The sequence below is a fragment of the Hetaerina americana genome, unplaced genomic scaffold, assembly GCF_022747635.1.
Source record: "Hetaerina americana unplaced genomic scaffold, ioHetAmer1.1.p SCAF_3, whole genome shotgun sequence".
In the NCBI taxonomy this organism is placed as follows: Eukaryota; Metazoa; Arthropoda; class Insecta; order Odonata; family Calopterygidae; genus Hetaerina; species Hetaerina americana.
In genome coordinates, this window is record NW_027286874.1 from 95125674 (window position 1) to 95414031 (window position 288358).

Below are 288358 nucleotides of genomic sequence, written 5' to 3' on the forward strand. Positions count from 1 at the left end.
CATTGGAATGTATCCGAAGTGGAGAGAACCGCCGTCTCATTACGGTCGGAAGTATTCTGGAAGCTTCCTTGCCAATGCAATACTTTAATTAACTCCACTTAAACTGTGGGCATTTCCTGAATCTAAATATTTTTAGATTGGAATCTTTACTGTGTTCACAACAATTCATTATAACCGAAAACGAAAAATTAGATTCCTTAAATCATACCCGAGCAAAGATACTTCAGGTAGCAACATATGGGTAGAGAACCACACTTTTAAATGATGTCATTAGAAAACAATACTGCATTGTACTCGTATTGAACTTACGATTGATACAATAATCTGTTGAAAAGAAAAGCGATATTTGACGTGATATTTTTATGATACTTCAAGGTAAACTTTTAATTACGTTTTGGGATAATGATAAATATTTTCGGCACTTATGAATGTGTTCCTATTTTTAGCCGAACCCTTGACATGAGACAATATATTCTATTATTTACTTTCCGTAATCGCCAAAAATACTCCTGCAGTGTCGTAAACGGGAAGATTTGTAATGTTAGGGGAGAGACTGCCTAATCCCAAGCGTGCTTGCCACGACATCATAGCTTTCACGTGAAGTTCTACGAGGAGAAATGAGGGAGAGGTTGGAAGTGGATTGGTCGCTGATTGCGTTTCATTTACTGCCGAGAAAATCGGACCACCGCCCTCTCCTTTACTGTTTGTGTCTGGCGGGGGTCAGGAGATTGACTGTCTGAGCTTTGTGCCTTTGTTTTAAGTTGTATTATGTTAAGATACAAAAAAATCCCTTTTTTCGTCTAGATTTAATTATATACTTTTGTCTGCTGGACTCCACCGTTAGTCTCTACACACGTATCGTATCACTGGAGATCAGAATAATCCTGTTCTCATCGGGTTCCCCAGTGGCCGTACAACAAGAGTTAGCTCAGCATAAGAGACGTAACTCGAGCCCGCGACCTTAAGGTTAGGAGGCTACCGTGCACCAAATTCTCAACCGGGCTGATCGCTATAGTATATTTTAAATTGAAAATTAATTCTTGTTTTAATTTCATCCGGGTGGGACTGCAGAATATCCTCATCACCTAGAGAGTGATTTCTAATTGTTGTTTCTGTCTTGAGTGGACCTTGTTGGGATTTAGTGAGTCCGTCGCAAATCATTCTGGAGCGAACGGAATGAAAATAGGGAGGAGGGAGGTATGCATAGAATGTGAATACGATGGTGGCTTGAGCGTAAACAGCCCTTAAGCACTTGAACAGGCATATGACGTCACAGTAAACACATTGAGAAGAAGCGTCAATATGTAGCATAATGATATAACGCGAAAAATAGGGGCATGCACTTAAAATTTGCTCTCCCTAGGGCTCTCTGCTTCTCTTATGGGGTAATCCCCCGCATGGAGCTATGCATATGATGAAGTATTCTTGATGTGTATTTTTTTCTAATGCATGTGTTATATTTTAAGGAATTCGGACTAAAATCGATTATGCTTTTAGTTTGGAAAATTATTCTTCTAATTATCGAGAAGATTCTAATGGCATCCGCCGTCTTACGTTGAAAGGGGTGAATGAACGGGCGGACGGGTGATTAACGACTCGAGGAAACTTTAGCATAAATATAGGGTTGTTGTAATATATTTAGCTAAATTTTATGGCGGAATGAAGTGTATTCTCGGAATATACCTTTTTCAGTTCTGTTAGATGCACAGGCTCGTTTTCTCCTCGTCCCTTAGTTGGAAGTAAAAAGGTTAACATGGGGTTCATTTTCTTCCGGCAGCTTTCTAATTTTTATCACCGCTGAACAAAGTAAAGAACGCCTAAATGTGGTCCGAGTTAATCAAAATTCTCCAAGGGAAAAACATTCTCGAAAAATTTCTCTCGTTTATGCCTCTCCATCGTGGAGCGCCGGTTAGGGAAAGGAGGCAAAGGAAGACCGGTGATTGATAGTGATTTTTGTCACGCCGAGAGGAAAGGTAAAGGGTGGAAAGCAGCGGAGGGAGTGGAGGAATTGGCAGCCAGGGAAATAGCGAAGGGGGAAGGGAGTGTCTGGGGGGGTGGGTGGCGGAAAAGGGTTCAGGAGGAGGATCAGAGAAAGAGGGAGAGAGCGGGAGGAATTCTAGTTTGGAAGCGAGGATAGACGGGTAGGAGGCGTCAGGGGGAGTGGAAGTAAAGAGGGAAAAAGGAATCCGGTGCGGAGGAAGAAAGTGGTGGGGGAGAGGAGGAGAGAGAGAGAGAGAGAGAGTCGAGACCGAGAAAAATGAGGAGAGGAAAAATTGGAAAGAGTGCAGGGGGGATATTGGGGGGGGGGGTATTTGACGCCTGCTTTCGCCGCATGCTCGGGTCACACATTTCCAACAGGGGATGTATGATAATGCGATAAATCGATTGCTGTGTGCGACATTCGTGCGCTATCGAACTGCGCTATCGCCGCTAAGAAATGCAATGCATTTACCTCTTGTGGTATTTTTCATTTTGAAAATCTACCCTGGTTATAAATAAATATCGAGTTGATGAATAACAATATTAATAAATCCACTATGCGAACATGGCATCGTGCTCATTGTAGGAAATGGAATCGTCCAAGTCATCTTAATTTATTTGCATGGAAGCGTAGGAAGAGGGATGATAATCGACTTTGTCAGTGCTTCCATATTGCACAGCCACAAGTTAAAATGAATGCGTAATGTTATGTTTGGTTGCATTCTATTTATCTATTTCATATCAGTATGTTGACTCTTTTGCGATACTCAATTCGTGTATCAATGCGACGTTCCTAGTGCAACATCAACTCTTGGCTCCGATGCTGAGGAATGGGTAAGCTCATTATGCGACGAACATCTTTTCTCCTCTCGATGCTCACATGACGACGGCGGGATTAGAGCAAGTGAAATGGTTGCAGATGGGGAGGTGTGGGGTTGGACGTAAGAAGTACGTGGCCGTGTTGTTTGCTTGTGAAGGAAGATGGAGGGACTGACATTTGTGGGCAGGGAAGTGCATGAGGAAAAAAGGCGTAATTAAGGAGACTTGGTGGAGATGGAAGGGGTTAAGAGCGAGGGAGGTGGAGGGTGGGGGGTGGAAGAGTACTCTCTCGGTCGAGAGTGGGATGAGCGCGTAATTGTGCGACGAATGCCATTATTTCTGGATGCTGTCGAGAGACGGGTTTTGCAATAGCATGAGTAAGGGAATACGGCAAGGGGGAGGGGGGTCAGGGAAGGACGTGCGAGGGGTGGGGGAGGTGTCGAGGGGAACGGGGAGAGGAATGAGGTGGAGTAGATGTGGGTAACTTGGCGTTGAGTGGAGGGCCATGACGTCAGGGTAACATGACATGGACTTATTGTTATTGATGGGAGCGTAAAGAACTCTCGCAAGCAATCATCGTTCTCAGGTAGCGATATTTCCCTCATCCCCGAGGAAGAATCACCGAAGGACGTGAGCACTAAAGAGCATCTTTAAGCACCAACGCCTACGAGAGGGTTGACCGGAGAATGAATTATTCCTTGATGTTTTCAGGCCTCGTCAATCGAAAATGTTCACATCAAGCAAAAATATAACCTCCGGGAATCAATTTGGTAACTGTTGGCCGTCAAATTAATTGCTGAAGTACAGGGTGCGGACCTCAATCATTCCGAAAAATGTGCGTGCATTGCGAGTTTCGAAATATAACTAGGGTGGTGCGTTATTTTTCTTGGTTGCAACTACGTAAATAGGTAGTTAATGTGGAGGTCATGAAAGGACGGAGGTAAAAAAGTGGAAAAACAGCATAACAATGAGATGTGAGAAGGCTGACTGTGCGGATATTTAGAGTAATATTTTACCGCGCAGCTCTTTATTTGTGGGCATGCTTATGGATATATGCTTGGCGAGTCGCCAAATATACGTGTACATTTGGTGAGAGAGGCTCTTTGGAATCATTTCCAAACCTTGGCGAGGGAGAACTAGTCCTTCAACCTATCGAGGAATCCATTGAGAAAATCAGCTAAGGCTCAAACCACAAAAAATATGTTATTCTTGTTTTTCTGTTGAATGAACTGATACAACTATTCAAAAATTAGAAGTATCATCATTTTTCTTATACTTGATATATCGGTTTGAATTGGTCTCGACTTCTTGTTTCATGCTTTTTTATAAATTGTTCTTTCATCTTCATTCTTTAAAGTTTGTCTTTCAAAATTTGTGATCCAATGCCGAAAAGACTAAATCACAGTTATGTACATTTTTTGATATATATTTTTCCTGAATAATGTGTTACGTTCGCATATGTTGTAAGTAATTGTATTTCAACAGGTTCTAAATGTAAGGTTCATTTTTCAAACTCCAGTATTTGTTTCGATATATGAGTGGGCGAGATAAAATTTCAATATAAGGTATGCCGTCTTATTTAAGGAGAGTTTAACTTCAGTCCATTTGGCGCGAATGCGCATACATTATTTACCAGATATATCCCCTCTGCATTGCAGTGCCACCAACAAAAATGAATGACTGCCCTGTTCATTCCAAATAGATATTTAATAGAACACTTTTAATGCATTTATGAAAAAATTGCTAGAAACCCAGTTTCCATCGGCCATAATTCTCAGTACATTAAGGACGACGCATGCTGCTACAAAGCCAAATCGCTAACCTAGGTCTAATGCTTTAATCACAAGAAAATATTTCTATTGAAAAAGCTGCGGCTATTGACGGACATATCTTGAATATACATTGTCCATCTCGACTCCACCGCGGCGGTTCGCCTTGAAATTTGATATATAGCGGTGGGGAATGTCAATTGAGCAAGACGAGTAGGTGACGTACGGCGATTCCGAAAGAATTCATTAGCGGAGAGAATGCACGAGCGAGACGGGAATCCAATCCTTGCTTTCATGCTTGAGGAATAGCGGAATTATGCATTCCGGGGTCAGTATGCAGCCAGCGTCACTCGATTGGAACCGCTGAAGTATATTTCCCTGAGGGTTTTGTCATTTCTAGCTCAGCGGCTTAGAAATTGGCAGACTCACGACGTTTGTTCATTTAAATGAAGACGAAACTTTTGTCTTCAGTTTTGGTCTTTTTGAAATTTCCCTCATCTCATGTTCTCACTTTTATACTGTAGAATCTCTTGTTGATGGCCGCGGAGTATTGAATAATATTTAAAGTTCTAGTTAGAATCCGATTCTCGGTTTGATTTATTTTAGTTTCCTTCCAAGTTAAAATAATTTTTTCTTGCTGTGCGAATCTCCCCGCATTTCGGGAGATTCGCACATCAAAACCTCATTGGAGTCCTGTAGTGAAGAAGAATATTTGGAGACTTGAGAAGACCTTTCAAGTCAACTTTAGTAGTCAATTACCGAATTAATGACTTGTTTAAATGAACTCATTAAAAATTCTCCCTCGTTAAGGAAACCCCCGGTGGAAATTATAGTGTCGTTTTTGTGATAAATTTAGCAGCTGTAGTCTTATCATTGGCATTTTTAAGTGTCAAAGGACAAAAGTGAGGATGTGGCAAAGGTGGCAGCAGTGACACTACGAGGTATGTAATAGAGAGCTCCAAAAGACATTTCCGGCCCTTTTTCTCTGTCCTGATTAAGCGCGCCGACGGGTTGACGCTTTAATTCGAAGCGTGATTCTTTGCCGTGCCGCCAATGGCAAATTACCAACTCTCTCCACGGAAGACGCCTCACTTCGAAGGAAATGAAATTCCTCTACGGATGACATTATATACTACAGCTTCGCCTATTCCTTAAAATGAAAATATCGGTCATTTAGTTACCCTTTAGACCTAACCCAGACCATCGACAAAACGATTGCGTACAACCTTTCCAGCAATTGAATTCCAATATTAGTTCATTCTTGTAAGCCAGTCGGTAAAAACAGCGGCTTAAACCTTTTCGTTTGAAAATCGAAGCTAATAAATAGGCATTGCCTTTTTCGAGTAAAGTTTTGACAAATAAATTACTTGCACATTTTCAGAAGTTACATTTTTCAACTTTTTTAGGAATCTTTACTTCGCATGCGGAATCATTTTGAGGTTGTCATTCTTCGAAATATTGTCCCATTTAAGCTAGTTTCCATAAGCTTGAGCCAGGCCTTTTCGGAAACGTATACATTTCTCGAGCTAAGGCAAGTTTATTGGTTTAACCACCTCTCATTTCTTTTGGGATTGTAATCTTTTAGAGCTGGTCACGTTACCAATTTGGATGATTCCTTATGGAGTCGCGAGTTCCTTCTCAGGGAGGATTGAAGTCGGGATTTACTAAACTGCTCGCGCGAGATTCACGCTGGAGATAAGCGATAGGTATAATGGCCTTAAGCTCACATGGCGACACGCGGGGTTGGTCGCCATTAGTCAGCGAAACGGATTGTCACGCGACGGAGGTGTGTGTACCATTTGAAATCCGGATCGCGTGCCCCGAGATTATATGAGCAGTGACTTACCAATTATGCGCAGCCTTAGAATTAAGTCCGAAATAGTTTCAGGGGACATTTCCAAAATGAATATTTACCCTTCCGTGGGTATTTCTTTTACGGTCGTATTTTCTCCTCCTTTTCAGTCCGTCTCTCAAAATGGCCTTTCCCTCATCGGGACATCTTTGTGTTACCCTTTATGATATTTTTCATGGTGGAATAAGTTATCATGGGGAGGGGGATATGAAACTCAACTTGATTTTATATGCGCCAAGGGTAACCTCATTGAGAGTAATGGTTTTCAGCAACCTTCGGTGTTACTTCACATGCCAAGTATGTTAATTAAAGTGACTAAGCTTCCGCATGGGTTGTGTGTTTTGTGAAAACATACCTAAGTTAGCCTCTTTGAAAGAGTTTTAAAGTTTTACTAACATCGGGGTCTTGATGAAATCCTTCGCGTGTTCGATTTTATTGTACAGCTCACCTAGGAAATATAAAAGAAACTTTTTTCATATTTTTTTATAATCTCACAAGTCATCAAGTGTCGTTTTTTTATTTAAGGAAAAAGAAGTATCGAATCAGGTATTTTATCTAGCCAATAAAATTATACAGTTACTATTACGTCAATGTTGACTTGACAATAAGGAATGTACAAGTTGTCAAATTTATAAAAGGTATTTCATGCCATTTGTGAAGAAATATTGAATATCCTTTGTATGAGTTGGTATAATTATGTACGTATATGATTAGATAGATAGATAGATAGAGGTCTTTATTTGGGCGAAATTGAGACCAAATGGTCCCTGAGGTAGAAGTAGAATTCGAACCTGAAGCATCGGCCACTGCTTAATTATTCAAATAGAATTTTTTAATTAAAAGAGTGTTTTATCCCGATCTGAAAGAAGAATTGGTGTGCGGATCATTTGAAAATTAACTGAATTTTGGAAACTTCGGCACGCACAAATTCTGAAAAAAAAAGTTTTGAGTCCTGAAGCATTAAACTATTTTGTGGACCGAAAACATTAATATGTATATTATGTAAACTGAGCTCCTAGAGGCAACATTGCAACGAAGTTAAGTTCTGTGTCAGTGTGAATTATAATTTTCTAAAAGAGAATGTCGTAAGATATCCGAAAGAGAGTTAGGCATTATCTTAGGAAAAAATTTTGCAAAAAGTTCACTCGTCCATCTAGGAAAATACATACTAGGTCGGTATACCCGTGGGAATGATTTGCGGCCTCTTGAACTAATGCGCACCAAACGGCTGCGCCCACCGCAAAAGCTTTCATAGTCACCGGAGTTGTCACTGCGCCGCTTCCTTTTAAATGACGCGGGAAACATGTTGCGCGACAGATCCAGGTTGTTTCCGCCTCTCAAAGGCGAGAGATCCGATGGTTGTCACCGTCTCGTCTCCAAGTGTCTCGTTAACTGTTTACGCGCTCCTCTGCACGGACCTCAATCTCCTCTAAGGTGAGGTAAGTGAGGTTTTATAGCGCGGATGGAGGCGTTCCTCAATCCTCCCACCCCAATCCGACATTTCTCTTCCAGTGCATCGTTTTTTGCGCGCGATCTACGCTCGGCCTACTGAGAAATGGTTGGCCGGGCGACGAACGAAGGGGAGGGGGCGGCCTAGGAGGAGGAGTGAAGGGAAGGGGGCGTGGAAGGAGGGTGGGGGTGGAGGGAGATGGTCGGGAGGCGAATTAACCCACTGGCCCCGACTCGGCGAAGCCGAGCGGCGTGCTAAGAACGGTGCCAGGATAGAGCGAGGAGCGCTCCGCGGGGGAGGGACGAAGAGTTACGGGGGTGTGGGAATTAGCCGCGGGATGAAGGATGGAAGGTGTGGGTTGAAGATGGAGTGGAGAGGGTGAAAGGTAAAGCGGGGAACATCCCAAGGGCCGAGGTGGTGACGTCGGCGATGTGGGAGCAAAGGCTTTTGTGTGTGGTTTTGTGTCTGTGAACGAGCTCACTACGACTAGAGGAGAGATGGAGCTCATTATACTCTCCTCCGCTGGGAGAGACAGAAAAGGGCCCGCATTAGCGTATCTACCCATGAAAGAGCGCGCTGAGTTCTCATTTTTTTCTTGTTGCAAAATTTTGTAACACAAACAGGCACGCGGAAGGGAGCGTTCGTGACCCCCGCTTTAGCTCTTGCTATCCCTCACCAACCAACGCATCCTTCCCTACCCCCTTCCTTCCCCCAACCCGCAACCGTCCTTTCTCCCTCCTCTTCTTGCCTTTTAACTCTGTTCTTTCAAAAGGTTACCAAAAAGAGTCGCGAAGCGGAAGCAATTCGGGGGACGAGACAGCGGTGCAAAGGTTAGGGTATAAAGGGCACTTCAAGCATTGACTCTCTCTCATTGGTCTCTTTAGGTAATCTTATGGAGTGCCTGAGTGGGAAAAAATTCAATCGGGCTTCCTCGAGCTGTGTGCACATATCATATTAATGAATAGCGCAGACACAAATGGGATATTTCTCGAGAAGTTGGAGTATTTTTGTTGATGGCTTTCGAAATTTTGTTTGAGTTCTTTGCGGATGGAAAGATGTCCCTGGAATAGAAATTGCACTTCGATTATCATTTTACGCTTACTAGGTTTTGACGATAAATAATCTTTAATAGAGTTTACTTTCCATTTTTACGCATAACGTATTGAAATGGCAGGCTTCCATCTCTACCTGTATGCTTTTGAACTGTGATATTTTGATATGTGAAGTCTTAGCTTCATTCGTGTCGCGGGGTCAGGGGGTAGTTTTCATACTGGGAAGAGCACTAATATTATGTAAATGTCAATGGAACCTGTGTTATATTGGCTTGAGTGAAGGGCAAATTTCGAAGTTTATTTCGCGGCATTAAATGCAGCACTGTTGGGATAGATATTTGGTTTGGTAACATTAAGTATGATCTTCTGGAAAATTCTCCTTTTGCCTCCTGCGTTTACAAATTAAGTTCTGAGCTTTGTGGAAGTTAATTTCGCAAATAAGTCTCAAGTATATCGATACCTATTTTTTCGTCATTAACAGTCTCATACATTTTATTTTGCTGGGTTTATGTGCGTTTTGAATTAATTAACGTGCGCTTCATTTTACATTTGAAAAATCGCCGCTCAAACAAATATTTTATCGTCAGCAGTTTTTGTGTTTTAGAATTTTATTAAAATGTCTCCGTGTGAGCTTTATTCTCGTGAACGATTTTGCTGCAAGTAGAATTAAGTTCGTCAGATGCCAAAAAGTACTTTCAAAATCGAATTCTTTTAAGAAATATTCTACCGGGTTAGGATAGGCTTTTGGCACTATATAGTGCTGTTACTCTCGAATTGATCATGGAACCAACCACCATCGGCCGTACCTATTATCATTTGGGCCTTTGCCAGTCATGTTTACCAGACACAGTTTTCTTATTAATTTTTTTATTATTATTAAATTAAATTAAATTAATGACACATCCAATTTTACGTTATTGAGTCTTGCGTCACCTACCACTTTTCTTTTAGGCAACTATATTTCTGAGACTATTTTTCTCCACTAGAACCCGATTTCAAGTCGATGGAATCCCTTGTAAATGCAAAAAGTCTACATTTAATACGCCTAATATTTGTGAAATAAATAATAAATGCGGTCGTTGAAGATTTTTACCTCAATGTACAATATTTAGGTCCGTAAACCCTTCATCATATTTAATCCTTTGAACTAAATACTCTCGATGAATTATGCTCTTAATTTAATTTCGCCTTTTTTGAGGTCCCATGAACACACACACACACACACACACACACACACACATATATATATATATATATATATATATATATATATATGTATATGTATATGTATATGTATATAGCATGAGAAAATTATCATATCAGTGATGACTAGATTTGAGAATGTGATGGCTCTGTAAGAGAAAAGAAATGAGTGGAGAGATATCATCCAGATGCTCTGAATACGATCATATGAATCCGTAAATTGAAGGCGTTGGTGGAGAGCACCATTTTCTTTCTCTGTATTTCCCTCTCTCCGTAAAAGCGCTGACATGAGGGTTGTTGTTTTAGCAGGCAAACAAATCTTCTCTCCCTTGGCGGGTGCTAGCAAATACGTCGCAAGCTCGAGGAAGTAGTACAGTCGGGTCAAATGTGCTATTCTCGTAATGATCGATGAGCAACTTTTTTGCAATGAGTTAATTATGGTATAATAATGCGCTGTTTTTTAATGCTGCCTGAACCTTCTAAGTAATCACCATTTTATTGTCAGGACAAGCAAATATTTGCTCATAATTTTAATTAAATATTTGGATCAATGTGTAACCATAATTGTAATTATAGTTTGACAACCTTTTTTTTCGAAATAATTAGGCAATCATTTTGGGATACAAAGTCATGTAGCCATGATTCATCAAAGCATTTAAATCCGCTTTGAAGAATGAAGGTTGATGAGGTGAATCCCTACACTGTGGCGAAATATTTCATCACCCTCTGAAACAAAGCATCCATTATATAGAGAAGAGACGTACGTGTACTCTTGGCTGGAAGGTTGCACTCAGTGTGTTTCTAAAACAAACATGTTGGCTTACCCCATCTGTAAAACAAAATAATGGCGGATAAATTATTGCTGGGTATAGTGCCAATATTACGTGCTCGTATTCAACTATGAACAAAATATTGAGATGGGATTTTTAACGCTAAGAACTATTGATTTCATCAAGGAAAATTTAGAGCAGTAACAATGGAAGTGAATTACCTTTCTGTTTTTTTAGGTATTTTATCGGACTGTTGCATTAATTTGCAATATGTTCAAATTATTATACAAAATCATTATTTTCTATTTTTGTTTGTATTCTCTAGGAAAACGCTGATAAAAGATAAATTATCCAAATAGATTATATTATCAAGTAAATAATTGACTATTATTAAGATGCTTAGTCGTAACTACTAGTGTAATGGAGGTGACGCATGCGTCGTTCATCTAAGTTTCGAAAATATTGGCAATTTAAAATAGTTTGAGACTTTGAGAAGGGTATGTTAGGTTTATGTATCGTCTAATTCTCAGTTTTAATGCGAAGAAAACAATCTATGGCAGCACATTAAGAAATCGGGAGGTAGTATATTATTTCACTGTTTCATTAATATGGCATACAAATATGCTGAAAAATCATTGAAAAGGGTACTTTTGCTACGAGTTGAACTACAATGTGTAATTAAAAATATTCTGAAATGACTGTACTAAAGAACATTTTTAATTTATCGGTTTGTTCATAAAATATTTTCCCTGAAGTTTTGTGTAAAACCTTGAATTTTTGTGTAACTTGAGGTTGTTCAGGATTGGTAAATATTACCCACTAATGAAACTTATAATACAGCTTACGAGTCCAGCACTGCTTAATATTTAAAATTCCTACTGAAACCAAAAACCTATGGTAGGCTTTGTATTAAAATACTGGATGAAATATTTACTATTATTCAGTTCAATTAATAATGGGTACTCCAACTAGGTATAGTTGTTACATATTTGAGAAATTCTAAGCACAGAAATGTTAATAAAATCTCGGCAGGACAAAAAGAGTCGCGGTATTCCTCATTCCAGCTATTTTACTAAATCTCAGTAAAGAAAAACCGATACAGAATATCAAAAATCATTAATAACAGTTATTTCTAAAGGTGGAACATTGCATTGAGAAGATATAATTGAAAAATCCAAGCTTTATATTGATTGATTTTAGGCAATGGAAATTTTATTTTTAACTTCTCGTAAATTACATTTTAGGGATTTAGTTAAATATGAGATATTAGTTAAGATGTTATTCACCTTCTAAATCCGGACGATAAGCAATTCCTTTTTCAAGCGAAGAGGAAAGTGGTTAGGATTGATTTACGTTTGCAAACTAAATTGTGCATTAAGGTATGAGAGGTGACGTGTTCATTCGGCGATGGATATTATTAATTAATCTTAAGTTATTTCCAATCGTAGAAGTGTAGATAAAATTAAATGTTAACTACAGATTGTTCACCGTGACTACAGGTGATTACAAATACGATGGCTTGATGTACAGGTATTCTGTCTTTAAAATGTGTAACAATTTCTCTTTTGTAAGGAAGTCGAAGGATTATTAGAGAAAATGTTTAAATTATCGCAAAAACGATGCAGATGTACATTAATAAAAATGAGTAATTTGTGAATTAAATATTATCTAAATACATTCAATATTTATTGTAATTGGTCTGATTTTATTGGCGGCAGTATTGATGGAGGCATTGTAAAGAAAATCTAAAATCGAGATAAAATTATGAAGGGGTTTTGCTTGACGAGGCATTGCATTAATCGATGGAATTATCCCATTTACATCCACATAAGACTCTGCACACTACTGCGGGCGTATGGCAGGGAATTAATTTAAGGGCTCCGCCTCCATCGCCCACCAATCGGGTGAACCGCCTCTAATTTCCATCAACTTTGATGCATTTATTAGCATCCATTATTCTTCATTTGCATTTATCCGATGTTTCATTCTTGCAATGCATAGTTTGAATATTTTACGCGAATACTTTGCTGAAATAATTTATTTAACTCAGTATTACTCAGTCAACTTATTTTTTTAATTTTTAATAAAACCATATGACCATTGCGGTTTTCGAGCACTTAGTCAAACGAGAGTCTTATCGTTTTCTAAATATTTTCATGAAATGTTTTTCTTTCACATCACATTTAGATAGAATAAGAGACCCACAGACTCGTCGGAATTATTTTTTTTAACGTACATGATGGAAAAGATCGAGTTTTCCTCACTCGACTGCTTTGGCGGAAAATATGCACCATTATGAACAAAAAGGAATCATTTCCCCCGAGGGGCCCGTCGTTGCTCTATTTCTGAAAATAATCGCATGCCAAAATATAAATATCCTCACCCACGCTTCTATTTACGGCAGGCATTTTGCAACGATAACCTTCCCAAACTCATTTGCGCGCCCAAACTACCCTCAGAGAAAACGACTAAATTTTGAACGCGCATTTAGCGAGCGTCGTACGTTTCTGCAATGAACTTCCTCCGGATGGAGGGTCGGCTGGGTGGAGGCACTCCCTTTCCCTCCCCCTCTCTGTGATCCCGACCGCTCTCTGTCCCCCGCGGTCGTCACGTGGACGCAGTCCATAGGGAGACTCGAATGTGCGGAACGATCAGGCCATTACAGAAGAGGAAGAGCAATCGCTTCGGGCGGATGAAGAAAAAGGACTCGGAGAACATTGGCGCCGAAGCGTCGGCGTCATAACATTCCCGTGTGCCTGCGTGCGAAATGTGCGTGTGTTTTCGCGTCGTTACTCTGTCCTTTTCCTCCTGCTCGTGACTCTCCCCAATGTTCGGGGTTCCCGCTTTTTCTCCTCTCCGGATCCGTTGCGGCAAATGAAGGCGGAAAAAAGCGAAGAAAAAATGGTGGTCCTTTCAAACGGACAGTAAGACAGGGATGACTATCGAGGGTGGGCAGTATAGAAACACCGACGGTTTGTCTCTAGTCGCACGAAGCAGTTGACTGGGCTGGTCAATTTATGTCGACTTGGAACAAGAGCGATTATACCTGGACCTAAGGAGTCGGTGTTCGATGTCCATTATCATGATCGTTGTCATCTATCGTCGATACAAAATAATTCAATATTGGTCCACTAAAAACAGTTTCTTTTTCATATACAAGAGCAATTTTGCATAAAAAATGTAATGTAATATTTTGGGGCTACAATTATGCATTAAATAGCGTTTTCTAGCATTTCTCATTGTTCTGTTTGACAAATCAGACGGAGAATGGGAAGAGACGAATTCGTATTCGACCCAAGTCAAGTGATTTTTTCCTAAGAGAATAGCCACAAAATATAGGAAACTCTATGCAACTTATCTCTTTGATATTTGTTTGAAAACGTATGTACAATTTTATACCTTTGGTCTTGGGTACATAGTGCGCATGCGTGGTCATTTCTCTGTGGCATCTATCGAGAAGGAATTTCTAAAAGACATTTTAAAAGTATGTTTTTCTGGTCAATTAGATTTATTCACCTGGTAAGTTTTAATCAGTATTAATGTCGTATATTTCTTTCCTATATATTTCTAAAAGCGCATTTCCCCTAACCACGAACAGGCCAGGCTGTATTTAGGAGTGGGGAAGGCTGTGAACTTACTGGTAGTTGTAGCCCAGAGAGAGAGAGAGAAGCTGTAATAATGGTAAATTCATGAAGAATGAGAAGTTTGTGGCACGGAATGATTTTGGATTTTTTACCACATTAATGACTTATCTCCGTGAAGCTTGTTTATTTTTCAATGTAGTTTTTGTATTTTAAATTTCTTCCTTAATTCCAAACTAATGGACTGGGTTCAGCGATGTTCCAATGTCTTAATCCCATATTGAAAATTAGATTCCTTCAGGCCTGGGAAATACCCGTCTACTTCGGCTGTTAGTTCTTTGTTTGAAGAGAATCTCCCTCAACCGAGGAAACTTTTGAGTTTAAGGAAGAGATGGAAAATCTGATGGAGCCAAATCATACGTATAAGGAGGGTGTAGCAACAATTCGTATCGTAGCTCACGTATTTTTGTCATGGCAAAGACACTTGTGTGTTGACGTGCATTGTCCTAATGAAAAATGACTGTCTTCCTTGCCAAACCTGGCCGTTTTTCGTATATCTTTTGCTTTAGTTGAACCAGGAAGTTAGTGTATTATGTTCCAGTAATTATTTGATCAGTGGCAAGATTATCTATCACCAGAATCCCTTTCGCATCCTAGAAAACTGAAGCCATCAACTTTCCGGCCGACCATATTGCCTTTGCTTTCTTTGGCGGTGGTGAATCAGCATTTTTCCTCTGCTTTGACTGTTTTCATATCTCTGAGGTATATTAGTGAACCAAAGTTTCGTCTGTGGTCACAAACCGGGGCAGAAAATTTTGTTAGTTGCTCTAAAAACGGGTCAAACATTGTTCCGAAGATTCCATGCTGATGTGTTTGTCGAGGTTAGCGGCGCCCATTTAGCAAATAATTTTGTCATATCCAATTTCACTGTTAAAATGTGATATACCCTTTCAGATAACATCCCTACAGCTTCAGCGATTTCTGGCACTTCCAGCCGGCGATTTTCCATGACCATTCTATGCACTAATGCAATATTTTCTGGGGTAGTGGCACATTTTGGCCGGCCACTACGCCGATCATCATCTAAGCTGTCCCAACAAAAGTTAAAGTCGTTTGTCCACTTGGAAACAGTTGAACATGAAGAAACAGAGTCCTACAGATTGTTCTGAAAGTCGGCATGAATTTCCTTTACTTTCATATCTTTTTTTACGATGCATTTAATCACTGTTCATATCTCAATTTTTTCCATCTTCACAAATCACTATACGGGAGTAACTACAGAGAGGTGTCCGCTCCACAGATATGTACTTCCCAGAGCACTGACGCGTTATATGTTAGTTCTTGAAGGATTACCTATTATTACAAGGGAAATTCGTTTAGCTAGCGCTGACATCTGGTGGTGATTCCGATAACCTTACTACCTACCCTCGTATCTCCTTAACAAATTATCATTGGCCATTATATTCATTTATATTATTCAAAAACAGACTGAAAAACCGAAATCTAGGGAAATGATTGGACGAGTACTAATTTACTGTCGTACATTTTTGTACTCTATGGTGTATTAATTGAAATGTAACTGATTATATATGGAATAATTTGAAAAAATTAAACAACCGCAGAAAAAATGTCGCACGACCGGACGGGTGGGTAATCAATTCGCCAATGATGCCAAATACGAGTGGCATTTGGCATCATTAGCGTCGCTGTGGTGTAAGCCTTATTTCCGAATATATTGTTTAGTAGAAGTTGAAATGGTATTGGAAAAATACGCCACGCAAATAGGATATTGAAAAGAAGTTTGCAGCAGAATTGAATTAATCCGGTGCAATTAGCGTATTTATATGCCTCCATAAAGCGAAATCCTTTATCCCCAAAAACGGCCATTTTTTATAATTATTTGGCTAGAACTTAAATTTTTCCTAGGCGATAGCCCTGACAACATAAAATTTGAGTCTTATCGTAGGGTAACGGTTGGCAACAACATTATCAGTCGTCATAAATGCAGTTCAGTTAAATTGACTGAACCTTAACTGAATGAAAAACAGTAATGGCGAAGGCAACTCTGTCTTTTGGAGCAGAAAATCCAAATGAACGCAAAATATTTGGCAGTCGGCGGTGATCAAATATATTTTTTGATTTCCATGAAAAATATCATTGAATGGATCTTCGATGTTCCACCATCTCATCACCGTTTTCCTTCCTGAGGAGGAAAGAGTGGTGCGCAATGTGTTATTCTCTCCCACTCATGCGAGGATTAAGGACACGCGCACAAAGCCTCTCGCGCCTAGCCTTGGTGCGCCGCAGGCGAGTGGGAGTGCTAAGCACTCGGCGCGGAGTGCTCCCCGGGGATGGCGACAGTCACCGTTGCGAGGGTGGCGGCGGAGTCGAGGGGAAGGGGAGAAACATTAAAGAGGTTAAACCATAAGTTCGTGGGAAGGAAGGATACCTTTCTCAAGATCCTAGGACAAGACTAACCCTCTGGGCAGCCATGTACGGTATACAAGCAAAGTGAATGCCAAGCGATCAATCAAAGAAACTGTTAGAATGGATGCCACCCTCGGTTTATTTTTTTCTATGCGCCTTTAAGTGAACGTAACTATTTGTGTTAAAATAAATAGTTTAAATATTCCTTGCAATATTATTTAACTTACGTTCACCCGAACAAAACATATTTTATTATTATGCCCATAAATCTATATAATTATAATTGTGGATGCTTGATAGTAAGGTAGTCTCAGCTCATTTCAGCTCTTGAGTGTTATGGAGGGTAGGCATCAAAATGATAAATTTTTGCTTCAAATTTTTCAAATACCCCAAGAGATAGAAAATGTTGTTGTGATTGGCGCATTCAAAGGATAAAAATTCCAAAATTGCAGTTGCTATATATTATACGTAGACTCTGATACTTTTTAATTTATTCATTCACAGTTTTAACCAAACCGCGATTTCCGTACTTCGATACTTGTTCTATGATACCTAGCCTATCTATTACCACCACATTTAGGGTTTATCATTAAATTCTGTTGATTCCACAACCTTATTACTATGCAATTTAAAAAGTGATATGCCATTAAATAAAATGTTAATACGATTTGAGATTAAAATGGGCTGAATCACCGAAAGCGTTTCTGATTTTATGTATCGGTTTAACCCACAGCAGACGCCTTCACGACTCAAGGCAACAGTTACCAGCCTCCAGTTGTGACCCATATTGAGATCACAGGGGATCTTCGGCAGGGACGGAGAGAGACTTCGGAGGAGTGTTTTCTCGACCGCTTTATCTCCGGCCTTTGCTTCTTTGGTGAGCATCACTGATTTCTGAGCAACACGTCACTCGCTTGCTCCACTCTCCTTGGTCGGAGGGAATAAATTTCAGGTGTGTATAATTTGATTTACCTTTTTGTTCCTCAAACCGAAATTTATGTTCCAATCAGGGATGTAGCCAGGATTTTGTTTTGGAAGGAGTCCAATTCCCAAGCCCCTAATCTAATGTAACAAATGTTTAATTACAATTATTATCGGTTAAATTAATAGGTCAATACTCAGTCTGTACACTAGTGTGTTTTTAGCAAAATTAACCATGCCAAATGATGCAACCGGAGCCTATCGTTTCCACAGGATATTTCGGGGGAAGGGTTATAGACCCCCTAAAACTTCCCCTGGCCACCTTCCTGGTTTGGCTTTGAAGAAAAAAGAACCTCAATTTACTAAAAAAAAACATTTTCATTGAGATGAATGAGTTACTTTTATATTAACTTAAGATCGTCAAATACAATTTGAAGTGCTTAAACGGATTTACGCTAGAAATGTTCAGCATGTATGCGTGCTAAATGGGCTCGGAGAGTCATTAAATGCTAGGATGAACGTAAATGAAACGCTAGGGATGTCCATTTGATAGAGCTATCATGGACTACCGAGGAAATTACTGTTTTTCCTAAACCATCAGTGCCACTGGAAATTCAATGAAAAGCTATACCACTGCCAAATGATGCCAAGCTGATGTATTAAAATCCATGCTTATGGTTATTTCATACATTTGCAGAACTACTACTCGTAATTTACCTCATGAAACATAATAATGATAGAAGGAACTTTAAGTTTTTATTGTCAATCAGTGTAACCCAATATTTGAACGAAGTTGGTGGGCAGGAATGTGGCCGCTTCGATTTTATTCCTATTGTATGGATCGTAACATTGTCGTACGAAAACGAAATCTTTATTTCGTATATAACTGGCATTTTTATTGCACCGGATAATCTAAGAGATCTAGCTTTCGCCGCTTCGTTCAGTCTCTAGGTCTAGAGTACGTCATATTATGCACAATTTCTCGACGTGCGAAATACATTTGCTCCGCTTGGCTATTCCATTTGGCCAAATTATTGCCGTGTTATATAAGGTTCTACCAAAAAGAAAGCTCTACTAATATTCAGATTCCGACGGTAATTGTGACGGTGAAACTGCAATGGTGTGCATAATTATTCCCCTTTGAAAGAGTAGACGATTTGGAGTGAACATCAGGGCATTATTTTTATCCATTAAAACAGAGAAGTGTGTGAAGGATCGCTTTGGTGATTTACATTCTGTCGCTGGCGTCACGGAATGAAGATGGCGCTGCTTCTCGCGGGGGAATATGCAACCTAACCGCGCCACCGCTAATGAACAACTCGGAGGAATGTGGCTGAGTGAAGGGAGGAGGGAGGAAGGGATCCTGGGGGACTGGCGGCGTCGCAAGGGACACGTGGATTTGGTTTCTCTGGCCAAGGGGGACGAGAAGGGTGGGGCGGCGAGCCTCTCGGCAGGAGTGGGGCGGGGAGTGCCGACTGAAAGATGTGGGGGATAGGAATGGGTGGTGCTTAAAAAAGCACCGGCATTTTCGCATGAGCATTTAAAATCAATTATAGCACCCACTCGGCTCTATCCCAGAAAATACTGAAATAACTTCGTAGATATTGAGACAGTAGGTACCTAATGTAATATCATGATTTTTTAATATTTACTGGAAGGTTTAATTTGTAAGAACAATTCTCAGAAATGTCTGCTCCATAAAGTCATACAGTCCAAAGAATTCTATGTATTGGCTGAAATTAATTTATTATCAAGTTTTTATCAAATATTTTGCAATGCATGAAATAATAAAGACATTATTCTAATGGCCATTAGCAATAGGCTCTAGATTAATAGTGAGCGGAAGAAATGTATTATAAGTAATATATTATATTTTTATAGCAGGTCTTTTCCTTCTGCTAATCACGATCAAATACTATATCATCTCTTCAATAATTATAATTGAGTTTTAAAAGTCTAATTAATTAGTCAATAGTGCAGTTTTAGCAGTAACACCTTCAGTATCACAATTTTTAAAAAAATGCTGGCAGCAAGGACCGTAGTGGTAATATAAACGTAATACCGTTAGTATAGAATCCTGGTATTTTTTCCATCCCTCAGTGTGGGGAGATTTCGAGTCTGATGAGGTGGAGAGTTAATCTCGGGGATTATCAAAGCGTTCTCTCCTCGGTGAGAGGGAGTGGAGGGTATCGAATGGAGCCGGTTGTAAAATGGAGCATAGCCGCGTCCCCATTCTCTCGTGAGGAGGTAAGCGCGGGAGGTCCCTCCCCTCTCCCATGCCTCTCCGCTCAAGGGAGGGAGGTGGCAAGCGAGGAACTGAAGGGCGCGTGGGAGGCTGGCGTGGGCGCGCGCCGGGGGGGGGGGGAGGCATGCAAATTCCCTCACCCGCACCCCTCGGCGAGAGCGGGAAGGAAGTGACATTCTCAACACTACCTTGAGAAAATTCTCGATTTTTCGATTTCAGTAATTTTTCAGCACCTGCCAGCTCTCTGCCACTCGTTTTCGCAGCCAAAACTGACTGTCGGCTTAGCAAAATTCCAAAAAAATGGTTTCAGTGCAAACCAATGGACGATAAATTGAAATTCCACAATTGAATTTTCCAGTGTTTTGTAACAAATCGATAATCGATCTCAGTGCGGCCAGTGAGACGGGATATTTGGGAAAAAACTCTTGAATCATTTAATTTATTTGAAAATTTAGAAAGAATAGAGTAATCCCTAAAAAATGTTTGGAAGTTGATGTCAGAATTAGGAATTCTTGATGAGAATGATGATCCTTGTAGCTATGAGATTAGTTCGTGATGCTGCAGATCATCGCAAAGGCAAGTCCTGGCGAAAAACTTAACTGTATGGCTGTCATGAAAATAAGTCCGTTGTTTAGGGAGGGGGAGATACGGAAGGTGGTCTGGGTCACTGGACTTCCATGAGCTATTCTTCTGCTGAGGACATTTAAATAAATAATCACTGAGGCTGGATGATATTACAAATATATCTTTAATAATAATTGGGAGGGGTGCGATAATCCAATGGGTAAAGCACTGAACTACTGACCGGATTCTTGCACACTGCTCTAGACATCCTCAGCCTCACCCAAGCTGTGTGATTTTACGGGAACCAGATCTTCCTGGGAAACCACAGGCGGCATAGGGAACAAAGAACTTGCCCTCCTATTCTGATTTGTGAATTTAACGCGGTGTTAGACTTAGTTCTAGGTGAGCTCTACCCTCACCTGTCAATGAGTTTCAGGTCGTCAACTGTAGGTTGGAGAAGATAAGTGGGTTAGAAAATCTAACTTTTTAATCTTATTTACGATTATCGTCCAAATTTTGGAAGACAATTCGTCAATACATCATAATTTTTATTTTTCATATTCCCTATTATATTTGGAAAAACTGGCTCAATGAAGAAAAACTATAATTTCGAAAATCAAGGGATAATCCATGTCCTGAACTTGGTTTTTTTCCTACTGAGTCGGTCTTATTATGCACTTAAGTATGACACAGGCCATCCAATGATGCTATTAAGTGGAAACAGAGCGATAATATTTGATTAGTATTTCTTTTAAAAAACAATTTCATAGCATAACTTTTGCTTCTTAGAGTGTTGTCGAAATTTTATCCACGTACTCACGTGCTGAATAAGAGAACGTTTTGAGAACAAAAATTAGCAAGCACACAAACAGCTTATGTAGTCGCTACCTTAGTTAATTAATGATTTCTCACGCTCACTGAGCCCGAAAAGAATCATGCCAATTTATCACTGCTTTAATGGCTGAGGGAGGATCCAATCTTGAAGCCTTACTATTATAACTTTATCACGAAGTTGATTGGGCGTGCAAATATGTTTTAATGGTGCGTATAATATGTTTACCTATAACTACCTGAGACCATTTTACAGGTGGCTTTAGGAGATTTCTGGGTAATTAGTGCAGGCAGTGAGGATGACAGTTATTAGCCTAAAATATGACGATTTAAGTCGCCGAGGGTAAAAAGCATAGTCCTTAGCAGCGTAAGCCGTGCGTCTAGCAATTAAAAATGTATCCACGAAGAAGCCTCGAACGGAGGAGATGTGTGTTTGAAGGGCAGGGCCCTGGATATTCCTATGTCCAGCAGAAGTGACAGTTTGAAATAGAATTCCCATATTTCACATTTCCGAAAGGGATTGCGAATGGATTGGCTGTATTATTATGGCGTCAGTTAAGCGACGGCGTTATGTATATATATATGCCATGCCGGAGGATTGCCACAATGGAAATTTCAAAATTCAACCGCTTAAAATAAACATCAACGCCATGATACTCTTGTCGCCTTTTTAAGCCTTAAAGACTTTCAAGTGGCTATTATTGTTGGAGTTCTGCTCGACCTTTGTTTTCTTTGTTGTCTGCTGGCATGCACATTGACATTACGAGACCCTTAATGAACAACGTTAATATTTATCCTCTGCCCGATAAACAGGCGTAATCATTATGCTCGGTGAGACAAGTGACAATGAGAGATACGCGAAGGGTCATCTGTTGAAAATTTACATTTGTAGGTATAAATGCTGCATGAATAACGAAACAACTCGGAAAGAAATTTAATCGATGCCTCGACAGCCTGAGTCACTCTATATTCCAACGCCATCAATAATAGTCATTTACGATAATCTGCCGCTTAAATCACCAATTATTAATGCGCAAATCTTCTAACTGATGGTCGCAAATGATCCATCAGTAATTTAGTTTCCTGTGCACCATCGCAAATTTTTCACATGTCTCCAAGCCATAGATTGCTGAGTTCTAAGTCTCCCGGAAGAGAGACGTTCAAAGGCTGGGGAAACTAGAATAAATGAGGGCGAAGTGTAAGATTTGTGAATCCGAGCTAGCAACGTGAATTGGTGCCAAAAGAAGGAATAAAAAAGTGTCAGAGAGGAAGAAAATTTGTTGCAAGGGAGGAGAATGATACTAAAAGAAAATGTTGGCTGCCTTAAGAATTTCAGCCAAATGTTAGCTGTATGAGCTCCCAACTTTTGGAGCTCTTTGGTGAAAGAACAACGCTAATGTGCCAATTAAAGCCTGTCGTAATCATTCGCATTCACAGTATATCTAATTTATTAAGCAACTTATTATGCAATGACGTTAATTTATGGCCAGTTCGTTTACACTTTCGTGTTCTGAGAACATTTTGAAAAGAACACAGTCGAGCTTCCATAACTAATAACTAAGTCGAATTTTTTGAAAACTCGAGTCGAAATAAATTCCATCGTTCTTCTTTGCATTTTAAACGGCGTATTTTTTCTGGAACTCGATTTTTTTGAAAAATGAGTTTTCTCCCAATGACCTCAAACTACTTATGATAACTAGAAGTGAAGTTCCTGCAGAGAAAATAACAAAATCAAGAAATGTCAAGAATAAAGAGTAATGACCGATTATTTTAAAGCTAAAAATTTGTTAAGTTCATTGCAAACATTTCAATATATGGTAAATTTTTATCGAATTGTTGGTATTTCCAGTTGGTCCGCATGAATTTTTTGCTTTTACTGACCATGATTAAATATAGCGAGTGCTTTCGAAGATGAACTTAATTTTTTTCCATTAATTTTATTCAAGTACTCATTCTGTATTTTTCTATGTACCAGAGAGCTAACTTCAATCAAAATATTTCTATTCTACATGTTGCCTATGCTATTCTTGCATAAATTAACAGTAATGATCAGAAAGATGTACCCTTTTCCTAACTCAAAGTTATACCGCTCGAAACTTTTTTCTACTCGGTTGGCACTTCGATGTATTAAACTTCGATTGTTTTCCTCCATAATGTTAGAAGGATTTCAAGGCATTGAGCTCACCTAAATCAGAGCTAATATATGCTAAGTGATACATAAGAACTTTAAATGAGAAAGTCACGAGGCTAGGCCTTCGGAAACCACCATCCTAATGCCCTCAGTAAATATTTTTAAAAGGAAAACTCTATGATGGTGATATTGACCGCATTGTAGGAGAAAAAATGGCAATAAATTTTATAAAACCTTCTTTGGTCGAATGTATCTCGTTTCCACCACTTGTTTGGCATCTATTGTCTACTTTGTTCAGCACCAACGGCGAAAACACTTGCAACAATTTAGGAAGAATTGCTAATGGACTCCTCTAAGCTCTGGGACTTTGCCTCTGGGAATCCTTTAAGGTCATCTTTCAATAATGGATGCCACATATCTACCAGAATTTTTCATTGATACGTATTAATATTGAGATGGGATGCAGACATAGACATCTACATTACTTGACATCCTCTTTTCCGACGTTTCTCACCGCGGGAGAGAGTACCAGGAAGGAAGTGGTGGTAATTTTATAGAGAAGAAAATGATATGTTTACCTGAAAAATGCGTATATCGATTATTACCTATCTTTAATAGCACGTGACATAGTCGAAGGTGATTGATACTAATCGTGACGCATTATCGTGAATTGTTCAAAACCCGAATTTGGGTAGTTTTTTTGAAAATATAAGAACCGTTATTATCTCTTCCCCATTCAATGGAATTTATTCCAAACCTGAAAGTCTACGGCTGGTAGTCGTCGAATGTTCAACGTGTTCCGTTATTTATAAATTTATAATGGAATACCAACGGTATGGAATATTCCAATTGACTGGGAGAGACCTTTTTCTTTAAAAACATATTTGACAATTTAGTCATTGAAAAGAATTTATCATGCATCTTATCTAGTGATGAAGTCACACAAAGTACCTTTTTATATCAATTTTATTACGATTGTCCATTCCTCTGACATTTTTTTAACTTTGCAAAATTTTACGTTGAAACCACATCATTATGTATCGATATATATGTAATATTATCAACGCACTGTGATCGAAATGTCCTTACATTCTATTTGCAATAAGAAAAAAACGAAAGAAAATCAATCTTCGGCTCTACTTCTTTCGTGTAATTATATACGACGAGTATATGCATATCTTTATAAAATTTATTGTTACTATCTATACGGTTGACGAGATGGAAAGGGTATCTGGCGGGGAGGGGAGAAGGAGGGCATTGAAATGCATCTCCCCCTCCTTGGGGGGGGAGAGGGGGTAAGGGGAAGGGTGGGAATGATTTGTTGAGGAGCGTTGTGAGGATGTCGGTCGGCGGAGTGCCGGGAGAGAGAGAGTCGCAGACGCTCGTCTCGTCTCTTCGGACGGACCGCGAGGGAGTGGAGCGAGGGGGAGGGCGGGCGGCTCGCGTGGGGGTGGGGCGGGGGTGGAAGGGCGACGGAGGGATGACGGCAGAGTGCAGCGGCGGCTAGCTGGGCGGAGAGTGGGGGGAGGGGAGATGTGGAAGGGGGAGGTGGAGAGGGGAAGGGAAAAGGTGGGGGGGGGGCGAGGAGCGAAAGAGCCCGGCGTGTTTCTGCATGGCGTGTGTCAGGTTGACCACGCGGTTAATACGCGGATGGAATACGCCTTTACCCTACCTCCCCCCCGCCCGATAACTCCCCCCCTTGTGGTCCCTCCTTCCCCCAATCCCAATATCTTTCACCCCACAACCCCCTCAGCTCCCCACGCACGACCGCCTACGTCCAAGGCGAAACATCCCCTTTCCGCTGACCTCGCAACCCCCTCCAACCTCTCCGGCGCCGCCTGCCGCGAGGGAAAATGAAGCGGGGGAGGTTCTTTATAGTTCCACTGTTCTTGGTTCTCTCGCTTTATAAGGCCGGGAAGGGGGACCGGAAAAAAAGGAATAAACATCCGTTTGCGAATGGAATTACTCCCCCCTTGCCCCTTTGTCTTTTAAGCCTTCTCACATCCCACCATCAGCAGCCTTCCCCTACTCCCCCTTCCCTCGCCCACTGCTCTCCTGGAGAGGGGATAAGCGAAAGTGAAACGTACCCGTGTGATTTAACAGCAGGCAAAACAAGAGTTTTCTTGCGTGTTAGCTAATTCCGTGTCGAAGGCGCTTTCTATTTTATGCTTGGCAAAGTGGTTTTCTAGGGGCGAGCAACGAAATAAATGAATCGGAAGACCGCAGAATGTTAACGCTGCAACGGACCAAAAATATGCCAGTGTGCGTCAAAGAAAGCTATTTTTGGACCGAAGCTAATTTTACTGCAAGGAAAGACGTATATATATGTGTTATTTTTGTTGTTCTTCTAGCCAGAAACTGTGTCAAAACAACTACACCTAAAATAAATGTTTACCGTTTTTTCGAAGTGATGACGCGCTTTCTTTGTTCTTTTTTATACGTAGCCAGAGTGAAGTGGCGACCGGTAGAGGTAACCATTTTTATTCTGCCAAAGAGTCTGCATTTACAGGTAGTACTAGTCTACTGTAGATGCTGAATTTTACCAATGAGAGGCAGGCATTGAGGTAAAATGAAAATTAAATATTAAAGCAACGCTCTACGGATTACCTCCTGATCCACCTCAGTGCGATATGATCCTGGAGTAGATCAGAGTGATTCGTGGTTTACACCTGTATTAAGAGGACCGGGACCCAACAAGCATTTCTCGTAACTTTTTTATTTTTTCCAACGCAGCAGCTAAATCGAAAGCTCTCTTAAAACGCTCGTGAAGTTTATAATCAGATAATGAGTCGTTCCATGCCCGTTATTTCTTGCGATATTGCTGACTGGAAATGATCCACCCAGCTCAGTTCTGCTGATGAATGACACTGCTTCGATAAAAAAGACATTCAAAGTAATTCAAATCGAAAGCGATTTCCGATTTTAACGTAATTTCGATGGATTCATGGACTTATTTTTTCCAACCATCGACATTTGTGAGTAATAAACTACCACTTACTTTTGAGTATGAGGGATGCGTATGGTCACGTTATAACTCTTAGCATACGGAGAAATTAGTACAGTAGACGTTTGCCATTCACGCACTAAATGTGTCTAAAATGCAATACATCCACCATTTTACAAAATCTATCATCATAACAATTTGGTCAATATATTAAAATTCTTCTGGCGTTTTGAAGAAGAAGCATTCATATTCAGCATATAGATGTTCATTCTTCGTATTGCTTGGCAGTCAACCAAACGGTCCATGAATTTATATTGATGGGCGAAGCCTTTGGAAAGATTTATTGCAGATATTCTACTCTTTATTTATTTGATAATATTAGGTGTTGTATTAGCTTGAAAAGTGCATATGGTAATTTGGTATATTGTATAATAATTGTTCATGGACCTTTGAGGTTAACCAAATGAGTAGGTATGCAGCTACGAAAAACGAATCAGTTCCTGGATTTTTATGTTCACCAGTTATTTTTTAAGGATCTGTTTCTAAGGATTCAAAATACTACTAATAAACAGCAATCTACTAAACGCCGGTGTATCGATTGATAGCGGTATTTGCAAATTTCCTTCAGAAATAGTAAAGTTTATTCCTAACTGGAAGGTTAAAATTCGGGAATATAGTACAGTATGAGAATTTTGTTTATCAACGCCCTTAACAATGTCTTATGCATATTTTTTTATTTATATGGTGTTGTTCAGATTTAACTTTAACCGCTGAAACTGCTAACTTGCCATAGATGTATCCCCATTAAAAGGCATTTATTGTTGAATATTTTTCGCTGACTCCAAGTGAAACAAATCTCATCTCTGTAGAGAGTTATTCGTCTATTTTAAATTTCCTATAAAATCAATCAAGTCTAGCGATCCAAAATTGGAAAGAAATTCAAGAATATACTTGTATATCTATCACAGGTTCTGCGGCTTATCAAAGATTTTATTCTAGAACAAGGCCTGTCGAAAAAAATATAAAAACCAAATTAATGTGTTCATGCGTCCCATATACCAATAATTACTTATCGAAGGGATAGCATTTGATTTTGAACTGCGACCATCTTAACAGCCTCGAACATTTAATAAACATGGTTTTAAACGATTGTTATAAAAAGGCTTTAATTGTGGGTATGTCACGGATGATAATTTGTGGCTAAAAGTGATAGCCCTGATGATTTTTAGTGTTTCTCGAGACAGAATAGACAGTTATTGACAGTGATTCTTCCATAGAAACAGCTATCACAGCCAGTAACACCGAAAGCCACCCACGGTGCGATTCAATACTGTCCCTTCACCACATAATAAATTTTCATTGCGTGCCAAAAGCCTGAGTTGTTAATGTTACCTATAATTTATCCGCTCCCCTCCGCCCAAAATCTTGGCAATTCGGATGGTAGTTCGTGAGACGAGGACAGATCCGTGCGTCGTTCGTCTCATTCGTCGGGCTCGGCCCCTTGTTTAGTTGTCCCCCTCCCCCACCGCTCACCCCCCTCCCTCTCTCCTCCACACACACACACACATACATACATACACACTCGGGGCCGACCCCCTTCCAGGGCACCCTCCGCGGCATCAGTCCCCCTCCCACCCCGGAAGCAAGTGGCCCGGTCGTGCTTCGATTGGAACGCGAGGGCGGGTCACCGAGAGGGCGTGAGCCGCGTCGGCCCTGTGCCGTGGCCTCATTACCCTTCCCCCGCCAACCCACCTCGACCCCCTAACAACCCTCGCTCAACCTACTTCCAGCCTCCCCCCTCTCCCTCGGCAATATCAATTCTCCAATGGCCACAGGGTGTCGCGCAAAAACCTCACCCCCCTCCGCTCACGTTAACCACCACGCCCTTCCAGTCCCCAACCCTCTCAGTAACTTCTCTCCCGTCACACCTCCCAAATAATCTCAGCTCTCCATCCCGTCCCCCACCCCCTCGGGCGACCGACTCCTTTCTTTGACTGAAATTCCAGCCACCCACCCGAATTCCTGCTCCATTCTATCCCTTCTTTAACCCTCTCTCTCTCTCTATCTCTATTCGGCCCGTCCTCCCTCCGCCTCCTCCCCATCGCCCTCAGCTTCGTCGTTCAAGTTTATCTTCCTCCGCCCCTCTTTTATCGCTTCGCATCTCGGCCAACCTTCATTCTTTCGCTTCCCCTCGCCCGCCATCGCCTCCTCTATTCTTGTCCTGCTCCTCCTCCCTTTGTTCTTCTCTCTCTCACCTCCTCGTCCTTCTCATCTCTTCGGCGACACCGCTTCCCATTCATCCCTACCCTTTCCATATCGCCTGACGCCCATCCTCCGCCCTCTACAGCCACTTTGTTTTCATGCTGGTTCAGCACCTCCTCGGAATTCGGGGTCCCGAGAGAAGAATTCTCCGTGGCAAGAAGGGCGCTCTGGAATTTGACTTTGGTGCCTCAGGTTAATTCTGTTCCAATCCGCGGCGTGTGGAATAAATCGCACGGAGGCATAGGGGATATGATCTCGATTTATTGCGTATTAGAAATTGTTTACTTTTTGTGCTAAGTTTCGTATCGTATTTCAAATTAAAAAATGAGGAATTTTAATTTACTGAAGGTATCGCAAGCTTTTAGAGTGCTATCAATTATAATGTAATTGTTAACATTGAGTTTTAAAATTTTTGCATCAGTTGGAGAGTTGATTTCAAGACGCGTTCTATTCGCTCAGGGAAGGGAGCCGGTATTAATCACCGTGGTTTCTTGGTACACGGAAATCACACAGATTGGGTGTCCAGCGGAGTCGCTTAACTTTGAACCTGAGCCAACCAACTAATAAACGAAGGTTTCACCCGCTGCGTCTCGTCGTACATTCAATTTACAACGTGTCGTAAAATGTAATGTTTTCACACGAGATATAATTAGCACGGGACATAATAGCTAATAGGGCAGATTTAAGAATTGGAAGTTATTAATTCTCCAGCGCAAGGGTATTTGCCCGTGCCAAACCATTTGACTTAACCGGGATTTGAACCTGCTCCATCGGGCGAACTTGATAACGACCGCGGGTTACCATGATCGTTATCGACGAAAAACTATTTTCCTTTCCATTCTTCCAATTTCACGGTGTGCAAACAACATAAAGGATTTAGTTTCTGATTCACCGTTGGAGCTGGGTGGTAAGAACCGTAATCTCGAAATGTGTCGTGTTATCGGGAGTGATAGCGATAAACGGGCAATAAAAGACTCGCGGTCATGCCTCTAAACTTGCAATTGCCTATCGGCCAGGAATGATATCAGTTACAACACCAATCAATCTTTCTTCCATAGTAGACGATATTGCGCTTCCGAGGATGTCCGGCTTTTTTCCTAAGCCTCTCTCTCGTAAACCTACATTTAGTCTTTTATAGCCTACGTTTACTCGCACTCTAAGTGTGGCTTCCATTTGCTTTCTCTTCATTTCTTCGTAATCCTCGGATCTCCGTCCCTGCGGTACGAGATGTAGTCGCTTCTTCTATTTCAGTTCCTCCCCTTCTCCCCCCACCCCAATCCTCCCCCATGCAATTCCACCCGTGAAAGCTCAGCTGTGAGTTTCGTTTAGTTTTTTTTCTAATCTTTGCTCTCCGTGGCCTAGATGTGAATGTGGGTGAAACGTCCTGCACAGCTCTGCGGCGGCTATTGTTTCATGCCGTTGCGACTTTCCAGCACGGAGTGATTAAAGTTTTTTTTTGATGAGCGAAGGAGGATTGCTCAACTTCCTCGAAGATTAGTAAAACAAATCCCACTTCAAACGATCGCGGTATTTGCGAGGGCATAAATTTTCCTTTCGGCTAGCGCAGGAGGTCGTCAAACCCCAAACGCAGTTTTCGCTCACTTGGCGTGCGAGATTGTTTGGCCAGATCAACTTTTTCATCAGGTCACGCACATCGGAGGATGCCTAATTTGCTTGTCCCGCTTGTTGTCCTCCTCCTGACTCCGAAGCAAAAAATAATCCGCGGCCCAAGCGACGAAAATGCGAATTAAAACGTTTCGCCGTAACTCTCTATCGCCTCCCTCCACACCCCTTGCTTGTGTACTTACGTCCTCGCTCCCCTTCCCCATCCTGGCTACCCTCATCCGAGCCCACCCTGTGACGCCGTCTCACCGCTCGTCTCCCGCCCAAAACCGCCTCCACCCCCCTCCGCTCACCCGCGGAACCGTCTCGCTTACCCGTTCGCTTAGTCGCGTGGGATGTGGATCCTTAAGCCTCTCCGCTCCAGCAATAACTCCGGGGCTATATCCAGGGCTATATCCCATCCCAACAGCTCTTCCTCCGCTACTCCCGATGGACGATTGGACATGTTAATTGACACGACAGTGGCGCCTTCCATCCCTCCCCACCCCATCTTACCCCTCCCGGTGGCTCATTACGGGAGGAGTGGTTTCGGGTATCTCGCGTTCTTTTTTGACGTTCCTTCGAGGTGACACCGCCGCGACAGGCGGGGAGGGTGGGCGGGGCGTCAACTTCCTGGTCTATGAATAGTTGGCGCGTCGGTGGTCGGACGGATCGTTCTCCCCCCCTTTCCCCATCTCTCTCTCTCTCTCCACCTCTGTCTTCCCTCATCAGTCGGGTTTAATTGTCGCTCATCACGACAGGCAGATGATGGTTCGGCGCTTTGCTTTCCCGCGTTCTTCCCACAAAAATTCCGACCGTCGCGGGGACGGACGGGGCAGATTGCGGGCGGGAGTGTCGGTTTCGGGAGGGAACGATGTATTCTTGGCAAGGTGCGGAGATCCGAAAGTTAATAAATGCCCCGTGGGGGAGTGCCTACTGCCGCCTGAGGAGGTGGGGAAACTTTGGATGGGGTATTGGAGGGGGCGGGAGTGGAACGCCGTTCTTTGAGTAATGGCCGAGCTCTTAAGCGACGCGATGTTGCGAGAAATTAAGTTACCTATGTTTGCGTGTGCAAGGGAGGGAAATGAAGGAGGGGGATATGCGGGAGTTTGTCTCCATAATTCTTCCCACCATGCCTCCCCGAGAGCTTTTATATGTGGCAAATATTCTTTTTGGTAGAATTATATCCCAAGAGAGGTCTTTGCATCGTAAGATAAATCTAAAATCGTACGCTTTTAAAAAACCCAGAGAAGATATTTACCGTAATTTATAATTGATACCGAGTGCTTACAATGGAAAGGACTCCTTTGCTACTGTGGGCACATGGCTACCAATACTCCACTTCTTCTCTTTTGCAGAGAGTGAAATTCTGACGTGATTAAGTTAAGGCTCGCGAAAAAAATGACGTTAAAAAAAGCACTTGAATCGATGTGTGCTCCATGAAATGAGGCAGTGAGTTGAAAATTTAAGATTCCCAGTCGAGCTGCTTCAGACAAGGGGTCTTTGTGTGTGAATCTTGGAATATCCTCAACTAAATAATTTAACATGCTAATTTTTAAACAACGGGAGCATCACATACATTTTTGCTTTTTTAATTTAAGGCTCCTTTAGGAGATTCGAAACTCAGCTGAGAAAACACCACAGGTGTTTGTTCGAGGGACAAAGTGCTAAAAAAGTTGAAAACTCTCCAGAGGATTCTTGGCGTCTTCCACAAAGAGGTTAGGGAAGAGGAAGCTGTCAGTCTGTTGAGGGAAGTAAGATGATGGGAGTATATCAGAGGTATTTAGCCCCTCCCACTCGTCCTTCCTTCAACTCCTCCCCTATCGAGAAGGGCTTGAGTCGGAGGAACAGCTGAGAAACACTCGGCCCATCATTCATAAAACGATATCAAGTTCCTCGTCACGGAGACGATAAGTCGCCAGCCATTTGCGTCGTCACGGCGACTGAAATCACGGTAGCAGTTGAGAAATTGGTTCGGAAGTGAGCATTAGGCTATGGAGCTTGTTGTCCTTTCGACGCCTGCCTCAGGGATTGGCGATACCTGTTTTTTAGACCTCTGTCCTTCTGTTCATTCCGTTCCCGAGTTGAAGATATTTTGGCTTGGATTATTTATGACGAGAACTTCGAAAGCAATGCCGCAAAAACAACGACAGAATAGCTCACACTATAAATATGTGAGTTATTTTTTTGTCTCATCTTAAAATAAACAGCTCCGAAAGGGGATTGTATTATACTTCCTACCATTTGCTGTCGTTATTGAAGATGTTTTCTTACGCTAATCTAATTTCAGATGAATATGAAGCTGGAACATTATAGTCACATCAATCCTTTAAGTAATTGTACAGGATGCAATCATGAGTTGAGAGTACAGCAGAAACAAACGATTCAGTCTCTCATATTATCCCTTCGCACACATTTATACGATTGTATCATGACTTAAGAAATATGGACTACGCCTCTCTTTAATTTTTGTAGTTTGTGGGCTTATATATGCTCAAGATAAATTATGATGGTTTTTATGTACATATAATACGTACGAGGATGAGGTAAATGTATATATATATTCCGATATATTTTCTGAATTTTATGTTTAATCCCGATAAACTTTTGGGCGAATTGATAGTTGTTTTTCTGTCCAAGTGCAGTCTTTGAACAGAAATAACAGAGCGGGGAAATAAATGCCAGCTTTGAAGCTTTAGGGGTTTTATTCGGCAACCGCGGAATCCTCTAAAAGTGTTCCCAGTTGCTTCATTCACTAAGGAAAGAGCGGAACGAAAAAAAATAGATATACATTCAAACGCCATCCAAGAACTTGATTTATCTCGCGTTGGACTTATTTCCATCTGCAAAAAAAAACAATGCGCCTTTCCCCCTGTTTTAAATCCCGACACACTTAAAAAGAAGGACGAGCCGGTGAGCGGCGATTGCACTATTAAAATTGGTGGAAGTGGACGGAGCGACCCCAAATCACTTGCGTCATCGTTCCGAAGTAGGAATGAGACATTTCTGTGGTCCGAGGGTGCCACTCACCCCCTAAACCTTACCACTTACCATCCCTTCCCGGATAGGGCAATTAAGAAAAACCACCTTCCCCTCCTCCTTCCCTGAATATAACCGCTATTCCACCGAAGCCATCACGCCTTGGGATGACTAGACGACAAAAAGGAAAAGCCTCAGAAGAAAGCGTTGTTGTTGTACGCCTGGTTTTTGAGGCTCCTCTGGGGGAGGGTGTTGGAGATCGGAGTGGGCTAGCAGCAGTTTTTTTTGCCTTTGTTTCTAAGTGCGAGAGAGGAGAGATGTGGCAGTAAAGGCATTTAACGACGAGCCTTGGTGGAAATGAGAGTGTAAGGCTCGTCGTTGGAATCCTGGCAATAGGCTCGGCTCGAGCCGCCCCCCCTCTCCTCCCCTCCCCCTCGCACAAACCCCCCTCCCCCTTTCACGCTTTCCGCATAATTCCGGGAAGTCACGTGACATAACATTTTATCCAAGGGCTTAGGTGTTGTTTATTCAAGCGCCTCCCCAAAGAGCACTTTTAATGTCACGAGGTAAGCTTTCACCTTCCTTCCCTGTATGTAGTGTGTATTCTCACCGGAATCGAAACCAGAATCTTTCTGCAAGCTTTCCGAATTACGCTGCCTCCATTTGCTCAGTAATTCTGTCTCCTTAAACTTCGTGAGAGCACGAATAAACAGACTGGGGTCCTGCATGTGCATGTTTTCGAGTTAAATTTAGAGATTTAGTCAAGGTTACATTTCGTACTTTTTTTTCTCACGCTCAGAGCTAACCGGGTTCGTCGACCATGCTGACCGTAGCCTTTTTCCGCCTCCGCTGAAAATTATAAAGCCAATATTATTACCATTTCCGATACCTCTTTCCGATATCAAGCCTGTCAATTGGAGGCCGTTAGAATTAAAAGTGTGCCTCTTCTAACCTCTATAGATACACAGTAAATAATGAAGGATGACAGAGCAACTAGGAAATTGAAGGATTTTATTATTTTATTTACCCAAGTTCCTTGAAATTAATCTTAGAATACCTGATTGCTTTTGACAGAGGTGTAATATTTGATTGAAATTTGACGTAAAAGTCGTGTTTGACCATTTTGGTGTAGTAATTTTTGCCGTTGATTGACTTCCATTCTAGTACAATTGTACGCAGAATTGATGAGGGAAATGATTGCTTATGACGCTTAAAATCAATTTGGAGCCCATCATCTATGGCATTAAAAGGACTTATCTCGAGTGAAGTGACTTTTGCAAAATAAAACGGAATTTTGTATTGACATTGTTGAAATTTGCCTGCACAGCGTATGAGTACTATGAGACATGTAAATCGAATAGTCTCTAAATGTCACTTGTATGAGACACTACATGTGCGATCTTTGGTGTAATTTGGAAGTTTCGACTAACTCTATTGACAGGTTTGAAATAATTAAATTTAGTGTATTATCATTCCCGTACGTGTACTCGACCTACCAAATAATTGGAGTTATACTGAAATATGTATTCTCTTGCGTGATTTTAATTAATTAATGGCTCCGTATTTATTATAATTTTGCTGAACCCCTCAAGCGCTATCATAATCGAAAACACAAAGAATAGGAGATTCGACTTTCAATTTTCTAAACTAGTTTTCAGCTAAACGCTTGAATATTCCTGGATCCCATCCTTTTCCCAAGCAATTCACTGCCGTATAATTTGTAACTAGCAGGAATACGTACATTCACATAAAAAAGTCAAAAATAATCATTAATAATAATATTTGAGAATCGGAATGCTATGTTAGACATTTTACAACCAATTAATTACTTTCATGGGTTAAACTTGTTGTGACCCCATGGCCATACAGCATATTTGGCAATAAAATTGGGCGTTGAGCCGGATAAGAGATAGTAAAAAGAATTGACCACCGAAGGATCGAAATTTACAGCTGCCCTTGTTTTTCATTTCTGTCTTCCAAATTGTTTCACGGATTCAATAGAGATATGCTGGGCCGACCAGGCGAAGCGGGTATTGCTAACTAGCCATGTCTAGACGAAACTATAGGAGCCCGGACCGTTATCATTCCTAAAATATTAAAGCAATGCCATCATCGTTCCAACGGGGGCGTTGCGAAAGAATGGGCTTCAAGGCTCGAGAGTGGGTCGCTTCCAAACTGATGGCCATTTGTGCGAAGGCTGGGAAACTTGTACGTACGTGAGTAAATGCTGCTGAGGATCCGAACAAAAGTGGGAATACCTGTTTTCCCCTCGAAAGCTCAAGCGATATATTTCTTTCGGAATTCTCGGAGACCTATCGCTCTCGGCAGGGCCTTACTTAGAAGCCTGACCGACCATTGATGTGCGAGTTGGTCGGTTAATTCTACGCGCCGGATTACATAATAGAGCAGCTTCCCCGGGCACTGCGGCGAGGTAAATTGGGTCACGGTGTGGCGACCGGCAAAGAAGCCACGACCCCCCAAAACCGCGTCCATCGTGAGGGTCTGGGTGGGTGGAGGAGGAAGTGCGGAGATAGAAAACGAATGCCTCCGCCTCCAATCACGTCATTTTTTATCTTATGTATTTGTAGTGTTATATCTTGTACATAAATTGAGAAAAATGAGCAAATTGTGCAGAATGCAGCTAAATGACGGCGGATTATTAAACAAGGAAATTGAGATTCGATGATGAAGAATATTTTGGGCATGAGCCTAGGAAGCCTAAATAAGTAATAATCATGATTACATTATGCGGCGAAAATTGTATTGAGATGGAAGGTCAAATTTTATTTCAATAGAAAGGGGAGGAAGAGAACATTTATGTTCCTAAAGAAATTGCGCGGTAGAGAAAAACCAGAATACAAAATTAAAATCCTATGAACATTTCAGTATGTAATGTCAGCACCTCATGGAATTACGTTAGTTAGTAGTAATAATCGTTAGTAACCAAACTGCTCTAAAGTTAACAAAAAAATCCGCAAGCCAGAAACATTAGAGCGTTTGAAGTATGGTAGATCAAATTAAAAATACAGATGAAGTGGATTTTATGTAGCATAAGTACACAGGACCGCGAAGCTAAAAGAATGCTCCTATTTTCAATCAGGAATGGACGCGCAATGACAAAGTGATGGACACTCGCAAAGAAATTAAACGTTGCAACAGTAATATGTTGTTATTTTTAGATCCACATTCGACAAAGATATATCCGCCCTAGCAATACCTGCGGAGGGTTATAATTCTACAGCAGATAGATAAAAAGCGAACTCATAAGCTGCACCTGAACGAAAGTTCACGTAAGAGAAATGTATGGAGAGGGGATAATAACAAATAAAATGCCTTCTCTCCAGAGGGTAAGATGGGGAAGAATGAAAAGAAATGGGCGAAATAATTCGCGTTTCCTCCGGAGACGACGGCGAAGGGGTTAGGGGAGCGATAGACTACCGGTTCCTCCGCCACGTTTTCGTCTGTGGGCGTCCCCCCTTCACCGCCTCTCCTCCCAATCCTCCCCCCTCCCAGACGACCTCCCCTCCTCCGCTCCCCATCCCCAAGCCCCTCCAAACCTTTCCCCCCCGATCTCACTCGCAACGGTGGGGTGGGTTGAGGGAAGCCGCTACACCCTCCCCCTCCCCACCAACACCAATCCTCGCTCGCTCAACTCACTCACACGCAACCACATGCTCTTCACTACCACGGCACCCTCACGGACACAACTGCCTCCCCTACCCCCGCCGCCCCTCGCCTAACCCCTCTCCGCAGCCGTCTTCGGGGCAGCAGCATCTCGTCTCCGACCATTTCCCCACATCCGATTGGCCGGGAGGACCCGGTGGCGTGGGCCGTGACCTTTTATAAACAACCACCGCCGGTGGAGTTGGTTGCGTACGGGGCCCTCCACCCCCGCCTCCACATAATCGGATAACGGGGGAGAGGCGCAGGGGGTGGGGAATCGAGCGGCGTGGAGGCTGCGGCGGCCTTCTCTGCCTCGGAGTTGTGTAGTCGTCGAGCGTGCTCCTCCGGCCTTGCGCGGGGGGGGCGTGAGTCCCATCCCTCTGCCGGACAGAGATCGCTCGGCAGCCTCCCGGCGCCGGCTCCAGGCTGGACTGGACACCCGTCTCGCGGTCACACTTCGTGTCGCCCGAGGGAAGGGTGGACTAAGTGTAAATTTCATTCCGAATTTTCTCCGATACGCATTTGGTCGTGTATTTGATGCGCACCGCAACACTAGATATCCTTTCCACCTTCCTGGATACAAGTATGAATAAAAATTCTCAGGAAGCAGTGGGTTTGCAACAAAGAGATGGCGAGTCTTAATCTGATTGTCATTCTTATCGGTTACTTCCTACACTTTCCACAAAATCGTACGTTCAGCGAGACTGGCTTTTCATTTTGAAGAATGCCTATGGTTATTCAATCAACAAGATGAGAGGAATAAGTCTCAGTTAAGGTGCAGCTAAATATTTATCAAGCATTTCAGTTTGACCGACGTAAATGAAAATACTTTGAACTTTACTCCCAATTAGTTCAAGTGTATTTGAGATTGCTCTTTGATAGAGTATGAGCATCCAACGTTATATTTTGTATTTTTCTGGGGAAATCAAATCCCTGGACAAATTCTTTTTACTCAATGAGTCCACGGAAAAAATTCATGATACTATCATTTTTTACACATGAGTTTTTTCTTATATTGAAGAGTCGTGGTGTTACTGGTTTTTCATTTACAAATCGAAATACGTAAACAAGCCGACAGCTCTTCGTAGAATGACTCCGTCGTTACGGGAGAACAGCAATCTCCACCTACCACTGAAATGTTTTTCGGCATCTCTTGTTGCATCAGATCCATTCAACGACAGAATTATTTGCCGGTGTAAACGTGGCTATAGACATGTATATTGGCTGCAGTATTCATAGTAAAGAAAGAACAGGAGTAAAGAAGATCTAAGTAAATAGCATGAGAAGACAAGGAATAGGAACAGCTGATATATATGTACACCATATCGGATTCTCGATGGTAAAACCGTTCGTTTTAACTTTTCCAATATTTTTCTTATAGATATTTTTTATGCCATGACTTCGTCTTGACTTTATTTATTATTCTAACTCTCGAAATACCTGCATGGTTCAAGCATACGATATTTAGGTTCACTTAAATGAAAATTAATTTTTTATCAAATTTTACTATCACCAGGTGTCTTTAACCACGAACACTTTTACACTAATATCTTCAAAATGTTTAAATCATTTATTTAATTTATGATAGTTTTTTACGTTTTGTTATAATGGTTGGTTCGATTCAATCAATGTATTGGTACTTATTGTAACAGTGTTGGAAATGGCCCTTTAAACTTTGTTTCATTACATAATTTAGCTTTTTATACGCCAATGTGTCCCCATAAATACTAGCACTCAGTTCTTCAAAGGGAGAGGATGGCCCCCCTACCCCGATGAGTGTATTTCCCACGCCGTTGGGCTTTGTATTGGTTGAACTCCACCATCGCCTATCAAACCGACCTTCGGGTTGATTATTGTGTTTATGGTGTACTCTATTCGTCGGTTCATTTCCGAAAATATATCATGTCTTTACTTTGATTTGGCTCTCCAATTCACATTCATTAAACTAGCTTGAATATATTGTTGGTTCATCCTTCGTATGTAGTTATGTACAATTCTTTACTAAAGTTCTGAACCTGAATGTGAATCATAGAAATAATTTAAATGGCTGATATCTAGTGGAAACTGGAAAAGGTGAATTGTCTGCTTATACTGCCCTCCACATTAAAAAAAGAGCTACTGGGTTCGGTGAATTTATACGTTGAGGTTTCATCCAATTCGAATCCGTTGAATTCAATGCTACTTTTGTAACAGAGATTACATCCGATTAGGCTATATTTTCTTTTGAAGGAAGAACATCTTTTTCTACGCTGCCTCTCTGAGACTGTCTGTGCCGATGTATCGTAACTTTCTACAGCTTACATATCTAAGTTAAAACCATTAAATTCCTCGACCCTCCCAAAACACAAATATTTAAATTTACAGGCAAACGTGTCTCTACTCCTAACAATTGTAGTTCCCTCATAAAAATTTTGCTAACTTCGCACTAAAGCCAAGAACAGCATTTGGAAGAAAAAATCACATCATTCCACATGATGACTCTAGATGCTGAAAGTAAATCGCGTCGTTTCCTACAAATTGCAATCCATTTCATATTTTTCTCGACAGTTTTCACCACCCCAAAAATAATTCCAACGTCAATCCGGTAGCATGTCCAACATTTCCCGTAATATTTGTCTTTACAGGTCTTCGAGATTTTCGACATTGGGTGGATCGTCGGCAGCGTGAGTTAAATTGGTTGAGGTCGTCGTAACTCCAAGGTGCGCGGGATATTTTTGAACGGAAACGGTACAATTATACAGTTCCCGTAGAGCTGTCCTCTCGAATCCACTTTGGGTTTCCAATTGAGCATCGCACTGTCTCGGGAGATCCAGTCCCGTCAGTGGCTTCAAGGCCACTTCCCTTGGAAGGAGATTCGACACCCCTCTCCCATTCCCTACTCTGGATTCTGGATGCACCGTACTTATGCATGTATATCCTCGGGAGATTGATCCGATCACTTCCCGCAATATCGACGCGTTACCCTGGAGGCATTCTTCGACGCCGAGACAATCGCTTCGCGTAAGGTGTTTGTGCAGAGGGCTGGAGGAGAGAGGGTTTTAGAACGGGAATGGGGAGAGGACTGACGGGAGGACTCCGAAGAGAACGCGGAAAAATGTTCTCAAATCGGAGATCCGGGCCCCGGAGGAATAGCGCGGGAAGGTCCTCTCCCTCCGATGACGTTGGTGGCTGCTTGGTCGGCATCCGGAGAGGTGTGTGGTGGGAGTGAGGCGAGTATGCCCTCGGGTAATGTCGAGATTGCGAAATGGGACGAAGGCCTCCTCATACCACTGTGATATGCCGGGGCGATAGCCGTCTGTGCTCATTCCTTCCCTTCTCTCTCTCCCCCCATCCATTCACTCTGACCCTCTTTCTTCCTCGAAATACGGACTCGCACAGAGGGCGCATGGGCCTAACTGCGTTAGGGTCGCTTCAAATGGTCTATTTTCTTCCTCCCTCCCTTCTTTCCTGTGTTCAGAACCGAAAGTCACAGTTTCACGGTTTCTCTCTCAAACTCACTCATATTTGTGCCCAAATGATTGCTGTGTGGTCATATCGTGGCACAGATATGTTAGAGCTGTACATTAGTTTCACGATTTCATGTGATATGATCACCGCTACGAGGTTAAAATTATCTAGGAAAGTAAAGCAGGTTGTTGGCATGAGCGTGGTAATATTAAGTGATTATTACTAGCTTTAATTGGTGTCGGTGGTGTCTCCAATATAGGGCACTGGGAACGCATGTATCGTAATTTTAGCCTCTCAATGGACGGTATGGAGTCAGAAGGTATGGTGGAGAGGCAGGTGCAAATGATTACCGCAGGGAGTTGTTGCCAAACTGTATTCTTTGCATTAAAAAAACAATGGAATATGAAAAATTACTCCTTCCAAGTCTATTTTGTCTGCTATAGAATATATGCTCATTATTTAACGTCGCAGATTTGGGGAAAAATATATGGTATTGAATTTTGTTAAATCGTTTTGTTGCGCGGTTACACTCAGGTATTGATGTATTAAAACGATGCACATTTTGGTGATTCACATATCATGGTCACGATCGCATCTTCGGAGAAAACAGCTGAAAGTCGTTCACAGGAATACAAAAATGTTTATAAAGTTCTTTCGTAATGTTTTATTTCGTTTTTTCAACCCATTGCCATCGGTCACAGAGGACCTGGTGGTATATTCGCAACCTGCTGAGCACAGATAATAATTAATGATGGAATTGAATATTTTTGCCGTTATTGAAATTATAAAATTTTTAACTGTCATAAAGTTTGGCAAATTCCCTGTGAGACGTAAAAATATTCAAAAAGGTTTACTGGAGAGACTTTCAAAGAATCTATTCAGTACAAAATCCTCGTTTTAAAAAAGATTTTCTAATTCCTCTGATTTTCAGCAGTATTATGAGTAAAATTTGATGCTTAAATAGACGTGTGTTAGTTGCTTTCAGTGAAACTATATTTCGTTTTTGGAGCGAAATTATGATTTTATTTACTTTTGTGCAATGTTGTACAAAATCAGACTTTAAAAAATCAATTATATATTTTATATAATTTACCAGTATCCTTATATAATATCCGTGTAAGAGCATTTACGATAAATATTATATTCGATGTATAATATTTTATATAGGTACCAATATACCATATTTGGAGTGAGGCAATTATTAAAGTGACTCATTAAACACCAGGATTTCAACGAAGAGTATTTGGAAACCAGATGACGCTGTACTTTATTTACTTTTATGAACATCTTGTTGATTTTTGGGGAGTAATATTACAATATCCATAAAGAAATGTTTATATTTAGTTTTTAAGGACTAAGAATATCATTCAGGATATATAGCCGGCGATTTATACGTCTCATACCTGTTGCGGACATACGTAGGCTCTTACAGGTTGGGTGAAGAGCAAGAGGAAGTCATTTCGTTCGCGTGATATGCCAAGTGCCTTAAAAATACGGAGGCATCTTCAGATTATGCAATATTTACGGTTTCCCTTTCAGGAATAAACATCGCTGAGATCTGTTTTTGCTATTTGATCCATAAGTGGCAGAATATTGTGAAACGCTCCCTGAACTGCCATGTGTTCATGGTTCATCGAATTGAGTTTTGTGAATGGTTTCAGTGATTCGGCTAGAAAATAAAATATATTGGCTTTGATAACAGTGATGATGAATATTCATGGTTCAAGAGAAGAATGCTGTTTAGCTCTTTGGCCTTAAACAAGATACCTTTTTCTGTATTCCAACTCGTCGTTGCGTTACAGAACCAAAGGTCGTTGGAATCTCGAGTATTTTAAAAGAAATTTCAGGTGAGTCTAAGGTCTAGGAAAAGGCTAAATATCTTAGTTTATTTCTATTAAATGTATTGCTTCATTTAAACGTTACATCAAATCAAGACATTTTGGTTTTGGGAGATACGTTAAATTGGCACTTTACCAGTTTGAATTTATAATCTTTTCACCCTTATATTCTCAATAAATGTAAAAGGAAAAGAGAAGTGTTTGATAAGTGATATGACGCATGTCTCAGTCAATGGTTTAATTTAAACTCAATAATTGTGACATTTCCGAGTCAAATAATCGCCGAAATTCGTTTTTTAAACTATCAATCCGATTCTCGTTCTCGTTTTTTCAGACCGGAAGGAGATGGACAGTTTTTGAAATATGGCTTAAATGATGGTGACAATGGGCTTTTCAGAGGCCATGGTAATTTAATGTAATAATCATTATCAACATCATGTGAGCGAAAACCCGTATCTTGAAAATTTCTTTTTGCGCAGTGACAATTGGCGAAGTACATTCAGGAGCATCAAATAGAAATGTGCAGAAATGAAAAACTTAAAAATTAGTGTAACCTGGGAAATACTGTTTGAAGTTTCACAGAAAAGAGTTTTCCTGTGTCGATATTCATGGCTTGCGGACCAATGAAAGACACCTTTCAACATCTTTTTCATACTTGCTCGCTCATTAGTCTTGTTAGCCAAATTTCCATGGAAGAATCCTGTAGTTCGGGCGTTTTAGTTATGTCCTCCAGCGAAAGCTCATGGATATGGATAAAGTAAACAAACAAATGGAAATTTAAGCTTTGAAAATGTGCAAAAATGGTCAAAAACCTCAATTTTGAGTGTTTTTTTTAGATTCGGGTTAGTGCTTGGCTGAATGAGAAGGCCAGGAATATCGACAATGCTATCGAAATTGTGGTATCGATGACTTCCGTTTTTAATGGTAATTGAAGCTATTAATTAGCACACAGGTCTGTTTCAGACGTAAATACGCCTGCAGAAAATCTACTTCTCTCTCTCTCTTCTTCAAGGAAGGAGGGAGGAAGCAGATTCTTCCCCGGACATTTTCCCTCTTCTTCCCTTCGTCCGTCATTCCCACAGCCGAGCACCTTTCAACGAAACCTTTACACATTCCTCGCATTACTCACCGCTATACCTGCACACAACGAAGCCACAACACAAGGCGGCCTCCTTTAATTCACCTTCCCCCACCCCCACAATCCCCTACGTCCCTCTCTCACTCTTGTAAAACCTCGCGGCTGTTGTACCGATAAGAGGGGCGATGTCTTTGAATGTCGGCGGAGGAGAGAAGACAGAGAGAGAGGCGAGTGGGAGGGAATGGGAGAAAAGAAACAAGAAGGATCCAAGAAGGGTATTAAAGGATGCAGGAACCACAAGGGTGCAGATGGAGTGGGGATAGGCATTTTGAAATTTCGAGTTCGCCCTCGTGCGTTCGTGAGTTCGCTGGTGAACTTGCTGGTACGTTCCTACCCCGTTTTTCGAAATCCGGGTCGGACTGACCTCACCGACTGACTGACTGACTCTCCCGCCCCTCCTCCTCCTCCCCTTCCCCTTTTCCTCGACCCGTCCTCTCCCCATGGTGGCATTTGCCTGCCCGTTCGGGTTTATCGCCGACTCTTCTGGGTGACGCTCTGGCGGTTGCAAGCGATGGCGGGGATGAGGAGGGAGCGATACGTGGCGGTAGGCCCCGCCGGGCGAGGCCTGGGCGACGGACGAGGTGGGCGGAGGGCTACGGGGGGTCGGGCGGAAGGTCCCCCCATGATGATGGATGGGCGGGGGTTTTCATGCGGAGACGAGTCTATGGCGGGAGCTCCCGATGAAGGATGGTCGCCCGGGCTACGATCCGATTGATCTCCACGGCCGCGCAGTGGGTTGAAAAGGGGAGGTTGATATTCTCTCGGGGGAGGTGGCGCCCGAAGAATGCGTCACCAGTGTGACAATGTGTAACTCCAGGAGAGGGATGACCTATGGGAGTGTGACGTCACGCAAAGGCCCGAATTCCGAAGGATGACCATGAGAGGTATTGGCAAAATATATGTATTAACTTCGTTGACGTAAACGTACAACTGTGCAATTGGCCGTCGAATCAACTTTGAAAAACCGAATGCGGGAGGGGCAAGGCGTAATATTAGGGATGGAAGGGATGGAAGTTTGTGAGAAAGTTTGAAATCGTGGAGAGGGGGTTATGAAAACAGAAAAAAAAATGACGCTATGTAGTAGCGATACTCACTGAGAGAGAGAGGGGGAAGATTTCAAGACTGCGGAGAGCTCAGTTTGCCGGCATTATAGCAGCGACGGTTCTTTTTGATTGCCCTTATCCAGAGAAAGCGTGTTTGAATTCTTTACCGGGCAAGAAAGTTGCCCTTGGAAGAATAAGATCTCATAGAAAATCAGTCCAAACAATCAATATGAATAGAACTCACGAGTGAAATGATTTCAACCATTTTAAATCTAGAAATACTTGATGTGACAGCCGACATTTGCAAAGACATGGTCATTGCGTAACGAACCTGACTTGTAGCAACCGCTGAAGTGTTTGTAAAGCTTAATATTGATGGGGTTTTTTAAACTGTCCGTAAGTAACGTCATTCACTTATTGTTCCATTAGTTAATCCATTCCATTGGTAAAATGGCTCCGGAAGAGGTTAATCTATTTATCGGTTACTAATTAATTATTTTATTATTCATTTTTGCTAAAATTATGAATTTTTAAGTCAATTTCAGATTATTTATTAAAAATATATCTTCCTTATTCAATTAGAATTTTTCAAATTGAAAATGAAAAGAAATTACACAACGAGTGCAGGTGCTTTGATAATTTGAGTGTACTCGTATGTGCATAAGAATTGATTTATCTTAAGTGTTCTTTAATTAAGTTAAACCTAAATTCTAATTACTTACTCAACTAGAGTCTCTGAGTGTTTAATTTATTCTTTAAACAAAACCCTTTCGACTATTCTCATTCGACGATGGCCGTCAGAAGTTTGCCAGTCATGCAATAATGAATACTTTGTTTCCTACTTTCAATTTTCACTAGTTTTAAAGATTATTAGAAAGATTGAGTTTAGTTTTATCATATATAATTTAATAGCCTAGTTCAGTGTTACATGAGTACAATCCAAAGGTGTTTTCAAGGTTCCCCTGGAAGTCTTAAAAATGCGTATGCCAAAATGCTAGTGCTTAAAGTTAATAATGGATTACCTACTGACTTGCCACAAAAATTGAGTGTGGCCTTTGTCAGTAAAATTGCGAATACCATGCATTATCATAGTAGAATGTTTCCTATTAATAAAACCTTAGTATTACATGATTATTATCTTGTTCCTTGTGTGAGATGTGTACATTTTTATTTTTAAAACGTTCTCATCGTGAAGTATTTGGATAATTTCTTTTGTGTCGTTTGGGTAACATTGGATTCCTTTGAGAGTAAGAGATGATAAAAGACTGGGGAGTTCCAAATTGAAGACCCGAGATGCCATATCATTTCCATCGGCTGACTCCATAATGGAACAATTCCGAAAATGGGTGGAGGGAAGACGCCGAGACGATCTTCATTAGTGGATGGGCGGAGGGGCGGTGGCGGTGTTTCGCCACCCTTTCCCACTCCCCCACGAGGTTTCCCACGCCGCCCCACTCTCCCGCTCCTTCCTGCCTCGTAAACACCTCCACTTATCCGCGCCGCTGTACGCCCCTGGCCATCCCGGTTATATAACGAGGCTTCGTGCGCCCGTGATCCAATGATCCACAGCCAAAGGTGCTAGTTGACCTATATTCGAAAACCTGATGAGTCACCATCATCGCTCCGTCACTTCAATTTACCTACCGATCGCGTTCTGAGCGACGACCTTATTTTTCAAATTCCTTATTCAGAAGCAACCAATTTCACGTTTAGTTTCATCTTCGGGAGGGGGAGCGGGGCATTGGGGGTGGGGAGGGACGGGCTTGTTGGGATTGGTACTTATTCTTCGTGAGGTACATTCACCACGTGCCGGGAGGCGCGGAAGTGCATCGCGTCGAGGGTGTCAGCTGTCGAGGAGCGGAAGGGTTTTGGGGGGCGAGATTGGGGAAAGGCACGTTATCATTCGTGCCAGTACCTTGCGCGCCACACTCGCGGACCACTGCAGGGACACCCCTGCGTGAGGCCTAGTGTGGAGTGGCGCATTAACTTCTGTGAGGCATGTTCATTCAACACACACGTAGATACAGTTATTCCCGTCGACGCAGTACTTCCTGGTGCAGTACGTACCTCGTTGTCTCTAGGATTGGTAATAGAAACTTGAAATGTATTTCTGTTAATGAAGAAGGAGCGTAACTGTCTTTGTATGTTGTGTTAATCTTTATTAAGTGATGCAGAAAGTAGCGTGAGATCCTCGTAAACCGTGCATACCTGTCCTAGGGACAAACAAAGAAATTTGTCGTCGCTTCTAATAATACGTTTAATGAATGGTTACATTCCAATCGGGCAGCAATTAGGTCCGAGTTGCACGTCTCGGTAATTGGATAATTTTCTCATCACATTACCAGAGAACACTTGAATGCTGTTTCGAGTGTGAGCAAGGAGTAGAGGACTGCTACTTATAATGGCGAGACACGGGGATGTTCTCATCCATTCTTTATTATCGCAGCGACGACCCCGTAGTTCCGATCGTTTCCCCTCGGCCCCGCTGTCCTCCCCAACCGATCTCCGTTCTCTCCCCCACCCGCGCGCCGCTCCCAGTCGCTCGCTTCAAGCAGGGTTACGTCATGCGCATTATCACCTTTTAATATTCGAGGCGGAGGTGAATCGAACGTTTTAGAGGTGCCCACCGTTTGCTGGGTCAGGCGATTCAATTAGGAATGAAGTCGAGGGATATGTGATGGCCTGGTCGATCTTCTAGAGAAAACATTTTGGGGTTTTGGTACAACTAATTGGTGACTTGAAAATAATGTAGAAAGACTGAAACTCACGTACGTTTCGGGGCCAGGAGGCGGCGCGATATATGTATATGTACCTGTATATATATATATATGTATATATATATATATACATATATATAAATAAATAAATAAATAAATATATATATATATATATAAATCTGATTTAGATTTTTAAAACATAGAAACACAAAGTAAGGACCCCCACGTCTGTAGTTTTGACGTTTAGACTGCACGTCGGTCATCATCAGATAATTCTGACCACAAATGTGAGTGTCCCTTTTTTGTATTTCTATGTTTTAAAAATCTATATCAGTGTTTTTATGTCTGTGCGTCGCTGAGGAGCATTCTATTTCGAATATATATGTACACACACAAACACACACACACACACACACACATACATACATATATATATATATATATATATATATATATATATATATATATATATATATATATATATATATATATATATATATATATATATATATATATATATATATATAACCATAAACACAGTAATCAACCCGAAGGTCGGTTTAATAGGTGATGGTAGAGTTCACCCAGTATTAAGCCCTATGCGGAGTGTGAAATTCACACATCAGGATAGGGGGGCCAGTTCCTTTCCCTGTGCCGGTTATGGTTTCCCAGGAAGGCCTGGTGCCCGAGAAATCACATAGCTTGGGTGGAGCTGTAGGTGCCCAGAGTGCCTTGCCCGGGAATCGAACCCGCGACCTCCGGTCAGCAGCCCAACGCTCTACCCACTGGACTACCGCGACCCACATATGTATATATATATATATACATACCGTATATATATATATATATATATATATATATATATATATATACATACGGTAGTTTTCAAGGTGTGTGAGAGCTGTTGTCATTATCTTATCTTGGATGTGGATAATTTGGAAGGTAAGGGGAATAATAAAAGAAACCAATCCATAAAGAAATTGAGTCCAATTTAAACCAAAGGCGTCAATAAAAAGCCAGCGGTTGGCTATTTCTGCTGATGAACAGTGTAAAGTGCTTTTCACTCACGATATAACCCCGGAAGTCGTGTGAAAAGTGCCGGAATGGCACCCCGTTTATATTATAAGGTATCCAGTTTGTCCTATTTAAGTTTCATCGCAAGAAAAAAAAATAGACTTCAGAAGAGATAGATAATTGTTACGAAAACTGATTGATAATGCCCATAAATGACAAGTTTTTTTTGTACGTAATAGAATATGTGAGGAGTCAGCTGTGACTGCGGCTTTAATGTACGATTAGAATTTTACTATTAAATATCCCTGTCTCAGATGGAAACATTCCGATGCATCTGAGTTAATCAGCGTATACAATACTAGTAAGATTCAGTGGGACATATACTCGTATGTATATGTCGCATCAGAGATAATCCATATTGTTAGCGTAGCTTTTCTGGAATTACTCTCTTTAATCAAATGGAATTCAATCAATTGCACAAAGGTCAAGTTTACATTCAATTGATTAAAGGACAAAGTGACCTGAATTTTGATATTCATCCAAAATTAATACAAATTCTAATTTCAACTTTCAAGGGTATGTGATCGCATTCAGAATCAGTATTCAAATTTGAGGGCGTAGAAAAATGTTTCATTCGTATTGCATTATATAATACGTTACTACACATTTTTGCAGCCGTTTCAAAGAACCGTAGTAGTAATTGTAAGGTTACTTAATTTTCATGACCAGAGATATATTTCTCTCACAATGAGTTGGCCATGAACTCGAACGTGTTCTCCACAAGATAGAGAAGTACAAATCCGAATACTAGCGAAAAATTCTGTCAATCTGATAGATGTTATTCGGGTCCATGATAGGGAAAAAATATTCTCGCCTCCGGCTATTTCTTAAAAAAATAATATTAAAAATTAAAAACAAAACATTAATATAACTCTTGATATCGTTCCAACGACGTTCAACTATCGATAGACTTTGATTTAGCTCCTGTCCGTCGAGATCCGAGTGGATTTTTCGAATGAGACGGATCTTCAAAAATATACTTGACGATGGCCTCACCGAATTGCATAACGACTTAGAGGAGTGTCCAAGGACGGCATTGGAGTTCCGATTCTTCCTATTGCCTCAGGCCGCCTCCTCTACCAGATATTCCGACATAGTTGCCTGTCTTCGCAAGAAGTCATTCGCGGGGAGAATTGCAGAGAAACTTGACGACCTTTAGCCCAATACTGTACTGATCATTCGAAATGATTGTTTGAAATATCTTCCTTTATGTTTTAAGAAATAACTATGCCCGATAAATATTGGGAATAGATTTTTACGCGGTAATGTATTAACCGTCAGAATGGCCTCATGACACCAGCAGTTTCAGTGATTTCTTCTGACGATGTGGCTAGATTTTAAGGCGTCGGCGGGTGCAGGATGAAATTAAGTAGCCGACGGAATCGGAAAGATCCATATTCTGCATCTGTTCCTTTTTCTTCTCCTGCTCTTTCCTTATTCCATACCTGTCGGTCTGTAGTCTCTTTGCCGTTATAAGCCGTTCTACCTCGCCCTCCACGAAGATTTGTGGGTAATTTGCCCTTACTCTCTTTCGACTGACAAACGAGAATCAGTCACGGAATGTTCCCTTTTAAAGGCCTGCCCCCTCTGCTTTCCCCAAAGGGATTCTTCTTTCATGTGCTCTTTCAAGGGAAAAATAATGAGGCTCAAATATGAAATTTCATGCTGAGTCGAGCTTGATCGTCACGGATGATGACCTCTTAAACGTCTCAATTAACGTCGGTTTGTTCTGCCGTTTTATCGGAGCAGTGTGGATGCAGATGTATTTATGTGCCGACTCCTTAGCTGGAGGTTTTCATCGCTTGTTTAACTTATCGCAGTCATGTGGTACCATGTGAGAATCGGTACCAATTTCTTAACGTTTTCATTTAGTTCTACAGATTTTATTTTTTAACTTATTCATTATAGCGCAAACGAACTTTATATTAATTTGGTTTTTTAGTTTTTGGCTTCATGCGGCGTGTAACCTGAAGTTATTAATCGTTGGAGTCAAGATATACATAGTATCATGCGCAAAAACACTTTAGTGCTCTTTTATTAGGATTAATTGATGTTTCGTGCGGAATGGGTAGTTGCCAGACATGCAATGATGATCTAAGTAAAGATGATCTGCTGAAATATTTCGCTGTTCAAACTATCCTAGTGTCCTTATTTTTCGGAAAGATCATCTCTTTGATAAATTCCACCATGCTCAGTGACAACATGATCACTGAAGATTTGATTAATGCTCCTGTTATCTTCGCTTTGAGTTATATATTCGGCATTTGTCAGACGCTGTAATAAATATTTCTGAAGTAGGTCAATCCGTTAGTCTGGTAAAATTTTCTTCCATTTAAAACTTTTCTCTAGGTTGAGTCACGGGAGAAGATTGAATCCGAAATATGAAGCATGAGAAAGATAATTCGTCCCATGCACGTCACGGTGATGAATACATAAACCTAGGAATTCTGCAGTCGATAATAATCTTACTTTGTTTTTATTTTGCTTTTTATGATTGCAATCATGAATTCAGACGAAAATTGTTTTTGGCCAAAATATTGCCCAACTCCTCAGTCATGACTCCTACTTTCCTGTTCATTAGCGGAGATATCAATTTATTTAATGCTATTTCCAACTAAGATGTAATTTTACGGATTTATTTCGTTAGATGTGTTTAATGTCTGCTACTTTTCTATAGAGAATAATATCCTCCCACGGCAACGTTACATCTAAGAATCCAAGTTTTATTTCAACAGAGGTTTCTTTCCCAGTTTTATACCCGCTTGCCATTCCTCCTTTTGAAGCGGGTGATTCGATCAGTTTAGGCCTTCTCGATCGATATATTTTATTGCTACACCTTCTCGAAAGCCGAATAAGCCATATAATTTTATGAGACCTATAATTTTTGTGGGATTGTTAGATCATTAGATTACAAAGAAGAGCATCCTACCGAAACCGTATTCGCTTTTGTCTGTGGGTGATCATTTTCTTAAGCCTACTTCGAATAGTAATGCAAGATACAAGGAAAGGTTTCTGGGTTATTAGAAAAGGAAGGAAATTACCAGAAATATATTTTTTCAGGGGCGCATTTTATATGATCCTTCAACATGCACAACATCATCAAGCGTGGTAAATTATTTTCCGCAAGGTATTTAGGATGGTCTACTTAATCTGTGGCAGATCAAAGTAGAGCTGGATTACATGTATGTAAACATCTCCCATTTGTGAGACAGAATATTAGCCAATCGCAGTCGTGTAGTATTACTTGCAGATGCTAGGTGGACTTTGAATAACTCTCCATCATTAATCATTTTACTCTCTGTCATCAAATGGGAAACCATTTTAAATAGTTTTTTAATTAAAATTAAATGCTGAGATCGTGTAAATAATAAGGTATTCATGCCAAGTTTTTAATAACGTATGCTCATTTTATTCATTCGTTGTAATTTTTTATACGTTTGGCCGGCTGCCCTCAATAGAAATGCTTAATTAATGAACCAATTTTACTTCGGTCAGTACCAATTGATGTAGTCACTTTGAGGGAGTTATCCTTGCACAAAAACGTATTTTAATCTCAATGCTCTCCCGTCATTATTTTAATAAAGCCTAGTTTCTTGATTAATATATTATATTTATCGACTTAATTGGGCGAGATTGAGACTTATAATCCCTTCTTCCACCTAAGTCCTAGACATCAAATTGAAAACAATTACATACAACCAAGCCTTATATGAAGGTAAATCCACCTCGGCGGGAATCGAACCCGCGATCTCTGGGTTGGCAGGTGAGGACGTTACCCCGCCGCCACCGGGGCTGACCTTAATACTAGCAAAGTACCTCAGTACCTTATCCCCAAGTTGCATTTATTAAACTCAATTAATGCTAACTTAAAGTATTAACAGGCCCTCTTTAAATCTGTAGGATCATTTTATATATCATTTCCCTGCGTATTACATTGTCTTACTTAAAATTTAAATCAGGCAAACAATAATTGTTTGGCATATATCATTGGGGGAAGTCTTGACAAAGCTCGAAATCACTTCCTTCGGTTGTTGCTTCTTGTTTGACGATCTGGAAGACATAGATATAATTTTTCCTTAAGCATCAAATGATTGTCAGACGACCTAAGCTTTCGAGTACAGGTATACTTATGCTTCGTGCTTCATACACCTTAGGAAAAACACCAAGTAAACATTTATGGATATTGGTATACGAGTATAATCTAGTGAAAGGTTTCGCAGAGACTACCGTAATGTTGGTAAATATGGAGGATGTTTAAAAAACCCATAGTAATCAACCAGTTGTCTTCATTTGGTTATCAACTTCAAAAATATTTGATACATAAAACGTACAAGTATGATGCTACTTGTCTGCAGCGCTGTCCATGGAAGCTACTATTCTTTTTTTGTGAGAATAGAAATAATCTATTTCTTGTTATCAACCCCTCACGATATTTGCAAAAATCTAGACATCAGTGAAAAAAGGTTTGATGCAACTCGATGAAAATAATGAGGTTGATTCACTATTTTAATCTTGTGATACATTAAATTTATATTTCTGGAACCAGCCTATCGAACGAAAATGATAAATAACTCGTGTTGGACGAAGTGTCAAGGGGAGTCGTCTTCATTTGGAATCGAGCCGAAGAAATCAATGGAATCCATATTTCGAGGCGGATATTCAATTTTTGGTGAATATCACACAAATGGAGAAGAAAAACGTTCCCCCTTAGAACTTCGAATAGAAAGACACTGATTGAAGCACGCGAGTTCAATCAGCATGATCGTCTGCTAACGTTTTGGGATGGTCCCCGGATGTCACAAAGTATTCTTGGCATTCGAAAGAAAAGGGCGAAGCGTTTTTTATGCCCAACCTATAAAATTTCCTACTTGAAAAGCCGCACCGATGGGGAAATATCTATCGGAGATGGAAAAAAAGGAGATTTCTCTCGTATCGAAAAATTCCATTTTCTTCGCGGACGATTTCGAGGAGACTGAAAACAGCTGAGCGCGGCGAGATAAAAAGAAAGGAGGTTACGATTTAAAAAAACGGTGGTAGGGATACTCGGTGGGAGCTGGGGGAGGAAAAAGTCGTGATACGGAGATCCGTAGCGGCGGGTCCGCCGGGAGGTTTCGTGCCCCCGTTTCTCCTGCACAGCCACCCTTCCCCCCTTTCTCCCTCTCTCTCTCTCCCATCTGGGCTGATTCCTCTGGAGGCTGTTGCCTCTTTCCCCATTGAGTTCCCCGCCCCGCATAGCCGTCAGCCATCGTATGCATATGTGCGAAGGAGAGGGTGGAGGCGTCTCGTAAGGGAATGGGACACTGAACTGGCTGGTGGAGTTGTGGGGCTCCGCCTCGACCCAAACTGTCCTCAAGCCCTTTGTGCAGCGCTTTAGTTGCTTCATGATGGACGCAAGCGGCCAAGGGAGTTCCCATGGGACATTCTAATATGAATGTACCTCATGCGGTGCATGATGGGTCAGCTGGATGCTCTCGCTGTGCGAAATTCGGCTTGCATGCCATTGGCTCACGTGCACTGGTGTGTTGTGATGCTGGTTAGGAGTCCGTCTCCCGAAAACTAGCGTTATTTGATGGAAAGAGTCATAGGTTCACGGCGGAATATGAATGCTTCACGTTATCTCATGTAAGAGACTGGAAACGTGTGCTAAGATCATCGATTACCATCCTATGTATAATGGAGAAACGTTTATATTTTAATTGAGGAAACTCGATGGGTTGTTAAAAAAAAAACTACGAAAATAAGTGCAGCTTAATTCCCTAGCTCAACGGAATTCAATCCGATGGGTGCTTAGGTATCCGTTCACGTTGAAATAAATAATGTATACGTGTGTATCAAAGTTTTTGTAATGTAGTTATACCTGAAGTGAGACAATTTCCTGAATAGTGAAAGAATGCTTTTATTTGATTTTTGTTTTTATAGAAGAAGAATGTTTAGAAAAATGTTTCAACCGTGCGCTAGTTAAACTTTTAACCAAATGAATCATTTCCTCGATGATACCTGGTAATTATTACCCCAGTAAACTGGCAATTATTACCCCAGATTGTGGTTTAATTTTATGTTTTGCTGATTTTTATTGATCAATTCCTCATAATTATATACTATTACGTGGACACAATGACCATCCATCTGTCTTTTAGACTTTTCACATATTCACGGGGAGCTACATATCTTAAATATGATATGAATTAAGACCGCCAAATGAAAACATCCTCAAAAATAAAATTTCCAAAAATTTTACTCGTCGGACCCGATTTTTAAAAGCATGGACACATTTGAATTTCATATCTTCTGCTCATAGAAATCTGATGTACATGAGTGGTATGCGATAAATGTAGCTCTGGAAACCAAGTAGAATATTGATAAACATGGGAGGTAATGTAATCATTTCACAATGAGGGAATGGGTTTGCTCGCTGCAAATAGCTGGAAGAAGGGATTAAATGCTGAATTAATGCGGTTTTTTTTTGACTGGACATAATTTTATGATTTACCCGCCCTCTCCTGTTTTATAGTAGAAGTAGTTTTTATTGGAGGTGACCGACAGCTAAGGTCATTTGCACCATTAGGGATGGAGAGAAACCCGGCGTTGGAATTAGCCTACTCTTCAAGAAAGGCGCCAAGGGGTCCGCAGTTTAACGTCCCATATGACGGACGTCGTACTCCCTCAAAGTGTTCTCCACAAAGCACCTCATGTAGGGATCGGGATACCGCTGAAATATACTTGTTGTCTCCAGGATTTGAATCCGGGCTCTCTCGGTGAGAAGCCTTTACGTTAGCCACCGCACCATCGTTGTTTTATAATTGGTGCTGATAACTAAATATTGTGTGGTAATCAGGTTCATATTATATGTATCCTATATGATAGCATTTAAAACCTGCATTCTGATAGTTCAGATACATAAAGGAAATCACATATGCCCATCAGGCAGTCAAATGGGATTCTGGTTGCTTGGTTTAGGTCTTGCATGCTCGAGTTTCGCGTGAGTCTACCGCGATAGCGCTTCCCTGAAGCGTCCTTATTACTATACAATTAGCCCAAGCCAAATTAAACACTGAAATACATTGCAGGCGACTCTTCAAAAATAGGGAACATCTTCCCAATTACTTCGTCAACTTGGCGTGCTAGTTCAATGCGGAAGCATTCACTACTCTCCAGGTACTTTTGATAAGCTCATTACAAAATGGGAGAATTGAATACTATACACCATCTGATTGGACGGGTTGGACATTTACAGCGGGAGAAAGCAATGCCACATACCTATTTCTACCGAGTCCGAGCGTCTATCCATTCCAGAATCGATAGTAGTTAGTGCTACTCATTAAAGATTCCGGCGTAATAATCCTCCTCTGTAATAAGGAATACATGGGCTAAATTGACCAATTTGGGAAATTCATTTATTACCAAAGAGGTTCATGGAAATATATGTTGAGGCTCTTATAACTCACTCATTTTTTTGCCCATAATTGATACTGGGACTTGAGCGTATTTTTATCAAACGAGTTTGTTTGCTGACAGAGCGTTTGTAAGAGATCGGAATGTGTGGACTTGGGGGAGGAGGAGTGAGGCTTTTCTGCTCCCTCTACCAATTTTGGCGGCCAAAAACGAGCTTTTGTAATTTTTGTTGCAGACTTTATTTCTTCCGAATCTTTATCTTTGTCATCGTGGTGCTTGGTTACTCATTTTGCGACCGGAGTCGTTTTCCTCAATTGGATATTGAATGAGACTTCTTCGCGGGGGGGGGGGGGGGGGAACTGGGGTTCACAAAAATCCTCCTCGTCGGTTTCTCAGCAGGAGAGGAACAGCTGGGCGAATGTCATGGTAATGGCAAATGAGTAAGGAATACGAAACTGGGTGTCAGGGGAGAGTGGAGTGAGTGGGGACGTGGAGGAGGTGGCGGAGGGTGAATTGGAGGATCCGGGTCACGCGGGCCCTGCCGGTTGACACGCGCCTTCGGAGTTTGCGTGACCTCCCCTCAGCGCCCCCCCCCACCCACGCTCTCCTCTGCTATTCACTCCACGCTCCTCTCGCTCACCCTTCTCCCCTCCCATCCCCTTTCCCACCACCCCTCCCCCCCAACGTACCCCTCCACCCCCAGACCCCGCTCCGCCGTCCTCTTTCCCCAACGTGACTTCCCCTCCCCGACGTGCGTGCTCCCCTGTCACCTCTCATTTCCCTCGGAAATCATTCGACCAGGAATTAAAACCCCCATTCCTGGGTCGCGCAAATCATTCCCGACAAGCCTCCCAACGCCTCGGATACACATGGCATGGAGGTCGCGAAACACCGCTTTCTAAATTCATATTTTCGGGGCGACGGCGATGAAAAACTACGTGCAAGTATGCAATACATATTCCAATGGGTATAGGACGGTAATAAGCTTTCGACGCGCGTGAATAAACTTCCGCCTTCATAGCTCACCGTCACCATCTTTTTAATGTAATGAACCGAACAAATGCTGTGCATTCTACCCAAGACCTGGGCAGAACGAAATGTAACCCTAGCCATCAATGACCTGTTCCCAATTTGCTGTAATTTGTATCCATGCATCTCGAACTCAAATACTAAAATTGGTGATCAACATTAAACGGGTCCTTTTCACTGGGGTAAGGCCAAAATACTCGTTTACATGGATTTCTTGATCATTATTTGCGATAAGTTTCCGATTAAGGCATAGCATATTTTAATATAAGCAAAATTTACCCAAGTTAATTCCTATTAGGCAGAATTACAAGGATGATTTAAGCAACAAGACTTTCTAAATTAAGTTAAGTTATTAACTAACATAAATTAAGTTATCCTTTATTATCTGTATGATGTGGCTGGTAGAAGATAAACATAATAGAAATGCTGTTATATAAAATCCTAGTAAAAATTCAATACTATCGACTCCGATTCAATAGGTATTCGTAGAAGCTAAATTGTGAAATAAATGTGGAAAGAATGGATTACTTTTACAAAATTAGATTTTGCTATTGACTAAATCATTAACTTTAAACTATTAGAATGGTTTTAATAGAAAGCTTAAAAAGTGTAGTATTTGGTAAATAATAATAAAACCAAAGGATTAATCCTACTTTCTAAAATACATCTTGTGATGGTAAAAGTACAACTGCTGCTAAATAATACTCAATAATAATAGCTCAAAAACCAACTTACATTCAGATTAAATCCATTGATCAGTAATTATTTCCGAGTGGAATAATCAACTATGAGGCAACATTTGTGAATCATAACGGGATAAAGATTAGATTCAATAGTCAGAAAATAATGTTTTTGCATCTACTATCTCATTATTTCATTTGTAATGGCAATTCCTTACTACTTGTACTGAAATACATTAAAATGTAAAAAATAATTTGAACTATCTAAATTAACGATTAAACATGGAAACATTATTTCAACCACATTAACACCGAAGTGATAACACTTTCGATTCTCAACTTTCTCAGATTAAAACGGTTATTGGTAAACATAAACATTTCCGCGGGAAGATCCGTCGTTCCAAAGGTGTACTGATTTTATCGCTATAAACTATTCACGATGCCGTTCGATTTTGTATGTACTCTTTTCGTTCTAAAATACCCGATTGGCGTTCATTTTCGAAGAAATCCTTCCTCCCCTCCCGCTGCAGGTAGGCGTCACGTCCCTTCATTCCACTAGCAGTCGTGGGCACGTGTCCGTCCCTTCGGCTCTGCTTAAAAGAATCACGGCAGAGTAAGAAATGTGACGACGCGCCGATCCCGTGAGCAGCAGCTGGAAGGCTCAGTAAAAAAAAATGTGTACGGGAGAGCGGCGGATGTGGCGCTTAGAATATCTATTGTGCTGCAAGGAACCTGGAATGCATAAAAAAAAAGAAAGCGTTTGCCGCGAAAGGGGGGCGAGTAGAAAGGGAGGGAAAATCGCTCTGGAACAAAACAAAATATCGTGGACCTCAGCCACGGCTTTATGCTAATTCCGTCTAGGTCAAAGTGCAACTTTGTTTCCTGGAATCCACATCAAATGGATAGAAGTCCAAAATAATGCCTTTGTGGCGGGAGGGGTGGATGTGACGGCAGGTCGCATCGAGGTTTCCATGAAAATGCACCACTCATTGCTTTAAATGCAAAGCAGAGAGTTTTGAGTCTTTCAATGCCACCACCAGCGCGAGTCTCGCTTTCCTAAAAAGACTCCGCCAGACACGAGAGGCGAGAACGGAAGGAGAATCGCGAATGAATAAGACTTTCTCCAAATGTTTAATTCGCTCGCTGAAGTTTCTCCAGGGATGAAAAAAAAGAAACATGCTCGAATTCATACTCAATGCGATTGGAGTACGTATTGTCTCTTGGCATCGACACGCGCACTCCTTGGCGTCACGTCGTGGAATCCTCATTCGAATGTATAGATAAGAAATCTTATCCTGCGACCCACATCCCAACATGGACGAAGGGGGGGGGGACGAGTCCGAGGCATGCAAGAATCGTTTGTAGCCGGCTGACTTTGCTCGTATTTACGTTGATTGCATTCCTTTCTCGAGTTAAACGTGCGCTCTCCGTGTGCCGTCCAAAAAGGGGAAAACGAGTAAAGAGGCGAAGGGTTGATTGGAACCCAAGCACTCGCCGCGGAGCCGCTTCGGGTTCTCGGCCGCGGCCCATGGTCGGGTGGGTAAGGCGAGGGCAAACAATCCGCTCTGCGTCGCCTGAGCAAACAGAATTAATAGGAATAGCCCAAATGTGTTGAGGAAGACTAAGCGTTCTCTATCTCTCTTGTTTTTCGGTTGATGCATCTCCCGCCTCCAGAGCTTGGGGTAACTTAGGAAGCCTTACGGAAGGCCGTAATGTAACCTTTTTGAAAGAAAATAAATCTAACTCGCACTCGTGTATTCTTTGGGATGCTTTTTTTCTTAGCTTTTGCGTGAACACTGTTAATTTTAGAAAAAGATGTGAATCTTCATGAAATTCAAACTTGTCTAAAATTTTCTACCAGGAGTCGTGGATCTTTTAATGATAGAACGCAAGATATTTTGTACGTTCTGTCGATAACATAGAAAGCATTTTTGAGAAAGAGGAAAACGAGAAATTTTTATTCTGTTTGGAAATGATAATTAATTGAAAAATAGATGTAATGAAATTCTCAAGCGTATACTACGAGTATTAACGAAAACACTCAGTGGTCAACCCATGGCTAATAAAACCGAATAGTTACGGCATTCAAAGTGGAACTTTTTCCATAAGGTGAATTAAATCGGCATATCACCTTGTCATGAGAGATGGAAATTCACCCTTGTCTTGTGCTTAAGAAGCTCAGGGAACTGAATGGCGATTTTCAAAGTGTCATGGCCTGATTTTTCTCTCCAAATGGAGGTAAATAATGTTTCCCCATAGAGCCGTGAAGTTTTTTTCTGATATTGAAAAATATCGCGCGGCCAAAAGACTCTCTCGCTATGATAGGGGGAGGGACGATGGAGAGCAAATATAATATCTGAGGAGCGCGAGTGAGTTTGGTGTCACCGCACCTGCGTCAGGACGGGTCAAGAGGGTGGCTCACCCCAACCGCCTTCCCTCCCCCGTTGTCGTCTCCCGCTCGCCTGTCAGATGGGACTTGTGTCGTCGGAGAAGATGGACGCCCGTGCTCCACTTCCGAAGATCACGTGCAAGAAGCAGGAGCGATGGGGAGGGACGCGTGCAGATGCCTGGGTGGAAAAACGGCGGGCTGCGAGAAAATTCACTGAAAACCCTCGTTCCCTCTAGAATTTCCCACGTGATCAAATGCGTTCTTGGACCGCTTCCAGGGCTGCGGAAAACCTTTCGTGAATTAACTTTGGCCTCCATAACCATTTATCTCGTTTGGAACGGTCGCAGTTTTCTGTGATTTAACGATCGGTCGGCAAAAATTGCAACCGTGGATTCCTAGTTGGACAAGGACAGCAGGCAAATTACCATCGTTCAGCCAACCGAGGAACGAATTGATGATGAATGAAACCTACGCGTATTTCACAGATCTGATAGAGCACAACTAGCTTAATTCATATCATTGACTCGCTTCATTTATTTTAAAATGCAGGAATTAAAAATCCGTAAATTTTCTTTGCATTCCGCTCAAAGTTTGTGTTTAAAAATCATTCTCCCAGAGTTACATTTTCCTGATAGGAAAAAACGACATTTAGTGATCTTCGGCCTCAGAAAGGAAAGGGGTCACCAAAAATGAAATTCCCGTGGAATGAGGTGATCAGTTTGTATGCCTATGGGAACTTAAGAATACAGTTTTACCCCCTGATAATTAATTCAAATTTTATCCCCCGATAATTCATGATTCTGGAGCAATAAAAAAAATGTAAAAAAAATGTTTTTCTTAATCACGATGCACTCAAAAAAACATGCTTGTTCGGTATGTTCACAGGATGGCAGTTTTGGATTGTAATGTACAATCCCAAGGTACACAAGATTCCCCTGGTGCTTTCCGTAGCGAGCTAACCACGATATGCCTGTGCTTTGAGTAGATTTAAATGGAGCCAAAATTTTGGTTTGGCCGAATAGAATTTTTTTTAGCCAGTGCAAAAAAAATAGCTTCTCTTATTTTGAGTACACTCACATATTGTCAGCGTTCATCTAACTCACGATTTATTCGAAAATGCATGAATACATCAATGTTTCCCCGTAGAGCACTGGCGGTGCACGTGGCCTCTTTCGAGTTTATTCGCCCTCGACTCCAAGCGGACGATGCTCTAGTTCAAATAAGAACTCTGTCCACGGCAGCGCAAGCATTTTCTCGACGACCACGGCACATAACGTTCACGACATTTCGGTCCGAAGACAGCGGGAGCAGCTGGATTGGGCCGGTAAGAGGGGCGGAGCGGTAGGCGTCGGCGGGCTGAGGGGGACAACATCGAAAGGGTGTGTTGAGGTTCGCGGCATAGCAGGGGCGAAGAAACGTCGAGAGGCTCGCTTGCGTTCCAAACGAAGGTCGAAAATAAGTAGTGGAGCTGGCTGACCAGGGTTGGAGCGAATGGATGGCCGGTGCGGATAGGGAGGGAGATAGGAGGAGGCAGGAGGAAATTGTAGTGGTGATAGGGTTGCCGGGAGGCTTGTGGGGAGGAGGACACGAGATTGCGAGGGTGGAGGAGGAGGTTGTTTGGGAGGTGAGAAAAAGGGCGGAATGTAAAGTGGGGAATTGAGTGTAAAAGGAGTGCAGATGCGCTTTAAAAATTGATGGCTTTTTAGAGTGGATTGGACCGGGAGTGGAAGGATAATGGTAAAACCGCATTGAGAAATGATATTAGGCGGCGACTTTATGCATAAGGCGCGCTTCAAAGTTAATCGAAAACCACGATAAAAAAATCGTGACCGTGAGGCTGGATGGTGATATTTTAAGAAGGAAAATAAACCTCAACGAGTGAAATGGCATACTATGGTCGGGAATAGGAACTTTAAATGTCGAAACGATGAAAAGTCATCCTACTACTAGAAACAACCTTTTTAATTGTGCAAATCACGTGTCATGACCATGTTGCACCGGACTCATAAACATACATGTATTGTAATAGAACCATTGTAATGGCTGTATGTTGTAATAAGTGCATGTTATTGAAGAATATTTTATGTACTTTGGAATAACTAATACTTCTCTCTGTATCATTACCGAGCGTCAATATCAACAAAATTCTACCAAATTGCACTATTGTTGAAGTTGCCCATAATGCTGCGAAGTTGAAATTTTTAAGATTTCATTTTTTTGGGAAAACAGAAGCAAAGTTTTAAATCAATCAATAAAATATCGAGGCAATGCTTATCCTGTCCGTTGAAACAATCTTTTCGACATGGTTAAGATTGTATCGAAAGTTAATAGAAAATCGCATGACGTTTTTGCAATATATGTTAAATAGTCACCGTTAAATGGGTGTGTTTCTGAAAACTACGAATACTTGGCGTAGGATTATTTTCTCTCTTTACCGTATTAATTTAATGGAAGTCCATGTAACGTCATGTAAGCTCAAGTCTCTTGGAACCTTGACTAATTTACTCCAGTCTCATAAACATAAGGAAATTCACCCTTGTCGTGTGCTCAGGAAACTGAATAGCGATTTTCAAGGTGTCATGGGCTGATGTTTCTCTCCAAAGATGCGTGTTCTATTCCAGTTGAAGATGAAGCATGAGTTTTGGCACCGTTGTCGAGCAATACCGCCATGCGATACACATACATGCGCAAGTCTGGTTTTTTTTAAATATTAGGTAACCTTTAGGAATTTTCTGGTGTCCACATTTCCTTTGAAATGGAGAATAAGACACTCCGATATTGCATGGCTTATACAACTCACAAACAAAATTCAATGCCAGTTTTAAGCAATTGAAAACTTGAACACGTTAATTCCTTCTCTGTTTACAACTGCGATACGTGTAAGACTTGTGATGCTTTCTGTATTAGTGGTCTCTTCGTTTGTCCGGAGCATAGGTACCGTGCTTCTCATACATTCTCGGCAGAATACACAAGTTGGATTCTACATATTTGTTTAAAAAGATGGAAAACATATCGGGGTTTAACGATAAACTATTTAGAGATATTTTTCGTCAAAAATATGCTTAAGGAGATAAATTTTAAAGCGTGTCTTATCCAGTCAGTTAACATGAAAAAAATATGAAATAGATACTCGTATATATTTCAACAATATTTCAAAAAGCTATTGCATTACTTTTGTATGTAAACTAACCACAGTAATATAAACCGAATTGTGTAAAATTCACTATTATTTAATTAAGAACCTAATACAAAAAATTTTTCTATTAATAGAACATAGAACTTAACACTCCTCAAACCGTGGGCACGCTTTACTGAACTCGATGTGCACTCAAAACGCGGCGGAGGATACCGAGCAACCATCGCATAATATATGTTTGTTAAATGGCCATTTTAATTAAATTCCCCAGTCACGCCGCTTAATGCGTGCTCGCCGCAAAAAGGACCACACCGCCATCATCAAGACCCTCTAGCTTTAAATTAACGATTTTTCGGACGGCGATCCGGTCGTGCACAAAACTAAGCGTTTTTCGTTCCGACGGCGCGCCACATGCGATATATAAATATATTTATGGGATCACGGGGTGGCGGGGTCGGAGCAAGGGGAGTGAATGCTCATTTCCGTGCACGAGGGTCGGAAGGGAGGCACGGAGGGAGGAGGAGAAAGGAGAAGGGGGAGGCTTCCTCCACGCCCTCTGTCCCCCTTGTCTCCCCCTCTTCTTCCTCCCGTCCCTCTCCACACCTCCCTTCCGTCTACTTGTCCTTTTCTCTTTCCGTCTGGCCAGGCTACTTCCCCCGTCCCGGCCAAAGTGCCCGGGCCTCTCTCTCTAAGCGGAGAGAGGAAGATGAAGAAGAAGAGAAACAAGCGCCTCACCCACGAAGAGCGGAGAGGGCCACAATCACCTTGGATAGCATAAATATGTGCCCCGTCTCCGCCCACCGGCATAACGGGACCGCCCCAGCCGGGATAACCTCCCTCTCCGCCCCCTCCTCCGCCTCCCTCAAAAACCCCTCGTCCCGCTTCGCTCCTGTCCGTCCGCCCACGCCCCCGCCGATTCCCGCCCGTGATCCACTTTCCCACCCACCCACCTCCCACCATCGTACCGCCCCATCCCCCCCCGCGGACCCTCCAAAATAGTCCCCCCCATACCGAACACGACACTCAACCCCCCCTCCCTTTCTCCTCTCCAGCGAACACCCCCCATCTCATCTTCCCCTGGACCACCGCTCTTTCCCCCATCTCCCTCCCTCTCCCTCTCCACCGCCACACGAAGAGATGTATTGTAAGGCCAAGGTCGGACCCCAACCCCCACTTCAGTCGCAGCCTCAAGGGTCCACGCACCCCCGCTCTCCTACTTCCCCCCCCCTCCCCCCCTTCCCCCTGGGGGTTCTTCGAACTTCTTCCTCTCGATGGCTAGCCCTTTCCTACGCCACCCCCGCACTTCACCTCTGGAGGACCGCTGCAGGTCCTGAGTCAAAGGGGCGGTGAGGTGCTGGGCGTGGGTGGACGGCGGGGGAGGGGTGGCAGGCGAAGGGTGACGCGGGTGGAGCTGGAGGGGGAAAGGATGGGGGTAAAGGGTAACAGTCCCACGGAATCGGCCGGAAGATGAATAACTGTGAAGAGCTAATTAATATCCTAGATACTGGCCACTTTCAATCTTCGTGTCCGACGAATTACATGCAAGCGTCTACTCGACCGAATATTAGAACCAAGGTGAGAGACTTGGGAGGTGGTCGTGCGCCACGACTACATGAACGGAAACTATTCCGCCTACGGGGATGGCTGTGAAATGTCGATGTTTGATTTATAGATGTACTTTAACATCGATTATATGAATATTTATCAAATCTTGTTCCTTAATATATCAGCTTATTGATACAAACTTCCATCGTATGAAGGTGAACCGTTTAAAACACAATTTTGGATTTAGGATAGTAAGTACGCAGAAATCAGCCGACTTGAATGGAAGTCATTGAAACACTTGACTCACTCTTCGCACTGATCATAAAATTGAAAAACGAATTGCGAAAAATTTAAGGGAGAAGATGCGGACCTTACAAGACGTAATTCTTCGCTGAGTAAGCCCCTTATTTTTAATAACATTTCGCCACTGATTCATTTATGTTTAACTTTTTACGTTGTGCAAAATACATAAAATTCTGTCTAAAGGTAAAAAAAAGTTGTCCGTTCCATGAACTTAACGGATATAGTGTACAATTTTTTTAGAAAAGCCACATTATTAAATATCGATGCAAGCTTCGATGATGTTATCGCCTTTTTACAACTAATTGATTGAGAAAAAAATATGATGTAGTTTTATGAAGAGAGTTATTGTGTGAGGCGAGGTGGGAGAGAGGAAAGGAGGGTATGTGGAGGGTGGAGAAGGGACGCGGACGTGGGCAGCACGTTCGGACGGACAGCGAAGGTCGGGGACGAGATCAAAGGGCTCCCCGCCTACCTGCCCCTATTTACTCTGTCGATCCATTGCTAGTGATCGGCCCACCCACACTTTCCTCGTTTTCTTCCTTACTGCTCCCATAAACACCAATTCAGGCAATAATGCAATTCCATTAGTTTTTTTCTGCACAATATGTTTCATTTTTGGCTGTTTCTTATTCTTTTAAGCTTGTGCTTCATTGCTTCTTATTTTTCATGCTGTTGGTGCTACTTGATAGATTTATTTATTAAATAGTAGTTACATACATATACTTGTCACGTATTTACTTATATTTTGGACGACCAATCTGACTTTCGCTGGTTTTTATCGTCCTTACACGTAGTGGATATTTTCTTTCGTCATTTATGTTATTGTTTTCATGACCGTATTCCCCAGGTTTTACTCACGGCATTAGATACATTTTAATCTTGTACTTGTTTTAAATCATGTCTCTTATGTATGTGAACCGATTTAAAAAATGTACTTGTGCACATATTGCAAAATTTATTATGGCACGCTCATGTACTTTTTATCCAATGAATTACATTTATAATTTCTACTTCTTTTTAATTATGACAAGTTATGTTGACGAAGGCGTTGGAGGAGATGGTTTTTAATGGCATCAGATTCGTAAAAAATACATTAATCTGCTCGAGATTTGTTTCGTTTTATTTGACTGTTGGAATTATAAATTATTTTACATCGTTGTGCTTATTTTGATAATATAAAAGGAAGAGCCATCGCTGGCCTGTATGGACGATCCTGAGAAATAAATAAGAAATGATTGTGTTGAAGAAATCAGAGAAGCTACTATTGACAACATTCTGCAAAAGCCATGACTCTTCCGATTCCAAGCAATGCTCTCAAGTCACGGCAAACATTCTATTAAATATCGTTAATTTATGCGAAAAATATATTATTGTAATGGCCTCCCTATGAATTCAATGCATCGAAAATCCACCAACTAGACTTTTATTTTGGATCCATCGCAAGCTAAACAAAATGACAGCGGGGAAGTAATCGTTACAATAATCCCGAGTCAATCTAAAAGCATATTTTGAACTCGTCCATTTCGGTAGTGTCCGCGGACAGCGCGTTCGCTTTGACATCCGTCATCTCCAGGATACCTATTTCCGCTACGCTTGCTCACAACTCAAGATCTCCTCAGCATGTCCTGGAGATTGGGAGCCAGGACAGGTCGCAGTGCTCTTCATATTCCCCGAGGTAAAAATACGCAGTATCCAAGAGGTGGGGCATGACTAATCACGAGTGCCAGACCGCTGCTAAACAGCACGAGATGACGGATGCAGGGTACGGGAGGCGACCGCTCGGGGCACACTCTGACGTTGACTCTAAACCCTCCGCCCCATCCCTCTTTTCTCCCCCCTTCACATTTTTCTCTTGCTCACTCCAGATTCATTCTCCCACGGTCTTCTTCTGTCGCGACTTCTCCCGCCCCTCTCCTCTCTCCTTTATCTCTTTCCATTCCTCTTTGCCGCCCTCCGTCCCTTCCCTCCTTCCCCGTCCATTACCTCTTCCTCCCATGTCTTGGCCCATTGTTTCTCCAAATCCCCGCTTCACGCCTCCTTCTCCCTTCCTCCTCTTCGCCCGCTCCTCCGCAGGAAGCCTTCCAAATGCCGTGTCATCATTCCAGCCTCCCGAGCCTGCACACCCGTGACGTCGGCGTGAGGCCCACCCCGTCCCGTTCCTTAACACGGCAATGCTGTATTCATCCGTCAACTGAAACGCAATGTTGGAGAGATAATTTTTGTATCCATGCTACGTGGTTGTGGTTGTAAATAGAGTGCGTCTGCCTCCAAACAATGTCTCGCAAGCCGCCGCAAAGGCGGTTGACGCGGGATGACATGTCAAAGGTGGAATCGCTGTGGGCCACGTGATTTTTCCGAGACGTGCAGGTTTCCCATCTTGGACAGGCTGAAGAAATGCAACGGACGTTCTTACGAAAATTAAAAATACGAAGGATTTAACCTCTTAGTTAATTTTTTAATTAAATAATTTGCCATTAAAAGTGTAAGTCCGGAAAAAGGAGTATTTTAAAAGCGTTTTCGAACACAGTTGATATTAACGTTTACTTCTAACCCGGAAGAGGCTAGATAACTGAAAATATTCGCCTGAAATTTTGTAACCGCGCTAATTCGAGAAAGAATAATCTTCCATATTTTCCAAAAGTTTGACGATTTCTATACTTTCGGCTTTGGGAGATATCTTCTGAGACAGATTCCGTCGTAGACAGTGTCCACCGTATCCTAAATAAGCTACCCTTTATTGTACAAGCATTATATCTAGGTGGTGGTAAAGAATATTATTATTTTTGTTTTTAAGGGTTGTCAAAGAGTGATATAGTTTCCAAAAATGATGTGATTCAGTTTCCAGTTTTAGTTCAATTATGTTGCGTCGCATGGGGTTTGAATACGAGATCAGGGATTAACCGCACCGCGTTTAATCCCCAAGGAAAGAGAAAAAGTTCACCCCTGTTCTTTCCCCTCCCTTTCATGAGCTAGAAGAAGAGATTCTAAAAGTCTAAAATAATTACCTCAAGAAATAATTCATTTTTTACTTATCCCCTCAGTTTGGAATAGAAAGATTATCAAGATTTGCGAAATAAATGATTATAGATATTTCCCCGTTAAGGCTGTGCTATATAGGTTTTTACCTGAAAGTTCAAGTGGAAAGGTAGGAGGATCTCTGTAACAAAGTGTCGGAAAAACAGTGTATCTTAAATTATGTAATACTTGTTTTCTATTGCTCTATAACTAAATCCATTGCCTATGGCTGCACTAAAAATAGGATGAATAAATGACTTTCACAAATACGTTGCCCTGAGGAAAAAAAACTCCTCTACCCGAAGATTATCGAGTCTGCTATTATGTGATGAGATGTGTGATGACGATGATTAATCCTTGTAATGTTGTTTCTTAGTTTCAATTCCACGCGTCACGCACAATATACGAGATTGTCGCACATTATACGACAATGTACCTCGTAGATATGTGATTGAGTGTGTAGATATGTGTGCCATTTGATGTTGACGAATAGCAATGCTGAAAGGGATACGATCTGAAAACATTCACCTGTCAGTTAAAGTAATTTGACAGTTGTTCTATGGAAAGTAATCTTTTCATATTTTCAGTATAAACATATCAATTATTCCGAAATCGAGTCAAGACTATCCATCATATCATTAAGTAATGGTACTACGATTTTTGATTGAAAAGGAACTCGATAACGAAATCCTTACAAATGTATCTTGGGCACGCTTGGCTGGAAATTACATTCAACCCTAACGATTTCCTAATATTATTTGCCGCAGAATAGATGAATCTTTCCTGTTGTACGTTTTGATAAAATACTTTTACTATGAAATTAGCGTCTATTGTATGCGAAATCTAAGTTTCGTGATATAATAAAATACTGATCCTCTCTTTTATCATGATTGTTTTTAGCTACAGAAAAAGGAGCTTAACGAGGGAAATATAGAAATTCCTGCATAAATATTGCCTGTTGAAGAAAGAAAGACCTACACCGTTAAGAGGGGTAGTTGTTCTCACTTGACGACGGTAGTGAAGGTGAAGATGTGAAAGTCGATACGCCTTATTCTTCTCTTTTTGTTTGTATTATACCGCCCTTATCCTATGTATTTTCTTCGGTGGTGGATTCTTTCTTCGGGACTTTCCAATGCAGAGAAAAATAAGTTCCTGGGCACGAATTGCGATAAATCAATCTCGTGGTCCCGCCGTCGCGACGCACCCATCAAACTGCACTTCCGAAGCCATCCCTCCTTTCTCTCTTTCACTTCTTTATTTCATTGCTTTATTCAACTTTAGATTCACTCAATCGTGGCTTTTTTCAACATCAGTAAATGCTGATACACAGGATCTTAGTGCATATTTTTCCAAACTACTAAGGGAGAAACCGTAAGGAAGGGACGCATATTAAATTATATTTACTCAATTCTACGCATTTCTATTGGCATAACTTAAAAAGCCATTTTTTTAGTGAACTTATGAGTAATAATTTGGCTACAATTAGACTATTCCCATAGCAAGGTATTTCGATGACTTCTGACTGACACATGTATAACTATTTTCCAATAGTTATTTACCTGAAGTTTGGCATCAATTGATTAAGAAGTATGTGGAAATTAATACTTCATTTTTAAAATTAAATTGCTACGTAATGTATACTCATTCCGCTTGAATATTTATAGTTATTATTTATTTACTCAGGACGGGAAATATTTACGAATTTCTTTGTTTTTTTTTGTCTGTTAGATGAATCCCCCCTTTCATGTTCAAAAAAATATTTTTAACAATATAATTATAGGATCTTACTTGTAATATTTAATTATACTACTGTCGCTCTCATTGTAAATTATTGCGGCTGATAAATATTATAAAAAAAAGAAAAAGGAAAAGATCCGAGTTTATAATTTTAAGGCTCTATGAGAATTTTTTGCCAAATTGATATTGTATGGGTCATAGAAGAGATCATAATCCTTCATTTTGAGAATTTGATAAGGGTATTTTGAAAAACAAATCCAATGCAATACGGTGTCAGGCAACCCATCAATATTAATTATGAATTCTCGCATCGATGACACAAGACACCTGAGATTAACATTAAACTGATATTGGATGTCACTGGGTATTCAATGGTCATAAATGTTAACTTATTACCGGAGACATTGTGTCCCTTCTCGAACATGAATACGGAATAGTATCGATATTCGAGATAGTTGTGTTATGATGTATTTTGCTTATATGTCAACAGTGTCAAATTACATTTTTTTACGTTTTAATAATATATTTATGATTTTTGCTATTTTTAAGTTATTTTTGTTTTCAATTTACCATGCAAATAAATATCGTCCTAGCGTTGGCCCTTTTGTCCGCAAATATTCTGGAATAATCTGAGTAACCTGAAAATGTTTTATTTCGCTAGTTTCATATTGTGACATGCTTTGAAAATTCCTTTTGTAATCGATCTTTAAATTCAATCCATTTTGATTTCTATCATTTTTATTTTACAATAATGCCCTTTTTGGGAATTTCTGAAAGAAGTGCCATGAAGTAATAATTTAGTAAGCTTTTAAATTGTCTGAGAATTATAATATTATGTTATGTACTTTGTGAGAAGCATATTTTACTTACCTTGGGTAGAATTTACTTTCAGGAATAATGCGTTTAAACTATGCGTGCTCTAAATGAGTTTCTTGCTTTTTTTGTGCACTTGCATACACGTATTCCTCAAAAACCGTGCCCTTCACGTAAATCTCTCAGATGTCGAGTTCATTTGTGGAAATAAGTAGATTCTTGAGCGCAGAACATTCCGCCAGGAATGGGTTCTTATTTGCAGCACAATATGCGAGTGGCTTAGATCTCAAAAGGGTCAGTAAAAAAAATTACACTAGCGAAAAATACAGCGTTCAGTTGGCGTGCGTGAAGAGAGGAGGAAATATTTCGGTGACGCAGGCGAGGGCGAGAACTTAAGGCCAAATTAACGCTAGATTCGTGGAAGTGAATGTGAAAATAGCCACTTACGGTAAATAATAAGCTGTGCCAACGGACTTAGCCCAGATACTCTGGAGGTTTTTCTTTGATTCTACCCTTTGAGAAATTATTGCCATATATATAAGCTAGCATATTCTATAATACTGCACCGTAATCACTCAGAAGGGTCGACGTATACGTAGTACATACACCACTAGAAAAATTTTAAGCTAAGATTTAACTGAAATTATAATTTTAAAATCCTTAAGAATTTATATGCGAATGAAGATATGAGTATTTGATATCATTCATTTATATTTTTGTTGTTGTTAAGTAATTTCTAAATTTCACTAGTTGCAAAAATAAATATTTTCACACGGTACCATTCACAGTTGATTAAATTTTAAGACGATTTTGCTCTTTGTAGAACCGATTCGCTGAAATTAATTTCTTTTCAATTACTTAAGTTCATGGAAAGTGCTGATTTACGGTACATTTTAGTTCGCCTTAAGTTGGACGTGGCTTCCCGCATTGAAAATCTTTCGAATGATTTACAATAATCAATTCATGGCACACTTTGTGCTCACATGTGGGTAATGATTAGATATTATGTTTTTATGTCACTTTGCCCATGAATATGTAATTTAAGATAATTAAACCATATGCATTAGAAGGTACTCATCTTGTAAAATCACTCCCATCTCCGACACGCCAGTTTTAAATATTTCTACACCGTATATATTCATTATACCAGGTTAGACACGAAAACTCCTTTTAATATATTTGTCGTATAGCATTAATTACTGGAATTATTAGAATACCCGTTAAATAACTAGAAATAACGAAAGGTATACAACTTACGTTTAATGATTTTTTTAATGTCGTCAATATGGGTAAGCATTTCTGCTTGGCATAATATACCTCTCCCTCTTTTCATCTCGAGCAAAGCGAGTGGTTAGGGTACGTTGTAAGGGAAAAAATCAATCGAAAATATTATTAATAAACAAAAAGCTTCCATCAATAACGTAGCTCTCTTAGACGTTTATTTCGTACTTTCAGGCGGAAGTACGAGGCCGTAGTTGTGTTTTCTAAATCCATGTCACTCAGTAAGTGCTTAATCGTTAAGCTGAAGTCGGTTTTAATATTTCCCATTCAAACTATAATCTGGGTCGCAGACCCTCATTGCGTACTCAGTTCCCTCGAAAAAAATCCTTATGAGGGCAGACAGAGAGAGAAAAACGGCGCAGCAAAAAGAGGCGAGAACAAACCGTCCTCGTTTTGGCAGAATTTGTCTCCCATGAAGCGATTCGTATATGGGGGCGCCGGAGGGAGGGGGAGGAGCGAAGTGGAGCAGAAAGAGGAAGAGGAGTGAGAGGAACATAGGTTGAACAATACAATCACCGTGGAAATTTGGCAGGTTAGATCCCTCGGGTTTTTTTTAACTAGATAAAAGTACGATATCGTAGAAGCCGTAAATATGGCGTAATGGTGCCTGAGAAAAGTTAGGAAGCGAAGCGTTATTGCCTTCATTTCAATTTAAAAAGTAACTAATGCGCCAATATTTCTTTGTCCTGTGGGAGAGTTGTTTGAGATAGGTCTTCTAAGTATCAACAAATGCCTCATCATAGTTATTAAGTATTAGAACAATTAAAAATGACATATATAGGCATATGTATATATATTGTTTAGATAGTATGTATATATATATATATATATATATATATATATATATATATATATATATATATATATATATATATATACACATACATACCTAGAAATGTATGTGCGTGTGTGAGAGTATGTGTATTGGACGTTTTATAACGAAAGAATATCTCCTCTTTCTACTCTACATTGAGGTTCTCATCAAGCATAAATGAGCTGATACTTGGTAACGGAGATATACTTTAAATTAACAGAGAACGAAAACGAAAAGATAGAGAGAATGGAAACATAAAGAAGAGAAAATATAGAAGATGAGTATTTGGAGATAAAATGACAACGATAACATTTCAATGTGCCGGAAGAAACGGCAAACCAGGTAGGGAAGCAGAAAAAGGACAGGACGGAATGACAAGGGAAAAGTATATTTACCTTTTATACATGTATTTCCAGACCCGGGATGTCCGTTTTCCGACCCATTCCAATTTTTAGTTGGTAGTCATATTAAGAATGTATTTATCCTTCTTCGTGGAGGGAAATGGGATGGTAATAATAAATTCGGGAATCCGAGCATTGACCTTATCTCGTGATTTTCGTCAAGAGTTCGTTACGTGGACATTCAAAAAAGTTTTCATTGGTGAATTCGAACTTGCTTCGCTCACGGCATAATTTGAAGAACGGGACTGCCTGGTGATTCAAGTAAATACATTGAATTATCAGAACGATTAAGGCCCACAAATGCCCCAAATAAGAGTTAATTATGCTTTACCAAAATTAAGTTACTGAAGGAAAGCTTGCACATGAGCTTGAACTCTTCCAATTTAAATTGAGTATGAACCTAATTTAACTACATACCATCTTACAATTTGGTACTTTTTCGGCATATTTTAGCGTAACTGATAAAAAAGGAAAATAATTATGCCAAAAAATCACACTAATGCATTTTATAAATATTACTTGACTGATAGTCAGATAGCTAAAACATATGATGGAAACTCGTTTCACACTTATACCATGACTTTTTCTTGGGATATATACGCGTACTTTCCAACATAGCCATTTTAATGGAAAGGATAATAAAAGAGATCTCCTTCCGCCCAGGGAAATTTCGAGTGGAACCGATATTGGGCTCCAGTGTTTTAAACTAATTGCAGGAAAAAAGGTTTTTTCGTGAATGAGACATTTCGTGTAATACTTGTATATTTATGCTGCGGATTGTAGAATTGGCTCTTAGCCTTAATGAGATGATTTTGCTTTTGAAACATGCATGGTACATGATTGGTGTATGATATATGATCCATTGATGGAGCCCTGTACGGAAATGGACACGTTTGGTTAGTTCCTTTAAGGCATATTACAAGGATTAAGGCGGTATGTGGTTACTGTTTATCAAAGAGCACACAAAGTATCTTTTAATAAATATATATTAATCTTAAAATTATCCTTCTTTCGTGGTTTAAAGCTCATTGCTTTTAGCAGGTTTCCCTCACAGTGGCCTTGTTCATCATAGTTATTGCAAATTATGAGTTTTAGAAAGAAATGGTGCGAATGGCGTGTTTCTGGGCCTCAAACGTCGGAAAGATAAATTCTCCAATCACTCGCAATTGACTGGAATTCCGATCGTAAGCCTGAAAAATGGCGGAGTTCATTCATCCCTGCTTTCATTCTCCCGCGAATGCCGCATTCGTTTCGGAGGAACAAGATTTAGTCCCGAGTATTTTCTGCACTAGGGCAACCATGTGGAGAATCAGCCCAATATTCGAGAAGTCGTATTTGTCTAGGGGGAATTGAAAGTATTCCATGGAGTTTGTTCGAATGGGAGCGTGGAGGAGGAGATGAGATGAGGAACCACAATCGGAGATAAAAATGCCCTTCGAGAGAGAGAGGCCATGAAAAGCACTAGCAGCAGTTTGAGACCAAGGAGAAGAAGCAAGAGGAGAGAGTAGTAGAGGGGCTCGTGTAGTACGTGCCCAGAAACATGACGTCCCCATGGAAACGGGCAAACGGGGACGGAGGAGAGTGTTTAAGTGGGTGGGGGAGGAAGGAGGCGAGCACACCAAAACCCCTCACGCCCCCACGAGTGGGCATAACCACAGTGCATCATCATGGCTATTTAATGGCGCATGCAGTCGGCATATAAGTTGACATCAAATCTCTTCACATTTTTTTTCACCTCTCTCTATCTCTTGCAGGGACCACTCTCCCGCCGCGCCGGGCCCACTCTCCCGCTCGTGTCCCTCGCCAACCTCACCCTTGTCCACCCACAACCCCTTTTGCCCTCCTCGCCCGCCTTCTCTTTACATTCCACCGCATTTGTCGCCGTTCCCTCCCTCCCCCATCCCCGCTGCGCCCCACATAGGGGCCGACGGGAGTACTCCGCCGCACCCACTTCAACTCTGACCCCGCTCCTCCTTCACCCTTTCTCGAGGGGGCGACTCCTCAACCCCACCAGCGCGAACTAACCCACAACCCCCTCGCCAGCGCGCGCGCACACACACCCACGCGCACACTCACACCACGCTCGCCGCCCCTCCCCATCCCAGCCCACCGCGGGAAGGGCGTAGGGCAGGACGGGAGGAGCGAGGAGGAGATCTGGGGCGGCCCGGAATCGAAGGGGAGCGGAAGGGGAGGCGGAGGATGGAGATGCAGATGGGAGATAGAGCCACCCCGGGGACGAATCAAGGACCCCAAGTGAAGGAGCCATCCCTCAGCCCAAGAAACGGTAGTTACGACCTACGCGTCATTAATCAAGTCGCCTTTCTTCCACGCTCCTTCCGGCCCCGGCGGTCTCGTCCCCCGCCCACTCGCCCATCATCCCCCTTTTCTTCCATTTGCTCTGCCTCCATACCTCCGCTCTCCTTATCCTTCTTCCACTTTATTGATTTTCTCATGCCAATGTTTTTTCCATCGCGTTGAGGTCGCTCCTTTCCCTTCTTTTTGTATTTGTCGTTTGTTTCTCCCCATTGTGGACAGAGTTGCACGCGATGTAAGTAGGAGAGGGAGGGAAAGTAAAGGGTCGTATTCACTCAGCCCACTTTCAGTGAAACAATTCCACATGACCGTAATTTCCTACTGTGGAGTATTCACTTTTGCCGTTCACACCACTTCGGTGGCGTTCCGTGAAAAGACAAAGGGGATTTTTACTGGATTTGAGATTTTTGTCAATTTTAACATTTTTGATAACTGAAGTATTTTGTGTTCTCCAGGTTTGCTGCTGCATTCTCTAAAATTGAGGTTAAATGTTAAAAAGTATAATTTTTAATTTGTGCTCATTTTATTCTATCTCTATTTGTATGCGAGGAATTATGTAAGTAGTGCTTATGCATAGCTGTTATTACTATTTAATGGGAAATATTGAAATTTAATCTACATCGTCTTAACAGTAAAAGGGCCCCACTCATGAACAACTTGGGTCATTTTTGTCCTTGAAATAGTTTCACATCTGGTTGAATAAATAGTGGCTCATAACTACCTCGTCCATCAAATGTACATCATTCAATCAAAGTTTTAATTGTTTTGTCACTTTATGAAAAACTATTTGCGTATAGTATTAAAATTTTGAGTAATTCATTCGGCTTTTTCATAACTTCGAAAAATTCTACCGCTCTTAGTAGACTAGCCAACGGAGTTAGTTCTTTAAATTTACCGTAGGGAGCAGCACACTATGTAGGGTGTGGAAGTTGGCCGCGATTTCGATTAGTACACGAATTTAAAATTATAAGTCATGTGAACTAATGAAAAAAAACGGGGGACACGTTAATTTGTATGTCCTAGGAAAACGGATACTGGTGAAAATTAGCAGAAATGTTTTCAAGGACTTAAATTACACTGCAGCGGCTTAGTCATTTGGCCCTACTACATACTAGTTGGTGGATACGAAGTGAATATTGATCTCCAAAAAATCAGACTCTTGCGCGACATTGAACTGATCTGAGTTCATATTTAATTTATTTTGCAAAACCTACAATTATTTGCCAGATTTGTTATTTTTGTGGGTGTGTGAGATCAATATTTGAAAATTAATAGAATGTCTTCGCTGTAAATTCACATCGTTAACATAACTGAGAAGCTGATGACCGGTTGAAATAGATGCATCTAGTCATACCCCGCGAGCCGTCGTAAGGACGTGTGGCAGGGGGTGGTAGGTCACCAGCCATTCTACATTTATTCTCTATATCTCCTCATGCACCTGGCACCCGCGATCCACCAAAAACCGCGTGGAAAGGGGGCGACCGAACACCAATCATTCAACATACTTACGTACAGGTATATTACGACCTATGCCTACACAGAGAGGACAAGAAAATACGAGGAAAGCTTACAGAGTTATCCATCCCCGGTAACATATATACATATACTCTTGGTGGAAAGAGTCAGCAGGCTCCCATTTGATGGACATGTAATCCGTCAGAAGTCTATGGTTGCGATCAACCGTAGTGGTTTCGCCACCCAGAGTGGGTATGGACGGAACCATAGAGAAATGACTAATTCTAGAAGAGGTGATCGACTCTTCTGTGTACCTTTCGGTAGAAATGGTTTATATTAGATTTTTATCCAAACCTTATCGGTAGACTTGATTAATCAATTTTTCACCGCGGCTTCAACCATTTCCATATAGCCTGGATAAAACTCCGAGGGATTGTCTGCCCTCAAGGATTATGCCCAAGTACTTGGCCTCGGAATGTGATTTATTTTATAATCAATCCCAATTATTATATTATCAGACTTTTTCAATTACCATGTAATTGCTAGAATTCTCTTTAAAATATGAGTGGGCAATATTTTCCTACTCACAACCCTTACGCCAAGTACAAGCGGTTACCACATAGAAGTCTTCCATTTCTCTTCTTCCTCATGATATTCGCCCCTCCTGTAATTATTTTTTCCCGTCTAAAGAATACCTATTTATGTGAGCAAGCATTTTTTCCATTTCGTGAATTTGCAAGACCATTCAGTTGTGACGTTTTGCGTGCCAAGCCCTTCCGAAAAATGTCAATTTTCGGTATTGCGTGAAAATGAAATTTCATATTTAACAGGAAGCTATTGCCTTCAATAATAGCTACAAAAGAGGAGGAGCTTCCCAAAATAGGGATATTGTGAATCCATCCATTTTTATTGTTTAAAGATCTCATCCCATGATTTCATTGATAAATTTCAGAATTGTGAACATTTGTCTTCGCCTCGGGAAAAAGAAGAAACTTTTTGAAGTAAAATCTTTTCTTACGTATCGTTTTCTTCTGCCCAGAAGTTTTACCTCGAATAAGAACCTTTTCTTTTTCAAATATTCAGATTAAAATGATGAAATTACCGTTCACTGCGGATAAAGGACTTGAAATCGGATCCTCTCTTCGACTGAACGACATCGTAGCAATCCACCGCAAGTTATCCATTCCTCTAACCCTTAAAATAAACCCAAGGGTTGGCTGCGAAAATAGGGTGCCATATATCAAAGCGATCATGGGAAAGCACGGTTCAGTCATGCTCTGCCCTCTCTGGTTTCGGCTACTCCGGCAACCCTCCTCCACCCATCCAACCCCCTCTCAAATACCCCACCCTGCTATCTTCCCACCCACCAACGCCAATTCTTTCCTCACAAAATGCTTCCCTGCCTTCCCCTCCCTCACCCCTCCGCGGCCAGCAAGCCAACACGCCACCCAACCCCCTCTCCTGTCGATATCAGCTGAAATGGGGAAGAGGGGCGAAAGGTTTGAGGACTTCGTCACCGTTCAACAGGTTATGGGACCGAGTCCACAGCTGGAGAAGGAAGAAGTGGAGGGATCGAGCGGATTGGTGAGGTGGAATGGGGCTACAGGTGAGACAGTGAGGCCGAAGGAGGGTGGCGATAGTCGGAGATGGGATGGAGGGGGTGGGATGAACGGGAGGAGGGGCAGAGAGGACGATGGGGCGGAAGGGATGGAGGGGGGAATTAGGCGATGGAGGGGGAGGGCTCGCAAGGCCCACGCGGCCGCCTCGTTTCTGGCACCGGGATGCAAAATGATCAAAAAGTGCTGCCACCAATGCAAACTGGTCTCGAGGCGAACCGTTATCTGTTCCTCGCGCATAAAACGTCTGCGAGGAAGGCTGGAACAGCGGGCTCTCTCTGCGTGTATGTTTGCTTAGGAGTGGGGGTGGCATGCCGACGTACACATTCACGCACACATGCGCCTCGAACAGATGAGCGTTTCTTCAACTTGGAGAAGATGGAGACTACCCCTGCCCCTCTCTTCCTTCCCCCCCCTCGACTGATGGATCGACCCCCTCCCCCAACGCCAGGCCCTCTCCGTCCCCTCGAGAGTGGCAGATAGGGAGGGGGTGGAACGCACACCAACTCCCCGACCTGTGCCAACGGACGTTGCGTCTCATTTGCAACCATGCGCCCTCGAAAGACGAGAGAGACAGCCAAATGGCGCTGCCGGCGTTTCGCGCTTTGCTCACCCAATCCGTTATCCATTTGGCAGTCGCAGATCTGGGCGTATGCTGGGCTTAAACGGTCGTGCAGATAAATGTCGCGACGAGTGAGAGAGACATTGTGGTCGCCGGTCATCGAGGAACGTTCCTTTGGAACCATCTTTTCCGCGGGCGATTTCCCAATAGAAATGTGGGTGTTGCAATGAGACAGTTCGCTGCAGTGACGTTTGCCGACCTGCTAAAATGAAATCGGTCCAAAGGTTTCAACAGCCTCGGCGTGGTCAAGTCGATGATTGGAACTGGTATTCTTGCCTTACCACGGACCCCCAAAAATATAACGTCCAATTCTCAACTTCTGATTCTAGATTATTAATGTTTACCTTCACTTTTCTGTATTATTCAGAAAATAGTATTTTTAATCGTAGAAGTGTGCGGGGATTTAACGCACCGAATTATCAATACCCTCTTTATCAAATGATCGGCAAAAAAGGTTGAAACGAGCCCATACTATAGTATTTTTTGTTAGTTGAGTAGTAACTGCTTTTTGTGACCAACATATCTTAGAGCACACATCTATTTTAATACGGTGACCCGCTTGTTTCTGTTCTACAGTTCTGAAAGCCAGCGCCTATTTTTTGAGGATAGATGTTTCTTGGCATCGGTAAAATTAAAAAACAAATCGCCCGTTGGTTGGTAACCCTAAATCGATGACGCTGGTTTGAATTAAGTTATGTTCAAATGAAAAAAATTGATAAAAAGGTGAATTAAACGTAATTCATTTATGGGAAGAACCATAAAAATTCGCCAGCCAAGCTTGCTTACTGGAATAAATATTTAATGTAATGATTGTGAAAATAGATTTTATTCTATTCACTTATAATACTAGTAAGTAAAAAGCCTGTCAAAATAATTGGGGTTAAGTTAGAAGTTCTGAAGTTAGAACTACACATAGCCTCTGAAAGCAATGTGACCTACTTTTACTTCAAATTTTCTGTGATTGTGGTGTAGGATATTAGGCTGTGTTTGAAGAGGCAAGGAAATATCTAGTTGTACCGTTCTATAGACGGTGTCCATGGTTCAAACCTTAACTAAACAGAAAGGGTGCTCACGAATATGTTTAACGTTCCGACGGGCAGGCCGTCATCTACGTGTATTAAATCTATCAATAGCCTTATAATGCTAAAGAATAAGTAAATATTTTCTTAATTAATTATTACCTACTTTTAGGTGTTAAAAATGTCGGGAGGTCTTTTCCTTGGTTATTTTAAATTAATGCAATAAAATAAAATCGAATATTCAAACTTAATATTGTAAAATATCACAATAAGAGAGGATCTCAAAGAATAACTAGCAAAAGGTAATTGAGTAGTTGGTGTCATTTAATGATTATGAGAATGTCTCTTTAAGGTATTATATTTTGAGTTTTATATATGATGGCCATGAATTTCACAGTACCCAAACGCGAGAGCTAATGGATTTACGCGTACTGTTTCTAAAACGTAGTTTTTATATTCGAAGAGTTGAGGAATAAAGACGCTTCCTACTCGGGCCGCTCACGGGTGATATAGCACTGGCCTTCCTGCTGTGATTAATGTCCCCGCGACTCGCAAGTACCGTACATAGATAAGTCACTTCTTTGAAAAATGGACCAAGAATGATTAAGGGGAGGATTTTCCTAGCGCTTTGTAACATAAATATTTTTCTGCGAGATCAATGTTTTAAAAATTTGAACTGCCCTCCGGCGCGGGTCCATAAATTTCTTTCGTGATCAGATATGCCTCTGCCAAGTGATTGTTCTTCGTACTGTGTGCCACACAATTCTGTTATACCTCGCTTGGTTCTCAGTCGAATCTTGAGTCGTGAATCGTTTGTAACAGAAAATATAAAACTTGAGTGAAACATGCAGGCATGGAGGAAGAGACTTCGATGCCTGGGAAAGAGCTCTCTATCTTTTCTTAACGCCTGGTTGATTTCGGTTCAAAGAGTCAGGATTTTAATCGAGATTCCGCTCTAGGAACAGTAGAACGTCTGTCATCACTACAGCGATCACTATAAAAAACGTTTCATTTTGGTTAAACTTGAGTGTCTATTGGCTCAGAGAGCTCCATGACAAGCGGACTCGAAGAAACCATGACGCTTGCCACCTGGTACCTCTGGCACTTGACATTCGGCAACGGTGAATAAATGTGTACCCTCCTCCCCATATTTATATTCGGCTCTGTTGTAAAACTTTCAAGAAAATATTTTCCAAGGCGTGGGCAGTTTAAAATTGGAATAACTTCAGCCTCTCGAGTGAATCTTTAATCGTCATAAATAATCTAATCGAATGGAACTTTTAATTGCTCTTGTGTTGAAGTGAAGTGGTCCCAGGAAGTTAGAAATTAAATGGACTACCTGTGAATTCGCCTTTTAATTTCAATTGAAATAATTGCTTCCCAGGGAAATCCCGTAAAATGTTACCGTTTCGAAAAACTCGTGGAGCGCTTGATGAATATTTTTTATGCCTTGGCAGTTAGTGTACAAATTACCGATGAACATAAACCCGAATACTATGCGATTCGAAATGGATTTGTGCCTGGAAATGAATTTTGTACATTGTATGTTGGAATTTTGCTCGAATGAAGTGGGTTCTTTGGTGTTTAATGGACGTCAGTGCTTCCTCAGTTGAGCATATTTTTTTAGTCTTTGAAATGATGCGAATGCTTGTTCGACTCAGTTAATGCAAATTAAAATAATTGCGTTCGACTCCACTCTTTGAGGGCATCACAAATTGAAAAGTATATATTATTTTGTGATGCCATATTTTGTGGTGTTGTCATCATGATCTCTTGAAGGTACGTCCGTGAATATGGTTCGCACACTCCCCCAGTGATTATCTCCGCTCCTCAAAAAATCGCTTTAGTCAGTCTTTCCTCTGGCACTGTCCGCGAGTGAGGGCGTCTACCTAGCCGAGGCTCACGTAGGCACTTTTGATGACCGACTGAGGAAGAGCGCGCGTGCGTCCGGAGGGAAGGAGTGACTTCCCCTAAAGGGGGCACAATCCGTGGCAACCGGGCGGACAATAGAGTAGGCGCGTGACTTCAGGGGGAGGGAGTGGGCGGGGGAAGCGGCAGAACTCTCTTAAAGGGACAAGGGCGAGGGTGGACGATGATTAGGACTTGGGAATGAGGTAGGTGTCAGTCGGGATGAGGTGGGGAAAATGGAGGGAGGACGGACGTGGAGGTAGAAAACGGGGGATGGAAACGGAGACAAAAGAAACACGAAAGACGTAAAATAGTTGGAACAGAGGGCGAGGGGGACGGGGGATGAACAAGGAAGGAGGGTAGGAAAGTGGGAAGGGAGGAAGCCGCGAGGGAAATTAGAGTTCATCGGCCCCGGACCATCTTAGTCCTGCTCCTCGGCCTTCATGGCAAGAAGCAAAAAACGCGTCAGCCCCAAAAGAAAAAGGAATAAGGTGGAGGGGAGAAGAGGGCAAGGGGTGGGGAGACGACAAAAAAGAGTGAAATAATGGTCAGCCTCTCACGCATTACGTCCCCTAAAGCGGCAGACAACCCAATGGCTAGCCAGACTCCAATGAACCAGTTGGTTCAGTCTTGCGTGTAAGATGCTCAACATCGGTTTTGTGGGGAAGTGGGCTGGGGCGAGATTGAGAAGGACGGGCGATGTAGAGGCAAGCGATGGGGAGAAATATCTTAGCGGCGGCGGAAGGGTTGTGGGGAAAGAGAGAGAGGAGGGAAGGGGGAGGGGGGGGGAGTCGGAGCTAGTGGGGCAAAAGAAGTCCACTCACAGACGGCTCGCCTATGGCCGCACCACGTCCACCCAGTCGTTGGTCGCACTGCCAACATCCCCAACGACTGCTGAACGCCACACCGTTCCTCTCAAAGGGGAATCTCAATCCACGCATCACCTTAGAATCGGAGACGTGAAGATTCTTTTTTTGCTTTTCTACGAAATTCTCGTACTGAGAAGATTCAACCGCGATTTTGTTTTTTTTTCTCTTCTTCCATCTCGTGTCCTGTGAGCGTCTGGGGTTCCGATAAGCCACAATTGCTTTTTTTTATTAAATCTGAACCCTTCAGAGTCAACACAACGCCCTGGGCGAAGCTGAACTCGACCCTATAAGTTGATATGCGGGCACGTTGCCTTGCTGGCATATCAATAAATGAGCATGTTTATGCACTGGACAATTTAATATTGACGTCTTGTTGAATAAATTTATCTTTGATTTTTTGCCCGCTCATGGTCATTGTTCCCTGCCAAGTGAGATTACCTTGAAATATTAGAAAACCACTTTCATCACGAAGAAGAATGTTTTTTTTATGTTATGGTGTTATAAAGATAATAAATCGATTCAGACTTGACTTAACTGAATCTTATTACTTTCTCAGTAAAACTTTTGAAATGCTTTTAACTTTACTTTTCCAAGCCATGGCAAGGTCATATATATTCCTGAAAAACGCCTTCGGCATCCGGGTGTCCAGTTTGGACCCTTCCGTTACCCGGTTGAATGCTTTACCACTGAACCACATTTTCTACATCTTTGATTTCGTGAAATGCGAAACCCCCCCTTGCTGGAAAAAATCTTACAGAATTTCATAATATTCTCACGCTATTTCACCATACTTATGTGAGCGTTTTTACATTCCATCGACCTCCTTAAAAGAAGACGATCTAAGTATTAGCCGCAAAATTTAGTATAGTTTTAAGTATTGCCTTCCCATTCTGGTAAATAGTGCTTTCAATTCAAGTCGTCAAACTACTCGGTTGTAATCGACTACGTCGTAGGGAAGGATTGCTCGATCGAATGAAACGGCTTTGTTCGACGTCCTATCCTGCGAGCCTCCACTTGGCTGGTCGGCAGGATTTAATGTTGATCAGAAAAAATATCTTACGAATTAAAAATTAGAGTCTTCGAATTTCTCAGCCTTTTAACCAATGCCTCATTTTCCACTGGGATAACTAAAAGTGGGTGCCTCTTGTCGTAAAACTGATATTTTTTCAACCTGGTGCAATAAATGAGAACACTCGATTCCAACTTCGTCAAGTTCTTTCTTTTTTACAAGCCCACTTGGTGATAATTGTCGAGCAATACGTAGTGTGGGGGAAGCCGGGTAATAAATAGACATTCGTCGCGTGACTCCAGAGGGTACTATCAACCAGCACGCGCCAATTGGCCTACCTTCGTTGCTCATGTTTTGTTTCGCGAAATTTGGACATGCGATCATGCAACAGTACCGGAAAAGTGACTTTTCATATTATATAGTCATTCACCCTGACAGTGATAATCCGACGCTGTCAAATCTAGTGGCCAGCATCTACCCCTTCATTTTACCCAATGCACCCAGTTCCTGTACTTAACTATGAGCCACTTCGACTCAGAGTTAAGTATACGCAATTTCGTCAGAAAATATTTTATTTACTGATATTAGAAAAAATCAGATTTAAGAAAGGGCTCCTGGAAGAGAAAATTGCTTCGAGCTCCTCCCCTTATTGACGACATGCAGAACTAAAATGTAGTGGATGAGATCTATTAAATATATAGTCGACTTATGTATTCTTTTTTTAGTTGTAGTCTTTAAAGGAATGCCATTTTGAATAGAGAAAAATTAAGTGAATGTTATCGTTGATAATAGTACCAGAGTCCCAGAATCCATTTTTGTATATTCTTATGTTTTCATTTTAACACCTTAAGATGTTTACAAATGTGTTATAGTGTAGGCATGTGTATTGGTGTCAAAGCTCGTTGTGCGAACAGAAACGAAAAATTCCACACTTACCTTCAATGGCCTCGTTTAAATTACCTCAAACTTTCTCTTCCTTTGATTCTTGGTACTGGTTGTTTTAAATACAAAGGTGAATGACACCCGTCACAGTTTCACTCTGGAATAACTTCCGTGTGTGAGGGAGAACGCTTGGGATGGAAGGTGCAGCTACAAGTGCCAGGGAGCATTTAAGACAAACGAAGAAAGAAAACAGTAGCAGATTTTTCCGAAATATGTTTTCAAAGATACTGCGAGTAGGATTCGAAAATTTGATATAGTATTAGCTTCCTCTTGTAAATTATTTTGACATTTAATGAAAAAATTTGTACTCCTCGGTATATTATAATTATCGGCATATTGGAAGTATTAAAATATAGTAGCTTTCAACGGACGGATTCGAAGAAAGAAAAAATGATCCTAAGGTGAAGGAATTGAAGGTTCTCAGTGATCAAAGGATTTAAAGAAAAGAGTAAAATATTTAAACGATCTTATAAGGATATCTATCTCACTTTCATAATTATCCTGTTTCAGATGACACAACAGCATATTCACAATATTATGTCTGTCAATTTTCACTCTCTATGCTATTATCTCGAGTTCGGAAAGAGTTTAAGATGCCCTAAAACAGTTGCAGCATGGATGAAAGCGGATAAGTTAACGAAAAAATACGTATTGTTATAATTTAAATTATCCAAAGTTCATATTTTTCTGTGATTAGTAGAATAGCCTATTATAAAATGAATTGGGAAATTTTCGCCGTGTGATTTTTTCCACTTCTTATTAAGTTAGCTGCGACATGGGCACGTAGATCATTAAAATAGGTTCTTTAAAGGAATTAACCCATTATATTCATTAGTTAAATACCTAAATTTCAGAATATGAATTAGCGTCCTGCACGTCAGGCTTAAGGTTTTTAGTATGCAATCCTAAGCCCGACTACCAAATTTCAGCTTTCTGGACCTTTCGCAGTCGCGGCGTAAACGCACAAACATGTACTTTTATTAATTTTCATCTCCTGCGAAATAAATAGTAAAAATGTCATGATTTGAACTCGATCACTGTTAACTTCCGTAATGCTGCCACCGTGACCTAGGATGATTAGTCAGGAAGTACATATGAGTTAAGCGACGTGGCTATATAAAAAAAATACGGGAAGGTTTGCAGGTTGGTTGAAATCTTGATTGGCTTAGGATAATTTTCCTTGTTTCGTATACAATTCCTTCGCCAGGCATTCATTTCATTTGTGTCCGCATTGCCAAACGAGTGCAAGGGAGAATCAAGCGACATCCCATAGAGATGCGTAGCAGGCGTAGTCAAAGACGAGCCGAACGAGATATAGTACATGTTACAATTTCGTGGATAAGGAAAATTCAGTTGAAATTTAAAAAAATCTAATAATATTCCCTTGTCCTTTGGAGTAAATGAGGTGGCGAGAGAAAATGATACACGGGCGAGGAATGATGACGCACATGATGTCCAGAGGAAAACGAATCACGTTGGTAGATAATCCTCCTGTACACGTCGCCCATTCATCTACATTTTCGTCTACATTTATTATTTTCCTAAGTAGATACCGTAAACAGATTTTTGCCAGTATTCTATGTCTGGAATTTTTCTGCTTTTGGGAAAAACTTGAGCTCTTCGCAACATATTACAAATGATGTTTTGACGGTAGTTGTTTTGATCTCACTCAGATTTCATCATAATGCATTATTTTCTCGGCTGAAGATCACCATCCTTCAATATTAAATGTTGGCTAAATTTCAGAATTGTTGGCTAAATGAAAAATATGCGCCTTACCTTCTGTCATCTTTTCCCTCATGATTTCTCCGAAGATAAGATTTGATCGTTACGCATGAGAAAATTCTATAGCTTCCTGATCGACGGATATCGAATGGAATTCAAACACGATTTTACTGTGGAATAAATAACGGGAACACCGACTTCTTGAGCGAAATGCAATGCACGTGAATTTTAATGGGTCCGAATCCCGTAGGTGGGAAACTTTTTAGTGGTCTCCCGATCACTGCTTGCGGTGTGTTGTAGAGAACACTTCAAGTAGAATTCACCATTCGTAAGATGGACATTTAACTGTGGACTTCTTGGTGACTTTCGTTAAGAGTAGGCTAATGCCGACGCCGTCTATCCCTCCACCCTTCCTCCATTCCCTGAATATCCTACCCCACCAAATTACCCACCTATCCTTATGGCACAAATGACCCCAGCTGTCGGTCGGGTCCCCTCATAACTGCTACTATCAAGTTTAACGAAGAAATAGCCTTTTCACTGGAAACTAATAGCTCTCAAAGTTATGGAATTAAACCTCTGATTATTAGTATGAGCGCAAAGAGAGTTGCTATATCATTCAATCTACCAGTGAGTTTACTGGTGCGACTTGTGTGGTATGCTGGCAGTGCAAAGGTGAGAAGAACAGACGCAGCTGGAAGAGGTGCGAAACTTGAAAGGGAGGTCGGACAGAAGGAATAAAAGACAACAGTCTTATAGTGTATTTGCCACAAGTTGAATTTGCATTAGTCTGAATGTTTATCCTGTTCTGTCAAATTTCTTGAATCTCTCATATAAATACTCCCTCCTAAAAACCCCAGGGTGGTCTTCGAAATCCTAGCTAAGTTAGGCCTCGAGTTTCTTTTTAGAATCTTCCTCATAGAATGTAAACCATGCTGTTATCATAAAAATCAATTGCTGTACTTAGGGATGGAGGATAAACTTGCCTAATAATTGTGAGAGACCATGTTTATATGTCACTTTGCACAAACAAGATAATACCCCATAGCAATAAGGTATTTACTGACCAAATGTCATTTAAGCTTCCAAATTTGGTGATGTGTCTCCCAGGAGAGGAGGGAAATAAATAGAAAGTAGAACTGTGAATGAACTATCTGAAAACTTGATTTTAAAAATTTTAATTCAAAGTCTTGCCAATTATTTATGCATGATGTATGTTTTACATGACAGCAACACTGAAGAAAAAAGAAACATTGAGTGATAATAGGTGCAAAGTCATGAAAATGGGAGAAATTTAGATGAGCAAATTTCTGTTTGCTAGGGCCATTTTTTCATTCTCTGCCTCAACTAAGTGTTATCAGAATATTTCCCATGAAAAAATAAAATATGTCTTAATAAAGAATTGTGGAGAGAGAGAGAGTGGAAGTGCTCAAGATTGAGAACCTAAAAGGTAAAGGGTAACTGAAGCAACCACAAAATTAAAAAGCCATGAATTAAAAGTAGTGGAAAACAGTTTTCTTTCTCAGAGTTAGTTATTTTAGTTGAATTTGCATTTCCTAGTTTCACAGCAAATATAGCTGCTCATTGGAGGATATGAAGACTCAAAAGAAAACATTTGACAACCAGGGAGATTGACTGAAATGTATTTCTTTTTCTTAAAAAAATATTTTGATGAAATCACTCGTAAAACCAAGGTCCTCAACATGAATGTTAATTCCATTGGTTAGAGTAGAGCTGATATTGTACCAAGCCTTATGGTATGCTACACATTCACAAAATCATACGTTCAGAGTTGGGGGGACAGCTTCTTCACCTGCAGCATCCACAGTTTTCAAGGAATTTCTAATAGTAGCTATTATGGGAGGTGACCAACATTTGAGGTCATTTGTACCTCTACCATCACCTACTAAACCGACCTTCGGGTTGATTACTGTGTTTATGGTTATGGTACCATTAGGGAGAAATGGGAATGGAAGAAGGGTGGAAAGAAACCCAGTGTTGGCATTCTCACTCTTAATGAAAGCCGCCAAAGGGTCCATAGTTTAACATCCCATCTAATGAATGGTGCACTCACTTTAATTGCTCTCCAAAAAGAACCTCAAAGTAGAGATCGGGATACCACTGAGAAAATTGTGGTTTCCAGGGTGTGAACCTGGACCCTCTGAGTGGAAAGCCACTGTACCATCCAGATCCCCTGCCAGGAAGTTCTGTTAACCAGAAAATCACCCATGTTTAATTGTAGCAATAATATTTAGTTGTGATAACTGCAGTTTAATATTAACCGATATTACCATCCTGGTAAAATGAGCAATTTTAACCTTAATGCATATTCAAATTTATATATTGAATGACTAATTCCGTTTGTAAATTATAGTCATTTTTCTTGTTATTCTAAGTATGAGTATTTTACCCCTATTTATATCCCTGTTCATTACCTCTATTAATTCGTTCAACCAAAGGGGTGCACTAATTATATAAATAAAGCTTCTATTGTTTTCCTCCTAACCCATAACTGCTCAAGTAAATTTTATAATTCCTTTGCTACCTATCAAGCCTAATTCAAGATCCTATGAGATGGTTTTGGGTAACACCCCTATGGTTACCTACCACTGGCTTTAAGTTGAGGATGGATAAAGATGTGGGCCATTTGCCCTCCCTGATGAAAGGAAGGAAAAAATGCAATGTCAAAGTTGCAGAAAATCATTTCCTAATTACTGTGCTGTAAGACAATTTAATCATTTTGTCTGTATCCCTCAATTGTAAGCATAACCATTGGTTCTATTTTGGAAAAAATGCATTAAGGATGATAATCAAAGGAATTAACTCACAAAAATATTTAAATATATGATGCAAAATTTCTATTGTCCACATCTATTTGGTGCTATATTATACAGGATCACCAACCGCCCTTGATAAAGTCCTTCACCCAGCCCTGAACTAAGTCATGTCTACAGTATAATTTGGTATATTTTATTATTCCTTAAAAGTCTTATTTTGTACTAAAATTTATGTTATTGAAGAATATATCAATAGAGATTATTGCACTATAATTCAATGGTCTAATCATAAAATAAGAGGTATATGTATTTCAAACTAATGGAAATTTTTAATGCATCTGAATATGAAACTATTAATTTAAATATGCATTTGAGTAATTATTTTGAATATAACTTAATATGTTATGCCAAAGTTTAATTGTACTTTGGAAGTTGATAATGGTAATTGATATATTTTTGAATCCTTCTCTAATTCATAAACCTCTTTTACAATAGATTGTGCTGTGCAGATCCCATGTGATAAAGGAGAGAGATATTACCACAAAAAACAATGGATGGCATGGTCAAATTACTCTGAGAAGATGTACGACTATTTAGAATTGACCCACGAAATCACGCAAAAATATTCTCTACTAAGGAAGTGAAGCAGTTTTGAATATTGGTAGGTATTTTTTTTATAAGTAGCCATAAAATAATTCCTGATTTTGATACTATTTAGACAAATGATATTCATAGAAATAGCATTGATATATCTTAATTTTATAATATTTTATGATTCCACTTATGGTCATTTTTCTTTTATGTTCACATATGGATGTATTATGTGTCATATCCATTACTGAAGTAAGACTAATGGCAAGTATATTGTAGTGCCTAAAACATATTTGATGGCCCTTATCATACTTCAACAATTAATTTAACAGGTAACATGATGATTACCAATTTCTCTTATGATAATTGCTTAGTAGCCTTAAATTTTTCAAAAGTTATAGCTGCTACCATACTGAGTCTCCAAAGGCCCTTCAAGGGACACCTACAATTCTAGAGATTTTCTACTTGTTTAATTGCCATGCAGGGAATCTGATTTTTAATTGCGTCATGGATGTGGTCTCATACCCTAGTGGTGATGCTCTTATCAGTGGTATTGCTATCTCTGCTTGGGCTGGGCAGATACTTAATTTTTCCGATAGATGACACCTACTTGCAGCATAACACCTATTATATCTGATCAATTAAGTTTGCATAATATATTTTAGGTCAATATTTTCTACTGATTCCCTTCCCTATTATCCTTAATGAAATACTTCTTAATTCAAGGAATACATATTTATACTAGTAAGTGAGAGAAAGAAAAGAATACATGATAGCCTGGTAGTTAAAAAAGCATATTTTGTTGATTAATTGAAATTCATCCTGGGACAGTTGGAAAAACTTTTACATAATTTTTTTCCTTTTCATCTTCAGAGGGTAGTGTGCACCCTCTCTGCCCCCATCTGTATTCACACCTGGATCGGAATTAAAAGCACTTTAAGTGCTGTACTCTGTTCATCCGATAAACACCTATAGTACCCATGGTGGCTCTTATTTAAAGCAGGACAATGCTAATGTCTGGATTCTTTTTACCTTTCCTCTGCTCACTTATGTACTTGGAAATTTTGTACCAAATGAAAAGACAGTCATTTATATCTCTGTGGTTTTAAGGTAAAATTATTATTGTATTAATCTTGTAAATAGTCTTTTCCATATGATTTGAATTGCAATAAATTTTTTGAAAACACTGACTTGTATCACCTCTCTAAAATATTAACCGAATCTTCACTTAAGAATACTTTGTCCAATATGAGATGAAAATGGACATTCTAAGTACCCATTTACAATTGATAGGCAAATGTCAAGAAAAGATACATGCCTGATTTTGGTTTTATTTATGCATGGACCAGTGTCGTGCAGAGTATAAAGAGCAGGAACTTTGGACATGAAGACTACCTCTCTATGGGTATGTTCCTCAGTCAAGAATAATTTAATTCATTATGAAGTTTAGGTTTAATAACAAAACTACATAAGCAGTTATTTCTTCATATCTTTTTACAATTTTGTAGCTCATTATGCCTCCCTAATTTACTAACTGATAGAAGCCTGTGGATCTGCATTGATAATCAGAAAGAAGTTGTAGTAGCAAATAGGAGTATAATGGAATTTTATTCACAAATTCCTACTTAAACAGTGAAACTTGAACAGTATAGCTATGGTTCACTTAACTAAGTTCTTTAGTGTTTTTAATACACAAAATGTGTAAATTGAATGATAAAATGTGAACCAGGCAGTCTTGAACATACATTGAATTGTCTTATTGTATTTACTTATCTATTTAGAATGAGCAGTTTCATTAATTGGAATACCATTTCTGTAGTTTTAAGAAGAGAAATTGTGTATTTACACACTATAGTAACTGAAAATATGATTTGAGTGCATATGCATGTATTATATTGGTATATGTACTAATTTAATGATCGTTTTTATTGAGAATTTCCTGCTGTAAGGGAAAAATCAATATCTATGATTTTCAAATGTCCTACTTTGAAAGCCTTTTACCTATGGAGAACACTACTGTCCATTGTAACAAGGCTGAGCAATATATTTCTTAGTAATATGTAACCAACTCGCTGCAAATCAAAATTGACTACATTTATTTCACAGTAAAGCTTAGTATATCAATTAATTTCTCTATTTTGCTCTCAGTTCTGGTTACCAAAGACCCAACCCCACTCAATATTTATAATGTTACATATATATGTATATTTATTGATTTATTTATAGTGTATTTATATGTATTTATAATGTTTCACTCAAATTAAAGTTTGTGCTCAAATTATACTTTAATATTCTGATTACTTACTTAAAATAACTATCTTATGGACTTTTTTGAGGTAAAAGTGTATATTCACTCAATATATTATAACAATTATTTTGGGAAACTTCTCCTTGGGTAATATATTAAGATAAAAACATTTACTCTTGAATGGAAAGCAGCAATGGCTCAAGACTATGTTGACCTCTCCCTCTGCACGTACCTGATCTTCAAATCTTATTTAATTTGTTATGCTAGCATTAATCATTGTTATGCTTAACCAGTATATTTTCAACCTTGTGGCTTCCATGAATTAATTTCATTTAATTAATGTGATGTTGACTTTATTATTTTAGGTGACCATATCTTCCATCACCTACAAGAGATAAATATGTTTCCTTTCATTTGATGTTATGAATGAAGAAATTATATTTTAAGGAGAAACAATGAATATTCAAAATTTATGAATAGGATTTACCTATTCTTCAATTGAAGTTATCCAGCATAAAGTGGTAAGAATGTGAGAAATATAAAATCAACTTATGCTTAAAAATATGTGGCCATACCCAAGGATATTATTTGCATAAGCTGATTTAAATATTCATCAATGAAAAAGAATATTAATTTCTTAGCACCAAATATAATGTTGAGAATGCATTTTTGCACTCTCAACATCTAATGAGTGAAACTCAGCATTTATTTGACCCACCGAGCTTGCTCTATATTGATTTTGACATAGAGTGATTCAAGAAACTGAAAACTGTGTTAATGATTATGTGAAACTAGTATTTTGTGACCCAAAGTAATGGAGCACATTGAATTGCAAACATGCATTTGTGATAAATATGGCCTTGATACATATTTTGCCACATTACTTATGATCTTCAATACATTTAATACGAATTTGTAGAAGGTAGTCACTCATCTCAGGAGAAAAGGCATCCCTTTTATCGTAGTAATTTATTTTGATTGGAAGTTTTATGAAAACACTATAATGTATTTATTCAGGTGTTATAAGAAAGACAGTAAATGTGATAAAGATAGTTAACTAACAAATGTGAAGTAGAAAGTGATAGTCAATCACTTGGCAAATCATGTGCATTGAATATTTTGTTCATTAGTTTCTATGAGACACTTATGTGGTACTTTTGATTAATTTATGGAAAGAATTGACTCATGACAAAAATATTTATGAACTTTTATGACTTTGAACATGATGTTAAGAACATGAACTATGAACTATGAAGGGAACATGAACTATGAAAAATGAACTTTACTTATAAAACTTCATTGAGAGGTTTTTCACCCTGTCAAGTTTAGAGCCACATGTACATAATTAACAAAAAGCTGCTTCTAAAAGTTAATTTTTTCAGAAAAGACAAAATTCTGTGTCATGTTTGAACTCTTCTGATGCATGGAACTCATTATTTGTGAAATTAAAAATCATATGATGCTTTAACCCAATAAACATGAACAATTTCAATAAATAAAATGTAACTTCAACAGAAGCAATGTAATACTATGCTAAATAAAATTTGATAGCAAGATATTTTGGATAAATATGTTTCCTAATTAAATTATTCACACTCATAATATTCATTTATAATGCTAATGTAAAGGCACACATTATATTTGTGAGTAGAGAAAGCCTGGAAATGTTTACACAAGTGAAAACAAATATTCCCCACAATACATATTTAAATTTGTCTTTCTGTGGCATTCGCAAATTTTGTCCTTCATGAGCAGCTTTTTTAATGCACTTAAGAAAGAAAATAAAAGTAGATGAAAGAGACAAAAATGACTAATATGACTTTAATGACACTAACGCTTCAAAATATTGTACAGTAGACTTTGCATATTTTTCATGACGTTAATCTGCTTGTTTTAATGAAACACAGGACAAAACCCTGATCCTTTGACAAAGTTTCATATTTTAAAGTGACTGACTTTGAAAAAAAATATCCTAGACATGGTTTGAAAGTAACCATCTACCACAGAGGTGCAAAACCACATTAAAGTTCCTAAATGCACAGCACATTGCTTACTCAGTGCAAAGGAATGTTTAGATATGCATGCCTGTGATTGTAAATAAATGAACCATGTTTTTTTTAAACTACATCTGTAGTATAGCTATGAATATGAATAAATGGCTTTTTTGTGAAAAGTGAACCCTGTGTTTTTGGATTTATGATAATTTTTGGTCCATATTAGTGGTAGGGTGTTGAAAATTGATCTGGGTAATAAATAAAATTATGAAATTTATCCTTGCAAATATAGATTAGCCCTCATTTCCTTCCTTTGGACAATCATTTTCCTTGCGTCTGTATTTGCTAATTGCATGTAATATCCGCTCCTGTACTCCTGTAGTTTCTCTCCCCTCATCTCTCTGTTATTTTCTCCTTTTTGATCATCCTTGTGTTTCCCTTTCACCCTCTCCCTATCAGACCTCTGTCCCCTCCTTAAGAGAATGCATTATGTAATCCTACCCTCTGCGCCCAGAGGATGGGAACCATTATGTGCAAGTATAATTGATGCTCAGTCATGAATCATTCTTCTGAACTCCCCTAGTAATTGCTTTAACACTTGTATGAAATATGTATATAGGGCCATATTCACAATATATAACAGCTGCTGCTGGCCAGGCCTGCTGACTGCAAATAAATGACTATGAATAAAAACATTTCATCAACACCTGATTTCACCAACATTGGTAGCAATTAGAGACTATTGATAGTCTGTGATGTGACTGCTTCTGTCTCTTTTTTTTGTGAATGGTCTGCTGATAGATTCCAATATTCTTCTTTGTGGTTAGCTTCTTTTGTGTGATTATGTACAAGGTAATTATTATTAATAATATGTAATGACGATAAGAAAAATTGAAGACAATAAAGCTCCGCGTGTTATGTGCTTCCACCGATACTACATAAATAAGCCTAGAAAAGAGACTTCTTGGAAATTGATTGAAAATTCTATTGAACATTTCTGGGGATTGATTAAAAATATATATATTGATATAATTATATACAAATTTCAAAATTGTCTTCATCGTAGAGTATGATGTTTTCTTTTAAGGTGGTAACATTTAATATCCATATAATTTATCGCTTCAGGATAAATTAAAGATATGTTCCGGTATGCTATAGTATTCAGGTTAAAAGGACTGTATCGACTCAATTTTTTTTACTTTTGTAGAGAAGTGGCTTTGGCTCAAATGAAGGAATACCTATGAAATCCTTTGAAATGTAAAGTTAAGTGCTGTTTAAATGTTAGAATATTTAAAAGCATAAACAAGTAGCATTTAAGCATAAAAATAAATTAAAAAACAGCAAACATTTGGTTCCAAAACGTGATGTTTTCACCGGTATACATCATAGTTATACTAGGGGAGGCGACTAATGGCTAAAGTCATTTGCACATTTATGTAAGTATAAATATCAAAACACTCACTTGATATAAAAACTATTTATTCTATTTGTTGCCACTGTGAGTGTATGATACATGTTAATATTTTCTATACATATGAAGCCAGTCATCAGTTTTCACATACACAACATTGAATTTAGCAAAAAAGCTTTCACAAGAAGAAAAAAGTTGATTACAGGAATGTTGAATTAGGATGACAAGAAAAAATTTGTTAAAACTCTTTAATACGGAGGGTGGTTTTTTAAGGTTGAGAAACTTGGTCATTGAAGTATGATCATGATATGTATAGATTGGAGGAGGTTTTCAAGATGCTATAGCAGCAGCAATGAGGTCACTGATTGGATGGAAACCAGAGCTTTGGTAGGGGTCCCAGAAGGGCAGTATTTAAATTGCCTATTGAAAGACTTTATTTAAATGAAAATGCAACTAAATACAACTTAAAAGTATTCTTGCTCTGCCAAGTTGTCCCCTTTGCTCAGAAATCACTTAAAAATGAGTGTTCTAAATTTATATGTTTGCGTTTGCATGTAATGTAAATTTTATAGAAGATGGGTGGTGATAGGAAGAATGGGAGACATCTGAATATGTCCTGTAATGTTTCAGCTCACATAAATAAATGTTTGCTTTTGTCATAAGGATTTCAAATGTAACAAAATTGGAAAATAATTTTAACCTATCATGTAATATTCACATATTTTATATTTTACTTGTTCCGTTATGTAATTCTTCTTAGGGATTTGGATTCTCATCTACAATCATAAAGATATTGGTGACAACATTTTTTTTGTAACCAATGGAGAATAGTTTTACACATTTTTGGTGTTGATAGGTTGCATAAACTTCCTATTTTCATGTGACAGGATAGAAAATGAAAAAAATATGAACATGGGATGGATTACAATTTGTTTCAATAACCTTAGTGAACTTAAAAAAATTAATTCTAGTAACAATTAACAGGGAAATCATCTCTGCCGTAGAATTTCATATTTTTTTCTCCAAATCCTATGAGCAATGGTATCTTGCTGAATAAATTCTTCCCAAGGAAAAATATTTTGGTAAGACTAGCTACTGAGATTCAGCAAGTTTCCATATAAAAAGTTATAGGTGGTTTCTTTCATGCCTATTTTTCCTTCCACAGTTCGTTTCAATGCTCATATGGGGATAATAATATGCACATTCACGCACTATACATAACAATATAATGCTTTAAAACTAATTGGTATAAATATGAAGTTTTGAAAACTACAGCATGTAAAGTAAAGAAATTCATAAGATTATTCGTCAATTGCTTATAAGTTTTCTCTCCAGAAGTTTTATAATGTCATAAAACTGTTGTGACTTGTACTGGGTTTATTAAGATATTCATGAACACATGGCATCTAGAAATGATAATACAATGTCCATGGAAAGTAGTTTCTTAGGCTGTCAAGCTGTCCTAGTGCCCTTTGATCTTTGGAGTATTAAGTGCATTGAGATAATGAACTCATTTTTTATGGACACCAAAGTTATTTTTTTATAGTGGTAATCTACTGATTAAGGTAGATTTGATTTAGATACACCGAAGAACAACTGCTGCACTTCTCTGCCTCCCCTTACACAATTTAATGTGACACCTTACACTTGAATAATATCTTCCTCCCTTTCCCCATTCCTTCCAATTTGTCTCTTCTTCCTCCAAGGGCTACAATCATGTCAAGAATTAATAATGAAGAATAATAAAACAACAAATTTATTTAATTTATTAACAAGAATCATCATCAAAACACAATTATCAGTAGGTGTGTGTCACAGCCACTAGGTCATACGAAAAAAAGAAAGAATAAATAGGTTTGATGGATAGCAGGTGATTAGTCCGCTTCCCCCTCGTCTCCAGTTGATCACTCTGAGTTTATTTTTTCACTCATCTACATAGTTTTGAGGTACCTTTGCCTTAACCCCCAAAGTTGCATACTAATACATAATTAACATATACATACATACATATTATATATATACATAATAACACATTAATTGGTTATAATACAATGCATAATTCAATTCAATGTCACTTAATCTTGATTCATAATTAGTTTCTTCGACTCATAAATAGGCTCTTCTTCTTACTCTTAGGTTGTCTTCGTCACTGGCCTGGATGTTTTCTTTCAGGAATTCTTCAATTGTTTCTGAACTTGTTGGCAGTAGTTTTCCAATTTCTTTCAGGGATGTTATTGAGTCTGTATTTCGTTCCTCCAGCTGTCTCTGGTTTTTTGTGTATATTGGGCAATGAGGAATGCGGTGTTCGACTGTATCTTTGCCCGTTCACAACTGCATTCCTCACCGTTGGTTTTGCCCATACGTTCAAGATAGGTCTGTAAGTTCCCATGCCCTGTTAAGACTTTCGATAATTTTTGGCTCATTTCAAATTTTAGTTCAAGGTGTGCCCTAATGTCTGGGAAGAATTAGTAGATTAGCCTTCCTGTTGTTCCTGCATCCCATACCTTAATGCTATCCAGAGTAAACAGCATCTTTGGGACTTGTTCAATTTATGGTCTACTCTGTTCAAAGTTAGTTTCCCCCCATAATTTCACATCTGTAAGATAGGATTGGTAGTGAGTAATAGAGGATATTTAGACTTTTATTAGTAATGGAGTATGAATTTTACAATATCTTTGGAGGGTTTGAAATATTGTTTTACTTTGGCAGCAATGTAGTTCACGTCTGTTTGGAAGGTCAATTTGTTGTCGAAAACGATTCCAAGGTGGTACAATCCTTTCTTTTCCCCAGCTGTTCATGAACCTTGCCAACTCTTCCTTTGTTCATCATGGTCATTGTGGACCACCCTGCCACTCACTTCTATATATCTTCCAATGTGGTCATTCCTTGCCATCTGGATATCAACCCGATAGTATTAATATGAAATTATACATCCTTACAGTAGTCAGACCTGGGCAACTGGGACCCTTCCTGACCCTACTGCTCACATATTGCTTTCTCCCACACACCCTTATGCTTGGTAGCTGATTCTTACATATTGAAAGCCCACACTGAATCTTTCCACTATTTACTGAATGGTTTCATGAAGATCATATTTTCTTTGATTCAATCCCAGTCTTCTTTTTTAGCCTTTACACTTATCCAATTAGTCTTGAGCCCCTGTATACATGTCTTCACCTCCAGTTGTTACCAAAATCTCAACAAACACATACATCTGCTGACTCTGAATCTACATTGGGTCATTTGTTTTTGGTTGCCAACCTTGTTGACCTTACATCAAGCCATAGCTACTTGGAACTATTTTATACCTTTCCATCTCCCTCTGATTCTCTGTGGGCAGTTGTTAATCTTTGTTGCTGCCCCTGACCCATACAACATTTATGAGGTCTAATTTTCATCTCAAAGCTCTTTGATTGGTATATTTTTTAATTCATGCCAAATTTTTGGTAAAATATAGATCAATTTAATAAATTCTGACAAGTTTTGAAAAAGTACATTTACCAACATTTTTGAAATTCATATTATAAAAGAACAGAAGTAGTGGATGATAAAAGATTCATCGATACATTAATTTAACTGCATATGGTTCCACTTTTACCAGGAACACTGCACACAAAGGGAGGGCAATCCATATTGAGGTCAGTAGCAGGTCACCATGGCCACTCAATGCCCAGTGAACAGTGAACAACTGCCAGGAGCTCCCATGGGAAAACAAATAAATACATAAATAAATATTCAATTTATGTTATGGTTACAATAGATTCATTAAACACGAGGGCATTTTCCTTCCAATTAATATTCCATACTTTATTTAGCAATTGAAGAAACATGAATATTTCTGTCGGTGTGCCTTAGCATCTTCAAAGTGAAATATAATGATTGTCCATCAAAGGCTGTGGACATAATAATTAATTACACCAGAAAGTTCATTTTGTGTATTTAACTCTCACATAATTTTCTCTACAATATAAATTCCTTGTCAATATTGTACTGGTGTACTTTTTTTCTGTATATTAATCCATCTTCTATCTTTTCATTTAGATAAGAAGCACCTATTTACATGGAGATACTCATGGCAGATGAAAAAATACTCTTAATGCTCCAGAGAAATAATCAGAAAAACCCTCAAAGGCATAGTATCAAAATAATTTATTCAGAACTTGGGACGATATTGGGTCTGATAACAAGCAATACCCCCTGTAGGAATCGGTTTTATCCTATAAATTATATTTTAGAATAGCAAATGAAATAAGGAAACTCATCAAGTAATTTCATTAGCTGAGCACATTGTGCACTCTATTTCCATTTTCATAGATTGAAAATAAATTACAGAAACGCATTAGTCGACAACTGCTTTGGTGCTTCACAGGCAAAGAAAGGAGAAACGCCTTCGCCAGCAACGAAATACAAGAGAGAGGAGTCATGTTTCAAGCAGACAACTTGATTGCTTTCTTCTTATCATTATTATGGAACTGGTGACTGACTAATCTTGAATCATTGGCATCAATGTCAAAGAGTCATTGTTCCAACACTTTCAGGGTTAAAAAGAGGAACATAACAAAGTTCAACTGTAGCATACAAGGCACTCTACCATAGGTTTTCATTATTAAAGACACAGCTACAGAGTTTTCCTTCATACCAGTTTAGCATTTTATTTTAAACAATAATGATATTCTCATTGCCCATGGACCATACATATTATGAAGGTTGTCATCATGATGAGCCGTCATGAGTCGCCAAACACAAGAAAAATACAAAATACAGGTACATTTCAAAATGATGAACATGCTTAAAAAAGAATATGGACCTTAAATGATGCAATAGAAATATTTTGAGCGAAAACTGTTTTTCATCCAAAAATTCATTCATTTAGAGGAGGTCTTGAGTTTCAATTTGAAACCACATAATTTATCACTTGTTTTCAACAAGTGATAATGTGTTCTGAATTCTGACTCCCATTGCCATCGGACTTTTATAATTGCTGATTTATATTAATTTATGTGAGCGAATGTGATGATTATTTATTGTTGAATCTGAATGAATATTGCGGTTAGTGTGAAAGATATGGATATTAAATTTAATGAAGGCACACATGACAAATATACATAAATAGAATGGTAAAAACATTTGATTTTTTTAATAAGGGCGTATATGGTGTCCTATAAGAAGCATTAAGTATGCATCTAGTAACTTTTTCTGTTTCAAGAAAACTTTGTTCAGCATGCATACAGATGATCTCCAGAGCACTATTCCATATAATGCCCTGGAAAATAAATTATAATTATATTTGAGTTTTAATACCTCTAGAGACACTGTTATGCAGGAACCTAATAGTGTACATCACCACATGCAGTTTATGATACGGATTATTAACGAGAGTATTCCATACACCAATTTGCTGAACATGTAGACCTAAAAATATAATATTGGATACAAAAATAATAGTTTCATTGTTGAGCTTTAATATTCCCTTGCAATATGGCATGGTTAAATGCAAGGTGTATTTTTGCAATATAATTTAAGTGTGTTGTGATAACACCAGTTACAGACAATATCTAAAACCATTTTTGTTTTTAACAGAAGCTTTTGATTACTTTAATCAGAAATGATAAAGTTTGAATCATTATAGAATATTATGGAATCGATGGTTTGGTCATTTTTATTTATTAATGATAGGTCATTAATAAATAAGAAAAATTAATTATGTCCCAATATTAAGCCCTGCAGAACTTCCATGCTAGCATAGAATAGGAATCTAATGTGTTTATATCTCATAAATTTCTATGTTATTTGCGCTATGCGTGACCTTCAAAATAAGTAAGATCTTAGCCATTTCAAGACTATACCTCTGACAACCACTTTATAAGGTTTACTAAAGGGAGGGGATGGTGAACAAGGTCAAAGGCATGAGTAAAATTCAGGAACAAGGCAAGAACTATATTCTGGTTATTCAAGGATTGGGTTATGGAATTGATATCATTCATGAGTGTTGACTCCTTAGATCTACCTTTTTGGTGACCCCATTGTGATTCAGAAATAATATTGCATTTTTCTAGAAACTTGACTAATCTAAACATCTATACAGCCAAGGCATTCTCCTATACTTCAAATAATTTTCTTTTAATCTGATAGCTGATAACAAACTCAAATAAATGACAGAATTTAAGAAAAAATAATTAAAGCTAGATTTAAAAGAGTCTACTCAGTAGACTTCTGCCCCAGCCTTAAATGCCCAAGGAAATAATGAAAATCTCAATATGCCTTTTTGGAATAAACCTGTCTGGTTGATCCAGACTGCTCAAGGTTAATGTAGTTGCAAGAATATAATAGCCAGACAGTCCTCAATCAGACATTGAAACACATTTTGAAGGATTGTCATTTGTGGTTTCCTGGTGAATTAGTGTTTTGGATGTACTTGTCACTCTAGAAGACTCTAGAATTAGCGTTTTTGGGCCATTAGAGGCAAAAACATCGCACAGCTCCGATTTACTGATGAATACTAATAGAAAATCACAATTAAAGTCACCAGTTAAAATAATAGTCCTGTCTGGAAGATACAATAATTTCAATACTTAATCCAGTTTTTCTTTTGACGATTTGATATTGATAAAGGAAAAGCGATACACCCCAAGTAAAACAAATTCACAATTAACATATTTCCAATTACAAGCTGCACATTCAAAACGTAATTCATTTGTGGATACCTTTATCTCACATACATCATTACAAGCCACATTTTCATTAAATAAATAGCGGACCCTCATTTTTACGCCTACATCGTGAAAAACATGGATATGCATGGTATGGGTAAAATGTATCGAGAAGTTTTTGCCTGGCGTGACTGTGCGTCGCAGCGCTCAGGCTCGGAGGTGGGGATCATGACCTTCAACACGCGCCAAGCGCTAATCGCCTGCAAGCGCTCGTTCAGGCTAGATCGCGTTTTTAGTGGACCCCTCCACAGTGACTTGGTGTAAGCGCAAAATTCAGCGAACGATTGAACTGCGGTACGCCGTCAAATTTGTGTCGGACTGGGGAAATCGGGCACAGAGACGTTGGGCATGATTTTCCATGCGTTCAAGGAAGACAGTATGTCGCAAACTGCAGTTATTAAGTGACACAAGCTCTTCAAAGATGGCCGAGGGAGTGTGGAGGACGGGTCAAGAACCGACGACGTGTGCGTGAAGTGACTGAATTTAGACTGCCGTTTAAGTGTGCGCTTGATCGCAGTCGTATTGGCATTGATAAGCTGACAATGTACACCATTGTCACTGAAAATTTGGCGATGCGAACGATCTACGCTAAACTCGTCCCGAAAGTCTTGACGGACGACTAAGAGCAGAGTCGTGTCAGCTTGCTATGACCATCTGCAACGCGACGCGACGAACCCCCTTATAGTCCCGACTTGGCACCAGCGGACTATTTGCTATTCCCGCAAGTGAAATCCTCCCTCAAAGGACACCACCATGGGACCATAAGTGCCGTCAAAGATGCTTGCACGCATACCCTGAAGGACTTTCCAGAATCCGCCTTTGCGTCGGGGAAAAGCCGCTGGCCAAAGGTTGTCCACGCTCATGGGATGTACTTTGAAGAATTTTGAGGCATTTTACCTATATCTGAAATAAATTTATTTTGGGGATAAATCTGTCCGTATGCGTAGACCTCTTTCTTGTTAAAAGAAACCGTCCGTGTGAATAGAATAATTTTTTAAAACAAATAATTACATCCTTTCAAATTACACGTATCCCAGTGATTAACATCCTTTCATTTTGATTTTATAGTTGGGAATTCATAGGTGTAGTTACTACTCGCCGAAGTGCACCTCTGGAATCTGTACACACTGGGACGTAAAATACTGCGGACAAAGTCACGGGGAGTCGGCGAAGAGCCAGCCTTGATGGACTCTATTCCACTCCACCCCAGTTTTCTCTCCGAAACCGGATACGCTCTGGAGACTCGGGAATTGAAATCTCCGGTTTCGCAGGCAAAGTATAAGTTTTCGCGACTCTTGTGTGGCGCACCAGAATAGTACTTTAAGAAAATGTCTTAAGGCAGTATTCGGCGCATTGATTAGATATAAGAGAAGTTCGTAGAATTCAGGAGAACTGGACGGAACAGATAGTGCTTAGCAATTGGAATTTGGAAATTGTGATAGATGTTAGAATGCTAGCAGTGCAAACAGAGGCAGGGTAGCATAAGGTGTTCTGAAACAGAGTGTGGTTGAAAGGTTGCTGGGGAATTTGAGATTAATTTAGTGTATTGCAAGAGGTATGTGGTATGTAGTAGAGAAGTAGAAGTGCTTAGTACTTAAGGAAATAACGACATCCATGGTAACTTTCGTGAGTCGGCTAGAATAAACTTGAGTCGGAAAATGACGACCAAAAAAATTGGATTTTTCCTCAGCGCATTGTGAAGGAGTGCATTCCATCGTTAGTGAAATTAACGCGGATAACTCGGCAGTTTATAATTTATGAATCCTAATTTCGACCTTTTAAATTTTCCCTGCAAATTCCTGCAGACGTGAACTTAACATTCATATGTTTCCCAAAACTCTTATAACGTGTAGCACAGAGGATATTGAAGTGTATTTCGTGGAATATTTGTAGCCTCCTACTTATGGCTTTAATTATAACAAAATTCACATGATATTTGATGCATCAAGTTCCACAGTTTCAGGCTTGATGCAGTAGAAGGCAACCATAATGGAGAATTTTAAATATTCCACTTTTTCCGCAAGATAGAATGTATTATGGCTGAAAAGTGTTTCGCTCTTTTGAGTGCGTTTTCAAGAGACCAATCAAACATAATTCGTCAAAAGTTGTAGATAGTATAATAATCTTCATTATGAGTGTGCGCATGATTAATAAAGAGGTAAATTACTGATTGCATTGAAGTGAATTACTGAAACTGTGAATGTCTGATTGTTTAAATAAAATGTTTTTGTTGCGACCTGAGTTTCGCCTCTCTCTATTTTTTATTTCACCCCGTCTCTGTAAACTTTCAATGTCCTAGTCCTGATTTTACATTCATGATTCTTTTACCTAATTAGTTTCTCACCTCTGTTTATTGTTTAGTTATTTGTACTTTCTTCTCCCTAATTTTGGGTTCACATTTTCCACATCCAAATGTGATTCCATTTTACAGCCATCTTCCTACTCATTTATTTTTTAACCAAGGAATTCCTAACTCATTATTCTATTTACTGTTCATATTCTTTCATGTGCTGCTTACTTTATCCCTTGATTGAGATATTTCCCTATTTCCTTACCACACCATGTTCCCTTATCCTCTTTCAATATTTCCTCGGCTTTATCCTGGTATTTCCTTCTCTTAGTCTTTAGAATTCTTCTACATTCTATTCTCCTTCCTTCCTAATTTATTAAATTAAACTTAAACTTCATGGCACTACATTTAGATCCAGCACCCAGGAAACTATGTGAGTTGATCACGCTATTCTTAAACCTATGCTCAGCCATAGTATAAACTATCTTATACCCTCCTGTATGTCCCCACATTTTTCATGTGTACATCCGTCTTCTGTGATAATGATAACAAATGTTAGTTTCTATTTTATCCTGCAAATTTTTTTTCTCCGTGCGGTTATTCCTTTCTCCCAAATTGTGATATTTTTAATATGACACCATTACTGAATCGGCCGCTCCACTGGGGTCAGACACCTTAGCAGTCGCCTCGCCGAGGAACAGACGGAATACCTCTCGTCTAGCCCTTACCCTTCGACCTATGGGGCATACAATGGGACACCCTACTAGGAGTAATTATCATTTCTCTCGTCAGCACAAATTCATGAGTCATTGGAGCACGCAAGCCCTACAGCCACATCAAGATTATATTCAATGTGTAGGGACTTTTTCCAAATGAAATTCTTATTATCCATATCCAAAAAGTGAAATTTTCTCAATTGTCACAAATACGACAAATTCTAATGTTGTCCTTGTCAAAGTGGAGTAACAATATATCTCCATTATTTTTCATTGTATTCGCATACATAAGCCCAATGAGGCCATGTTTCTTTAATAATAATAATTTTTTCGCATTATTTAATGAGTGTGTTTTCATTAATGTATGATTTAATTCCAATGTCAACTTATAATATACATAAGTAATTATATACATGAATATACTTCAAGAAAACACTTTTAAAACCCAATAAAAAGGTTCCAGTATCCTTTTTATACCCTCGGAAGGGATACATGAGGATTTCCCGTTGCTCAAGGATGATATTTTGGACTTCATTTCTTTTTTAAGGGGTGATCAAAAATTCCACCATTTGAGAAATAGACACGCGGTTTGCCTATGTTCAAGGATGATGTTTGGACTTGCAATTTCTGGGGGGAAGTTAATAACCAATTCCTCAAAATATTGGGCTGAAAATGATTTTCGTAACCCCATCCTTATACAACCCCCAGCTTTATGCAACCTGAATTGAAGTGATTAGTGGAAGGGAGTAAGAGTCAGAAGGCAGAAAAGTCGTAGCTCGAGGTATCATATTCAAATAGTCCCGTTTTAAAAGAGATTCCAAGCTGTTTAAAAGAGCGATGAGATAGCGTGGGAGGATCCCGTCATTGAAATATGAACCTAGAATCTTCCTTCAACGATGGTGGGGAAAAATGATGATGGGATATCTGCCTTTCCCTCCGCCATTGAGCCAATATAAGCTGATGCTTGCATAGCGGACCTCTTTTTTGGAGTCGAGTGGAGGGTATAACGTATGTCAGAGGTTGCGTCATTTCTGCAGGGATATCGGCGCCTCTTTCGTCGACTTTCAATCGGCGACCCAATCGTGTAGGAACCCACTTAACCGCTCTGGTATTCACCACACCTCTCGAGTCCTGCAGGTGTTTAGTGGCGAGGATACTCGAGCTAAGCAGGGCTTTTTTTGATTGAAGTGTAGTTCAGTGTGTTGGTCAAATAGTGGATCTATAGTGTTCTTTTTTAAACAATTAAGCGTTAAATGAAATGTAGTTCAGTGCGAGAGATGCATAAAATAGGTCAATTTACCTGAATCAGATAGCATATGACGGAAAACTATGTAAGTTACTCGAAAGTACGAGGGCTGTCCAGATAGTAACCTCCATTATACTATTAAAAACACACTGGAATAGATACAGAAAGTTTATCATTTTCATATCTAACAACTACATATCTCTACTGTTTTTAAACATAATCGCCAGACAGATTTAAACATTCGTCATATCTCTGAACTAGTTTTCAACTTCCTTCAGCATAAAATACTGCCGCCTGAGGTCACAGCCAACCGATGACGGTATCTTGAAGTTCCTCGTCCAGTAGAGCACAAAGCATAGAGCAGCCTAACTTTTCAGTCGTGTTTCCATGCAACAGAGTGGTAGAAATCTGTGGACAACTGTCTAAAGATTTCAGATATCGTAAAAAAAACGGTATAAAGGTATATTCTGGTTAGGCAGAGGTTTAGGAACAGTGTGATCAATTCGCACAGCTTCCCGGGAGCGGATGCAGACTCTGACAACAATTTAGTTGTTATGACGCGTAGAGTCGGTTTCAAAAAGATGAGACAGGGGCGATGACAGAATGATGATGACAGAATTGGCCGTCCATCTTTGGTGAACAATGAACTTCACCCGAAATTTGACGAAAAGTTCGTGAAAACCGATTTTTTTTCTTTTAAGTAATCTACCAGTTAAGATAGCTTTTGGATAGACAACTACCAAATAAATATTTTGTAACACCTAACAAAACACAAAATCCAGTATCCTACTCTACATCAGGTCCCTCTTCATCTCTGAGTACTTTCTTCCTCCCTTCATCCCGTCCAACATCCCTACCCTGTTCCTTCCCTTTCCTCGTTTGCCCAACATTCTCCCCTCTATCACAGCCTTCAACATCCCACTGCCGGCCAATACCCCTTTCATCCACTTTTCCTGCCTCCATAGGATTTCTCCCAACAAACCCCTCTCTTCGCCCACCATACCAAGTACTTCCTCGTTTGTTTTCTTCTTCGTCCATTTCACCTTCTCCATTCTTCTCTACACCCACATTTCAAAAGCCTCCAGTCTACGTCTATCCTCCTGCTTCAATGACCACGTTTCCGCGCCGTACATAGCTACGCTCCATATCACAGTTTTTACGAGCCTTTTCTTAATATCCTTACTCAACGTCCCTTAGTCAACTCCCTCCTCCTTGTAAAAGCCTCTTTACCTAGCGTAATTCTTCTCCTTACGTCCCTACTACTTTGACCCTGTTGGTCCAAAACACTTCCGAGATACGTAAACTGTTCTACCTGCTCTAGTTTTTGCCCTCCTATTTTAATGTTTAGCTTAGCCTTTTTCTTTCTGGAAAATCGTATAATTTTTGTTTTATTAATATTGATTCTCATTCCATATCTGTCGCACTGAATTTCCAATTCACTCAGCAATGCTTGCAGCCCCTTGGCTGACTGACAAACTAAAGCTTGGTCATCAGAAAACCTAACTGATTTTACGAATTCCCCGCCCACTTTCATTCCTACCTCGAGTTCTTCCCATGCCTCTTTGATCATTTCCTCTGCATACAGGTTGAACAGCAACGGTGATAATGGGCAACCCTGCCTTACACCTCTTCCTAACACTGCCCAACCGGACTCCCCGTTCCCCACTCGCACCTGAGCAGTCAGACATGTACAGGTTGCGGATTAGCCTCCTTCCCCTCCAATCTATTCCTATTTTCTGCAATATATGCATTAGTTTTTCCCAATTCACTCTATCAAACACTTTTTCGAAATCTACGAAACAGGCAAATACCTCCTGGTTGTGATCTATATTCCTCTCGATTAATAATCTCATTACTGCAATGGCATCACGCGTACCTCTCCCCTTCCTAAACCCAAACTGATCATCCCCTAAGTAATCATATGTCCTACTCTCTATCCTTTTCTTTATGATCCTGAGAACAACTTTAGCTGCGTGGGATATCAAACTAATTGTCCTACAGTCCTCACATGACGTGGCCTTCACCTTTTTCGGAATAGGAATTAAAACTGATCTCACAAAGTCTTCCGGCCAGATTTCCTCCTCATAAATACTACGGATCAGCCCATATAGCCTCTTCCTCCCACATTTTCCTAAGCATTTTAAAAGTTCCACGGGAATGTTATCTACCCCCACGGCCTTATTTAGTTTCATCTCCCTTAATGCCCTTTCTATCTCATTGTCTAGTATGCCTGGACCTAAGCTGTCTTCCTCTACGTCATTTTTTTTTTCAATGTCTAACTTTGTTGGTCTGAGTTCTTTACTATACAGTTCTTCTATATACTCCTTCCATCTCTCTTGGATCTTTCCTGCGTCAACTATTACCTTACCCGCCTTATCTCTAACTGTTGGCATAGCACTTCCATTCTTACTTCCCGATAACGATTTAACTTTGCTGTACAGCGCACCAATTTCACCCTTCCTCTGCAGACTTTCCATATCCTCGCACTGCGTCTTCCACCGTTCTTCTTTTGCTTTATTTGTTGCCCACCTCAATTTATTGTTCAATTCTTTGTACTTCATTTTTCCTAACTCTGTATTTACATTCTTCCATTTTCTCCGCTCATCCATCTTTGTAATCTTCTCATCCATGATCCATGGTTTCCTAGTCCTTCTAGCGTTAACGGTTGAAATAGTGTCTTTTGCGGCTTTCGATAACCGTTTCTCGATCCTTTTCCATTTTCCTTCGACAGTACTTAGCTCATTACCATCCTCCATGATTTCCTCTACCACCTGTTTGAGCTCCTTCCTTTTTAATCCATTTAATGCTTCTACATTCCATTTTCTAACTCGCCGCCCCTGCCTTATCTTTTTGAAACGGACGCTACATTTCATAACAACTAAATTGTGGTCAGAGTCCGCATCCGCTCCCGGGAAGCTGTGCGAATTTTTCACACTGTTCCTAAACCTGTGTCTAACCAGGATATAATCTGGCTGATACCTTTCTGAGTCACCTGGCATTTTCCATGTATACCTGCGTCTTTTGTGGTGTCTAAACCAAGTGTTGGTGATGACTAACCCCTGTCTCCTGCAGAACTCAACTGCTTTCTCCCCGCGGTCATTCCTCATGCCTAAACCGTAGTCCCCGACCTCGTCACCATCTCTTCCTTCACCTACCGTCGCATTCTAATCCCCCATCACTATCAAATGTTTCCCTGCAGGAACACATGCGATTATGTCCTCTAACTGATCGTATATCCTATCGACCTCTTCTTCCTTATGGTTGCTCGGTGGCATGTTTACCTGAATAATAACCAAGTTCGTCGGTTCTGCTTTTATCTCTACTAGAAGTATTCTATCCGTTACCTGCTCTATGTTGACTACGCTTCTTCCCACCTCTTCATTTAATACTATGGCAACCCCTCGTTGGCTCTCGTCCCCGCCGCTGTATATTATTCTATAATTATCACTCCAGTAATCCCCGCTATCCTTCCATCTCACCTCGCGTAGACCTAGAATATCTATACTTCCCCTTTCCATCTCTCGCTTAACATTCTCCAATTTCCCTGTCCTCATCATTGTCCTAACATTCCACGTTCCTATTCTAACTAATTTGGTCTTCTTCTCCTGCGTCTTCTGTCCTGCTGCTGCTGGTTTTCCCTTGCAAGGGTTTCATGGGATGACGACCACGGAAGCCTTGCCTCCCCCGCTGCCGGGCACGACACACGGCCGATTGGGCCGAGCCCCGTAGTTGCCAGGACTCAAAATCTCTGTATAGTCCATCATGTTAATCTTGGGAATGATAATTGAGGTGGTTTCCCATTGCCTTCCTCAATAGTGTTTTTAACGTGACACCGTCACTTACTGGCCGCCCCTCTGGGGTCAGACGCCATTGCAGCCGCCTCACTGAGGAACAGATGCTGCGTGGACTACCTTTCGTCTGGCTCCTAACCTTCGACCTATCTGGCATGGGTGACCCTACCAGGAGCAATTATTATTACTCCCGCCAGCACAGCTCTGGGTGTCATCGGAACGCACAAGCCCTTCCACCACATCAAGGTTGTAGTCCGGGGAGGGTATAATGTATAATGATTCCAATAATGAAGTAAACATATTTGATAAAAAAATAATTATTTTAAATAATGAGTACACATTTTTTATGGGGCCACAATGAAATTTGATAACTTGTCACCAATGATTGACCATTTAGATGGGCTACCTGTTTTAATCTTATTCCCTCCCATATGGACAAAAACTGAGGTCCGTTTCACTGTGCACAACCATTTTCAGTAAAGTTGGGTTCATGAGCCAATTAAGGATAAGGAGTCAGAAGTAATCATTTAAATTGGTTCCTTGCATGTCAATCAATTTAGAACCTTGCCTTGTTTAATCATATATAATAATGTGTTCCCTGTTGGGAAGTAAACGAATACAGACTACGAGATTCAATGTGCTATTTACAATTGATTTACCTTTACTTTTAAAGTGTGCATTTTCGTGAGAGTTTCATCGTACATATTCACATATTTTTTAAATTTTGATATATACAGTGAAGCTTTGCATTTGTAAAACTGTTTCAAACTTTTATCTTTTTGCCCTGATCAAAATGACAACTGGAATTAGTAGACGTATTTTTCCATTGACTCCTACTGAACTTCAATCCACCCAATTGAACTCTCCTGAATTCCAAATACCCTACACTTTGGGATGATATAATGGCATCTGCTGGTTACAGTAAACTAGCTGTATGACCAGTCATATGTAACTTGGTCTAGTAAAGCAGCTGATTTGGCCTACCATAGCTATGTACTGTTGTTTTCCAAATAAAACTCTAAAATGTGGGTTAACTGCAGCAGGCTTCTATTGGCTATGATGCTCATTGGCTGTGCTATTTTAATACTGAAACTCATACACTGCTTCCAGCTTACATATTCATGATTCATTACAAATCCATTTTTTGTTTTTCTACATTTTAATAAAGAACTCCCAAGAAAAAAACAACTCATATGACAGTATATTTACTTCTAATTAATTATGCAAAAATTGATTACCTAAGAAGCTTTCATGTATGCCTAAATGACTATTAATAAGTGTATTTCTACAAAATTGCCTGTTTGTCTAGATTCCCATGATGAAGAAAATTAATGGAAATGTAGAATTTTTAAAATATAATCAATGTGGCAACCCTGAAGAGCAATCATCATCTTCCCAATGAATCCGCATCACAAATAACACATTAAATTTCAGGTGGAGGTAGTTAGGTAGACAGGTGTTTAGGCTGGTTGGTGTTTCTAGAACAATGGTCATTTCACATCACTACCAGCTTATTTAAGACTAAGAACATATATCCTTAGTGGTGAGGGTAAAATCAGAAGTAGGCCGCAAAACAGACTATTACATAGATCATTATGGGTCCGCAACTATCTCCCTCAGGGTGACCTGATTATTCTTAAAAAACTACATGTACAAGACTGTTTTGAAAACAATTCAAAATTGTGGTCACCAATAATAATAATAAATACCAGTGGCAATTATGGGATAGGAGCCTCTAAAGAAAACTTAGTGTAATCGATGAATCTAATGTATGTACAATGGATGTCACTGAGAAAGAAATAGTACTAGTATAAAAATTTTTCTCATGGCAATAGCCATTTTCTCAGAAAATCAATGTAAACATACTAAATCAATAATGCTACATGCTTGTAATACTGAACTATTTGTAATAGTAACTGAATGAGAAACAAAGAATACATTTAGGTGGCACTGATTTATGGTCTAACACTTTTAAAGAGATAAATTAAATTTCTTATGAAGAACGTCCAAAGAAATTCCATTAGAAAGGGTTCATATAGAATTACATTCTTTGCCAATGTAATTAACTCACTGTTGCAATCAATGTGCATGTTTGTCAGATTTTTAGCAAATATTTTATATTTTAGTAAATTTTCATCGCGTTAAGTGTTTTTCCCAGACATGATACATGTGTAGGTACTTAACAAAATATATATGCAACAGACTCATAGCAGACACCTGCATATGTGAAGGAGCCATTGTATTATTCATATCAAGAAGCCTGCAAGTACAATAAGGTGAACAACAGTACACTTAAATAATAACAACAGAGATGGAATTAATGCCAGACCTCTAAGGCAAAAGGATAAAAATTCAATTTAAAATGTTAAAATGCATTAATGACACGAATGGAATATTCAAGTGAGATATAATAGACTAGAATATAAAAATGACAGCTTTATTAACCACTTAAGATAAATAAAATACACAGCCCTTTTCTTTGAATTTTCCAAATTATTTTTTAGCAAAATTCATGTCACCATTCACCCAACGGCTTCATACATGAAGTACACAAATGCAAAAACTATAATAAATAGAGTAATACATTTAGCAACATGTGATGTAACTTATGTCTTCTTTCAATATCTTTTAAAGGCAGTTGAAGTTCAGTACATGCTTGGCTAAATGTGAGTTAACTGCATTAATTGAGTACATAATGGAAGGAGGAGAAGTTAAAAGTGCAAATAAAATCGTCATCAGATCAAATAAAATTTTCAGTCGGCTACCAAGTAATAAACACTTTTATTCACTTTGCAAATAAGTTGTAAACTTCTATAAAAGCAAGTCATAATAAGGCACGCATCTTAGAAATGGCCTAATTTTTATGTATAATGATTTAATGTATAATTTATTGAAAATCCAATCATTTTCTGTTCTGAGTCAAGTCCATGAACATAACTCCTACTTAGTAATTTTTTATATATCATATCAAACAAACAATCCCGGCCTTTCTTTTGAAGATTTGATGAAATTTTATACTGATTTAATATTTATTTTACACCTAACAATGTCATTTTGTCAATAAAAAATTAGCTGTAATCAATATTTAGTGATTATCAATAATGAATTTCACAGTTAAGTCATAAGTCATTGCTTTTTCACATGAATGCACATCTTTCTAAATGCTTATATACTAAATTCAATACACATGGCATCGATAGAAGATATGACAAACTACTTGAGAATATTATTATAAATGCTAATTTTCAATTACTTAGATCACAAAAATATCACACCCACCTTTCCATGAATGCTGATACTTTACAATATGTACATGACCATGTAAGAGCTATGAAAGACATTACTGGACTTGAAAATTTGTAATATTACACAGGAGTAGTTCTTATTAACAATTGTACTATTTGTTTTACAAAATTTGTCTATGATTGAAAACAGGAGAGATCCTAGCACATAGGCAAGAAAATTTATTCTGACAAATGTAAAGTAAAAATATAAATGTCACAAAAAATGCAAAGTGACATATTGGTATATGTATGCCAAGTTAATGAGTTAATGGAACAATTCATCTTCCGAGATTCATATCAAAGAGGACATCATACAAAATAACACTTCAATATCAACAAAAAAATCTTAAGAATTCTTAACAGCATCTGGTCCATGAAATATTTGGCTGTTTGTATGAAATAAAGCTTAAAATTGTATTTACAAAAACTCATTCATCATCACACAAAGAACTGTATAAAAAACAGAGATAAGATATTTCTTCAAAGAGATGAGGTTTGGCTTCAAATTAAAATTACTGATTGGTACCTTTTTGCTCATTCATATCACTGTTGAGGAAGATAAAATGGTGTTTCTTTGATGAGCACTACCTAGATGTTTAGAAAATATCACTACTCTGTTTTGCGTCAATGTTTAAAACACCAATTTAGTACTTTCTAATGTATTAGAGTCTTTGCAAATAACACTTCCACGTTGATTAATTGTGTAAACACCATAAAGTACATCTTTCTAGTAAAATAATCAACACACTTTTGTATCAGAAAAAGTCATGGCATAAAAGCAGCCAGTTTCATATATTGAATTAAAAAAAATATAGTGCAGTCAGATTCAGAAACACCTAAGTCTTCAGAGCATATGAGTGGCACAAATTGGAAGCAATGCATAGAACATATCTTGAGTTGTATTACTTAGCCCATTCTTACTGTTCTGGCAGGAGCAATTACTTGCCCACTTATGATGATCTAAAATGACCACACTGACTTTGAACTATAAGTCTTGCTACCACAGCACCTTATAAAGTCACAGGTGCCCTATCAATCATTAATGTCCACACCTTTCAATTTCACGAGGGGTATTGCATAGCACACCCGAATCATTTGTTCCTTATTTGTTTTAAGGTCTCACTAGATCTGGGCATGTGGCCTGTAGTTCCTACAAAGAATGTTGTGGTGGAAAATATTATTCCATATTGTCTGAAGGTAGTTAATAGTCTTGATTTATGGATCAGCAAGGAGTTTTTAACACACACGAGTCCCACTTTAGTCTCAAGGCTTCTTAACACGTCCCCTTTGTCTTCTCCATGATGAGACAGGTACCACCGCCATTGCCCCCATGCTGCCCACCCCCCCTGCTACTCCAACTCCACGATATAATTTTGTCTCCAGGGAATCCAATTTGTGATAAGTGAAAACCATTGGGTTGGATGGTCCCAGACCGTGGTTGCCTTGCACTCCTGATGCTCGGCTGCTGTTTTCCATACTGCCTCTAGTGCTCATTCCATGGCGCATCACTTCGTGCCTCTGTTGAGAATCATGTGGAGAGAGAAAAATGTTTTTTTAAAACCAAAAGAGATGGAGTGAATGTCATTAAATCAGACTTTAAAATTTTGTACTATGCAGCTTTTGTCATTTACAATCCTCACCAATACCTATATTTTCTCTTATTAGTTTTGTAAGCATCAAAAATTTACTCGTTAAGTTGTCTATAGAGGCAACTGAAAAAATTTTCATGCAGTAAAATTCAGCAAAATCAAATTTTACATGTTGAAAAATAATTACAAACCTAAAAAGATATGTTGACGTAACATTGAATTAATTTACTGTTTATAGAGAGTTAATTTCATGCTTTGCTTTACTATACAAATAAAGAATCAAATGTAAGTATCAATGAACAGCCAATATTAAACTGTTGAGAATGGCACTGAAATTATTCCCTAACAAAAGCTTCCTCTATTTTATACTCTAAATAATAAAGATAATTTATATTAACAATGCACGAAAACACATGCTGTACACATCATACACAACACATTAAAATGCAGATGAATAAGGCTTTAGCAGACAGTAGTACATAATTAATATTCACATAGACTAATCTAAAAATACAAGAAATGACAAGCGAAATGCTCAGATAAACTATTAAATAGAACATTGAAATTTTTCACAGAAGCCAAGTCAAAATCTCTTTTACTAAATAACAATGCATGTAGTTCAATTAAATGAAATATTGCAGATTATATTTTAATGAAGTTTATCTACAAACATGCTGCATTTCAGGAATGATTAGCTACAGGATACTGAATACAACAAAAATTATTTTACCATATCCTTAAAAAAGCTCTTATTAAGCCATGTAAAAGAAGTGGGCCTCTATTTTCCTTTAAGAAAATTGAATATCTTCCACAGTGTTTAACAAAAACCAGGAAAAATATCAAGGATCTAATCAGAACCTTTAGGAAGCAACTCAGTTCTATGAACCATCTTCACTCTAAAATCCTGCGAATTCAACTACCTCCATGGAAATTGGACAATGTTTAATCTGCATTTTCAATTGCCCATTTAAGAGTGATGAAATGATCACCATAATGGTTGCAGAAGGAAAGAGCAAGAACTGAATGGAGGCATATCATTGAGGAAGCCAAGGCCGACACCAGCCAGTAGAGCTGCAGATGATGATGATGAATGGTTGCAGATTTAACACCCAAGTTTTATAATACCATCAATTCAATTTCTTATCAAAAGAAACTGTTCTTTCATTCTTACAAAAAAGGATAGCAATGCTAGATGAATACAAAGGCACTTTGGGCTATTAGTCTAAACATTTTCTTAAGTATCTTTACGAAACATGGAATTGAATGATGTGCAATGAATACTGGGTTAACACTGTTGGGAAAGATTTTGCAACCAAATATAAACTCATTGGGACAGCAGCTCAAGCCTTAGACGAAAGATTTATAGCCAGATGGCTTTTACCAGTACATTCTATTTGGATTTCATCCATTAATTATCTTATGTATTCAGAAGGATTAGGGATGATCACCTTGATGCTTCTGGACAGGAGGGAGGAAAGGTTTTGGCTATCTATAGCACCATTATATGCTCGGCTGAACAAAATTAATCCACTCCACCATACACTTAAATGACTCTGAAATTTTATACATATTCCTTCATCCCTGACAAAAAAATTAGCTTAGTATTACAGCAAGAGGCTTCAATGTTATATTATTCCTCTTTCTTTGCACATTTTTTTTGAGAATTTATTGTCTTTTTTAACTTGTGTTAACACAATGGAAAGCCCAAACGAATTGTGTACAATAATTCTTTTCAACCTAGATTTTGATATGCTACATTATCATCAGGTGTAGGGAGCAAGAGCTGCTGTGCACAGTATTGACTTAAGGTGAATGTAAAGCTACTAGGAGGTAGTAAATGATTATTATTGGTTATCATAGAGAGAGGGTGGGAAGAAAAATAGATGTTTTTGAGGTTTATCATAAGGGCACAGACATCCAGTATTACCCAGACTGGGTGGGATTACTATAATGGTTTTAACGAACATAAAAATGCATCATTTTGGGAGACACCAATTCCATGATAGTGAAACACCCGATGGAAACAAACCATACCTGTTTTTTTAAATTCAAGGGACTAAATGTGTGAAACAAAGGTGAAAAATTAGGATGTTCATGAACTTGAAATTATTCAGCAGGAGAAAAAGAAGGTCTCTCTACTTAATGACCAAAACAGCCCATTCACTATGGTAGCTAAATGGTGCAGGCACCACTACCTGACCCTTCCAATTACAGAATTGTGCAACAGGATGTCAGTCATCTTCAATTCCATCAAGAGAAATTACAAGGGATACTCAAGAGATAACTTTTGGTCACTCAAACTCAACTAAAGTTTTTAGAAATTAATTTGCCAAACTGTTTCCTCCCTGGACACTCCCTTCCTCTATCCTTTAACTGTGACAACAATTATTATCTTTATTACACGCACCTGCCTCCACCCTTAGCTGTTTCCCAAGCCAATACCATATATATGGCAGCCCTTGGTTTTATTTCTGGTTGACTGTGATTCTATGCATCAAAACTTAGGTTGAGATAGACAATTTTATTTACTGGACAGTCACAATTTTTGGTTATTTATCACCTTCCAATTCTCCTAATCCATTCTGTTCTACTCAAAAAGCAAACCTATGGGGAGGAAATGAGTCCCGGTTGAGGAAATATTTTTACTCTTGTGATCCGTTCGATTCCGCCTTCCCCACCTCTATTGTGTTCGTCCTTTATACGTGTTCCTATCCCTTTTCCTTATATATGTTTCTGTATATATGAGTATTTATTCGCCGTTTGGCGGGATTTCGTGTTTGAATGTGTATTTGGCCAATGTGGCTCATCTCTTTCTTCTGGCTATGCGTGCCACGAAACGCACTGTTCTTTTCCTGTATGATGTTGTATGAATTCTAACCACTCTCCTTTCCTCTTGTGTATTGTCTATTTCTCCTTTGGTGGGTGAAACAGCCCCCTGACGCCATCTCTTGGCTAAAGAATCGGGGCGCTTGGCGACATATAAGACCCACGGATCTCAGGGTAAATTACATATCCTCGATAGCTCAAGTGGTTAAGAGCATCCGCCCGGCAAGTGGAAAGATCCGGTGTTCGAGTCCCGGTTGAGGAAATTTTTTTACTCTTGTGATCCGTTCGATTCCGCCTTCCCCACCTCTATTGTGTTCGTCCTTTATACGTGTTCCTATCCCTTTTCCTTATATATGTTTCTGTATATATGAGTATATATATATATATATATATATATATATATATATATATATATATATATATATATATATATATATATATATATATATATATATATATATATATATATATATATATATATATATATATATATATATGTTATAAATGAAAATGGAAATCAGATCACTCCTTAAATTGGTCTCTCAAACATGAAAACACGTGCATATATTTTTATAAATTTTTCATAACTGGTTTTCAGAGACAGTAGCAATCAAAATTGCTTCAACACAAGTTTTAGATATAGAATTTTGGAACTACTAATGCAGAGATTCTATGAACACTGGAAGAGAAAACAAATCTTATGATAACACTGAAGAGATGATATGATTGGACATTTTAAAAAAACACTGACTGGCTGAAGAAAGTTGTTCAAGGAAAGGTGAATTGCAAAAACCACAGATGAAGATCTCAGATGTAACACACGAAGCAAATAATATCAGAATGAGGTTGGGAGCACAGAGAAACCATTCCTAGGATTGGAGAAATCTGATTATGATCAATGATGATGACAATTAATATGTAAGAACTCTGTGGTGTAAATCCTCTTGTGAAATATAAAATTTCAATGAAAAGATTTACTTTATGTTAATTTCCATGAAATACAATTAATCACTACAATACTTTACATCAGTAGGTGAGGTATTTGAGAAGGCTTTTAAAAAGTACCCATGTTTAAAGAAGCATATCCTACTTGGTTTTGGAGTTGGAAACAATAATGAAAAACTGAATGACTAGTACCAAAGACAGTGGAACTTGTGTTATGTGGAAACTGTACTGGACAGAAACCTGTCATATCTGGAAAAAATGCTTTGGTCCCAGTATTTTCTACGGACATTTTTATGTACTCCTACCAGTTATTAAATGGAAACTGTGTAACACAGAAATGGAATAGATTTCCTTAATTGTAAAACTTTTCTAGCAGAATTGCACAAAAATCAGCTATCTATTTCTGCACACAAGCCATAGCCATGGCTTTTGTATTCTTATCCCAATTTCCAGCACTAGATCTCTTCCTTAATTTCCCCACCAGGTTTTTCCCCATCTCATTAATCAAGAAATTGAACTACAACCTCACACAGAATATGAATGGACACTCCCTTCTGCATTAGCAGAAGTTTCATCATGATGACATATTCATTTTCTATCATGCTCAGGTACACATGCCTTCATTAGTTTGTTGGTTGGATTTTTAGTGTAGTGAAACTCAAGAATAAGAAGCAATCAAGAAGAAGAATGATTTAAAAAAGAATTTGACAAAGGATGCATTAATATCCCAGAAAAAAATTTTCTTGAACATTAGTGCATTATGTAAAACATTACAAAATTCTAAACCATTTTTAAAAATTCCTAAATATGCAAAATTCCTGGGAAACAAGGCAACCAGGAATATTCCTGAGTACCAAAAAGCCAAGGAGTTCACAGCTTCTTTCAGAGATCCCAACTTAAATGCCTCAAATGGATGGTAAGATAGTTTTAAATCTAAACATAATATTGACTGGAGTAGCATGTCTGGAGAACAATGGCAATTTGACGATTGAGGAAGAATGGAAAGCATTTTCAAAAACAGAATAAAAATATATTTAGCAGGTGTGTACTATGGAGACAAAACAAGAAATGTTATGTGTCATGCCATCCAAAACATTATGCCTAAAAGGAGAGAATTGTAAAAGTTTTTTGCAAATTCAAATTTTTGCTTGTGGCAAATTTAAGTGCAATTATAGATACATTGATCTAAATAATGTACACATAGAATCATTTTACATGTAATGATATTAAATTTATTTTTCAGAAGGAGGTACAGTCAAATGGGCATATGACTCTTTTCTTGTGACAGCATGATAGAATTGGTCAAAGGAAAATCTGCTTGGCCTCGATGTTTCAAAAACTTAAAAAGTGAAAAGTTTCCAGTTACCAGGAGGGAAAACCAAACAGTGTGGTACACAGCATCCATCATGGAAGTGTGGATACAAATCTCGGAGTCAGACATGAAGAAATGGGAAATGAGAGAGATTCTGTTGAATCAGGCTTTGTGGAAGCCAGATTTATGCAATTGCTGGAATAAGACTGATAAGACGAATGCTAATAACACCTTTCAAATGGCTATATGGCATAACTCCCTCTCACTGACAGTTTATGCCAACTAATGTATTTATTTTACAAGGAAATTTACTTTTCTGGAAATTTTGCAGTATTTTAAAGAGGAGGTGATAGGAGGTAACACTTGGCAACTTTGGACAACAACCTTTCTGTTTACAACAAATATAAAACAGTGGTTTGAACTACAGAAGAAGATAAGGCTAATACAAATAGTGGATTTAACAAGGTGATATTGGACATTAATTAAACATCAAAAGGTGATAGATACAAGACATCATGGGGGAAATCCTAAATTGATTTAAAATATTGGGCTATTGTAGAATGTACAAAGGAAATTCTAAATTGTATAATATGGGAAAAGAAGGAGAAAAAGGCCATAAATAATACAATATGTACATGCATTATGTATGAATATTGATATTACTCGTGGTTAATATGTTTAAATTGTATATACAATGGGTAAATGGTATTACATTATTTATCAGCAAATGAACTTGTGCAATTTTTACAAAATACCACCTATAGCAAAATATCTGTTATCATGTGGCTATGTGGTGTAACTCCTTCTCTCTAATGGCTGACCCTGCAAAGTGGTTAAACTGTCTAATCGAGAAAATTGTAGTGGTTCCCAAAGACAATTTACACATTCCCTATTTTATGATAGATCAGATGGTAGATCAGCCTTTAATTTAAATAGAATATAGACTATCACAGTTGATCATATTTAAATTTTCTTTTTCTCTACATTTTTCTAGTGGATCATATAGTGAAACATGATTTAGAAGCTACAGGAGTCAAATAGCAACATATCTAATTATTTCGGGAATGGTAAATACATACACAGAGGCAAAGAGTAGGAGTCCTAATTTGGGGAATATAAACCTGTCATTCACACTAAAGAACCTTATTCAGAGAGTTAGATGGTTCAAGATTATTTGAGAATATAATATATAGTTTTGAACCTAAAATATTTCTATACACAATTTTATTCTGAAATCCATGTTCAAGCATCATACACTGAGTGATACTCCCCTTTATTAAATTTTATTTTCCAAAATGTACCGCACCATTCATACATGCAAATTTCTGTTTAAATAATGACATTAGTAAGTAATTATGAAAAATCATGCACACACTTTGTCACATCAAGCACACTACTGAAAGCTTAATCAAAAGGAAATTGATAATTTAACAGATACTAGATTTCATTCACATATACAATTTATACAACAAGTACATTAAATTTAAATGATGGGCACAATCATTGCATTACAGTACCTACTGTAACTCTTCACTATCAGTGCAAATGGACTAAAAGCAAGCATCCCTTGATGATGCCACATATGGATCAGTGCATTAAACAAATGCAGCTCTGTACTTAAAATTTGACTTGGACATACAGATAATTACAACTCCATCTCAAGGTAATATTTTTTCAGGTGGGTAACAACAAGGTGAAACATTGATAAATGATGGGTGATACTCCTTCCAACTTTAAGAAACAATGAATTAACTTAAAGGAGAGACTTTTTGTACTATATTAACAGGGTGGAAAATAGCTTTTGATGTTACTTTATGGAGGAATCAAAAACCAAACAGGTTTCACCTTAAAATTTATGTCGCCATACTTTGCATGAAGCAATAAGGGTGCCTAGAAGCTCCACATTTTGAAACTATACTTTGGGTGGATAATATCATTAATCAGAGTCACAGAACTGGCTACTAGCGTGCATGCTTATGAACTTTTCTTGGGACTTCTTACTCTGTGTGCTGGCTGTCTTCGGTTTGAAAAAGCACAACGCAGAGTTTCCATGGCAACACTGATGAGGCAGACAAGAAGGTTACAATTGTAAACGAACTCTGACGTAACTATAACTTGAAATTTTTTAGTGCATTGGAATTGTGTACACTATTCACCATAAAAATCAATATGAATGAAACTTGAGAAAAATTTTATGACAGAAGGCCATATCCCCGGAAATAGTAATAACATCTAATTAATATCAATCTATGGGGATAATTCTTTACTTTTCAGTAATGATATTAATAACTCAATGTACACAAAAAAACTAACCAATGCAATCTCATGAGGATAGTAAGATGATTAAAACTAAAATGGAATGGGGGTGAAAAAAAAAGCTAATGAACATTGGATGAGTAATATGCCAAGACAAAACAACAGTAAATAATTTTTATAAGACTGAAAATAAAAATGAACAATGCTGATTCACTTTTATTAACATTAGTTAAACTATCAAATACTGAATTAAAATAACAATGACTTATCCCATCCTTTCAATATGTCAAACTTAACCTGAATGTTGATTATCTAAATATTACAGTTCTTGTGTACTTTCTTCTGCCGCATTTCTTCATGGGGCTTTTGTGTCTTATTACTTATTTTTTAATGGAGCTTTGAGTTCAACAGATTTCTTTACCACTTCAATGGCAAGTGGCTAATTAGCTGCTAAGCCTTTTGCCCCCAGGTTCATCTGATATTGTACTGACTAGAGAGACCATATCTCAAGTTTCCTAATCTTAGGTGCTGGGTGTACATGGGAACTTGTTTATGTCATATAAATAAGTAGCATTAATATGATTCTAATTAATTTTTCTAAAATAGTTCAATCAATGTTTATCGGCCTGTAGTAATGTAGAATACTATTTTATGCCAGAGATAATTATAAAAATAATTCTGTATTTGCCCAAGGACTAGCACTGAATAAATTCATTGAATAATTTATTGTATTTTCAATGGAACTTAAATCAGATGGTTATTAAAAAATCCTTTAACTCAGCAAAAATTGTAAAGAAATTAGCAATTTTTCAACCAAATGGGTGCTTTAAATGACAACATTTATTGACAACTTTAAAAAGCTTGTGTAAATGCACTCAATAAAATCTGTCCACATTTTTATTCTAAAATTACCTTGACTAAGCATTTATGTATTTTGTATGATCCACAAATTAGGTATGCATGCATTTTTCATGGATCATACTAATAGTATCTCACACAATGCTTGATTATAAAATGCAGCCAATATATCTTCATAAAGCAGTAATGAATTGTGCTGCAAACTTTCAGATAAAGAAGGTTAGCAGCTCTAATTATATTATACTTAGCTGGCTATGTTAGTTCCACATTTTTTAACTGACTCATAAAAAGCTATACATATCAAAAAGTACCAAGTAAGTTTTCACAAAATTTCAAAAAAGTGCCAATAATGCTAAGTTAGACACAAGTTGGACTCCTGCTTACAAGGACATTTGATTATGAATATTCTTTCTCAGGGACTAATGAGAATATATGCACATTTTTTTGGGAGAATAACTCACTTCTGTGAGTTTAATGAGATTCTGTTACTGCATATATTACGAAGGAGTTTCCAAAATATATCATTTTGAGGAATGAAGAAAATTGTGATGTAAAAATTTGAATTGAATCTTCGAATGACGAAAGGTAAAAAAAAGTGGTATCCTTCATCTCAGTTTGCAACTTTAATTGTCTCATACTATAATTTCATTTCTCTTCATTAAAAAAGTAAAAACTATCTTTTTAACAGCTGATTTGAAGCAAACTATGAATAGAGTTTGACACAGATGTTTGTTTTCAATTATAATTGAAAAATTTAAGAGTATGTAAAAAATAAATATGCATAATAAAGTGATAGCATTGAGAATCTAATTTTTTTAAATATATTTATTTCATTGAAATCAATTTCACTGAGTGTTCCGATTAGGTATCAATTCCTTCAAGGTTGTCTTCTACATTAAACAATGCCTTAGAGGATGACAGTTTATTTGGCACTCAATTCATCATTTTCAGGTCAATTTCTGACCAGAAGTTGGCCTAAAGCAGCATGGCAGACAAACTGGAAGGCCTGGATCTCCAACTTTTATTCCAATTATTTTTTGGAGATTACTAATATTCAACAATGAGTATCAATGCAGTGGCAACTTGCATCTGCAGAGAGATACCATAGTACCAGAGCAGGTGTATATCAATATGATCTGACACTATATAAACTTATTATAAAAATTAATAAATTGGTGAAATAGAGGATAATAAATTTTTTTCTTATTGGAGCAACTAATTTTTCCTGAAAACCAAGTTGCTGCAACATTTAAGTATCCAATTATTCAGTGAAGCTGAATAGATTGTTTGAAAAACTATTAAGAAACCTGGACTAAGAAATAGACGTCAATGTCAGAAATGATGTCAACATCAAAGTGAACATGGGTAGATCTTCTGTCACAAAGCATTTCATAAATTAAGAAATAAACAGACAGCTCCATATGTTTCACAGACATTTCCTAAATTCTAAGAATTCCAAGATTCCCAAAGATCTAGGAATTCCATGTGCATCAATAATAATTCTCAATATCTGCCAACCTTGTTAGGTTAAAGAAAATCTTACAAAATTATGATATGCAATAGGTTGTTATGAAATAGAGCACTTCTCTCCATCCAATCCTTAACCTGTGGGAACTATTTTGGGATTAGATCTGACACGCACACTATTCAAAATTAAATTATTCTGTGATAGGTAAGACAAACAGATTGAACAGCGTTACACTGGTTGTAGGCTTAACAATGGATGTCAACTCAATATAAATATTGACCTCAACAGTTGACTCTGATGCTTACATCAACATTATCGCTTTCCGCAACATCTATGCCTTTGCTAATGTCAACATAGATATCAGTGAGAGGTTGAAATTGCACTGATATAGTGCCTCAGCATGAAAAACCTAATGTCGCATAACCCTAGGTACCATTGTTTTTGCTTGAGTGCCACCTAAGGACTAGAAGACCTATAAACTGATCGCTTAAGCTTCTCCCTTTGGGGGTTTCAAGGATATGCATAACCAAACCAGGAAATACTTAAAAGCAGTCTCATGTTAAAGCATATTTATGTACACTTACTTACTAATTTGAATTCTAAGTCATTTTCTAAGCCCCAATATGTACATATTTATGAATAGTTTACAATCATAAATTATGAGTCTTAACATACTCTGAGTATGTTTTCTTCTCCTCATGTAAATACTCTAAAACACTAAAATGAAGACAGTTTTTGAACTCATGATGTATATGAAACACTGATAAAACAAGAAAAATGTTACAAACAAAAAGAGTATTACCCTGGTCCTGGGTAGTAGTATGGTGGAGGCCTCTCATATTCTGTTGGTGGACTATGGTACCTTGGAGGACCACTTCCATTTGGGTAGTCCCAGTGCCTAAAACATTAACAAGAGAGAGCAATAGAGCAACAACAAGTTTGCAGAAATAAAAAGATATTTATTTTTAACAAGTTTGCTAAATATGAGAAATGTTAATGAAACTGATTTTTTTATTACTGTCGCTGAGTAATGCAAACTCATCAAAATCTATTCATGAAATTGTTTTCCTTGTAAAAGTTGATCATTAAATGGAGTTTACCACTTAAAAGATCATTATGGTGTTATCTGACATAATGAAATATGAAAAAATCCATAATATTCAAAGTTTAAAAATGAAATAGAATTCCTATTAGCCATGCTCACATTTGGTCCCAATAGCAAGCTAAATATGAATTACATATAACAGTTACAAGAGAGATAATGAATTATTATACTAATAATTTAAGTAAACTATGAACAAAATGTTTATCTATGTACACATCTGTCTTTAATGTTAACAATTTAATTGATTGCTGAATGAGTGCCATTAATTCTAACAGATATTGCAATTGTTATATATGCCTTATGCTGCCATCTTTGAGCCTCCAGAGATTATGACCCGAGGGATTAATAACAATCACGGTCATAGTGATGTTCCGCCATCTAATATTCCATTAATACGTAAAAAAATTAACTATCATGATGGCTAGTTAAAAATGGCAGAGAAAAAGATATCTATCTATAACTAGTTGGCAAAGGAGGAAAGAAATTAACACCTCAATATAGGGAATGGCTTTATACTTCCAATTCTTTCCTTTACCACAAATTTATTACAGTTTTGACTGAGATATTTTTCTCATTTTTACGGGGTTTCATAAAATTAGTTACACTATAGGCATAGTTATGCACTTTTGGGCTTTTGGGAACAGCAAAGCAAAATTTTCTTACATGGAGGATACTTCATTACATATACAGGTACATGTAGATTTGAAATAATAGGAGCTTTACCAATTTTTCATCGTAAATGAGTGAAAAAACTCGTAATAATGGCTATTAATAATTTTATAACCTAACCCAAAACCTTAATGAGATTGGAAAGTGAAATTATGAATGATAAATGATAAATAAATCTCAACTAATACTTATTACCAGCATGTCATCACTTTTGGACTAAAAACACATTTTATTTCAACTCTTACTTTGGTATCTAAAATGGAAGCAGCATATTATCACTTTGAGCTAAAATTACAATTTATTAAAGATTATTTTGGAATCAAAAATACATTAAAGAAAATATATAAAGCACAAGTTTATTTTACTGTAGGTAAAAAAGCTGAATTCCACCCAAAATACAAAGTACAAAATGAGGAGGAAAACAATAGATCAATAATGATCAACAGATATGCTGGAATACTTTGTAAATGCAGAAACTGTTAAGAGGAGAACAAGCTATGTACTTAAAAATGTTTGAACTAACCCACATTAATTATTAAGTGCATACACCCAACCCAGTCAACATAGCTGTTCACCCACTTGATTTCTTAAAAATGAGACAAGCAGCAAATTTGTAAGCTCAGGAGCCAATGTAAAAATAATCCAGCAAATTTATAAATTGATGACAATTATGCCACTCCTTAACCAATCACACATTTTTTCAAACAAAATAAAACCAAAATGTCAACCTTAAGGTGGTTTTTCTATAAATTATCTCAGAAATGTTAGCCTATTTCACAGAAATCCATGCTATAACCCAATTAGAAGACTAAGGAGCAACATCTTTTTTGACCTATAAAAATTGTGAATTTTATTATTTTAATGAATCATGGAGTATGAAATTTCACTCTTTGCTCAAGGAAATTTATAAATAGTAGAAATTAAGGCCCAATTAAATAACCATTTTGATAATAGACCACAAATCAATCATGATGCTCATTAAGTGTCACTCAAATACATAAAATTCAAGGACTTGAATATGACTTGATATGACTGCTTTCTGTATCCTGTGAAATAATATCATCTGTTTAGGAGTCTGTGAGGAGAGAAGTGTAATGGATATAATGGCCCATACTGAAGTTTCCAAGTAAAAAAAGGTAAGTCCTTATACTCCCTAATGCATCCATGATAACGCAAATGATATTCCTAAAAAGGGCTTAGCACACAGCTGCAATGATTGATGTCTATAGCAAGGCCAGAGAAGAGCAAGATTGCTGCTAGTATCTATGTCGAGCTCAGTTTATTTTTGTTATAATAGCTTTCATTGCTCAAATTATTGCATAGTAATAATATTCAAAGTTAATGATTCAGCTCCGAATAAATATGTGTATAATTAATATATGCACGTTGAAATGCCCGACCCCAGGAGATTATGATTGCCATGTCACAATAGCAAGGTCATTTGTCCTTTCATAGGAATCTTAAATTGCTACATCTACTGGCCATGTACAGAATCATGTGAAGCAAAAAGGAAGGAATTTTAAATACTGTAATTTATAACTGAAGAAATTAACAGACAGTATTTATGTGATTAAAATTTTACTTCAGTTGACAACACATTAAGTAGAAGTGAGCACATCATATTAGCCTGAATATTATATTTTTTCTTCAATATCTGTTTTTGAAGGTCATATTTGTATGGTTTAGCAAAAATTCCCTTGTCTCTTTTAACAACCACACACCATGATCCAATTCCACAGTAAGCCCCTCTTTAAATCTGTACACTTCCTTCCTCCCTTCATTTTGACCCACATCCCTATCCTATTCCTGCCTTGCTTGCCCCCTAACATTCTCCCCTCTATTACAGTCTTCAACATCTCATCGGTCCGGAGACATTTTTCAGTAGATAAAACTACGTCATCATGTAAATAAGTACTCTGGCTCCTAATATAGGAAAAACTGAATTTTCAACAAAAAAAATAACAGAATGCTAATTAAAATTTGCTGACTTTGGATCATGATAAAATGTGGGAAGAGTAATCTATGCAATAAGAAATAATTACACATAACTCACTTCAATAATATCATCTATAGGAAATAGTTGCTAAATTGATACAAAAAATATTTTAAATCACACCATGATCCAATTCCACAGTAAGCCCCTCTTTAAATCTGTACACTTCCTTCCTCCCTTCATTTTGACCCACATCCCTATCCTATTCCTGCCTTGCTTGCCCCCTAACATTCTCCCCTCTATTACAGTCTTCAACATCTCATCGGTCCGGAGACATTTTTCAGTAGATAAAACTACGTCATCATGTAAATAAGTACTCTGGCTCCTAATATAGGAAAAACTGAATTTTCAACAAAAAAATAACAGAATGCTAATTAAAATTTGCTGACTTTGGATCATGATAAAATGTGGGAAGAGTAATCTATGCAATAAGAAATAATTACACATAACTCACTTCAATAATATCATCTATGGGAAATAGTTGCTAAATTGATACAAAAAATATTTTAAAAATTATATCATGATTCTTTTTGTGTATATTGCTTAGTTAAAGAAGTTCAGGATTAAGTGTAGAGAAGTTGAAAAATAACAAATATAATGAACAGATATTCTGCAATTACATATTAACATATTTAAATTTAGCTAGTGTAATATATGATAACAAAATATAACTAGTGAAATATAATATTAAAATAAATAATACAGCTAATTAAATATATTATTACAATGAAATCTGTGTGCCAATGCAGTTAATATTTAATAGGTGGAATGAAATTGCAGGATTTGACAAATATACGAAGAATTGAGACATTAGGTGCTATCAGCATGCAAATTATGCATTTTTTGTTTCAACAGATTAAATGATTATAAATTCGTCTTACTGACGGAAAGCAAATAAACTTCTTTCTCTAATCAAATTCTGCACTATTGCTCAAGTTTATGGACATTTTAATTATTTTGATGGGAAATATTGAACTATATGTTAAAAATGTAGCATTGTAACTTAGCTTAATCTCACCTTGCAATCATTCTTCAATGCTTTTCAAAATGACTAAAATTTACAATTTATCATGCAAATGACAAGCAGAAGATAAAATTTTATTTTTCTTACCCATAAGATGCTAGCTTCAAATAAGCTCATGATTGAAAGTTTAAAAATTTATGTGATTGGGAATAAGGTGTGTCATAGCTCATGAATTTGAACACTCAAATCCTTCAAAGGGTGATGAAGTAAAGGAGTTATAATGCAGATGAGGATGCATAAGTTACATAAAATTATTATACATAAGAAGATATAAAATTTATTAGGGGATAAGGATTCTATAACGATATAGAAAGAATCAGTACAAACTGAAAAAAAGGATCATTTTTTATTGGAAAACTCGAATACCTAATGCAAAAAAATTTAGAAAGAAGAAACATATTTCAATTCATTAGGAATGTATTTTTGCATTACTCTAATTGCTTTTACACTGGGCAAAAATCTGAATACTTTATTATCTAAGATTATATTTAAACAAATATTTTTGTTAATCATCACAGTAAAGTTTTTCTAAGATGTCTTTGTAATATTAAAGTTGGCAAAATATATTTGTGTGTTGAATTATTACTATATAAGCCTATACATACAATTACATTTAAAATAGTTCAGTGTAACATTTATTCATCCCCGGATTTATGAACTTTTGAAATATATACATCAAATTTTCACAAAGAAATAACCTAGTTTCAGCGAGTCTTCAAATAAAAAAGTCACCACATTTAACAAATAGCAATTTGGATGACTACCTACATTAAAAATTTACTACCTCCTCAATTTATCCAATATGAGGAAGCTGATATACTAGAGCAGCAGAAAAATATCATGAATCCAAATATGCCAACATGTAATTGAGACATATGTATATCATAAATAAGATTAATAACACTTTCAGGATATTTTATATGAATTTGATATGAGTTATAAAAGCAACAGTCTTTACTCCAATCAGACGGTTATTCTTAATTTTCTGTTTTTCAGAAATAAGCATTTGATGAGGAGGCAGACCAAAAAACTATTAAGGTTTTTATGACATAGGTACAAAATATACAATTACATCAGGCACCTAGAATAAATAGGGAAAATAATGCTTTCAGGAGCAGTGAAGTGAGGCTGGGTACCATGGATTAGTGCAGACACTTACTTTGTGGCCACATCTCGGTATCTAGAATCACCACCACAACTACTGGTCAGGGGAATCTCATGGCCCTGCTCGCCTTCGCCTTGCCCTGCTCTACCGTATCGACCACTGTAATCGGGGACATACCCAGTCTGGTTTTCATATGTCTCGTGGTAGCTACGGTGGTGGTTTTTCTTCTCAGGGACACTGCAAGGACACAGAGAGAGGTAGGGTGGGTTACAGGTAGGGTCAGGGGTTAGTGAAAATAAAAGGGGGAAGAGCGTGGAAACAAAAGTTCACTACAAGGGTCAGAATGGACAAAAATAGCCAGGTCAAACTCTGTTATGTTGCAAATCATGGTCAAAATATCACAATTCACTCACACTCCCTTTTCCCCACAAAATCAGATGGTACATGCTTTATTAGTTCAATGCAAACAATTTTATAACACAAAAACAATGGCATTATGGTTTTCATTGTGAAATGAACTTTTCATAGTTTTCAAATTTTTAAATTTTGTTTAAATTTAAATCAATTAGTTTATGTCTAAGGCACACTTTTATCACACAATAAAGATATTTTTAATACCATAGAAATATTGTAGCAGTAGTTATTTTAATTTCATCATTTGCACTACAATTGAGCTGAATGTTTACATTTAAAACAGAGACCATCGATTAGTAACATACCAAAGTTTTTCAACAGGGGTAAGGAGAGAAATTAGAACATCCATCAACTAATGGTACATGCTGTAATACATACATAGAATGAAATTTCTACCTTAAGCTCTGGAACACTTGATCCTATTCCAAGAAAGGAGACACCCAATGACAAAACATGCCAATTAAAATACAAAACCCAATTTAAATATTGAGAAACATTTTCACATCTCAAAATAAATAACAATTTTACTTAAATGATTAAAATTACAAGATGTATCTAATCCAAATAAATACAGCAAATACATGCTTTAACCCATGAACTGTTTTCCTTTAAGATTTTAAGAATGAAGTTGAATTAATTTAAGAAAAAATAGATACATAAAAAGGAATTATCAAGATATGTAAAAAATATACACCCATTCATAGCTATATCTGAATAAGATCCTAAATACTAGGTACACTAAAGATATTAAAATGCCAACTACAGCATCAGTTTCAAACAAAAACAGACATGCCACCTCTACATATTTACTGTAATATCCACTGATAAGAAGAGATGTCAATATGAACTGTTCAAATGAAAGAAAAGTTGTGAAATTATTTTATCCACTGTTAAATCATTTTAAGAAGTAAAGAAACCCCTCAAGTAGGTTAATCACCAAAAGAAACGGGGCAGTAGTAACACGAGTAAGTAACAACTCAAAGATACAAACCCTCTTCATATAAAAAGTATGTACTATCTATGATTCAAAACATTTCATTAGCATAACACTAGAATCATGAATTAGTAAATCTTCAATCCTAATGCTGAATATAAAAATTAAAATGGAGCCACTAAACTTTGCAGACATTGAACGAAACATGCAAGTAAGTAAGTTAGAGCATTACGATAACAGCCATGCAAAAGTAAAAAGAAAATTCAAGGCTAAAGCCACCAATAGATACTATATTTATTTAAATAAATGAATACTCATCGAAAAAGATTGCTAAAAAGCATATTCCTCATAATGATGTATATCAGTGCATTCTATGATTTTTAAGCCTATGTGATGACTAAACAATTTCAATATCTGAACAAATACAGTAAAACTTTTCATCGAGTGAATAACACAAGTACTCAAAAGAATTTTAAACACAATATATAACGTTAAGATCACTAATTGCAATCAATGTCTAACTAGAGAAAATGCATGGTGAGTATTAGATGATCTTTTCAGCAACTATGTGGCTAAAGATGCTTTAATAGCTTGAGACATGTTTTAAATCAAATTCCAACTGTCATCATAAAATAATACAATTTTACTATTACATTTGGAATTTAAATTTTCATTTTATTTGCCAGCAAAATCACTATTCCACATCTGAAGAGCTTTGAATGACTTGCTTAGTATATTTATCCAAGAGTCACATTATATTCAAATAAATACAGTAGAAATCTGCTAAGTGTTAATAAAATTGATAAAAATAAATGTTAGGATATGATCATGCAATTGAACCAGTTGTCAGCATTAAAACATGAAAAATAATGAAGTTTACCATAAAATAAACAACAGTAAGCTTTATATTCTTCAAGATATATATTCCAGAGCTAGGATAATCTAAATGCATCATGATCTATCATGACATCAAACATTCACTAAATAATAATGAAAAAATGTAAAAAAAATTGGCCAAAATGGATGCCAAAATGTTTATTAGGCTTAACTGAACAAAAATATTTTTGAAGAAGCAAAAAATTTATATGGTATGCAATGAATTTACTTTTAAAAAGTTAGAAGTATTTCAAGTTAATATAAGCAAAAATATTTGTGAAAAATTTGCGTCGGCTTAATTCATATTTTTTAAATAATCTCATTTTGTCTTCCAAGAGCCACCACTTGACAATTACGCAACTGAATGCACATGCAAACAGCTCCATGCTAACAACTTTTGCTTAAAAAAAAGGCAAGCATTAATAGAAAAATTGAATCTAGAATAATCCCATAACTTCAAACTCTAAGTCCTCTAACCATTCAGTACATGTATGTAGGCACATACACAACCATCGTGAATTACGTCCAAATGTGCATGTTCTTATCCCAGCATTGTTTGGTCACCCAAACAGGAATAGACTCCACGGGATCTGAGAAGAAATCAGATGTCACGAGAGATAGGTGTTTTTGAGTGAATTTTGAAATGGCAATGAGAAGCAGAGGACACCATAACACCTCTTTCTTTTTTTTAAAGCAAGCATCAACAACAAGACCAGGAGAAACAAACAACAGGCACAGTTACACAGATGCTGCTTGTCAGAAGGACACTTACTTGGCCAGAGGAATGTTATCCCGATCAGCATAGGCATCATACAAGTATTCGCTGCAAACAGATAGACAATTTTATAAAAGTCCAGGTAGAGCAGGCAGAAGGTAAGTGTAGTCAGTTTCATGCTACACGTATCACTCCTTTCACACAGATAGTCATAAACCCATACACAGATCATCAGCACCAGAATGCACAACATAAGTCTCCTCTATCAATTTAATCAGTGGTTAAAATGTCCTTAATTTACTTAAAATAAATGTGAGAGAAAGAAAGAGGGCATGTATTAGGAAGTGTCTAAAGGATTTTAAAGGAATTAGACTTTGTTATTAAAATAAACAAATAACAATAACAAGAGCAGCAACATGTAGAAATTTGCCTTGAGAAAATTAAGAATCTGTCAGTGAATATTTTGATGTCCTCTACACCATTAACATCAAACAACACAGCACATACTTTCCAACAAAATACTTACAATAAAGAAGAGAAACCAAAGAGTTATCAAGTACTTTTTGGGTGGCATGCAACAACTCATTCCAAGGGATCGCCATATCAAGGTAACAACATTATTTATGGATAAATTCAGAGAAAAGAAGTGAGGAAAAAACAATAGCATATGCATCAAGTAGTCACTTACGTTTCAACCAATGGGCCTGGATATGGGTCTGACTTCCTGTACAATCCAGAGAGGAGAACTGACAACACTATCGTTGGGATGAACAGTATGATGCACCAGCCAATACTAGCCCAAAAACCATTCTAAAAATACAAAAATGATCGTGATTATTTTAGCCACCATTTTGAAAAAAGATAAATGCAAGTTAAGGTTAAGTATAAATTTAGACATTTGGGAATTAAAATATATACTCTATATGCATACTTCATTTTAAGAAAAATTTATCTATAACATCATACTAACTGTAACACTAATGTATTTACCTATAATTTTAGAAACTACACTACATGAATCCACAAAACATATTGAAAATAAAATGCACTTACAAAAGGATTCAATATTTTATCACAGACAGAAACAACGGTGGCATTGTAGACTTGACTCATTGGCCAGCACTTTCCCACCTGGGTTTTGGTTTGTGTAACAACATGAGCCAAGTAATCATCAATATGTCGAATAAACTCTCTTACAAAAGTTTCTGCAAGCTGTGGGAATACAAAGAAAGTAATCATCAAAAATCAGATAAAGGTATCTTAATGTATCAAAAGTTTGAGAACAAAATATACGAGGTCATTCAATAAAAATCGTATAAATTCAAATAAAATGCTATCGAAATCCACTTCCATAACTTGCCTTTCATCAAAGGTACATACAAATACGCTCAACATTTTACATAATATGTCATAACTTCATATTCCTCATGAAAATTTGTGATTGCCAATAAGCCTTTCAAAAAAGCTTATAAAAAGAAAGATTGGTAGATCAGTGTAATTATGAATAACAAATTTATTGCATAAAACATCCAAAAAAAATGAATCATAATTTTATAACAAAGGCTATTCAATTTGCAATAGTTCTTAGGTAATTTAATATTATTATTACCTGAGCTACTTCTTCAGGTCCTCTGGAAGCTAAAATTTCTTGAGCTTCTTCCACTTCTTGCATCAACTCTCGAACTGCTTCTCTTAAGCTAGTTCTGTTGAATCGAAGATCATCTCTTAGAGCTGTAGCATTTTCTCTCAGCTGTCTAACCATGCTAAGCATATTTCCTACTAGAGTTTGTTGAGTAGATTCTAAGAATATGGCTTCATTGCGAAGTGCATTACCAATCTGTGGGACAAAAAAATATTTATTAGAATAGCTACATATTTCAATAAAATTTGACTTGTGGTAATTGAATACAATTTGGGTAATGTTATCATGAAGAATTACAAGTTGAAGTAATAATCAAGAGATTACAAACTAAACTTGAGTATCATATTTTGATACTTAATGGCTATAAACATTCAAGACTTAAGAAAATAATAATTAAATTACAGAGTAAATTCACAAGTTTTTGCCGAAGAATTCAATTCCCCATCAACAATTACCACCACTTCATCACACCAGAATACTAGCACAAAGTTAATGCATATTTTTTTACTAAATAAGTAATTTACTACAAACAACGAGGGTTATACATATATAAAGAGGATAAAAATAAAAGCAAATAAAATTTGAAAAAATACTAGAGAGATCAATTTAATGAGGAAAATAATGGGGCAGTACTGCTGCCAAACCTAATATTTTTCAAACACGGTTAAAAAGAAAAGTACATACTGTCAGTTGGCTATCAGGTAGTTCCTGAGCAGTCCTCACTAAAATTGCTGAAAGCTTCATCAAATCTATGGAAGTGATCTTTTCCTCAAGCTGGAAAATAAAATATCATATAATTCAAAAGTCAAAATCAGATTCATCAATGGTACTGCTACTTAAAAAAACGTGTACAACTCACAATTTCTGAGTAGGTTGGAAAGTCTATATCTGAGAGCGGAGAAGCTGCTAAGTTGTCAAGTTGACGGCGTGCTTCAGGTGTAAGGATTATCACCTTACTATCCAACCTAATTTGTGACTGAAGCTCTTCAATTTTCTCCATGAGGCCAAATCTAAATTTGTAATCTACAACCTCAGAGACATTCATTACCGACTCAAGGGCTAGTACTGAGTAAATACTTTGATTTTGATGACAGGCTCTTTAAAAATAATAAAACTAGGATAAGTATTATTTCAGAAAATAGTATAAAAATTCACCATCAATTATCATTTAAGTGAAATTAATGCAATTAACTTCCATTCATTAAAATATAAGAAATAGCTCATGCCAAGAATAATTTTCCTTACCTTATCACAGTGCTCACATTTACATCAACATTAGTATGAGGAGGTGGATAGATCTGTCCCAGTGGTACAGCTTCATCTACCAGTGCCATTATTCTAGACTTGGATGGCTGATGCAGAGGCTCACAAACAGCTTTTTCAAGCACCACCCCAATCAGAAAATGTGCAACCATCACAACGGTCAGAATTGTAGAGAAAATGAAGATCACATAGACCCCACTATTGAGATACAAGAAAGATAAATTTAAAAGTTATCAAAAGACTGATTTATAATAAGGGTGTACAGGTATTCCTACCTGTATTCTAAAATTCAGCACCAGTGCCATTAGCACTGACAAACCAGAATACATGCTACAGCTACTTAGGCAGTATGACACATGAAAGATAACCTTATCAACTGACCTATATTTGTACATGCATTTGTATATGCATGCTATTATGTAAGGAGTTTAGGTAAGGAATACAAAAAAATAAAAAAAGTATGTTTCTGGGCATCAAACATTCTATTTATTTTGTGATTGCATCAATTTTATGTCAGTTGCCTTTTGGTAACCATACAAGATTCTTAACGGTAACTATGCTATAATTACCATTGCATGTATTCATTGCTTTATGCATTGTATGAAGATATCACATGAGATTAATTATTCAAATAGTGATTTTGATAATATTGAGAGGATATTTAAATACTGAGGCTGATAAAGTTCTTATTATTTCTCCAAAAAATTGACACTGCCTGCATTCTGACATATTAATGAACCCTTTTCTAGATCCATTATCTTTTCTATAGTCATTGTTTTCTGATTTTCCTGATTGCACCTCTACTGCAGTTACTGCATAAGTGCAGCCAACAGGCAACATTAATGGTGATAGAATTCATGGCAGGAAAATTCTCCTCTACAAAGTCATAATCTGTAGCTGCACAGTACCCTAAGTAGATTTTGGAATGAAGTTGCAACATTGGCAGCACTGGTGGTGAATTTTGGAATACACCTTAACATCACATTTAAATGACCATGGAAACGAGTTTAAATATGTACTACCTACATCATTGAAGATGCACAGTTTTTACATTGGAATACATATTTTAGGATGACCATTCATATAATTACTGTTTTAAATGAAAATGGCATTGTATATACATGCAGAAAAAATTTCCAGTAGCCTACCATAATTTAATGAAAATAATGGAGTCATGAATATATTACTAATACAAATATACTCACGCCATGAGGAATCTTGCTCCAACTCCTTTATTGCAGCAATCATCACCTCCATAAACACCATCAGGTCGTTTTCCACAGAAACCATAAAACAAACCCAATACTATGCAGAGAAGTATGATAAGTAACAGAACACTCATGCCCATGTCCAAGTAATACCTTAAAAAAAGTAAAGAACAAGATTGTAAAAATATTCAGGAAACTCTTTGCTCAATGAAGTATATTATTCTGTTCAATTAACAGAAGAATAACAGAAACAGCAAAATAAAATGTTAAGCAAAGTTCCATCAAAATTAGTCTCTATAAGCAGTTTATTATAATGTGAACTACACCACTAACTTTGGAATAACTTGTCTATTTAGTTATAAACATTTTTTAAAGTTTCATTTGATAGGAGAGGGCAGAGCCCTTGCTTATCCTCACCAATCAAAGTTTTGTGATGCATGAAATTGATTTATGGGTAAGATCATGAGTTTTTTAGACCATTAGCTTCCCATATTGATCTGATCTTATGAGAACTGCACACAATCTGACGAATGGATTCTCCAAATATGAAATCAGAGCCCTTTGGTGGCAGAATGCCTAACCATTCGGCCACAATGTCGGCCACATGATTTTCTATTCATGAGAAATTTAAAGCTTACCTGTACTGGGAGTATTCTTTGATGAATGCACCACCTTTATGAAGAGGCTGAGTAGTATATTCAGAAACATATGTATTGACAGTGTCAATAACTTTTGTAATGTTGACAGCCCCCTCTTTTATTTCATGACCTAAATGAGATGAGAGGCAAAAACCAAGATCACAATAAAAACATTCTAAGTTCACATCATTAAGCAGATACAAACAAAGCAATGTAGAGTGAAATAAAACTACTATACCTGCTTTTCTAATGGCATTTCCTATTAATGGTATTGACTCATTTACTGCACTCTGAATCTTTAACTGAATGCCATCAAAGGCTTCCTTTCCTTTCAGTACTTCTTGCTCTATTTCATTATCAATAAGGTCCGACACATTTTTCAAACTGTCTGTCACATTTGGCAGCTGAAATTAATAATACCATGAACATAAATAATGAGCACTAGTTAATGTCTTTTTTTCCATCACATATTAAAGTAGTATAATTAAAAGTGACTGGATTAATGGAAAAACATTCACATCACATATCTTACGACCAAACAAAATGCTTTCATACTAAGAAAACATGCTTCATAACTGAGGAAAAACATTTCATCACCAGATAAAAATATAGATAATGCCCAAAGACTACTTTGTGCACATGAGCATGAAAACATTCATGCAAATACTGAAGAATAAAATTTTGAAATACATGTTACCTTTGGGAAATACCTGTCTAGCAACTTAAGCATGAAATAAATAAGAAAATACTCAGTTAGCATGTAACCTAGTTCACAACTGTAAATACCTATGGTAACTTAAAGGTAATTTGAAATATTATAAAACACTGCATATTTTGAGGCTTTTAAATACAATAATGACAATATCAAGGAACAAAAAAATGGAGAAATAAACTGACACCCTTACTTTTTTGAAATCTGCTTCAACTGACAGGCCTTCTATGTCATACTGCTTTAGCACTTCCAAACATGAGGACGATGTGCATTTTTCTAACTTTTCAATTAACCTTTTCCTTACATCCTGAAGACCTGTTAAAGGTTCATGTCAATCATTACAATTGAAACACAGTCAAATTGCTGATAAATAACTTTACATAATAACTCTTAAGATCGATAATTACCTTGATTTAACTGTGATGAATTTCCTTGTAAATACTTTGTTACAGTTTTGATATCATGCAGATCCTCTTTTATTTTTCCCAATCCAGAAACAATAGATGTTAGGTTTTGAAGAGCAATAGCTTTGGAAACTTCAGCTAATTTATCCTTCACTATTTTTCCACTTGCTATTGCAGGAGAGAAGCGAAATAGAAAAATATGATTAAAATAAAAATCATGCTAATACCATATCTTTACTGGTCCCAATAAGTCACACTCAAGTATATTATACCTTCAAGAATCTTGTTGAGTACAATTTCTAATTCAAGGAAATTGGTGACCAGTAAGTTGTTCACCTCCTGAAATAATTACAATGATTGAGAAAAATTAATAGTTTGTAAAACCAAAGGTTGAAATCAATAATTTTTAACGGTATACATCATCATATATTCAATATATATAGCGTTAAATAATAAATATGGCTTTGAAAATATCTGATGAATTTTGGAATTACAGAAATAAATTAACATGATCTGTATCCTAAGTCGTCACTCTGACATGTACTATTCATCTCTACGTCAATGCCTGGAGTTTTAAATGTTCATGAAAATGACTTTCCAGTCTTTGATGTAATTTCACTTAGTATGGCATTATCGCTTTGTTTGAAAACAAATAGGGTATTATAAGATGAAAATGGTTGAAAAATTGACAAATGAATGGATAATTTGTTTGGTGAAGGGTAACCAAAAGCTAAAAATTTTATACTTACTATTGGTTGATTTTGCTACCTTTAATTACTGTTTTCTGACCATGGGGCCAAAATTATGAATCTATGAAGAGCTGTTGGCATAAGAGAGACACTTCCGAAATTGCTCCGCCATATTACAAAAGTTTCCCTCACACTTCACAAAAAACCACAATATTTTAATAATAGTAGGCATATGTATAAATGGCCCAAATTGCATACGCTATAATGACAAGATATTGCAGCTGATGCCATTCCAAGCAAATTAAAAATATCAGTGATGATATGAAGACATAAAATTGGCAAAATATGAACTTTAGCTCTTTACCACACTTGCCTATGCATATTCAGCCTTTCATTGAGAGTAAAATGTTACCTATATAATACACTATTGTTTATTTTTCCATTAGGACCAGCAAACTTTGACAAATCATTTAATAGCCTCCATAAAATACATAAATAATTTTAATAAACTAAAGGAATTCCACCGAAAGCACTGAAATAAACAAGGCTCATTAAAATCAAATACTTGATCATTTAAAAAGGATATCACCATTAAAGTGCATTCATTAGCACAGCTAAAAAATTAAAATTTTTAAATATTTTTACTTTATGGATACAAGATATCTATGCATAATTTTTATTTGAAAATTTTCTCATATTGAATTAGAGTTAGAATGTACCTTAATATGAAATGTTACTTGACTTGACCATTTGGCATTTCACTGTCCTCCATCTCAGTCAAGCCCTACGAGTTATTTAGTGAATATGTATAAAAACTAAATGGATAGTCAAATGCTGAATCCTTTAGTTAATCTAATAGCATCATTAAAAAGTTCAAAAAACAGAAAAAAATAAAGCAATTAATTTGTGAAGATAAAAACAATTGATTTGTTGATTATATGAATACATCTTTATAGCCACATAAGAATTTATTTCAATTGGAATGCTCACTAAGATGAGTATTTCACTTATTATTCACTTAATCAGATTATGTAAAATTATATTAACACAATTACCTCTTTTGTGTTAGAAAGATACAGTTTTGTATCACTTAGCCCAGTCTTCAAACTAGAAGTCAAATCTTGTGTCCCTTCCTCCATATATTCATTAGTGACAAAGGCACAAACAACTCCAAACCTACAAAGAAATAGAATGAATTATTGATAGATCATAGTTTTATTTTTAAGAGTCATAGGCAAATTGATGTAAGACAATTCATTTTATTAAACTAGAAATAATAGACAATATAACTGGAATTCTTTGAATAGTACTCATTTATAACACATACATTTTTTAATTTAGTAGGCAGTTGGAGGGAATAAATGAGGTCATGATGAATGTATAATCAACCTCTGCATCTGGCAAAACAATAAGCCATAGGAAGAAGCCAACTGAAAAATCAAATACTTAAAAAACTCCTACCACCCTGAGAATAATTTCTCTATCACAGCCACCATACTTGCATGTAAAATTGTGTCATAGGTAAATATTTTAACACTGAATAGAGAATAATGGAGGGCTGCAGGAAACCAGTCTTAGGAGTGAAATACTGATGAAAGAATGATAAATTTCAATTTGCAACTGAAGTGCAATGGAATGGGAAGAGAGAAAATAGATATTTAGCCCATAAACTACTCTCAATATTGCTTTAATGTTAAATCACCAATGAGAATTTTTAGGAAGAATTTACACTTACAGAATTATCGTAGCAACCAGGGAGAGGAATACTCCAAATGTCAGCCGTCTGCAAGGGTCTCTGCGCTTTTCATATGGATGGCGAGAATCGGATCCTCCACATTTGCCAGCACAGCGGCAAAAGCAAAAGATTAGTCCCACACATGGTGCCAGGATAGCCAAGGCCAGGGCCACTCCCGATACTGCAGCTACACCCACCCAATGGTTGACTAATGTCCTCCACTCAGTGGCAGCATCCCCTAATCGAAGTTTACCCGGTCCATCAACCACTACTAAACCTGTTAATAAAAAAAAATTGTATGAATATTTACTTATTCATGAACGCATTACTAGAATTTGACTAATTTTAAGTAAAACTAGTAAAGCAACAACACTACAATCGCCCTACCCATAAAATATAATTTTGTAGTCCACCACCAACAGAGTGCTGCAATTCTCTAAGAAGGCACTCTGTATATCATGGGAAGCATATAAATTAGACAAGGAAACAGAGAGGAAAAAATACCAATTCCCCACATTTTTGTCATAAAATTCCGATTTGAAAGTATAATTGGGTGATGAATTCTTTATTAACTAATTTAAATTGATAAATGCCACTGTAGTGATTTTAATTTTCACAACGAACCATATAGTTTCAGGCTTATCTTTGTGGAAACTTTCCACATTGGACAGAAATGATACATGTATTTAACACTTGTGATTTCCACTATACCATTTTTATTTACACAGCCTGGTTTTCAACACTTTGTGATGACACCTGAACAGGCGTGAAGATGACGTGAAGCGTCAAAACCTGGATCATGCGAATAAAAATAGTACAGTGGAAATCACAACCGTTAAATATTATTCCGTCCAAGTAATTTTTAACAATACTTAACGCATCTTTCTAAAATATCAATACTTTTTTATATCTTTCACTAGCCATAATGCTTTATTCCTAACAATGACTATCAATTCCTTCAAATGGTGCATGCATCTTAAGGGATGCACAAATGAAAAGTGAATAGGAAAACTGGGCAAGTACACATGAAGTTTCTTGGTTAATGTTCACATTTAATATTCGATTGATTATTTATAACTAATAATTATGTGAACATGTTCAACACAAAAATTAATGCAAATGTTGCCAGGTAAAAATGTATGAGACTAGTAACAATAATTTAGTTATAAAAAGAAACAAGAATAATTTATCTATCAAAAGAAATATTTGAAAATTGCATATTACAATTGTTAGCTAGTCTATTAAAAATGGCCAGGAATGACAAAATTATCAGCAATTTACTTAAATTGTTGGCGTTAGCCCATAAAAGATTACAACAAATTATGGTAAATGATAAACTATGCCCAGACCATCATCATCCAGACTAAACTAGATACATAAAACCATCAACAGATTCTCCGGAACATGCCCAATATACAGGTATGGTTATTATTTAAGAGATCAGAATAGCATTCAGGGGTCCTAAGGCATTTCATTTTGACAGCAACGTTATCTCGTTAAATAGTTACCACAACAAAAGAATCTGCCAAAAATGTTGTTATATTTGTGTACAAAACAATATGAAAATGCTTTGGTGGTCTTCCGCAACTTTCCGGAGTAGACTAAATTATCAAAGAGCCATGTTTAGCGGATGTTGAGTTTCATCTTTCCGATCGAATGGTGGTGGACGCAGAAAGAAGGTAAAGGGAGGCGGAACTTCCCTCTCACAGGATATCCGTGGATGGGGGAATCATTATTCACGCAAACCTCCTCTTTGGGAAATCATTTTGACACGTCCCCTTTCAATTCGCCGGAGGTCTTTTTTTTAATGATCACCGCTCCTCGTAACATCCCTTTTACCCTTAAAATCCATTGCCATGCCGCCCCCGGAATGAGGGACAGCCTTAACTTATCGACCAGCTTCCCCACAAAGGTGCGGGCGGTATAGGTGCCCCTGGTTGGAAGGAGAGACGGAAGAAGGTTGTCGTAAAAAGAAAGCGCGTTGTACAAAGCGGGAGTTCGCGGAGCCATGGAAGGGGGGGGGAGGAGGGAATGTCCAGTCTGGTTCCGTCCAAGGTTCGGAGAAAGGAAGGGGACGTAAAGGATACTAAGGAGAACGGTGTAGAGGCAGGGTGGGAAGCCCTGCGAGAAATGTACCGAAGGGAGGGAAAGGAACGACGGAAGGACTTGAAATTTAAAAGGATGGGTCTCGGGGTGGAAGGGAGGGCAGGATCGGAAAGTTGGCAGGGTGGAGGTAGAAGGGAGTCTAGCGAAATGTGGAAATTTGGAAAAAAAATGGTAAAGACATGGGAAATAGTCAAGGGCGACGGACTTAAACCCACGGCATAAGAATGCGAGCACTAATTATTCCTTTACCTCCGCGGAGGAAGGGGAAAAACACTTGCGATTCGATTTTTCTACCCGGTACGAGCGAAAACGCATGCCCGATGTTAAACAAACCAACGAGAGCGCGGCATCCAGCGCGGATGTGCACTTGCATCTTTATTGACTACCGGATCTCTTCCGTTGCAGGAAGATTCTAGGGGGAATGAAAGAGAACGGGGAGACGAGCAGCACGCGACTTGGGGGTCGTGAACGGATTTCGTGGCATTGTCCGTGCGTCTGGCGTATTGTTACGTTGCGTGACAGGATGACAGCAGTAGTATATGAACGACTGGTAATGCTGAAGAATAATCACGTAGGGGCCCAGAATTCGTGCGCATGGTTTCACTTTCAAATTTTTTTAGGGGCGGCCACGGAATGAATATATATATTTGTCTCAAACCGTGACTTGTGTATACCTGAAAATGAAGTCGCGTCATTTTTCTGACTGATGGGAGGTCTAAGTAATACATGTAGCAGATACGTGTATCATACGTTAAGAATATTTTCACTGCCAAAAAATATGCCAACTTATTACAAAAACATACGTTTATCCACCTACTGTATCCCTATACAAGTAGATAGGAGTTCTACGCAGAAAAACGGGAAAGGTGGTCATGGCATAATTTAACTACGTGTATGCGATATATTTCGAGTAGGTGTAATGTATTAAGTAATATGCTGCACCCTTCATTGCTTCGTGAAATATTTTTACGAAAATGGCAAACTGCAATGCCCACGACCAGTATCCAATAGCCCGATTTAGGCTGGCGAAACATATTTATATGTATCTATAGAAGTATCTTTTTAAGTATTCTTTAACTCGGATGTGAAATTATAGCGACAGAGAGCCTAAAGAGAAGAAACGTTGCATGGAATGAAACTAGAACGCAATTCAGAATTTTCGTTAATTTTAACATAACTCTTTCTAAAGGAAACCAAAAGTGACATTTGATGGAGTGGGTATTTTTATATAAAACTTAGAGAAACATTTTAACAGCAGCAACTCTTGGTCGGACTGAAATTGAAATTCACGAGCGAGAATAATGGAAAGAACTCGCTCAAGCTGAGATCGTGGTGGGAAAAAGTTTCCACCGACCGGTTTGTAAAAGTGTCTGGCGGCCAGGTGGGAGGAGTTTTTTTTCGACATGGCGATGGTGTTTCCTACTCTTGACATCCCAAATCAATATCCACGTTACAATTATCCCCGGATTACTGCTGTCCTACACCATGGCATATTATGCCGATCTATTTATTTCTGAATTTAAGCAACAAAATTGGGTGGTCAATTAATAATGACTGAATCACATGGGCCAAAAAACAACACAATAGCACCATAAGAAAAAAATGAAAAAAAACTTTTAACCGAGTTTCTGCAAACGCGGACGCTTTACTCCCGAAGGACGACGCGTTACAAGAATCCAGTTTTAAAGACAGGTGAAACTAAAGAAGAAAATGGATTGTCTCAAAAACATCGCAGATAAAAAAATCTAATTGCGTCGAAATGCATCTCAAAGAATGCTTCATTCCGGGATTCTCTTCGTAAGAACATAAAATTATCCTTTTCCTGTAAAACATACATTAGTTCGGAATTACATCACCAAGCTTGGATAGAGAACCAGTCAACAAGCAGTCAGCTTTTGAATGTCAAATGGAATTACAGTTGCTTCCTAGAAAGCTTGCGCACATTTATTGAGCTTGTATTAAATGGTAAGTAGAACAATCAGAAATATGTTTCACAACGTGTACGGGATATGATTAAGAAGCAGCAGTGTGAAGACATATTTCCGATAATTCGTTTAAAAAATTGATAAAATTAAAATTCTTTACAAATATTTAATTTCTGGCGGAAGCTATTTCATTTGTTCGAAAAAACACCTCAATCAACCAGGAGTTTGGCTCGACAGGTGAGGGTATAGTTTGCTTCGTACTACGCCTGCAATGTTTGAAATTCACACACCCAGAATAGCGGGGCTAGTTTCTCTCTCTGTGCTGCCTTTGGTTTCCCAGAAAGATCCATCTGGTTCACAAAAAAATCATGCAGCTTGGATAAATCTGGTGTTGCCCAAAAGGACAATCCAGATTAGAGACCGGGGCCTATGGTTATTAGGCGAACTCTCTATTATTATTGGATTCAAAATTATATAACCGTGGAGTTTGAAAGTGGTCACCCTGGTCACTTTTGTATTCAAGTGTTATACAGATTATGTGAGTTTCATCTATGCACTAAATACATGGTGCAAATTCATTACTGTAAATGTTACTTTGGTGGCTTTAAAAAAATGAAAAAAAAACATGCAGAGAGGCCGAAAAACAAGGCGATAAGCGCGTTAGGCCAACCTTTAGCAACCATACCTGTACATAAAAAACTTGTGTTTTAGGAGACAACAATTTCACCGTAAGCAAAGAAAGCTATAAGCATAGACACTGTCGGTGATAGAATTATGGATAAATATTGATTTATTCGAGAGATATTGATGCGTTCTCACAATCTGTGTCCCACACTTCAGGTTATTAACCATTTAATTAATGATTAATTGAACTTTACTTATTCGTATTAAAACTTTTTAAATATTATGGGAGTGAAAATTGCATCAAACTGTTCGGATTACTTTATTTAGAAGTTGTTTTGGACCTTGCTCGTAAAACTACAACTGGTACTCTCACGTATGTACGTACGAGGGCGAGTCAATGAATAAGTCGCAAACGTCAGCAAGACAAACGCAGGAGCTGTTACGTACATTCAACGTACAGTCCCGACTTAGCCCACAGTGTTTTTCAAATTTCAATGTTTTGAAAATCATGATGCCGTAGTTCAAGAGGTTACTCGTTGCCTGCGACAACAAACAAAATACTTCTTTGCTAACGGCTATCAAGGACTTGCAAAGAGATGGGATAATTGTCTGAGTGTACAGGGTGAATATGAAGAAAAGTGAAATAAATTTCAGGAAGTCAATTTGATTATTATTGCCTCTATCCAGTTTTGCGAGTCATTTATTGACTTACCTTTATTGACTTATTAAACATGAAGTTAGTGATAGAGAGGTTATAGCATTTAGCTGCGGCTGATGGAGCGCTGATTCTTGACAACTCCTCGAACTACTTTTAAAAAAATTTAGAACGGCACATTCTTTAAAGAAACTTAAGGAGTGTAAAAGAGAATCAGAAGAATGATTACACGCCACTTAATCCGAGGGGGTGTTGGACGTTGTTGTAGCTGAAAAGTGTTGACGACGAGATATCATGAGCGTGAAAAACAATTCTCACTCAAAATCTGTATCCGAGGGAATATAAGAAAGGAGCGGCCAGAAGACATTCGAAATATTTATTTATACCATCAAGCTTTTTTCTAATGAAAGCCATTCATTTATGATTTATAATCATTATCTGTTCACCCAAATGAATTCTTCATGAAAGTAATAGTGGGATGAAGTCGACAGGAGCCCTCGAAAATATCACTCATTCAACTTAAGGAAGAAGAGTTTTAGGGTGTGCTCCAGTAAAAACCGTTAAGGGTAGAGGAACTGCGGTTGCTACACGGGTAAATAACGCACCCGCCAATCAAGCAAGGCCGCGACGCCATCAGTTAATCAATCCCTCGGTGGTCGTAGACGCGACGTCAATCCGTCGAGGAAGGAGGCTCCTCGGAAGGGCAAACATTCCTATCTCTCGCCCTCTCCATGCATACATGTATATATCCTTCCGCCCGAACCCACCTCGAATCCCAGGCGGCGGCGGCGGCGAACCTTCGGCCGCCACTATCTGTCGCGCTTATCTCTCAACCCCCTCGGATCGAAATCCCCCTTTTAAAATTCCCTTCCTGAAAGCCCCAGACGCTCATCTTTCGAAACCCCCTCCGAATGAATTCCGTTATCTTTCCCTGCCATCAAAACACACAACACGACCAAGTAATACCCCAAGACTTCTTTCCAAACGGGCCATTCAAAAGAGCTCCCATCCCTCTCCACCCAAACACCCTACATTTCCCAGAGCCTTCTCCCCTTATCTCTCTAGAAACCCACCGCCGCCCCACAGCGCCCCTTCGCCCATTCCTCGAAACACGCTAAAGTTTGCGAGACCTAAACACCCTGGGGAACACTCCCACAAGTCACCCGTTCCCCAACCCCCACCACCCACCCTTACACCCTACTCCAACCTGCTTTTAAAAAATCGTTACTTGTTTAGTTTATTTACATTAATATTTTAGCAAATTTTATTCAAAACCATGCGAATAATCAAATCTTTTAAGCACATAAAAACACAGTAAAACACGTGTCACTTCAAAGTAAAACTAGACTACGTATGTTTCTATAACATATGCATTCACGAGAGTTTATAGATACAAGTAAATAATGCATTTGGCATAGAAAGAAGATAAAAACAGTCTGAACCTCGCCGTAAACCAAAAATGATATTTCCCACCCATCCCTTTCTGCCTCTTGTACATTTCCCGTCTGCACGTTCATATCTAATCCCTCTCCACTTCCTCCTCGTCCTTACATCCTTTCACTACTTCCCCCAACTAATTACCTCCACGGCTTTTTCAACCCTTCACTTCTCTTCCTCCTTTACCGTTTCCGCTCCCCCTGCGCCCCTTCCAAGTCACTGCAATAAACACTCCCTACCCCCCACTCTTTTCAACCTCAGTTGGCCTTTCAGCGTTTCATTTAAAATGCCAAAATGTTAAGACTAATGTCCCACCAAAGCTCCTTCAAAAACAGCGAAACATATCAGAACTTCATGCACATAAAAGCTTGAGCATATTTCTGATGCTTAGTTCTTTTAAGCACCCATTTTGTTACATAACAAGAGTACACTTGCAGGAAAACGCCGGTTTTCTTTTTCCTTCCAAAGGCCAAATGCACCCACCACCATTTCTGTCCTTCCAAATCCATCCAAAACCCTCAACCTCTACAGTTCGAACCTCGCCTCAAGCTCCACAATCAAGCCAAAAGGGCCAAGCTCTGATCCCAGGCCATTCCAATACCCAAAATGCCTCGACAATCTCCTGAACACCCCAGAGAAAGGATGCCAACTCCAACGGAATTGGTCCTCTTAGGTATTCGGTTCAAACAGGGGAGATTCAAACAAAACCACTTGTCGAAATTTGTATCAAGTAAATTTTTTGTTTGGGATTTCAAATTTACATTTCAAAATATTGTAAATGTCCTAAACCCAATACTGAATAGTCAATGAACTTATGAAGTTCCGCGAAGACTATGAGTAGACCTAAAGTTTCAAGTTTTGTATAATTTACCACTTAATAAAAAATCCTGGAGGTTGAGCTGTGATGGGCAGAATTTAAAGGAATTGGCTGATTTTCTTTTCATGTCTTGGAAGCAACGAAAAAGGTAATAAAGGGAAATAAGAAACCGCAAGATTATCTTTGAACTTGGCGTGTTTAGGGAAAATAGGTCATCAATTAAAAAGCACGAAAGCCACAACATTAGTTTAAATAAGATATATTCGATTAATGGATGCCATAAATATTTTCCACAAGAGCAACAATGTTTGACAAGATTTGTTATATCTTAAAAATTAGACTTCTCTATCAATTTATCTTTACCAAACCAAACATATCTCCAATTCGAACGTAGGTTTGATAGGCGACGCTCTTACCTCGTACCAAACACTGCAGCGTGTGTAATGTACACATTCAGTCTGACGACCAGTGTCTATACCTCTGAGAACTGCGGATTTCAATAAAGTTACAATACACTGGTAATCACACATCTTGGGGAAAGCAGGGGGTGTCCAGAGGCACCAGCCGGATATGAACTCGGGATCTTACATTAAGTATAATTAGTGTATGTAGATGTAGAGGAAGTAGCCTCCGACTTTACCCACTAGACTACCACGTCATCTTATGCCGGGTCGCACCAAAGAAAGAATATTTGTAATCTAAGAAGACCGAGATAAGATTAGCTCGACAGACTAATATCCTGTAGAGGTAGAGTAGAAGCAGGAGTAAAGAGGTTTCCATTCGAAAGAATTCCATTCCAATTCCGGGAGAACCCACACAAATCTTGGAAAGTTGGCAATCCTAGCCCCTACACCCCACATCTACTAGGCTTCCCCCTCGAGCAGTACAGCCACCCCAACGGACACCCCAGTTTCCTCGCTCTCCCTCTCGAGTGCGCGCACACACACGCCGATGCACGCACTTACACACACGCGATCGTGCAGAGACAAGCGATCTCCATTCACGGTGGCCCAGCTTTACAAGAGTGCGAGGAGCCACTGCAGACGGGCGACCAGACAGCTGTGCAGGGGGGCGAGAGGAAGGGGCAGAGGGGGAGAAATGTTGAGGAGGGAGGTCGACGGGGAAGAAGTGTTGAGATGCGAGTAGTCGTCGGCGGTAGGGCAGCAGCAAGCAGAAGAGGGCTTCGTGGGGGATGATGCCACGGGGCAGGGGAGGAGGGGGTCGTGAGGGAACGGCTGCGGGATACGAGTGCACGGGGATGGGGAATGTCGGTGGTGGTGGGGTGGGCGAATATAGAGGGAGAGAGACGTTGGTGGCTGAAAACACAAGAGGGGGGGATAAGGGTGGGCGAGGAGAAGGGAATAAAGATTCAGTCGCGGGGCTGCAGAGCGATGCAGAGGCAGATTGGAGAGAGAGAGATATATAGCGAGTGTGTGTGTGTGTGAAGGGTCGGAGGGGAGGGTTTGCAAATCAAGAAAGGCGAGAAAAGGGGGAAAAAGGACAGACACGCACCGGCAGTGGAGGCATCTGGTGGCACTAAGACCAAGCAGGGCCTTTTTTTTAAATTTAATTCAGACCATGTTAATCGATTAATTAATTTAAAAGGAGAAAATGAAATGGTTGTTCCTCGGGTATAAAAAAACCCAATTTGGGAAATTAGAGGCTGGAAGGTAAACGCACATAAAGAGTAGCAAATTACAACCTCCACATATATAATTCCATCTATTCTCGACGAAAAATAGTTCCCTCCTTTTAGGAAGAAAATGGTTCCGTTTATGAAGAGAAGTGGAGAGAGTAAAAATATAGCCTCGGTAAAATTCCAAAGTGGCCAAGGAATGAAATTAACTCCAATGAAAACTTTTCATCCGAAAGTCTTTCGTCTTTGTGATATAACTCTTCAACATAGAACCAAACAAAATGCCATCCGACTTTCAAGTACCTCCCTGTAAGATTTAAGTTAAAATTTCGTCTTTCGCTGTCGTGAAATGAATTCGTTTCACAAATTCCTGAATGATCACAACCCTTCACATCTATATAAGAAATTTCAAAATTCGCTAAACAACAGATTTGGGCGTATTGAGAATGTGGGACTAGCGCCATTGGCGAGTCATCCAACGCTTTGATCGGCTTTAATTCCATTTTCATAATGCTTGAGGAAGCCGTAGAGAAGAGTGAGCTTTGAGCAAGCAATCAAAAGCAAAAGACGGCCACTGTTATAAGGAGCCACTTTTCAAAGGAGGCGGGTGGGGTTCGCACGCTGCCTACTAGCGACGGACACAATATGGGAACCAATCATGCACAGCGACAGAATCAATGGGCGGAGGAAAGATACGGTTCGATTCACAATTGATCCATCTTGAGAAAGGGGTTCCCAGGACTGGGGATACTTATGAGATAAGTATAGGGGAAACTACCTATGAGGGTAAAAGATTCCTTGAAAGGGTGAAAAAGGGCGCTGACCATGCCCACATCGCCTCAACGCACGAGCTGGAGGAGAGGGGAAAATGTTAAATGGTTGGGGGGCGAAGAGTGCCCTCGTACATCACACCCATCTCGCCTAACAGTCGTCGTTTGGGGGTGGTGAGCCAGGGCGTCAGCCATTTATTGTGTAATATAGCTGGCTCCGGAATAAATAAGGATTTGTTTTGTGACGTGCCTTTCCGAGCAAGAAATAATGAAAACAAATCTACGTTCATGATTCACTCTCATATATATATATATATATATATATATATATATATATATATATATATATATATATATATATATATATATCTCGTACTATAGCTTTCGTCCTAAGAATTACGAGAAAAACAACCGCATGAAACTGGCATCCAATACCTGCACCTAACTGGCCAAACATCCGAAGTCGCCGACAGCCCAAAGAATTTTAATGCAAGGAATACTGTACATGGTGCACGATTAAATTTCGTCGCCTGCGCGATACTTAGATTAACTTCCCAGAGAGGAGGGGAAGAGACAACCGTTCACCCAAAGTCGTGGGTCGTATAATACTACTCACCATACTTTTTTATCACCATGATTGTGATCTATTTTTTAACGTTTAAACATTGATATAACCAAAACAAAAAGCAAATTATTACTTTCTATAATAAGAGGGCTGACAGCTCTCACGGGCATTGAACTTTTACCTAGATGTGTTACTCATCAGGTGAACTATCGTATGTCAGCAAAGGATAGAATCTCGTACAGACATCTGCATCGCGTTGTATTTAGTGTTGGCGACGAGAGAGAGTGAAATGAGTGCCATTAAAAAAAAGAACGACAACATAATAATATCGTGGCGTGCGCACCTTGGGTAAACCCCGCGAGACAACATCGGGCAGGTTGGGCGACTAAGAGGGAAAGGAATGCATGATGTAGCGGGGTGCGAGGAAGGGTGATCAAGTTAACGGGTGTCGAGGGGCGTGCGAGGAGGAGGGGGCCAGCAGAATAAAGCCCAGGTGGGCCGGAGGCGAGTCGCAAGCTAGAGCGCAATTAAGGCAGGAGTTAGGTGACGGCAATGGTCTCGCTTGCTGGGAGGGAGTTTGGTAGGTGGTCGAGGAACGGGGGGGCGGCCAGGTGTGGGAAGGGGGAGATGAGGGCGGCGGCTTCTCCCGAGAGAGCTAAGAGACCCCGCGGCCATTTGCGGAAACAGCTGATCGCAACCAAAAGCGCGTAGTGGCGAGGGAGAGGCAGCATTCCAAAGGCATCGAGAGAAGACAGCATCTGCCGGAGAGCGCCTCCCCTCACTCCCAACCCCCGACCCCACCTTAACGACATCTCCCCCCCCACCATTCCACCGCGATCCTCCCACGACATGGGAGTCAAAAGCTTTCGGATATTTGTCGCTTCTCCTTCCCTTCCCAAGAGGATATCGGCACTGTTTTCCTTCCGTCCCTCGAGGATTCCTGCCGCCAAAAGTTTAGCTCCGGTGACAAAGGTGAACTGCGCCAAAATCAGATAATTTGGAGCGTTCGATAGGAAAAGGTCTATATATATATATATATATATATATATATATATATATATATATATATATATATATATATATATATATATATATATACACACACACACACACACTTCCGACCGTTGTCGAGTGATGTGATAAACCACAACTCACGTTCAGTAGGGTTCTCCATTAAACATAGATATAACACCCTTTCATTATAACGGTTACCGAAACTTTTAAGGTTGGAATGCGATAGTTACTGTGACATGTGTGTTTTAAATAGACTATCAAAGTTAGAATTAAGACCGTAAGTAAGTAGCCTGAAAGTAAAACTTTTATACCCGAGCCTTTTTAACGATGGGTAGAAATTAAGCTAGCATTATTCTTTATTATAATTAAAACAAATACCACGAGGAAAATAGTTGAAGTTAGTTATTTGCGAAAAGAAAACATGACGTTTCTCTTTTACTTAACACTTCAGTGACGAGTGGGCGTGAGGCCAAAGCATAGACAGAAACAAAAGTATTGCACTTTCACGAACTTTCCAGGAAGTGCTGTTATGAATCGATTCCCATTTACGGAAGTAGTGAATTAGCCAAAAGCAATTTTTAACGAACATTTAATAAAACTGGTTACCATGGCATGGGAAAAAGGCGAACAATGAAAAGCTTTGTGTGCAATAGAAAACTTTGCATTGGCTACAAAATGCGACGCAGAAAAAAACTGCCAACCGAACGCTGTACTAGAAAACCGTGCATTACGTAAAGCAACCGAGTAAAAAAAAATACTACTATTCATGATATAATATGTGAACGGGAATTTATAGAACCAACGCATACGAATGGGAAGTAACATACGTCCTGCCCGGGCCTATAAAAAAAATCGTTCGGCCACGGTGGGTACCACCTCAAGAGACATTTTCTTTCAAATTTTTTACGAAAACCACAGGAAGGAGAGAGAATAAGCAGGGGAGAGTAGAAAGCCCACCTTGCGGCATGATTCGAAAACAGAAAAATGATCGGCATTTATGGACATCGAAGTCACTCGGGGGAAGCAATTTCTTAACTGGCGAAGAAGTTTGAGAGGGTCTTCCGTCCCTCCTCGCAATGCTACTTGAACACGGAATTTTTACCCACACATTTCTTTGGAGGTTATGGAAGGAAGGTTGGGGAGATGGTTCCCAGCAGGAGGAATTGGGGGGGGGGGAGAGGGAAACGGGAAGGAAGTCGCTTCGGGAAGAGAAGAGAGGAAATATACGCAAGGGGGTGGGAGGGGAGTTGGACCACCCCATTCACTCGCGCACCCGGGTAACGCCGACCCCCCTTCGATCGCCCCGCGGCGAACATTTCGTGGAAGCCGGCGACGGAAACGACGGGTGGGGGGCGGGGGGGGGGACGGAAGGAATGGTGGGGCGAGAGAGAATGACGGGGCGGGAGATAAGGGGGAAGTCGGAAGAGGAAGGGCGTGAAGGATTTACAAAAACGAAAACGGGACTTCGTTCCCCCAAAACGGACGAAAGAGATTAAACGAAACATTAATAAAATCACATCTCATTCCACTCGGGCTAGGACAGATTGGTCAGACATTGGTGGAAGCTTATTAAAATAGTTTTTTTTTAGAATAGCCCAGCACACGAAAGGGAGTCGAAAAAATGTTCCCTTCCCAGTCCTCTCCCTTGTGCCTCGCCCACTCGCCGTCTCCGACCCGAAAGAACGAGAACCCATTTCTGCCGGCATAATTCTGGACGAAGCGAAGGGCTCGAGGGGGAGTTAAGGAGTTGGGCACGTCGCCTTCCCCTGGAAAGGGATAGGAGAGGGAGAACTCAAGAGAGGACACATAAAAGAAGGGAGAGGGAGAATGAAGAGGAAAAAACTAACTATAGGGATGAGGAGAGGAGGGAAAGGAGAGAGGAGGGAAAGTGAGGAGGGGAGAGGACGCTCCCGAGAGGCGGGTTACGAGCGCGAGGCCTGAAGCCCTGCCAACCAATTAGGAAGAGAGCGCCAGGGAGACACACTTACAGCCGAAACCATTCTCTTTCCCTTTCTTCTTGAGGAGGGAGGGAGGAGACGCACGAGGAGGGGTTGGAAACGTGGCAGGGGGACAGGAGAGGGGGGGCATGGGAAAGGGGGCCCTCCTCCTCAATTCCACACGGCGAGTTTTGGTATGAGTTTCGTGGTTTTCTCGCCTCTTCACTCTCTTTCGAAGTTTTCGAGCATTGAAAGAAGAGGAAGAACAAAACACGACGGAATTGCGATTCTCGGTGCGTCTCCTCCTCCCGAGTGGAGGAAAGATCAAGGGAGAAGGCGGGTTGGGGGGTGAGAAGGGGTTTGAACTCCCTGGAATGAGTCGCCTGGAACGAAAGGACAGAGAGGGAGGGAGCCAAGGATTTGGAGGGAAGGCTGCGTGCGCGGGCGGCGAGGGGTGTGCGGTTTGGGGCAAGATGCACGAGGGCACACTTTCCCTTCCGCATCGTCCCCCTTTCATCTTCTTGCCCTCACACTCACTCTCTTTCTCCTCTCTTTCAGTTCTCGTTACGTGAATTCAATACAAGTTTCAAAGTTCAAGTTCAGCTCGACGCTTCGTTACGCTAATTAGAAATGCGAAAGTGAGTTCGTTCCTTATAATCCGCACTTCCGCATATTATCCAACTCAAAAAAAAGAAGAGAAGTTACAATTGCATGCCTTATCTGACGGCCTGAAGCATTAATGACCGTTAAGTAAAATACGTGAATTGGAACAAGCGCGTGGCCATGACTGCCGACGAGAAGAACAGTTAAAGACGCAACGTTGCGCAGCGGGCTACACCGCAGATGCGTTGATTAGACTATCAAAATGAAATTACAAAGAGTTTAACGATAAGAAGCATTACATGGAACATAACTTGCTAGCAATTACAAGGATATATTTAATATGACATTTAAAATCTTTAACTCCGTGATTTTGCCGAGAGTTCAAAGAGACAAAACGTAGGAGCTAGAATAATGTAAGATTTTTATTTAAAGATGAATTTACAACATGGAAGATAAACTAAAAGAATAGTTTTGATGCAAAAATATCATAATGATTTTCAATTGGTGACCTTCTATTACGTTTAACTTTGAATCGTGCGCCTATCAAGCGATAGCCTTGCGGCTTATTTACTCTACCGAAACCTCACGCGAGCAGTAAAATGGACATGCCTCAGTCAGCCCGGCCAAGAAAAGAATTATTAGATAATAGAATTTATTGAATACAAACACGGAATTCCTTTAAACAAAAAAATGGAGAATCACCACAAAAACTTTTTCATGAGTCGAATATAAATCACAACAAGTTTTGCGGTGATTTATATTCTACTCATACGTTCCGCTCTAAGAAAAATCAAATATAAGTACAAAATGAGACCCATTTGATCGGGCAACATCTTAAAGAGAGGAATGACCTTTGTTACTCAACGGATAAAAGCAAAATATTCAGTTGCCGCCACACGAGCCAAGCAACTTTGAAGGAAAGATCCCCAGAATTGCTGGTTAAATCTCGCCGCGGAGGCGACCATTGACTGGATTCGATCAACAGCTAATTAAAGGGCGGCCGCTTCTCGGCGAGGGTCGGAAAGGATTTTCGTCTCGGGAACAAGAGGGACTGACTGGAACAAGCAAACAGACGCCGAGGAGTACAAAAAAAAGTTTAAAAGGGGCGCCACTCCCCACTTCTCTCCGTTCCTTCAACCCCCCTCCCCCAATCCCCACCCTCACCGAGGACCACATGAACAGCTGTTGTGTGTGTGCGTGGGGGGGGCGAGGGTGTGAGAAGCAGCCTGCACGGCTGTCGCTGCTTATGCCGATGCCGATGAGTGATGGAGAGAGCATGGATGGATGCTGTGGGGAGTGAAGCCCAGAAAGATGGGGAGGGAGGAGTGAAAAAGGGAGCGAAAGAGGAGGAAATCTGAGAACGCTATGGCTAGGAGAGATGCGGGGGAGTAGCATCAGGGGGGTGGGGGCAAGTATGGAGTCACGTATGGGAGGTCTCAATGACTCATACGTGCTGTGTGGGGGACTCGTAGCAGTAGTGCTGAAGCGGATGATGGGGGGCGAACGGGAGAGCGAATGAGGACGATAAACAAACTTCAACGCCATGGTTTCCTGATTAGCGGACCTTGCGTCACACAATTTGGGACCTCGACGAGTCGGAGCGCGTGTCGCGCAGAGAGTGAACTCTGTGACCTTGTAGGGGACAACCGGGAAAATAAGGCGACTTGTCATGCGACTGGAGCTATGGGAACCGTGCAGCAAATGAGTAGTGCCATTAGTTTGGTCCAGATTTAACACAAATTTCGACAAAGAACGACGATGATTACTTCAATTACGATTAACGCTAGATGGTTTTTTTCACTTTTCAAGCACCACTCATGAAAAAGAACGAACTTATCTGTTTTCCCGAAATTAATTCACTCTTTATTCTATTAAATTTGGATTGCATTACATGCGCGAAAGTAATGAAGAAGTTAAATGTGGTGAGCTAAACAGCAACGGTGAGCCGAGGAAAAACGGAGCGGTGAGCGGCAGTTGATCAAATTTCGGAGTGAAAACTGCTGATGGTGATAACATGGAACATTAACAAGGATTGAACGGATGTGTGCATTAAAGGAGTGAAGAAGCAGCCCTTTTGAAATCAATCCGCATTTGTCTTTATTTACCTAAACAACCTTTCAAGGCCTACGTTTAAACTCCTCCACTCGCTCCTCAATAATACACACAGTAGATCGAGTCACTAGAAGTGGTAAGATCGAGTCACAAGAAGTAAGATCAAGTACGTCTGACGACACGGTCATAATGAAATTTCCGTAGGGAAAGAGTGAAGGAAATAGTGACTTTAAGTTCATACCTAACTCCAACGTGTAAAAATCTAAAAATATGCTCTGTGAAACGCTTGCAGGGCATAACGATAAATTTTTTTTTAATTCCAAGGTAGACGGCATCTAACTTTTACCTCCGAAACTAATAATGAAGTTGGATGGCAAGATTCCAAAAGACCATCTTGTGTACTACGAGGCGGGAGTAAAGTTTTTTTTAGCCCACGAAGCCACCCGTAAGTCTTCTGGTGCCCCAATCAATGGCCAGCGTTTCAAGAAAATTGAGAAAAGATTATGTCAGCAAGCACAGGCGGATGCATTCACTCCTGCCCCGGTTTTTCAACCCGCCCCAGCAGATGGCCTATCTTAGGAACGAAAGAGCAAACAAAAACACCTCCTATCCTCCGCTTAGTAGAACAAGGGTGGAGAGGAACTGACGGTGGAGAGGCCAAAGAGGAGTGGCCAGTTGGTAATTTTCCTGAGAGAGAAAACAATGAAACTTGCTTGGAAAAATAAAGCCAGTGGCATAACACACAAGTAAAAAATTCAGAATGGAATCCGTGCCCGATGAGGAGGAACGGAAGGAGAATAATTCTCACCAGTTATTTTTTTTCAACGACAAGACTATATAATACGTTTGTGCAAGTGGGCCGTAAAAAACCTCTCCGTTGAGTCCCAACTATTTTGAGTACCAACTCCAACCAGAAACTCTTTCTGCTCAATTTTTTGGAGAGTCCTAAAGGTTTGGTAACAGGTTTTATTTCCAGGAGGACGAACCGGAATCATCCAAACTTTTATTGCCTGTACGTGCACGAGGGGTGCCATTGCATGCTCTCGACTTCAACTGAATAATCCCAAATTCCGTTACATGACACTCATTCCGACTAACCACGGCAATGCTCATTTTATGCGAGATAGCGCAAAAAATTCCCACCAATCGTCTTTGACATTAGAATTTGGATTCATATGGGCTAATTGAGTAAATGAAAAACATCTATGTATTGAAAAAACATCGCCAATGTTGGTTATCGTCGTCACCGCAGAGATAGAGGAAATTTGATTTGATAAAAAGAAAGAAAGGAAGTTAAGGAGTAAATCAAACATTTTATAACCATGCGACATAACAGATTTATGAAGTATAATAAATAGTTACTTCTCTGATTCTAATTTGAGAGTCCTGTAGACTCAATTTATATATTTATCCTATTTTACGCATAGCAGTTACCATGTCAGCGCTCAAAGAAAAGCATCAAGTAACTGGCTTTGAATCATCATCAAAGATTGGTCCGTGACAACTCTTCAAGCTGTCCTGTCACCTTCAAATCGTTAATACTTCATAGCTCCTCGATCTGAAATCTTCTATCACCCTTAAATCATCCTTGGTATTCCTTTGTCATTCTTCGCCCCTTAATAATTCCTTCATTTACGGCCTTCAGTAAATTTTCGAGCACATTCAGTAAACGCACTTAAAAGTTTTTTTTAAACTATTAAAATATTCATCATTTTCGCAACTCACACCTGGCAATGAATAAGTTCACCACATTTAGAAATAGAAACCAGAAGAAAGGGGGGGGGGGACTACCGCCTTTGATCGTCACCCTTGGGGCGCTGAAACAGTTGAGACGCCGCCGACTGTAAACATCAGGTGGTGAGACGGTGACACCTACCAAACGATGACGAACAACAAGAGATGTGTATTTTAAGTATCCACGATCATGGAATAAATAAGTCGTTCGGCAGCGGAAAGCCTCCGGGTAACTAGGACGACGCGATTTCTTTCCGTGCAAGCGAAGACGGAAACGGAAGAGAACTATCCGGTTTCGTCACACGCTTTACAAATCAAGCGGTACACTGTATCTGCAAAGCATGTAGGTCAGTTGAATAATGTTTGTAGGGCAACGTAGTTGAATACAGTCATCGATGGATACACACAAGCATCTGTGGTTGGGTATCCATCGATTAAAATGATATTTATAGGAGTTTAATATTTCAGAACACCGAAAATACAAACGCCCGTGGTAAAGATTACATTTCTGAGTGCAAGAGACCCAAAACAAATACATTCTGTGAATGTTCATGAAAAACAAGGATGACTCAGAGAAATTTGTAACGAGTTCAGATTTGTGCCACAAAATCGGAACGCTGGATTCAGAAGAGGCAATGGAAAGAGGACAAAATTCAACGAATGGCGCGCATCAAGCGGTAACCATTTATTTACCGCAATGGGAGTTCCGTGAACTTGCCAGCCACTACTTCCTTCAAGTTATTTTTTTGGGAAAAAATATGACAAACAGAATGTAGGTTCGCATCCTTCATTTTATTTCAAGGGAAAATTTCACATCTTTTAAGATATTGACGAGCTAAGAAAATCAATAAGAAAGACGTTTAATTTTAAACCCTTGAGACCAGCCACATCACTGTCTACCAATTATCTATTGAAGGATGAAAGTCAACGTCACCCTTGGTGGACACAGAAAACGAAAACAAATTACGATAATTCCTATAAAACCAAAACTAACGTAGAATTTAACGGTAACAGATTGAATATTCTTGTTTATATTATTTTTGCTTCCCACTAATGTAAACTTATAAATCCAATTTCTGTGACTACGTCCAAAATTCTCGACTTAATTTCCACAAGTGTACACAGATGCCTAAAAAGAGAGTACCCAAGTTGATCACTCGCGATCGAATGTTTGGAATGGAAAGTCCCTAATTCGCTCTTTATACATACACATCAATGGTTTCCATCTGCAACACGATGTGGCATAGGGTTCCTTCAGACGAGAGTGCGTACCGAAACCTTGCATTGTTCAACATATACGGCAATTTCAAGCGTGTCTCTATTCCAATTGATTCGTTTGAAATCGTGTCGTTGAGTCTCGTAGCTGTCACACACCAATCGTGATCATAACGGCAATAAATTTCTCCATATGCATTTCGCAAACCCTCGAGAGACTCACCAAGTCCGATAAAAACCAAGTGAATCATCGGCTCAGCCGTACAGGAATGCGCAGCGGTAGTCAACGGTTCGGTGTGAAATTGCTACCGCTCTGTCATAGGAACATTCAACGTAGAATGGCGGTGGAACGGCCGATTTCAAGTCCCGATTTCGAACGTGAGACAATTACGCACAGGAGTGAACGAAAATCTACTGCAAAATTTATGACAGGAATAATGGTTGGAAACATGCGAAATTTAAGCGTGATATCGCATAGAGAGTTAAATAAAATTGTTTTCTAAATATTTCAGTTAATCTACAACTATTTCAAGTATTTTCCAAAGGTTATTGAAACGGTAGTTGTTTTGAAGTGCATTTGCATCTTAGGAGGACTAAAGAGACAATTAAGCAGGACAAATTAAGAAGGACGTATAATAGAGAGACTATCAGGGGGCGAGAGAATTAACACTGAATTGAGATGAACGGATGGCTGCAGTAAACCAATTTTAAGACTTAAATATAGACAACGACGATGATGATGATTGCGTAGAACTTAAAAAAACACCTAAAGCGCACTGAATCTATCATTCATGTGATAAATATTTAAATTTTAAAATTTGCAATACATTCCCTTGCATTTCATCAGCACTTAAAGTAAATTATCAGAAAACAAGAAGAAAATCTCCAAATGCACACCCAATACGGAGGAGTAAATAATGGATGTACATGATTAAGTGAAATTAAACAATAAGCAATGCGAAATTCACACAAAAATCAGCAAGTAGTAATGCGATATAATAAACGTCGAAAAAATGTTATTGAACTTCTTCGTAAATGACACGATTTCCCCATCGACAGTCAAGTTTGCCCTTTATCATATTGATCTAATTCCTTCACAGCTCCTTGGTTACAGCGGTGAAAGAAGACGTCTTGGCGGCAGTTCTAGTACGTCTACGAGCAGTCAACCGGAAATTCGAAGATCCGGGTTGGAAACATCTCATGGTAGGTCCGTGAATTCTAGGTATGCATTCCCAAACGGAAGGATTTTAATTACCATCCTTCTTTCGCAACAATCCGATGGGGTAATAGAACGAGGCTAAAATTTGTGTAATCATTTTTATGGACAATAATGTTCGTGCTTTTATTAATTCGACAGAAGATTCGATTTTTTTGATAAATCAGGCAATAATTACTCTAATTGCTGGCGACTCTGCATTAATAGTGGATACGCCTTTGAGGCGACACACAGGGTAAGATAAAGACGTGGACCTTATTTTTAACTTCACGTTTTATCCCTGTTTAAAGTACTTCACAAGATGTTTTCTCAATTTACTACACAAAACAAAATTAAGGACGTGGCATAATAATCCCTTACTAACGCTCTGGTGTAATTAGCGGGGAGTGTTCAAATGAGGGGTGCTCATGCGCTTAGACAATCTCCGAAGATTAATTGACTCAGCTCGTCGAAAGGATATTTCCACGGGCGTATATTTTCAAGGTGACTACTCACGGTAGACTTTCACCTACCAGTACAATAATATACCAATAATTTTCCAAATTTGCGATAGTAGAACAATCATGATTTGGATATTTCCTTGTTGCAAAGGTATCACACAACAAGAGCAAATGAATCAAGTTTTTTAAACCACGTACTAGGAAGAATTTCACTAACTATCAGGCCTTTATAATTTCAATCACGACTCCTTTTCTAAGTTCACTTTCCTCCCTCGGCCAGGTATTTGGAACTGGGGAGAATACAAGTTATATTAGACCACCCACGAAAGCTGGTCGACGGTTGCTTTGACGTCTGTCAATGGTGAACCTGGGGCTGTAATACCTCTCAGCCGCACCCTCCCAATTAGGAGGGACACGGGAATTGAATTAGAATCGAGTGGCAATCAACTGCCGCGGCGGATTACGAGCCCACGAGGGCGGTCGGCCCCTCGGATGGTTAGGGCCCGCGCTCGCCGCGGGCGAGATGTGTACGGGAGGAGGAGGGGGTATAGGGGGAGGCACCTGGAGGAGCACGCTGACAACAAAGCCCAGCCATGAATCTGCCACATCAAAAGAGATCGTCGTAACAAAAGTGACAGCGCAAATGACTTCCGGCAGGGGGGTGTCAGGTGGTCCTGGAAAAATCCGGAGAGAGGCGGGGGACGGGAGGGGAATGGAGAGTCAGGGGGTGTGGGAGGGGAATAGAGAGTCAGGGGGTGTGTAATTGGGCGCAGGAAGCTAAGGTGAATGGCTTCGGCATGCCGTGGCTCCCTCCCCTCCCACCCCCCCCCTCATGTCCCCATGTTGCCCTGGGCTTGACCTTCGGCTCGCTGGGATGTGGCGGTCAAGCACCTGACGGAAAGAAGCACGCGAGCGAGGCCCCCCTGCACGGTGACAGCGCACACGGGACGCAAGGACGATGCGCCGGAGGAAGTGCCTCTGCCGGAGGAGGAGTGCCTTCGGAAAAGAGAACCCATGGCTATGACCGAAAGAGATTATATTTATGTTCAAATCCAGAGAAAGACGATGCTCAAACGAATGAGCCCATTTCGTCCTGGAGAGCACTTAAATCCGGCTCGTGAAAGGCTTACGGACACCTTAAACGGTATTTTATTATTAGCAGATCTTATGATATTCCTAGAGGATGGGATTTATAAGCGTAAAGCCGCCAAAAAGGAAAGGTATGGATATTTTATATTCCGTGATCCACAAATTAATTAATATTTATTAGTGTAAGGCAAGATGAACTAGTGATCCGCCCCAGAAATACTTAAGTTGAGTCACAACTACAATGTGACTTAATAAGGTCGGATATTATCAATGCAATAAATGGCGCATTTTCTGCGAGCCACTTATTCAGGAACGTAGGGGAAAGGTTTCGTGAATTGGGTCAACGCAATAGAGGCATTTTAATACCTCGAGGAAATATACTCTTCTTCTCATTATATCATCAAACGTCGGTAAACGCGGCTCTTGGTAAACATAAAAATTTTTAAGAACATAGTAACGCAATATTTAATTCAGAGTGAACAGAAATCACATTTCCTAGCCAAAATCTTGAAATTCTTTGGTTGAATAAAGCGGATTGCGGTCCGAAGTATATGGGTGTTAATTATCATGGTCTATTTATGAAGTATTGGTCATGACTATCGTCTTTAGATAAGCGAATGGGAATTTCTACGCACCTAATTGGTACGAATGATGCAAGTTCCATAGCCAAAAAGTGGTCTCAAGGGGACTCCCCGTGTGGAGGTAATGGTATCGCGTCGATTAGCGGCTTATTTCATCCCACTCGCTTTCCACTGCGACCCGCATGGCGGAGGAGGGAAAACGCTAGCGCCAGAGTGAAACGCGAGCTTCCGTAGTTGTGGCGACACGTCCATTGTTGGTGCGCCCCCCTCCTTGACGGACGATTCAATTTTCCCTGAAATAGTTTCCAAAATGATGGGCCAATTCCGCTTGGTATGACTAGCCCAGGCAAGGTTTACTCCTCATAGCGAGGCGCCATCAAATTACTTCATAATATTGTATGTCGACATACATAACGACATTTAATATCCCCCATACTACAACAAACTTCCACCCGAGAGACAAAACACTATCAATTTCAGGTTTAAGAATCTGAAAAATATTGAATGGTAAAACATGAGGGTCGTACAACAAAATATTTGAGCTGGTACGGTGATTTCGTAGCTATTGTGCATGTCTGCTAATTCAAAGGTCACGGATTTAAGCCCCGACTATTGGCACTGTGTACTCTTGGTGGTCCGGAAACCAGAGGAGAGGCAAGAGAGGCTAATCGGGACCTCAGGATGGAAAACCATAAGGCTGATGTCTTAATATTTAAGAAACCTCTAACTTTCATTACTGAGTAGCCTTTACATGAAGCCCTTGGTTTATCAAAATAAACGTCCTTATGATAGAGACCATTGCCCCAATCAGATTTGGTCTATTTATAAGTGAAAGAGTTAGAAATCAGATTATCCGCGCTAATTTCGATATAAAACAGAAAATTTTCACACATATTACATATTTCCGATCACACATTTCGCTCGTTTTGTGATAAGATCCCATATTTATAAGCCCGGAGCATGTTTTCAACATGAACCCTTCCAGTGAAAATTCTCGACAATATTTATGGTTACATATAATAATAATTCTGACTCTTGTGAAAGAAATTAACATTTTTAAATTTTATAAACATTATATAATGCGCTTCCAGTGCATAACATTGCAGAAAAAAAATCGGAATCTATAGTATCTTCCATTAAAAGCAGGAATTTATTTACTACACATTAAACCAATGCAGTATCGAATGGGTTGATTTTGATGGAACAGGGAGGAATTCACTCCGTACTATCCAGAAGAAGTGTGGAATTTTCACAAACCGGGTTCGCGATGTGACCTCAGCTGTCTGTCGCCTCCCATAATAACTTACTTACTCCTACTACCAGGTAATGGGGCCAGATGATTTTTCGTGGTCATCATTTGGTTTCCTAAGAACTTCTACCAATTGTAAAATCGCACTGCTTGGATTTCAGACGGCCAATGTCAAACAACCACCCGAGGGTTGAACCTGGCAACCTACGATCAATGACCGAATGCTCCACTGGACATGACGCCGCATCTGTGCTCAACAATGCCAATTACCTAGAAGTACCGGACTAAAAGGCATATTTACTCTCCCACAAACGCTTTGAAAAATCGAATAACTCGCAAAAAATATCCCTACAATCCATCCCGAAGTAGTCCCTACGCACCTGCACCGTCCTAGTTTTCGGAAGCGGACGCATCTGTGAATTCATTGTGAATTGCCCAACGAGTTAATCTCAAAGCAATGACGAAATTGCCACGAATTAAATTAATACGATTCCACACGTAGAATAGAAACAACAAAAACATGAATGTCTCATACCGAATGAATAGGAAGGGGTCATCGGGCTACAAAAATCGTGTGACCTAAGAGTGACTTTAAGACTAAACAAGACGGCTCGAAGGTTGATGAGCTGTCATCGTTTTAGCTGGGAAGGGAGTGACAAGATCGTGGTACGTAAGCGAATGTGCGGTGAATAAGCAAATGTTTTACGTAGGCGTCCTTCGCGCATGAGGCTGGAAAAACCGTTTATGTCAGCATTTTGACTCAATAAACAAAGCGAATGAGTCAACCTCGAGTAGTTTTCGAGTTCCATTTTCGAGGACTTGACCAAGCAAAAGGTGAGAAAACTCTCCCCGACCCATTAACAGAGCCATACCCACACATCTAATGATCATTCACCAGTGCCAAGCCAACAAAGTGGTCGAAAGATGAGAAAGATAAGGCACTGACGCTGTAGAAATGCTGGGAACGTTCCCCGATTTCAAAAAATTTACACAGCTCAATGAAACAAAATATAAAAAAACTGGAGGAAAAGCTATACATAACATCAACACTATTGAATATGTCCTTATCAGAAACTAAGGATACATTCAGGAGTACACGACACTAAGCAAAAAAAAGGGTGCAAGGCGAAGAGTGAAAACAAACTTGACACATTTTAACAACATCGTTGAAATACTAATTCTGTTTCAATTAAAAAAATCCTTCAGAATTTAACGACTCGACAAATATAAAATCAGAAGGAAGTACAAAATCAAAAGGAAGATATAGAAGTACATTAATATTCATAAGGCAAAAATTATCATCATATCATTAACTGCATAAAAAGCGAATATTAAATATGACTACTGTGAATATATGTTAATAGCAACAATGAAAATCAATATTGTTTTCCATTCCTTTATTTTTTTAGGCCAAAAAATGTTCATCTACCGCTACCCACTCGTGCGTACACCACAAATAAAATATCCCCGAGGCACTGCGCAAATAGCAGAGATTTTGCATCGACAGAAGAAAACTGATAAAAATACCAGACCATTAGCATTATGAGGCGAAAGGAATCGATAGATAACTATAACTAGTCTGACAAGTATTGATTGAAGAAAAGAATATTTATTTCATCGCCAAACAACCTACCGAATAGATCTCACTTCAACACACATACACTGCACTTGCCAAAAAAATACATCTGAAAACGACGAAAAAGGAGCAGCAGACGATTAAAAAAACAAGCCCACTCTTATAACCATAGAAAAATCACGCCACTAAACAGAGATTAAAAAAAGGGATAAGTAATTAAATTAAAACTAGCCTTAATCTAATCTAAGACGCCCTCCTCGATTATTTTCATACCCTCAACCTTCCGCGCCCTCTTGCTTAATTGGCATCTTCCTTGATGCCGCCTCGGAATGTTTCCGTCACTTCATTTGGTGTCACGGCCGACACAGTGCGTGACCACGGCCTCCTCCTTCCTCCCCCGATCTCCGCCATTCTCCCAACTTGGAGCCGTGCGGAGATCAGCCGCGAGACGACGGAGGAGGATGCGGCGAGGCGCACAGAGCCGCGGAGGGAGGGCGGGGGGGGGGGGGGCTGGGGGTTAATACCGCTTGAGAGTTCGTGGCCGCCGATTGAAGGCAGAGAGGTGAGAGAGAGAGGAGCGAAGAGGTGCGGGATGGGGAGATAAACGGAGAGAATGGAAGGGGGGAGGGGAAGGCAAAGGGGCGGAATCGGAGAGGGTGTGGAAGAGGAGGGAAAATTGGGGGAGCTAGCAAGTGGAAGGGATTGGGAGCTTCCAAGGCGGGCTGCCGCCTCCACTCCCCCTACCGCCGTCTTTCGCCCGCCATCCTCCGCGCCCGCTCCGCCCCGTCCCCCCGCAAACCCCCGTCGCTCGAATTTGGATTGTGCGACGGCGAGTGGGGACGGTTTGAGGGGACCGGATGGGGTTAAGTTCTTGAGAAACTGTCGGGGCGTGAATTTTCGGCCCGATGGTTCATTACCTCTCCTTGTCCCGAGGAAATAAAAAAAATTTTGCGAGGTCAGTCGAGGGTGGTTGGAAAGGAAAAGAAAACGATCCCATACTAATGAGCCCACTCTTGAATGAAGGCTTTCCACCTTGAACGGGGGTGGCGGGGGGGGGGAGGAGACATACCCCCAGTCCCCCGGACCCATTTCTCTAATCCTACCCCGGTTCCAATCGATCATCACTCGAGAGGCAGGGAATTTTTGTGTGTGCGAAAACCGTGGGTGGGTGTGAAAGAAACGAAAAGAACGAAAAAGGAAAAAAAACGAAGTGTACGCCCCCCAAAAGCCCAATACGGACCGACCAGGGCTTCTCGCGATGGCTCTGAAATTCCGGAAAAGGAGTCGTTTTCACGTCCGGAAATTCCTAATTGGCAGGAATCCGGGTATGGCAAAGACGACAAATTATGAGGACGCATAAAAATGGCTACGCCGACAGCCGAGGACTAATTGGGTATTATTTATCACAGGCGAACTTCCGGCCCTCGCCCAATCCTGGATCCGGAAGCATTGATTTTGCAATTCAACCTGATCCTTCACGGCTTTGCAGATAAATGTGGACAGCAATCCGCAATCAATTCCGATAAATTTAGCCAATGACCGAAGTGGACTTTTCAACTACGTCATCCAAATTTCGCACGATTTCAGCGAAAATTTTACCTAAGCAAAGGCACTGATGATCCATCCCACATTTAAAGCTTTTATTTTACAGCCATCCCTTAATCTGGAGATAGCACCAGGTAATAGCGAAAAAGAAGACGCTGAACAAGATACCGTTTTCTGCGCATAAAATCAACGTGAACAACCTTACTCTTTCCGCACAAAAGAAGAAAGAAATGCACCTTTAAGGAAAAAATCTAACCGCTATCGATCTGAAATAAATACGTGCTCTAAAATACAATGAATCTCAGGGCAATTATCTTGGCATAAAGATATATTGAAACAAAAGCCACCGTAGCTGCGTACTGAAGAGATCTAAGATTAAACTTTTTGATATAAAGGGAATAATTAAAAACATAGTTATTATTCTAGACTTTGTTCCGCAGTGAATGGAATTGGTATTAAAAATGACTCAGAAAACTTTTCCGCAGAAAGGAAGGAATCGCCAGGAATATCCTTGAATCATTCTACACAAAAGCCAAGTCAAAGGTTTCATTTACTTTCACGCACCATTTGTTGAGAACATTCAGAAGGAAGAAAAACGCCGCTTCGCAAAAACTTACCAATCATCGTGATGTATAAAATATATCAATAACATAAAACTGCAACACCGTCGCAAGGCCGATCATTCTGGACGGTCGTTTTCACTTAGGGCAGGTTTAACTAGCTCATAGATATTATAGGTAAGATAATCTTCAGCACGTGACAGCGAGTGAGTGAAAAGAGAGCGGAAGACAAGCAAGTGCCGGGGGGCGGGAAGGATCGGTGCCTCGGGAAGAGGTTGATTGAACATCGCATGAGTTCTCAATGTCAACTACCCACCTTCGACGAAGGATGAGAGCGCACCTAGCGAGGAGTGGGGGGTGTTGGACGGATAACAGGAAAACCCGGAGGGATCGCGTCACTCGATCCAGGGAGAGAAAACGAGTCAGGCGAATGGACCACGCCCACTTTGCCGTAAGAGCCGCAGACTGAACCCGCGACCTCTGACGAGTCCCGCGGGCACGGAACAACCGTGGGAGTGAACGACGGCGCGACAGAATGGGCGACACCAATGAACGTGGCCTCTAAGGGCATCACCACCACACGCAGGTCACATGGACGATGACGCCGCCCTTTAAAAAAATACCCCATACGACGTTGCAAAGAGCGACTTGGCAAGCCTCTTCTCGACTGACACTCACAATCAAGTTTTCATTCCACACTCGGAATACCACCTTCACAAGGATTGCCGTTCTCCGTGACCATCGAATAAACAATAACTTTCTAGGCGGATATTTTTACGGATAACGGTGCGCGGTGGAGGCCATCCGGTTGCATGTTCCGGGAACGCAAGATACGAGTATCTTGAGCTCCTCGTTTGACTTGCAATACTGCAAGCTTTCACAAGTCTTGACAACACCGAAGTGAGATTAGAGGCTTTGACCTTAAGGTCAACTGGCACACTTATTTAGTTAGGGCTAGTCCCACCAGTCTGCCCTCTGATCATTCGATGACAGTCGTCGCTTCAAGACAAACAACTACTCCAAGCATAAATAACATCCTCATGGCCAGTACAACAAAAGACATTTCAGTCGAGTAAAGAAGAGTGGAGGCAATGGACGATACAATAGAAAATGCCCATTTCCGAGTTTTTAAATAACACGCAAGTTATTTCTCATAACATCCACGCGAAATAAAATGTTTACTAATTATAAATAGAGTAGAGAAATGAGTTTTACCACAGTTTTTATAATCGTGAAAAAGTAATGACGAAATGGGTGGAACCAATGCGAAGCAGTAAAAACAGCATCAGTACATTGAATATGACTAAGCGTGAGTGCTTTCAAGTTATTTCGGAGGATGAACAACAACGCCTCTTCAAAGGAAAGAAACCAACAAAACAAAGTTTAAAAATGGTGAGTAGCCCGACTTTGAACTAAGTGGAGAGCTTTACTTGAAAAGAAAACAGGACTACTATCTTCCCTAGGAGCATGACATTTTCTAAAAGTAGAGTTGGGTTCGGCTTAAATTGAAACTCACGTTCACGGTCATAACTCCTTAAAAGAGTTAATTCCTTTTGCTCTTCGGTGAACGAATCAAAAGCAGTTTGATCCCTGGAAATGGAATTCCCAATATCGAGAGTTCGAAACTTTATGGGATCACTGGAGACCTTTATTCCCGAATAAACTTACGTTACAAACAGTTGAAACTTTCTGAAGGGCCGTGTATTACTTGTGATGGAATTAGGACAGGGAACAAGAATTCGGGCGGGGGAAGAGAGAGATTAATCGTTAAGGAACCAGTCATTGAGCGAGGATTGTGCACTTATTTCAAAATATGTCCCGAGGATGAATTATTCTAAAAACTCTGGTGCTTATACATGCAATTACATCATCAGTTACTTTAAAAGAGCGAAAACGAAATAAAGAAACAATTTTCACAGCCCAACTGAACCTAGATACGCAGAGCCTTTAACTCAAGTTATCTACCGTCTAATCTATTTTAATTTCCGACATAAGACGAATTGAAAAGAATTGGAAAATACTGGCATCGAACAAATATTGCACTTGGAGTATTAAAATTATAATCAAGGAATACTCGAGTTCACTTATTTTCACGTGGAATCCACGGCGGTGCCCATCGTTCCAATGAAAATGAGGAAAGGGTTAATACAAATTGACAGAAAAAATTCACATTTAAAACACGGAGGAAGTCATGTAATCGTAATCACAAACCAATTTCCGAAAAGTAGGTTTGCATATATACCTGAACGAGTTCAGGAGACCTATGCAAAAATCTGAGTGCATAAAAATTGGTGTGGAATACATTGCACAATGACTACATAAGTATATATGTCTCAACAGGTGAAGAGGTCGCAAGTAGGGAAAAATCATTAGGAGAGGTATTTTGAAATTAGTTTTTGTCAGGTAGAGCATACCGTAGCAACCCTGCTGGCCGTGTTTTTCCTGATGGACGAAACATTATGCACAGAAAGTACACTAAAACGGGAATAATGTTAATAATTAATCGCATTAATTTTCAATCATATTTGCATTTAAAAAGGCCACAGCCGGAATAACGTTAACTTGATCAAATTAAAACGATGGGGTAGTGTCTGTTTTTACTGAAACGGTTTATTTAAATGTTATTTCATTTTTATCTCGAGAATTCCTACTCGATAGCTGCATTTTTGTGTAATTTTTATACTCTTGTCATTAATCTCTCTGTGAGGCAACGAGTTCACCAAAAATTAATTCCTGGTTTGGTCTTTGAATAGTTTAAGCGTGAATACCATTTAATCCCTTGTCATTCACCAATTAATGACTGGCCCAACATTTCAGAGGAAAAGACTGCAATAAAGGATTGAACTTGGGCTCAAGTAAACTCCTTCGGGGTAGCTCGACCCGAAAACAACGGACAAACCAGCCAGACATGAGCTGTATTTCACTCTAGGTGAAACGTCGAAAAAAAATCCCCTTCGCTGGGAAATCTAGCCTAAATCCCCCCCAGCAGTCGCATATGAACCGTCCAAAGTACATGGATGCCCGCCCGGGGGATATGGAAAAAATGGAAAGGGTGGAGGGGTATCACGTGTGAGAAAGGGGAGCTCACTGCATTGGCTGCAGTCCCACTTTCACTGGATGAGCGAGTGTGAGGGAGCGTCTGTGTGTGCGCGTCTGTGTGGGCGTCGACTAGGCGCCGTTCCGAAGAAATGGGAAACCGCATTGGGGATAGAGGAGAGCGCAGGCTGGCTCGCCGCTGGCGATGCCTCGTTGGAGGAGGGGTGAGAGCGGTTGAAGGGGAAGGAGACGTCTTTTTGCGGGGGGAATAAAAGCGAGAACGCGGTTGTGCGATGGGGGCGGAGGGGGAGGGCATGACGAAGGTCAAGCATTGAAGCGACCAAAGAGGGGGGAGTGGTGGGAGACGGGGTGAAGATGTGGGGGGTGGGAGGGGTCGGGATATCCGCCGCCCGTGGCCGAGGGAAAAAGAAAAGGGGTAGGTCGCGGCGAGGCGTGTGCGTGGGAGTCGAGGCGCATGTGTCTCGTGAAGGTACCCGGAAAGAGGATGATTCAGGAAAAGCTGATCAAAGGTCTCCGATTGGTAATAAATCGCGTGGGAGAGCGTTTCACTTCAAAGCCCAAAGAGTGGGAAGGGGTGGTTCGACACGCGAGCGACTGCCGGAGTGGCCCTCGCTGTCCTCAGCGTGGATATCCAGATACCCATGTGTCGACCGATGGACTCCGTGGCGGTAGAATTTGAATCCAGATAAATGGCGGCAAGCAATTGTCTCTTTACCTTGCAGCTGCGATAATTCCTAACATGTAATCCCAGAACATCCTTATCCGAGAAGGGTTGGCCCCCGCGGTCTACGGGTTAGTCGGCGTATTCATGGGCCACCTCCATGATTCCCTCAGTGAATTCGATTCCTCATATTTAGAAAAAAAGACACTAAGTACTTAAGTGTCTTTAACGCACATTAAGGTAGGAAGAATACAATTCGAACTCCATACAATAAGGGTGCCGATATAGAATGATTGGATAAACGCGGTTGGGTAACTTGACTGAAAATTAGGATCACACCTTGAAGGGAGGAAAACTTACGAAAGTCACCGTCGTGCATTAAATTTTCAATGTAGCAAACTTACATTACGATAGGCTTCATTTGAAACTAAAAAGATAAAACTTTAAATCCGACACTTAGACGAGACACCATATAAATGACTCTTTCGCTGGCTGAACTTCAAGCAATTCTTTATTGCTCCTTAAAGAACCAGTATGAAAATATTTCATCTTTATGGCCGGATCTACCTCATAAAGCACTATGGTCATAAACGAAAGAGATGGAAGACACAACATGCAAAATTGAGCGACCACTTCCTGCAACAAAAGCCTTCCTTTGAAGCTACTGCACGAGGGGCCAGGGCCGCCTCCAACGGCAGCGCGGGGCCTTCACGCAAGGGAAGGAGTATCGATCCACATACCCTGGCCGGAACACTCTTAAGTAAGGGAGGGTACATGAGACTAGTCCACCTTCTTCCTTCCTTCCAATTTCGGGTGGCCTCACCTGGCGCGGAGTGGAACGGAATAATTAGCGGACAATAGGAGAGGAAATCTCGACGCATACTATCCATGAGCAAACACTGACCTTCGGCTCGACACAGCTAGGCGAAGCCGAGGATGGAAATTTCCGAAGTACACAAAGACCTCCCCCACTCCTAAAAAATATATTCGGGGGAATATTATCACGGCTCCTTTCACTATTGCAAAACGCAAGTGATACTGAATATGCGGACAATTTACTCGCGTTTCTAATTTCCAATTCTCTTAATTTCCTGTCGCCAATCAAAATTCCAGCGACAACAAGAGAGGCGTGAAGGTCCTTGACAAGTGGTTTCATTTTTGTAGAGAAACCATCGAAAACATTTCGCCAGAGGACGCCTGTGGGGTTTCAAGAAAAAGAGTTGAAGCTAGAGAGTAACGGGTCGGAGAGAGAAAAAATAGTCGCCTGCGTTAATGTCACGACAGCTAAACGTTGGAAGTGAAAGTGTTCCACGCTACCACCATGACTCACGGCTTACGATGACAATTAGGAGACGCAAAAAAAAACCGAAGGAATAACTACTAAACGAGTGCAAAAAAGTTTCGCCAGAAACGTGTGGAAATTACAGCTGGCCACTATAAAAAGGGGCCAAAATCAAGATAAGATGCTGTAGCTTTGCTCCGCTGCGAAAGCAGAAATGTCAACCTGCACACTTTAACTTCGTTTTAAACGCCATAAGTGATATGAGGGTGTCGAGAAGCTCAAAACTGGTCTCATTCCAGCAGTCATATTTATTTTTCCACAAATACAGAAGGCTCACTCGGCAAATTTCATTCTACTAATGAATTTGGGAGAGAATGAATCATTTCACATTTTGGTCCTTCCCGTGGAAAGGTTTTCTGCCAGTCATCGGACGGTCATTGTAAATCGCCAATTTTCAATTCAGAAAAACAATGATGGTGAAATGAGATGTTAGTCACCCATTTATCTTTATTGCGAGGCAATGTATTCCGTTCAATCCACAGGTATCGAACGCCAACACATTTCCACGAGTTAGTAAGCGCTTCCAGTGAGGCAACCGACCGAATTATCTTATTCCAAAGAAACTGCGGGAGATTCCGCAACAGTAACTTTTAACTGAGTCATCCGCATTTCAATGCAAAAATTTCGTAGCGTAAAAATCATTCGCATTGACCGGTATCCCGGTCAAGGCGAATGATTTTTACTCCCAGAAATTGTCGCATTGAAACGCAAAATCTTATAATGAGCGTCGGAGGAACCGAAGCTGCGATATGACGCGGCACCTGCTGATAATGGGCCAGCCATCCCTATCCGAGCGGCAACGCCCATCGAGGCCCGAAATGCCAATCATTAGGTTTACTAATTTCCAGGAGACCCTTCTGAAAGTCCCGTGGCGTTTTTAAAAGGGTTGAGGAACCTCTTAGACACTTTTTAAATAAGGTTATGAAGAAGAAGGTCGAGGAAATAGGACGGTAGGTTCCTAATTGAACACTTTACGAAAACACGTGAATTTTTGACAGCACAAAAAAAAAGATAGAGGAAAAGCTTCGAAATTCACATGCCCTAATTTTATTTTCCACTCTATGATGGTAATACCCAGATGATTCAACAAAAATGGCCCATTACATATATACGGGTCAAAATAAGTAAGGCACATTCAGTTAATATGATTTTGCTAAGTGGGTCAACGTGAAATATGACGATAGAATCATGTCCGTAACGTGTCGTTTAAGATACACTGCTGAGGTCCACTAAGGTGTGGAAGAAATGATTCATTTTGCTTATGAAATGACAATGTTTCATTTATTAAAAAATATATTCGCAGCACCTTGATATTCACACAATAAGTAATTGAAAGTTTTATAAAATAAACCAAGGAGGCAGGTAAACAGAATGGGCAGCTGCGAGAAAACCCCCTTATCACTACGCATATACGATCACAGAATATTTATGTAGCCTTAACATACGAGTATATACGTATGTTTGCCCTTGAATCACTGTTATAATTAATCGTTCCATACATAACTTGGTACGCAGTTTTATTTTTACATTATTCATCTTGAAGCACAAGTTTGAAAAATCGACGGAACACCCGTATCAAAATGATGCTTACCCTTCAAGCTGCCACGGGGGCGTTCTTGAGGGGGGTGGGAGGGGTGAGCACTCCTTCCTTTACGTGTAGTTTCAAGTAATTTGTTCGTAAGAGGATTCCCGAATACAATCAGTCGCTTTTGCGATGTTGCTGAAGTACTTACTCTTTTGCATGAAGTAAGAAAGATTATCCAAGTAAGCCAGAGTCGGAGGAGTCTCTCCAACCTCTCCGGGCGGTCTAATATACCGATATAATGTGGGACTCTGACATTTCCCTCTCTGTCACATCCTCGACGTCATGGCCATTCGGGATATCCATTCAGAATATCTTTCTTAAGTTATCATTTCTAGCTAGCGTTGGACTCGTATAACCGATTCTAAGAGACGTGCCTATTTGTCACCTTATTTTACCACCCTACCTTAACAGGATAAGTACCTAATCATTTAACGATGCAATCAAAACATAACTCAATTTACTTAAATGAAGCAACTCTTTTCTCAAGGATCCAAACTTCAGTGCGAATTCAGCACACATCCTTAAAAATCAGTACAATACCGCAGTAGTCGCGTGTTGGGAGTTAAAAGCTGCGTTTTCTCGCCCCGTGGACGATTTTCCCCGACTAACGTTCCCAAGACTGTGTGTTAATCATGACCTCATTCCCCGAGGCAAGTGGAATTTCGACGGCGATTCACTGATTTACGGCTCGAGATAATAAATAACCCATTTTAAAACTTATATTTTATTTCAAACAACCACATCCACACAAATTGAAGAGAACAAGTGTCTTCAAAATGGTCGAAAATTATTTTTGAAAACAATGCCACGATTCATAAAATCATCGACGAGGAGAACAATGACGACTAAAACGTACTCATCGCGACTCGCAATTCAAAAGATTGTGCGGCCCTTTGTCTCTGGTTGTGACGTCACAAGCAGAGAGAGAGAGAGACTTACGTAGTTCACGTTTTAATGGCGGGACTTTTTTTTTCATTTCCTCTGTTTTTATTTTAAGTGCATCCATCAACATAATGCGATATCAAACACGATCCGTTGAATGCGCTCTGTTTAATGAGCGAATAACAAGTGAGACTGCTGCATTCGAACGTTCCATGCGCTTACAACCGCCTGAGAAGACGAAGACCTAGTTGGCCAACCGCGAAGATCTCGTGGTCGTTCATCTAGTTGGTAAAAATAAGGAACGCAGTTTCGAACGTGAATAGTCTTTTAATAGAACTTTCGGGAATATTCGCTGCGGTTTAGTTGTTGTGCAGTGCGTGGTGGTCTCAAATGACGATGGCCTAAAAAAGAAAAAAAATAGCCAAACTGATTATTTGTGGGTTCTTCGCTAATGTCAAGGCCGGACACGTAAACCCCCGGAAACAACAGCTTCGACACGGCACCAAGGAACAATTCAGAGGGACGGGATCTCGACAGTGATGTGTGAATAGGGTTAACAGAACAATAAAGGGCGAGAGAACGGACCGAGCAAATTCAAACCACATTTCCAGTTTTTATTTTATATCTTCAATTGGAGATCTTCATGCAAGAAGTTTAACCAGACTTAACCAGCCAGTTTATTATTGGATTATCATTGCGTGAGGAAACCTTTATGGAGTGTACACAGCAATACGGTTTTTTTGACGTCCTACGAAACCGTACATTAAGGCCGTGTTTTTTATGTTTTAGATAATGGCTTAAGTATGGCAATAAGGTTCATTAAAAAGTATATAAAATGTATATATCATAATAGGATCTTATACAATAAGACAACCAACGGATAGGGATTTAAAAGCCGTAACGCTAAGGCTTTAGCCACGAAACTAAACCAAAATCATTGAGGGTCGGAAGGAAGTCAGTTCTATTTTTAATAGAAGAAAGGACTTTTTATCGTTTTTCTTCTCCTTAGCTTCCATCACGCGAATTCCCAATTGTTCTTTACGAGGGCGCCACATCTCATGGAGGACGCGTGTCGGCCGATCTCAAGGGATGAATTCGACTTGTCAGATCTTGAGGACGACGATGAGAATTGAATTTGAATGATTGCAATTTTCCGACCTGATGGTAAAAATAAAAGATTACTAAAATTCACAACCGGTCCTAATTCTGTGGAATTTGATTGCTTCCTGAGTTTTTTTGGGTCAATTATCCATTCTCATACTGAAGACAACATTGGTCGAATCACCTTATATTTGTTTACACCATTTAGTGAAGAATCGTACTTTTTCCCGCTTAGGTAAAACCTATGGTGAAACATGTCATAAGCGACCGAAGTAACAAGTTGAAAATATTTTGTAAACATTAGCTATATGCTCTTTATTAGCCATAGATTGCGCAACACTTAATAGTTACCGGTATACGTATTTACGTAATCTCACATTTTCATTTCTTTTGTATAAATGACTATTCGAGGAAAGGCTTCGCTACGCCACGATGACCAGTAATGCTTACGAATTTTGCCAATTATTTGTTACATGCACAATCAGAAATCCAGGTTGTTTAATATTTAAGAAAAGTGTTGAGTGGATCTCTAAAATTTATTATTTTCAAATTGTCTTCTCCTGAAACTCTACCATCTATATTATCCCTACAACACGGTCACCTTCCCGGTTTTTTTTAGAACTTGAACATTTTAGTAAAATCAAATATCGGGGTGTAAGTTCCAAAATATTCCTACAGTAAGTTACCGTTATTACACCACCACTCAGGAGACAAAGCAGAAATTATAAAGTGGTTGACAGTGCGTGCATGGCTACATTTAATGTTTTCAAGAATTATTCAATGAAAATGTTGAAATCATCGCACTGAAATTGAATATTTCTAAGTTTTACTAATTGCACTCAAAAGTATTTGGATACTTGGACGAATTGTCCCCAAATCTTCAAGAATAGCTGGATTTTAGTCTCCCCCCCTCTTCCAAACTTGTATGACGGCACTATGATGAATGTTTCAAAATCGACCCAATCTGCGAGATGTAACTGATGACTTCACCACTCGCCCAGCTCCTCCACTCCACGCTTTCAATCGCACGCCTTTTACCTCGTTCCGTCTCTCGACCGCTTGCCACCTTCAAATCGCTTGGCGTGTGGAAAACTTCCACGCGAGAGTTTTCGAAGGCAACAACACACCTCTTTCTTCCTCGCTCCCCCATCCCGAGCCCCTCCAGCCCTCGGCTACCCTCATAAATTCAAACCGATCGCACTGGCGATCGGAGGGGAGTATCACGAACGAACGAACGCCGCATTCACTCAGAGCGATGGGGAATGAGGGGAGAATAATGCATTCGATGTTGCGACCCCTCTGCGCCGTTACACATAAGCGACGACATGAAGTGACGAAAAGAAATAAATCTGATAATCACTTATTACTATTATTATTTAAAAATCCAACTACCAGGGCCAAAAATAATTTCCTAAGTATCCACAAAGGAAGGCGGTCATTTTCGCCGAACACTTCGCGTGATCCCATGCGTTTAAGATCTCGGCAGGAATACAGTGATTCACCATCGGGTCATGCAAGGGAGAAGAGGCGCGGATTGTAAGAGAAGGAAGGTTTACAAGGAGCAATAGGCGGGTCTCGACTTTCTCCAGATCTTTTTCACAAAGCAGAATCAATGGAAGTGTTACACAACCCTTTAAATTTAGAAATGCCATGCATGCTTGTTCATCATGATCATCGGCACTCAACCAATACGTAACAAATCCGAGAGGATTTTTTTTATTATCAGGTTAGAAAGTGCACGCATAATATTCTTACAGGTTTAAGAGTTTAAATATTCCTTTATACATTAATTGTGATTGAGAAAATGAAGTAAATTGCCGAAGCTTTCTCCGTATTAAGGAATATTAAAAACCCTGCGGTAGAGGCAGATTGTGTGTGCCAAAAAAATATGCAAGAGAAAAAAAAGTGAAATTACAATTACCTGATGCTTCACAAAAGTAACGGTCTAACCCATTCCGTTCGATATCCTACTTTTAACAACAAATAAGCCCTTGTCCACGTCAGTCCTCGAATAATTGATTTTGTCATAGATAGTCAAAATTTTACTTACAAAGGCATCGAATTAATGCGCTAGCACGTAACTAATAAAACCACGGAAAATGGTTAAACTGTTGGCGACACGTGGGAGCCTAATATCTATATGCTTTGCGCAAAGAAGGGACCGGTGGCGCACAAAGCGTTGAATGATGAGAGCCGCTATCATTTGGACGGAGTCTAATGGCTGCAGCCGCTTCTAAATCCCAACACATCAGGAGGACGTCACACGGCGCTGCTGCAATAAACCCATCATCCCTCTTCGAACATCCGCTCGCATCCAAAACCCCACACCCCAACTCTCAGGCAGAGACAAAAGAAAGCCGGATATGGGTTAATGGGGATTGCTCTCGAAACAGAGGCGCTCGGAGACGGAGACACGGCGATGTATGTGGATGCGCTGGTGTATAGAGAGAGAGTGAGGAAGGAAGAAGAACGGATAGGCACGAAGGGAGAGAAAGAAGTGAGGAGAAACGAGGATAAGGCAGCGATTCGCGTTTTACGAAATGAGATCAGTTGTCGGTTCCCGCCGCTACGCCAACCGCCGCAGCATGCAAACAAACACACTTATACACACACACACACACACACACACACGGGAGACCGCTCAAAGGACACCCATTTGGGAACGATGGGGTACGGAGTGGGAGGTGGGTTGGTTGGGTAGGGAAGGAGGGAGGGAGCCGACAGCCAGTGGAACGCTGGACAAATAAGCGGACTACAGGTACACTGATTGAGGGGGAGGAATAGGGGCCTCCCTATCATTTCCAGCCGTCCCCACTGCCCCGTTATGCCCGCCTCCCGCCTTCGCACTCCTCCACCCACACCCCTCTCCACCCACCGACACCCCCCCCCGTTCCCTCTTCACTTGTCGACCCCGTTGTACCGTTTCCCTCTCCGCCTTCCTCAAGCATTTCCCTGGCTCTCTTTCTCGGCGACCCAGATCCCAGAGACAGTGGCGGCAGTCCCTCCTGTTATTTTTTTGCGCTCGCAAAGATTCCGCCCCTCTCCGACTCCCTCTCTGCATCCACTCCACCACCTTCCTCTCTATCCTTACACCGCGAATACATGACCCTTTAACCCGAGGAGAAACCCTCCTTTCACTTCCAGATCTCCCATTTCATCCCCCCTCGCGGACGCTCCCACCCCCCCGTAAGACATCAAAAGACCTTCCCCCTCTTCTTTTTACTCCCTCTTTCTTCCACCTCCCCATCCTCCCACAACCGGATTTCGATGGCGTCGTCAAAAATGCAGCTCTCCCCCCCCTCCCTCTTCATGCTTCTCCCACCGCGCCTCACCTCCGCATGTATAACCCCTTTCCCTCGGCCGAACCCTCCAACGACGACGAGGATGTGGACCCCTTCCCCATAAAAAGGGCCTTGGCCAAAAAAAAAAGATGCGGTCGTTTCTTTTTTTTAACGCCGGTAAGAGAGGAAAGAGTGGAACTTAGTGTGCGGGAGGAAGGGGAGGAGCCTTTTTGTCCTCCACGTCTCCCTCTCCCCCCCTCTGAGGAAAAAAAGGAGAGTGAGAAGCAAAATATGGCGTATGTTCGAGGAAGGGTGTTTTCTGAAGGAGGGAAATAGGGAATGGAGGTTAGGTAAAAAGTATATGCGCCTATATAAACTTTTCTTTTTTACTCCACTCTTCCTCCGCCGCTAGGAAGGATTATTTTTATTCGGTTCCGCCGGTCATCGATCGCTCCCGATGCTCCGACGGGGTTACGGCAAAAGCTGCGTCCCTTTTGGCCCATTCTACTTTTTTTTTAAATTATTTTCCTCTTTCGTCGGGAGGAGGACCCTCCCGAAAGGGGAATGGGAGCAGCGGAAAAGTTTGGAAGCCCCTGTTTATTTTGATTTTAAGAAGAGGCACCAAACCGTCGCTCCACGATATACGGCAGCGTCGCAGCTCTGTGAACTCCGAAGAGAGGGAGAAAAGGGAAGAATGGAGAAATTACTCTCCCGCACGACCCTCCCGAAAACCATATCGAAATGTGAAGAGGGATGTAAACAGAAAGCGGACCGATTATTATTTTTTTAATTCGCAGAATTTTCCGATAATAAAATACCCGAGTATCGGAATCCATCGAGGAATCGGACGAAAGCCAGGCCTCACAACCGCGCCCACGTTCCTTGCGTTCTTTTCTTTTTTTTTAAAGGTTTCATACCCCATCACAATTTTGGGAGGGAGTGGTTGGTAGTCGTTGGGTGGGGGGGGGGGGTTATTGAAAAAGGAAAAAACGAAAACCGACATTAAATATCGCATTTGACACAATGCACGTTATCCTGTCACAAAGAATAAAACTGACTCTGTCTCGCGTGCCATTACAAATTCAAAAGAGCCTCCCACACGCTCAAAGATCGATAAATCAATCGCTCCGTTGCTCCCGTACAAGCGGATGGCGAGGGAGGAAGGGAAATAAATGAATCCACACTCCCCCTTCCCACCGGAATGTTTCTTTTTTTTAAACAAAGGCACGGATGCACTTCCCGGAACGGGAGAGTAGGACTCGTGAAGTGAAAATTAAAACAGTCCGAAGCTGGAACACGAGTTTTTCAGGGAGGCGAAGTGGAGGGACCGGGATTAGATTGACGAAGGTGGTGGAGGTAGAAGGATGGGCGAGAGAGGCGGGAAGGTAGGAGAAAGAGAGAGTGAGTCGGTTAAGCGGAATACTTACTGCCCAGCCGTTTGGGTGCCATAGGTTGTACCTAAATCCAAATTATAAAAAGGGAAGGAAACGCCACCCCAAGTTCAATTTATTTACGTGTGATGGTGATGCAGATTAGATTATTCATAGCGTCTTAGCAAGTCCACGGGGGCGCGGACTCGGTCGACTGCATAAGGAGAGCAAATGGAGCGGTTAAAAGCGCTCGATAAAAGAGCCAAGCGTTCCCAAGAGAATGCGAACTACATTACGGCGAAATTACGCAGCCTAATGTCCCGGGAGGATGGAAGAGAAGAAAACTGCGCGTGTAAATTTCTTAGCGTATCATAAATACGAGTTTTTACGTTAAAATTCGCCAAAATGTTTACCTAATCTATACGAAATTACCAAACAACTGTTTTATATATGGGCGATATAATTTAAGGGATTAAATAACAACTATAAATCATGGATTTATTGATTTCGGGGGCAAGGCGAAAGATTTGTTGCAAGAAATTTCGGAAGTTAAGAAGGCCGTTACCGTTTAAACTTTTTTACAAAATTTTCTCTCAAATGAATCGGAGTACTCTTCCCGCATTTAACGAGAGAGCATAGCTTATGGATTTCCCGAGCATGACACGCTCTCATTAAAGGACAAGCGTAAAGGCATAAACAATATACGAACAGGAAAACAAATGTTCATAGAACTAAGCGGAAAAATATATTCCATCGGGATTAGCCTTCTAATGACCGCAAGAGATATACTCGGAATGTTTAAAATAATAATGCACTGACTACGAATTTTCCGAGGAACGAAATAGATGTGACCTATTTTGTAATCTGAAAGTGCAACTATACGTATTTATAGCGGCACAAATACTGTAAATTACCGCAATTATAAAATTTATGCTACCTATAAAAGTGATTATTAAGAGGTTAAGCAGTGATTCTTGGATGAAATATAAACGTTTAAAATATTTTCATTCGCACAAAACTAATTGGAATAAAAACATAGAAAGTTGATGGAATATCCTCAGTCTACTATAAGGCCTCACATTATCATATATTTTGTTGATATATATATATATATATATATATATATATATATATATATATATATATATGTGTGTGTAGGTCGCGGTAGTCCAGGGGGTTAGAGCGTTGGACTACGGACCGGGGGGGGGGGCGGGTTCGATTCCCGGGCAAGGCACTCTGGGCACCTGCAGCTCCACCCAAGCTATGTGATTTTTCGGGTACCAGATCTTCTTGGGAAACCATAACCGGCTCAGGGAAAGGAACTGGCCCCCTACCCTGATGTGTGAATTTCACATTAGAGTTCACCCAGTACTAAGCCCATTGGGCTTAGTACTGGGTGAACTCTACCATCACCTACCAAACCGACCTTCGGGTTGAATACTGTGTTTATAGTTTATATATATATATATATATATATATATATATATATATAATATACACACCCAATAGAGCTACGCAAAAGAAGCGCTGTCAAGCACTGTACAAATTAAAAAAATAAAATATTTCCTCTAGATACACATAAAAACAGTCTCTACACTGCATATGTACTTAAAAACCCGGAAATACTATACATAAGCAGATCAAAAGTTTCTTGAGAGGGAACACCTGAGGAATTGCTGGATAATATCTGCAATCGACATGCTTCCAAATCTCACCACCCAACTCCTAGTGAAAGCGCGGATATAGCACGGTGGGCCAGTTATGCAAAATAAAATTATCATGGCAAAATGAGAAACTCTCAACTTTTTCAACACGTTTCCATATCGACGCGGATGAGGCATGGGGGCTTCGGGGAAAGAAGGTGACACCGACAGGACTTGGTGAGCGATCGAGGTGAGCCATAAAGCAACGCGACGACGTTAATGAAGCGCATTATTTAAAGGAAAAAAAAACATCATCACATTCAACGTGAATTGCATGCCATATAACTCGGAGAGGGAAGTATATGAAAAACAAGGGAAATAGCCCCTCCTCCAAGATTAAACCACGCTGATAACTGATGCACGCACAGAGAGCGGCACTGGACTGCGAGGGTGGTAAGAGTGTGCGCGCGCTGTGCGGGTGGAACGTGGAGAGGGACTGAGCGAGAGAAAGGTTTTTGTACGAGAGATTATATAGCGGCGGTGAGGAGGGTGTCGGGGATGGGAGGGAGCGAGTCGGGAGGGGCATTGAGCTGTAAGTGGAGAGAACGAGGATGGACAGGAAGAGGATGGAGGAGGAGGGGAGCGGAGAGGAATGGAAAGGGGGATGGGGAGTGAGGGAGTGGGCGGGGGGATGGGAAGAGGGAACGGCAGAAAGGCGTGAAGAGGGGTCGGCCGTGTGGAAAAGGGGCGGGGTAGGAAGCGAAGGGGTGCGTCCGTCATGGGCGGTGGCCAAGGGAGCAGATCGGACATGGAGGGAGAGGAGTAGAGAGCGAGGCGGAAAGGAAGGAAAACTAGTAGTTGCAGGAAGAGAGAGAGAGAGAAAAAGAGGAAAATACGGGGAGAGTGGGAGGCAGGCAACCCGTGAGGGAGGACCTGTCGCCGGCAGGTGTACAACAACGGAGAGGTTAACAGCGCACTGGATACGCAGGAGAAAACATTAAAGATTAGATATGGCTAAGCGAAAGATTCTTGATGAAGTCGGGGAATAAAAGCGGTAAGATGAGGAGAGGGACGGGAGAGCGCCGTCCCAAAAACGTCCAATCCGGGCGAGATAAGGAGATAATATGAAAAAAAACACGAGGGCATCCGGAGATTGAGAGGCAAACAAAAGCCGCGCGATGATGCGGGACATACGGGCCAAATGGCCATCGCCTAATACGCTATCCTGTTGAAACTATTTTCGTTCGGCCTATTCGAAAAAGTAGCCATTTCGATCCTCCCACCATACCCGATATTTTAATCCTAGCTTTTCTTTCTTTCCCGAGGGACTGGCGGTTATGTGACATTTTTTTCCCCAAACCGATACACTTCTGTTCTGCGAGGGAAAGTTATCGACAGTGGAGAATAAAAAAATGCGTTTGCACCCAACGTTTGAAAGCAAAGGCAGACAAAATTCAAAGAGAAAATCGACATTGAAATCACAGCTCATCGAGCACATAAAATATACCAGAAAAAAATAACAGTGAAAGTGTTTACCAGAACAAAGAGGGGGAGTGAGCGCAGGATTTTTCACGCCCGAGTAGAGGGAGTGCGAGAAATAGCAAACTCGCTTCAAATCACAATCACAACTTTCGTAGCCATATTATTTCTCCTAAATTAAAAGAAGAAAGATGCACTGAATGGTTGAGGCCTTAACTTGTAGAATTCCATTTTTAACTTAGGAAAAATAATATTATCTTTGCTTATTATTATTATTTTTCCTTAGTTAGAAGAAAGATGCTTTAATATTATCAAGTGAATAATATCAAAAAGGAACATTCATCTTCATGAATAGTATATTTGCAGATACACGCAAAGATGCATGAAAAATTAGAATACTCATTGCCTCCATAGAGTTACGGTAACAAGAGTTTGAGGGTGAGGACAATCTCTCTCCCTCTCTCAATGATATGCAGAAGGGGATGATCAGCTACTTGAGAGAGATTTCTACTTAAAGATTGAGCTGGTTCTGGAACCGGTATTCTGATTCCCAATTCTTCGCCCCATTTCCTCCCGCATTCCCTACACTGCGCAATATAGCTGCGCGGTTTAAGTTCTGGCGAATTCATCCCCATTTTCAAACCCACGGAAGCCGATTCAAGCCCTGGCCTTTAAGGTGAGCGCTTAAACTGAAAATCCCAAACGCAGGAAATAGAACCGGACTGGAAGAGGAGTAGAAGGGAGTGATGAAGATCCGGAGGCCTTGGTTCGTCGGTGGCACAACGAGCCAAATGGTTCGCCTTCTCCATTGACGGACGCACACGACGATGAGAGGAGATCTGAAGATGCGAGGAGAGGCCGAGGGACCATTGTGCAGGAAAAAATAATGGGGAGGAGAAGCGAGCGCGAAAGGACGGGCATGAAAAGGCGGGCGCCGCCGCCGGGATGCCCACGAGATGCATAAAAGGGAACGACGAGGGCTGGGGAAAGGGAGGAGGGGTTACCGGGAATAGGATCCAAGAAATAAAGGGTGGCGAAGGGAAGAGTATGCTATGGGAAGGGAAAGAGAGAGGCCGGAGGAACATGAGGAGGGAAGAGGGAGGAAGGGAGGGAGAAGGAGAGAGAGAGAGAGAGAGAAAGGTTTTTTTGGGATGGGGGAGGTAGAACAAAGCGGGTGGCCGTGGGTAAGACAAAAGTGGCAGCGTTAGGTGAAAGGGTTGAGCGCACAAGTGGACACTGGAGAGGTGGAAAGGGTTGGGTGAGAGTGAGAGAGACAGAGTGGAGAGAATGAATGGGGAGTGAGGGGTGGAATGGAGCGAAATGGGAAGCGGGGGCGGAACGAGGATAAAAGGGGCGAAAAGGAGTGCAGCCGAGGGAACGAGGGTAAATGGGCGTGGGAAGGAGGGCGGGGGGTGTGGCACTTATTTATAAAGAGGGAAAGGAGGCGAGGGAGATAACAGGGGAGATGGAAAGATACGGTTTTATGCATATCGCTACCACGAAAACCACGCGGCTCAGACTTTTGTTTCAACCAAAATTCTCGCGGGTTTTAGTCCTAACCGGGGACTGAGGAGACCTGGGATGAGGAGGAAGGATAAGAAACGAGGGTTAATTTCGTCAAATCCGCGTACAGCATTTTTAGATAGCGCAGACACCATCACAGTAGAACTGGAACGAATTAATCGAACTTTAGAGAAAAATAAGCTGGAACTATAGACTTACGAAAAGCGATACCAATCAGGAGGAATTACTAATTTTTCCTCAGTATAACAAACGATAAACTGTAAATTAATGCGAGAACAGAGATAAAAAATATCGGGGGCGATTGGAAGAGATACCAACTGGAACGATAAGCAGGGCAGCAGGAAGTAGGGAAAATTACTATAATGGTAAACTTTATTTCAATAACAATTCCTTAAAACGGTAAAACTACATTAAATTCAATCATGCGAAACTAAGATCGCTAAAACATACAAATAGCTCGTTTATGATCCATCATACATGGTAAAAACAGTTTCCGAAATTCTTACTGGTGCATGGTTTTTTTATCTCTCTCTGAATGCTTAGGATACTCAAAATGCTGGGAAAAAGTGAATAGTGCGAGATGCGGAAAATACGACTTAGATCGAAAGTGAAAAATACACACTAGTAATTTTAGACTCAGTGGAACAATCGAATAAATTAGTCGCAAGGGGAGGGAAGCCATGAGGCTGAGACAATAACGAAAGATCCATGCTCTATTTCGGGTGCACGTTTTTCAATAATATCGACCTTCTGATTCATACTCAGAGATATTCGTTTAATTTCATAGTTTCTAGAGGTCCCTGGAAGGCCATAAAGACTAGGAAAAGAGAACTAAGCCCACAGAGTTTCTTGGAAAACCGAGAATTATTTGAGTCTGAGATATTATTTGTTTGGAGAGCGTCATTTATCATCTTCCATCATTCATCACACCTATATGTACGATTAAAATCATCAATGAAACTGGTCTAACCGTGTAATGACGGTCACAAGAACGCCCAGTCACCTTACTTGCTGAGAAATATTAAACAAAAAGATGGGAGTCAATGAGTTAACATTTCCCTCCATTGAAAACATCATTTGGATAAATCGCATTGTGTATTCAACTCATGGGCCAACTAAAAAGCACGAAGCTCGACGATGCGGATGTACAGAACTCGGCGTTGTTTGAGCACATCGCACGTACACACACGAACACTTTGAATAAACTGAAGCAAGCACTCATGTATGCGCAGACCTCGACGGGAGCATAGCGCCGAAGTAATTTCAGCGACCACAAGTAGACAAGAGGGCGACTCGAACTTCGTCTCCTGTTACATCACCCTCCTCCCTTCGGGCGTAATCATGTTTGCTACTTTCCAGCTCAGGACGGGGACGTCTAAAACCAGTCGCATTATCCTACATTGCACCCCACACACACTGAACGCAGGATTTAGAAAATAGGGGAGGCCTCAGAGATGGCTCCTGGTGTAGGAACGGATCCGAAGCCACCCGAGGAGACCATGCTTTTGCCTCCCATTCCCGCTCCCGAGAATAGGGCGGCCATCATTTGGCTCGTAGCGGCCCACCTTGCACCCTCCCTCGCCCCATACAAGGCACAATGACGAGCTGAGGAGAAGCGAGGGAAGGGGACCATGGAGAACGAGGGGACAAAGCAAGGCTAGAGTGGTGGCAACGGAGGGGAAGATGGCGAGCACTGACCGCCTCGGAGGTCCATGAAAAAAGAGGAAGGAGGGCCCAACACCCGGGGAGGAAGGGCGCAATGAAGGTGAAGGGTCATGCAGCGAGAGCGATACGTGGAGTGTAAGGGAAGAGCTGCCCTTAGCATCAAGCCCCAGGGGCGGAAAGATGCACGGGGGGGGGATAAAGAGGGGGTAGATAGGACGGGAGGGTGAGGGTGATGAGTAAGCGGAGTCATCTCCTCCATCGGCTCAAGTGTGGTGACCGGAAACGAAGGGATAACGTCACCGTCCCAAAACGAGCGATCTTCTTTGCGAAGCTGAGTGATTGTCATGGATCCCGGCAAAAAATATCCCTCCCCTTCCCGCCCCTAAGCTCTAGTCAAGGACTAATGACGCCATGGGCATTCATTTATGTTGAATCCAAAAGGCATAATAGCCGTTCAATCGTGTGTCTGCCCGGGACGTAGGGGACGAATAGCTTCGAGCCATCGCTAGCCCGGTTCGACTCCCACCTCACCCGGTTATTATTTGCCGTCGAAGACTTCTCGAAAAGAGAGTGGGAAGGGGGAAATAAATCGTTCGGTCTGACGGACACAACATTTTATTCCGTTACTCGAAATGAGGTCAATGGAACACCGGCAAATCCTTCGTAGTGACACAATACTGTATGTATTTATTCATCGATGAAAATTTTTAATTGGAGCCATTTCATTTAAGTCGTTCAAGTAGTAGTAGTAGTTTTGAGGGGAGGCGACCGACAGCTAAGGTCATTTGCGCCATAGGGGAAGGACAGGAAAGGATGAAGGGTGGAGAGAAACCCGGCGTCGGCATTAGCCTACTCTTTACGAAAGGCGCCAAGGGGTCCGCGGCTTAACGTCCCATCCGACGGACGGCGTACTCACTCAAAGTGCCCTCCACAAAGCACCTCAAGTAGGGATCGAGATACCTCTGAAAAATATTCAACACCGCCGGGATTTGAACCCGCGCCCTCATTAAGTCGTTCAAATGGTGACCAGAAAAACGAAACAATAGAAAGGCTATGATTCGATTCCTACGATAGAAACCTTCCGCAGCATAGCTCCAAAATGGACCTCCAAGGATAAATAAACACACTGAATACAACGAAATGGTTTCGAAACAGTATGTCAGAGGAAACTACATCCAACCCCGTTATTACGATGACAACCCCAATCTTCTCTGTCGTTCTAGTAATTGTATGTGCCTATTTTTTTTCATAACATACAAACTTGAAATCAAAACTTGAGGATGTAAATACGTTTCATGTTTCATGATTTTACAAGATGGATCGCACTACGATCTTTCAACATTTGAATGCTAATTACTGAACGGAAGTGGGCGGATGTGAAAACGGTGAAATAAATGAGCAGTTTTTAGATTCTAATTATCCTGGTGTGTGTTTGTTGCTGTATACGTATGTCGTAATAATAACAAAAAGTGCTGTTTTCACAGTAAAAATGCATTCAATGAAACACAAATGAAGCCTAAAATAACCAATATTTCTAGTCCTTCAATATTTATTTACATCAGTGAAAATCTATCCACATAATGACGTGCTTAAAGTAATAACAGGAAGACGCAACTTAAGCACAACCATCCAAAATTCTAAATTACTCCAGGAGTTACATCGTTGCCACTTACATACGGGAGGAACCAGTTCCGTTTTTATGTCGCTCAAAAGAAGTATTTACATATTAAACGTAAAACCGTGCGCGAAACTCGATGGTTAACTCTATATTTGAAATTAATGAATAGGAGAAAGTGAAGTCATTATTTTTCGAAAAGTGAGAAAAATCATTTGGAAAACGACCGTCAGCTTCTCGCACTCTCTCAAGAGGCAGACGAGTTACGTCTCACAATACTAAGAATGTTATGCATCAAGATGGTGACTGCCTGTGATAGGAAGGTCAACATAAGAAAGTTTCTTCCGTTTTTTCTTCCTGGTGCGTCAATACAACCATTCCACAAAAAACCCGCGGCGTCAACTAAGATAGCGACAAAATTTAGAAAAAATTCACGCCTTTACTTCACTTAACGGTTAAGGACAACCAGGATCAGGTCGCGGATGATAACTGAGGAGACATGAAACAAGTCTGGACAGGACATTTTTTCCTCCAGTGTTTTCTCCCGAAAGAGGAGAGTGGAAAAGAGGCACCTTCCCCTGTACACAACAGACACAGGCTCCAACCCAGCCGCCGGGCGTGGACACTCATCCCACCTCTGTACCCCCGTCCTCCACCCTCCCCCCGGACCTGCGTAATCTCTCCCTCCGCCTCTCCCTGCCTGGGGCCCGCAGCTAAGCGTTCACTGTGGGATCGAGCGGGGTGGGAGCGAGGAGAGGAGCGGGGTTTAGGTGAGCGCACGTGTTCAACTAGGTCGCCGGGGGGTGGAGGGGGGAGGGTAAGGCGCAGGACAAGATGAGGGAAGGGTGGTCGGGTGCGACGCCGAAGAGACTGGAGGATACGGGATATGATGGACAGAGTCGAACAAAGTGAAGAAATTGGCGAGCGGAGCAAATGAAATCGAAGAAATGAGCGTATGAGGAGAAAGGAGAAGGGAGACGGAAAATTAGTGTCGAGTCGAGGATAAGGGATCTTTGGACGAAAGAGACGGACGGGATGGGAAGCGTATCCGCCGAAGTGTCGTCCGGAATGGATGAATGGATGAGGGGCTGCGATTTTTTTTGGATTCAATAGGAAGCTCCGCAGGCACCAGTGTGCAGCCAGTGCTCGCCGGGCGCGGCTCCGAACGAATGCTGCTGCGAAAGGGTCGAGTATGCATACACTTGCGTGCATTTGGCTTCCAGCGCTATCACCGATTGAATATTTTGGAGGATCAAACCATTGACTCCATCCACATTCGGAAGCTAAGGAATTATCACATTATTAAATGCATCTGGTCGTCCATTGGTGGATAAATACATAACAGGCATCGAACTTTCAGTTAACGAGTAGCGATTATATGCAAATACTCCACCAGTGATCAAACTGAAATGGATTTACTTAATAAGTCAAATTTAACGATACTTTTTTTAATATGCTATGAACATTAATCTGTACAATAGTTTTAGAGCGTGGTACAAGTTTAGGGCTTCAACCGACCTAAACTTGGGATGTAGCAGTGTACCAAGTGATGTTAAGTAATATTACGACAGTTGTATCGATTAAAGCCTCAAAGGCTAAAAAGATAGAATAGAAAGTATTCAACTAGAAGTATTGGGTAAAACCTTACAGAATACAAAAGTATCTCCGGCGTTAATATCAATGGATGGATCTCTGGTGCTGCCCAATACTACTACTGGGGGCCCACAGTGCAAAAAAGGGGAGCATCTTTGGTCTAAGTAGATAGTAAATATAAAATTTTTCATCTCGCATCTTCATGTCACGACGTTCTCATAAATGCGTTTACTCCTCTCCTATGCCACATTTCCTTTGCATTGAAATGTCGATAAGACAAAATCAGCTGGGCCCTCTTCTTCCGAGACCGTTCGCTCTCCTTTCGAGTACCTACCTAGCGAAAGAGGTCTGACAATAACTTCTCTAGGTATTTCCAAACGGACTGTAAATTCCAGTCTTTATTTGAGCAATGAGGTTAAGAAGAATGAAAGAAATTGATGCATCCGAAATGAAAAGCGCCAAAGAGAATAAAGAAAACAATAAGGAAATTATCCGTGCGCATAGGGTGCGGGGGTTAAAAATGCCATCAAAATGAAGATGAATTATCAGATAAGATTTTCAAGAAAACAAAGTGCGAAAATGAGGAAAGAATGGAAAACAAGACAAATTAATCTGCAGAGCAGCAAGAGGAATTGGTTGTCCAGATATATAGAGGTGATTGGTCGTAAATCCTACCGTCTTTCATCCTGCTTCCCAGATGGCGGGATGAGGAGTAACAAAAACTCCTGCCCGTTTACGGGCCTCTTACAATAACACGGTGTTGGGTTTAAGGGCAACAAAATTTTCACGCTCTCGCCCCCACCAAGGAGACATGGACGATGAGCGTGAAGAGTAGGGGAGAGCAGCAGACTGAATTTAAAGAGGGAATTTCGTGAGCAGCATAAAACTGGTTGAGGGGATTAGTGCGAAGAGAGGAAGAAAACTAAAGAGATTAGAATTCCCATGAGTTCAAGATAATACGAGAAACATCATCAAGGCTGATGTGGCGGAGATAATAACGACAATTACGATAGACATAAATGCGTCACGAGAGCGCAATAAGACGGCTGAAACATGCACAAAAGATTGACTGGTGTTCTAAGAAATAGGAACGACGGAAAAAGGTAAAGGAAATGGAAATAGACACGGTGGAGATTCGAGTTTTAAAAGGAAAGAGGTTTAAGAGTGAAAAGAAGCGGAGGAAACGCAGAAGAATGGGGATATTCCATCTCTCATTCCTATCATTCAGAGCAACTGGGAGTTCTCCCCCCCCCCTCCCACACCACTGAAAATTTAATTCCAGTCAAAAAAAATGATGCTTTTGAAAGGCAGGGCTACGTTAACATACAATTCCAGAGTGGCTCTCGACGTTTCTTTTATATGAAGGGAGGGATACAAAATTTATGGCAGAGAGAAAAATATAGCGACAAAAATGAACGCAAACATAACCATCCACGCCTTATAAACATGCGAATTGCACATGGATTTTTCGGGTATCCGTTTTTAAGAGGGACATACATTCCATCCATTTGTCTACGGTGATGGACTCGCAACTTATCTTAATCACACGAATGAACGACCAACAGCATGGAACAAAAACTGCGTGCGAAATTTAAGCCCATGGAATATGGCAGGACGTTTGCCAATTTTTACTATGAATATATAACTGAATAACTCCACCATTGATCAGTTTTTTAAAAATATTTTGTTTCGGTTTTTTTCTCCAGGATAATCCTCTAAAAGTAAGCGATTTTTCAAGCAAATACATAAAAATATTGATGAAACACAGCAAAATCGCTTTTTTGCCAATTAAACCGGAGTTTTTCGACAAAAATGTTGCCTTTACATAAATCATCCCAAGCAGTCTGTTTTTAGAGCTCTCACAGATCTGCTATTTTTTCCTACAGCTGGGCAAAGAAGTTCCAACACGCACACCCTATCCTTAATCGCATTTGTCCGGCCACTAGCCATCTCTTCCTCTACTCCACCCACCGTTGGAAGGGCATATATGTCGCACAGCTTGTTTTAAATTTATTTCTTTTTTAATTATAAATCGCAGAAAGTTACGATATAGCACTTACAACTAATTTTACTCGATTTTTGACAATAACTCGACTCCGTTACTTCATCACATATTTTCTCTTAAACTACTCCACTTCATCCCCAAAAACGTGAAAATATAACTACACCTGGATTCAAAAAAGTCCAATTATAAATAAATTTGTGGTAAAAATAATATCCTTTAGAAGCAACCAGATAACTTGAAGTCATGCAAAATCATTGACATTATTCTACTAACAGGAGGGAAGTGTTGGTCGAGAATATTCTTATCAATGACGGGTTTCTTTATTTTATGTATATAACATGCGACCTAATACATTTTAGACGGTCGGAGAGTTTCCATATATTATAAATAATCGCTTAGTTTCCCATCAAACATCTGAAACAGCTTCAAAGTGTAAATGGAACTCATGGAGGAATTTCACAACGAAACAATAAATCTTCAAGATAACCAGGATGACACAAAAAGAACGATGCCTGCGATATTAGGGAATGGTAGCTCGCGGGTAGACGCTGAGGTCATAGATCCATCCAAACTCACCATTCGTGGAGGCGAGTTCTACGCCGTCACCCAGTAATTAGCAAACAAAACAAGCATACACACCTTACATTTGGAAAATTCCAATACCCTGGACCACCTCAACTGATTTTGTTAGACCTTTTCCTCGAAGGAAAACGACCCTCACTGTTATTATCCTGTTTCCCTTCAATCAGCAGCTACCCCAGGGAAACAAATTCCACCTCTCCCACGCATTAACTATGTGGGTCCCTCCACTGACATTTAAAAAAGTCACCTGAAAATGTTTAATATAGTTTCCAGTTGAACATGAAAGCATGACGCCCTAAAATATGTACAAAATTCCGGTAGATAGAACTGAAGGTCACAGTACTACTTGAAATGGTAAATGATGGGATATTTTTTTGGGATTCTTATAAGCAATTTTATAAATGGCTCAGCGCGAGAAAGTAATGATCCCATTTTTTATATTCATCTTGGGACGACTAGTCAGATGATCCACCCAACTATAGTGATACCGACAAACTCAAAGGAATCCAAATATAGAGATAATTTCAAGGAAAATCATTGGATATTTAAGTGAGAAGTTCATTAATGTACATTTTTGACTCGTGAAACATCTTCTATAACAAGGTGACTCAAGAAAATTAGTTAAACATGTGTCTAAGAAACTGTGGAGATAAGTTTTAAATAACAATGATTGACACAAATTTACATAAAATCAGTTTTTTCGACGCTGAATTTTATGATAAATAATTGTACAGTTATAATCATTTTTCTGAAATAATGATTCCGGTTAATGCACACACGTTCCACGAATGAGGCTACTTAGATTTGACAACGAACTTCCAAGATCCGAAATTGTTGCTCTTTCGCATTACTTCGCGAAAATTGATCGTTCAATTTACGTTCACTAGAATCTAATCCCCTCGATGACGCACATCAGGCAGAGTGAAAGAGGACTATCGGAGCACTGGACGAGCCAAACAAGCGAAACAAAAGTTAATGACCGGAATGGATATGACGCCCACCCGATCGCCATTTTTTCCCTCCGATCCACAACGACTAGGTTAACGAGGATTATGCGCGTTTAAAAAGAAGCGACGTCCAACCGATGGCACGGTGAAAAAAAATACAACAAGAGGAACAACATTTCCCGCGGGAGGGAAGGGGATAGACAAGCAAGTGGAGCGGAATGATGGAACGGTACGCACGACGTCATGCCCCGGCCAACGCGACCGGGGAATATGGATCGCGCGCTCTCGGGGAAGGGAAACCCGCAATTAATCACTTTCATTTACGAGTACCGTGGCACACCCCCCCCCCCTCAACTTGTATCCAAATCATATCCCGACACCACAGCACACCTCGCACGCACGGGGCGACGGCCGGTGCGGGGAGCAGATCGAAAATTGCCGTCGCAACTCGAATCATAATGAGGTTGCCTGGCGCCCGTCCGTTCGGAATCGCAGAAAAAAAGAAGGCGAATAAGATGGACGTGAAAGGAGTCAACGGCCGCTAAATGGACAAGAGTCACTGGCAGGGCTTCCTGGATGGACAAAAAAAACACGCGAAAAAATACCTCACAGGCGGACCTACGGTTCGAAATTTATCGTTAGCTCCAAATTAACGAGAGGAATGAACTCAAAACGACGCAAGTCCGAGTAAGTGTACCCGAGAAAAAATTACTGTACTAAGTAAGAAACGCGTGAAACAGGATTTTCGCCATGAAAACATCCCTCGCAAACGGCTGATAGACGAAATGTCTGTGAAACTGAATTGACAAATGCAAGATAATTAAAAGATCAGCAGAACGATTATTTAATTGATATGTGAGAAATGGGATTCTTAATTAATTATCGATTCACGGAACAAGGTAACCTACGATAAACATTAATGAGGATATATCAAACTCACTGAACTTAATTATATTTAAGCATTGCATATTTCCCTGCCCTATTAAAAGATATTTATGAGCCTTGTTGATTAATCTGGAATGAGGCCGAATACCACGAAAGGCAAATACGATCATAAATTAATTCCAACGAAAATATTTACTCCCAACAAATAAAAAATTCCTCAGATCTCGACCAACGTAGAAGCTCACAATAAAATACAATACAGGTTTTACTTCATTCAAGCAAGTTTTTTTCATGAGGAAACTGTACAGGTCGGCTTCTCTAAATCTCCACCCAACATCAGGTGTTAAATATTCTAGAACGATCTTAAAGTTCCACTACCTCACTCTGATAACCGTCTTGTTCGACTTCCTCTTCCTCTCAACTGATAAAGTGACTTTAAATTTAAGTCCCAAATTTTCCTCTTTCGATCAAATTCCCAAAAATTCCCCTACTATCTCCGTCTGTTCATTGCATTATTTCGAGTGTATTGGGCAGTGAAGGTTAAACGGCACACAAGTTTAGTAATAAGCTCAACAGCCGCTTACGCAATGTCAATTACGAACCTTTATCAAAGAAACGAAATTTATCGCAGCCGACTCACTTAATCATACATTCGCCTTGTCAAGCGTGTTGATTCCCAGCAGGAGACGCCACTAACAGATTGGGCAGGACGAAAGGGGAAAATCGTCTTTAGGCAAATGCTCCAACACCAGCGACCCCCACGGCGATATAACACACCAATTCCAATCTGTCCTCCCTCAACCCCCCCCCATTTCATCCCAGAATGCCGAGGGGACTCGGGGGAAAATGGCAGCACGAACCCCGAATCTCACCCGAACCCTTCTCCCGGCTTCCTACCGATCGTCTAGACGGGGGCGGGATGAGCCCTCGCCGAAGCCGCGAGCGCTGGCTCGCCCTCTTCCCCCTGACATCGCGTGCGCGTAATGACCAGTGCCGGGGGTGGTGGGCTTGTTGGAGCGAGGGAGTCCCTACCTTTAAGATAACAGGGGGGCTGAGGAGAGCGTCGGAAGAACCCAGAGATTTGGCCTAACCCTTTTCCCTAACCAACCCGCTCAGTCCCTCACTCTTTCTTTATCTCCCTTCTTTTCTCTTTCCCATGGATTCCCCCAGCCCCAGCTCTTATCCACCAACGCCTTCGTCTCTGCCACTGCCATACTAACCCCACACACGACACCCAGAGGTTGGAGGGAGGGTTGTGAGGTGGGGGGCACGGAGATTACTACGGTACTCTCTCTCTGGGGGGGGGGGGAGGCACGGAGTAACCGGAGATGGCCGTAGGGTGAGAGCCGGTTGGAAAGAGGAAGCACCTGAGGAGAGAGAAGGAAGGACGTGAGAAGGAAGGGTCGGAAGAGGAGTGAGAGAGGATAGGAAGCTCGAGGGAAACCCCGGGGCCACATAGTGACCCCCTCCTCCTCCTCCGACCCCTTCTATACCTCGCCGCCAGGCTACGCAAGGGGAAGAGCGGGCGGGACCCTGGAGGAGATTTATAGAGCTCTTGGGATCGCAGCATTAGTTATGAGGGCTGGAGCAGGTGGTGGGAGGAGAGGGGGGATAAGACGAGGGAGCAGGAAGGGCCAGGGAAGGGACAGCGGGGAGATTTGACTGCGAATGGGAAGAAGGATAACCCGGAGAGGGATTCCTCCTCCCCGAATCCCGTTCAGCGATTAAATCTTACCCTTGACCCTACCGGTGCAACTTCTGCGCAAATTTCCAATGTCACTGTAGAGGAAAATGCACTTTGTTATGGGATAGGAAAACTAAAGAAACTGCGAACATGTTTGAGAGACGAATTGAATGAAGGAGTTCATAACAAAGGCATACTTTTACGGACAACTATTTATGCAATACTTAAGAGGTGTGTATGGGTTGGAGTACTTTTGTGTATATGCTATTATATATTATTCAAATGCAAGTAGCAACCATTAGTTGTGCGTGTATTGCTAGTGTTCAGTGGGGCACCGGCCACACGTGCACATCACTCACCGCCAAACACCTTTAAGGCGGCTGGCGGGGTATTGTGTGGATGTAAAGAAATATATATCATCGCAGAAAAATGCTTCATCTAACATGCCTTAAAACTAACTGGAATAAAAAAAACGTTGATTCAAACATAAAACAATTTACGGAGGAACGAGTCCATTTGCGGGAAGACTAGTGTCAACAGTTCATTGTGAATAACGGAATTCTTATCGGAAAGTATTCGTTGCAATACATACAAAATAATGCTCGTTGAAATCAACAAAAATGGTCGATTTGTCAAGCAACATAAATATTTTCAAAGTTAATAACTTTATAGTTATGATTCAGGCACCCACTATCAACAAAACCAGCACTCTGCCGGTCTTAAAGGAAATACTGCTTCGAAAAGATTCTTGAGCCTATTATGTTTTCTTTCCAAGTAATACTATCTTTTAGGACCACTAAAACAACGCACTCTTCTTCAAACGCAACAACTAAACATCCCATCAAAGGGAAGTAAAAAAAATACACGACTGCAACGGTTTGAGGGTTGCGAACTACCGGTAGGAGACCATGACGAATTGGACTGAACATCGAACCAAATCGATAAAAAGCCAACGGAATAAGAAAAAACGACATACAGTTTTCCTGCAAATCAAACCACACATTCACAGCCAAAATTCACGGAAGGCATAATATGAAGGGGAATACATGCCTGAAGCGAAGATGGAGTTTTCACTACCATGAAGGAGGAAGAGTGAATAATGGAGGGACACGGAAGGGGAAAAGGAATGGGAGGTAGAGAAAGGTGGGGCGGACGATGAACAGGGTGCTCGCTCGGGGGTGGAAGGGAGGAAAAAAGGGGTGGAGCCGATGGAAATGGAAGGGGGAGGACATGAGAAATGGCTGCGGGAGTTGGACGAGGGAGAGGCGAGGGCGAGGCGAACGTAAGAAAAGCACGGGAGACATTCGACTTTAAGGAGAAACAGAACACGGGAAGGGGAAGATGAGAATTTGCTGCGGGAGGGGGTGGCGAGCAAGGGTGGGAAGGGAGACCGAGAGAGAGAGAGAGACAGGCAATGTAAAAGGATCGAGCATACTCGCGGGAGGAGTGAGGGAGGGCTGGAAACTCTTTGGTGAGGGAGGGGGCAGAGAGTGGGGCGTGCGGGGGAGAGGGTTTGGGCACGAACATTGGTGCGGTGAGCGGGAATGAATAATCGTCCCTCGCGCTTCGCGACGCCTTCGATTCCGACTTCCTCCTCCCCCGCCCCACGCGACCAACTCCCCACATTCAAGTTCTCATTTCCTGCGCCCTCGGAACGGCGACTTATGAATACTTCTCTCTACGAAAAGAGTGCTAATGAAAAGAAATATACTACGATTGAGTGCCTCAGCGGACTGGGGATGCACGGTGTAGGTCTATCCGATGTAATTTTATCCCACGCCTACATTGGCCAGCCAATTCGTACATTGATTTTATCCACTACTAGTGAATTTTTACGCGGAACAGCATTCAATAGTGCCGGTTCCTGCCTCCGATTTATATCAACGGAAGAGCTGTAAAAAATAAATAGACCGCCCATATGCTGAGCGAGAAACTCATAATTTACATACACTTATGATCATTTTTTGTTATTTTACAATGTCGAGCACGCTAATTAATTGCAAGCAGGCTAGAATATACAGTGTGACCCCTATTTACGTAACAATTTTGGATCCAAATACTTCAAAACTTTGGATCCCATACAATATTTCTCTGTTCAAAAGAATCTCCATTAAAATCAAGTTTTCTCACGGATTAAAAAAATCTTATTTTAACCCCAAAACTTTCACGAGAGGGTACGAAAAGTTTTGAACGATACTTTCGGAAGAATGTTTGAGTTGTAGAAGAGGTTTGAATTCTAAAAATTCAAAAAGTAATATTTACAGACAACCTATCTCGACTGAGAATATACCCGAATACCATGTCATACTGTTTGTGTATTCAAAGAAACGTCAAATCCAAGACAAGAGCAAGACAGGAAATTAATTCCCTCCATCACCTTCGACTCGATTAAGAGTCGCAGAGGAGTTAACGGCTCTCAAATGTTCTCCAGGTGCCGCCCCACCTCTAATCGTAGTCTCCTTCAAAATAACTGTGTCCCCAACCCCCAACCCTCGCACCACTCACCTTTATCCCCGTCTTCCTTGGGCCCACCCGTCAAGCCCCGGTCGCGTCATTAATCAAATGAGAATTGATTGTGTCGATGGAGTTCCGACTTTTGCCCCCTTTCCATTCTACCCAAGCCTTCTCCCCAACGTCCCGTGGCCCTTTTACCTCGCCCTACAAATACATTTTCCTCTGACAAAGAGTTTCCCTGCATTCGTCTAGTCACGAGGACAACAAAAAACGATCCGTGACTGCTGATTTAAGCAGTAGAGGGTCGAATTCATTTCTGGAGGTATTCCCGAAGCGTAGCAGCATTCAGAGTGATGGAATGCTTCCGCATCAGATGAAAAGAATAATGGCATTAATTTTAATCTCTATAGGCCCAAGGTGGGTCGATCATACATCGGTGATTTGCAAGTACACCTCGGAAGAGGTGCGCAGAGTGTACCTGCGCTTTGCACTCCACACCACGGGACTTTGAAAATTAAAATTTCAACAGGTACGACGCTCAAATACATGAATTGAGTTGCATGATAAAATAATTAAAATTCTCATCTTTGATTGGGTAAAATGAGAAATATGGACGGAGAACAAATTAATTTCAGAATTGTTTTCACAGGCATTCGAGAACGATCATTCTCCTTGAATTCACACACAATGTTGACATTGCCGTCGCAAAAATTAAAGAGAGCATTAAATCGCCCATAAAGATAAGAACTTTAAAAAAATAAAGAATGAATTCTTACTCCACATTCCCTTTGTAAAAAAAATAAAGCCCCAGGGTGTCTTCTGCCAAAGACTGTTAGCGATAGCAGACTTCAATACGAGTCAATGAAAACGTCCGAAGAAAAGGATCGGGTCTCCCTATCATAAAAAATGCGAATGATAATGTGAAACTCAAGGTGATCCCAAAAAATTCCCAAGAAACCTGCTCAATAGTTAAAGAACATTTTTTTAATCCCTGAAGGAATTTTAGTTAGATGATTAAAATAAAAAAGTGTCCACGACACTACAAAATATCGCTGCCGTCCAATATTGGAAGCTTTTAATATTGGTAGAAGTAAACACTGGCATTACGAAGCGGAAAATGTACACGTTTATGTAGTTTATATAACAAGTATTGAATAGTACAATATTCTACGTGTTTGGCAGAATGACGGCAGGTCTATTCTACTAATATTATAAATCCAAGGCGCCTGCTAAAGTATATTTTGTCGCGCGTAATTCATGGCGTCCACTGTTGTCAAATGTTTCCCTTTGCACTCATCCGCCCCTCGTATCAAGACCATGACATACGACATTTGACAACGATGGATGCACTCTCCCTTTAAAAGTATTTTTCTAAAAAGCTACGCATTGACGCCCAGGTTTTTAATCGCACCTGAAATGTATGAATTTACGAAATTGTTAACAGTGTGGGTATTAGATAAGTGTACTGTAGATAAAGCTTATCTGGAGAAATCGGGAGAATTTTATCTGGGCTAAATATGCAAATTTTGAGTTCAAAATATTTAAAGTTTCGCTTATGCCACGAGTGGATACCAAAGGCCATGCTAAAATTTAAAGGCTGAAATGGTTGCACCACGAGAAATGATGAAAATGAATACTATTAATGAATGTAGATTAGATAAACATTAATCACAGACCATCCATCCTGAGCTACTGAATAAGCTGTCCTGGAACTACTGAATAAGCTGTTGCTATACATCATTCTAAATAAATTAAGTTTCAAGAATTATCTGGGTGAAGACCTACGTCGAGATTCAGCTCAAAGGAGCGATTAAACCGCGCATTCATATATTTTCCAGGTAAACTGACGCAATGCAATCTCACCCAGTTACCCGAACTGAAGAACGCCCGCGTGCAAAATTTTACTCGGACGCGGCTCGAATAAAATCTCAGTGAAAAAACATACGCCATCAGTTTTCCGCCTCAAATCGACAATGGGTTAACCGAGTTTCGAAGGAGAGTTGGGGGGGGATATTCCTGAGAGTTCTCCATTCCCCTTGAGCCCTGGCAACGAGCACCCAGGGAGTATTGAATGCGTCGGGGCATTGGTTCATTTGATTTCAGCGAAGGTTTATATCGATCGAAGGCCCCGGACAGCAAAGGGAAAACGAGCAACGGGAGGTTATTTAACTTAGCAGCGGTTCGCGATAGCAGTGGGTATGGTTCCGTTCGAGTAAGACAGGTGACAATCGAATTTCACGGGGAGAAAAAGGCCCCACGGGCTTGTTTACTCGCATACAGCTGAAAGGAAAGACGGGGTGAGGGGTGAGAGAAAGGGATGTTAAGATATTGACGGAAAGATGGGTGGGGCAACAGTAGAAAGTAGAAATAAAGACAACAGGGGCAAATGGTCAGCAGCAGGAGAAATAGGCACGCGAGGATGGAAAATCTGCCAGAGATGGAAACGCATGCGAAAGTTTGAAACACCCGTGTTTACGAAAGCATTCGTACCGCCGTAGATGTTAACAATGTCTTTGAAAATTATCCTTTACTTCCGGAATGATGACCGTTCTTACTAGTTGAGGTGAATTGAAACATACATTAGAAATTTCTTACCTATTGGCGCCTTTTCACAAAGCGTACGCCATCTCATTATGCAGGCGAAACTGAGTTCCATAGGATGGACGACACCTATCTGCAAAAATACTCCGCGATCCACGAAATAAGTGTGTGGCAGGGGCAGCAAGCACCAGGTGGAAAGGGTTTAGGGATAAGGGGGAGGGAGTGTATTTAAGGGGTGAGAGAAACAGGGAAATACTGTCCGACAGCAAAATGTGAACTGCATATCTGACGTCATGGAGGAGCAGCAGCATCTTTTACTACAATCTAATCCAAATCAAAATGTCAAGACGTTTTGCTACGACGCGGCGAGAAACGAACCCATTGTTGGTGAGTGTTTCCTACCAACTCTTCATCCAAGTGCTGCTTAGATTTTTTAAAATGCATGAACGTGCATATACTGAAAAATATGGATAAGGCTTTCTTGGCCACAGCGTATCGATAATACTCACACATATGAATCGAAAAAGGGTATCGGGATTGGTGCGGTGGCTACCGTACTGGATTCCCACCCAGAGGCCCCGGGTTCAAATCCTGGTGGTGCTAAATATTTTTCAAAGGTATCTCGATACCTACTTCAGGTGCTTTGTGGAGGGCACTTTGAGTGAGTACGCCGTCCGTCGGATGGGACGTTAAGCTACGGACCCCTTGGCGCCTTTCGTAAATAGTAGGCTAATGCCGACGCCGGGTTTCTCTCCACCCTTCATCCTTTCCTGTCCAACCCCTATGGCGCAAATTACCCCAGCAGTCGGTGCCCTTAATACTACTACTACGAATCGAAAAATATTCACTCACCGGCAAAATCATGAATAGGAAATATGATCTAACACCGAAAACAAGTCTATTCATGCGAGCACATTTCTATGCTCATAATCGTGAGTGAAAATACACAGAAAAAAACAACACTAAAAGATACACATTTTTAACACGAGTAAACCCCTGTTTAAACACGTCGTGCCGAGTGAACAAGAGAACAGTGAATACATTCCACGCTAGGCTTCACTGAATTGACTTAGTGATGGCCGTGACTAATTTCATCAAAACGTATTGATCATAGCCGGCAGGTATTCATTTACTGGCCTCGATGACATTGGTACACACATATTTTCATGTCTTCCGAGAACGAGATTGCAATCTAATGCAAGGAGTAAGGTGACGCATTGGGAAAGACTTGCGCACGACGGACAAGAAATAAAAAAGCCATTCGTCAAACCCAGGGACGGATCAGGTAACTTCCCAAAGCAAAGGAGCAACTGAAAACCGCTTATGTAAAGCAGAGGGCACTCGCAGCTTACCCAGTCGCGTGAAACGAGAGAGATGCTGGGAAGGAAGGGAATAGCGACTTCCTCATTTTTCTTAGGTCTATCTCCCAGGGACTATTTTAAACCGATTGAAATTATAGTTTATTGACCTTCTTGCAACTAGCAGCTCGTCTCCTATGTGTGGATATATTTCACGTTTAGATACCGCAGTGCATGTACTGCAGTAATTGTTATCTATATTATTTGAATTATTTTACACAATTATCGTGACTAATAATTCAGATGCACCTAATTTCGGATGTTGCATAACTGGCGTTGAATGAACCCCTGCACACAGGTGGTGGCCTGTATATGGTACTATGTAGACGTCGCGTAGTAGAAATGAATACTATCAGACCGCTGAAGAGTCTAAACTAGTTTTTAAGGATATTATTGCAAATGGTTAAAGCAATAACGAAATCCAGATTCTTTTGGTGTCAGGTGACTCGACAGTTATCTCATCGGAACGTTTTCGACCTGCTTCAGAGACAACCTCCATGGTCGAATCTAAACGTGCCGCGTGATTCATTTACTGTGGCACGCCTCCCCTACACTCACTTGGCTACTACACGATTACGAATCCCTACCGGAATGAACCCTTACAAACGATGTCTTAAAAATCTCTTTGAGACCAGAGGGGTCTTACTCATAGGGAACACGAACAAATAAATACACGTACAAGTGAATGTATTTTTTTGTCGGGTGGAGGAAATGGCACGAAGGAAAGAAGCGGGGTGTGGGGATGTTAAAAAAGGAGTGGCGTGGGAGATGGAAGGCGGAGGGGTGGGAGTGGAGGGGAGGAAAAAGAGGAGGAAGGGTCATGTGAAGGGGAAGATGGTGAAAGAAACACGTACGGGGAAGCGAGGCGGCGCCGGGGAGAAAATTTTGCGCGTGGGACGGGGTTGATATAAAGGGAGGAAATTCGCACGAGAGGGAGCGATTGGGACGGGAGAGGGTGAAGGACGACGTGAGAGGCGAAAGAAGAATAGAGAAAGGGGGAGGAAGGCGACGAGGCCAGGGGCGTGGTAAGGAGGGTTAAAGGAAGAGGGTGGGAAGGAGAGGTGCTGGGAATAGGGGAGGGAGGAGAGAGAGAGAGAGGGTGGGGGGGGCGGGAGGCGAGGCAGACGAGCGACTTGTTTGGAGAACGTGTCGAGAGAGCGAAGGGGGCCGAAGAGTGTAGGATGGAAATCCTCTTCACGAGGACGACAACCCAAAGGGAGAAAAGGGAATATCTTTCCTCTTTTCTCCCGGAGCGTTTCTCCAACTCCCTCCGCTGCGCACACGAACGATCTTTTAGGGACGCCCGCTCAAGTCAAAGGGATCAGAGAGCGACGGAGGAGAGGGTGATGAGGAGGTGGATGACTGGGCGCTTAGAGGGGATGGGAAGGGGGAGGACGAGAGGGACAGGTAGAGGTGTTTTGAGGAAAAAGAGAGAGAGCTCCTCTAAATATTCCAAATCCGCGGGAAAAGAACGTTCAAGCCACTTGAAGTCGTCTGAGAATGATATTCGCACCATTTCCATTCAATACTCACCTACGAACTCTTCACTTCACGTTTAAACTTTCTTATAAATAGTCTATGACGCCCTACTCAGTGAGATGCTATACCAGGACCACACAAGGAGATGAATGAAACATTGTATATTCAATGCCAAATACTCTTTGAATAGATTATATGAAGCACAATCATTTCTTGATGAGTTATTTATTGTTTCAAGTAAATTTTTAGACAAAAATTCCAAGAGTACATAATGTAGAATACGGAATCAACACTTCTCGTCTATTTTTGACAGCTTATCGAATAAGTAAACAATCGACTATAAATGCTAATGTTTCCCAAGATCACATACGCTAATTCATATACGACCATAGCCGAGCATTGGTTTAGTGCGAATCTACTTCAAAAGATGTCCCAGAAGGAAAATATGCATTTGTAATATTTAGCGGCCTACAAAAAAAGATGTTAAAACTACATTTTATGCTTGTATTAATAGGTCAATACTACGCATGAAATACTGCTTCAGGCGGAAAAATCTTTTCCGCGAAGGGAAATTAAAAACTGGCGCACATAAAAAAATACTTCTTTCAAAAGGGACTGACGCACGCCATTCTCGCCTAAAAATCCCAGGAGGCATACATAATCCTGTTCCCCGGGGACACACCCTTCGACTGACTACTCCTGCTTTAAAAAAACAGTTGGAACGCACACCTCGCATAGAAAAATACCCTACGGAGGCAGCCGTCACTTCCGAAATATTTTCGACGCGAGTACTTGCCGGGAGGACGTATCTTTCGAGTGCGTAATTAAAATTTAATGCGACAGCAGCATGACGTCATTCTTCAACCTCCAAAGTTTGCAAAAAGAGTTGGTCGGGAAATTCACAAAAAAATGACGGAATATTACAGGCACAACATTGCAAATGTTTCACCGCAGAAAAGTCACAGCATCCGACTCACCGAGAGATCACCCGCGGATGCCATCGCTCGGAAATAACCAACATCTGCGTGGGTTTTTCAAGTGCCAGGCATATACCGCACGTGCGCGCAAATTTAGTTACTGCGAGGCTTTAAAAAAGCAATTTCGCGGTAAAAATACATAGGCCAGAAAAGCACGGCGTAAAAATAGAAGAAATACCCTAAAGACGAGTGAACGCTTGAGAATCCTAGACGTAACACAACCTCAGGTGAGAAATAGAACATTCCCTCGGGGAGTCGGTCTTTCCCAATGAAATGAAAGACTCAAATAGACACGAAGAATCCGGGTCAAATGCAGAAAATGTCTCCCATAGGGTTCAGCAGGCGTTCAAAGTTCCAAAACAGCTAGAAAAAATCTGTAAAATGCAAGCTGGAAAAGCACGTTGCCCAAAAAAACACTGCCTGACTCATCTCATTCCTAAGGGCAACATCCCAAAAAAAAGTTATCCGACCACTCAGGAATATACGCAGAGAGAAAAAATAGACCAAGTAAAGAGTCAAAACAGGTTTGAAGTTGGCAGCGACGGCTGCAATAACTAAGAAAATACCTTCTTCTAAAAATGTCCATGGATGGCGAACACGACGAATCAATAAATTTAAATATTTAGAGTACATATTTTTGTAAATATCATTTAAATATTAAAGCAAATATATTACTCCACAGCTCGTGAACCGTGATTGGTCCTGGAGCCATCACCATGTGAAGCACTGAACTAGAGTGTGAAAGGTATGCGAATGGAAAATAGCGAAGCTTCTCTGTGGACGGTTTGTAATTGGCCGCGTGTGACTCTCGAGGGAGGTAATGTATCAAACAAGCATTTAATACTCGAGGGGTTGGGCAATATAATCCTGTGAGTGTAGTCATTATGAGCCAGGGTACATCACAAAAAATAGTATCATTAAACCCCAGGACACGCAACGACCGTACCGAAGCGCGAGAGAGGTATGGCTATGCTATTATTTAGGGAATTGGAAATAAACTATACAAACATTTCAACCGAACCACAAGCGAATACCCAATTAATATATATTTCAGACAATGGCAAAGCAAAAATGTGCTACACGAGATATTCTCCAGAAAATATTCGCAGAAATGGGGCACACGCGGCTGACAACCAGTTTTTTTAACCGAATTTACTGCGGTTTTCTTTTTCAAACCGTTAACACACGTTGTATGCACGTTATAAGGTGATCGGCGATGCGGGTATCGCACTGCTGCCACCTACGTGGCGAGACCTATAAACCGCACTATGTTATATGAAAGCGCCAACTGTAATGCATTCCCCAGAGGGAAAAAAATGAGCAAGCTAGATCCATCTAGTTCGCCGAGTAAATTTCCACCACACGTGTGCCGTGCAGGCGTGGGAGGAGAGAAAACTGACGCGGCGCCGGAATTCCGGAACAAGTTTTAACGGGAATCTACGGCCAGTGCAAACCAAAGAAGGTGGAGGACGCGAGTAGGAGTTGCAATACGGAGGGGGGTGGGTTAAAAGGTGGTCGGGAGGAGTGGGGAAAATTAAAAAAAAAAAAGAAAAGGAAGGAGCAGTCAGGAGAGAGGAGAGCTCGGGCTCGAACTCTTCTCCGACCTCCAGCCCCGCAACAAAATACCCTGGATCCCTACGACCTTGACCCGGATAGAACTTGGCATCGTCCACACCATCAATCCTTCCCTACGAACATTTTTATTTCCAGCTCACTCTACAATATGAAAATGGGATGGGGAGCATAGAGAACAGTTATTTTTCGAATTCATCATATCGCGGGGAAAATGCACTGTACCCATTTCGAGCAGCGCGCGCACGGGAAAAAGAAGACACGAAACTGAAATAACATAATGCCTCCCATCCCCCCCATTCCCTCGCGACATCCAGGTGGAGAGTCCCAAACAAAACATGGAGCAGAATCAGTTCAAGAGCAACACATCCAACCCCTCCTGACTCCCCCACATTCGCCACCCCCCGCCGACCCCCACCACATGGAGCATCGCCTCCGCGGAGCCCACTGCACACTCACTCACATCCCCTCTCCCTCCCAGCGCCTCCCTCGGAGAGAGAGAGGCCCTGGATGTAGGTCACCCCGCTGGCTGCTGGAGGAACGAGGGGTGCAGGCGAGCAGGCAGGCCGTGGAGGAAGGGGACTCCAGGAGCAGGCGCGTTGAGGGAGCGGGACCGTGGGTGGGGGGAGGGTCGTGCAAAAGAGAGGAAGGCGGTGTGGAGGAAGGAAGGGAAGAGGAGATGGATGCTGGAGAGAGAAAACCCAGCGAGTTTTAGGATGGATGAAGGCAAAGAAGGAGAGGGGGTGGAAGGAGAGAGAGAGAAGGGGAGAAAGAACAGTCAATTCGATTTTGTGGGTATCCCCACCCCCAGAGGGCTTAGGCGTTTCGGGGGTGATCGCCGAGAGGTGGAGGGGGGTGGGAGAGGTTGTGTGTGTGTGTTACAGCGCGGGCGAGGGGGTAGGGCGGAAGAGACGTAGGCAAGAGTGAGGGAAGGCGTGGGGGAAGGGAAGGGGAAGAGGCCAAGGGCGCGCCGGAGGGTGGAACACAGTGGGAATCCTCTCTTATTCACCCCACCGCCCGAGATTCCCCGAACGCCACACCCCTCTCGCTCCACACCCCAGAATCCATTTCTCCCACGCTCCTGTTTCAAACCCGTCCCCCCATTCCCCGTGCTACGGTAACCGCCCTCCCTCCGAAAACCCTCCTGACCTCTGCACTCCATCTTTGAGAGCGGCTGGATACGGCTTCCCCATTGGTGGAGTGTCACTCTCAGGCGTCGCGGAATAGTGGCAGCGGGGATGAATGCTCCCGACTCCTCGGAATCGGCGACGGGAAGACGAAACGCGAGGAAGAGGGATGGAGGAGGAGAGCTGGGGGCGGAGGGAGGTGAGAAGGAACGGCGCGAAGTTCCATCGGCGAGCAGAATGAGAAAGGAAGGCGGTTCGGGGACGCCAAGAGAGGGGACGAAGAGAAAAATTAAGGAGAAGGAAGGGGGCTGATAAAGGAGAAGAGATTACTTTTCGCCATTAATATCTCCGCAGAACAATTATCCCACTTTCATCGTCGGCGAGAGAGCGGGTCGAACGGCCGGGTTTTAATTAGAGTGCGGTCAATTGAAAGGCAAAAGATAGGTCGGGATGAGGGTAGGAGAGATGGGGGAAGGTGGGGGGAGGGAGGTTGAGGGTTACGCGTTAGGTTTAAGCGACCGGGGTATCCAGAGTGATTCGGATTTATTCCGCGTCAAAAATAAAAATGATGTGATGGATGAATGCCACGTCAAAATGAGTAATCCGAAAGAAGGCGATGTTATCCACCAAAGGAAATGGAGAAGAATTGATGACTCGCTAGAAGGGTGGAGAGGGGAGCACTGGAGATGATTTATAACTTTTGTTGAGCGCATCGCCTGTCAACATTTTGCGGATCAACATTTCATTCACGTGGCCCAAATATCCCAATGCACGTAATATGGAACCTATACTGACTGCCTCTAAGGAATCAAGCGTCTCTATCCGGTCAATACTTTTTTCGTCAACGTCTACCAGCGAATCCCTAATCATCGCCTTCGCTGAAAAAACCAATTACCAAAAGTTTTTCGATTACCTGCAGAGCAAATCATCGCCAACTCCACCATAAGAGCAAAATAAGCCCGTGGCCTAGGGCGCCAGCACTCGAGGGGTGCAGCCGGAACCATCCAAGTTATTGAGTTTTTGTATAAGCGACTGCCTAGGGCACCGAAATAGACGAGGGAAACTTCCAAATTTAAAACGAGTTGACCCTGGGGTATGAGTGCCAAAAGAGAAGTTTGCCTAAGACGGGAAATGTCTATGAAGTCCCTGGATGAGGGTTCAGATCGGAATGCTCTTCCGCTCAGGGCGCCAATATATCCTAACCATAGCACTAACAAAACGTGGACAATAACTAGCGAAAACATATTTAAAGACTTCATCATTACACACCAGTAAACTTTCCATCGTATGAGTGTCCAAAGCAAATTCTAATGAAGAAACCATTCAATAGTAGACCAGTTATGAAAGCAACCAGGACGCAAAGCGTAAATTTACAGGAGGAAATCAAATCTTGTAAAAACAGAAATTTTGATTAATAAAGCGCTAACTAGCGGCTTCCAAGTGGAACCCTTTCCGGGCACGTTCCTCCAAATAAAGGGCTCTTTTTATTTACTTTCGAACTGTTATTTGCTTTCAAACAAATACTGCCCAATGTATTATTTTGCCGTGGATGGCTAATAAAAATAAATGTGACCCGTAACAGAATTTTACCAAGGATAATGCTTATTTCAGCATGATTATTTTTAGCATGATTATTTTTAGCATGATTATTTTTATTAATATTTCAGCATGATTATTATTATAGCATTTCAGCAGTGCAAATAAAAATAACCAATGGAAGAAACCCTTTGACCGAAGGTTTCAAAATTAATATTAGGAAAAAATCATCTAGGTACACTAACGCTAAAGAATCAAACTCCAAGATGTAATATACTATGAATTTTCTTCCAGATACCGAGATGGGGTCTTTTGAACAAATACCACAGCGGGTACATGAGAGAAATAAAAAAAGGGCCAGTTCAAGAATTAAGCCAACATATAACGGTCGGTAGCGCTTTTTCGTCCAAAACCTTCACTTTTCCTTCTTAAAAAAATTCTGGCCGTGGGAAAAAAATCCCGTGGCGGTCGACTATTAAGCAGTTCAGCAAAAAAACGCCCCACGCCCGGTGCGTTGCATGATTAACACGATACGGCATCACGTCGACGGGAGAATTCTTGGCGAGTGGGAAAATAAAGCCGGGTGAAAAACCGGCGATAACAGGCGAAGAAGGGGTGAGAGTGGTGCGGAAACATTGTAAATATCCTTTTGTCTCTCACTGGAGTTCTCGATCTCCATTCGTTAAATATTCAGATACCAGATCTTCCCACAATTATTTCTCCTTTATGCTTTCAAGGTCTTCGAGCAGTGAAATAGAGGCAATGTTTGGCGGGAGAAATAAGATTTTAAAGGAAATGAAGAGAAAAAAGTAATATAGCTTTTTCGTTCCAACCTTTACTTGCCATCTGTGCGAAAAAAATAGTGTGACATCATTGAAAATAATTAGGCAGCAGGCGTCTTGGTTGAGATCTTTCAGCCTGAGCACGCTTTTCGGATTTCTTTTCAATTGATACTTCAATCTTCACTTATGATGTGCCTACCACCCTCGATTTAGATTACAATTTTCCAAATTAGGTACATGACAAAATTATTTACAGCCTCGTCTCAATAAATTCAACTGCAAATTTGACTAAGATATAAGTGAAGCGAAAGGAAGCTACAATCAAAGTTTCAGCCATCCACAACGAGGACAACATAGAGCCTTCAAATGTTGGAAGAAATGATTTAGAATGGACAGGGTTAAAAGAAGGTTCGGATAAGCAGAGAATGCGAGAGAGAAACGGCTGAGGAGCTACAATGCGTGAAGACGAGAGTCAACATGCAGACTCTCTCAAGAGAACTAAGTAGGAATGAAATATCACAGGTCAAAAATATCATCAAGGGGAAGTGAGAAACAACATTACTGTTCCCATTCCGTAAATTAATGTGAGATACCCCAAATATACACTTAAAATATGATACCGACGTCGCATACAATTCATTTCCATCAGATTTCAATGAGGCAGGCAATAGTATGTGAGAAGAATTCCACAAAGTGCTCTAACTGAAGACCTATCAACAAAAAGATTTTGAATTCGCATTCAATTTAGATCATCTTGTTTTCAATGAGCTATTACTCGTTTAAAAAATTCTGTGCTCACAAAAAATTCTTTACTTGTCGCTATTTCTAATATAACAATTGCTCAAATTTCCTACGCATTACCCAAAATATTTTATTTTTTGGGCCGAGTCGTATATAATCAAGGATCGTACAAATAATGCCAACAAAACTTCAAGGTCCTCCGACATCGCCAATGGACGTTGGGATGAAATATAACCACAGTTGTCTTTTTGGCATGAATCATTGTGTTCACTTGAAAAATTTACTGGTATCGATAAATGGTCTCAATGTGAAACTTAAAACTTCCTAAAGAAAGAGCAGCGTCTGTGAATTACCGACTTCATAAGTTTAGGCATTTATTATGCAACTGTGAAATACATATTTAGAGTAAAAATGCGCTTTTGTATTGCGATTGGGCTTCAAAGGTAATCTAGTTCCCGGTGGGTTCAAGGAAATAAAACATTCAACAACGCACGCCATTATACTTGGTACCATCAGAAAAAATTCGTGAAGGAAGTCCTGGTACAAACACCCGACTTTACTAGTGACGCCGATTTAAGGCCACAAAAAGCATATAGGTAGATTGGACCACTAGGATGAATACAAGCGTGACAACGTCACTGAAAGCTTCAAGCGCCTGTTCTTCCCTCGCACGAGGCGAGTAAAACAGGCTTTTTAGCGGAATCAGGCTGCGAGACGCTTGAGACGCGAATAAAACAAGCAAAACTTTCAGCAAGTTTCAGAACACACGATTTTAACTATGACAAAACGGGAATTGTTATGGCCCCGCACTATTGGGGTGAATGATATCACAACTATGAGATAAATGAGATATACTCCAGTGCAGAGAGATATTCGCTCTTTTCTCACACAATCGAGGGATCGTAATAGCAAGAAATCAACTTAATGGAAATAGTATCGAAAATCGAATCACAGGCGAGAACAAAACTAAACTCTGCGCAGACATCTGGTGCATTCATAGGCGCATGTAGTGTATGAAAGTTACTATTATGTATTTGTACGAGGGTAAGTTGAAGTGGGTTTTGCATTAATTTATCCGTCTGTGTGGGGTTTGCACGTTTTCGTTTGTTTTGCATGTAGTTTCATTCTATTTCACTGTTGGTGACCTTACACCCCTCGCCACACAACCTTGCGGAGGCTTGCGGGGAATTTCTTACATGTAGATGTAAGCAATCAGAACGAAAGCAGTCTCAAGCCTCCCTTTTCTTCATTGAAAAATCACAAATTTAATGATTCAGTCAAACACACTCATCATTGCATGGTGTATGTAGTTAGGTATTTGTGTGCACGAGCAAGTATGCATTCACGTTTGCGCATGAATGACTGGTACCCTAACATCTACCGCCACACGCCCCTGCAGTGGCTTTCGGGGTATTGTGTGTATATGGAAGTACGCATTAGGAAAACGCCACCAAAAGGACTGACTTGCGAGCAGTGCATGCCCGCCAGGCATCTCGCGAATTTAAAGACCAAGCAGAGAATAAATAAAGAAAGAGGATGAATGCTTTCGGAAATTTTCACGTGCCTCGATCCTTTGAATCCTCAAGCGCTTGCCCGGACTCAGGGTTAACGAACCTCCCACTCCGCTGCAAAAGCTACCTAAACACGGCAGTAACGACACTTGCACTGCAGAATGCACTGACGCGCGTACACGCCGTCGGGGTCACCAGAAAATAACACCCGGGAAGCCACCCCAGCATCTACCACGGGCAAAAAAGTTCGCAAACCAACATCAACCTCAAACACCACCGAAGGGGAAGAGGCTGAACCGAGGAGATTAAAGAGAGGGAGGGAGAGGACAAAGCGACGAGGAAGGAGAGATAGCGAGAGTGAGAGAGGGGTGAGGAAACTTAAGTAGGAAGAGGACACGTCAGAAAAGCCGCCTGGTTCATACGTTGAAGAGGGGGAGGAAGGAGGGGTGGGCAACGAGGAAGGAGGGAAGTAGCTGTGTGTGCGCGCACGGGTTTGATGGCCTCTGTGAGTCAAGAAGCGTGCGGAGAGCAAGGCAGGATGACGGGACGCGGGAGAGGGCGGCGCGGAAGAAGAGTTCCGTTATGGCAGTCTAGGAGTATTCCCTCCTTCCCCCTTAACTCTCCCCCCCCCCACAGATCCCCACCGTGACTCTTTCCTTTTCGCTGGGCGCGAGAATCCGCGAAGCTTCCGCCTGAATTGTGACGCACGCGCGGTCGGACCGGCGAAATCCCCATCAAAAATGCCGAGGGGGATGATGAAAGGAAGGCAGATTGAGGATGGGTTGAAAACGCATGACGGGGCGGGACGAGGAAATGATGTGAAGGGGAGGCAGCGGGGCGTCGGAGACGCGTAGCGTCGGTTGATGAGAGCTCACGAGACGGAACTCGAGAGAGAGAGAGTGGAAGGGGACACTTCCGCCCGTGAAAATTAGAATTTATCCCGGCCCAGGTATGATGCGTAGGCGTCGCAGAGCGAAGGCTGACGCCGTTGCCGTCCTCAGGTAGGATGGAGGTGGCGGGTGGATACTTTTACGCGGAATGGGGCACCATTAACCCTCCCATGAATGCCCAATCGAGAAGGGCAAATGAATAATGCAGGCGAGAATGGAAGCTTCGTCATCAAGCACACAGGCTTGAACACACCGCAAGCACCGGTGTCCGTAAGAGAAGTAAATGAGAAGCGTTAACAGGCTGGTAATTCTATAACTTGAACTAATGCGTTATTCAGCCGACTATCAACAATGTAAATTTGCCGAGGTATCTTTCGAGGTGTGATATGTTTGGGGAGCATTTTGCGCGACCCATAACGTTCCCTTTCCTCCATGGCAGAGGAACTTCGAGCCACAAAATGTTCCACACGCGCGCAGAAAATTTCGAGGGATACCCGACGAAACCCTACAATTAACTGTAAATTTAATTCAGCAATAGAGCTCCGGATATAAACTCCTCGTAAATTTGTCATTCGACAAAATTTCGCTCCTGAATTATTTCCTTGGATTATAGCATCCCGTTTCACGGTGGCACGGTTTTAATAAAACAAATTCCCTCGCTTCGTCGGAGCTTGAGAAAATATTCGACTCCTACTGGAACCAACGGAACAAATCCGAGTAATAAATATCCGCACTAAATATTCCACAGATAACCACCAAGAGGACAAAAAATAAAAGACGAAAGAGAAAGGACGTGAGAGAAATAGCGCTCCATACCATCCGAATAAATAAATATAAATTCGCACATTTAGCAGTAGCTCCCTGCCTCGACAATCGATACCGAGGCGTGGAGTTCCTCAGCCTGGAGCGCGTCGCAAAAAAAAAGAAACGAACGAGGAAAACCCACGAAATACGAGAGAGAGAGGGGGGTGGGTGGGAAACTGTGACCGTCGGAAAACAAAAGCGTATACCTCAAGCTTTAACTTGCATTCGTGATATTTCATGGTTCGTCCGACGTGATGGTGGAAGAACGAAAATAGAATGGCAGGTATAGTGAGGGATGGGGGAGGGGAGGGGCGCCATCTTAACCGAGGTTCCTTCCACTTACAATCCTTAAGCCCAAACCAGTCAATTTACGACCACTTGGCCCCGGGAATGAAATGCACGGGCCGAATGTTCAGGGGGATTGAGCGAGGGTGGACTAATCGACGGGAAGGACGCGAGGGAGGATGGGAAGAGAAAGAGAGAGAAAGGAAGGAAAAAATCCAATCTCACCGGATAGGACAATCGCCGGTCAACGGCGGAGAGGTGGGAAAAAAAGGTACGCCTTCTTGTCCCAAGCAAAGGGGATTACGGCATTTCCGGCCAGTGGGCAGCGCGAATGATGGGATCAAAGAATTCAATGGATAAATAAGTTTCCAACCAATTGGAAAAGGATTTACTTCTTCTTCTTCGTGAGCGGCGTCTATGGGGGGGAGACTTACCTCGCTCACAGCCACCCTCTAATTGATTTAATAATTACCTCATCAGATGTTTCGGGTGTGAATAACACAACTGAAAAAAATCTTCGAGATCAAAGAATTATTCAGCAAAATGAACCCCATCCAACTCATTCAGAAGGTTCGAAAAATGAACCAACATTTTTCCACAAGACTAGGGTGCGTTCACCCGTACTGGTTATAATCAGCTCAGAATATCTACACCACAGAGGGATGGGAGCGGCTCAAAATATCGGGGAACAATAAAAATAAAATGCCCACCAGCTTCACAAGGATGAAAAATAATCTTGTGAAATATGGGCAAACAATATATACGCAACAAGTTTCAAAGCATATTTTGAGACTCGTACCTAATGAAAGGCACCACTAGTAACGAATATCTAGAATTATTGCAAGGAGCAAACGCTCTTCGAAAATTAATTAATTTAAGCTTTCAGGTTGACCCCATTTTTTTAATTGCATTTCGTGCATGGGGAGAAAATTTCAAGCACGGAGTGATCATGCATTAATCCGATTAATGCGAAATACGAAGGAAATGCCTTAGCCGCAAAAAATAAGATCAAAGAGGTCAAACGCGGCTTAACTTGACGATGCAAGGAGTATGGAAAAAAATTTTATGCACAAGCGATCAAGTAAACTAATTTTTCAGAATTTCCTCTGCGCCATTCAACCTTGGATACGGTACAGGGCGTTTTGTCTACAAAGGCGATAAAAAAAATCCTCGGTGAAATGAACGGCCATGCTGTCCGAGATTCCAAAAAGCTGTGCAATGGTTTCAAGGAAATGGCACAGGGGAGAAAATATTTCAAGCGATCGAATCACGAAGGAAGTATATCTACTGAAGGCATAAAACATTGAACGAAAGAGACCATTGTTGTAATAGCAGTCCACAGCCATTATGCATGACCCGTATAGAGAACAGGTAAAATTTAGAGGAGCTTCAGGTTATTTGTGCAACAGGACATAGTGCTTTTAATACTTAAATAGCCATCAATTATAATAAGTAGCTCCACGAAATCAAATGTCGAGTAAAATTACATTCAAGCACTTTCCGGTACGTCAAAAACAGGGAATACATACACATGGAATTACATCCTGCGGAAGAAAATGATTCTCCCGAGTCCGGAAAAACGTTCACAGAATGTGTAATTTTGAATAAATGAACAGCTAGAGAAATCATCCCGGAAAAGATAATCCTCCACTTTAATGGAAACATGGCCTTTACATTTAACGTTTCTTTTTAACGACTTTGTACAATCACAGCATATGATAAAAGCGACAAGAGATTTTATTAGTCTATTAAAAAATCTATGATTGAGTCGATTCAATCAATAGAAGCACCTAAAGCGCATGTCCAGGATTAAAAACATAGGCTACTATAATCACATATTTGACCCAGTCTTTCACATAACTACATGCATGTTAACAGATTGTTAAGCGCGCACAACTCATTTCACTTAATGATTTATATAATTCCCAGCAGCGACTGACCGCTTCCTTATATAAGAGAATTATATGAAATTATTTCCACGTCTTCCAACGACAGGAAGCACGAAAAAAGTTGGTTTCGAAATTGCAAATCTTTAAACGCTTATCGTTGTCCGTATTTGAAGGCATGATACCTTTGATGTTCCAGAAGGTAGGAAACCCACCACCTTGGAAGTGAGGACGAGAATGAAAGGGTTCGGAGAAATGAAATGAGAGAGAGAGAGAGGAATGAGGGAGCTCTTTACGGAAACTGTGTAAACAAGACGCACACCCTCGCGCAACGATACCGTCTTGCAACCTCCATGAGAGGCCTAACTCGGGCCCGAACCGTGCGAGCAAACACCAACTGGGTAACGAAGAAAAAAAATGAAACAAAGGCACATCGCATGCAAACAAAAATTTAATTACTCAAGAACTGTGCTTAAAAACTCCATCCAACCCCTCTCCTCCCCTCCCCCCTTTCCACATCTGTAATTGGGTCGGCTGAGACAAAGGGGCCCGAGTCTTTTGTTACGACCCCCGCAATACGAACGCTAGGGGCTTCCAGCGATTTGTGCTGTAGAGAAGAATGCTTTGAGGTGTGCAAGAAGGGAGTTGGGGGTAAAATAAACAACCATTAGCGAAATTAAATGAGAGCTCGCATATTTCATCGTCTTAGATAGAGCGGCTAAAGATGCAGGAATTAATATTAATTACGGCTGGCGCCCGGAGCTGGAGGGTGGGGACAAATGGAGACTGAAACTTCTCCCAATAATAGGAGCAATTTTGTGAATGAGGGTACCCGGGAAAGGATTCTATTCATAACATACGCGCAGCTCACCCATTTGCGAGACGATTTCGAATCGCTGGAAAATTTTCAGAGGCGTCCAGGATGTTTACTCCATGGTGTAATTTGCGAGCGACAAACCAGATTAAACTACTACACGATAAAAATCTCCGATGCGGCGGCGATTCTTACACAATAAACACCATGCCGGGTGAGATTTTACATCAAACTTCGCATTCGGAAGAACAATGGAAGACGGAAAAAAACAATCCTATTCGCCGCCGCGCAATGACAATTTTCTCGCGGCATTAAACAGAACGGAAGCATCGTTCCTGGGGACAAATTGACCGTGTCGAGCAGTAGAGCATTCAATACCACCGACGAAGGAAGGAGAAGAAAAGGATGAGCTGGTCACGTGGCAACTATCTCCGAACTTCGTCGTGACCTTGATTAATGACCTTGGCTGCCAACGCCAAATATCGCGAGGGGCCAACAGACGACGGCATGCCGACCTGAGTTGGTAATATCATGCTTCAAGGGCTTAAGATCACTTCCGAAAATTTTAGACGCAAAGGTGTCCGCCTGAGAGACAGTTGGCCACTACGATTAAACAAGTAATTCAACTCGAAGCTCTGGTGGTGGAATTAGACTCCACTGGCTGGAGATGACTGGCAACCGAGGAAGTTCATGCCTCCGAGAATAATGAATGAATTCGGAGTCATACCGCATGAAATTCCATTCCATTAGCAATTTCAATTCGTCGGTACGTACAATTCAATTAGGGAATGGAAACAAATCAAATATAGAAATTCGCGAAATACTTATGTATCCACCCTGTGGTTGTGATGAATCCATGTTATCACATGGATTCAATCCACACACAAGGATAGTAACTACTTAAATAGTTTGAGACCTCAAGAGTGATGATCGTATATGCCGCTGAACAAAACAACACGGTATATCATCATGGAACACATTGTAACATCATCATGGAACCATCCCACTAAAGTACTCCTTAGGCCAAAAAAAAGTTCTTAGGCATCACCAGTTTGCGAGTAACCGATATTGAAACGATAATTAACATGACTGTGGCAGACGCGCAGGGTCCGAAACCTTGCATTTAATTTGCGGTAGGTTAGTAGAGAAAGGTATCATTTTGGAGACATAAGAGCAAGGATGAACCTAGACTAAGCAATAGGCCACTCTTTTGCGAAAAGCGTCAAGGGGTCATAGATTGTTCTGATGCTCGTAAATGTAGGGACGAGAACTTCGTTAGCTACGGCGAAGCAAATTTCACGGTACTTGAAAAGCTTCAGAATTCGTCTTTTCCAAGAAATTAGTCACACCTAAGCATTATCTTATGCTCCTATTATCTTAATTGTTCCTATTTACGGGTGTTGACCTAACACCCCCCGCCACACACCCTTGCGGTGGCTTGCGGGGTATTATGTGGACGTAGAGTCATTCCTAACGTGACACTTGTGTTCTTCCGTCGTGATCATGTGATAACTCCACAAGACAAAAATCCTAGCCAATTCTTGGCATCGTTAAATATTTTAAATTCGTGGATTTTAGGCCATAATAAGCCAATGATTTAGATCACCAACAAATTCAAGCGTTTAACTGCTTGATGAAGACTATTCCGCAATATAAACGAATAATTCACAATTAGAGATTTCCTTTTCATCATTTCACAAATGAACCTTAGGATATATCCCCATATAGGTTATGACACGCAAAAAGCACGAGGCACACTGAACTAAAGGATAAATCCTGTAGACCACGGGGGAATGCCCCGACTATTAAGATGGAATGGATGTTACAATGGAAAAAACTGCGCAGGGCATTGAGAGCAGTGAACAGTTCCCGGGGCCGAAACGGGACGGCAAGCTGCAATTACGAACCCTGACCGCAATGGTCAAAAAATAAATGTGGGGGAGGAAAAGATGGACTCAGATGAAGCAAACAAAGACGAACGACTGAGCCTTGGAATTGGAATAAATGAGTCTTGGGTGCGGGAGAGGGAGGCGAGTGGGGTGGATGGGGGAAAGGAGAGGGTGGCTGGTGATTCATAAGTGACCCGAGCGAGACACGACGTGCCTCACAGGCAATGGGGAGAGAGATACGAAGAAGGAGAAGCGGGGGGGGGGGGGGAGCCGAGGTGGGAGCCAACGAGTGCTGGCCGTCGAAGACCTTCATCCACGAGGAAGAAGCTTCTCTTCTTCTAGGAATGCGGCGACCGCCTGGCAGAACTTGGCTCGGGCAACTTCCTTCCCTTGATATCTTGCTGCGGTGACAAACGAAAACGTAATTTCTGTGAAATGATTCGCGCACACAATCGACTCACAGGTCCGACACAAATTCGAAATATTTCGAGTATAGAAGCCAGTTTTATGGCACAGATGTATGTTGGAATCTTCTGGAAGCGAAAAGGAGCGCAGCGATTAAGTTTATTTACATAACATCTACATCTACATAATACCCCGCAAGCCGCCGCAAGGGCGTGTGGCGGGGGGTGTTAGGTCACCAACCGTAAAAAAGAAAAATACCACATGCAAAAAAAACAACACGGAAAATTACACCCACAGCAGCGCACACACTCATGCAAAAATAATATAACATAGCATAACTCGAATGGTCATGAAGCATCAACAGGAAACTTCAAAGAGGAATTTATTCAAAAAAGCAAACCTATGGCCAATAAGTTAAACGTCGATTAGAATCGTATCTGTCTCACTAACCCAAAACCAGTAAATATATAGAGTGACGAATGATACCAATGATGTTCGTGAATGATACTAGACCAACCACCAGAAGTAGAATGAGCAAGACTAATCTAAATAGCATTCAGGTGCCAAATCTTAACATGGGAAGGACAAAGCCAGTGGTCATACCCCAATTTTCTAATTACTTTGAAGGACTATACACTTTAATTTATTTAATTCGCATTAAATTTCAATTCATTCTGTCGTCATTTGAGTTCACACCACCAAAATGCAAACCAATGCCTCAAAAATGACTAATACATCCGCCAACAGCCAGTTTTTAAAAACAATAATCCCACGCCATAACTTGAACAAGTCTAATAAATAAAACATTAAATCACGAGCAATTGAATAATGAAAAGATGAAATCTTATTCTTGATTTAGTTAATATATTCTTTCATCCCCCGACAACTCCTTATCAATTGGCCTGAAGGCAGGAGCACAGATAACAGCTCTCCCGCGTTGACTGGTTATGTTGCCGAAAACCCGACAATGCCACATGATTCAAGAGTCGGACACACTGTACCGAGCGGTCAAAGTAATAGCATTTAATCCCAGACAGAGGAGTGAGTGCAGAACGACTAAGGCAACGAACAGCAAGAGTCAGTCAGCACTTATTCAGAGAGCATCAAAGGAAGACGAGTTTCACGGAAAGGACGAGGGAGTGGTGGCCGAAGCCTCGGGGTAATGTTTGCGTGAAGATTCGAATTCCTAGGAAATAATAGACTACGGGGCTAGTCGGGGGAGCGACCACAGGTAGTGAGAGCGCCTCGGTAGTAAGAGGGGAAGGAGAGCCCGAGAAAAGAGAACCAGTTTTTGGGCTCTTCAGTCATTGGCATTGGCCCGGGGACCACTGGAGTCCACGAGTAATGGTAGCCACGCCGACGCATGGCCGCGTCATTCATGACGCCGCCCAATGCTTTAAACATATGCTTATATTGGTACTATGACATCGGCGAGGCAGAATTTCTTGCGTACGTAGAATGTAAGCCCCACTCCATCCCCCGTCACCCATTACATCGAAATGAGCAATCTGAGTGAGCACACTGCACGACGCGTTTCTTGCGACATGCGAAAATTCACTCGGGCGACTGGAATTATAATCGACCGCGCAAGTGGAATGTCGAGAGGATTCCAGGGCAGTATTGCGCGAGAAACTAGTTATTCAACCAGAGACATGAAGACTTCTAATTGTCCAACTCTGGTGACTGCGCATTACGTGAATTGAGCATTCGTGGACACGAACACCAGGCAAGAGCCTGAGTAGCGGGCGAAACTCTATAGACAGGATATTATGTTTTGGGAACATCTTTAATTCTGGTACACATACAGCATTGACACATGATCAAAAAACGGCAGCGAAGCTAGGAGGTAAATAATAGTGGGCGGATGCAACTACAATTAACGGTAAAATTTTCAGAAAAATAAAGCAACGAAACACTGGAGATGAAGGCACGGGGAAAGATATCCAACGTAACACCCATTGACATAGTGACTTTGAGTTCCGCTCTACGACAGTTTAAGAAGAAAGCTCGTTCAATCAGTAGGTGACATACTCAAGGAAATTTGGTCTCAGCACTCGGATTTACTAGGTAATCAAATTACGTACAGTGTGTCCCGAAAACCGCCGAAAGGGAGTGTGGCTGGGTATCATTTCCTGCAGTTCATCTCTTAAGGAATAGTAATTAGGTACTTGAATCATATATGTCCACTGTAAAGTTCATGTAAAGCTGCGTGTTTGCATTATTTCCCATCTGCTTAAACATAAAGCTCCTTCATCAGGCCCCTAGATCTTAGTAATAAGTAATTTTGTTGGTGGATGCCCAGGTGTAGACAAGATCCAGCCTCCCACCCTTGTGATAGATTTCAGGTTGCCTAAGTGCCATGCGGAGAGGTATTTTTGACAAATATTCTTAAGTGTCTAAAATTATGAAGAATATATGCATAAAGTATTCATAATCGGTCATTCAACACCAAGTTAACGCCAAAATTAAAAGGTTGGTGACCTAACACACCCCGTAATAACCCGCAGGGATGGATGTAGACGAAAAGATTGGGAAAGTTATTTGTTGATCATTCATCAGACGAGGCAGTACTCATGCGGTTCTTGCAGATAACATCAAAAACTGCAGTACTTGGCGTCAGCAGTCAAGAGAGTTTGAGAAAATTGCACTGCAACCCATTCCGGGATTAGAAATTCCCTTCCCCCACACTTTGAGCAAGTAAAATACTTGGTAGAGACTCATTACAAACCAAGGACTCAAAACGCGCGAAAACTGAAAAATACCGTGGTGACATTGAAGGACTAATTCTAATCCCGCTCTACATTGGCGGGGAAGACTAACACCGAAGTTGTTGGCAGCAGGAAATCGAACCAGCCTCAATAACACAATATCTCAGAACTTAGTAAAGCTCGTTCAATCAGTAGGTGACCCAAGGAAAATTGGTCTCAGCCCTCGGAAATACACCATGTAATCACAATACGTAACCTGTGTATTAGGCAAATCTATACATAACGCGCGCGGGAAAAAAATACTTGAATCTATAAGTTCGACAGCCTAACTCCATAGTTTTGTGGCAATACTCGACACTGAAAATGTAATAAGGGGGTCTAATTATATCTCCAATGTCGGATGCGAAACCACATGCTCTAAAGTTTTGATCTAGCATTGAGTATTCGCATAACTAAATGTTCCCACCTCGGATTATGTATTAAGTGTGCTACGCTTTGGGCCCTTTCGTACGGTTTTTTCACTAACCTAGCGGCCTTTCCCTGTACTCCTTCGCCCAAATACATATGGAGGATACAGAAAAAATGTAACGACAAACCTACACCCCGAGCTGTCTCTCTTCGTTGCCACATTTTTTTCCTCCATCATTGTTCCTTATACACCATACCAATCAACAACAGAAAAAAAACTCGTTGAGAACTCTATCACCCGAAGTTCGAACGGGGAATAAACTTTTGCTAAAACCAGTTTGGATAAAATTGCTTCCATTAACGATCAGAGCGTTCCATCGACCAAACCCTGTTTGAAATGCAGATGAAGACCGAAATACGCTCCACATTTCACCCACGGGACGACTCTCCTTCATCCCGGGCTTCGGTTTAATTGCTCTGCGCAATCGAGCGCCTGTAGGTAGCCATGTCATACAAACCCAACCCAAGCGTTTGGAAGGTATCCTAGGCGAAACAGATAGTCTCTCTCGTCACTAGGAAAGGGCCGATTTTCGGGAGACAAAGAGCACACAAAAGGTACAGGCGATGTCATTTCGACACACGACGTGGAGCTCTACTCCCATCACTTCAAAATTCGCTCGTCCGCATTGGTGCTCGATGCCTTCATTAATCTAAGCGAGGACCGTTTCAAATTACTCCCAGACATAAAGACAAATTCGAGATTCTGAAAATGAAAATTTTAGGTGATAGAGATCACAATTAAATGTCAAATCCTAAAGCGTGAAATTATGGGCGCAACTTGCAGGAAATAAATCTAAATTAGGTATGATGCCATATCCAATTAGGCAAATGCGTGACCGAAACATGTGAAAAATATTTGGCAAGTCGGACTGCTTGTCAATTCGAAAGTGAGCGTACCACTCTCATACTGTAATCACGCTTTACCTTAATTTATGAGGTCGAATTCAAAGCAAATCCTGCTTCTAGTCTTCACACAAGCCAGCCTTCTGAGCCGACCTGCAGCATCAAATCATTCCCACCTATTCATTTCCACGACAGCTCTATTCGGATATCAAGACCGACTCTTGTCTCTAGAAGATGCTTTGACTCCGGAAGCAACTACTGCCATAAGTTTCCATAAGTTTGAAGGTATTAACCGGGTGAGCCTAGAATTGGGGAAAGCTGACATCGTTCGTTATGTTTGTATTCGAGACTGCCTTCCAGCCAATGAATGCCAACGTCACGAACGCTTCCATCTCATCCAAATTATGGCCACACCGGTCACTGACTAATTACTTTTGGAAATGATTCCACAGCTTATCATTCTTCGCCCTATTTTGTGATTCTGCCCGAGACCGAAGAGAGTCGACCGATTTTTGAGGGAGTAGACAAGGCGCAGTCTACTTTGCGCTTTGACTCCGCCGCGATTACGCAAAAACAATTATAACAAAAACAAATCTCGTTTATATTTACCTTACTCTCCACGACTAAATTAATGTTCCCAAAACACCAAAAATATAGGTTAGTGGCCTAACATCCCCAATCCTTCGGTGAGGAACTGATTTATCTCGTACACGACCATTTAAAAATGCAACACGAAGCCCAATCTACATTTTGTCAAATTACGACGAGCAGGAAGTAGACATTGGGCCCTCCATGAACTGACGCAGCTTAGACAAGATTCTTCGCTCTCTTCTGAAAGGAGAATGGTCATCGCAATGACTGTACGCATTCGTGCATACGCAGACGAGGTCACGGTGCCCCGGGAGGCTGATTGGCTATTCATCTGCTGACTGCTCGTGCATCACAAAGCAAATGGAAGAAAACGGCTGGCATTTTGGGTTTCAACGCGTGTGGATAGAACTTTTGAGGAGCAAAGGATATTTGCTTTATTTTAAAATTTCTAACACACGTATATTCGTTTCCAGGGATCAACCAAAATTTACCACCATTAACATTACCAACCTACAATGCTGAGACCCGTTGTACACGGAATAAATGTTCAATTTTGTCAAGCACTGTGGAGCATTACTCGTGATCTCCCCATCTCGTTGTGCCTGTAACGGAAGTTTTCTAAAACGTCTGGTAACTTATAAATACAATGCATACAAATTACACCATTCATCACGATGATGCTCATTCTATCGTTCTTACCAATGAATTTCCTCCCAATTACATTAGCCCACGGCGACACGTTGACCAACCATTTTTGCGCAACATTCGTCCATCGACCTTGCAATCCTCGTCGCTGGACTAATCCTATTCAGTTTCCACTCGAGGAACTGGTATTGTTACCCCCCACGGTTACGCAAATGCGTAGTCACAAACACTGCCTCAGTGACCCGGCGGCCGCACCGGAAATCAAATATTCACGCCAATCGAAACGATGTTACCGCCGATTAAAATTGAGAACTCTGAATGAAATAAAAGAAAATTCGACAGTAAGGAATCCATCAAGAATGAATCATCGTTGAAAATAATAAATGCATGCATTACACTGCCGGGGGAGACTCATTCTTTACTCGTACATGATTGGTCACGAAAACTTCCATTTCAAGATTTCCCAATTGTAGCTCATCATCCTAAATAGAGAGTTCGTAAAAATATATTATTTCAATGCAATAATTTCAGAGCGTAAAAATCATTCGCCTTGACCGGAAAGGGCACAGGCGAAAGATTTTTACGCTCTGAAATTGTTGCATCGTAATGCACATTTAGCGGAGGACTCCGTTAAAAGTTACTCTTGCGGCATCTCCCACGGTTTCTTGGAATCTAGTATTAGTATTGCATCAACTACATTTGACGGCAAATACGAAACAGCAACTTATTTCTCAATGAAAATTATCACGAACGAAGAGACACATGGATGAATTAGGTACAAAAACCGTTTTATTCTTGCTGCACCTTTTCTTTTCAACATGGTGCCCTGCAAGCCCCCGCTTGGGTGCGGGGTATGGTGTGATCCAAACCAAGCATACAACATCCAAAAATTCTGAACTTTTATCTAAAATAGTTAATGTAAAATAATTCAAATTTCGTAGATAATGGCAACCTCGGGGAAATGCACTGCGGTACTACATTAAGATATACTTCTCTAAGCAAAAGAGAGGACCTGTTAGTAAAAACATGTACAACAACTAAGGCTAGACGAGATAATAATTAGCACAAAACCTAACGGAGTGAATTAGTCTCAAACAAGGTTAGGGTCAACAATAAGGTCTCAATTGATTGTAATTAACAAGGTAAGGTTTTTGCATGAGAGTGTGCGCCACAGTGGGTATAGTTTTGCATGTATGTGTTGTTTTTGCATGTGGGTTTGTTCCCTTTTACGGGTAGTGACCTAACAACATCCGCCACACGCCCTTGTAGGTGTAGAAGGTATGGCAGGCACGGTAGGGCACGCAACAAACTATCAGTTTCCGTACATCACCCTCCCCTGTACGTTAGGAATGTTAAACAAGGCAAACAATTGCAATTCACCAAGCTTACTGTCCTTTCATACAAACGAACCTATTTTCATTCGAAAAAAATGAGCATGTCGTTTTCTGCAGCAACCTGCAGGAGAGAAAGAAAGAGATAAGAGTGGATCTTACTTGCTCATAAATAAAAATAAGTCGCGTTTGGACGAGGGACAACAACACGTGGGAGAACGGGTATCGTGCGGCAGAACGTGATTCACATGTCCTCGAGAGGGCGCGGTCGGCTCCGTCTCCCCCGCAGCGTCGTTACTGCCGACGGCAGATCATGCTCTGGAAAACATTGTGCCCCCGCGAGGAGGGGGCGAGGGGAACCCGAGCGACGGAATTTTGGATGCGCGAAAACAAGCGTCCATGCAGCCAAAACCAACCGCCCTCCTTCATTTCATTACAGCTAAGCATCCCGGCCGACGGATGGAAGAGCGCAAGCAAGAGGCCACCTCGGCGTCCCGCTCACCTGGAGGTCGCGGGTTCGGCTTGCTCACGAGCGAGTTTCACCACATGGGCGTTCGTTCTCTTTGCCTATTAACCGCTAAATTTATTTAAAATTTCGCGACTCAGTGGACTTGTTAACATCGGCATTAATGGAAAGGAAAACGCGGTGGAATTCAAAGGAAGGCAAATTTCCTAACCACTCCTTCCAACGTCACTTAGTAAAGTTTTCATCCCGGAGACAGGTGAGCTCGGCGTCCGCGATTAGTCACCATTTTCGGCGTAGCGATATCTCCGGTTTCAGCTGCTCGTGGCTTTCGAGACGGAGAGCATCGGGGAGGTTTTCGAGCGGCCTCGAAACGATGGCGGAGGGTCGTAAACCGGTCCTCCTACTCTTGTCCGAGTCCCCTCCCACCCTGCATCCCTCCCCCTTCCTGACATCACCAACGCGAGCGGCGGCAATGGAGCACCAGACTGTTTCGAAATGCCATTTGGATACATAGGAACGGATTTGCCACGGGGCTCGCGTGCGGGCGCAAACAGCTGCTGTCGGTCGTATGTCCCTGCATCCCCAGGCGCCGTTTCTCCCCAATTCCACTTCCAACCAATAATCGAGATGGTGCCCACATTTGAGTGTCTGATATCAAAATTTCAACGAGGGGAAAGGAAAAATTAATTACATAATAAACGATTTCAATGCCTTCCTTTCCATAACGCAAATGAGGAAAAGCAGAAAGTTACAGCATGAGAACACGGAATTATTATTATTAATGACTGACGCCCTTAGGAGTGTCAGAAAGTGTACTAATGCTTGCGTTTCATGGTAAGACATTTTTTCTTCTGTTTGTATGCCAGAAGCTTGGTTTCATTAGTCGGTTTGTAGGAAAATGTAATTCAAAAGTAAGAGTGGTGTAAGGGCACATATGAATACGTGGCAAATATATGGGATCCACCGAGAAAACACTAATTAAGGAATTGGGAAAGGTTTAGAGAAAATTCGCCGGATTTTTTTTTAAAGTTGCTACGAGAAAAGTGTAAGCAAGCGTTATGGATATGTTAGAAGGATTAGGTTGGGAGCCTCTTGATTCACGAAGGGAACGAGTACGAAGACTTTTAGAAAGGCATGAGACACCGGAGTTTTCTTGCAATTGGGTGGGATTATCACGGCCCCAAATTATATTAGTACATTCGACAACCGGGATAAAATAAGGGAGATAGAAATCGTCACCCATATATTGATGTGGACGCTCTTCCCTCCCACAATACGCAATCATAACAGGATCGTACTAAAAACGTCTGGAAAAAACAACTTACGTCAAATATTTAATGATTTAGTCAAACACAACCAATTACGGCAATGTACACAAGAATGGATGAGTGAATGAGCACGAGTGTGTTCGTATATTGGGTAATAATTATTCAAATGAATGCATGGACTAATATTTCTACATGCATGGCTGGTTGCCCTAACGCCACACGCTCTTGGGGCGGCTTGCGGGGCATTGTGTAGATGTGGATCCTGATACCTCCCGATTCTCCCTATAATTTTCCTTTAACTGTTGAATATATTACGTAATACAGGTTTATAAGATCAGCAATAAGGAACATTAAACATTGTGGCAGGATGCAATTCGTGGATATACATAGTAAATGAAAATGGACATATTTTCCACAAATAATTTATATTTTTCCACAATTCTTTTTTGCCAGGAACGTACATTATACCGGGATATGACGTTTTGAAAGTCGAAAGTCGACGTTATATGTCGGCATAAAAAGAATTTGAGAGATAGTTAAGGCCGATGCTTTGTGGAATTCCATTGTAATGCACGAGGAAGAATGAAGTAAACTTTGCGCTTCCACAGGATAGAAATTTCTCTTATAAATCCCATCCTGTGGAAACGCAAAGTTGTTGACGATTCCTTGTGCAATTAAAACAATAACGGAAAAAATACAATATCTATTTTCACATCAATTAGTATTTTGCTCTAACTGATGGACTGTGGCGCCAAATTTTATAAGCTAATAAAGTATTACAATATTATTAATCACATATATTAGTAATGTTGGGTTCTGGGGCACAAAATTATGATTTACTAGATACGTCACGAACGACTCTGTCATTAGTGCCTCTATTTACACAATACACGGTAATCGAAAACTTAGGGAGGCATTCCGAAAATAAACATCCATTCAGTAATTTCTGTGATACACGCACAAATCTTCTGGACAAACCTTTTTATATATGTGTGGATAATATGACATTGTTTAGATTAATCAAATGCCCCTCCTGCTTGAACCAATGTCAAGCATGCATCTCAAAACCATAACATTAAGCATTATTGGCACCTCTCACCTAAATAAATTCCAAAATTATTCACTTTTCGTTCTGACTAGATTTTCAATTGGGGCATAAATACATTACCAAGACTTTGGCTAAGTAAAATAATAAACCTGTTTAAGTATAAACATTTAAGTCTCAATCGTAATGCATAATATTAAGTTAATATTTTCATGACATGCCCAGGATAGCGAAAACATTCTTCCCTCCTACTTCTTCAGCTGTAGATTGAAATAAGTAACCAAATATTTTGTTGACAAAGCCTGAAACCTTTACTTCACATTTATGACAATAGAATCACCGTGGCTTTGTTTACCGAATAATTATTTGATCTATAAGCGACTAAGTATTGGGAGACATACAACATTAAACTGCTTCACGGCCACAAAAGTAAAACACGCGGGAAAAAATGTTACACTTTGCACAGAATCGCTACCAGATTGTCCGAGGCACGCTAACAATATTCTCACGCACCGAGAACCACAGGCGCAAGAGTGCAGATATTTATTTATCATGGGAAATTTATAAGTACATAGACTTTTAATTCTCTTTTCACGCCCTTGTCCAAAACAGCAAAAGGATATCTGACATCCTCAGTTAGGTGCAAAGTCGACAGAGAGCAAATACTGAATGGCATGACAAAGGATGCACAATGGCGACGTTTGCATATGCCCCCGTTGCGGTTATGGCAATCCATACACATTTTTTTATTGATCATGTGCAATTATAAGCCGTGCAATCTCGACTCTAATCTCTTTGATTCAATGCGACTTCCCTCGAGGGCGAGCGAAAACGGCGGGTATAAGGAAAGAGGTAATACTAACCGTCGGGATAAGGCTCCTCTCTTTGGATGTGGTCCATGAACAGGTTGGTTACCAGGTAGAGGTGGCCCATTCCCCGTGGATCGAATTTGGAGGAGGCGCGGTAGGCGCGCGAGATGTTCGCAGAGCTGAACTCGACCGGTTCGAAAGGCATCACGTTCCTGAGGTCCTCGAACGAAGGAGAGAGGCCCTTTTTGGCCGTGGGCTGCCCGGAGGCGCTCATCTTCTGCAGGGCTTTCTTCTTCTGCTGTTGCTGAAGCTGCCATTGCCTCTGCAGATAACGGTGTTGTTCCATCAGCGACAAGCGTCGCCTTTCCTCCAGCTCCGACGACACTCCGCTACCGCCCCCGCTGCCTCCGGCAGCTCGGGCCGTTGCGCCTTGGGTCTCCATCATCAGAACGACGAGGCCCAACATCACGAGGATGGGCCAGGCTGCAAAAGCGAACTTGGCCCCTCGGGTCCGTCGCGTACGTGCACTTCGGGGACCGCGAGGGCCCGGGGCCGAGGAAGACGACCCGCCATCGTCCAATACGCCGCCCTCCCCCCTGCTTTCCTCGCCCCCGCACATCGTCCTCTTCCTGAGAAGGTGATGCATCTCTCTTACCCGACTCGCTCGTCGCGATCCCGAAGTGTTTTTCTCCTCCCTACACACACGCCTGCGTATTATTGACGTGGTCCCCCTTTAACCTCCCCCTCTGGATGCTCTACCCCAAAACGTATCGCACACCAAACACTCTCTCTCACACACACACACACGTAAATCCCTCTCTCGCAGGGGCTCCAAGGTGGCGCGGCCCCTACACATTCACACTCTTCCACTGGGGTAGTAACGGAAGGGTTGATGGAAGTCCATCGACGATGATTGTCTCCCCGAGCCCAAAAAGGAAGAGGTGGAAGAAGCGCCTTAAGAAAGATGACGGTTTGAGAGAATATGCGGCGGACGACGCCACCTATCCTCCGCCTGCCCCGCACGACTGTCGATTGGGTGGAATGCCTCGTCGTAATGGTCGGCTGGAGAACGACGCGGGGAGGGGAGCACCGAGCGACGACAGCGCTTCGGCAAACGCTCGGTGAAATTTGAAACTATTTTATCTCGCTGTTCTCTCGGGCGTAGCTTACTCGAAGCGGGGAGAATGTATGCTGTGGGAATAGAGCGGGGTAAAAGCAAGTAAACATCTCTAATCTTAAAAAAAACCCGAAGCCCCTTGAATAGCTTTCAAAGAAATAAAATTGACTCTAAAACAACTGATTAGCGCAGTTAATTGAGATCACGAAACTTAGCATGCTAGAGACAGAAATTGTAAATCAACCGACGCATTTTTTTTGGCAAACGATGTAAAATAACGAAAACAGGAGCCAAATTATTACGGTTGTCAATCGTTTTCACATAGTACAAATGAATCATCCAAACATTACCCATCAGCAATTGAGAAATTGATTAAACTAATGCTCTCTTTACGAAATTTTTTCTGAGTGATTAGCATATTTGTTTACCGAAAACCTCTCGTTCAACTGGATATGGTAATGGGAAATGAGGGTGATAGGCCAATAAGGATTACTTGCAATCGCGCTTGCGTGGGAATGTGATGTTTTTTCAGTACAGTCAATATTTGCCAACGCGGCTTTAAAATTTAATTGCGCTTACTCTCTGCATCTGTGAAAAGTTTCTCGATTGATTCAACTCATTACGTTTAAATAGCCGAAACTATAAAATCATTTGTGATAATCACGACGGACCATTTAACGAATATTTAGCCACGGTTTATTAACTAATTTAGCTTTTGTTCACCGAAAGAATTACAGGAAAATAAAAAAACAAATAAAAACTAAGGAAAATGTACATATCGAATGTGAAGGCGAATAGTCATTTTATTTGGCATAGTTGATCATGAGATTACTTAATAGTAATTATCGGGTACTCCACAAAGTAAATTTCAGTCCGCAGATCCGTTATTTTCGACGCAAATGCGGAGATGAAAATTTTAAACTGCATTCGAGCATACGGTGTCAATTCGAATAGAGGATTCTTTTATTAGACGTTGCCGCTTAAAACTATACGACCGCAGTTTTTCACTCTTATCACACATTTCTTATCCATCCGTAGAATTAATGCATTAGAAATGTTCTAAGCAGGGCCGGGTGCATGCCATCCATGGTGGATTTGAGCAACACGCGTTTGACTAGAGGGCGATAGACTGAAATCCGTGTGATCTCTGAACGACCTCAACCAGCCAATCGGCAGTAAAGGGAATGGACCCGGCCAATTTACTCTGAATAAGTGATTTCAGGCGTAGCGGGACTTGTTACGATTCCGGCCCATTCAAAGAGCTATCAACCCCAACCCCACCCAATCAAACAAACTATCGGGTTTGATGATCATGGTTTTATTTATATCAGTTGTAATTTTTTATAACGGATATGGGACATTTGTAAGATTGGTCTTTTAGATTGGGGATTGGACCTTAGAGGGTCCAAAATATTTACGTTCGGAGGGATATTTTGACTGGATCGACGAGCGAGTTTAAAATAAAAATGCCTTAATTCATACTCTGATCTCATCTTTCAATTCTTAATCAGTGGGGAAATGGTTCACAAAAACGAGTTCAAGGCCAAAAGTGGTTCACAAGGGATGTTTTATTGACTAGTCGCAGAAGACAAACCATTATGGTGCTTAAAAGAAATGTGAAATTATTATTGATGCCATGAGTGTTTGAAACTACTTATCTAAAAGCACTTTTGTGATGAGCAAATATATTTAAAAAATACTAAGGCTGGAAGAAGAAAATATACCAATTACAATTCTATAAGAGTCAATTGTTGAATTCAAGCATAATTTCAACATGCGGGTACCCATAGGGAGGGGCGATGCATTCCCCTTCCGCTTGGACAGTAATGGCACTAAATACAATAAAGTGTGTATAGCTTATTTTATGAATAAATGTTAAAATAGGTTATTTAATTTTTAAGGCCTGTGTCCACTTTAACATGAATATTTACAGTGACCATAGTATCTCAAAATTCTACTTTAAAAGGCGAGATGCCAAAATGCGAGACTCGTAGAGTACGCGCATATAGTGTATTAGATCCTCCTCCAACTGGGAATGCTCCTAGATAAATCCTTAATTTGAATCTATGGAGTGGTTTGAGGAATAGTTAAACCATTTCACGTAGTTTATACCCCATATTTTTCTCTAATTTTAAGATTTCCGCGATGCAATCGCATAAGAGAAACATTTTCTCGACTTTTTAATACATTTTGGCAATGGAATGAAAGAAAAGTGATACGTTTTGTTACAAGCAAAGAATTTTGGGAACCGCAATCTTAATAAAGCGGGTGAAAGAACAAATTCCCCCATCAATTACTAAACAAAATTCATTATACATTTTTCCAAAACGAGCGAGTACTTTTTAAGGAAAAAGATTTTATATAAGAAATTACAATTGCACGTAGGAAATGAATTGAGGTTATTTGTGTTTCATGAGCCAGTAAAACGAAGTACTGATTTCTATTCAGATTTACAGAGGCATTCCGCATTAACTGTACTGCGCAAATCACTCGAGGTTTCCTCAGGTAACAATGAAAATTCAACAAAGGCACTTGAAAAACAGAGGGAAAGAAATTTAGACGCTGCCATTTCGCCGAGATTGGTCAGAAAACTTCCCTCCAGTGAAAGCAGAAGCAAAAAAATCACCCCCGCTTCTCTTTGTGAACATGGAAACGTGAATCTCGTCGGATTTCATTGCTGGTGAGCAATTGACCATGATATCCGCGGTTAGTATTCTAGGGGAAATTGATTCCGGGAAACCCAGCATTATTTATTTAGTCAAGTCCATTTATCAACGAAGACTTCCGGCTTGAAAAAATAGAATGTGCCATGGACATAGGTATTAAAGTACCGACAGATGCACATATATTTCAAAGACAGAAAAACAACCTGCGCTTACAGGCAAAAAATGCCAGAAAGACAAAGGCAAAAATGGAACATATCTTGTAATCCATTGTCACCGGTAGTCTTCATAAATATCAAATAATGTTTTTTTAGTAGCAATATTGGTGAAGGTGATTAATCAATTGTGCTTGATGCAATTCTTATTGACACATTCTCACTTCACATTAGTTCTTGTCTCCAATCATTTGGATAGGAAATTATGACACATGGCCAGTTGTATCAGGCGTCTCGATTATGGTGGCCTCGGAATTCAATCGTAACTCAGCCTACACTAATAAAAGAAAATATTTTGATTCTAAACAAGCGTATCACAGTCCAAGAAAAATATACCTTGCGAGGAAACGTTGTGAGGAAGACTAAATTCATAACATGGTTTAAAGAAGCGTCTCTTAGTATGGGATACGGGTTATGCGCGATAAATGCATCTGCCAGTATGGCTCACGTGTTCGGAATGCATCATCATAGCCTACCAGATCAACTTCATTCTTTATACGAATAGATATTATCCTTCATAAGTTCTCGTTCTAATTCAGAAACTGTGGAATTCACGGATCACTCAGGAAGTGTTTTGAGGCAAGCTTATCGGATTCCTAATAAAATTAATTTGTCTCCAAACAAAGTGGTATGGAAAGGCTGCGAAGAACGGTATTTTAAAATCTTGAGCTAACAACAAAATCACATTATATTTCACTTAATTTTGTATTTCAGCCCCTTGAAAAAATAAGGAACATGGCTCATATTCGAATGATATTCCATCAAAGATTATATTATAAAAATAAGAACTGAAAAAGAAAATAATTTTAAATGTTATAATATGCGCGAAATGTTGTCCATAAGCAAATAAACGTTGCCATATTTAAAATCTAAAATTTATCACAGTGATAAAACCTTCAATTATAAGCTGTTTCATGCTGTCTCTTTGATAAAATTCAAAACTTAACAAGAAGTTGAAAAGGTACAAAGTGGTTCACATATATATACTATTGAAAAAATATTCAAGTTTTAATAATGTTAGCAAATATTATATAATCGCCTTAGTCACAAGGGAAAGAAACCTTTCTTGTCCGCCGCCACTTCAACTACAATGAAATTCTAGGATACTAGTCATAAAGCCTCATGGTTACTTAAAAATTGAATTCAATTATTAAGGTTTGTTATTAATTCTATAGAATTTGGTTAAACATGAATCAGGGTAAGAATTTCCTTGACTATAAAATTCTCGACGGTAAATAGAAGCAGTACTGAAATTGAGGTTCTGTCAACGATTCACAAAAATATGGCGCTCAGAAAGGAATCTCTATCGCTTACGAGACGACCAAGTTCCAATATAAGCGTAACGAGTATCCATAAAGAAGTCAAGCTGAATTCCTTGTACCCATTAAAGAACAGTGAAGGGAGCTATTTCCAGCTCGTCTCTTCCAAACAGGCTCCAAATCCTAGATTCCTCTCTCACACAAAAAGTAAACAAACGGTAAATGATTCGAGCAGCGTCTTCCCACAAGACCCGAAGCGATTCGGACGGCATGACTTAGATGTTTACGTCCTCTGGCTAATGACAATTGTATTACTTGGATACTCTCGATACAAATACTTGTGCAAATGATGGAGAATGAAAGAAGTGAAATTAGGAAATTTTTAGTGATATTTTTACCAGAAGACCAAGGGCAGAAGTTATAAAGGGTACTTATTTTCGACAATGTTTTCTCTAGGCGGCACATTGAGGCATTTGCTCTGACGATTTCCTTATCGAAGAAGATTTTTTTATTCAATGCCGCAAACAAGCTAGTCTTGCTGCCGTTCTGGGCCACAAAAATACACTATGGGAATCAAATATTGACAATTTGCACGAAATAATTAGGATACGAAAACATCAGACAAAACTACGAGTACTCGTACATACACATCGCTTACAATATCTGCGGCAATGAAAGATTCGTGGGAGAAAAGAGCCATTTTATTTAGATTCTATGGCTTAAAATAAATAGCTGCACTAGCCACCAGACCTACACAAGCGAAGGTTTTAAACGAATTTTACCCATTATGAGTGAAAAATTAATAAATATGTACAGAAAAATAGACAGTATGGACAGAAAAATTAGAAAGATTGCACTTCCAAATCGAAGAAAGTAATACCATTGCTTTCTTCGATTTCTGGCAATTCGAAAACAGGGCATTGAGAGCGACTATTACAGCCCTCTTATTATATTAGAAATCCATACTTACAATGGATGAAAAGATATTGGACTGCGTTTTAATGTATTGTGCATCGAAAAATCACTCCTACACAGCATTATAAATTTGATAATTCCTCTTTGCAAGGTCCAGTAGTAGTATGAAATGGTGGCAGAGAAAGGCGCGACATTTACGACGTTTCTTAAAGCCAGAAGCAAGAATACGCTCAAACGGTGCCTTCAAAAGACTTTTAATCCAACACTACTACAGATAATTGATAATAATTATCACGTTCTTCAACACTACGATAGTTTTAAGAAAATTTGACTGAAAACTGAAAGCTATGAATAGTGGACTCCAGGCGTGTTTTGAATAAATACTTCTATTATGCTCTCTCTTAATATTTATCATTATATCACCACATTTTCGTTGATTTTTCCATAAAATATGATCGTAAAATTACAGTCGAATGGAATCAAGAGTACCAAAAAAATGTTTGATTAAGTATTAAGTGCACGATGCCCTCATGTTTTTTTACTTCACATTAGTGATTTGATTATCAAATATACGACTCTTCTCCAAATTGGTGGGTGTAACTTTGTATATGTCATCCAAAAAACCAAAATAATCAACCCGAAGGTATTAGTGTGATTGGTGAGCTCTGCCATTAGGTGTCATTCACACATCGGGGGGAGTTCTTTTCCCGTCGTGCCGTCTCTGGTTTCTCAGGAAGATCTGATACTCGGCTAATCACTCATTTGGGGTAAAGCTGATGGTACCCAGAGGGCTTGCCCGGAATCAAACCTGCAACTTCGTTCATTAGCCGGTTGCACACTAAACTACCACATCCCCGAATGTCATCCGTCAGAGGCAAATTACCCTTCTCTACAACCCTAATGACTTAAATTTTGATTCCACTGAAATTCACGATACATGCATACCTCCGTTGTAGAACATGACGAGTAAGGCTTGTTAATTCCTGAGCGTACTCTTTTTTTTACATGGAAATCAAGCTTAAAGATGAAGCATACGCAGGACTTGATTTCCAAGGTGCTACTACCTAGTGGCATGCCTCTGATGATAATAGTAATGATAAAACGTCTTTTTAAAAGTATTTGGAGTGTATGGGAAAAAATGTTAATTGAATAATTGGAAAAGGTTGAGTGAAAATCCACTAGATTTGTTGAAAGCTGTTACGAGAAGAGTATGCGTGACGGGTATTGACATCGTGATAATCATTATAGCCCCAAATCATGTGGTTTAATTTGACCCTCGGATTAAAATAAGGGAAAAGAAATGCTGTCACCGACAAATTAAATTACTCGTTATTCCCTTGCACGATATGTAATAATAACAAAATCATTTTCGTGGAACACTACCATAACAGAAAAAATGTAATGCTTTGGGTCATATATATCAATTATTGAGTGATTAACATAGGCATGGATGTGTGAATGTGTACCTCTATTTATGAGCAAATATGTATTTACATTTATTAATTAACTCCTATTCATGCATGTGTGGCTGTTTCCGGCACACCTCCGCCGCATGCTCTAGCGGCGACTTACGAGGTATTGTGAACATGTATTAGATAGTTCCATAAAAATTATCACACAAGGTCGTGGTTCTGTTTGGAACTGCTTTTCTTCTGAGTCATGTTTATCACTACAGTAAATATCCGAACTTCATTACGATAAACCGTTCTCAGCTCAGAAAATTCTTATCATAATACTAAGTGAAGTAAGTGTGCCAGCTAGCTTCAATAATTCTACTTTGTTGTTTAATCCATCTTTCCTATTTTTTGAAAGCCTCATTACTTTTCCCCTTATGATTAATTCTCGTCTTATTCCTTTCAAAGCATTTCTGTGATGCACTCGGCATTGTCTCTAATCCCTTGACTGAACGGCTGGCTAAAACTTCACCGCCACTAAATTAATCAGCCCCCGCTTACTGCTATTCTTTCTACCAGCCTTTCCTATCACACGATTAAAGATTCATGAGCCTAAGCTAGCCTCATCGCCGTCGCATTCCCTTTTTATGTCCAACTTTCTGGCTGAAGAGCTTCACCGTAAAAGTCTTCTAATTAGTCTCCCAACCGTACGATCAATAAATAGTCGGATTTTATCCTTCAACCGTCTTCAAAGGTACTTAGTAGGATATTTTAAATTTTGAAAATTTCAAGAGCGCATTTTTTACGATATGAACGATGTTAATAATTCAATAGTGCATTTATTTATATACGGTAACGTAAACTTTAGTACCGTTATATCCATTCTCTATAATGTTAGAGCTCACTCGAAAATTTCCTTCTAACATTAACCTGTGTCACATTTCTACGCCACCGTTAGAATATATTTTTTATTTTGAAAACTTCCTAATGGGAAAAACTATATATAGAATTGGCTTCAATCCCGAGTCAGGAAGTAGCATTATTTTCAAACACCGTAAAACAGAAACAAAATACTTAAGTAAAATTTCATTTATCATTAAATCCGTAAACAAAATCTATGCCGTTAACATTGGAACTTGAACCAACAATACGACTAGTACAAATGATGTATACGAGTATAGTATTTGATGCGCGTATTTTTGAATTACAACTCATCCTGATTCATGAATTGACTCCGGAATGATCTAATATGCGATAGTTAGTAGTAATGGTAAGTGAAATCATTCTGGTAATACTGAATACGCCAGGGCTGCTGGGAAAAACTTGAACTTTATTAGCTAATTCCGCTGGCTTCAACTTGTTCAACGTAGACACATTTTTCAGTCCCAACATTTAAAGTAAAATGTACGAACGTCGCATGATGTATGCGGATGCGAGAGCAGGTAACTGCCACCTAGCCGTCCTGACACGGGAATGATGAGAATGGAAACGAGGAAATTAGTAGAACGGTCCGGAGAAGTCTCCTTGAACTTCAAAGAGGGGGCAGAACCACGGTCTAAAGTACCGTGGGACTGTTCTGCGATGGAATTCCTCTTTAATTCCATTCTTCTCTCTCGCTCGCCCCGAGACCACCGCGGGGCCTCGACCCCCGCTCTCTCCGACCCCACCGAGCGCCAAAATCCCGCGCCCCAGTCACCTACACACCTCCCTCAGACGACCCTCGCCCCACGCGCTCATGAGCGACATCCTGCCTTTGGGTGCGGATACACCCGGAATGCAGCTGGGTCGCGTCATCGACGTGTGGAGGCGGGAAGGGGGGGGGGAGATGAAGAGGATCCAACATCCCGACAGGCGCACGAATGTGAATTAAGTCGCCAAACACGGCTCCTGCAACCCTTCAACCACGAGGAAAGCAAGAGATGTGTGCTTTAACGTCCAGTCGTCCAGTTTTACCGACGATAAACAATGAATAATTGCCAAATATTATCCCATTTGACATTTTTTTACCTTCTACAAAACCAAAGAAAGAGGAACACAACATGGTTCTATCAAACTGCTCCTCAAAATGAGCCTCAAACCGAGAATGGACGAATGCAGTTGAATGTGGTGGTTGATTATCAATATTAATAAATTACATTTAATAGTGAAGAAAGCAGCCGAATTAAGAGAAGGAAGGTTCATAAGGAATCTGCGCTCGGGACATGGTAAGAAACAACGGGAAGGAATTGCTTTCGATTTTGATTTTAATGACAAAAGGATCCAGGTGTGTTCCAATACTTTTCAACTTGCGAGTTGAGCATGGAAAAACAAATTAGTGAAGTAGAAAATGTCAAAGAGATGAAGATATTATATCTCTTTTAACCTGAATAAAGTGAATATTTTTTGGTATAGAGATTTCAGAGGAGTGAATTAAAAATAAGCTGGAAGAATTAAAATAAGGACGCACCTGAAAAAGGATAGAATTCAGAAAAAGAATAATATTTTATTTGCAATGCCACACAAATGCTGTAAGTGTCCTTTATTAGTCCTGGGTCAAAAGGATCTTTTTCAAAATTTAAAGATTTTAACTCACATGTATTTCTGTTTCCATCGATTTTAAGGAGGGTGAGAATAAATAAACCTAGTTTAGGTTCACAAGATTTCCTCTTTCAAATATCTGGATTCCATTATTAGTAAAACAAATCTAAGGCGTACACGTTGCAATTAAGCAAACAAAAAATAATTTTGAAGAGCAGGAATACGAATGACATCTGTCTGAAGTTTCTGCATCTCGTTTATCTCCTCTTGATTACATAAATCGGAGTGACGTGGACCGTTTTACCTATTCTCGGCGTTGAGTAGAGAATTCTCACTCTGTTTGCATTTCGAGGGGATTCAATTCACCCCTATGAAATCTACAAGACGCCCGAAGCCGTCGGATGACTCGAGGGGGACTTGTTTTCTACTGAATTTCCCGGTGAACAGTTTGCAATTATCGCGCGGGGGTCTTGGACGTGTGGAATCTCGACCGTCAAACAACAATGTCACCGCGCGCGCTGAATTCCGAGGTCCCCTCCCGCGCATAGGTCGGAATGCACGGATGTGGTATTTTGGCATAGGCGGTACATTCTTGGAAAGAGAGACGGCGGGACGGAGCTCAAGGGAGATGGAGGAAGACGGAGGGAAGAAGAGAGAGAGAGAGGAAGCAGAAGCGAGGGAGGAAGCCGTCGACGACGACGAGGGCTGAGGGTTTGATTCTACGGGAGTGGATTTATTAATAAGAGGCCGAGGTGGGTGCGGGGTTGTGGGTGGGGCGAAGTGGGATCGTGCATCACAGGTGAAGTCACACAAGGGAGACGTGTATCCCGTCCCACCCTTTCGCCTCCCGCGTAAGGAACGACGGACGTTACCGTCTGCGGTTCGGGAGACGCGTCACCGCGACAGTGCCGCCAAACGCATAGTTTTCGGGTGACGGCACGGTACATATATTTACGCCCTCCATTGAGCATCTACTTCTTGTAAATCATTTTTAAACGGCTTTGATCTTCCAAAATTATAGGTGTACCTACTCATTCGATAGCTCAAGTGGTTAAGAGCATCCGCCCGGCAAGTGGAAAGATCCGGTGTTCGAGTCCCGGTTGAGGAAATATTTTTACTCTTGTGATCCGTTCGATTCCGCCTTCCCCACCTCTATTGTGTTCGTCCTTTATACGTGTTCCTATCCCTTTTCCTTATATATGTTTCTGTATATATGAGTATATATATATATATATATATATATATATATATATATATATATATATATATGTGTGTGTGTGTGTGTGTGTGTGTGTGTGTGTGTGTGTGTGTGTATATATATGTGTGTGTAGATATGCATGCATGTACATATGTATACTATGTATTCATATGCCTAACTCACACGAACTGATGTAAAGCCTGCCACCATTCTTCGCCCGGGTGCACTCAAATAGCATTAAATCTAATTATTTTAAAGCATGGTAAGGAGGATAGTATCATTTTTACCATTAAATAATAGCACCCAGTATACTAATGTTAATAATATCCTGTCACTTGACAGCCATATGACAGGGGTACCTCTTCAACTCTCAAGAATTACCTCTCTCGGGGTGGCCTTTTCTGAATGAAACGGCATTATTCCAGTCAGGAGTACCCAAACAAGTGACAATTCTGGTTTAAGTTCATCAAAGTACGGAAATTTCACAATTAGGCACTATTTACCCTTTGAGGGGCAAATAGTGTTTGTCCCCATTACCCTTTCCAAGTTGAAACCATACACCTGTTTTTTTACTATGACGATAAAAAAGATGTGTCAAGTTCGGTACAAATCCATTTCACAAGGCGGAAAATGTAACGAACGTACACGTATGTATATATATATATATAAAAATAAATAAATAAATAAATATATATGTGTGTGTGTGTTTATTTTATTTATTTACTAAGACTTAAATGTTCATCTAAAATTACCATTTAATGATTTTAGGCTTATTGAATTACATATATAGTAAGTGAACCATTACACCAATTAAATTTTTGTTCAAAATCAAATTTTCATAACTGAAAGTAATAGAAATAATTTCATATAGTATTTCTAGATAATCGCAAAAATTTAAGGATGCAGATAAAAAGCACAGGATTATAGGCAAATATTTCGTTATCGTTGTAGTTGTAATTGTTCTTTCAATCTATCATTCCAAGTTGCGCTTCCTTATATTAAATTTAATTCAGACGTGAAAGTGAGAGTATTTTAGTTCCCACATTCCGTCACAGACACCCGCGTGCATATTTTTAAATGTTATTCGATGCACAGCAACCTCCCGGAGACCACTGCAACGGTTGTGCACCACTCGCTATGGCTGTCAGCGGCGTGGGATGAATGGTGAGTGGTGCCATACGGTGCAGACATGTTGACAACGACGAAAAGAAGCAAAATATTTTGAGAGTTTGGTGACGTGAACGGAGGAGAATGGGGGACGTTAAATAGGATAGGATAGGAATAGAAATAGGAATGAGGATGGTCTTCGTAAGGAAAGGGAACGGAGGGAACACGAAGTTGTTGTGAGAAGCCTAAAACCGAACTGGGAGGGATGATGTTTAAAAAGAATCCAATATTGAAAGCGGTGATGGAAGAAGAGTGCGAGGGAAGACATGAAAAGGAAGAAGTCGTCGGCATATTGTGTAAGTTGAACGCGGGAGAAAAGTACCAACCGTGCACGGAGAGAATGTTAACGGCTGAGCTGTCTTGTATGAGGGAGGGCAAAGAATGGGTCAGAGGAGCAAATAATAATAGCCTAGAGGAAGCGGAGGATCTTGCTGCGGAGGAATTGAAATTTGACACAAAGGGGGGTGATCTGGATTGTCACCTTAGTTGATTTTGGGTAGGTGCAAGATTTGTGGATTCTCCTCAATTCAAACTTACCTATGTCCACTCACCAGACTCTATACAATTACATCCATCCCCACGACGGAGGTTTGGATTCCTTAAGCCACTATCTCTCCTTACACCCTACACATACGTGTTTTCCTTTCAACCCAATTCCCACCCAATCTTTCAAAATTTGTAGCATGAAAAAGAATGCTGTTTTCTTTAATCATTGCTTCTTTCTTCATAGAAAAGACACTACCATGGACATCAGAACGGTCCCAGCATATCGCTACCCCCTCATGAATAACTTGCGATTTCACTTCTTGCATCGTACGGTTTTAGTTGGCAAGTTCGCCCGGTCTTCCTAAGAATAAATTTATTATCGATAACTAAGTCTCTTATCAATCTAGCGAATGAAAATTACTAATAATGAGTCCATAAACGCCGAACTTTCAACCTCTCGGGAGAGTATTCCGGAAAGTCTAGGATAATGCACACGCATGTTTTAAATAAACGCTACGGTGCATTGAATCCAGACGGATGGATTAAATTTGGCTGGTCCAAAGATGAGCAGCCATTCGTAAATGGTAGTAAACTAAAGGGATGCCGAGTGAAATAAAGATTCATTGGAGGGAAATTGCTGGTATAAATGAAAGTTTATTTCGGTGTGAATGATGCGGAATAGGGGACCATCTTACGTGCGAAGTCGAGGTAAGCGGATGAAAATCACAGACCGTGAAGTTTTCTGGGACGCAAAACTCGGGAACTAAGAGATAATAGGAATTTTTGAGTGTAGAAATATTACATAGGAAAGGAAGCATTATAAGTCTTAACCACCCGAAAAAGGTTCGGCCTAGGCCATGCGTTATTGCAGGGAAAATGACAAGAGCAACTCAAACAGCGAAATATGGTTGAACAAGTATCATATAGGTAAAAATAATTAAGTAAGTGCATTGAATTATGAAAATAATTACATTTCATCATGTGACTCATCGTAAGCTTCCTATATAAATATTGGAAGGAAGAATTTACGTTACGCGAACTCTATGAGATTTTTTCGCACGAGTATGACGCACAATAATTCTGGATAAGTACTTCACTTCCCGCATGGGATGTGGTTCTCCGCACTGTGCCGGCGGGAATATCCCACCACGACCAGTTTGAATGCAAACGGAGAGACGGCAAAGAATGTTCATTATTTACAGCGTAACGCCCTGATAATTCGAGGAGGGCATTCATTGGTGTGATACTGCTTTGAACTCAGCCGTAATTTCTTTTAATTCGTCCGTTGCGTCGACCTCCTCTGTTCGCCGTCACACATCACCCAATACATATGATAGTAAATGAGCCTTTAATGGTGTTTTAACGACCTATGACGCGCTCGCTTGCAGCATTGATCTTCGCCATTTGTAGATGCGTTTGAATTCATTCATATGGGCTTCCAGTTCGGGTTCGTTTCACCCGCGGCCGTTTCCTAAGCTGATTGACACTGACATTGACCGTCACCGGGTAAAAATGTTCTCTGAAAGGTTACTTTCTATAAAGAAACAATTGAAGGAATAATAAATCGTTTATCACAAGCAATTCAGCAAAGAAGAATTGGTTTGCAAATTGGGCGTCATATCCATTGAATTATCAAAATGAAAAATGCTGTATAAATAAAAAAAATAAGAAGGGTCTCACAGTTAGTGTCATAACAATAGTATTTCATTTGTAATAAATGAATAACGGAGATTGATCAGGAGATTTCTACTGAAAGTTTTCGCAGCGTGAGACGGAGGAAGGTTCTCGTTGTCAACATACGTAGCGGAAAAACTCGGGTACCTAGAAACTTCCCAATGACGATAATTAAAGGAATAATAAAAATTGAATACTTCCTCATTAATCAGACTAATTTACTTTTTCATTCTACTATTTAAACACTATTTGAGCTTAAATGCGATTCTATATATATCATCAAAGCAATTTTCCTAAGTTAAACCTAGCGTTGAATAATGTCTGGTGCATGTGGTAAACAATTGATTTATTGGATATCGCATCTTTGCTATCTGTTCACGATATCGCTATCCATAACGCGATTTTCCAATGCATCACGGTGAACGTTTATGGATCTTACTAACCAGCTGCCGTAATTCGTAGTTGTGGCAGAAATTGGGTTATGTTCGGTTTTGCAGCTGGAAATGTGAGGAATAGTGACAGAATATCAAATGCCTATTGTCTATATAACGCGTGCGAGTAATAAAGATCTATTATCACACCCTTGTTATCTGCTAGTTTGGAACAACCACGATTGCTGGGTGAAGACCTTACCACCATTTTCTTACAGTAAGGTAATTTCGGAGAATAAAGAGGCCTGGTTACTATTCAACGACCGTGGTCCCACTTTAATTCCCACGTTGAAAAGAGACGTATTTGCGAAGTAACCATTTTTCAAACATTAATTGCCTAATTATATCAAATCCGATATTTTGAATAATTTTTTCACAAAGGCAACGATATAAATATTCACCATAATTAGTTATTAGCCACATGATGGAGGTGGAAATTAGATCTCATTAACCTATTTATTTCCTTTTTCATTTGCTCACTAATTTTTAAGCTGAATCCTGCATGCAATGACCGCGGAGTAAAATATGGAATTATGAGGAGATATAGCTTAATCATTACTAACGACTGGTTAAACATTACGGTAAACGTACGCACACATGGGAAATGCCAGTTGATACAAGATAATATAATGTTGACTAGATTATGGTTAGGAATAGATTTAAAGCATAGCGAGATCAACTCACACATTTTCCCGGTAGCTGATACGGATTCGGATCACAATTCATTGTCGACAAAGAGCAATGTTAAATTAAAGAGAATGAGAAAGGGAAGGAGAAGAAGAAAATGGAATGAAGAAGATCCAACTGAGGTGAAAATGAAGGAGTGCCAGAAGGCAGTTGAAAACATTCTGAGTGAGGGTAAGGGAACGGGTACATAAGAATAAAAATCGTAATATCTCGTGCAAGGAATAAAGGGAGCGGCGAGAAAAACAATAGGAACGGCAAATAGGAAAATAAATTGGAAGCCATGGGTTACAATGGAAATATGTACTTAGAAAGGAAAAAGGAAATGGAAGAAGGTGAGCACAGAAAAAAGGTGAAAAAAGCACAAAGCTCTAAACAATAAATTGAGGCGAGAAACCAACAAGGCAAAGGAAACGAAGTTTGAAAAGCAGTGCCAGATTATGAGGAGTCTACAGAGACAGGTCAAATGGTTCACGCTACACAGAAAGGTGAGTGAACTGTCAGGGTGTAAGATAGCGGATTTCTACACTATTAGAGTCAACGGGTAAACTATTAGTCGAAGAAGAAAAGTTTCTGATGTAATGGAAAGAATATGCAGAGGAACTACATCATAAAGATATACATGGGTGATCTGAAAAGTTTCTGACTCAGAAAATTTCAGAATAAATGTCTCGTATCTTTCTTTGTTCGGTCGGAAACTTTTCAGAGCACCCTCGTAGATTTAGCCCCGGTAGTCTGGACATAGAAAGGGGACGAAATATACAACTGGACCAGGAATATTTGACGGCAACATGCAAAAATCATTGAAGGAAATTGGTACAAAGGAGGCTGTGAGAATATATAATATCCCTGCAAGGCTACTCAAGGATTAGAACAACATGGAAGATCGAGTTTTTATGAAGAAGGAAGGAGTATGACCAGAAAAATTTGTTGGATCAGTACTGATACCATACCAAAAAAGTGAAAAGGGGCCGTATGTGAAGGATAAAGAACTATAAGTTTGATTTCATACTTGGAACGGGTACTGATAAGTATCATGAACCCTCCATGAAATGATGGAGAAGATAGAAAATGATTACTAAGGAGATGATCAGTTTAGGCTTAGAAAGATAATGAGCACACACAATACCATAGAAATAATGAAGTCACTAGTAGGGTGAAGCATAGAGCATAAACAGGATGTATTTTTATGCTTAGTGGATTTTGTGAAGGAGTTTGACAGAGTAAACTGAGTATAAAATTAATATTTTGCAGAAGAAATGAATAGACCTGAGAGATAGACGAATTATCCGTAACCTGTACATGTGTAAACTGCAAGGTGCGGATTGTGGATGGCAGCACTTTGGCAGAGGAGTAAGACAAGAATATCTGCTATCATCTGATATTTTCGATATGCATGTGTATGCAGAGCAAACGCTAAAAGAGCTGGAGACTGGAGTGAAAGTAGTGGTTAGATATAGATACTCGTCTGTATCTTGAAGCGAGTATCTTCTACCACCTAACCCCTCGTCACACATTTAAAATGTTAAACTTATAAATACATTACGCAAATTGTGCATACATAGCAATGAAATTAATACATATAATATCTTAGGACTAACATACAGCAACGCAATACATGTGTTGACTAGTTAATGAATAACTATAGCACAAAATATACAAAATATTCACATACTCGCACTATACATGCAAATACTATACATACACATACCAATGCATGCTAACAATACTTTCAAAACAATATTTCCGGTTATATTACCAATTGCCTATACAAAGTATGACACTCCTGCGAAAGAAAAAGGAAGGATCTTGAAGTCTGTTTACAGCTCTATTTTTGGTGGTTAGTTTGCTCGGAAATAAGTGATTTATGAAGAGTGCGCTTGAATGATGAAAGAGATGTTGCATTAGTTATAACGGATGATAGCTCATTCCAATGACAACATGCTATGACTCCGAATGACTGGTTGTATGTAGATGTTCTGTGATGAGGGATAACGAGTTGATGATTACCTCTGGTATTTAGTTAATGTATTCTATCAAGGCTATTGAAATCATTGGTAAAATACTGAGGGATTTTATAATTTAATATTTGGTAGAGTAAGAACAGCATGTTGAGTTTCCTGCGAGAACCCAGAAATAGCCAGCATACTCTGTTAAAATATTCTGTAATGTGATCAGTAATTTTCAAATTGTTAATGAAGCGTACGCATGAGTTAAATGCCCTTTGTAGGTTTACCGACGGCTCGTCTTAAAGGCCTTGATACGCTATGCCACCAAAATCAGAGCGAGGAATAATGAGAGAAGATAATGTCTACTTTTTTTATGTGATGGGCATTACAAACTGATATTTCCTAAGGGAGTGGAGGGACTGATTGACAGATTTCCAAGTTTTAAAAACTTGTGAAGACCATGAGAAATTTCCATCTGTAAGGAGGCCTAGATTTGTAACAACGTTCTCAAATGGAATGAGTACACCTTGAAGATACAGGTTGAATGGTTAAAATACAGCGATAGATTTCAGCAGTTTGGAGTATTCAATCAATATAGCGTGCGTTTTATGTGAATTTATGGTAGGGGAAAATAGACGACCATTGATGGAAATTCGAAGGTGGCAGGTAGAATGGGTGAAAAAGAGGATATGGAGGGGCAGTGGGATGTCGAATACGGTAAAAGAGGGGAGAATGCTGGGAAAAATGAGGTAGAGGAAGGAAAATAAGGGGAATTTATCACGAATTTGAGGACGGAAGAAAGTATACGGAAACAAATATTGAGTTATTGTGATATGCAGTGTAAACTCTAAAAATATTTTTTATCAGGTTAGTCAAGTCTCAGGAGTATAGAACTGTGTTGTCCCAGGGTCCATTAAAAATCTAGCCAAAGCCTTTAGACTACTATTAATAAAATATATACAAAACGCAATATTTCTCTGTGATTAATCCATTAATTTTATCAAAACGGTATGGCCAAACGAGAATGGCAAACCGCTTCACACGAAAACCTTGACTTTTTGAACACTCTGGTATTACTAGAAAGCGACATAAAAATTCCACTAATTTTAAGTATACGAGTACGTATCGTCCAATATACTTCACATAAACGGATATTGACGAAATCAAGACGTATATAGGAACTCAAAACCACAATTAGCACAGACACACCACCTCGTCTAGGAAAACCTCAAGCGGTTCCATAACCTCCAATCATTTTTTATAGGTAAAATGGAATATCGAAAACAGTTTTTTTACAATGAAAATTGTTTTAGCGGAAAACGCATAAAGCTAGCGAGACGTTAATCAAGGAAAGATAAAAAGATTAAAAGCTCTTTAACGCGAGGAAATTATCGCTGAAAGGGAGAGGGGATGGGAATGTTAAGGATAAAAGGTGGCATTAGGGAGGAGAGATTAGTCGGATGTATGGTAAAAGTTGAGGGGATCGCGGGGAAGAGGCATAAGAGGTGGGTGCCTGGAGAAGATGAACGAGAGAGTAGGATTGTTTTCGGGGCAAGGAGTTTGCTATAAGGCGAAGAATGGGAAGTCAGGATGGCGAACAGAATGAAGCGGAGGTGGGGGACTTGAAGGGTGTTAAGTTAGAGCGCTCAAAAGGGGGAGGAAGCCGGGGAGGGACTCTGAACAATGGAAGGCTATGAGGTAATGGGTAAGGAGATAGGTTAGTTATCAGTCAATAGACCGTTTAGGGAGGCGGGGAGATTGAAAGGACGGAGGCGTTTGGCGGAGGGGGCGACAGGGGGAGAAGCTCAAGGATATGAGGCAGATGAGGGCTTAGTTGACTGGAGGGAAGATTAGAAGGAAGGGGACTTGAGGTAAACAGAGTTAAGGATTAGTTCACTGCATATAAATGCAAATAAACTCACTCAGGTGGACACAAAGGCGCGTATATTTTCTTTGATGGTCGCATTACATAGATAGACAGGCGAGATATGTCCCCTTTGATTCCTCATGCGTCTCTTGCGTAGATAATGGATTTTTTTAGCAAAGCGATGATTTCTTAATTACTCTAAGCATCTCGATAATCATAAAATCATATTTAATAATTCTAGAAAAAAGTTATAATATATTTTCTTGACCAGTGAAACTGAAGTACTAAGCTTTATCGATAATTTACGATTTAAATTATCACTTAAACTATTAAGAGGTAAAAAATTAAGCACAATCTTTTAAAGTTAGCGGATTAACCACCACCGTATATTACACCATCGTATTTGTATATATCACCATCATCAGTATTTCAATCCTAGGATTGGTTTACTGCAGCCCTCCATTTACTCTACTCGATGTTAATACCCTCAAGCCCTGATACCTTCTTTGTTTTATGCCCTTTATACAGGGTTCGTCCGGAAAATAAGTGTACTGATTTTTTCCCGCCGCTCCAGGCGCGCCCAGCACCGCTCTGACGGGCTGCGATTGGAGGGGGGTATGTTGGCAAGCGACGCTGAAAAAGGCAGTCGGCTCTGAGCTGTGGTGTAGTGAGGAGCTCTGTTAACGCGAACCTCCACGCTCGACCCACGTCGCGGAACGCGATGCCGAAGTTTTTGGAGCAGCGTTATTCCATCAAATTTGCGGTAAAGCTTGGGAAATCGTCTACCGAAACTGTCGCTATGATTAACCAGGCTTACGGGGAGTCAGCCATGTCCAGAAACATGATCTTTCGGTGGCACAAGATGTTCGTGGAGGGCAGAGAAGAGGTCGACGACGAACCACGGCCTGGACGCCCATCAACGACACTCACCGACGAAAATGTGCGAAAAGTTCGCGATGTACTGAACTCTGATCGTCGTCTTAGTGTTCGGATGATAGCAGAGCAGTGTAATGTGCCAAAAACAATAGTGCACGAGATTATTAGGGAGCAATTACAGATGCGAAAAATTTGTGCAAAGTTGGTGCCGAAAGTGCTCAGTGATGATCAAAGACTCAATCGTTTGGAAATCGCGACACAACTTGCGGATCACTGCAAAAATGATCCACATTTTTTAGAGAACGTTGTTTCGGGTGACGAGACGTGGATCTTTGAGTACGAGTTTGAAAGGAACGCGATACGGGACTTTGGACGCCGTCAAAGAGGCCGTGACGACGTGTATTCGAGAGATTCCCGATGATGCCTTCGCGGGAGCGTTCCAGGAATGGGAACGCCGCTGGAACAAGTGTATCGACTCACAAGGGTCCTATTTTGAGGAATATTAGCTTAAGATATGTAAAAGTGTAATAAATTTTTTTTCCTGAGCTCAGTACACTTATTTTCAGGACGAACCCTGTAATTTGTCCTATGTACAAGTCGGGACTGTAAGGAGTTTGGGGAATCGTCGCGATGACGTTGTAGAAGATATTAGCATGCAGACGCTCGACTCGGTCGAGCGTCTGCATGCTTTTGGTCGTCCGTCAAGACCTTCCGAACGAGTTTAGCACAGATCTTTCGCATCGCCAAATTTTCAGTTACAGTGGTGTGCACAGTCATCGTATCACTGCCAATACGGTCTGCGATCATGCGCACGCTTATTCGACTGTCTAAATTCAGCACTTAACGCACACGTCAGGAAATATTTGGTACCGATACTTTTTAAACAAACCTTGTACGCCCGAATATGCCGATTTAAAGGAAAGAGAAATTAAGCACCGTCATCCTGTCATAATATTAAATCTCTTAATTGCTCATTAGCTGCATAAAATGCTTTATCATCAGGGAATGTAGGTGGTCCGTAAGCTAAAAATAGCCCGTAATAAATCCTATGTGGAGATTCGAAATTTATATGATCCATATAGTTATTAACGGTTCAATATGATTTCGTCGCACCTGTGCGTCGAACACTTTTAACTATGATCGTTAATTTGCTTCCATACTAAATTGACGCAAAAACTGATGTCGTAATTAGTGAACCTAGAAAAAAAACGGGCAGGAGAAAATTACCCAGCGTAAGCGTAGTGCAATGCGGTTAGTTGAGGAAAAAGGATGAGGAAAATTGATGGCCTTTATATTTCAGGAGTCACTTTTTTATGTTAGGTTTAAATTAATTTAAGGCATAAAAATGATTTATTGAACACGGGTATCTACATAGATGAGTTAAATAATGAGAGAAAGAAAGGGAAACAGAATTTGACGACAATCATCTACTGTTCATATAGACTTGATCTTTCAGCTTGTTCTCTAAATTTAAAGAAAGGGCTTGATTAAATTTTTAGTGATTTAGTTATGCTGATGTGAACGTCCTGACAATATCGGCACTCAGAAATACGTCTACATAATGCAAAATCAAAGTCTGTTTTTATTTAGAAATAGCTAATTCCACTCCCCATTATAAGGGTGGATCATAAAGGTCCACCTCTCACGTAATAGTCAATTAGCGGCGAATGTTGACTATTCTCATCAAGTCTGATTATTTGCTTCCCTGGAAAACGCCAATGCCTCAGTGTTGGAGAGGACTTTTTCGAGGAAAATTCGACGCTGATAGGCCATTGTGCATGGGATCGTAAGTATCCATTAACCTAGGACCTAATTTCTTCACTTAGACCCCACCCCACCCCCCTAACTCCCCGAGAACCGATGATTACCCTCTCGCAAATTGTTAAGTACTACAGGAGCCGGGACCCTTGACGAAGGTCGATGGAGCGCGAGCGGGATCGAAGGGAAGGAAGGATGGGGGAGGAGAGAGAGAGAGAGGAGAGAGAGGGGTGGCCGGAGGGAGGGGCGGAAAGGCGGCGAGGGGGGGTTGGGTTGGGGTGAGTGAAGGGGAGGAGGAGCAGGGGCGGGGATGACGGCCACAGGGAAGTGGGAGAGTGGTCGGCAGGGGGGGGGAGGCAAGAAGAGGCGTCCCAAGGTGGAGTGAGTAGTGCACGGTCACTGTGACCTGGAATGCTTCAGCACGGTGTGTGTCCCCCGTCGACCAGCGGATCGATGCTGGGGGGAGCGGTGGAAATAGGGGGTGGGTGGGAGGGTTCTCTCACCGAAAAACCAGCGAGAGAGGAGGAGGATTAGCCGAGGATCCGCTTGGCCCCTTGACCCCTCCTTCCGCGCCCCCACCCTCTCAACACCGCCCCCTTCCCTCATCTGGCATTACTCTCCCCCTCCGCCCGGCACCGCAGCATTACGAGCGGAAAGCGGAAAATAACACAAGTACACGCTACGTGCTTCGTGGGAGGGCTTGCGGAATGGGCTTATACAGTGTTTTTCCCGGGCTCGGTCAGAGAGTGAGCCTCAGCGCGCCGCGCGAGATAGCGAGTATCCATCCTCTCCGCCCCGCCCCCTCTCCTTCCCCGCCGGCCATTACTGCTGCCTTCCCCCCAGGCCTCCGCGCCTCCGACCGCAGTACTGTGTTGGTATCTTCTCCCTCTTCCGGCTCCTGACTTCTCAGAATCCAAGGGCGAAACACCGTCCGGCCGCGAAGGACCTCTCAAATGACGCAGCGGAGATGTGGGAGTGGTAACTCGCCACAAAACGTAGAGTGCAGCTTACGGCCATGAACCCTTGGCAAACGGAGAACAATATATAATACCTTCATGAAACTGTGCAACTGAGCAGTAGTCAAAGCAAAAAGTATGCCTGAACAAAAACAAAGAAATCGAGTCGCTTCGATTGATTGTTGATGCTCGGACTTTTGGGGACGCGTCGACATTTGCTAACCACGTCTTCACGAAATATTTCGCCATCGTTCAATTTACGACGAGATGAAAGCATGGGAAATCACTCGCAAAATTAATAACGGCCGGAATAAACATTCATGGAATCCGTGCGGCATATTTACAGTTAGAGACGATAAGAGATCAAATGCGATGGTCGTTGGCATTGGTGGACGAATGACAACACGGAGACAAGAAAATGCTGAAAACGATGAATCACTACTATTTTTGGCCGCGTGGAGAAATATTTTTAAAATTATCAGGAGTTTTATCTAGACAAAAAGTGAAACATAAACACACTTTAAGTGACAGATAAAGCGCAAAAGATGTTCCGCGTGGAAAAGTTCTGAAAGGATTCATTAACCACAGAAATCGATGACGGGCAATTTAATTGATTTTAAAAGTCATTGGTTTTCATATTCGCCGCGGCCATTACCGGCATTTTGAGACCGGTGGCAAGTCTTTCACTGCATTAGGTCGTGTGTCTCTATCTCAGTTATTGCGATGACTCAGACATTGATGAAAAATAGTTGCAAAAAGAAAACAAATGGCTTTAAATGATAGAAATGAGGCAATAAAAACCGATTACTGTGGCCTTTGAAGCGTTCATTACGCTGAGGTATAATGAATGATCCACCGCAAACAGCCACAGCACACTCATAAACCCAATTCCCAACCGGTTCACTTGAAGACAATTTCCGTCTGCTAGCTGGGAACAGTGGGGAAATTTTTGCGGAGCTTCACGTCGCTGCCATGAGATCTTCCTCTCCTGAAGACCACGTTTCCCGTCTTTTACCCGCTTGGATCTCGGAGGGATTTTGATTGTGGCCCCGGGCCAAGGAATCTCGGTTCGGCGTCGAGTGAGCACAAGCAGATAGGGAGTCTTTTTTCTTTCCGCGGCGACATCACGACGGATATTGGGCGGCGGGTTTAGGAGTAGCGTGTGACGACAGCGGAGGAGGGTGCGATCTGCCAGGAGGGATTTGTTTTCCTTGTAAGAAATATTGGTTATCAGATCCTCTTCCTAGTCTTTTTTAAGGGTTTAGCGGATGAATAATGGAGGATGGGTGGAGGGGCTGAATCTCGTACCCATCCTCCATGTATTTTTTTTTTGGTTTTCATTCATCCTCCTCTCATCAATTAATATCAAACCTTTTACGCTGAAAAAGTGATTGACGGCTCTGTCAGTTCACGCAAGTCCAGTACAAAATCACCTCCTTTTGTGTTGTGCTACAGTTAGAAGAGCAGGTAAATCTTCATGAAGACAATTTCTTACTAGAAGTAGACGTTTTCATTCTAATCTCTTGGACGAGATTTCAAGTTATTCGATAAGGAACAACGAATATGGTTCTCATCTACTTTCCCGCATCTCTCTCTCGTTCTTCACATGTAACAAACACAAAAATTCTCTGGCGAAACAATTGAAGGAAATTTGTGTTGAAACCTACCAACGTCAGATATCATATATAAACGAGATTTATGATATTTAAACTTCGTGTTGATAATTAAAGTAGTTCATAATAACCAAAATGAGTCATCAGTAACACTCTCTATACGATATACCCCTATATGAAAAATTAATAAGCATAAGATTACTTATGACCTTATGGGTGAAACACTGGATGCTTGGTAACGCTGTGTAATTGTCGTGGAGGCATAACCCCTGCTCACGGTATATGACTTTGGAAAATCCAATCAATTGCCCAAGAATGGGCCATACGAGTAGTCCATGGGAATAATTATAAATAACAAATATATATATATATATATATATATAATAGCATTACAGAAAGATAAAGGCTGAGTTAAATGTTAAAATAGGAGGGCAGAAACTAGACTAGACTAGGTGGAAGAGTCTACGTATCCCGGGAGTGTTTTGGCCGATAATGGTGCAAGTAGTAGAGGCATAAGGAGAAGAATTACGTTAGGCAAAGAAGATTTCACAAGAAGGAGAGAAAAAGAAAAGACTCATTTAAATTTTGATACGAGGCATAGTTATGTACGGCGCGGAAACTTTGGTCAATGACGCAGGATGATAGGCGTAGATTGGAGGCTTTTGGAATGTGAGTGTGGAGAAGGGTGGAGAAGATTAAGTGGGCAGAAAGGAAAACAAATGAGGAAGTGCAAGGTATGATTGGGGGGGGGAGTTGTTGGAAAGAATCATAAGGAGACTGGGAAAATGGATGCAAAGCGTTTCGATTGGCAATAGGATATTGAAGACTGATAGAGGGGAGAATTCTAAGCAAAGGAGTCAGGGGCAGGACTGGAACATGGATGTTAGATGGAATGAAGGGAGGTAGGAAGTATATGGAGTTGAAGAGGGGGTCGTTGTGGAGTAGGATGTTGAGTTGTGTTTTGTTAGGAAAGACAAAAGAATTGTTTGGTAACCTGTGACCATTCAAAATCTACTTTAACCGGTAGATGCCCTACATGTAATAATAATATTACCTTGGGTAATCTACCGGTTAAGGTAAGTTATGGATGGACACAAGCTGCCAAATGACACAGCGACAGTTCTTTGCCATATTATATACATATTGTATATATATATATATATATATATATGAGGGTGGTCTGAAAAGTTTCAGACCTAACAAAGATACAAGACATTTTTTCTGAAATTTTTTAGGCCGGAAACTTTTCAGATCACCCATGTATATATGTATTTATATTTATATATATACACGTATATATATACACATAGAAATATATATATATATATATATATATATATATATATATATATATATGTGGGGTAGCGGTAGTCCAGTGGGTAGAGCGTTGAGGTAGTTCGATTCCTGGGCAAGGCACTCTGGGCACCTGCAGCTCCACTAAAGTGATTTTTTCGGGTACCAGGTCTTCCTGGGAAACCATAACCGGTCCAGGGAAAGGAACTGGCCCCCCTACCCTGATGTGTGCATTTTCACACGCCGTATAGGGCTTAGTACTGGGTGATCTCTACCATCACCTACTAAACCGACCTTCGGGTTGATTACTGTGCTTATGGTATATATATATATATATATATATATATATATATATATATATATATATAATGTGCTCGCATATTAAGTTAGCACTGGTGGACAAAGACAAAAACCCAGAAGCACACAAAAAAACCAAAGAAACTCACTCGGTTTCGAATTTTCGGGGGTCCAAGCCACCTTTCTCAAGGTAGAGCAGGGCAAAACTCTGTCCTCTTTGCCCACTAGTACTAACTTCATATACATTATTATTCATGTCCGTGAGACTTTTACAAAAATGTTGCATATATATATATATATATATATATATATATATATATTACGGATAATAATATCCAGGACATATAAGTGTCGTGATGGTCATGGGAAAAAAAATTATTTGAAGAAAGCGGTAGTTGAAAGAGTAGCATCAGGACTGCCATTGACACAGTTTCAGGAGGATGAAAAGCATAGAAAGCACTCGCGCTGGAGAAAAAAGTGTCAACATGAAATAAATCCAATTCAGTGAAGCAGCACTCACAGGAATGCTTCCCTACGCTTGACGACCTCCATTCTAAAAATTAGCCTATCCTTCTGCATCGATGACAACCTAAGGGGCAATTTGTTGGGTATAAGAACGACGAATAACCTACTTTCCCCACAAATAGCACCGAAACACTTACTACAGTTACGGCAAAAAAGCAGAAAATCAATAATATGATTTCGAGCGGCGTTCCCTCCCCGATCCTCTCCCGCTTCGGCCTCCAGATATTCATCAATACTGTCACTGAGGTATTTGTCAATCTGCGAGAAATATGAGGCATGAAGAAGCGACGTAAAAATGACGCGACCAGTGAAAACCTAGGCAAAGGAAATTAGCTTTTTGCTATGGAAAGGAGAAACAGAGATTTCGCGAAAAGTTACTCTGTGGTCACTAAAAAGTTCCCTCCCCTCTCCAAAGGAAATAATTCCTTGGTCGAATTGGGTAAAGCGCTCTGAGTCCGCAAAGAGGTCGATGTCCAGGTATCGGAGAACGAAAAGCGACGGTGGGCAGTGGTCGTCGGTCGGGTTAAGTAATGTGGGCGGGGAGAAAGGGAGGAGGATGAAGGGGTCGGGTAGGAAGAAAGGGCATTATCTTTCGGGAAAAGCGGATGCAGGAGGAGGGTGTTGTGTTCTCCCAGAAACCGAGCCGTTTCGATAAAAGGAGCTTCGATGGAGGATGAGGAAAAGGGGCCGATGGAAGGAAGAAGGAGCGAGGGAGAGAGGAGCCCAGCTGAGATGCCACAATAGAAGTCGGCAGATATTCTGAAAGAGGGCGAAATAAGAAACTTCATTTTTTATCTCCTCCGTCCTATCTTCTCCAATTGAGGGTTCTCCTATACTGAGGAAGTCTTTAGGAAATATACAATGGAATTGGTTTCTATTCAATGTCTCTGATATAGTACGCTGAAGTATAGATTTTTTGCTTATTGGTACTCAACCAAAGGAATGGAATGTTCCTCCATCGAACCTATTTTTGCGTTCTGGCGAGGTAATTTCTTCTTCGATTTCGTTGAAAAATAATTTTTTTATGAATATGGTCACAAAAATGTATTGCGTCGTAAAATTAAATGTAGGCATGAAAAGATTTATGTTAGAGGTATATTAATCTACCACCAATTTTAGTAATGAGAAAAATATTGAGCGTCCGCTGCGGAGATGAAACTACATACGTATTAGCTTTTATTTATAAAAGTAAAAATTTGTCTGCTAGTAACAATCTAGAATGGACGAAGGTTGAAGAAAATCTGATTAGTCGAGAAAAAAGGGAAAAAAATAAAATTCAGGATCAAAATATAATACGTCATTCCTAAACCGTATTGTATATACTTGTAAAAAAGCTCAAAAATGTATTTTTGACCTTCATGCAAGAATAAAGACGTAAACAAAGATATTTCTTGGGATTTCAGCGCATACCTTCATCGAGTATCGATTTGCGAATATCTGTGGAAGATATGACGCATAAGATTTTGCTTTCGAGATATTCTTGCGTAATGTTACATGCAATGCTATTCAGTTAGTCCATGCATATTATCTAATGCGACGCCTTATTTGATGGCTACCGGGGATCATTCCATATTTTTAGAAGCAGTTTTCGTTTCATTATGATATTATTGCTTAACTTTCATCTTCTTAAATACAACATAATTAATTTCAACACACTGTATTCCGAACCCCGTGCTTATACTTATCCATTAAAATTACAGGCGAGCTGTTTTTCTAAACACATACAAACGAACGAAAAAATTAATTAAATATAAAAACCGAATACCCAAAAGGCTACGAAAAGTGGAATTCAGAAGTATTTATCACAGTTACATTCTCACACAAACGTATCCGATGTCTCAATGTTGTACATCGGACAACATTAAAATTATGAAGACAAACTGTCACATTCCTGGCCAAATATTTTATAAAAATTTTCCTGATATAAAAAGAAAATTAATGACATTAATTAATTAATGACAAGGTGAAGATAAATTGTATCCAATATATCAAATTTAATAAATTAAAATTTATTTTGATTTACTGATAATATGTACCATTCAACTCTATACTACGCATATGCATATTGATTCAACGCGAAAATACCAATTCTGTCCTGATAGCATACAAATGTTGTTAAAGGCCTTAGATGTTTCTAAAACACTGAATATTGTTTGCAGGGTAATGGAAGTGCGTCAGAATAGTAATTTCGGAACATTACAAGCGAGATGTTTATCTTCGGAAAGGCTTCAGGAGCGATGTTCCCAATGGTATTTAGGGCTCACCATACTAAGTCTGATTACATATAACATGAGAGTTTTCTCATTAAAGATAGAAGTTTTAAATAATTTGACCGACTGACAGAAAACATTTCACTTTGCGACTCTGCCTGACGCTGTGGAAGAGATGCACGACCATATAAAAGTTCTTCCCCATTCCTTTCTTATTTTTGGAAAAAAAATCCCTTAGGAATTTAAGGCATACATTTTTCATTGGGGCATAATGAAATTCAATTAAATTTAGGTATAATCCATGAATGAAAGTGCTATATTTTAGGCGACGAAACCATTTATTATAAATAATAAAAAGAAATATACCTCATGGAAGCGTTTACGATTCACTTTCTTTTGAAGTACGTATCGCGTAACACCTTCTTCGCCCGGAAATCACGTTCTTCTCCAACCGAGATTTCTCAGAATATTCACTTCCCCTTCCTTATCGCTTTGCCGCTTGGCTGATTTGCCTGGAACAATAATTAAAGCCCACTGTACCGCAAGCTGTAAAGAAGGTTTCCTTAAACGTCGCGGTAACGGTAGGTATCATGGACGACCTACCGAAAACGTGACACATAACAAATTCAGCAGGAGTGCATAAATGCAAAGTGGGCTCGGCTGAATTTCAAATTAAACATACGCAATAAATTAACCCCGACTGTTTTCACTTTCCTCGTGGAATCCAGTTTCGAATATGGGTGATCGAATCATTCCTTCATAAACCTTATCTCATCTCATCACCAAGATTTCCAAGACCCTCGAAAACAACATTAGTAATTAGGCTCTGCATTATATCAGGAAATCCTCCCACATAAATTCACCGAAAAGCTCTTTCCGCCAAGCCTCATGGTATATCTCCCTTAAAGACTTCGAGCAAAGATTCTGAGTGAGAGTTTGACGCCTATGAAACGGGTGCAGGTAGCGTCATTTGGTGTGTAAGTATCGAGCGGACTGAATGCTTATTTTTAATGAAATTATATTCCGCAATTGAAAACTTGGGGCAGCGCATATTTAAAATTAAGGATATGAAATCTCTAATGTTGATGATGAATTCATATTATAAGTAATGTCAAAATATAAATTTGTAAATCCATATGAAAAAATATACAAAAAACAACAATACCAATTTGAAAAAAATATTACAAAGTTACGCCTGAAGCCGTTAATTATGTAAATTCAAAACACATTCATGATAAGCTATACGTCCGCAATATTTCAATTCACGCGCCTGATAGTTACACTACTGCCGTCTCATGGAATAAATTATCAATTACCAATTTATTAAAAATAGCAAATATGATGATTGTGAGAAATGCTAAACCATCATTCCATTAGAATACTCCTCCAAATTATAGAAATATTTCACTATGACCCCCATTCGACAAAGAAATGCAAGTAGACGTGCGAGAAAGAAAAAAAACACTTCTATACCTAAGTAAATTTTTCACAAGTAAGAAAAAGTGAAATGATTTGGAGAATGCTCGAATATTTACAATAGTTAATAATGGTACAAGTACACCATAGACTTCTGTTACATAAATTAAACATAGCTCTGTAATTGTGTAAGGATGGCAGACTGAAAGCCCAACTTAATCGGGAGCAGGTCAATAAAAGTGTTGAGGAAAATGACGGAAAAGTCGATTCCAGACTTTTCCAGATGGTGGGTTTGACTCCGAACAGGTAAAATACCTACCCCTTAATTTTTTTCTAAGAATGTTTTCTTGGAGAGCATTTATAGAATCTTCAAAGAAACCACCAAACAGCGATTAGAGAGTTCGACAAAAAATTGCTTGGATTGCGCACAAAAGACCTGTCGGTGTAGCTTTTAATTAAGTATCCAAAGGAATGCAGAGCCCAATACCTAACAATCCAATAAAAACTCGATACATACCTACGTACCTATTAGTATTAAGAAATAAATGCGACGTCTTCTAAAATTAACATCAAGCTGATAACCTTCGAGAAGTCGTTGAAATATACACTTTGGATTATTCCTATTAAGTGAATTAAATTTATTTTGTGTATTTTTAATACAATTTTAATATAGTTATGTTTCTATCCTTTGATAAAAATAACATTTTCCATCTGTTTTAGCATCTTCAAAAATATTTTTTTAAATAGCGCATTATTATTTTGCCAATCAAAATTTGCAGATTTATTCTCACCCAAAAATTCTGATTATATCCCAAAGTAGGCAGCATTATACCAGGTCACCCCAGAATACTTCGATTACCCTCTTCAGAAGACAGTTAGAGAAGCACAAGGACAAGTTAACACGTAACATTTTCGTCTCCAGTTTACATTCAACGGTTAATGAATGGATAGAGCTGGGTATCCCGTTAGGACCTACCACTAAGGCCGGCAGGACATGACATGTGAAAGTGACCATTACGCATGAATATACCTACTATGCACTAGAACATTTAATTCACAGACAAAAAAGCGACATCATTTACATCTATTAGCCTTAAAGTAATTAATTGGGAATGTGTACCATATTTTCGGTCGATTTCCATGATTGCTACGCTCCATTTCACTGAAAATGTTATGTGCACATTGGCTCGTTAAAACTTTCAGCGTGTCCGCTTCTCTGCATAAAATAAAGTGCCAGCGAAGCTTTTAATTTTCAATGTTCAGGAAAAGTCATCTCTCTCCGATGACGTTCAAAATTCAATATTTTTAATACTGCCGATCAAGAAATAAATTATTAAGCGTTATTAATTAATGCAACGGTGGTAACGTAATGACACGATTCTAAATTCTTAATCAGAACTGTAATTTATGAGGTTCAAAATGCCATTTGAAAATGTGCCCAATAAGTAATTTCTTAATTGACTAGTTAATGTCTTAAACCGAAGTTTTATTAACCGAATACTTCCTCATTTAATGGGATTCAATGTGCGCTTGGCATGAAGGAGGACTCGAAGGAAACTAATTTCACTAAACAGTTTCAAACAAGTAAGTGTATACTTTCGTGTTTCCAATGGAGGGAGATAATAAAATAATAATTTATTCCTCGAAAATTTTGGAACGCTTGAAGTAATTTTATACGCTGTTCCCCTTTCTTCCTCCATTAGAAATTGGACTGTAACGGAATATAGCCCCAATAAAACAATAAGCGTCCATCTTTCTCCAAAAGAATCGTTCCCATGGGATGTCTCGTCGATTTAATCGTCTTCCGTGCATTAGCGCGCGGTGGGAACGAAAGGAGTGCCAAGACTGCAATTGACTCCAGACAATATATCCCCTTCCTCCTCTGCGCGCCAAGGAAAGCGGGAGATAAGAGGATGTGGAGGGAATGCGGGGTAGGGGATCGTGCTTGGTAGGGATCTTGGTAATGTGGGTGCGGCGGGGGCGTAGAGGAGTAACGAGGAGGGGGAAGTGTGTCGTGACGGTGGGGGGAGGAAGGGTCGGGACGGAGAGCGAAGAGGAAAGACGAGGATGGCTGTAACCGGAGCCACGGTTGCCGGGTGGCCGACAACCGCCGTCCCTAGGAGAGAGGCCTCAGCTTCCCCCGTCTTCCCCTTCCCAATTTCCCCCTTCCACCCTCGGCACAAACTTCCGCTCATGATCACAGGGGAACCTAGAGCAAGGGTGGCCATACAAAACTCATTTGTTTACCGTATTTCTTGCCTTCACGAATACTCTTAACTGAATGTCGTACCCTACGTACAAATCGTTTCCCGTGTCGCACTGGCACCGTAATGTAGCGTTCCGCAATTCGCTGCCTCAATTTCGCTCCTCCATATCTGGGAGAGAAATCTTCCTTTTTCGGGTACACATCTAAGTTCAAGCTCGCTTGATACGCTTTCAAGCAGATGTGCATTCTGCATGCCTTGGATTTGGGTGCAATAAAAAGAGTAACAAATTTAGGCATTCACATAAATGAAACAGGAAAATGGCAGAATGGTTTCTTCAGGATAAAAACAGGGCCGTGACCAAATAAGGACAACGCTAAAGAATGCAAATATTCCAGAAGTTTCATTAATTATGTTAAATATACCGTTTGGATAATATCGACGAGGAATGAAAGTAAAATAGATGAAAACATCCAATAAAATGATTTCGGTATCACGAAAGATGTGAACGGGAGACGCAATTGTTTGCTTGAGAACTTAAGTAGGAAGATCCTGCATATGTGGAATGGAACGGGAAAAGGCTTTCGTTAAGATGCAATGGAGGATATAATAAACACAATTAAAAATAAAAGAACGAACCAGAGAAATCGAAGATTTATTAAGGAACTATATAAAAATCATAGTGTATGAATGAGGTAGGGAATGAAGAAACGATAGAAATTAGCACAGGGAAGTAAGACAAGGTGTGACGCATTTCCCATCAATATTCAATGTATTCAGCGATGAAACTGATGGAAAAAGTACTAGAACATGAGAAAGGAATACTTGGAGAGAAATAAGTGAAGATTAGAAAACATATAATCAAACGGTAATACCATGAAGAGGAGATCAGGTGCAGAAAATTAATAATAAAATAGTAAAGATTGGGAAAAGATTGTGGAGTTAAAATAAACATGAATAAAACAAAAGTATTGGAAGTAGCAAATTAATAAGGAACAGTACGACGATCATAGTCAAAGAAAAGATAGAAAAACTACCATTCTTTAAATACCTAGGGAGTATGAACTCACGGAACGGAAGCTGAAAAGGGGAGATAAGAAGTCAGATCGCACAAGGCGCAGTAATTCGTAATTACTTTGCGCCTAAAAAAGCGAATATTCTAAATAATTTTGTTTCAAAGTGTCTACATTCACGAAACAAACAAACCCGTTCGTGCCAATGGGAAAGATGGATGCCATTATAATTACGCGCAAAGGGATAACGCAAAAACTCCTCCACATTAAACAAAACAAACAAAACCCTCGGGCCAAACGATATTCCCGACGGAGTTGCAATTCGAAAGAGTTCCTGCCCAAATCTGCGGCATGATAAGCATAAAAAATCAACTAATTGATTTTGGAAGGCGTAGTTCCTCTAGGCTAAAAAATAGCTAACGTCGCACCCATCTTTAAAAGTGGAAATAAACAAGGTCACAATAAATTGCCGCCCACTATTCTTAGCCTCTCTCCCCTGTATAATCATAGATTATATCAATTTTGGCAACGTCAAGGTATTCCTCAACACTCACAACCGTATATTCGGCATCATGAGAAGCGCAGCAGGGACCTTTGATTCACGATACCCTGCAAACGGGGAAAAGGAGCAAACAAGTATTTGCGAATAACTTGGATTTTACAAAGGTCTTTGATGAAGTCCCATACGCCAAATCGATACACAATTTGCGAGTGTAAACTGGATTCAGGACTTCCTTACTAACCGCTCACAAAGTAACAGATCGCTCAAGCCATAATAATTTACAAGCAACATACGGCGTACTTCAGGGTAACGTCATAGGTTCCTTTGATCTTTCTTATTTACATTAATGATATCACCTCAAAAATAAAAATTAACATAAGACTGTTACACTACACTGTAATATGCAGGGAAATAGCGAACGATACAGATAACAACTACTAAACTAACTGCTAAACAAAGACAAATAAAATTCAAGCATAGTTTACAAAATGGGATTTTTTATTAAATAATAAAAAATATACGGCTTTAAACTGGTTCAAAACTAAAAATTACTAGCAGAAGCAACCATATAATGCATTCGGATGAGTTTGGGTGAATGTGGCAGACCACAAAAAATGCTGTCTCCCCATCGCATCAAATCTGACATGGGGAAACCAGGTACGCACTCTTTGCGGAGGTGTGCTAAAGAAGCTGGAATTCATCAACAGAAGACGCAGGGATAAAAAGGAAAGAAGACGTGCTATTTTTATTTGGTAAGACTCCATATAGAGTATGCGGCGAACATAGGGGATCCATTTAAAAAAGAATTGAATGCAGAATTGAACGAGTTACAGATAAGGGCCGCTAGATTCGCAAAATATATCGTACAGAAGCTCAAAAGCGACACAAATTTACTAAAAGAACTCGAATGGAAACCATTAGATATGCGAATACTCAGAGCTAGATTAAAACTCTTTCTAAGAAACGCATCGTGTGGTTTTACATCCAACGAAGAAGATATGAGTCAGCCACTCATTTACATAAGCAAGACGGACAATTGTCACAAAATAAGGAAGTCTGTCGAACGGATAGATTAAAGCATTCCTATTCTTCCGAGCACCGTTCGTAACAACAACACAAGAAGAAACTAAGAAAGAAATGGGGAAGCGCTGATGGAAATATTTGGGAACATACAGGGTTCGTCCGGAAAATAAGTGTACTGATTTTTTCCCGCCGCTCCAGACGCGCCCAGCACCGCTCTGACGGGCTGCGATTGGAGGGGGGTATGTTGGCAAGCGACGCTGAAAAAGGCAGTCGGCTCTGAGCTGTGGTGTAGTGAGGAGCTCTGTTAACGCGAACCTCCACGCTCGACCCACGTCGCGGAACGCGATGCCGAAGTTTTTGGAGCAGCGTTATTCCATCAAATTTGCGGTAAAGCTTGGGAAATCGTCTACCGAAACTGTCGCTATGATTAACCAGGCTTACGGGGAGTCAGCCATGTCCAGAAACATGATCTTTCGGTGGCACAAGATGTTCGTGGAGGGCAGAGAAGAGGTCGACGACGAACCACGGCCTGGACGCCCATCAACGACACTCACCGACGAAAATGTGCGAAAAGTTCGCGATGTACTGAACTCTGATCGTCGTCTTAGTGTTCGGATGATAGCAGAGCAGTGTAATGTGCCAAAAACAATAGTGCACGAGATTATTAGGGAGCAATTACAGATGCGAAAAATTTGTGCAAAGTTGGTGCCGAAAGTGCTCAGTGATGATCAAAGACTCAATCGTTTGGAAATCGCGACACAACTTGCGGATCACTGCAAAAATGATCCACATTTTTTAGAGAACGTTGTTTCGGGTGACGAGACGTGGATCTTTGAGTACGATCCGGAGTCGAAGAGACAAAGTGCGGAGTGGCACACCCCATCATCACCCCGTTAAAAGAAGGCTCGCCTGTACAATTTACATTTCCCCTCGGCTCACTTCATGGCTGGCGTCCTAAAAACACCCTCCGCGTGCCTTTGGACCGGGTGGCGGGGTGTCGGGTAAATATATTTGTGGATGTAATGCATTTGTGAATTGTCCATCCTGCGTGAATAGAATATTACCTGGTAGTTAGTGAATGCGTTTCATGCGAGCCCGCCCTTATCAATGGGTTTTCTTATTTGTCTCCTTAGTGTAGTCAGGGGAGTCATTACTAAAAGTATAATGTTCGTAATGTACGTAACGGATGTTGTGTGTCCCATAGCTTCCCTTCCATTTGCCCTTTAGATGGATCGCGGGGCGTCATGCGTAGTCGGAAGTAGATTATTAGAAGTAAAATGGGTGGTGACATAGAACCGCGTATCACACGTCCTAGCGACGGATTGCGTGAATATTAGTGCATAGATACACGAGGTGGGTCCGAAGGCTATCCGACCTGCGTTCATATCTCCGAATTGGTGATATTCTTCGTCATCCGGGCCGTGGCATCCTTCGAAGTAGTCCCCATTTGATTGAACAACACGCTCCCAGCGGTGCTTCCGCATCTTAAAGCAGTCCTCGAACGCAGATTTTGCAATGGCATTCAGCTCGCGCGTCGCATTACTCTATGTCGTCGAACCGCTTTCCTTTGAGCGCCATTTTCAATTTGGGAACATCCAAAAGTCGCAGAAAGCTATGTCGGGACTTAACGGAATCTCGCGAAGTTATATAATAATCTTGTATTTCGCCAAAAATTGCTGCACAAGGTTCGATGAATGCGCTGGCGCGTTATCGTGGTGAAGAAGACAGTCACCGCTTGATTAGAGACGCGGTCGTTTTCTTCTCAGAGCATCTAGCAATGTTTTCAGAACTTCAACGTAATATTCTTTGTTGATCGTCTGACCTCTTAGAGCAAATTTTTAGTGCACAAAACCCTCACAATAAAAAAATAATGGAAAAAATGCAGGTCGGATACCTTTCGGACACATCTCGTAGATGTAGCAGGTAAAACAGCTTATGGTTAATTGAAACAACTTCTAACGAACAAAGAATTTGGCATAAACCGGAGGAAAACATTTGCTTAATGTTTTATCGGGAACGTTTTCATTTATCGGAAACACGGAGGATCCGAGAGAAGAAATACATAGCTTTGAAGTGTGACGAAAAATGAAAAGATTACATGGACGGAAAAGGTAAAAAATGAGGTGCTGTAGAGAATATACGAAAGACATGTTATATGAGATATAAAGAAAAGGAAATAACTTTGAGTTGGTGTATTTTAAGAATGAAGAGTCTGCAGAAAATAATAATAGAAGGAAATGTTTAGAAAAGTAGAAGAAGATATAATTAGATGAAGGATCCATGAATGGGGAGGAATTTACAAACAGTTAAGGGGAGGAGCACTGGAACGCAAAACATGGAGACAACAGTTGTGGTATAACCTGGCCTTCGGACAGATTCACTAATGATGATGATGAATTCGTATTTCGAGGTACTCATTAATTTAAATGTTGGTGGCGCAAGATGAACGCTGCTTTCATTATTTGGAAGTGCTACATTTTGAATCCAAAAGGCTAAAGAATTCTCTAATTTCTTCTCCGTCCAGGAAATACATTCGCAAATCCCATAAGGTCCTGAGTCAGGTAAAGGAGAGCACCTTTTTGGAATTTGAGATGTCTTTTTCAAATTCGAAGTTGAAAGGGAATTTTCATATGAATACTGACTCGAAGAAAAATTTCATATAAATGCTGACCCTTAATATTATTTTTTTCCACAGTTGAAACGAGGAAAGAATTCTGGCTTGAAAAAAAATTATTTGCACTATAATACCGTATTATGGAAAGAAATTGAGAATCATAATTTTTGCCAAATTGTTTTGTGCCTGTAATTTTACAGGGTAATCTAACCGTAGCCTAGAGAGAGCACGCAAGAGAGGGAAATTGGGAGGGGAATGAGTGGTATCTGAACGATGTCAATGTGGGAGAGGGGGGAGTCAAAGGGAAGGGGCCAAGTTCCTAACGCCGTGTCAATGCAACCACGCGCCGCCCATGAAAACGAATAGGACCCCTTGCACCTACGGAGAGATTCTTCCCCCTCCACCCCACGCCCTCTTCCTTCCCCCTCCAATCCCTTCGCCGTCTACGCCGCCGACCCTTCCGCCGCTCCCATTCCCATCCCCCGCCTTCCCTCACCCATTCCTTTCTCACCATTCACAAAAGACCCGGTGTCGAATTCAACCCTTCTCCGACCACCCTTCGTATCCTTCCTCCTCGCGGACCACACTCGGGGGGAGCTGGGAATAAAAAACAAACAATCCCATTCGGCGCCGCCGCGTTCCGTCTTCATGGGGGCGACTCGCCGGGGAGCTGGTTCTTGCCCTTCGCAACAAAACGGGAGGAGGGATAGGGGGGGGGGAGAACGAAGCGTATGCCAGGATGGTGGTAGAGGGGTTGTGGGAGACGCGTGACGACGGAGGAAGGACGCACGTCGTCACTTCCGGCCGAAACTGCGAGCGGATGACGGGCGTGGGCTCGAAGGGGGTTGGGGGGGTTTGAGACTCCTCCCACCTTGGCCGCAACCCTCGATGCAGAACGACTTACATCCACATGTGCATAACCTTACACGGCGCGCGCGACCGCAGACTGAGGGATCCCCTCGCCCGAGGGCAAGGGGAAGGATAATGGAAGGGGGAAGAGGTTGTCGGGGGGTTCGCAGGGAGGAAGTCCTACGTCGGAAGGATGGAAGGGGTCTGCCGGCTTCCGAGCCTCGTGCTCCTCCCAGCCAGCGATCCTTCCCTCGTGGCCCCCTGCACGAGGCCTGGCGCCGGGAGTGATCTGAAACTTACACACAGCTGGGATATGGAGCTGTGAAAGGGAGAGAGGGCAGGAATGCAGCGGCGAGTCTCGACACGAACCTCCGTGTCCACCAATTGAAACGCGGTTGAGGGACTCCCATCTTTGACGTTTCATGTCGTCGACGCATAAAAAAAATTATTTATTAATGAACCTATTGTGAATGCGTCTAAAATGAATATTTTTACCTACTGGTGCAGTAAATACCACCCCATGCCATTTGCTTCGACCCCCCGCGTGTTTATTGAAGTAAGGGGCTCGAAATGACAGATTTTTTGGAAATTTCTATTTATCGACTACTTGAACAATTTACCCACTCTAAATACTACATTGCACCAATACTTAAGTTTATATATGTGAGAATAAGTACTCGTTAACCATAGTGATAAATGATATTTGAAATTAAGGGGCATAAGAATTCTGAAGGCCACCTGCCTTGTTTGCGTTTCTACAAATTCTCCATCGTCAAAAATGAATGTATAAATCAACAAGCTTTTGGAAATAACGAATTTCTATTTGGGTTTTGCTACATACAAATATTTATATTATCAAGTGTGGAAGAATTGCAAAATCATTGAATGTGTTCCATCCCATTCGCATGCCGCTTGGGAGCCCTTCAGTGAATTATTTTGTTAAATTAACAATATTTTCCAATAGATGTTAACTAAGTATGAAATTCTTGGTCGATCGCACAATTGTGGATAATCGTGCAAATTCATTCCTGATGTTTGAAGATATCATCAGATAAACTGGAAAATCCTCATGCGTAATTTTCTACATGGTTTAGTTTCAATCTGAGTCCGCGACGCTTAAAACCGTGAAGAATACACACATTCCAGCATAAACTAGGAGAAGTAATATAGTAATGTGCGTAAAACCTATTATACTGAATTTCACTTGAAATGACGACGAAACTGGTTTTGCTTCATGCTGCTTACCTGACAGTGATTAAGCTAGCCATTTTACTATTACCTCCTTCGGCCTGAACTTTCCAGTTCGTATCACTCACGAGAGCAGCAATCTTAGTGGGTACTTGGAGGGGTGGTGGGCGGCAGTGCGAGCGGACGGTGGTGGGGAGAGGAGGCGGCTCTCATCCCCCGCATCACATTCACCCTTTGGCTGCGTGCCCGCCTGCCTGTTAGATGTGGAACTGAGTACAAGGAGGGGCGGGGTGGCGGTAATTCGGAGGCCGGAGGTGGGCATGGCATAAAAACCCATGTCGGTCTCGTATTCGTGCGCCGGGGAGGGTGGGGAGTCGGCGAGCGAAAAAAAAGCGATCAATCGCAAAAGGGCACAGATGGCGAGCACGAATGCCGCTCCGTTAATGTTCCTGCGAGCAGGATTTTTTTCGACTCGTCTCGGGATCAGACTTCACGCGCCAACGACCCCGGGCACACAGGAGAAGGGAAAGAGGAAAGGGGGGGGGGGGTAGGGATAGGGGTTTTGAGGTAACGCAATGGGGAAGGGGATGGGGGAAATGGGGGTCTGTGATGATAATGGAGAGAGAGGGTGCGGGAAGGGATGTTGGTGCGGCCGCGACGGAGTGGGTGGGGTGGCGGTGCAGTGACGGGAGAGCGGGGGAGGAGGAGGCGGAATGAAGAGAACGGTGGGTAAGGAGAGTGGGGGCGGACGGAAAGAGCCATGAGGGGGGGAGGGTGGGTTAAGAGGGAAAAGGGCGAGGAGGAGAGAGAGAGAGGGTCGCCGCCGCCCAAGGCGAATAATCTTCGAGTGCGTTCAAGCGATCTCATCGCAATATTGCGGGGATAACATCCAGCATGTTTTCTTAAAATAAATTTTCCAACCCACGACAATATCCCAGCGTTTCATGAGAAAAACAAATTATTAATTCAAAAAAATTAAATGCATAATTCTTCTCGTTTTCCGGGTTTCTTGTCAGGCAGTGGGGGAAAGGGGATTTTCACTGAGGGCACCGGAACACTACCGATCACTCCGGAGCGAGGTGAGAGAGAGGAGAGGAAGAGGAAAGGAAGCGGAAGAGGGAAAAGGGTAGGGGAGGGAGACGAGGGATGGAGGAGGACGGGTAATGATACAGGATGAGAGATGAGTGACGGACGGGATGGGAAGGAAAGTGGGCCTTTGCGTGAATACTTTGGGAGGAGTTGGCAAATTTCGGCAAGAGAAAGATTGAGGATTGAAATGTTGAAGAGGAAGGCAAAAGAGTGAGGCCGCTGGAATAAAAATCGAGGAGAGATTTTAGGAGGAAGGAAAGGGTGAGGGCAGTGGGACGAAAGAGAGAGAGGAGGCGAAAGTGGACTTCAAAGGAAACGCGGAGGGGGGAGGTGGAGGAGTGGAAGGGTGAAGGGAGGCGTAGAGGTTGTGAACAACGGAGCAGATGGGCGGAAGAGGGGAGAGAGAAGGAAAGGAAACGAGGGAGAGAGGACTGGAGGAGGAAATAATACTGTGTGTATTGCGAGTCAAGGGCAAATACAGTCCGTCAAGTATTTGCGTAGAGATTCAGGAGGGGAAGCGGAGCGGGAAATAATCTGGTATCATCGACCTTACTCGTTCATTGGGCTCCATTACACATACAGCCTCCATCTACATTTTCGGGAAAAAATTTAGAACTCCTTTTTTTTCTTTTATATTTTATCACGTCGTCATGTTTGTCCCGCAATAGGCGGACGGAGGTTAATCCTGACATTGACGAAAACGAAACGCAGTCATAAAGTGAGAACTAATGTGAGCACGACCCTATGTTTTTTTATACCATTATACTGTCATGTACACATGTGCACTGTCATGATAAAAGTGGCCATTTTCAGTGTAGTTACTCATTTTCTGTCCCGTTTTTTTAATCAAATTTTGATAACCGGACATATTTTACCCTATCTCATATTTTTTAAACTTGTACTTTGAAAGAAATAGACATTATATCTTACACTTTCATTATATCTTACATTTAGATTGATATGATATCCTTTTTCTGATATATAAATGCCCCTGGAATTGAAATGTTTGCCCCTGTCCATGTCTCCAAACAAATGAAAATCTTAACGTCCTCAATTTGCATTCTCTATGCCCTTATGCGAAAAAATGAATGTGAAATTGTTGAAATGTTTAGTGAAAGGTGTAGCCAAAATTGAAAATCTTGAAAAGTGAAAGACGAATTGAGTCAAATTGAAATTCTTCATATTTTGCTAGTAGTATTGAGGGATGATATTTAAAAAATACAAAATATTCATTTTTAAATAATTTTTATGGACAGTCAAACGACATTTATTAGCCATAACCGGGGAGGTAAAAGACAATACTTAGAACTTTGTACGTTCAGATGAGATATCATTTTCTAAGGTAATACCGTATCATTATATCCATTTATCATTTGTACAGATATTCCACTTAAGATAATCACTCTTATATTGAAGAGGTGTGAAATTCTTTTAAATTGAATGAGTCGCAATATTACCTATAACAAGATGTTTATTTTTGTGATTGCGGATGTCGTTAAAATGTTTTCATACGTTTGCAGCGCAAATTCTCCGTTGGGGAAAGTTTCCCTGAACAATCCACATCCCGTAACTTTTAACTGCGGTCTCGTCTTCAAATGTGAGAGTACCTCCTTGAATCAGGTTTGAATTCTATTGTTAGTTTTGGCGCCAGAACTCGCATGCTCTTAGAGAACGGCGTCAGTAGTCTTAGCGTCCAATTCGGCGGCGGATGTCACAATGCACTTGAAGTGCTCTCCACGGATCATACCGAAGGAGATCGGGTCGGGATTGAAAAATATCCCGACTACGCACCCTTCAGACCACCCCACCCCTACCATCCCCCGGGGGCAATGGGCTAGATGGGTCGGGATGGGGAGAGGGTGGACTCGGAGCGAGGCGGGTATAAGTTGGAGCACTTGGGGATCTGTAAGGGAGCCAAGGGGTTCAGGTTTGTGGCGCGGGGTGAACAGCATCGAAATGGTGGGGGAAGAGTAACACTGCAGGTTGAGGAAAAGGATGGAGAAGAGGATACATTGAGGAGCCAGCATTGGAAGTAAAAACAATAGGAAAAGAATACTTGGGCAGTATTAGCTCATGCCACACTCTCAACCTTCCTAATCATTCACTAAGGCTCGCTTGACTTTTGAAACATCACAAAGAGACGAATTTTCATAAGCACACAAAATCGATGCGGCCTAAAAGTATTAAAAAAATCTTCTAAAAGTATTAAATTTTAAGGTCGTGACAACTTTCAAAAGTAGTGTAATATGATGTAGACATCCGCCTCTCGATTGAATAAGTTTCAAGGGTTAAAGGGTAAAAATTAAGAAAGGGTAAAAAACTGAAAATATAAGTGCGACCTACTCAATTTTTCTCAGAAATACTTTAAGGCCAACTCAACGTTATGAGTTTGATGCGACTGGTTCCAAGTAGAAAAATACTACTCACTGTGAAATCTAAATAAGGAAATACATTAATTTTTGTCGCAAGTAACATTCCTGTTTATTTTCTCAACAACTGAAACGATAGTAAACTGACACGATTTCAATGTACCTTTTCAGATGTAAGCGAATATTATCAGAGAGAATATATGGAATGTGTGATAGTCCTATCTTAATTTGTTGGCGCGAATGCATTGTCCTGAGAACAATTACATGTATTACCTGATAATCAATACTCCGTTTCCATTTGACTTGGAGGAGACTTCAGATTACTGTTCTTATCTAGGTTTTTAAATGAATGGGACAAAGTTGCTCAATGAGAAATATATCAGATAAAAGTTACTGTTAAAGTTATCTTCTTGCCTGATACTTCGTGTATTACAGTAATATCCCGAAAATAATTCTTCCTTCGATTAGGTCGATTCTCTTTCTCTCTTTTTAATAAATTCGTTGTCACTTCTACTTGGCTTGATTTGTCAGCCGGCGTCTTCCTATGTACTTCTCTCAGTTCATAGGCTCTCACGCACCTGTCTGCGACTAATCTATGGAAAGTGTCCCAAAAATTGCGATGCCTATATCTTCTTACATTCATTATTGTGATGAGCTTTCTTTTTTCGATATTCGATGCATTAGTTTTTCGATCAGTCCATTGCTGGTTATTTTTCTCTCTCCAGTTTTATTTATTTCCATGATACTCTGACATTGTATTTTTCTCCAGGATTTTCGTGTTCTCAACGTACGAATCGATGTTTTACCCCACACATCTTCTCGTAACACCGGCAGCTCTCCTTGAACACTAGCCCGTGATCACTATTTATATCTGCAAGGTTATAACTCTTTTATGGCTAAACTTGGTTTCTTACACCTCCGTCCAACAAGAATGGATTTTATAACTGGTTTTTCAGCATTTCCCATTTGTATCCTCTGCGCCAATTTTACTCAAAGAATGTTTTCTACTAATTTATTCTCCTCGCCTCCGCAGAACTTCTCTAGCCTTTCTCCTCAGGCGTTCGTTTCCCCTGCCACAACTGCACTACGCTGCTTCCTTCCTTCCGGCAGATGGTTCTCGACCACGCCATTCCAGTCGCCCATTATGTCTCCTGTTCTCCTTTCCATTACTACATTGAGAACTTCTCCCATCCTTTCATGCAGTTCCTCCATTTGTTCTTCTGTTCAATTGAACCTCGGAATAAAAGGTTTCACTATACTATACTCCCGGCTCCTATTTTAACAAGCGCCTATGTGGAACCTAAGAGCAAAAAAAGAGCACCTATTGTGCGCTGCTCTCCTCCCCAAAATCCAAATTGGATGTCATCTATGAAATCTGTTCAGCCAAAAATATCTCTGAAGTGTATTATTATGAACAAATTCCAAGAGTGGGCCGTCAGGCTAATGATACGAATGTTTTCGCATTTATCTGATCTCTTCTTTTAGAGAATTATGCTTTTATGTAATTCCATCAATATTCTTCAGGGGCACGATGTCAAATAATTCGTCGTAGCTTAGTTGTAGTCTTCACTCCAATATTTTTAAATTACATTCGAAATAAACGGCCAAGAATTCAGACTTTTTGTCATTTGCACGGATCATTAACTTTCGCTACTTAATAAAGGACTGCCTTCATTATCCTCCTAAATATCGTTCGTATTCAACTATTTTTTTAATAGATCGTAGAGTTACCCCCAAAACTTTTTCCATATCTTTGTTTTATATTAATCTACAATGAATATTCTATCTTTCTTGCCCAGAATATTATTGCACACATCTTTCATCAAAGTGGTATCTACCTGTCTCTTATGCATCGTTATACTTCCAATGTACCAGACTTCATTTAACTTCTTCAAATAATTCTTTGTTCATATTTCCTTGTCGTATATTACCTTCTACTTTTTTGTTATCTTTAATACAGCTTTTACCCTTCTTCTATCTCAGGCTAATGTCTTTTCTTCTCCCTTTAAACATTTCCATTACTTTCTCAATGATTCAGAGCTTTCTCTAGACGCTTCCTTCTTACGACAGCTTACTTTGTGGGCTTACTTAGCTTAACTCAAGCTCCGTGGTTTTTCGTGGGCCGGCAAGACCTTTCTGAGAAAGCACAGGCGGCAGAGGCAAGGAGAACAACCCAACCCCCCACACCTTAGGGATTACGCGCAAGGTGAGCTGCAGTAAAGAGAAGCTATCCAACCAACATTCGCTCTGATTACAGCAGCTGCTCGGTTTTCTCCAGCAGTCCTCCAAACTGCTACTATTATAAGATTACTCCCCTCCGTTTGCATTTTTTATTTGTGCTAAACACTCATCTACTTTTTTAACTTCTAATTACGAAGTAGGGATGCCCACCTTTTACAATTAGATATTTCTGGGCTTAATTACTAATTTTTATCTACCGACTCAGTTCATTGTCCTGCCAGAAAATATTCCCACGCATACCACACTATCCCCACTCCCGCATTTCACTTCACGGATACAGCGTGCAAATCTCCATTAGCTGCCGCTTTAGAAGTATTCGGTATATTTCATTATACTTCTGTACTTCACTTTACAGTCTGCTACATTTCGAGAATAATCCAACGTCCTAGTTCTGATCCGTAATTAAAGCGCTCTAACAACTATGATTCCTCGAATTATTTTACATAAGACAGAAACACAGTAATTTCACAATTTGTATTAATTGAGGACCATGGTTTCACAACTGTGTGGCATCATCAGATGGTGATGATGCCAAACTGTCTGATGATGCAACCAAGTGGTGAAACCATGATAGTCAATAAATATTATTAGTGGTGTTGCTGTGTTTCTGTTATACTATGTTATTTGGAAAAATTGCACAGAGTAACAGCTAAAACAGTGTCAATTTCTCGAATTATGATATTTTACATGAGGTAATAAGAAATACAGTTTAAAATGTAAGAAGTTATCAGAAAACCTACATTATTGCATAGTTGTTATTATCTTGCTCATGTTGACCCATCCCCTCAAAACTGGATAAATATTTTTGCTATTTTCCATCCCCGGGAGAGTGAACTTTAGTGACTGCCCCCGAAAACGATTTTAATGAAATGGTTCCAAATGGACGAGCAATGAATTCGTTTGATAGATTCTTTAAGAATTCATAGGAGAACTAAAATAAGCAGAAGGCCTTTGGAGGAATATTTTCATGTTGAAATTAATAGTCATTATACGTACCAATGTGTGGAGCCATCGTACCATACACCGTATGTCTGTGAAGCCATCATCCCTAAAACATACTCGACCCCTTTCAAGTGCCCAAAGGGTTTGGGTATGAACTCCTAGTTAAATATATACGAAATTCAGCAAAACCTTAATTAAAAGTTAAAGTGAATCCTAATTTTCCGTGGCAGCCAAGGCAAATAAGTGAATTGGAGCGGGAGGAAGAGGCCGACCGAGCATTGTCACTAGCGGTCGGCAACATTGATCGCAATTGTAATTATCAGACAATCTGCCATATTTTTCTGAATGGTCGGTAGATCCTTTACATATATCCGACTAAGTTTCTGTCACTACTACCAGGAGTGATCGTAACAACATCAAGCCATCTTGTTTTTCGATATTCTATCTTAGACTCTTCCATTTGTGCTATATATCCATTTTCCGTAATAGCTCTTCAGAGATCTCTTTAAAATATTTAATAATTATATGTATAGTATTGATACCAGAGATCGGATTCAATTCGTCGCAAACCTGCCATCAATTTCATGGAATCGAATGAAATATGCTATGTGACATTTATTTAATGTAACTTAAAATATTTTTACCGATGATTAAACATACTTCTCCAATACATTCTTAGAATAACTATCAGATATTAGCTGCGTAGATTTATTAGAAAAGAACTCAGAAGCAATAAATCACTCATTAGGGTGAACTAATTAATTTCGATTAAGTTGATCAAGCATGGTATTATTTCATATTTGTTCACCGGAACATTCCTCTAATATGAGGTCTCTTAGGCTTTCTTAAGAACGTAATTAGTTCAGTAAAGGTTAAGGGTCTGAGTTAAAGACGGATATGGCATTTGGTATTAAACGCAGATAAACCCTTTAGTGGCTTCACTTGAAAATAATTTAATATCTCCGGCTAAAAAATGCGAGAAATTCATCTAATGTGAGCATGCACATAAAGGACAAAACAATCAAAAAAAATACAGAAAAAAATTAAAAAAAGGATGGAGATACATCCAGATAAATTTATTTCTATCAGTTATAAGAGAATGGAAATTATATGAAATGGAATTTATGTACTCCATGTAAGTTCAGAGATATTATACGACGTACTCTCTTATAATGGTAACCGTCATTGCGCTTATTTTTACATATTTCCGTTTTACGAGGTCGCTCAACTACTTAACCATTCTACCGAACATAGTTCGTTTTTCCTTTTGACTCACGCTGTTTAACGACCAAAACGGTTAGGGGTTTGCTTGGAGACGGTGGAAGAGAACAGTCGGCGGAAGACACCAGGCCGATCACAAGGGAAAGATTAGGGTGGCGGAAAGCGAGTGATGGAGAGAGCGTGGGTGAGGAGATACGAGAAGGGGAAGGAAAGTGAGGTGGAAAGGAAATATGGGAAGAAAGTAGTTGGGACCGGGGACAGGCAGGAGGAGTCGGGAGGACGAGTGTAGCAGAAAGCGTAGGTGGCGGAAGACGCGGGGCTAATAAAAGCGGGAAGATTGGGATTGGTTGGAAAAATGTTGATGGAGGGCGGTAGCCATGGGGAACGGGAGAGGAGGGAGGCGGAAAAGGAGGAACGGGAAAAGGGTTCCAGAGGACCCCCGGGGGGGATGGATGCGTGGAGGAAGAATGAGGTGGCGGAGGAGGGCGGCGGCGCGGGAAAAGGTGGCGGCGGGCGGGGCGGGGGAGGAAGATGAAAGGGAAAGGAGGCGGTGCGGGGAGGGAGGCGGATGGGGGCAGGAGGGATGGACCGTGGAGAGAGAGGGAGGGGAGGAGGGCCGTTCGATACTGCGATGCATCGAGTGCGATGCTATATCGCGCCTCCATGTACAACCCTCCAGCAACGGAGTAGAAAACGTCATTGCGACGTCATTTCTCGGACATTTTGGCCGCCCAAAATTCATTTTGCATCAACAATACTTTTACCCCACCCATTGCGGAAAGTTTGAGAGCGTCACCTAGATATTTCTCCCTTAGCAAAATAAAATAAAACCATTTGGGTCATTGCGTCGCGATGTAAATGCGATAGGAAATTATGAGATGCACCACGTTCCATTTCAAATGTTGACAAAACGACGCGAAAAGACACGAAGTTGAGGAGGATGCAGGTCGCATTTCTCGGGTCTCGTTGTCTTACGCTAGGAACCAGGGGTTCAAATCGATACGCCGTGCCACAAACGCGGCCGCAATCGAGATGGGAGGCGTCGGTGGGCGATGCAAAATGTGACGTTGTCAATTTGCGCTAGGTCCATACGCCGAGACCGTTGTGTGACGTTCAATTTTGCATCGCATTGCGATGCTCAAAACTCGAGCATCACACGGGGCTGCAAGGAAGAGGAGGATGTGGCGGGCGAGGGGTGCGGGGGGGGGCGGCGGGAGGGAGCGGCGACGCAACGAGTACACGCACCGTTGGCCCTCGATCGATCCCCCCGTGCCGCCCACACGGAGAGGGAGCACCGACCCCCCCCCCTGCCCCTCCCTCCTCCCCCCAACCCGCCAGCCTCCTCTTCTCCCCCTCGACCCCCGCCCCCTCTCCCAAGGACACTCCCGGCCTGTCTTTTGCCATTACGCTCCGTGCGGGGAGGCAGGCGGGGAGTGGGGGGGAAGGGGGGGGGAGGGGGGGGAGGGGGAGGGCGGGGGAGCGTTTAGGATGACGACGCGATAGTAGAGGTACCGCTGCGCAGTATTTGTTCAGATGGTAACAGTATTTCGTCCGTTCCCGAGCGAAGGGCCCGATGGAATTTATAAAACGCTCGTGGTCTGCTCGAGCAATCGGAAGCGAACGCTCTCCCAATCCCGACCTTCGATCGACCGTGCATGCCAGGGGCGGCGAACCTATGGCACGCGTGCCAAAATTGGCGAGCCAGAGCGACCCGCCGGCCAAGCCACGGAGGGAGGTATATTATCCAGTCGCGTGTTTCTCCTAAAAAAATAAGTGAAAAATACCAATAAAACCTTACAGGATTCTTTCGTGGATGACATTCCGTCCTTTTACGGATCAATGCACGATATGAGTTTGTTTTAACGGGAGCCACAACATTTTCGGAACTCAATGGCACGCGACTAATGCATTTCGGGTCACTGCTCCTTAACTAGTTCGTAATAACAAGGATGTTTTCCCTAATATTGTATTTTTTCGATATTCTCTTCACCAGGCGTGTTTAATGCTGGAAATATGGAATTTACATCATCCCTTACTTTCCAGAGGACATAAATCATTATCAGTATATAAATAAATCACTCAAAAAGGAATTGTATCCTACATTCGGTGCACACATCGTTAAGAGTATGAACTGAAACCACTTAAAGGTGGTGTACACGGATATGTTTACTCGAAGAAGTACATATATGCTTATTAAACCACGGCTAACAACCCAAAGGTTGGCCCGATTGTTGAGGAGAGAGATCACCCCTACAGAATTAGAGATTCGCTGTCCAGATTTGAAGTCGGGACTCCCCGGTCAACGGATGAATGTCATTCTACTCGTAGTGTTGTTGTAAGGTCTACCTATTGGCCGGTTGCATTTAAAGACGGAATGAATAAACAATGGATGCAAAAATAATGATTGGTGAAAAAAAATTCTATTGTTATTTGATTTGCCTGCCCAAAGAATAGTTTGTCGGGCAAACTCAAAGATCTCGAGTTTGAATCCCTGTTAAGTCTTTGTACTCTGGTGGTTTGGCCCCTGGGAAAGATGATTACGAGCCAAGTGTGAATCCCAGTGGGACACGGTCCACCAGAGGGGTGCAGGAAGTAAGAGGAAAGTTTCGACGGTCTATGATGCCTTGGTCAGCAAAAGAGGATTGCCCGGGAAGGAGCGCCCATGAGGGGGAAGAGGGTCACGAGTGAGGGAAGGATAGGTGGAACGGGGGACGGCAGGAAAGGAATGGTTGAACATCAGAGTGATACGACGATACGATGTCGGTCCAATATGCCTTTATTATTCATATGGGCGCCACATTCCCAGTTTTTACCTCAATGTTACTGGTGACTTGTTTCCATCACGATGACATGAAAGTAACAGTCAAAACTGTTACGCGGTTCAATTCCCTCTGAAATAACCCATTGCGGAGATAATATCCTGGGATATGACTCGGTGGTCACGTTTTTTTCTTTTTAATGGATTCTGTATGATTGTAGTCATTGGATCAAAATTCATTGGATAGCTATTTCGATAATCGAGCCTTTTTGATCCATCTCATGATCACAGTATACACCCGACTTGGTGGTATTCCCCTCAACATTCGTGCACACCTGAACGATATGCACCCTTTCAGTTGGGCAAAACGAAATTCACAAGATGATTTATCTTTGTAAACAGGAAAAAAACATATTTTTTAACTAAGTTAATAAGATGTTTTAGTGGCAGTTGATAAATCACGATGAAAACATTTATTTGATGCAGAATTCACCCTAAAGTGGCTAATATCGCATAAACCAATATTTTCTATATACAATTTTCCATTTATTGAAAAAGCCCAAGGCGCATGTTAAACTAAAATTTTTTTGTAGAGCTAACATGCCTAAACTCAAGTTATATTCCACTTTTACGAAATTTGTACAAATGTCTAAATTCTGTGTGAAAATGCACAAATACTAATCATTAAAAAAAGTTGTCACATTGGATAGGTATTCGACTGGATGGTAAAATGTACAGAAAGTGTGAGCAAAATCAATGATAGGTCCTAAAAACGCAATGATCATTCAAAGAACATTCGGTGATTGGAAACAAAAGAAATCGCTACTGTGATTGGTAAAATAATTTATAATTAGAAAATATATCAGATAAAAGAAAACCACGAGAGTGAAGATAAAACTGGGAGAACTGTTTTTCTTAGAAAATAATTGTAAGATAAATTACTTAAGTATATCGGCTTTACGTTATCAATAATTATAAAAATTCTCATCCCTCCATAGAATATTTTGCCACATTTTCAAGGTTTTTCAGCGTCTTTCGGGGCTTCCAGAGCTCTCATAGCAAAACAAAAGTCTCTATCAGGACCTGCTCGCGTGATCATAACACTAACACTAGCACACTAATGACTAATCGTAACTCATAAGTGGGTTAAATCACGTGGTTATTTTTCCTCTCAATACACATTTATGAATAAACTCTTATGAAACTGAATAAAAGGAAAACAGGGCGAAATGAATGTAAGCAGATGAGAAAAGAAAGTTTTCCTCAGAAGGTGAATTATTCATTTCAGATTCTTATTTTTTTTTAAGAAATCCCCAAGCCAAATTTCGCGTCTGGTTTGGGTTTTCTACCAAATTTTATTACTTTGAAATAACTTTCACCAACTTTGCTGAACTCGAGTCACTTGGAATTCGTTCAATAACATTTGACCTTCACAGAGACATGGCGGGAACGCCACTACACTCTTACTATCATCGATTTAGAACGTCCTGTTTCCCTGCATGTGGCACGCATGGATGGCAAAGCAAGTCACGAAAATATTGGTGCGCGCCGATATAACCGCAGTAATAACTTGAGTGAATAGAATAAATTTTTAAATACAATTTTATCCGAAAAGGCTTTTATTTGGACCGTTATTAAACTGCAAAACATAGCCTGCGAAAGAGCATAAGATCAGCATAATAAATATCCAAAATATTCTTATGAAAAAAATATTTAAAATTATTATGACACGATAAACTGGTAAGAGGAATCATCAATTAAAGACTATTGAAAGTAGGTAGATGTGATTTCAACGAAAAGCTCCCAGTTTCCAAGGGAAACATTATATTCGGAGCTTTGTAAGTTTTCCCAAACATTCTCTGAATCAATCATAAATGCATATATGGATAATGCAAACAATATCATTTATTATATTTCAGATGATGCGGAAAATCTTATTATTAATAGGTTCTCTTTCGCCTCCTTGGCACAAAATATTTGAAAAGAAAGTATGCTGATGAAACAAAAGTCATTGGTAATGTAAATCTCACTTCGCGACGTGTAGGATTATCCAACCAATAATAATTTAAGCATGGAAAAAAGTAAACATTGCCGAAAAAAGTTAAAAAATAGAACCACTGCAGGCAACATAAAATATAAACAGAATATTAACATCAGTAACAGTCATCTCCATTAGGAGGATTACGGACGCACAGTACAATTGTGAACAATCTATGCATACCCTATGGTTACATTTTGAACAAATGTACATTTTTAGGAAACAGCTGACTGTGGTATCTATGGTACCTGTGACTAGTGGTATCTATGAACTAAAACAAATTGGCCTCTTCTATGGGCCACAAAATGATGCATCAAGGGCATTGAACGATCACCATGAATTGAATGCCATCCAGAGAATCGGGAATGGGGGAGGGGGTAAGACGACGCGCGATAAAAACCCCCAAGGGCATTGACACTCGAAGGACAGGTTGGGAACAACTGATTCGGAACGATTCCCGGATCGAGGAAACCAGTTACGTGATTGATGTGCCGAAGATCCCTCGGCGACGCAGCTGAGCGAGCGAAGGCCTGGCCCCCTCAAGTGCACCGCGGTGGGCCATGAGGCGTGACACGACGCAAATTACGTTACAGCCGGGGGCACGGAGGGGGGGAAGATGGAGAAGGGCTGTGGAATAGGGGAAAAGGAATTGAGGTTTCATGGCACAATGAGTGGCAAATGATCATCGCAAACATACAGTCGGCATATCAATGAACGAACAGATTCAAATATTCTCACAAATCCTAGCGATCTTTCGACAAGATAGGATCGCCAGTTAAGCAGCTCGAGGAAGAGTTTTCCGTGGATTTTCCCTGCCCTGCTAGCCTTTTCAATTCTTTCTATCAGATCTTTCCGAGCTGGGTTTTTCTTGGGTAGGAGTTCTCTTCCATTGAGTATAACCTAGGGCGGACGCCATAACGAGGCTCTTGACTTAAGGACTGCTGCAAAATATCCCTCAACGAGAGTTCATCTGAAGGTTATTACTTTTCCATCAAGAAGTCAGAGAAAATTAGTTGATCAGCCAGCTACCAAAAGTTAGTACTCTAGGGTTTGTTACGAGGTCAACAGGTCTATTCAACTTAAAACATTTAAAAAGGTAACATTGACTATAGTACTTAATGGTCAGCAAATAACATCAAATAACTGCAAACTGACTTTTTACAAAACGAACTCTTACGCTATAGTCTAAAACACCTATTTTCAAAGTCTACAAGACCTATTTCCCTCACTTCTATTCAGTGCAAGGTTACGGAACATATAGTTGGTAGTTCGATCATGAGACACCTCGATAATCAGGAGTTATTAATGAAAAACCAGCACGGTTTCCGAAAAGGTAAATCCTGCGAGACACAACTTGCGCCTTTTGTTCATTACTTTCTTATTTCGGGAGAGAGCAATGTTCCAGTGGACGCGGTTTTCATAGATTTTAAGAAAGCCTGCGACGAAGCATCTCATAGTAAACTAATCGTAAAGCTAGAAGCATATGGCATAGATAAAAATATCCGGGGTTGTATTAGAGACTTTTTAAATGGCCAGGTGGAAAGATTAGTGATATTTAGAGTTAGGTCAAATGCAGTAGAAGTTACTTCAGGTGTTCCCCCCGGAAGTGTCATCAGACATCTTTTATTCCTTCTTTACGTTAACGACATTTTCTCCGTAGTCACTAGTTCGATACGTTCATTTACCGATGATGCAGTGGTTTACCGTGATATCCGTGATCCTGATGATACAACGGCTTTATCAGATAACCACATTGCTATACAACGCTGGTGCGACACTTGAAAATTAGAATTAAACTTAAAAAAGTGCGTAGTCATACATTTTTGGAAAATGAGCACTTCTCACCCGAACGCCTACTGCAATGAGAACCCCGAAATGGAATGTGTAGACTCAATTAAAAATACCTAGGCGTTACCCTCATTCACAATCTCTCCTGGGTGAAACACATGCACGGAATATAGTATGTGGACAAGCTAACGAAAACTTAGGATTTATTAGAAGAGCACTTGGTAAATGTGATTAAAAGGTCATAGAGAAATGTTATCTGTCGTTGATTAAGCCTAATTTAGAATATGCTGCAAGTATATGGGATACTCACGAAGTTGGATTAATTGCCGAATAGGATCGCGTGCAACGTAGAGGAGCTAGATTTGCAAAATGTTATTAAGATAAACTTAGTAGCGTAGTTAAAATATTAGAGCAGCTAGGCTGAGAATCACTAACGTAGCTAAGGTTAAATTATAGATTACAGCTTCATGAAGTTTTCTCGGGTCGTCCACCGTGACAGGGGCTCCATAATGGCCGACGTTTCGATGCCCAACTCGTGTATCGTCCTCAGTAGATCTACCCTGAGGACGATGCACGAGTCGGACATCGAAACGTCGGCCATTATGGAGCCCCTGACCCGGTGGAAGGCCCAAAAAAACTTCATCAAGCAAATACGCCGGGAAAGCACCAGATCTTACTATAGATTAAAGCTCTTGCATAAATTGGAAGGGAGTCTCTTTAGCAGTGATGTTGAAAATGTATTATCGCTCTTATCGTACAATGGTAGGAGAGAACATGTCAATAGAATTAGAGAGATCAAGCGTAGAATAGATAATTTAAGATGTCATTTTTTCCACGAACGATAAGGGATCATAATATTATTGTCCGAACACGGTAGGGTCATGTTCGGATAAAAATTAGGCTGGTGTGTACTCACTCCCTGCCACACTCCCTAGCGGTGGCTTGCAAGGTACATAAATAAAGAAATTAATCAAAACACACATTTAAGTGGCATGGGAATACATTAATCAAACTAAGGCAATTCAATGCCCTTATGGATATTGATTTACGACTTTCGATTTTAAATAAGATCTCTTATCGAAATCTTTTGAAACATGGGCCTATGATTAGATGCGCGGTTCAAGGAAACTCCATTGGAACATGCGGTGCATTATTTATTCTGAATTTGATAAATTCACTTAAATTTTTTTGTAGACTATGGTTGTTAAAATGTAGTATACGAGTTGTACTCGTACTTTTAAGGTTCGTATACGTACATTAACGATTTTGGAAATTTTGTTTCGAAGGACGTGACAAAGCTTAATGAAAGTAAAAAGCCACTTGACGACTGGATTGTTCGAACACCACACCCTGGATCAAAAGTCAGCAACCGTAGCATAAAGCAAAATTTGTATGTGACGTCATTAACTGGAGAATCTTGGGAATACTTGGAGTCCCAAGAGGGGTGAATTGGGGTTTTGACGTCGCACATTGGGAACTTGGGTTGCGCTAGGTTACATGACTGGAGGTGGGGTAGGTTTTTTTAGGTCTGACCAGTCCACCACACTAACGTACAGACTATTGATGCTCTTATTTCCCATTCACGGTGAGGAATACGACACTACGAGTGGCGGTTCAGAAATACCATTCATAAATTTAAAAACGCCCATTAGGCGCAAAATATCCAAATATTATTACGTTTTAGAGTTTAGAGATTTACTTTAAAGCAATTAATCTATTCTGCGATGACAACGCTCAATTGCAGTATTTCATTACCTTACATATTTGTTAAAGACCATCAATTAAATATAACCATAAGACTGAAAATTTGATCTGAAAATTACGAGTCCGTATATTGGGATGTGGTGATTTGGAATTCCATAAACATGACTGAGTCTTCCATCGAATCGAAAATCTGGTGCCAATGCATGAAAACCGTCCTGAATTCTTGACTTTGGTGGGCACTACGATGAAAAGCATCCTGGCAGTACTTTAATTGTTCTTTCTTTTAGTTCAATTTGAATTAATATGATTAAAACTAATTAGGAATGAAAATTATAAATTAAAATTAGTCATTGGAAGTGATTAATGTTTAGGAGTATTATAGGTGGAAGACCAATATTTCCCCATCAAACAGTGACTCTGTGAATGCCGATACATGGGTATCTACGTCCCCATCTTCCATCAATGATGAGAGACAATCTCTTGCGATCAAGACTACTGCCACATATTTTGATCGATTGATTTGTCATTCTATCTTAATGGAAGCCACTGTAGACGTTAAATGTTCTCTATTTAACATTCTCATAATCGGTTGCCTCCCTTTCTTTTGTGTACATAATCGTATACAGTAACACACAACTTCTTTTGACTTATCACTCACCGATTTATCAGATTTGGTCAGGTCACTCAGATTCGCATCGGCAAAAGGCGGAAGGCAGCAGAAGAAGCTCACTGACCAGAAAGGTACGAAGTAATCTAAAGTTCGTCGATTATACTTGATGGGGCGTGGCCCCTGGTCAGTCGGTGATCAGTTTCCACCGACGTAACATCCGTCTGAAGGCCCAACTCCTTGGCATGCTTCAACCTGATGGGCCGGGAAATAGGAATGGATGGTAGTTAAAGTTTGCGGAGTCTCCGCATTAATAGACCACCACCTTCAACCGATAGCCACTTCACTCCCTTCTTACATTAAAGACTCGCACCACTTTCTGGAACGTCTACACTCAATCCCAATTCCGCATAACACAACCATTCTCATGGCCACGATAGACGTCACATCTCTGTACACCTCCATTCCCCACAAAGAAGGCTTAGAAGCCCTGAAACATTACC

The 288358-nt window shown here is 40.6% G+C and overlaps 1 protein-coding gene and 1 long non-coding RNA gene across 10 annotated transcripts; one reads left to right on the forward strand and one right to left on the reverse strand.

The window, feature by feature from the left end:
- Positions 1-13585: 13585 nt before the first annotated feature.
- On the forward strand, positions 13586-90845 carry LOC139690552 (uncharacterized). Its single transcript, XR_011701478.1, has 6 exons — positions 13586-13664; positions 17640-17855; positions 74592-75121; positions 89588-89753; positions 89937-90015; positions 90557-90845. It is a non-coding gene; the product is annotated as an uncharacterized lncRNA (long non-coding RNA).
- A 21665-nt stretch (positions 90846-112510) lies between these two features.
- Positions 112511-232257, reverse strand: LOC139691077 (prominin-like protein). 9 transcript variants are annotated; one of them, XM_071588813.1, is made up of 21 exons: positions 231280-232257; positions 141754-142030; positions 141074-141194; positions 139602-139668; positions 139333-139497; positions 139119-139240; positions 138911-138934; positions 138452-138617; positions 138214-138343; positions 137573-137728; positions 136350-136565; positions 135964-136201; positions 135789-135878; positions 135072-135299; positions 134516-134674; positions 134151-134272; positions 133520-133570; positions 130578-130760; positions 125430-125525; positions 122047-122104; positions 112511-114891 (listed from the first exon to the last, which is right to left on the reverse strand). In XM_071588813.1, the coding sequence occupies exons 1-21, from the start codon at positions 231869-231871 to the stop codon at positions 114637-114639; spliced, it is 3516 nt and encodes a 1171-aa protein (XP_071444914.1). In that variant the 5' UTR covers positions 231872-232257; the 3' UTR covers positions 112511-114636. The 9 variants fall into 9 exon arrangements, 8 of the variants coding, with proteins under 8 accessions (XP_071444914.1, XP_071444915.1, XP_071444916.1 ...); XM_071588814.1 differs by lacking the exon at positions 138911-138934; XM_071588815.1 differs by lacking the exon at positions 133520-133570.
- Between the last annotated feature and the right edge of the window lie 56101 nt (positions 232258-288358).

Bases quoted from the DNA above. Each gene is read 5' to 3' on its own strand.
- LOC139691077 (XM_071588813.1), bottom strand. From the start codon at position 231,871: ATGCATCACCTTCTCAGGAAGAGGACGATGTGCGGGGGCGAGGAAAGC. The intron at 139,241-139,332 runs GTAATTATCGAT...AACCTTTAACAG, and splicing joins TTCATCACAGTTAAATCAAG to GTCTTCAGGATGTAAGGAAA. The intron at 134,675-135,071 runs GTAATAATAATA...GTATTCCCACAG, and splicing joins GACCTGAAGAAGTAGCTCAG to CTTGCAGAAACTTTTGTAAG.